This window comes from Polypterus senegalus, chromosome 9 (assembly GCF_016835505.1).
Source record: "Polypterus senegalus isolate Bchr_013 chromosome 9, ASM1683550v1, whole genome shotgun sequence".
Taxonomy (NCBI): Eukaryota; Metazoa; Chordata; class Cladistia; order Polypteriformes; family Polypteridae; genus Polypterus; species Polypterus senegalus.
The window spans coordinates 7,435,685-7,724,042 of record NC_053162.1 but is presented as its reverse complement, the minus strand read 5'-3'; the positions used below and the strand labels follow the sequence as shown (position 1 = coordinate 7,724,042).

Here is a 288,358-nt window from a genome sequence, read left to right as displayed (position 1 = left end):
TAGAACGACTTGTGTTTTAAGGTCGTTGTCTTGCTGCATGACCCACCTTCTCTTGAGATTCAGTTCATGACAGATGTCCTGACATTTTCCTTTAGAATTCTCTGATATAATTCAGAATTCATTGTTCCATCAATGAAGGCAAGCCATCCTGGCCCAGATGCAGCAAAACAGGCCCAAACCATGATACTACCACCACCATGTTTCACAGATGGGATAAGGTTCTTATGCTGGAATGCAGTGTTTTCCTTTCTCCAAACATAACGCTTTTCATTTAAACCAAAAAGTTCTATTTTGGTCTCATCCGTCCACAAAACATTCTTCCAATAGCCTTCTGGTTTGTCCATGTGATCTTTAGCAAACTGCAGACGAGCAGCAATGTTTTTGGAGAGCAGTGGCTTTCTCCTTGCAACCCTGCCATGCACACCATTGTTGTTCAGTGTTCTCCTGATGGTGGACTCATGAACATGAACATCAGCCAATGTGAGAGAGGCCTTCAGTTGCTTAGACGTTACCCTGGGGTCCTTTGTGACCTCGCCGACTATTACACCTGTGCCTTGCTCTTGGAGTGATCTTTGTTGGTCAACACTCCTGGGGAGGGTAACAATGGTCTTGAATTTCCTCCATTTGTACACAATCTGTCTGACTGTGGATTGGTGGAGTCCAAACTCTTTAGAGATGGTTTTGTAACCTTTTCCAGCCTGATGAGCATCAACAACTCTTTTGTGAGGTCCTCAGAAATCTCCTTTGTTCGTGCCATGATACACTTCCACAAACATGTGTTGTGAAGAGCAGACTTTGATAGATCCTGGTCTTGAAATAACACAGGGTGCCCACTCACACCTGATTGGCATCCCATTGATTGAAAACACCAGACTCGAATTTCACCTTCAAACTAACTGATCATCCGTGAGGTTCACATACTTTTGCCACTCACAAATATGTAATATTCGATCATTTTCTTCAATAAATAAATGACCAAGTATAATATTTTTGTCTCATTTGTTTAACTGGTTTCTCTTTATCTCTTTTTAGGACTTGAGTGAAAATCTGATGATGTTGTTGGTCATATTTATGCAGAAATATAGAAAATTCTAAAGGGTTCACAAACTTTCAAGCACCACTGTAATCAACCTGAAAAAGAATTTTAAAAAGGAACCCTGGGTGAGACATGGAGGCAGGGGTGAACTTTGATCAGCGATACATTCTGTGTGAGTGAATTATTGGATAATAACTCAGGTCAGGTCAGGTTGGGGAGCGTGCACTGGTATTGGGTGTTGCCACACCCACCACATGATGAAACAGCCCGGGATCCCAGTTGGCAACCCCCCAGGCAGACACACGGTCCAGTCCCACCATCCGGAAATAGCCGCCTATCTGCCACAGCCAGGTGTTACATGGGCGACCCCTTGGCCTAATCCAGCCACTCTGGTCCCCAACAATAAGTATCCTACGAGCCGGATCACCCTCGGGTAATCACGCCACATGGCCGTAATGCTGTAACTGACGCTCCCTCACAATGCATGTCATGTGCCTCATTCAGAACTCCATCATCAACACAAAGTCAAACCAGCGACACCCAAGGATTCTCTGGAGAGACACCAAAGGAGTCCAGTCTTTGTCTCAGGTCACTGGATAGCGTCCATGTCTCACAACCAGGGAGCACCAGGACTCTAAAGACTTGGACCTTCGTCCTTTTGCAGAGATATCGAGAGCACCACACACCCCTTTCCGGCGACCTCCCGACCGTCCATGCTCTCCCAATCCATCTACTGACTTCATAGGAAGAGTCACCAGTGTCACATAAATGTCACTGCTAAGGTAATTAAACCTCTCGACAAGGTGGACACTCATTTTACTGCTGATGGCTGTGCTCATCTGTTATTCTGTCTTTCACTGAATTGCAAAAGAAAAGAGTGTGACTTTTATTTTCTCTGAGCTGACTTTTTTTTTTATTAGTCCTGGGGTCCCAAACCATTTTCACCCCATGGCACCTGCATTTTCAAAAGTCAGTCATTATCCAACCCACTATATCCTAACACAGGGTCACAGGGGTCTGCTGGAGCCAATCCCAGCCAACACAGGGCACAAAGCAGGAACAAATCCCATCAGCCCACTGCAGGACACACACACTTACACCCACACACCAAGCACACACTAGGGACAATTAGGATGGCCAATGCACCTAACCAGCATGTCTTTGGACTGTGGGAGGAAACCCATACAGACACGGGGAGAACATGCAAACTCCACGCAGGGAGGACCCAGGATTTCATTCAGTAATTTGAGTTTATTATTCTACCATAATAAAAACCTGACACAGCTTAGGAGGATCTGCAGAGAAGAATGGCAGAACATCCCCAAATCCCAAGTGCTCGGCATTTCAGACCCAAACTGACTCCAGGCTGAAATGGCTGTCAAAGTGGTTCCAACGAAGTACTGATTAGAGGATCTGAATCCTTGTATCAATGTGATCGGTTTTATTTGTAATAAATTTGCAAAAGATTCTAAAAACCTGATTTTGTTTAGTCATTCTGGGGTATTGAATGTTGCTTGATTGGCTGGGTGATAAATTTAAATAATTTTAGCACAAGGCTACAACATAACAAAATGTCAACAAAGTGCAGGGGTCTGGATACTTTAAGGCGCTAATAATATCAATGTAAGGTAGCAAAGGCTGTGGGATGCGGGAAATGGTGGACAGTGTCCAGTCACTGTCGTGCACGGTGATGCTCAGTCGTTCTTGCTCGGCTGCAGCTCACCTCATAAACAGAGCGTTGAGCTTTGCCAATTCATCATTACATTCTCATCACATGACCTCCAGCCTACCACAGCACAACTACCATATTATTAGCTGTTGTGAAACGCATTGAGACAGAGAAGATGAGCAGGGGATGGGGCTGGGAGCGCAGCGAGTGATGCTGCTGCTGCAGTGGAAAGCGCATCTCGGCCGGGGGCGCGCACCGAGAGAGCGCCCGATCTGTCCTCTGCACGCGCATCGGTAGGACAACACACAGTCGCGCGCACGCGGCGGCCGTCCATTGCCTACGGTCTCTAAACTACCATTCATTCTTTCAGACAGAAAAACGCAAAGTAGAACACAGGAATATTTTTGTGTTGGATTATTGAAGGACGACTGGCAGAGGGCAACTAACTCCGGCGATTCGCTCGCACATTACAGCGAGATGCGTCCGCAGCGGATTCAAATAACACGAGCTGGCAGAAACACACAGTGACAATGACCGAGGCGCAGTGTTCATCCGCCGCAGCACGCGGTGCACACGCACGTCTACAGCAGGCATGGTGTGGATTGTGGGATTGAAGAGGGGATGGGGGAGTGGGGGTTTGGGTTTAGCATATAGGTAAGGCGGAGTGATATCATTAAAGATCGTCTCTCCCATCCCCGAGGGATTACACATAGGAGGGCAGGCAAACCGGCCGTGCTGCTGGTTGTGCAAAATCGAATAATAATAATAATAATAATAATAATAATGATAAAAAAGAAAAACACAAAAATGAAAAGTTTACTTCGAACGTATGGAGGGGCTGCGTTTGAGAGGCCCATCCTAATAAAACGTTACATTTGTGTGTCTAGTGGTTCAGATATTCCTCATCTACTTGTGTCTTTAGCGCATACTGTACTGAAATTAAAGAAAGACGGACATGAACGACACTATAAAAGATATGCAAGACAGAGAGTGAGAGAGTTAGAGATAACAATAATAATTGTTTTTTATATAGCGCCTTTTCCAGGGAGAGATAGATATGTAAGGTACTACTGTATATAATAAATACATATAGATGAACGAGACTGTATAAAATATATGTGATAGATAAATGTGAAAGGCACTATATGATAGATAGATAGATAGATAGATAGATAGATAGATAGATAGATAGATAGTAGACATGGATGTATGAGACTATTAAAGATAAGTAAGACAATAAAAATAATAATAATGATAATAATAATGCATTTTATATTTATATAACACCTTTCTCATTCTTAAAGTGCTTCATCAATGACAGATTGATATGTACAAGACTAAAATACATGTAAAAGATTATGTGAGAGTGTATAAAAGATACGCAAGAAACTATATAATGGATAAAATTAAATTAGACTACATGTAAAACAATAATAATACATTTTACTTATATAGCACCTTTCCAATGCTTAAAGCCCTAAATAAATAGATATAAAACAGACTAAAAGATGTGTAAGAGGTAGATAGAAAGACAAGAGATGAATGAGACTATAAAAGACATGTAAGATGCATAATAATAATAATAATAATAATAATAGAATGCATTTTATTGATATAATGCCTTTCCAGTGCTCAAAGTGCTTCATAGAAAAGCAAATAAGAATGAGACTAAAAGATGTGCAAGTAATAGATATAAAGATATGAAAGACTTTTCACATCTATCTATCTTTCTATTATATGGTGCCTTTCACATCTATCTATCTAAGAAATGATATGGATGATAATAATAGTAATGTATTTTATTTATGTAGAATGCTCAATGCGCTTCATAGACAGATACATATGAATTACACTGAAAGACATATACAAGATATGCAAGATACAGCTGTTTATAGCTGTATTATAGCATTTTATTTGTATAGCGCCTTTCCCATGTTCATAGTGCTTCATGGATAGATAAACAGACATGAATGGGACTATACAAGATATGGCTCATAATTCTTAGTATTATGATTGTAATTATTATTAATAATACAGTTTATTTATATAGCGCCTTTTCCCTGCTCGAATCGCCTACAGCCAGCTTGACATTCCGAATCCTTGAATGACATCTACGAAGGTTACAGGTCTCTGGTTTCTTTGTACCTTGCGCAGCCCGATTCGAACACTTCCCTTTCTCAAGGTCTATAGGGAGACCTTTCCTGTTTTTTTTTTGGTTTTTTTTGTCCGTATATAATGGCGACTAGAGAGTCAGTACTGTGCTGTATATCGCCATGATGCCCAATAAGGTTTGCTCATTCAGAGCATCGCGCGACGATGTGATCCTATGGGACTGCACGCCCATTGGTACAAAAAACATACACGTCGTTTCTTAAAATATTTTCTTTCCTCTACGTATTAAGGTTGAAGTATACGTGCATAAAACACAATATAATTTAATATTATTATTATAGGGCCGACAAAAAAGAAAGAGATAACTGTAAGCCGTGTAATTACTGTATATATGGCATGAACTGTTCACCGAATGCCAATCTGCCATTTTTGCAAGGGCAGCAGCTTCACGATACTGAAGAGACGTGCAGCTCATTGGAGGTGCCATAAAGATGTGATGAGGACAGCGGACGCAAGCATGAAGATGTCACGGCTAATGATACTGACGGTCACTTCTAGTTCTCAGCAAGCCCAGTGAGTGTTTACTTTTCATGCAATGGCTCCGCAGTGTAATGTCAATGAAAAAACAGCCAACCCCCCCAACCCCCAACCACAGCCATCTGAATAATACAAGTGTGAAGCACCGGCTATGTCAGTGCAGAGCACTAAGGATGGATAATGAAAGGCACCGCGCGAGCCGATTTACAAGACGTGCCCAGAGGTCCTCGGTGTCATTCAGAGATCAATCCGATAAGAAAAGAGGCACAGCAGGAGAAATACGGAGTGTCAAATTGGAGAAATCAACAAGACGGCTCTGTATCTCTGAACTGCTCAGAATAAACGGATACAGCTGGTGCTAAACAGCGCTTATGTAATACCTTATAGCAAAATATGTATAATCCTGGAGATTTAAACCAACACTGGGAGTTGTGCCAAATTATATGATCGATCTATCTATCTATCTATCTATCTATCTATCTATCTATCTATCTATCTATCTATCTATCTATCTATCTATCTATCTATCTATCAAGCTGCCTGTGCGTGTGTTCGGTTAAGACGGATGACACTTTTAAAATAAACATCACAATCAGCGATTCACTTACTTCCCGACGAAGTTCTCCAGAACGGAGCTTTTCCCCGCACTCTGTCCGCCGACAACGGCGATCTGGGGCAGATCCAGGTCGGCATTTTGTCCGATCGCTGAAAAGGCATCCTGAAGTTTATTAACCAGAGGAATTAGCTCCTCCATCCCTCGGTTACCCATCTTCGAAAAAATAAGATTGTCTATTTATCACTTGGCAATAAAAAAAAAATTGAACGAGGAACTCTACCCCGACAAAGCCTATCGCTCCTTCTGTCCGGGGTTCTCTCGGATCGCTGTGCCGGCTATTTTATTTTTCCATGCACCTTCATTGATTAAACCTTGTCTGCCTCCTGAACCGACGAGCCCGACGTTGCAGTGCTCCCTCTCCGCTGCCTCTGCCTAAGGGAGCAAGAGAATGAGCCCTTCTCCCGTGTCTTCAAAGTAGCATTCTGGGTTGAAAAATGTAAGCTCCCTCTCTGGCCACCAGGAGGAGCTTCAGATCGCATGTGCGTGCGGTGCTTTCTGGGAGTTGTAGTTTCTCGTGGGACTTGAATCATGCTGTGCTTGTCCGAAGCTTCACACAATCAACATTCGTGAATCGATCCATTTTCTAATTTCCCTATCCAGTTCAGGATCGCGGAGGCAATTAAAAATCAACACCAGTCTCGTTTAAAATACAACTTTTCAATGGAGTGACCACAATAACATTAAGAAACAAAGTAATTTCTTGTCAAATGGTGGCATGGAGGTTAACCTGCAGGGAATAGTGGAGAAGCTTAAATATATAGGATCAGTGATAGCCCAAGATAGAGAATTAAATTAGAACATCAGAAAGATTTACACCAGAACAGGTCATTCAGTCCAACAAAGCTCTCCAGTCTTATCCACTTCATTCTTTCAGAATATTAAGTTTACTGTATAAATATTTTTTTTCTTCTTCCCATGATGCCATGTTTTTTTTTTTTATGGACCCTGCCATTTTGTCCCAGTAACCATAAAACATTAGAACAATGTCGATGGGAACAGGCCATTCAACCCAACAAAGCTCACCAGTCCTATCCACTTCATTCTTCCAAAATAGGAGACATCAAGTTGAGTTTTGAAGGCCCATAAAGTCCTTCTGTCCACAACACTACTTGGTAGCTTACTTCCAGAAATAACCCACAGAGTACATAGTGGATGGAACAATTGGAAGAATCAAAGAATTAAGGCGAAGGTTAAAGGTGAGGTTTATAAGACATTGGCAAGCCCAGCAATGATGTGTGGAGCTGGGCTGAGGCATGGGCAGTAAAAGGAAAGCTGGTGAAGATGCGTCACGAATGAGAATGTTGAGATGGCTGTGTGGAACGTAACCACAAGGGGGCACCAGAGAGCCCCAAACCACAAACCCTGAATCAGGGCCATCTTAACAGCATTATAGGCCCCTGGGCAATGCAGTGCACTGCAGTCCCTACCTTCACAACCACTCACAGGAATGAAAATGTAAGGTTGATCAAATGAAACATATATTTATTTTATAGGTACTTCCAACAAAATCAGTGTTTAAACATTAAAATAACATGATGCACAGCAAAGATGAATCAACATAAATGTTTGAACAATATAACACAAACCTTGAAAAACACAAACACTTCACCATATAAATGGTACTCAATTGGTAAGCCATACAGACAGAGATGGCACAGCATGAAATGACAATGAATTATTGATTATTAATCAAGTGTTCAGCTCAAACATTTATGAAAGAGAACTGAGTTGAAGTGACGTTGACATATACGATTTTAAATGATGTCGTGCGTGAGATCCATACACATACAGGCACGTGACTGTGATACTAAATCAGAGGTGAATGCCAATGTCCATTTGTAACACAATAACACATATTTATAGTTTAGTATAGTCTACTATTTATTTATTGACAGCAAGTCACAACATACACACTGTAGATTAGCATGGGGACACTATGCTCATGGGTGCCCCCGGGCAACTGCCCAGCGTGCCCATGCGTTAAGATGACCCTGCTTAATTAGAAGGCATTCCTCCCCAATAACAGATTTTATTTAATGTCATGGCTTGTTAGTGTTGAAACTCTACCATGTCACTTCATTTCTTTAAGATCTACTAATCTGGCTTTAGGTGTTATCATGGCGTTGAGACGGCCTTCCTGAAACTATTTCATAACATCTCTCTTATTACTGACTGTCCTCCTAGACGAGGGGTGGGCAAAGTTATTCCTGGATGGTCGCAGTGGCTGCAGGTATTTGTTCCAACCCAACTGCTTAATAAGAAGCACTTACAGTCATATGAAAAAGTTTGTGAACCCCTCTCAGCCTGCATAATAATTGACTCTCCTTTCAACAAACAAGATAACAGTGGTGTGTCTTTCATTTCCTAGGAACATCTGAGCACTGCGGTGTTTTCCGATCAAAGATTTTTAGTGACGCAGTATTTAGTTGTATGAAATTAAATCAAATGTGAAGAACTGGCTGTGCACAAATGTGGGTCCCCTTGTCATTGTGCTGATTTGAATGCCTGTCACTGCTCAATGCTGATTACTTGGTTGGATGAACTCGTTAAGCCTTGAACTTCATAGACCGGTGTGTCTGCTCATGAGTGGTTAAAGGTATTTAAGGTGGTCAATTACAAGTTCTGAAGAGTGACAGACAGCATGGGATCCTCAAAGCAACTCTCAAATGATCTGAAAACAAAGATTGTTGAGTCTCCTGGTGTAGGGGAAGGCTACAAAAAGCCATCTCAGAGGTTTAAACTGTCAGTTTCAAGTGTAAGGAATGGAATCAGGAAATGGAAGGCCACAGGCACAGTTGCAGTTAAACCAACACAGCAGGTCTGGCAGGCCAAGAAAAATACAGGAGTGGCATATGAACAGGATTGTGAGAATGGTGACAGACAACCCACAGATCACCTCCAAAGACCTGCAAGAACATCTCGCTGCAGATGGTGTATCTGTACATCGTTCTACAATTCAGCGCAATTTAAACAAAGAGCATCTGTATGGCAGGGTGATGAGTAAGAAGCCCTTTCTGCACTCACACCACAATCAGAGTCGCTTGTTGTATTCAAATGCTCATTTAGACAAGTCAGATTCATTATGGAACAAAGTGCTTTGGACTGATGAGACAAAAATTGAGTTATTTGGTCAAAACAAAAAGCGTTTTGTATGGCAGAAGAAGAACACCGCATTCCAAGAAAAACACCTGCTACCTCCTGTCAAATTTGGTGGAGGTTCCATCATGTTGTGGGGCTGAGTGGCCAGTTCAGGGACTGGGGTCCTTGTTAAAGTCGAGGGTCGGATGAATTCAACCTAATATCAACAAATTCTTCAGGATAATGTTCAAGCATCAGTCACAAAGTTGAAGTTACGCAGGGGTTGGATATTCCAACAAGACAATGAGCCAAAAAGCAGTTGGAAATCTATAAAGGCATTCATGCAGAGGGAGAAGTACAATGTTCTGGAATGGCCGTCACAGTCCCCTGACTTGAATATCATTGACAATCTATCCATTGACATCAAATTGAACTGAACTGGAGAGATTTTGTGTGAAGAATGGTCAGAAATACCTCCATCAGAGTCCAGACACTCATCACAGGCTATAGGAGGACAGCGTCTGGAGGCTCAAAGGAGCAAAAGGAGGCTCACTAAGTATTGATGTCATATCTCTGTTGGGTGCCCACATTTATGCACCTGTCTAATTTTGTGATGATGCATATTGCATATTTTCTGTTAATCCAATAAACTTAATGTCACTGCTGAAATCCTACTGTGTCCATAAGGCATGTCAGATATTAAAAGGAAGTTGCTATTTAGAAAGCTCAGCCAATGAGAAACAAAAATCCAAAGAATTAAGAGGGGTTCCCAAACATTTTCATATGACTGTTTTGCTCAAGTAACACTTCTGCTTCATTTTACTTGTCTTGCTTGTTAAGATTTTGAAGCCTTATTGCTTACTAGCCATCCCCCACGGCTTCACCCGCATTTTAGTGAAACAGGACAGTGAGGAGGCCCCCCGCCCAGCGCTCTACTCCTGACGTCACTCTTCACCGTCCCCTCGGCCCGCAGCCTCTGTCTCAGATTAGCACGAATATATCGCTGCCTACAGATTTCATTTTTTATTTTTTCTCCAGCCGTCTGGAGTTTTTTTGTTTTTTCTGTCCCCCCTGGCCATTGAACCTTACTCTTATTCGATGTTAATTAATGTTGATTTATTTTGTTTTATAAATTGTGTCTTTCATTTTTCTATTCTTTAATATGTAAAGCACTTTGAGCTACTGTTTGTATGAAAATGTGCTATATAAATAAATGTTGTTGTTGTTGTTGTTGTTGTTGCTCCTGCAAGCGAACTCTGATTCTTAGCACAGTGAGAGAAGTCGCAAAAATCAATGGAATGTTCAAGCAAATTATGGAAAAAAAAAGATCTAAATCCATTAAGTAGTTCTCTCGTGAAAAGGGGACAGACATACAAATGGGCCTTAAAAAGTTTCTTGAAATTGTTGCGTACGCATGACTAACTGTTGCCATAAATATAAGCACACTAGCTATACCCCTTGGCTTCGCCCACATAGTAATGAAACAGGACAAACTTTCAAAATCAACAGACGTTGGCACTGTATCTGATCGTGTTCGGCTCTGACCGGAGAGCGCCCCCCGTGTGGGGAGAAAAGCACATGGCCACGATATCTCTGGCAATCAGCAGCTACCCTCTAAAACACACATAGTTCTGATCTCTATATCTCAAAAATGTCAAATGTTACTCCTTAACAATCTGTAGATGATAATGTCTGTTGAACAAACAGGTATCGCTAGCTAAGCGGAGGCGAGGTGCGCTCCAACACGTGGCGACAGGTAGAGTGACTCAAACAGAGGCTGGCGAGTGAATGAGGAAGGCCCCGCCCCCTGATCTCGTCCCACAGCCACTATGTTGGATTTGCATAAATACATCGGTACTGCAAGCGAACTATCGGTATTTAGCGCAAGGAGAGAAGTCGCAAAATCAAGCAAATTATAGAAAACAACCAGATCTGAATCTATTAAGTAATTCTCTCGTGAAAAGCGGACAGACATACAGACAGAACGCACTTGGACTGCGAAATTTTTCAAACCGCTTTGTAGCAACCGCAGGTATGGGAACGCGATTCCTACACTTCACAACCCGCAAGGGAAGTGGACGATATTTGAAGGCTAAAATAGCATTACCATATTTGGTCCTCTGCCCCTCTTGTCCGCTATGCACGCCCTTAAATAACTGGCCAACCTTCACACACAAAAGAAAGTGGAACTGATAAATATAATGAAATTTGAGGTTTACATTTACTTGCCCGGTGCCTAAGTGCTCATTAGTGATCCCCTTCCCCAAACAACCTCCCCAGTGGCCAAATCCTAACCCCCGGTTTGACACAGGAAAAAAAAAAACTATGACATAGAGAAAACAAAAAGAAAGATTTCATGCAGTCCACAATTAAGGAGAAAAATCCTAAAGTTCAGTTCCTACCGAAATGGCACGAGGAACCACAACAGTCCTCTGGCGAAATGGCTTCTCTGCTGACTATCCCACAGAATCGCACTCAGGAATCTGACTCACCAGACGGGAGCACCCGGAGAACACAAGTACCTGGCCTCTTCTTGGGGATTCATCCATCCATCCATTTTCTAACCCGCTGAATCCAAACACAGGGTCACGGGGGTCTGCTGGAGCCAATCCCAGCCAACACAGGGCACAAGGCAGGAACCAATCCTGGACAGGGTGCCAACCCACCGCAGGACACACACAAACACACCCACACACCAAGCACACACTAGGGCCAATTTAGAATCGCCAATCCACCTAACCTGCATGTCTTTGGATTGTGGGAGGAAACCGGAGCGCCTGGAGGAAACCCACGCAGACACGGGGAGAACATGCAAACTCCACACAGGGAGGACCCGGGAAGCGAACCCAGGTCTCCTAACTGCGAGGCAGCAGCGCTACCACTGCGCCACCATGCCGCCCTCTCGGGGATTCATCACCTGAATATTTCTTCGGGGTGGCCACCCACGAATAGCAGACGTCCCTGGGTGAAGTAAGATTCTGGATGATTCTTAGAGCGTAGATAGGCACCTCCTTGCCTTCGGCTTTTTCCTTCCTTTCTTTCTTCCCCCTCCTAGATCCGACATTCACCTTAAAAAGAAAAAGTTTCCCGCCGAAATATCCTTTCTCCTCTCAGTCGTTATGGAAACCTGACACCGGCAACAGGCAGCTGGAATATTTACCAGCCAGGATCATCCCAGACTGGAACGTCATCAAAGGAGCCTGAAGGGTGTGGACTATGGCCGGCCAATATCCCCAGGCCGCCAGGTGGAGCCCTCCCTGCAGCATGGAGGTGCCCCGAATGCCAGCAGGGAATTATGGACATTGGAGTTTTCATCCACAGCCCTGCTGGATACCACAGGGGCCCCTAGAAGGCGCTGCAGGGAGGAGCTGAGCTGGGTGGAAGGGTGGCAACGTGTCTGGGAGAGTGGAGGATTGTGTATTGTTTAGTATTGGAAATTTTTATTAGTATTGTGGAGAGGAGGGTGCTTTGTGCACTGTTTTGTACAAATAAAGTCAATAATTGGACTTTTATCTGGTATCTGGCATCTGGTCTGAGGGTTCAAGGGGACGATAGCGCCCCCTATCTGTCACAAGGGCTATTTACAAACACCCTCTCAGTCAACATTATAAAGTGAAGGACAGTCCAGAGGCCAACCTGACAGTCAAGTTATGTAGCCTTGCTACAGTTTCTTAGCGAGCACCTATGGGCCAAGGGTAACCTACATTCCAAATTTCAGGTCCCAAGTCCTCATGGTTCAGGAGATTTTGTGATGAGTGAGTCAGTGGTATTTGGCTTTCATATATTGTATATAGATTTTAATCTTAAACAGCTGCACTCCCAGTTTTAATTGCTACTTATTAGCAACTAGCAAAATACCCGTGCTTCGCAGTGGAGAAGTAGTGTGTTAAAGAAGTTATGAAAAAGAAAAGGAAACATTTTGAAAATAACGTAACATGATTGTCAATGTAATTGTTTTGTGAGTGTTATGAGTGTTGCTGTCATCAAGGATTTGATTATCAGTATTTCATTCAATCAGGTTTGTATTTGTAGGACGTGTTGTGTTCAAGTTATATTCCGCGTTTGTCAACCGTTGTAAAGATAACAGGTTTCATTCATCGAAGTGTTCACTACCCAAATCGCTACTCGTGAATCTAAGATGTTTAACAGGCATTCCTAGTATTAAGTTGTGGATTTGCTTGTGAATATTTAGCGGTAGTGTGTCTATGAACTTAATTTAACCTTTCCCAGTCCTACAAAGTCAGTTCACGTGAGCCACTCGGAGTACATGCATCGAAGCTTCTCAGCTGTGCTTGTGCTATCTCATGCGATGTCCATGGCGTTATTTAATGTTAGCTCAGACCCGGCACTTAAAAGTTTCTCTCGCACTTTTGCTGAGTTTGTGCCAAACACTAGTCTATCCCTGACCATCTCATCTTCATTTGCATAAGCACAGTCCCTCACCAGCAATATTAACTACAAACTACAAAGTGCTGAAAAGTCTCATTTATATCCTGCGTCCTCTCATTAAACTTGTATCTCGCGAATATCATATTCGTCTTAGGCATGACAAACGCCACCAGCAGCGTGTCTATGAACCTAATTTAAAGTTAAGCTTTACACCTTGCTTTCCTATTCGTTTGCATAAGCACAGTCCTTCACCAGCAATTTTAACTCCGTTACAGCAATTTTAACTCTGCCACAAAGTGATCAAAAGTCTCGTTTAAACCCTGCGTCTTCTCATTAAACTTGTATCTCGCGAATATCGTGTTCATCGCAGGCATGACAAACACCAGCGGTAGCCTGTCTATGAACTTAATTTAAACTTTAGGTTTACACCGTGCTTTGTTTCCACAGTAGCTGCACGTATGAATATGCTTGTATGCATCACTCGCTTCATATTCTTTTGCTGCCTTCTCAATTGTGTAATGCGTTTTTTGAATAGCTTTCATTCATCGAAGTGATCACTACCCAAATCGCTACTCGTGAATCTAAGATGTTTAACAGGCATTCCCGGTATTAAGTTGTGGATTTGCCTGCGAATATTTAGCGGTAGCGTGTCTATGAACATAATTTAAATTTAAGCTTTACACCTTGCTTTCCTATTGATATGTGTACAAAGGCTTGTTCAGCGTCAGAGGGTTTCCGCAGTAGCTGCACTTATGAATATGCTAAGCACAGTCCTTCACCCGCGAATATTTACCTTATATGGGCAGGTACTCAATTACGTGGTAGGCGTGATGATGCGGGACGCACGGCGACCGAGCTGCAAGCTATGGCCATATATATGGACGAAAGTAGGTTCCAGTTATGACCGTTACACGTAGAATTTCAAAATGAATCCTGCCTAACTTTTGAAAATAACCTATAAGGAATGAGCCTGCCAAATTTCAGCCTTCCACCTGAAGTTGGAGAATTAGTGATGAGTGAGTGAGTGAGTCAGTGAGGGCTTTGTCTTTTATTAGTATAGATAAGATGCAAGTGATAAAATAAACCAGCATTTCACCATTTAGCTTCTTTCCATTTACACCTTTGTGTAACTGGTCTCCACCTCATGCACTGTACTGCTGCGTCCTGGCCTTGGGTTCGGTTAACCTGCAAAGCTTCTGCATTGTGATATGTATGCAACGTGCCATACAAACCGCCATGAAGGAGTAATGTAATCACTCTTTATGTCTTGATTTTTAAATTTTTTTTTAATTAACAGTCTGATGACTATTCAAGCTCTGTGATTCCTTCGCCTCTCACAGTAAAACAACAAATACTGTACTGGGATCAATGCTAAATTGCAACGGCACACAGGTGCAGAGAAATAAATTAGAATATCATCGAAAAGTTAATTTATTTCAGTAATTCGATTCAAAAAGTGAAACTCATATATTATATAGATTCATTACACAAAGAGTGATATATTTCAAGCATTTATTTCTTTTCATTTTGCTGATTATTACGGAGGCTGAGAGAGGATGTGCAATATCTTTACTTTTTTAATTTGTTTCCTCGAGATAACGGACTCATTTTATCGAGATCTCGAGAAAATGAACTTTGTTTTCTCGACATAACAGAATAATTTTATGGAGATCTCAATAAAACAAAAGATCTTGTTTTCTCAAAATTATGAAATAATTGTATCTAAGGTTTAACCCTATTCCATGAATGAGGGGGTCTCCAGGACCTCCAGTCGCAGATTTTCAAATTCTTTCCCTTTTAAGGTAATATAACGGCCATGAAATTTTCTGACGTTTGATTTTGTGTTGTCTTGAAAAATGTGCCGAAATCCGCTTCTCAATAGCTTAGTGCAAATAAGTGCTACAGTAGCACAAAGTAGTTGGAGGTCTCCGAGAACTCCCCATTCATGAAAACGTTACCAATTTTGTACGAGCGTTTTTGCTTCGTTTTATATTTTATGTTTGAATTTTCTATTTAAATTTGTATTTTCTTTTGGTTTGGATTTTCTTAGTCCTGCGTGAGACATTGCTGGTGTATAGTTTGTTGAGGAGCAAGTCCAGTTGATGTGTTTATGAACAACTAGTGACTGGGAGCCTGATCAAATTGGGCGACAAATTCTACGTTTGTGAAATCCATACTTTCTCTGCAAAGAATTCTTTTTTTTAAGTCCTTGAAATGATTTTGTTATCATGGCACTGATTTGTGCTTAAAATAGACCTTTTCGACCGATGTAATGAAGAGCTTCCTGTTTAAACGGGGCTGCGAGATGTGAACTCAGCTCTTCGGCACACCTCATTTTCAAAACAAACCGTATTTTGTGACTCTAATCAGACTCAGAGTAATAATTATGTTGGCGTGGTCATTTTAGATCTGAGATCGGCTAAAGTTTAAACAATGACCGTTGATAATACCCAGCTGTCATTACTCAGTTTGCCAATAGATGTCAGAAGGACGGATGCCAAAACCAAACTGCCCAAAGATAGATTTCGACGTACCAAGCAAATGGCGATACGTTCTAAATTACTTACGGTTCCGGAGGTGTCGAAGGGTTTAAGTCAGTTGACGATGTTAGTCCTGGCTGGAAAGTACGCCCCCACCAAACCAACATTCCAAAAACCAACCGAACTTACTGTTATCTGCTGGAACCAAATCCGACTTACTATACTCGGCCGTCCAGCGGCGTCACTGAAGCATTCGAACATTCTTAGCCAATCATGCAATACTGCGTCCGCATTTGCCACGTGATGTTCTAACTACAGAGGCAGAGTCCCATTACATAGTTCTAACTTGTATTGAGTCGAGGTATTGACACGAACACCATACATACGGATAGTATCAAATTATATATAAGGATGAGTCAACGACCAACAAAGAAATTCAATGCAAGTGAAGCCCTGGCTGAAACAATGAAGGACTTGTCGGATTTCGATACATCAGACAACTCAAATGAAGAGGACAACGATGATGGAAGTGACACTGTGTCAAGTGATGAGGAAACAAAAATTGATGATGAAACAGCCCCGTGGAGATGCAGAAAATGTAGCTAAGAAGCGATGTTGTCACATGTGCCAATGGGCAAAGGGGAGAAAGATAAAGGCCGCTTGCTCCCAGTGCCAACTTTCAGTTTTCCAGGAACATTCAGAGCATTCCCTTGTGTGTCTGACCTGCGTATGCTGCTGCTGGATTATGTGAATTTCCCCTTGGGATTAAAAGTATCTATCTATCTATCTATCTATCTATCTATCTATCTATCTATCTATCTATCTATCTATCTATCAAACAAGCTGAAGTTGAGGGAGATTCTGAGTGACTGTTCCGTATGCGAATCAGACGTGGAACTGACGTCTTGTTTTAGTGCTACTAAGACTGTATTTTATATGATTTGGTGAACACTGAACACGCATTACTATAACAAAGGTAACATGTAAACCATTGAAATTTACATCACATTTACTTCATTTCAGAGGTAATAAAAATTTCTGAAGTTATTGTATTGCTTTTTAGGCAGATTTAACCAGTTTAAAATGGTCTGCAAGACCCCCCATTCATGGAAATGTTATAAAAATGGCATTCATGGATAAGGGTTAATGTTTAGCTTATTGAAGCCACGTCCTGTTTGAAATGGCAGAAGAGCAGAACTGTATTGATCAGCACGTCACATCTTCGTTCAATCAAGGGCTGACGTAGGCTGAAATACGTTTATGCCTTAGTTTAGAAAATAATAACATTAGTGTCCGTTATTTAAGCAGACGGTTAGCAAGGTTTCAGCTGTATAGGCGTCGCAATCTAAGCAAAGGTTAAGTTTCGTTTTCTCAAGATCTCGATAAAATTAGTCTGTTATCTCGAGGAGACGATTTAAAAAAATAACGACATTGCATGTCCTCTCTCGGCTACCGTAGATTATGGCTTACAGGTAATGAAAACCCAAAATTCAGTATCTCAGAAAATTAGAATTGTGTGAAAAAGTTCCATATTGTAGGCTCCTGGTGTGACACTCCACTCGGCTAATTAACCCAAAACACCTGCAAAGGGGTCCTGAGCCTTTAAGTGGTCTCTGTCTGGTTCAGTAGGCCACACAATCAGGCTGCTGACTTGACAATTGTCCAGAAGACAGTCATTGAGACACTCCACAAGGAGGAGAAGCCACAGAAGGTCATCGCTAAAGGAGCTGGCTGTTCAAAGAGTGACGTATCCAAGCAGATTAATGGAAAGTTGAGTGGAAGGAAAAAATGTGACAGCGGAAAAAAGGTGCACAAGCAACAAAAGCTCAACCTCACACTTTTATTTTCACTGTTAATTGTCTTGTAGACCTAAGATCCTGGATGGCTTCTCAATCTTTATCAAAATAAAATGAAAGTGCTGATAAGTGGTCCTCCTGCCAAAGCTCAAACTGGTTTTGAACACCTTGGATCTTTTGCAGACTTTTGCAAACCCCATGTTCGGAGTCTTGGAGTTATTTTTGATAGTCACCTCTCTTTTGAGAAACAGATCAGTTTGTGGGTCAAGAGCTGCTTTTTCCAAATTTGTCTTTTAGCCAAGGTTAAGCTTTTTTATCTCATAGGGATCTTGAGAAAGTTACTCCTGTTTTTATCCTTTCTCAGTTTGATTACTGCAACTTATTGTATTCTGTGGTCAGCAAATTCCTGTTACGCAGGTTGAAATTGATCCAGAATGCTGCTCACCGTTTTTCGGTTGAGGCAACAACAACAGCATTTATTTCTAGAGCACGTTTTCATACAAATGATGTAGCTCAAAGTGCTTTACAAGATGAAGAAAGAAAAAAGAAAAAGAAAAAAAATTATTGTCATGGGGTACAAAATCTGTACATTTTGTTCTGTATTTTCATTATATTTTGCTCAAGACAACAACAGATGAACTAAATTCAGGACACAAAGCATATCCTCTTCCCAGATGCACCTCACTTTTAAAACAGCTATTCCCAGAAAGAAAGGAAGACATGCTGGTGCTTCAGGCTATCGATTAGTTTATAACCTGGGCATCTGGAACAACAAGTTGCTAAATGGGTTTACAGCCTGGGAGGGGAACACATGCCATTTCGAAATTCTACGCGTAACGGTCATAACGGTTGACAACGTTCGCCATGTTGAACTTTCTTATTTATGGAACCATCTTCATGAAATTTGGTAGGTGGCTTCCCTGCGCTAACCAAAACCAATGTACGTACTTTTTTCAGTGCTATGATGCCACTGTCGGCCGCTATATTGAAGTTTCCAATGTCACTAATTCTCCAACTTCCCGTGTAGGTAGAAGGCTGAAATTTGGCAAGCTCATTCCTTACAGCTTACTTACAAAAGTTAAGCAGGTTTCATTTCGAAATTCTATGCGTAATGGTCATAACGGTCAACAACGTTTGCCATGTTGAACTTTCTTATTTATGGCCCCATCTTCACGAAATTTAGTAGGCGGCTTCCCTGCGCTAACCGAAACCAATGTACGTACTTATTTCGGTGGTATGATGGCGCTGTCGGCCGCCATATTGAACTTTTCAACGGTCTTTGTTACTTATGGGCCCATCTTCAAGAAATTTGGTACACGGGTTCCCAACGCTAATTGAATCCTACTTACGTGCTGTCACAAGAACGAGACATGGACAGATAAAGGTTTGGGGCAGCCACCCGTATAATGTGGTATCCTGGCTGAAAAAGTCGTTTTAACAAATAATCAGCACTAAAGTGCATTGAACTGAGTCCAAAACAAGACTGAGGAAACAAAGGAAAAGGGGCAGGTTTTAAAGGGGGAGACGGGAAGTGAGGTCATATGGATCCGGCACGTGGTCTTCCACCATTGGTTCATAGCTGGGCGTGACATCAGAGGGACTGGAGCTGGTGTGGCCGACTTCCATTGGCTCAGTCCTGGAAGTGATGTCAGGAGAGCCAGGTGAAATCCCCCGGGAATGGTCTACAGGCAAGGGAGAAAAAGAGTCAGTGCACTCTGCCACACCCTGGCATGCCTCCAAACTGCCTTCACTCAAGCCCTTTAGCTGCCTCCCATGCACACGTGTGTGACAGTGCATATATACGTCGATAGCCTTCAGCTCGGTCACCGTGTGAGGCGGCGTTGGGTCCTCCATTCCAACGCCTCCCACGTTGTTGGCTGCCTGCCTATATAAGGCCATCCGTCGCTCCGGTCTCTACATTCCCTTCCTTGCTTCGTCACGGATTCACGTCTCCCTGCTGATAACTACAGCCTTTTAATTTAATCCATGGCTTCTCCGCTGTTTTATTGTTCATTTATTAGGATTATAGTTATTGTGCAGGTATTTTAGACTTACTTTACATTGTTCAGGTACCCATTTCCTTTATCATTCCAACCGTACCCGCATTAACATGTCTATCGAGGTGATCACCATCGATCAAAGAACTGTCACTTACCGAGTGGTTTCCATGCCCGGAGATGGCACCTGCCTTTTCCATTCTCTGTGTTACATATTGCACGGCCATATCAGGCTCACTCTTGATATCCATTGTGTCTTATGTATTGAATGACTGAGATACGTTCAAGGTGTGGACTGATGATGGTACAGGAGATAATTAGACTACACAGGAGCACTAGAAGAGTGAAATGCTTAAGCCCTTCACCTATGGTTCTGCAGGTGAGTTGATGGCTGCTGCTGAATTGTTCGGTTGTCACTTTCAAGTGTACCGAAATGGCCAAATATTTTACACCTTTGGACAACCACCAATGCCTCTTAAACATCTTAGATTGACAGGTGACGATTTGAGTAGTGGACACTTTGATGTTTATGAATGTTTAAACTCCCAAAAGCTGGATGTGAAGTTATCAATGAAACCGGTTGTGTGCTTACAACGCTTGACAGATGCCAAATGTCACTTCAACACAACAAGTCCTACAAATACTGTCGTCATTGAAACAAACCATGAAACTCAAACCGATTATGAGAGCAGCAATACAAGCTGTGAGATTTGAAACAAGATTACTGTTCACATGGCCGACTGTACGTTGCATGCTCAAGAGTAAGCTCAGCGCACAGCTTGGTCATATTACAACCGGAATGCCGAACTCACAATGTGGTATACAAAGAGATCCTTAACAAATAATTATTGGTATATTTTCCCTCAGTTTAAAAAGGTTTAATTTTCTTCTTTATAAAAATTTTAAGGCAGTACTTCGCCGCTGCGAAGCGCGGGTATTTTGCTAGTATATACATATACAGTATATGTCCAGATTGTACTATTAGTACTATTAGTCCTATTTTCTATTATTCTTTGTTCTACTATAATTATTATTCCTGTAATAAATACAATGTAGGGCCCCGACCGAATGTTGTCACAAACGTGCGATTAGGAGACAACTAAAGGGCCTGAATAATAGTAATTCCATTCCTGACTAGGGAGCAGTGAGGAACACTAATTGTCTCTCTCAATCCCTTACAAACCATTCTCTGGAAATCCGGTTCCGGCCCTGATCACATCACTTCCTCCGCTTGTATTTAAAAGCCGCCATTTTAAGGTGGCAATTCAGTTCTGTTTTGGACTCGCATGAGTAACGAACTCTGACCAATTTACCTCTTTGCAGCCAGGATATAATATACGGGTGGCTGCCCAAGACCTTTTCATGTCTCATTGTGCTTTTTGTGACTCGTGCTACTTTTAACTTTCTATGCTTTATCTTCATGTCTAGAGTGATTGAAGTAATAAGGTAGATTTCTTTGAGCACCTGGTGCAGCTGGAGGTTTGCAAGGACCGAGGGTGAGAGCTTCACCCAATAGTAGGGAGCAGGACTTAAAGTTAGGCATTCTTGGCTAATAAATGGCCAATAGTCAAGGATGCTGAGCTTTTGTATGATTGAATATTTTCTTGGAGAAAGTAATATTTAGGTCTGAGATATATTTAAAACATTGTATGTTGTTTGTGCCAGTACTAAGTAAGTCTCTTGAAGTGCTGAGAGAGTGACAGGCTGTGTTGTTCCTAAGGAACTTGTGTGGTTTAAAGTGCTAGAGGTTAATCAGCGTGTGTGTGTCATTCATAGGGCACTGTTGAGTTTCCGTGTGTATGTGTATATCTACTGTATGTAAGTGTGTGATAATCTTAAGGTGTGGCGGTTGACCAACCCGGTAATGAACCTGATGAGTACACTTACCCCTAGGTAAAGGGTAAGTAGAGGGAAATATCACGATAATACAAATCTAAAAATAAAATTATGCAATACTAATTAACATAGTGTCACATACGTGCAAATAGGAGGCAATCAAAAGGTCCAGAGGTGAGTGAATGGCTACAAGATGGGGAGTTGTATGACGGTACTAATGCCTCTCTTTCTAACCCTGCAGAACGAAGGAAGAAAAATAATCATTCAATACCCACAACTACCCCTATTTCAATCGGTTCACCATCCACTTCAGATCGCAATACGATGACGTCATTTCCGTCTCCAGAAAATGACGTCACCTCCGGCTCCACCATAATGATGTCACTTCCGGCTGCCACAGATGACGTCACTTTCCAGCTCCGCCATGATGACGTCACTTTCCGGCTCCGCCATGATGACGTCACTTCCGGCTCTGGCACGATGACGTCACTTCCAGCTTCGCCATGTTGACGTCACTTCCGGGTCCTATAGATGACGTCACTTCTGGCTTCGCCATGATGACGTCACTTCCAGCTCCTGCAGATGACATCACTTCCTGCTTCCGTCATTTCCTGTACCCATCATATATAAACTGACTGAACCTTAACACGCTTGTCCAATGTCTGATAAAAGTTTTCTTTATCATCTTGACCTACAATCATTATACGGGGCCATTCCCCAAACCTTTATGCTTGTCTTTGTGACTGATTTATTACAATAGAAAAAATTAAAGTCCAATGGCCAGGTAGGACAGAAAAAACAAAAAAAAACTCCAGAGGGCTGGGGAAAAAAACAAAATCTGCAGGGGTTCCGAGGCCACAAGACCACCCAGCCCCCCTAACATAAATGATCTCAATCAGTCCTCAGATTTGTAGGCTTCACTGTGGAAGAATTACATGATGATGGTCTCGTGGACATCTGGACTTCAATCCATCAATGTAGGGACTGCATGATACCCTGATCAGGTGGCGGTGGCACAGATCGGCACCACAGAGAACCGGAAAAAAAAACAGCAGAGAAAGTAGGGATTAGTATGGATTACAGAGCCATGAACAAAATGATAATTAAATGCATATACAGAATATCAGGGTTACACTAAGATGAAGATTTGAGAAAGCCATGTTAAAATAATGGGTTTTAAAATTGATTTTTTAAAATTTTGTTGTTGGTGTGGCATACAGCTCTTGCCCAGCTGGGATTCCTCTATATTGGAAGGACCGGGGGAGGCAGGGCCATTCTTAGCAGTTTGAGGGCCCTACGTGGTTCAGAAATGTGCAGCCCCCTAATGTGCAGTCCCTGGATGGTGGGGGGTCCCCCCCTGTAGCTCAGGTGTTCTAATAAAACGTCCGGAAAAAAACGATAAAATGTAGGGTGAGGAGGGTATCATGACACACAACGTGAGGGACTGGCAAAGACAACTGCAGTGCCAGGGGCATGACAGGGCCCCAGGCCCACAGACCGACAACAAAAAAAAAAAATTGTAAGTCAGGGCCGGACCAGGGCCCCCCCTCACGGTTGGAGCCCTACGCAGATGCGTAGTTCGCGTATGCCTAAGAACGTCCCGGGAGAAGGAGCACATCCAGAGCATTACCTCCCCTGGAGTGCTAGGTGGCAGCCCCCCTGGGTTGCAGTGGTGCTTCAGATACCTGCAGGGCTCCATGGGAGTTGGAGAGTTGGGTTCTGTGAGCGCCGCCAGGTGTTGCTGCGGCTGCTGCTGAGCCCTTATGGGCAGCTCCTCTGCCACACCCGGAAGCGCTGGCTGAAGCGAGTCAACAAGCTCCTCAAGCACTCCCGGGTGCCTATAAAAGGAGCCAGCACCAACTACTCTGAGAGTCGGGTGGGAGAAGACAAAACTTGCCAGGATTAGTGGAGGAAGGAGAGAAGAGAAAGAAGAGAGTTGCATTGTGCTGTGGACTGTGTTCTGCTTTTGGGAAATGGGGGAAGGTATTTCCCACGTGAGAAAAATTAAAAAAAACGTGTGCCTTGAACTTGTGTCCCAGGTCTGTCTGTGTTGGTTTTGGGTGGTGGTGCACCCCCTAGTGGTCCACACTGGTTTTTAAATCAATATGTGGGTAAGCTCCCATCTGTTTATCTGAATTGTGTGTTTTACACCAGCCATCCAGAGAGATTAGATCTACCGGTCAGTTGTCTCTTGTGGCCCCTCGTACTAAGTGCAAAACTAAGGGGGACAGGGCTGTTGCAGCTGCTGCACCTCGCCTGTGAAGTTCATGACCTAATTACATCAATTGAACTGTTCAAACGTGTTTGAAGACACATTTCTATTCTCTCACTTTCAGTGACCTTCAGTGATACCGATGGTTCCTTCCTTTTAGTCTTTTGTTTGTTTCAATTGACTTCTGGTTTAAATTGTGTTTTTATAGTATTTTATTGAATTTATTTTATTTATGTTTTTTGTAAAGTACTTGGGCTACAGCATTACTGATGTTGTTTTACATGTGCTCTATAAATGAAATTCACATTAACATTTTTAAATCATAGATTTTTTTTTGCTTTCTTATGATAACATGCATCAGCCAAGTGATTTGAAGCCTGAAACGGATCATTTTCAGTTTTTCTCTTTCTCTTCAGTTTCCTTCTGAGTCCTTCATTAAACCAAATAGTGAATGATGAATACACGTGGGTGGAAATGGAGATAAGCTCGATGGAGAACTGCTAGTCTCTTTGTCATTTGTGCCTTATTTCTAATAAGGAACAATGAACACAACTGAAGGCAGCACAGTGGCGCAGTGGGTAGCGCTGCTGCCTCGCAGTAAGTAGACCTGGGTTCACTTCCCAGGTCCTCCCTGCGTGGAGTTTGCATGTTCTCCCCGTGTCTGCATGGGTTTCCTCCCACAGTCCAAAGACATGCAGGTTAGGTGGATTGGCAATCACTGTGCCCCCTGCGGTGATTTGTTCCTGTGCTGGCTGTGATTTGCTCCAGCAGACCCCCATGACCATGTGTTAGGATATAGCAGGTTGGACAATGACTGAATATAACTTTTAAAGACAAAAATAAGCAATTAAAGCGTTAAAAATCTTCACAATTGGCTCCAGCAGACCCCCGTGACCCTGTAGTTAGGATATAGCGGGTTGGATAATGGATGGATGGAAAATCTTAACAAGTGAGACCACTGAAATGAAGCAGAAAAATGTCACTTGAGCAATAAGTGCTTCGTCAGCAATGAATGATTTCTCATGAAGCAATTGGGTTGGAACAAAAACCTGAAGCCACTGAGGCCCTCCAGGACCATCAACGTTGCTCAGCCCTGATTTAAAGGGTCTGGGCCTTCAATAGTGTGGTAGAAATTAAAAATCTCTCTATTATAAAAGAAAATCTTGAGACGAGACGAGACTATTGCCAAGAGATTTTTTCAAGTCCTGCCCCCCTCTCAGCCATTTCCGGTTAACGGCCCACACCCACGATTCCTCTAACCTCTCATTGGTGTGAATGCTTTTTTCAGACACAGTTCCTCCGCTCTCAGCTCTTATAAATTTTAATATTTCTCTCACTTTAAGTTCTCAATAAAAGAAGACTTATTATGTCCAAATCTTATTGAAGAATTTCATCCCGAACAGTTATCAACAGAAGAAGTGAGCACATGGGCAATTCTAGCACCGAGAAACGATGAAGTTTATTTTGTTGAGATTTTGGCTAAATCAATTTAATTTGCAAATTTCCATCATTTCATCAAGCGGAATTTGACATTTGTGAAAAGGCCCATTGCCAGTGTTCACCTATAATCCCCGGATGGTAGATCTGCCCCTCTTAGACACTGTTTCCCAGTCGGTCGGTTCTGGCTTAAAATGACATCACAACAAGTGATGGATGGGGCCATGTCCATGCCAATGGACTTCTTGCCCTCTAAGCTCTTCTACATTTTAACATTTTATTCACTTTAAGTTCCCAATTAAAGAAGACTTATTGTGTCCAAATCTTATTGAAGAATTTCATCACGAAGAGTTATCAGCAGAAAAAATGAGCACACAGACAATCCTAGCACCGAGAAAAGATGAAGTCAAATGAGTTAACGCAAAAATTGTTGATCGGTTACACAGCAAATTGGTTAAATGCGTATCAATAGTCTATGCTAAAACAGTTGGTGGTGATGGTGAGGAAGATGAAAACAACAATTTACAATATCATGTAGAATATCTACAGCTGTTAACACCGTCCGGTCTACCACCACACAAATTATTGTTGAAAGAAGGATGTATCGCAATGGTATTGCGTAATTTATGTCTGAGTGATGGGCTGTGCAATAGAACAAGATCAGTTGTATTGAAAATTGATTGAACAATTCTGACATGTAAAATTTTAACAGGCGACAAGAAAGGTAATGTAGTACATGTTCCGCGGATAACATTACACACCAAAGGAGATCTTGATATGCCATTCGTATTAAAATGTTAACCGTTTCTCGTTAGACTAGCTTATGCTATGACAATTAACAAATCACAGAGACAAACATTCGAAAAAGTCGGTTTATTTATTAGAGAGAAAGAAACAATATTCACTCACGGGTAGTTATACGTTGCATTGTCGCAATGTAAGTCCGAACACGGAATCAAAATTCAATGTGATATTGACGAAAAGATAATTCCAAATATTATTTTTACTGAAGTGTTACAGTAAAAGTGTAAGTTTAAAAAGTAATTGCGTGTTAATTTCAAAGCCAAGCAGAATGAAAACGTATGATGCAGCGAATACCTCTAACGCAACGTGAAACGTAATTTTCTTTCAATTTATTACATTTTACTATTTTTTAATATGGTTAATTACTTGCTGTAATGTAAAATAGTTAGTTCTATTATGCATATGTAACAATTCCCATGAAAATAACAATCTGTTTCAATTGTACATCTGCTTCCCTATACGCTAGTGGCAGGGCCGCGAAGTGGCCACCATGTAGCAACCGCCCTGGGGTTGGCGAGTGAAGCAAGTCATGTTATTACAAGGACAAAAGTGTGGAATGTCACAGGTCCCAGAATCTCTCATGTGCACATTAACATAAATATGATTTGTCTAATGGGATAAGAACAGTGATGACATACAGTTGAAGTCAGAGGTTTACATACACTTGGGGTTGTCACACACGTGTGCATGGGAGGCAGCTGAAGGGCTTAGAAAATACTGTTTATACATCTGCCCGGGGGGGGCGGGGTACGCTGACACTCTTTCTGAGTTCTCTGCAGGTCTTACCCGGGAAATCCCACCAGGAGTCACCATTTCCAAGAAGGACACATCACTTCCAGGTCCGGCACCAAGAATGAGGGCACTTCCGGTTCCGGCCCCAAGGATGATGTCACTTCCAGTTCCGGCCCAGAGGACGACATCACTTCCGCCCTCTGTCCTATAAAGCCCACTGCCTTTGCTCTGGCAGGCAGTTCTGTTTTGGACTCTGTTGTATAAACTTGAATATAATGTCTCAAGTACTTTTGCAGTCAGGAAACCGAATTAAACGGGTGGCTGCCCCAAACCTTTTCACGCCTCACATCTCATCTTATTACAGGGTGAATTCTTCAAACTCACTTTATGAGCCCACCACAGATTTTATACTGACAAACTATAAATTTGGCATATCGTTTAACACGTCTAATTTGTGAGGGCAGAAGTAATATCTTCCAATAATGTTCACTGACCGCAGAGTATTTCACTTTTTATCGACTATATCACAGTTCTAATGGGTCACAAGTTTACATACACTTTGTTCATATTTGGTGGCATTGCTTTTAAATTGTTTCACTTGAGACAAACATTTTGGGCCTCCTTCCACAAGCTGCTTATAATTGCTAGAATTTTGGCAGAACTGGTGTAACTGGGACAGGTTTGAAGGCCCCCTTGGTGACCTAGGAACCAAGTTATCCAAACTGTTCTATAACATTTCAGTAATTACTGTATTTACCACTCTGATGGGTCATTATGACAGCAATTGACAAGAATAATTCATAATTAATTGCAGAAATATGGCATTTAAGGGAGTGTCTCTTTCTCTTGCACGATTTCACTCAAAAACTAATCAGCACATTGTCACCTCATAAGAGGCTTAAGTTTTGAGTTTGGTATTATTCTGTCCAGCCGTTTTAGCTCTAGACTGTCAAAAGAAAGACACACACCCATCATTGAGATATCAATGTTTTCGGTGTATGGGTACTCTAAAATGAAGATCGAAATCTAAAGCTTTCGTTCCTTGTCCCTATTGATGATGGGTTATGGTGGGGAGGGTACAAAGAAAAAAAAAACACGATTAAACAATAATATTATACAGTACCAGTACACGTGACTTGAGCATTCCTAGTTCTCATTCTCTTTTTCTGCATTCATTTGCTCAGAGGTTGATGTGCTTGATCCTTCATGAGCAGCTCTTCTTTATTCCACCCTAGTGGCCTGCTTGTTCTCTTCTTTCAACGACATCTTTTCACGTTAAAACTGGTCAATGTTTGTGTTGCAATTACTTAGTACGTTTTCTTTAAATAAGGCTTCAGTCTGCCTCAAGAATGATTTAAGATATGACGAGGTAGGGAAAGGGACGGTGAAGGTGGTAAGGAATGAGAACAGCACCCATATATATGCGCCACACAGCTGCCCTGCTGCCCGCTGCCTAGAGCTGATTCTAAAATAAAATAAAATAAAAATAAAAAGAGGAGGTCAATCATCACCCCAAAAGTGGATAGTAGATGTTACGTTGTATATGTGTACCAAATATCAGGTCTATTGGTCAAACAGTTTGCGAGCTACAGGTGATTTAAAATCCTGGACAGACAAACGGACAGCCACGGTAGCATATTATATAAGAAGATGTAACAATGAAAAAGGTAAGGTCGGATGTTCAGAATGACAGATAAAAGCGAAAATAAATTCTAGTTAGGCTGGAGAAAAAAAAAAAAAAAATCTGCAGGGGTTCCAAGGCCAAAAAGATGCTCAGCCCCCACTGGCCATTCTACCTAACATAGATGTTCTAAACCAATCCTAATGGTTTTCAGGCATCACATGGAAGAAATTGATGATGTTGGTCATGTGGACATCTGGGAGACCTGCCATTCAATATATATATATAAACACAGGGGGCAGCGTGGTGCCTTGATCAGGTGTTGGTGGTGGAGCAGGTCACCACCATAGAAGAATCAGAAAAGACAGCAGAGAATAGTGGAGATTACCAGAGAATTACAGAACCGAGAGGAAAATGATAACTCAGTGTCCATATAGACTAACAGGGATACAAATAAAATGTAGCTATGAGAAAGCCATGTTTTTAGCAGTTTTTAAAATCATTCTACAGTATTAGCCTGGCGAGTACAAGCAGCTGAAATGAGTGTCCTCTGCAGAGTGTCTGGGCTTTTACTTAAAGATAGGGCGAGAAGCTCAGTCATCTGGGAGGGACTCAGAGTGGAGCCACTGCTCCTCCGCATCGAGAGGAGTCAGATGAGGTGGCTCGGGCATCTGATCAGGATGCCTCCTGGACGCCTCCCTGGTAAGGAGTTCCGAGCACGTCCAACTGGGAAGAGGCCCCGGGGAAGACCCAGAACATGCTGTCTCCCGGCTGGCCTGGGAACACCTTGGGATTCTCCCGGAAGAGCTAGAAGAAGTGGCCAGGGAAAGGGAAGTCTGAGCATCTCTGCTCAAGCTGCTGCCCCCGCGACCCAACCTTGGATAAGCGGAAGAGGATGGATGGATGGAGTATTAGCCTGCCGAATTTCTCTTGGTAAAGACTTTTAAATTTTATGCATAACAGCAAATGGCCGCCTCACCTCATCGTTTTGGGTTGGCTCTTGGAATTATAACCAGACCTGCATTTGAAGATCTGACTTGGGAGTGTAAGGGGACAGGCATTACAAAATATAGGATGGGGCGAGATGATTTAAGAAGTCTGGAGGGGCATGAGAGGGAAAAGAGGACCAAAGAAGTGTGTGAGGATTGTCCAGGATATGTGTGATGGAGTGAGGACAAGGGTTAAAAGCAGTGTTGGGGTAACAGAGGAGACCACAGTTAGAGGAGGTCTGCACCAGAGATCTGCTTGAAGTTCTTACCTCTTTGATCTGGTTATGGATGTATTGAGAGAAAGGAAGACCAGAGAAATGTGTGAGGTAGTGAGGAGTATGTGCTGATTACAGCTCGTTGGATTGAGATCCGAGTGCAGCTGTGCAACGGGTGACATCTCAGCACCGCACTGGAACAGTGTGAGGTTTTTTACAGTGGCTGCAGTGCTAATCCTGCCACCAATTCCCAAGTTTTCCCTGCAAGTTGGAAGACTTGCTTACAGGGTTGGATGCAGATCAACGTCATGCCCAGGATGGAGCATTTGCAGATTAAGGGTATTGCTCAAGGGCCCAACGGAGTAGAGTCACTTCTTGTGGCTACGGGATTTGAACCAGAAACCTTCTGATTGCTGGAACTGATCCTTAGGCAGTTAAAAAAAAAGGACAGAATAAGAAATGCTGCAATCAGAGGTACGACAAAATGTGGGAGAGAAATCGAAGAATGTATAGGGTTAAGTGGTATAGACATGTAATGAGGAGAAACCATGAATATGTGGGCAAAAGAGTAATGGGAGTGGAAGTCCATGGGATTAGAAAGCAAGGGAGGCCAAAAAAGCAGAGGTGGATGGATAAAGTAAAAGAAGATCTGAAGATTAAGGGTCTGACTGGGGAGCTGTAAGGAGAAGGTTAATCAAACCCATTGACTCCACTTAGAAGATGAAGAAGTGGTAACGCAAGATGGAGATTTAGATGCAGAGATAACCCATAAAGTGCAGTGTGCATTGGAAGAGTATTATGTGATTGAAGAATTAAGGCAAAGGTTGAAGATGAGTTTTTTTAAGACAGAGGTAGGACCAACAATTATCTACATAGTTGAGACATGGACAGTAAAGTTAGCACAAGAGAAGAGTTAAATGTGACAGAAATGTGAAGGATGAGATGGAGGTGTGGACAGAAAAAGAAATGAAACTGTAGTAAAATAAGGAGACTTGCAGACTGAAAAAAGAGTTGGGGGAATTGCCCCGTATAATGTCCAGTGGACTTGGCAAAAAATTGAAGAAATATTGATCAAAAATCAGAGACCTTTGACAATACAGCAGTAAGCTGGTGGTTTTATACACAAAATGGTGACTGGAAGGAAGTATGAGTGGAAATGACATCACAGCGGCAAAGGCGGATGTGACGTCATCAATCTGAGACCGGAAGTTACACCATCGTGTGGGGACCAGAACTGATGTCATCATGCTGAGTCGGAAGTGATGTCATCATACAGGGACCGGAAAAAAGTGATGTCATCATATGGGGACTGGAAAAGTGACGTCACCAGAATGAGCTGGAAGTGGAAGTAATGTCTTGTCTAGAACGCCATTTTGTGGATCCGAAATTGTAAGTGGTGAGTGAAGTATTCCATTATTTTTCTTCAGTAGTTCTGGTGAGAGAAGAAGAGAGGCATTAATGCCTGATACTAAACCTTTATCTCACGAGAATTCACTCACCTTAGGGCTTGTTGGCTGCCTCATAAGCGTTTGCTTGTGACAAGACGATCAGAAGTGCAATGAAAGTGGGAGAGATAGAGTATCTAATAAAGAACTGGAAAGTAGAGTGAAGTGGTGTGGACTTGTGTTGAGGAGAAACAATGAATGTGTGGAGAAAAGACTGATGGGAATGGAAGTCCAGGGCATGAGAAAGTGAAGGAGGCCAATGTGGAGGAGTGGATGGAAAAAGCAAAAGAAAATCTGATAGAAAAGAGTCTGACTGGTGAGGAGGTGCACGACCGAGCTGAATGGAAAAGGCTGATCAGGCACATCGACCGCATGTAGAAGTGGGAAAAGAAGGTGAAGAAGAGGAAGAAGAAGGTGATCAATGCCTCGGTTTTGTATAAGTGGTCCCCCAAAAGGTGGGGCCACCTGCCAATTACTGCCAGGACCTGCACTCTGGCCTATAAATCCGGACGGTCCTGGTGGTTCATTTCAAATGTCCTGAGGAGTTCCAGTGAGTTTCTGTTGTGCTTTTTGATATTTTTGGATTTTTGACCACCTGCCCGGTGTTTTGACCTCAATTTGGATTTATGATTCTTTGGGACTTAGTTTGCCTTATTATTTAGGTAAATACTCTATGACTTGCGTGCTCTGCAGAGCTTTAATGCTAGACAGAGCCATTTTGTGGAAATAAAACTTTTTTATTTTTATGCAGTTCTGTGTTTGCTCTTGTTACACTCTGGGTTTGATGGTTTTCCCATCAAGTGGGCATTTTTGGAAGTGCTTTTTGGGACTACATGCTTTGGGGCTCCAATGCCACAACAGTTAGTGCTGGTGATAGTGAGTCCCCGTGCAGAGTACTAAGAGGGACAGGCATTGGGCATCACACTTATAAGCACTTATGTGAAGGGGGTCCTATGTGGAACATTGCAGGGTGTTAATCTGTGTGTGTGTGCTAATCTTAAAGTGTGGAAGTTGACCACCAAGTAACGTACCTACGTAAATGAAAACTGAGCACAAAGCAGCACCAAATGTAAAACACATCACAGGGAAATGCTGAGTGTCCTGAGGGAGCTTTTAAATGCTTTCAAATCGCAATAAGAACGCAATCAGCTAAATGTTCACAGGAAGTCAATGTGCAACAAGAACTGATGGACAGACAACAGCGTCAGCATCAGGACTGCAGGATTAAGGAGTCAGTAGGAGGAGAACGACGAGCTGCGAAGGTCTGTCAGTGCGCAGTGGTAGCACTGCTGCCTTGCATTAAGAAGACCAGAAGACCAAGGTTCTCATCTCCAGTTCCTCCTTGTGTGGACTTTGTATGTTCTCCCTGTGTCCAGTGTTCAAATGGCACCTAGCAAGTGACCAGGTAATTGTTAAAAGAATCCCAACTTTACCTGCTGAGTTTGTGCTCGAGGTTTCATATTTGATCTTCTGCGCTTATGCATAAAGGCTCAAGCTGTTATTTTATTATTCACTAAGGTAAATGCATTTTAGCGACTTAATAGCAAATACATATACCGGTATATATCCGTCCATCCATTATCCAGCCTGCTATATCCTAACTACAGGGTCATGGGGGTCTGCTGGAGCCAATCCCAGCCAACACAGGGCGCGAGGCAGGAAACAAACCCGGGCAGGGCGCTAGCCCACCACAGGGTGTATATATATATATATATATATATATATATATATATATATATATATATATATATATATATATATATAAATATATATATATAGTGAACGATAGGGGGCGCTCTCGCCCTTGAACCCCTGTCCACGACTCCAGACACCAGGTAAAAGTCCTCAAGTTAACTTTATTTTTATGCCACAGTGTACAAAGCACACTCTCCTCCACAATACTCATTAAATCACCAATCAGTGTGATGGTCTGGGGTTGTTTTGCTGCTTCAGGACCTGGAAGGCTTGCTGTGATAGATGAAACCATGAATTCTACTGTCTACCAAAAAATCCTGAAGGAGAATGTCCGGCCATCTGTTCGTCAACTCAAGCTGAAGCGATCTTGGGTGCTGCAACAGGACAATGACCCAAAACACACCAGCAAATCCACCTCTGAATGGCTGAAGAAAAACAAAACGAAGACTTTGGAGTGGCCTAGTCAAAGTCCTGACCTGAATCCAATTGAGATGCTATGGCATGACCTTAAAAAGGCGCTTCATGCTAGAAAACCCTCAAATAAAGCTGAATTACAACAATTCTGCAAAGATGAGTGGGCCAAAATTCCTCCAGAGCGCTGTAAAAGACTCATTGCAAGTTATCGCAAACGCTTGATTGCAGTTATTGCTGCTAAGGGTGGCCCAACCAGTTATTAGGTTCAGGGGGCAATTACTTTTTCACACAGGGCCCTGTAGGTTTGGATTTTTTCTCCCTAAATAATAAAAACCATCATTTAAAAACCGCATTTTGTGTTTACTTGTGTTATATTTGACTAATTGTTAAATGTGTTTGATGATCAGAAACATTTTGTGTGACAAACATGCAAAAGAATAAGAAATCAGGAAGGGGGCAAATAGTTTTTCACACCACTGTATTTCTTCTAAAACAAACATCAAGTCGAGTTTTGAAAGTCCCTAACGTCTTACTGTCTACCACACTACTTGGTCGCTTATTCCAAGTTTCTGTGGTTCTTTGTGTAAAGAAAAACTTCCTAATGTTTGTGCAAAATTTCCCCTTAACAAGTTTCCAACTGTGTCCCCGTGTTCTTGATGAACTCATTTTAAAATAACAGTCTTGATCCACTGCACTAATTCCCTTCATAATTTTAAACACTTCAATCATGTCACCTCTTAATCTTCTTTTGCTTAAACTGTAAAGACTCAGCTCTTTTAATCTTTCCTCATAACTCACCCCGTGTAGCCCTGAATTAGCCGAGTCACTCTTCTCTATCCAGTGCTGTTTTGTCCTTGTGTCCCTGTGTTCACACAATACTCCAGATGAGGCCTCACCAGTGTGTTATAAAGACTTGCGCAGAACCTCCTGTGACTTGTACTCCACACATCAAGGCGCTATATAACCTGACATTCTGTTAGCTTTCTTAATGGCTTCTGAACTCTGTCTGGAAGTCCATAGCTTAGAGTCCACTACGACTCCTAAATCCTTGTCATAAGGTGGACTCTCAATTTTCCAACTGCCCATTGTGTATTCAAACCTAACATTTTTACTTCTTATGTGTAATTCTTTACATTTACTGACATTAAATTTTATTATCCCAAATTTACCCAAGCCTGTCTGCTGTCCAAGTCCTTCTATAATGATATAACAGATTCCAAATTATCTGCTAATCCACCTACCTTGGTATCATCTGCAAACTTAACCAGCTTGTTCTTTATATTCCTATCTAAATCATTTCTGTATATTACAAATAGCAGCGGCCCCAGCACTGCCCCCTGCTGGTCACCACTCTTAGCATCAGCCGATTCTGAGGAGGTTCCTCGCACCATCACCCTCTGCTTCCTGTGTCTGAGCCAATTCTGCACCCATCTAAACACATCACCCTGAACTCCCACTTCATTTATTTTGAAGTCGAGTTTTCTGCCTTGCATCCTCTGCTTGCTGAGACTGCCCCTAGCAAAGTGCAGATTCAGAAGACGGACGGCTGGTTACTGAGCGTAGATTGATTTTATCCTTTTCAAATGAAATCTGCACCTCAATAAAGTGTGCAGAAAGTGAAGGGGTCTGAAGACTTTCTGAGTCCACTGTATGTCATGGACACCACAGTGCTTAGTGCTTCTGTTTCTCATTTTCAAGTAACTGGGTTTGAATCTGGGCCCAGACGCTGTCATTGTGGAGTTGGCACATTTTTTCCACCAACGGGCTTTATCTGACATCCCTTAGACATTGTCAGACATGTGTGTGCATGGCAGGCACTTTAAAGGGCTGGGGTGATGGTAATTATCCACCAATCCAGGGGGTGGCGCTGTGTGCTAACTCTCTCTCTCTCTCACTCTGTCTCTCTTTCTTTCACTCGCTCTCTCTTTTGCTCCCACTGCAGACCGGATGACTGACAGCTGTACTTCAATTACATCATCATTTCTGGTATCCACCCACCTGGACCCGCCTCTTCCTGCCTGGCGGCCATATGACTGGAAGACCTGCCATACATGGACAGTCTGAGAAGACTCGATTTTTGCTTTGTTTTTGATTAGAGCCATTTTAATTACACCGGGTTTGCCCAATGGGTGCTCCAACACTCTCACTGTCTCCTTTAGTCGTATTACAACGTGTCAGTCAGGGTGGTCCATTATGAGGGTGAGGTGTGCCCTGCAGTGAACTGGCACTCTGTTGATGGCTAGTTCGGGTCTTGTGCTCAATACCGCCATCTCTTCTTTAAGGATACAAAGAAGATATCTGGTTCTGAAGACGAGTGGGCGACTTTCCTCAGAAAATGCTGAATATGAACTGTAAAAACATTCACAACCCCCTTAGTCTGAGCTCCACAGCTGGAAAGCAAAAAAAGAGAAATTTCATTTCAATGAGAAGCGCACATCTTTGTTCTTCTGTCTTAATCCCCCAGATGGCCATAGGCGCATTTCTACTTTTATTAAATGCCTTTGTAGGTCCTCTTATCTTCTGATTTCATTTTTCTTTGTTTTCTTTGCTGATCAAGCGAAGAGGGACGTGTGTAGACCCTTTGAGTGGTTCAGACTGCCTGTGTCCGTTACCAATAAACTCACAGGAAGTGGATGTTCTTGTTGTTATTCTTCAGTACAAAATATTTTCTAAATCCTTTGCATATTGTTCCCAGTCTTTTTATTTTTCATTTTGTTCGTAAGCCTAAAATGTTAAAACAAGAGCAAACAAGTTCTGGGCCTTCAGAACTGCATGGCCAGGCTGTAAAATGGTCTAAAAAGCTCTTATTTTGTGGCTGTCCTCTCTACTATTACAGACTCATAGATGACAACAGACGAAATTCTCGTGAATTGCTTCGAAAAGCTGCTGTGGTCGAGTGAGGAGTGACACAAGTCCAAAGAATGAATGTTGGGGCGCCTCTTTGATTAACAACTTGAAACAGCGCGTGATGGAGTGGGCACAAAAAAAAAAGGAAATTAAACAGGTGAAGCAGCAGTGCCTCTTCTAACTAAGGTCAGTGCTCGGCTGAAGGATCGGTCTGAGGCAGACCTCCATTCACTGGGGAGTTCAACCGCCAAATGAGATGAGCCGTCCCCTTGTCTCGAATTTATAATCCTCTGACCGGAGGGGGCGGAGTCAGTTTGTGTTAAGTCGAGTCTGCAGACAATTTAAAAGTCGCATTTATTGAATAGCTACTCCAGCTTCTGTAAAGAAAACCTCACGCTGTTCCATTCCATTCAAACTAGTGTGGTGCTGAGGTGTCACAAGTTGCACAGCTGCAATCTGTTCCTGATTTGGGATCCTGAGGTGGTTCATCCTGTGATGGGTGCAGCGGTGCATTGTATCAGTGCAGGCTCCCAACCTTTCGCTCTTACTCACTCTTTACAGCTGTGGGTGGCAAGAAGGAAGGACAGGCATCCTGGCCCGACACAGGGGATGAACTCTTGCCCAGACAGGAGGCCATAATGGATGGACTGGGTGAATAGGCATACCAGGCGCAGTTAAATTCCCCCCACACGACAGGTGGCAGTGTTCTTCAGGGCAGAACCTGTTGAAGCAGGCTGGCACAGGCACCCTCAGCCCTCAAGAAGGCACTCAGAGCCTCAGGACAGGCAGCAGAATCAAGAGGAAGAGGGGAAGAGCGAGCAGACATGGGTAGCTCTTACATTTTAGAACATTAGAACACTCTGGATGAGAACAGGCCATTCAGCCCAACAAAACTCACCAGTCCTCTCCACTTATTTCTTCCAAAAAAACATCAAGTCGAGTTTTGAAAGTCCCTAAAGTCCTGCTGTCTACCACACTACTTGGTTGCTTATTCCAAGTGTCTATCGTTCTTTGTGTAAAGAAAAACGTTGTAACGTTTGTGCGAAATTTACCCTTAACAAGTTTCCAACTGTGTCGCCGTGTTCTTGATGAACTCATTTTAAAATAACAGTCTCGATCCACTGGACCAATTCCTTTCATAATTTTAAACACTTCACTCATGTCACCTCTTAATCTTCTTTTGCGTAAACTGTTAAGGCTCAGCTCTTTAAATCTTTCCTCATAATTCATCCCCTGTAGCCCTGGAATCAGCCTAGTCACTCTTCTCTGGACCTTTTCTTGTGCTGTTATGTTCTTTTTGTAGCCTGAAGACCAAAACTGCACACAGGACTCCAGATGAGGCCTCACCAGTGTGTTATAAAGACCTGAGCAGAACCTCCTGTGACTTGTACTCCACACATCAAGGCGCTATATAACCTGACATTCCGTTAGCCTTCTTAATGGCTTCTGCATACTGTCGGGAAGTCGATAGCTTAGAGTCCGCTGTGACTCCTAAATCCTTCTCATAAGGTGGACTCTTGATTTTCCGACCGCCCATTGTGTATTCAAACCTAACATTTTTACTTCCTATGTGTAATTCTTTACATTTACTGACATTAAATTTCATCTACCACAAATCTGCCCAAGCCTGTATGCTATCCACGTCCCTCTGTGATGATATAACGGATTCCAAATTATCTGCTAATCCACCTATCTTGGTATCATCTGCAAACTTAACCAGCTTGATCTTTATATTCCTATCTAAATCATTTATAGATAGTAAAAATAGCAGCAGCCCCAGCACTGCCCCCTGCTGGTCACCACTCTTAACATCAGCCATTACTGATGAGGTTTCTTGCACCATCACCCTCTGCTTACTGCATCTGAGCCAGTTCTGCACCCTTCTAAAAACATCACCCTGAACTGCCACTTCTTTTAACTTGATGCCCAACCTCTCATGTGGCACCTTATCAAATGCTTTCTGAAAGTCAAGATCAATAATCTCATCTGCTCCACTTTGATCGTATCCTTTTGTTGCCTCCTCATAGAATTCCAGCATGTTAGTAAAACACGACCTCCCTCTTCTGAACCCATGGTGACTGTTCAGAATAACTCCTGTCTTTGCCAAGTCATTATTCATCCTTATCTGACTCCTAACATTCCCCTGCTCTAGTTCTGCCCCTAATTAATTCCACCATTATTTCTCAGCTAAGGGGGTGTCAAACCCCTCTCTGTCCATCATGTCTGTCTGACAAGGCCTACCCGTACTCCCTACTAGCTCACTGCTTGCTACCATTACAGCCAAAGAGTTCACATTCACATGAGCAGGTTAACAGAACATATTGGATAAGAAGGGAAATGCAGACCCCCGTGACCCTGTAGTTAGGACACAGCGGGTTGGATAATGGATGGATGGATGGATGTAAGTCAGCATGTGTGAAGTGGGGCTGTCGGGTAATGTAGTATACCAACATCTATAACGACTGTCAGAAAACGCAATTTGTTGCATAAACGTTATTGTCAGCGAAAAAATTCCCTTCTGTGTAACCCGCAAGTACCTGTACGTTTAACCCAGGTTTCGATGTAATTCTGGAGAATGTAGGGTCTGGTCTGGTCAACTGGCCAGGGGTAAAAGAAGGGCCTGGCAAATAAACTCCGACGTTATTAAACATTTGTCGTTGTGACTTGGTGATAGTCATACAATATGCTAAACGAACGGGGAATTTCCTATGCCGTAATATAAACGGAGTATCTTGTTTTGAGTTGTCAGTGTTATGGAATCCCTGTAGTTTTTGCATTGTAATGTTTCTTGTTGTCTGGCAGTTTGACGCTGCTCTTCAAAAAAATGTTGTGTGTGTGATTCATTTTTCATTCACTGTCCAGGTGCAAGACTTGCTTCCACTGATCTTCGGATAATGTCGCTCTGTGGTTTGTCATACGTTGTCTTTGTTGTTCTAAGGCATCTTGACTGTGCTGGTTGGTCTGGCGTGCTGTTTCTGCTTCTGTGCATTGGTGTGAGTTTGTAGGACAGCGAGAACGTTTCTGTTGGTCACAGCTAGGCTGTATGTGCCTTTTCATTTTATTGGGAGGCTTACATTGAAGTGAAGGAAAAGGAGGTGCAAGATAGTAGTGTCATAATGCAGTTTCGGTCAGTAACAAAGTATGCAGCGAATAAACAGTCGCTAATTGGTCACTGTTGTGATGTGAAATTTTGCTTACAAGTTGATAAATATTTTATATGTCTTTATTTGCTGCAGTAGGCAGGCACCCTGCCCGGAGTTTGTTTCCTGCCTTGCGCCCTGTATTGGCTGGGATTTGCTCCAGCAGACCCCCGTGACCCTGTAGTTAGGATATACTGTAGTGGGTTGGAAAATGGATGGATGAATGTCTTTATTTGTGATTTAGGCAAAGCAATGTAATTTTAGTGTTAGATTAGTGAGAAGCATTCATGTTTACAAACATCACCAGGACGGAGTCTCTTTGAATTTTACGGCATAATTTGGGGAGGAACTGCCTGAAACAAGTTTTGTAAATGTTTCTCTGAAGTCTCTCATCCTCCACACAAAGCCTGACTGCTAAGCTGCACCTTAACATATGGTTTTGGAGGATGGCAGGTGTTACGATGTTCTTTGCCTCATTGGTCTGAAGTATGGCTGTTTGGATTGGCATGAATCAAAAGCCTTTAAGTACTATGATGCCCTATTGGCTGTAGGGGTTGGACAGAACATCTATAAATTTACTTGCTTAACCTCACACTCTCTCTTACCAACATCTGATGAAGGAAAGGACAACACAATGGACAGCACAGCTCAGCAGCCATATTGAACAGGCATCCGGCCTGTTCTGAAGCTGACCACAAATGATGTCTTAACTAGAGACATTTTAAATTACTAACAAGTCTGTGTGCCGCCTGAACTACACATCTCCATTTAATCAGGTTGTATGGTTGCCAATATTCAAATGAACTTTGTGTATTGTTATTATTTATGAATATTACCAATAATATATTGTTTAAATTGAAACTAAATCGTGCTTGTCTTTTACTATACCTAATTGCCTGAGGTTATAGAAATAGAAGGGAAGGTGAGGAGAAGTTATATACAATAATCTATACTAATAAAAGGCAAAGCACCTCACTGACTGACTCAGTCACTCACTGACTCACTCATCACTAATTCTCCAACTTCCCATGTAGGTAGAAGGCTGAAATTTGGCAGGCTCATTCCTTACAGCTTACTTACAAAAGTTAGGCAGGTTTCATTTTGAAATTCTACGCGTAACAGTCATAACTAGAACCTACTTATGTACATATATACCGGCCATAGCCTGCCACTCGGTCACTGTGTGGGCGTAGTTGCATTCTTCACCGTCACGCCTCCCACGTAATTGAGTGCCTGCCCATATAAGGCCATCCATCAGCGGCAATCCAATAAAATACCTCTACCGCTAAATATTCGCAGGTGAAGGACTGCTTATGGAAACGAAGATGAGATGGTCAGGGTGGTGTTTGGCACAAACTCAGAGATATACACACACACACATATATATATATGTGTGTGTGTATATGTATGTGTGTAGATATGTATATATATGTGGATGTATGTGTATATATGTATATATGTATGTGTATATATATGTGTGTATATGTATATATGTAGATATGTATGTATATGTATATATATGTATATGTATATGTGTATATGTATTGTCACACATGGGAGGCAGCTAAAGGGCTTGAGTGAAGGCAGTTCGAGGCATGCCGGGTGTGGCAGAGTGCACTGACTCTTTTCTCCTTGCCTGTAGACCATCCCCGGGGATTTCACCTGGATCTCCTGACATCACTTCCGGGACTGAGCCAATGGAACTCGGCCACACCAGCTCCAGTCCCTCTGATGTCACCTCCGGCTACGAGCCAATGGTGGAAGACCACGTGCCAGATCCATACGACCTCACTTCCTGTCTCCCCCTTTAAAACCTGCCCCCTTTCCTTTGTTTCCTCAGTCTTGTTTTGGACTCGGTTGTATGCACTTCAGTGCTCTGTATTTTTACAAGAAAAACGACTTTGCAGCCAGGATACCACAATATACGGGTGGCTGCCCCAACTCTTTATCTGTCCATGTCTCGTTCTTGTGACAGTGGCGTAGTCGGCAGGATGGAGAAGTCCCAGAGGAGAAGGGGACAGGACCTGCAATATACCCAGGTGGGAGCGCATCCGGGGCCGAGTCTTCAGGCGGGGAGGGTGCCCCGGTCGGCGTGACCCGGTGCGGGCTCCGCTCCCAGCACTCATAACTAGGCCATCTGGAGAGGCCAGGGAGTGTGCGGGTGGGGCTCACAGAATTGGGCTGCCCTGGAGGGGAGGCAAAGGGACTCAGTATGCTCTCTTGGGGAGAGTGCCTGCCTCCCTGCGAAACCAAAGCCCCATTTACCACCTAGGGGTGCCCCAGACTGGCAGGTGAATAAAATAAAAATGGAGGTTGGACCCTGAGTGGCCGACCAACAACAAGCCTGGTCCTTATGGGCAATGGTAGGGCATTGGCTACGCCATTTGAAAACACGCCCTACCAAATAATAGAGCAGGTAGCTTGCTATCTGCTCCGGGAAGCGCTTCCCCGTGGCTTCACCCAGCCGGTTTGGGGCGAGCGGTTCAAGAACATGTCTGAGCTCATAGAGCTTATGGAGACGCAGAGGGCGGCCTCACACTCTGGGGGAGCAGAACCGTCCTCATGTCAAACCCAGCCGGGTACGTTCCAAGACCTAGCCCCTCCCTGTACAATCCGAGCTCAGAGGCGTCCAGCCGCTGGCGCAAAACCGCTTGGGGCAAGGAGGAATGCAGGTGGAGGCGAGGAGGGTTGGTGTGCTCTGCTAATCCGTTGGCGGTCCCACATACTGGCGTGGTGATCGCCAACGGACACAAGACCACAGGTTTGTTCGACCGCAGCAACATTTCCATTGTTGCCCGCCGCTTTGTGCAACCGCAACAGTGGCTAAAATTTAAGACCGGTATAACCTGTGTCCACGGAGACATCCGCTGGTACAGGTCCGCCGCATTGTGTCATCAGTTACGGAGGGTCAGTTCGTAAACTCACCGTAGCGGTCCTACCTGATCCTCCACACCCGGTGATACTAGGGCGGACTGGTCTAAAATCAAAAGCGGTGAGACACATACCACTCCCGGGTTAATTTGGGCCTCGTTATGGACGGAGATAACCCGTCTCAAGCTGCCTCCACGCCGTGTAATCAGCCGGCAGAGAGAGACGGCGTCGCCCTGACTGACGTGGCAACTCCGGGCGCCGCGGGCTAACACGCCATCCACCACGCGGCGGCGGAGCGGGAGAAACCACGCCCATTGAGGTCGACGCTGACCCTCTCTCCGTGTTGCGGTTCCAATTTAAAGAAACGCCGGCTTCTTTTAGAAGGGAGCAATGGAATGATGACTCCCTGAAGTTTGTAAAAAATGCAGTGGTCCTTGTCAATGGCCAACGCACTAATCAGTCGATGCCACAGGGCCCCTACTTTGTGCTAGATAATGACCTCCTTTACCGTGTAGCAATGCATGACGGGCAGGAGACGAGGCTGCTGCTAGTGCCGCGTACCTTCCGCGGCAGGTCTGCGAGCTAGCACACGCCCACCTCCTAGGTGGCCACCTGGGCACCGAAAAACTCTGGAGCGGATCAAGCTCCGTTTCTACTGGCCAGGAATTAATGAGGAGGTTCGCCGCTTTGGCGCTTCCTGCCCGGAGTGTCAACTGCGACAAATTCCTAGGAGGGACCGTGCTCCTCTCGTTCCTATTCCACTGATTGACGTTCCCTTCCACAGAATCGGGTCGACCTGGTGGGACCCCGGAGCCCTCAGCCCGAGGACACAAGTACATTTTAGTCCTCGTGGATTACGCTACACGATACCCGAAGCTGTTCCGTTGCGCTCAGCTACCTCTAAAGCCATCGCACGGGAATTACTAGGGTATTGGCGTGGGGATCCCCAAAGAAGTCTTGACAGACCAGGGGACCCCTTCACCTCGGAAACGTTCAAGGAGACTGCCAGATTACTGAAAATAAAGCATTTAAAGACCTCGTGTATCATCCTCAAACCGACGGATTAGTAGAGAGGTTTAATCAAACTCTCAAGCAAATGCTGCGTAAGGTGGTCAGCGAGGATGGAAGGAACTGGGATCAGCTCCTCCCCCTCGTCCTTTTTGCCTATCGGAAGTCCCACAAGCCTCCACGGGTTCTCCCCTTTGAACTACTGTACGGGCGACAACCTCGGGCATATTAGATATTTTGAAAGAAGGCTGGGAAGAAGAGGCTCTTCCCTCCACAAACATACTGGAGTATATCGCGCAGTTACGCGATAGATTTGGAAAGATTCGCCTGTCCTTAAAAGTCACATGGAGGAGGCTCAAGCAGCACAGGCCGGTACTACAACCGCGCACGCCTCTTCGGGAGTTCCGCCCAGGAGATCGGGTCATGGTCCTAGTGCCTACCTCCCACTCTAAATTGCTTGCCCACTGGCAGGGCCCCTACGAAGTTAAGGGAGGAAGGGACTGGTCGACTATTTGGTGAGTCAACCCAATCGCCGGCCCAAAGGAGCGGGTTTATCATGTGAACCTGCTGAAACCGTGGAAGGACAGGGACCCCGATCCCTCCTCCGCCAGCCCCGCCACTCTTCGCCACACACACGACCTTAACTTCGCACGGACTTAAGTCCCAGACAGCGGCAGGAGCTGGAAACAGTTATCCGGACCGTCGGGAGGTAGTCAGTGAGAACCCGGAAGGACCTCTCTGATTGAGCACAACATCGTGACAGAGCCCGGGTTGTTGTCCGAGAACGCCGTGATCGCCTTCCCGAGGCAAAAAAGGCTGAAGTGGAGCTTGAGATCAAGCGCATGCTGGAGCTAGGTGTGATTGAGGAAAGTTATAGTCCCTGGTCCAGCCCCATTGTGCTCGCCGGTAAGCCTGACGGAAGTTGGAGGTTCTGCAATGACTTCCGCCGGCTTAATCAAGTCTCCCAATTTGATGCTTATCCAATGCCACGTGGGACGACCTCCTCGAGAGGCTTGGACAGGCTCAATACCTGACCACACTTGACATGACGAAAGGGAACTGGCAGGTTCCTTTAACGGACTCAGCGAAGGTAAAACCGCGTTTAGTACCCCTAGCGGACACTGGCAGTATCGTGTCCTTCCATTTGGGTTACACGGGCTCCAGCAACCTTTCAGCGCCTGGTGGACAAAGTGCTTCGGCCTCATAACTCATACAGTGCTGCCTACCTGGATGACGTGGTCAACTATTCCAGCACATGGAAGGAACACCTACAGCATGTCCAAGCGGTATTACGGACACTTGGTGAGGCGGGCTCGGATTAATCCCAGAAATGCTTCTTGGATTAAGCGAGGCCAAATATTTAGGCTACCTGGTGGGTCGGGTACCGTAAGGCCACAGTGCTCCAAAATTGATGCCATTCTGAAATGGCCCGTCCATGAACCAAGCGGCAGGTCCAAGCCTTTCGGTTAGCGGGTACTACCGCCGGTTTGTACCTCGGTTTTGGAGAGAGCGCCTTGACTGATTTAACAAAGAAGAGGCCCAACATTGTGGTATGGACTGAAAAACAGGCGCTGCATTTGGTGACTTAAAGCAGGCCCTTACGCCCACACCTGTTTTGATGGCACCTAACTTTTCTTTGCCTTTCATCCCTCCAGACGGACGCTTCGGACACAGGCCTGGGCGCCGTGCTGAGCCAAAGCGTCGATGGTGTGGAGCACCCCATCATGTTCCTGAGCCGGAAACTGTTGGACCGGGAGACCAGGTATGCTGCGGTGGAGAGGGAGGCTCTGGCGATTAAATGGGCGATTACTCAGCTGAGGTACTACCTGTTGGGCCGGGAATTCACCCTTGTCACGGACCATGCACCCCTACAGTGGATGGCCCTCCACAAGGAGTCGAATCCGCGGGTCACCCGGTGGTTTCTTGACCTGCAGCCGCACAAGTTTTCGCCGCTCATCGCCGGGCGCTCCACGCCAACGCTGATGCCTTTCTCGGGTTCACGACCTCTCGGTTAGGTCGCCCACCCGCCGGGTCTGGGCTAAGGGGGCCTTGTCACACACGCGCGCATGGAGGCAGCTAAAGGGCTTGAGTGAAGGCAGTTCGAGGCATGCCGGGTGTGGCAGAGTGCACTGACTCTTTTTCTCCTTGCCTGTAGACCATCCCCGGGGGATTTCACCTGGATCTCCTGACATCACTTCCGGGACTGAGCCAATGGAACTCGGCCACACCAGCTCCAGTCCCTCTGATGTCACCTCCGGCTACGAGCCAATGGTGGAAGACCACGTGCCAGATCCATACGACCTCACTTCCTGTCTCCCCCTTTAAAACCTGCCCCCTTTCCTTTGTTTCCTCAGTCTTGTTTTGGACTCGGTTGTATGCACTTCAGTGCTCTGTATTTTTACAAGAAAAACGACTTTGCAGCCAGGATACCACAATATACGGGTGGCTGCCCCAACTCTTTATCTGTCCATGTCTCGTTCTTGTGACAGTATATATATGTTTATATATATATGTATGTGTTTGTATATATAAATATGTGTGTGTATGTATGTATGTGTGTATATATGTATGTATATGTATGTGTGTATATATGTAGATATGTATATATATGTGGATGTGTGTGTGTGTGTGTATATATATATATATATATGTGTATATATACACTCACCTAAAGGATTATTAGGAACACCTGTTCAATTTCTCATTAATGCAATTATCTAATCAACCAATCACATGGCAGTTGCTTCAATGCATTTAGGGGTGTGGTCCTGGTCAAGACAATCTCCTGAACTCCAAACTGAATGTCAGAATGGGAAAGAAAGGTGATTTAAGCAATTTGGAGCGTGGCATAGTTGTTGGTGCCAGACGGGCCGGTCTGAGTATTTCACAATCTGCTCAGTTACTGGGATTTTCACGCACAACCATTTCTAGGGTTTACAAAGAATGGTGTGAAAAGGGAAAAACTTCCAGTATGCGGCAGTCCTGTGGGAGAAAATGCCTTGTTGATGCTAGAGGTCAGAGGAGAATGGGCCGACTGATTCAAGCTGATAGAAGAGCAACTTTGACTGAAATAACCACTCGTTACAACCGAGGTATGCAGCAAAGCATTTGTGAAGCCACAACACACACAACCTTGAGGCGGATGGGCTACAACAGCAGAAGACCCCGCCGGGTACCACTCATCTCCACTACAAATAGGAAAAAGAGGCTACAATTTGCACGAGCTCACCAAAATTGGGCAGTTAAAGACTGGAAAAATGTTGCCTGGTCTGATGAGTCTCGATTTCTGTTGAGACATTCAAATGGTAGAGTCAGAATTTGGCGTAAACAGAATGAGAACATGGATCCATCATGCCTTGTTACCACTGTGCAGGCTTTTGGTGGTGGTGTAATGGTGTGGGGGATGTTTTCTTGGCACACTTTAGGCCCCTTAGTGCCAATTGGGCATCTTTTAAATGCCACGGGCAACCTGAGCATTGTTTCTGACCATGTCCATCCCTTCATGACCACCATGTACCCATCCTCTGATGGCTACTTCCAGCAGGATAATGCACCATGTCACAAAGCTCGAATCATTTCAAATTGGTTTCTTGAACATGACAATGAGTTCACTGTACTAAAATGGCCCCCACAGTCACCAGATCTCAACCCAATAGAGCATCTTTGGGATGTGGTGGAACGGGAGCTTCGTGCCCTGGATGTGCATCCCACAAATCTCCATCAACTGCAAGATGCTATCCTATCAATATGGGCCAACATTTCTAAAGAATGCTTTCAGCACCTTGTTGAATCAATGCCACGTAGAATTAAGGCAGTTCTGAAGGCGAAAGGGGGTCAAACACCGTATTAGTATGGTGGTCTTAATAATTCTTTAGGTGAGCGTATATCATATGCTGTATATGTATATGTGTATATGTATATATATATGTTTATATGTGTGTGTGTGTATGTATATATATATATGACAGCAACACTCATAACAGTCACAAAACAATTACATTGACAATCATGTTACGTTATTTTAAAACGTTTCCTTTTCTTTTTCATTACTTCTTTAACACACTACTTCTCTGCTGCGAAGCGCAGGTATTTTGCTAGTACCTTATAAACAGTGGTAAGTCTGTGAGATTAGGCATTCTGACAAAGGCTACTTATTAATAATACAAAAGGGGAAAGCAGAGCAATATATTACTCTACCAAGATAAAACAATCATATTGAAGAATTGAAAACTTGAAGATAAGCCTAAGACCAGAACTCTGCCAGGAACACGGATTCCTCGCTATTATTGTAGTAGGATAGAGTAGTTGTGACAATGGTTGTTTATATTGAGCATGGACGGACATCTAAGGATAAGTAGGCATAAGTCTTTTTAAATCTTAACTCTAACATCTTAGTGCTTAGTATAATATATAGTATTTACTTTTCTTGTGTGCTTATAATACTTTTCTAATATGTAGAGATTACCAATTTTAAGAATGCATTTTTCTATATACCCCAATTGGGACACCTGGAGGGTGCCATGGGAGTTGGAGTCCGGAAACACAACCCAGTCGGAATTCTTTGTGTACCGCCAGTGGGTGCTACTGGGGGCAGGACTGCCCTGGTTTCCACATGACCTATGTTTGACACCAGAAGCAGTTCTCGGGGGTTGAATTCAAAAGAGAGCCACAGCCTCATTCATGTTATGGAGTAAGAGTCAGGAAGCAGCAGGCAAAACTCTATGGCAGGTGGAAGGAGAGAATTTATATTTGTGTACTGTGGTGTGTGATGTGTACAACTGCTGGTGTTTGAGACAAATAAAAACCTTTTTTTTGAACCTGGAATTGTGTTGGGTATTACTGTCACTGCGGTTCGGTGCTCATTGGTGCCCCCTTGTGATGGCAATAGCTTATCCTGAACGTTAAGGAGGTTGAGGTATGGAAATGACTTCACTGTTGCTTTACTGCTCTCGTGAAGGAGAACACGGTGGCAGGATAAAGTCATATTGCTGTCCAGTGTCCCCTTTTCGAGTCGCCCCACTGATTTAGAGGCCTATAAATCAGAGGGCGTCTCCAGACTCGATCAGAGTGTTGAGTTTACCCTGAGGTTGTGAATTTAAATTCCGCTACAGACGCCATGTGACCCTGAGGAAGTCATCTGACATGCCTTTGCTCCAATTGGAAAAGCAAAAAAAATGTATGCAATTGCATCATAAATGTTGTAAGGCGTCTTAGATAAAGGCATCAGCCAAATAAGTAAATGTAATGTAGTAGGTTACTGACAGAGAGAGAATCCAAGCACAGAGAAAGAAAGGACGAGAGTGAACGTAGGTGAAAGTTCATCACGTAACTTTCCTGAGAGATCAACAATCAGCCTGCATGACGGGATTGCAAACACCTACTGTAAGTACACACGTGTAATAGGTGTATAAAATAAAATGTTTAGTTGTTTGGAGCTTCACCAAATCCTGATAACATTCATTGTGTTGTATGTTTTCCTGTTGTGGTCCTGTTATAGTTCCCTACTCTGTTTGTTGTGTTATGTTATGTCATCAGTGTGAGCCTCTTCCAGTATTCATTGTGTTACTGTGAAAGGAGGTAAGCATGCTGTTATTCTCTGTATGGCAAAATTAATTACATTATTTTAAATTGTTTCAGTTAATTTTTTTTTTGCATATGACAGTAATTTTAATATGATTTTTGTTGTATACAGTTGTTGTTTTGAAATGTTTTGAATGCTTTTCTGTTAATTTTGGTTATTTGTTAATGTGAGCGTTCAACAGCCTTTACTTTGTGTTAATAGGAGGAATCACAGAGCTTGAATTGTCACTTTTTATGGTCTCTGTTTAATATTTCAGGTATGTTATTTTTTTTTATTTGTATTGTGATAAAAACACAGACCAGACATCATAAAAAGGTTTGCGGCAGCCACCCGTATAATATCTCTGGCTGCAAAAGGTTTTGAGATTGACAGAGATGTTCACAATACTGATTCCTTGGTGGTAAGAAGGTGTCTTTAAAGGCCCATATAGGAAGTGACGTCATCGAAGGGGGCGGGGGGGGAATAGGGGCTAATGTGACAACATCTGGACCGGAAGTGACGTCACTGAAGGCCCGGAACCCGGAAGTGACATCATCGAAGGGGCAGGACTCGGAAGTGACGTCTTCTGAGGTACCAGAACCTGGCAGGATTTCTCTGGAAAGGTCTGCAGGGAACTGAAAAAGACAGTTAGTGCCCCCCGCCGGCCACTGGTTGGATGTGGTATTACCATTACTTAAGCCCTTCAGCTGCCTCCTACTTGCAAGTGTGTGACAGTATATTGAGCTATGCATGGTTATGTATGTCATTGCAATTTTGATTGAGCGAGTATTCTTTGTGTTACTGTTAGAGGAGGAGGAATCAAAGAGCTTGAATTGTCACTTTTTATGGTCTCTGTTTAATATTTCAAGGTTGTGCTTGTTGTGTGAGTGTGTTTGTGTGTGTCCTGCGGTGGGTTGGCACCCTGCCCAGGATTGGTTCCTGCCTTGTGCCCTGTGTTGGCTGGGATTGGCTCCAGCAGACCCCCGTGACCCTGTATTCGGATTCAGCGGGTTAGAAAATGGATGGATGGATGGATGTTATTTTTTTTTATTTGTATTGTGATAAAAACACAGACCAGACATCATAAAAAGGTTTGGGGCAGCCACCCGTATAATATCCCTGGCTGCAAAAGGTTTTGAGATTGACAGAGATGTTCACAATACTGATTCCTTGGTGGTAAGATGGTGTCTTTAAAGGCCCATATAGGAAGTGACATCATCGATTGGGGGGGAGGGGGGAGTAATGTGACAACATCTGGACGGGAAGTGGCGTCACTGAAGGCCCGGAACCCGGAAGTGACGTCACTGAAGGCCCAGTACCCGGAAGTGACATCATCGAAGGGGCAGGACTCAGAAGGAGGTCTTCTGAGGTACCAGAACCTGGCAGGATTTCTCTGGAAAGGTCTGCAGGGAACTGAAAAAGACAGTTAGTGCCCCCCGCCGGCCACTGGTTGGATGTGGTATTACCATTACTTAAGCCCTTCAGCTGCCTCCTACTTGCAAGTGTGTGACAGTATATTGAGCTATGCATGGTTATGTATGTCATTGCAATTTTGATTGAGCGAGTATTCTTTGTGTTACTGTTAGAGGAGGAGGAATCAAAGAGCTTGAATTGTCACTTTTTATCTTCTCTGTTTAATATTTCAGACCATTAATAAAAAAAAGAGAAAACATCAAGAACTAAAGGGTGTTTGCAGTTTTCTTTCGTGACGGTTTATATGGCACGTTGCATATATATCACAACACAGAAGCTTTGAGGGTTAACCGAATCCAAAGGCCAGGACACAGCAGTATGGAGCGTGCAGTGGAGACCGGTTACACTCGCACGAAGAAAAGGTGGAGATTTACAATACGGACAGTGCGCCCGATCAGAGGAGGACTTACGGGGTGTGCCTCGGTGTTGCGTGCTATTGGGTGAATCCTGGAAAATGTGAGAAAGGATTAGCTAGGCAAGGAGGCTAGCTGTATTAAACCACAGGCCAGACACTGGACGGGCATGCAGACACTTCTTTACTGCTAGGCTAGTGGAGTGGAGAGATGTGGGCATAAGTTTGTGTATACTGTAGTAGGGAAGACAGTTTACCTCTGATCTGTGGAATTTATAGGTTGCAAAAGAAATGAGATAAATCATAATAATATTTTATGTATATAGCGCCTTTCCAATGCTCAATGTGTGTATTTAAACAGCAGGGTATATGTAACATTGGGTACAAATATTTCTGCATGGAACACTAAACAGATAAATACAGGAGATACAACGTATTAAACAGAATCAAAGACAGCTTGCTCTACTTGGCAACAATTTTGTTTTCCTCTTTACATCCATCCATCATCCGACCTGCTATATCCTAACTACAGGGTCACGGGAAGCTAGTCCCAGCCAACACAGGGCGCAGGGCAGGGTGCCAGCCCACCACAGGGCACACACACCCACTAGGGACAATCTAGGATCGCCAATACACCTAACCTGCATGTCTTTTGACTGTGGGAGGAAACCCACGCAGACACGGGGAGAACATGCAAACTCCACGCAGAGGGGACCTGGGAAGCGAACCCAGGTCTCCTTACTGCGAGGCAGCACCGCTACCACTATGCCACTGTGCCGCCCCCTCTTTACACCTCTGTGCCTTATTTATTTTCTCATATACAAAGTATAGGGAAAGTATTGGAATCCTCCAAAAATTCAATGTCGAGATTCATTTTAGAACTCCCTGAGTCGGAAAATGCCATTTTTGGAATTATGTCTGTATGTGTGTGCGTGTAATCGCAATAACTTGAGTGCACTTTCACTTAGGCCAACCAAATTTTGCATACAAGTATTAGGTACAAAATGTAGATTTCTATAAACTTTTGAGCTATTTCCGCTAACCGGAGGTGGTACTTCACCTGAAACGTTTCCCCAAAAATAATACAAATTTGATAATTTCACATCATATTATGGTAAAGCACCACATTCTAAGCATTTTTGTCACTTTGCACTTTTTCAAAAAACGAACAGTTTTTGAGATAATTGCAATTTTCAGTTTGACGTTCAAATGGCAATACATACTGTGGCAGACGGCCGGCTGCTCGACCCGACTGGGACTCCCATAGAGGAGAAAGATGGGGGAAAGCAGCTTCTGAGGGACACTACTTCCCCCTGGATGACAGACGGAGATGTCCCTGCAGCATAGCGGCACCCCAGATTACCGCAGGGCACCATGGGATTTGGAGTTTGGCTTCACAGCCCTGCTGGGTACCATGGGTGCCGCCAGGAGATGCTGCAGGAAGGCCTGAGAATCTTTATTTTCCTTATAGCCCGGAAGTACTCCCAAGTCACAGGGACGGAAACACAGAAGTACCTCCGGGCTGAAGAAAAATACAATTCTCCATCTGACCCAGAAATGCTGACAAATCACATGAACGGAGGAACAGAAGCACTTCCGGGTCAAGGACTATAAAAAGGACTGGTGGAGACCCAGCAAGGAAGGAGTCAAGTGGCAGTGGACAGAGCTTGTGGTAGAAGAAAAGAAGGACTGAGCATCGTGATGGTTTGTGCATTGTGTTTGTGCGGTGTACGCCAAATGAAGAATAAAAAGTGTGTGTTTTGGGACATTTGGCGTCCGTGTCTGTCTGTGTCCGAGTTCAAGTTCACAATAAATATTTGAGAACGTTTTTGCCTTACATAAACAAAATTTTGTGTACAAGTATTACATTACACGCATTACTAAAGTGTCCTGCAACCTTTGACCCACTTCTGCTTACTGAAAGTGGTAATTTAACTGAATTGTTTGCCAAAATAAAATTATCATGGCAATTTTTTTGTTCATGCAGCTGTGGAGTCCGATTTATTTAACTTTACTTATAATTGTTCAATATATTATTAATTTGATTTGTTGTTGATGGTTCTTTAATGTACGTAATATAAAAATATAATCCTTGTCTTGCGGTTTACAGTGTTGTGCATGAACTAATTCAAGAGTGTATTCATTGAACAAGCTCATTTTTCTAAGAACGCTGAATGTAACGTAACACATTTGCAAGTGAAGAACTTGAACGTGAGCTTGTTCAGTTTTATGTGACACTCTGGATCTGATTTAGGTCCGAATTAAACATTTTGCCTTATCCTGTAATGTTGGGGTGGAGCCGAATCTGAATACGGCATTTGGATAAGCACAAATAGTGGATTTTTACAAATATTTATTTTGTACGAATTTTTTGACATTTATTTGTATTCGGAAAAAATAACATCAAATCAAATAGGCGCTGTGTGTGTCTGCCTGCTTGTGCTTATGCTGCAACCCTGCTGATACGAGCATGCGGTGAAGCTCCGCTTTCGCGTTTAGGAGAACATTGGACTTCATGAGGCCACTTTATATTTTTCTCCATTGGACATGCAAGATGTGATGCAAATTTTGACTGGCAGCAGATTGGGTTCACCCACACGTTGGCTCACAGTCACCATTTGTTTCACACGGTTGGAAATGGAGCGGTAATTTGATTTGTATACTTGCATCTATTTAATTTCTTTTTTGACCAGGAGGATATTAGCATACAGTCATATGAAAAAGTTTGTGAACCCCTCTCAGCCTGCATAATAATTGACTCACCTTTCAACAATAAAGATAACAGTGTTGTGTCTTTCATTTCGTAGAAACATCTGAGCACTGCGGTGTTTTCCGAACAAAGATTTTTAGTGAAGCCGTATTTAGTTGTATGAAATTAAATCAAATGTGAAGAACTGGCTGTGCAAAAATGTGGGTCCCCTTGTCATTGTGCTGATTTGAATGCCTGTCACTGCTCAATGCTGATTACTTGGTTGGATGAGCTCGTCAAGCCTTGAACTTCATAGACAGGAGTGTCCAATCATGAGTGGTAAAAGGTATTTAAGGTGGTCAATTACAAGTTGTGCTTCCTTTCCTTTGACTCTCCTCTGAAGAGTGACAGACAGAATGGGATCCTCAAAGCAACTCTCAAAAGATCTGAAAACAAAGATTGTTGAGTCTCATGGTTTAGAGGAAGGCTACAAAAAGCCATCTCAGAGGTTTAAACTGTCAGTTTCAACTGTAAGGAATGGAATCCGGAAATGGAAGGCCACAGGCACAGTTGCTGTTAAACCAACTCAGGTCTGACAGGCCAAGAAAAATACAGGAGCGGCATATGCGCTGGATGGTTACAAACAACGCACAGATTACCTCCAAAGACCTGCAAGAACATCTCGCTGCAGATGGTGTATCTGGACATCATTCTACAATTTAGCATAATTTGCACAAAGAACATCTGTATGGCAGGGTGATGAGAAAGAAGCCCTTTCTGCACTCACACCACAAACAGAGTCGCTTGTTGTATGCAAATGCTCATTTAGACAAGCCAGATTCATTTTGGAACAAAGTGCTTTGGACTGATGAGACAAAAATGGAGTTATTTGGTCAGAACAGAAAGTGCTTTGCATGGCGGAAGAAGAACACCGCATTCCAAGAAAAACACCTGCTGTCAAATTTGGTGGAGGTTCCATCATGCTGTGGGGCTGTGTGGCAAGTTCAGGGACTGGGGCCCTTGTTAAAGTCGAGGGTCAGATGAATGCAACCCAATATCAACAAATTCTTCAGGATAATTTTCAAGCATCAGTCACAAAGTTGAAGTTACGCAGGGGTTGGATACTCCAACAAGACAATGAGCCAAAACACAGTTGGAAATCTACAAAGGCATTCAGGGAGAGGGAGAAGTACAATGTTCTGGAATGGCCGAATATCTTCGAAAATCTGTGGGATGATTTGAAGCAGGCTGTCCATGCTCGGCAGCCATCAAATTGAACTGAACTGGAGAGATTTTGTATAAAGAATAGACAGAAATACCTCCATCCAGAATCCAGACACTCATCAAAGGCTATAGGAGGACAGCGTCTAGAGGCTGTTAGATTTGAAAAGGAGGCTCAACTAAGAATTGATGTCATATCTCTGTTGGGGTGCCCACATTTCTGCACCTGTCCAATTTTGTGATGATGCACATTGCATATTTTCTGTTAATCCGATAAACTTAATGTCACTGCTGAAATCCTACTGTGTCCATAAGGCATGTCAGATATTAAAAGGAAGTTGCTCAGTCAATGAGAAACAAAAATCCAAGGAATTAAGAGGGGTTCCCAAACTTTTTCATATGACTGTATATGGTTATATGTGTTTGTTGCTGGGTGTAACTCAATAAAGTGCATTTAAATATAAAAAAAAAATCTTCATAAGTATTGCATTTTATTCAAGAACACTGTAATAGCCTAATATAAGGCATGCAAAAATTGAAAAAGTAAACTCATGGGTCATTTATTCTCACTCCTTAAAAAATACCAAATGAACTGAACATGAACGAGTTCAAAATTGAAATGGTGAACTATGAACGGGAATGTATTAATTTGAATCTGTGTGAACTGAACTTTGAGCAAGCTCTTGTGAGGTGTGAACTTGCACAACACTGGTGCTGTACTGTACTGTAATATCCATCCCCATATCTGAGTATACGAGAAAGTCTGGGGGAGACCACTCTCAATTTCTGACGAATTCATAACATATTTATTGGGATAAAAAAAATACAGAAATTTGAATATTATAGAACTACAATGTCTGGGGTTGGAAAACTAGAGATACAAAGGTTGTGGCACCACACTGAAGAGGGGAGGTTACATAATGTTTTCCCCTACCCATTCTAGTGTTGGGCTTCGTGGGGGAGGTTTCACTGCCGTCCCTTTAGTACACCAGTACCCAATTTTTTATCCTCGCTACAATCCTTACTTTTACATTAATAATAACAGTGTTGCTCGTTTCTGTCAGAGCTGTGATTTGTATTAATGTGAATTACAGTGCGGTGTACCCATCAGGCAAACTGAAGCAGTAGTCCTGTTGTTGCACCTTCTGATGATGATTTGGAGGTTGCAGCCGCCCTTTGTGTTCAGTTCTCCTCCAATCCTCCCGGGGGCGATGCTCACGAATTCTAAGACTTTGTATCAATATTCTCATAATCGTTTCAGACAGCCGGAGGAACAAAAATATCAATAAGCAAGAGCCGCTATTGTCAGTCACCTCAAAAAATAACTGGATATTATCCGCGCGGCACGGGTCGAGACCCTCATGATGTGAACGCGCGGCCGAACCTGAACAGCGCATCTCGGTTATTTATTTTTTTCTAATGTGTTTTGAAACAATAAGATCTGCTTTGAATCGAATTTACTCGGCATTGTCTGCTTTTGTCAGCCAGGATCGCGCATTCCTCGCCTTGTGTCCGCTCTGTCATGACGGTAAGCCCCCCAGATTACCACACCGCTGAGTCGGTTGTCATTTGTCGTCTGCTGACGCGCTTCCATTTTGCTCGGTAATGCTGGTGAGCGCGCGTGCATGTATGTGTGTGTATGTACGCGCGCGCGCGTCGTTTGTGTGTTTTTGTTGCTGTCACGCTGGTCACGCATGTGTGAGTCTGCAGTCGCCGCAGCTGTACGATTTCGCAGTGCTGCTTTTTTTGTATCCTAATCCCTAATTGTGTTTTTAAGGTGCGAATTGTGAACGTGAAAAGCGACTAACGGAGACCTGACTTTAAAGAAGTGAACCTGTTACTGGAAGAAGACAAACAAAAAAAAAGGAGAAGATGTTCAATCAACAGCAACTCCAGCAACACCTCCGGCAGATTCAGCAGCTATTCCAACAACAACAGCAGCAGCAGCAACAACAACAGCCGCAGCCGTCGGCACCTCCACCGCCTCCACAACCGCCGGCGCCGCAGCAGCACCGTACTCTGCAGCATCACCACCAAGGCGGACGGTAAGTACGCGCAGGACAGAGCGAGGCTTTGAGGCCTTCCAGGTTTTGGCACGGAGAGTTGTATTTGGTTGTGCTTCCTTCGATGTAGATTTTCATCAGTATGTAGAGTGTTAGTATAGGAAAGGTACAGGCCGTGCAAAATTTTGCACGCTTTAAGAGGCTCACTCGTTAAATTAAACATGAGAGGCACACGTGCAGCACTAAGAATCCGAGTCGACAAGTTGCACGATTGTTCTTTTTGCTTTGCATTTCCATCCGCCCATTTTCCGAACTCATTCATTGTATGAGGCCAGAGCCTGCAACATCATCTTGCGGCAGCCCACCCTGGATGGGGTGCAATCCAGACCCTTGCAGTCTCGGTCATTCCAAGCAGGCTTTGTTAAAACAATGCAACAGAACTTCTTTTTGTATTGCGCTCTTCTTTGCCTCCGTGAACACATTGTCAAGTGTAATGCAAGTGTAGATTGTACTAAATGCAAAGTGCAGAATTTAATACATATAAAGATGCAGATTTGTAAAACACACACAGAACAATAGTAAAAACCGATTAACATAAATGGAAACAAGTGTGGTGCTTAATGGAATTTTATTTTGGTGTTGGGTCATTTGAATGTTGTACTACTGGGCTCCTTTATCCTATCAGCATTGTGCCTGGGCAGTGTGGCATGGTGGTTAAGTCTTTGGACTTCAAATCCCACACCACTGTGTGACCCTACCCAGTTCACTTCACCCGCCGGTGCTCCAATTGGAAAAAGAATAGAAATGTAACCAATTGTATGAAATGTTGTAAGTCGCTACAGATAGATAAATAAATGTAAACACAGTAAGACCTTCATTCTCCGTCAGGGGTCAGGACCGCCGCAGTGATATTCATGTGACTCTTCCTATAAAGTCAGTAGATGGATTGGGAGAGCATGGGGGGTTCATGAGGTTGCTGGAAAGGGATGTGTGGCGCTCCTGATAACTATGCAAAAATCTTTAGAGTCCTGGTGCTTCCTGTTTGCGAGACATGGACGCTATCCAGTGACCTGAGATGAAGACTGGATTCTTTTGCTACTCTGACTCTCCGGAAAATCATTGGGTGCCACTGGATTGCTACTGGATTCCTGAATGAGGCACATGACCTGCATTGTGACGGAGCGTCAGTTACGGCACTACGGCCATGTGGCACGATTCCTAGAGGGTGCTCACAGGATCCTCATTGTTGAGGACGCGAGTGGCTGGACCAAGCCAAGGGGACGCCCACGTAACACCTGGCTGTGACAGATAGAGGGTAATTTCTGGAGGGTGGGACTGATTCTTTATAATCATGTGAAAAAGAAAGTACCCTCTCTTATAGTTCTATGGTTTTATGTATTGGGACATCATAAAAAAAAAAAAAAAAATCTGGGCCTTACCAGGTTCTAACATTTTTTAAATCTAACCTCAGATGTAAAACAACACACAACCGAGTCCACTTTGTTAATTTTTATTTAACAAAAATGAAGCCAAAATGGAGAAGCCACTTGTGGAAAAACTAAGTAGACCTCATGATTCAGTAGGTTGTAGAGCCACCTTTAGCAGCAAAAACTTAGAAGTAATCTATTTCTGTGCGACTTTATCAGTCTCTCGCATCATTGCGGAGGAAGGTTGGCCCATTCTTCACAACACTGCTTCAGTTCACTGAGGTTTGTAGGCATTCATTTCTGCACAGTTCTGTTAAGGTCCCGCCACAGCATTTCAGTCATTTTGAAGTCTGGACTTGGACTGGGCCATTGCAACACCTTGATTCTCTTTCTGCCATTCTGTAGTAGGTGTGCTTGGGATCATTGTCCTGTTGTATGACCCAATTTCTGCCAAGCTTTAGCTGTTGGACAGATGGCGTTACATTTGACTCTATAATACTTTGGTATACAGGGGAGTTCATGTGTCCACCCCTTACAGAACAGAAGCCCTTCACCCAGTCCCATCATTTAACAACATTCATTCCACCTTATCTGCTCCCGCACAGCGCATCACAAGCTGCCTGCAAGTTAAAATATATTAACAAAATATAATACAACAATTTAAAAAGAAAATTTCAATACATTAACAGAAAAACATTACCGTCAGTTGTTTCCATTTTCAACACATTTTTCAGTTTTGTCGGCATCACGCTTTATATCGTTCACTGTTCGTCCTGCTCTGCACATTGAAGCCATACTTGAAACACTTTCACCATTTCGTAAGTGTTCTGTTGGACAGATGGCCACACATTTGACTCTAGAATACTTTGGTATACAGGGGAATTCATGGTTGACCCAGTGACTGCAAGGAACTCCGGTCCTGTGGCTATGAAACAAGCCCAAATCATCAGCCCTCCACCATCATGCTTGACAGTTGGTCTGATGCATTTGTGCTGATATCCTGTGTTTGGTTTTCACCAGACGTGGCACTGTGCATTATGGCCAAACATCTCCACTTTGGTCTTGTGTGTTCAAACGCCATTGTTCCAGAAGGCTTGTGGTTTGTTTTTGTGATCAACTTTTTATTAAGTAAATACAAATTGACAGGATAGATCAGTAGGATACAGATGCAACTTTACAAATCTAAGCCGTTTTGCCATGTATACATGACCCATGTGGAACTCATGACCATTACATCGAGTGTAATCTTCACTGGGATATCATTTATTTATTTATCTAGTTATGCTTACCGTTACTTTTACTCTGTGTATGTCATCCATTTTCCAACCCGCTGAATCCGAACACAGGGTCACGGGGGTCTGTTGGAGCCAATCTCAGCCAACACAGGGCACAAGGCAGGAACCAATCCCGGACAGGTTGCCAACCCACCGCAGACTCTGTGTATTTTGGAACTGTTAATAGTAACTGTGCTTCTTATAGTTTAATGTTTACTTAGATAAAAACATAGAAGAATAGATATTAAACTAAGGCATATCTATAGGCTTGCTCCAAACAATATTTATTGTATTGTACAGCGACAATAAAGGTATGTTGCATCTTGCATGTTCTCTTTAGAGAGAAGCGGCTTTCTCCTGGCAACCCTTCCAAACAAACCGTAATTATTTACTCTTTTTCTAATTGTACTGTCATGAACTTTAACATTTAATATACAAACTAAGGCCTGTAGAGTGTTGGAGTTGGAGATGGAGCTCCTGGAGTTTTTGCAATGTCTCTGACCATGGGGTGAATTAGCTGGGACATCAATTCCTGGGAAAATTGGCAACTGTCTTGAATATTTTCCACTTGTGAATAATCTTTCTCACTGTATAGGGTGGTCCAGATCTAATTATACAATTTTCATTACTGTATAACTTATTAAGTTTAATAAATCCGGGACCATGGAGAAGTGTGCGAACTGACGACATGAAGAATCGTCTTTGCGCTGAACTGGAATCGTCCCCGCATAAATCAAAGTCATCCAGACGATCTGGATCTGCATAATTAGATCTGGACCACCCTGTGGAATGATGGACTTCAAATTGTTTGGAGATGGCCTTATAACTCTTCCCAAATTGATGGGCAGCAACAATTCCTTCTTCTTTCTTGGAAGTTTATTAACACACACCTAAATGCCCCAGACCAGCAAACTTCCAAAACTTCTGCTTTTATCACGGTGGTCACACTTGCTGGTGATCAGTTAATCAATTGCATTTGATTGGCAGCACCTGGCTGCCACTTACCCTCTTAATTCCTATAGAAGCAGTATGGGGGTACTTCATTTTTCACACACTGCTTCTGCATTGTGGCTTAGTTTTTATTAAATAGATAATGACATGGTGTAATATGTCATGTTGTTGTTCATCTGTTGTTTCACCTGACTGTATATATTCACTTATTTAAAGAGCTTCTGTAAAGATCCAATTTTCCCCCTCGGGACAAATTAAGTCCTATGTATCTACCTTAATTCTTGCTGTAGGTAAAGAGGTGAAAAAGAGAGTGCAGGCAGGGTGGAGTGGGTGGAGAAGAGTGTCAGGAGTGATTTGTGACAGATGGGGTATTGGCAAGAATGAAAGGGAAGGTCTACAGGACGGTAGTGAGACCAGCTTTGTTATATGGTGGCACCAGAGACAGAGCTGGAGGTGGCAGAGTTAAGGATGCTAAGATTTGCATTGGGTGTGACAAGGATGGACCAGATTAGAAATGAGGACATCAGAGGGTCAGCTAAAGTTGGAAAGTTAGGAGATAAAGTCAGATAGGCAAGATTGCGTTGGTTTGGACATGTGCAGAGGAGAGATGAGGGGTATACTAAGAGAAGTGTACTAAGGATAGAGCTGCCAGCCATGAGGAACAGATGAAGGCCTAAGGGGAGGTTTACGGATGTGTTGAGAGAGGACATGCAGGTGATGGGTGTGACAGAGCAAGATGCAGAGGACAGGAAGATATGGAACAAGGTGATCCGCTGTGGCAACCCCTAATGGGAGCAGCCAGAAGAAGAAGAAGAAAGTAGAATGTTCCACAGGTGTGAATGTGTAAACTGGAGGAAGGGGAGAAGTGTTTTCCTGGTGGGACGTAATAAATAAATTGACTGAGTAAGGTGTGCATGTCTCATTATTACATCACAGAAACCAACAGCATCTGTCCATTAAAGAATTAAGAAACTATGGCCAGTTGACAATGGAGGAGACAACAAATAAATATAAGAGAAAGTCAAAGACAGAGTTAGACATTGTCACAGTTCTGGAGACCTTGACCAACTAGCCATCGACTCCAGATGTACATTTTATAGTACAGTCTGGGCTTGGCTGTGTAATTTGGTCAATTTCCTTCTGATGGTTTCAATAGAACAGTGCATGGTTTTTAAATATTATATCAACTCCTCTTTCCATCTGCTATTCCGTGTGCGGGTCATGGTGTCATCAGGCCAAGGAGGTTAGCTCAGACCTCCCTGTCCCTAGCTATGGATTCTAGGTGTTCCCAAGCCAGCCGAGAGATGTAATACTTCCAGCGCGTCTTCCGTCTGTCGCAGCTTCTCTGACCCAGTTGGATGTGCCTGGAGCATATGTAAGGGGAGCTGCCTGGGTTGGGGTATTCATATGACATGCCTGAAACCTCTCAACTGGCACCTCTTAAACCAGAGGTTTCATCGACTCTACTTTGAGGTTTTCTTCCTTTTACAGACTGTCAGCCCAGCCACCCTGTGAAGAAACCTAATTACTGCCACTTGTATTCGCTATCTCATTCTTTTGGTCATTACCCACAGCTCATGACCATAGTTGAGGAATGTCAGTCGACCAGTAATGCGAGAGCTTTGTCTTTAGACTCTGCTCCTGTTTCACCACCATAGACTGGTACAGCAAGCGCAAAACAGCTACCTCCACTCCAGTCCGCTTGCCGATCTCACATTCCCCTTTTTCATCTTATTTCTGCACAAATGACTAACAAACAATGATGTTGTTTGCAAAGCTAATCAACAGCTCTAGTCAGGGTATGCCAGACTAAAGTTGTGAGTCTTCAGCCTGGATTTTAAAGATGAGATGTTAGCAGGCATATTAATCCACAACTTCAGGGCTCTGTAACTAAAAGAGAGACTGCCCACTGTTATTTTATTAATCTTTGGAATCATAAGTAGGCTGGCATCTTTAGATCTTAACGTGTGCTCAGGTTTGTAAGTAATTACAGTATAAGTCCAGATAAGTAAGTAGGGCCTTGGCCTTTTAAGACTTTATATGTTTAAAGGAGGATTTTGAAATCGGCATCAAGCTTAAAGGTTAAGTTTGGTATTTTTCAAGTCGAAGTTATTATAGTCATATGAAAAAGTTTGGGAACCCCTCTTAATTCTTTGGATTATCGTTTAGCATTGGCTGAGCTTTCAAAGTAGCAACTTCCTTTTAATGTATGACATGCCTTATGGAAACCGGAGTATTTCAGCAGTGACATTAAGTTTATTGGATTAACAGAAAATATGCAATATGCATCATAACAAAATTAGACAGGTGCATAAATTTGGACACCCCAACAGAGATATGACATCAGTACTTAGTTGAGCCTCCTTTTCAAATCTAACAGCCTCTAGATGCTGTCCTCCTATAGCCTTTGATGAGTGTCTGCATTCTGGATGGAGGTATTTCTGACTATTCTTCATACAAAATCTCTCCAGTTCAGTTCAATTTGATGGCTGCCGAGCATGAACAGCCTGCTTCAAATCATCCCATAGATTTTCGATGATGATTCAAGTCAGGGGACTGTGATGGCCATTCCAGAACATTGTACTTCTCCTTCTGCATGAATGCCTTTGTAGATTTTGAACTGTGTTTTTGGGTCATTGTCTTGTTGGAATATCCAACCCCTGTGTAAGTTCAACGTTGTGACTGATGCTTGAACATTATCCTGAAGAATTTGTTGATAATGGGTTGAATTCATCAGACCCTCGACTTTAACAAGGGCCCCAGTCCCTGAACTAGCCACACAGCCCCACAGCATGATGGAACCTCCACCAAATTTGACAGCAGGTAGCAGGTGTTTTTCTTGGAATGCGGTGTTCTTCCGCAATGCAAAGCGCTTTTTGTTCTGACCAAATAGCTCAATTTTTGTCTCATCAGTCCAAAGCATTTTGTTCCAAAATGAATCTGGCTTGTCTAAATGAGCATTTGATACAACAAGCGACTCTGTTTGTGGCGTGAGTGCAGAAAGGGCTTCTTTCTCATCACCCTGCCATACAGATGTTCTTTGTGCAAATTGCGGTGAATTGTGGAACGATGTACAGATACACCATCTTCAGCAAGATGTTCTTGCAGGTCTTTGAAGGTGATCTGTGAGTTCAGAAAAAAGAAAACCAAGAAGTACCGAGATGAATAAAGTATCACCCCGCCTCCTAAACTCAGTCAGGTGTAAGTGCCCACCATTCCCATTGCAGACCATGGTTACTGGCTTCCTCCCACCTGTGATCAATTGTAATGAGTGTGATTAGTGAATCTGTTCCTGGAGCATTCATTCCCTTGCTTGGTAGTACAACTGACTATGGGTGGCAGGCCATTTTCAAAAGATCTCAGGGATAGAGTTGTGGACAGACATAAGGAAGGAGATGGAGACAAAAAATCTCAAAGGGTTTATCAATTCCAAGGAGAACAGCAAAGCTCACAATAAAGAAGTGGCAAGTGTTTGGTACTACTAGGACCCTACCTGGATCCTGCCGTCCCTCCAAACTGGATGGAAGAGCAAGGAGGAAACTGGTAAGAGAGGCTATTAAGAGGCCAACGGCCACTTTGAAGGAGTTACAGCATTTTACAGCAATGAGTGGTCATTGTGTGCATGTGACAACAATTTCACAAGTGCTCCACAATTATGGCTTGTTCGGAGGGTCGCAAGCTCGTTTGAGCTTTGCCAGAATGCACCTTGAAGATTCTGATGCCAAGTGAAAAAAGGTCTTCTGGTCAGGTGAGACCAAAATTGAACTATTTGGCCTCAGTACCAAATGCTACACCAGTGCAGCTCAGCATGTACAACACAGCATACCTACAACAGCCCCAGCACCCTCAGCAGAAGACTAATCAGAGCCACTGCTGGGAGTTGCAGTTTCAAATTCTATTGGCTACTTTCAACATCCCAAGCCGTGTTTTCCTCTACAGTTGCTTCCTGTTCTCTCTCTGTTAGTATTGCCACGAAAAAAGACAAAAATTGAGGAGGATATTTGCGTTTTCCGCTAACAATTATTAGATAGGTTCTAAGAAAAAACCCGTGAATGACTGAGGCCGCGAACTCTGAACCGTGAGTTCACGGGGGGTCTTCTGTAGTGAAGCAATTAAAGAACGGCAAGTTTTTTGCAACGACGACAAGTGGTGATTACAATTTTTTAAAGAACGTTCATGTTTGAAAGTATCAGAATTTCAAAATTATTTTCGGATGTAGTCTATTCACAATTGAATTCAACTTTGTTTGATATTTAAAATAACGTGTAACTTTGGTCTTACTGATTTTGAGCCCAGTTTATTCTTTTAAGCCACATTGAAAAGACAGATCACAATTCAAATCGTGATTTTTGTGTTAAAAGGATCGTGATGTGATTTTTTTTTTAAAAGATTGCCCACCCCTAATTCCCCCTCAATGCAAGAAGGCTGTGAGGCTGTTTACTCTGCATTCCTAGAAATTTTGCCGTCTTCTCCTCACTTGCTGGTCTGGTCATAACTGGTGTAAAATAGTAAATTAATGATTCTGACAACATTTATAGGATAAATCGGTAATGGCTCTAATGACTTAAGAGCTTCTTTATACTTGATTATTTTTGAAGTATCTTCCTGTGTACTTTCTGTGGCTCATTTCCTGTTATGTTTTTGTCATTATAATTATATATTAAAAGTAAATTGCAGTTTGAGCCACATTCATTACATAAAATGTATGGTATACCTACAGTGGCATGCTAATTTTCTGCATGACAAAAGATTTCTGCACAGATTTATCCATTTAGTATTTATATTGTGAACTCTTGTGCTGTAACAATATGTTTCTAAAGTCCAAATAAGCCATTTTCTGTAGATTTTTAACGGAAGAAGAAAACCTCCAAAGTTCATGTTTGCATAAGTATTCAAGCCCTACACATTCATACTTTGTTGAAGAACCCTTTTCCTGCAATAACAGCCTTAATTCTTTTTGGTATGTAAGTATGCCCCAGTTTTTCAACTGGATTGGATACTTTTGCACGGCACTTTACATTTTTTAAAATGATTATTAAGAGACTTGAGTGTGGTTAGAAAATGTTAGCAGGAGGTCAGAATAGGCCTTGTCTGTTAGGGAGCAGCACACAGTCCCAGATGACAGTAGTTAAGACCGTACTACTTTCTTAAAGGTGGCATGTGTTATTAGCTGGATTTACCCAGACTGGCCAGTCCCCCAACTCAAAACCTTGGCCCCTATATTTCCCCTTTTTACTTTCTTGTATAGAAATTATAGGGAGAGTATTGGAATCATCCAAAAAATAAATTTCGAGATTTTGGTGAATCTTGACGTTTTAAACCTTCCCCAGGTTCGAAAATACCAAGTACAGTGGAATCTCGGTCACAAACTTCTCGGATGACGTACAAATTGGGTTTGGGCAAAAAGTTTGCCAAACTCTTGCATCTGTTCACGACCGCACACTCAGGTGACGAACAAGCCTGAACAATGCACGTGTTCAGTCTCTCCCTGTGTACTGGGCTTGTTTTTAAAGAGACTGCAAGGTTAGTTTTCTCTGTTCAAGGTTTTCTCAGTGTTATTCAATGTTTTTACATTTAGTTTACTATTACACTGTGAATTCTATGGTATAATTAACTATTTTTGTGCTTAAAAATCTTTAAAAAATATATTTACATACAGCTTGTACGGTCCGGAACGGATTAATTGTATTTACATACACTCCTATGGGGGAAATTACTTCGGGTTGCGACCAGAGTTTTGGAACGAATTACAGTCGTGACCCAAGGTTCTACTGTATAGGGAAAGTATTGGAATCATTCAAAAATTCGAGATTATCGTGAATCTTGACATTTTAGACCTCCCCAAGTCTGAAAATACCACGTACAGGGGGTCCTCGAGTTACGACCCAGTTCCGTTCCTACAACAGTGATGTAACCTGAATTTTGTGTAAGTCGAAATACACCCTAGCCTAAGTCACTTACCTATCCTAACACATTTGCAAAATCATAATCTAGAACATAAAAACGCAACTAAGCCACAGAAAAAGGAAAAGGACCTCAATATACTGTACTGTAGTAACAGAAAAAAATGACAAAAAAATAAGTGGTAAAAAAAAAATCCTTGCCTTTATTCCTTCTGATCTCTTCACAATGTCTAATTTCACTTCCGTCGTGATGTCTTTCCTCTTCATCAGACCTTACTTTTATTCTATGTTAATTAGTGTTCTCTGATTTTAATTCTTACTTTGTCTTTTTTCTCTTTCTTCATCATATAAAGCACATTGAGCTACATTATTTGTATGAAAATGTGCTATATAAATAAATGTTGTTGTTCTTCGAAGCAGTACCATCTGAAGACTCTGACTTTCATTTTGGAGCCATGATAAGGGCCAAAAAGTCGACAAACAAAGCAACACAAACAGAACACTTTTTCCTCGCGCAACCAAACTAGTTTGCCGACTCCCTAACTCATACGCCGCGTTACTGCGTATTCTTCTGCTACGTGCAACCAAACTAGTTCGCCCACATAGTGTGTAAGTACAACGCTAATGGCGTGTCTCAATTTTTTAAAGTTTTTATGGGAGTGAGCGTTGTAGACTCGAGACTTTGTAACCCGAGGACCCCCTGTATAGGGAAAGTATTGGAATCATCCAAAAATTCGATTTTGATGAATCTCAGTGTTTTAGACCTCCTTGAGTCAGATTTATTTTCTCATAGGGGAAGTGTTGTAATTGTGCAAAAGTTTGATTTCAAGATTTTAATGAATCTCAACGCTTTAGAAGTCCGAAAATACAGACATAATTCCAAAAATGGCGCGTCTGTCTCTGGTGTATATATGTAAACACAATAACTTGAGTACGCTTTCAGTTAGGTCAACCAAATTTTGCATACAAGTATCGGGTATAAAACATAGATTTCTATCAACTTTTGATCTATTTCCGCTAACTGGAAGTGGTATTTTTTTTTATTTATGCAGCTGCAGAGTCTGACTTATTCAACTTTACTTTTTATAATAATTGTTCAATATATTATTCATTTGATTTGATTTGTTGTCCGTGGTTCTTTAATGTACATAATATAAAAATATAATCAATTGTCTTGTGGTGTACTCCTCAAATATTTATCCCCATTTCTGAGTATACGAGGAAGTCAAGGGGAGACCACTCCTGATGTTTGTCTTTAGAAACTTTGGGTATTCATTTCATCTTTAACTTGCCTGCCTTTCCATTGCAGTCCAGTTTTCTGAACAAGGTCTCAACTTTTTGTTTTCCCCTTGCTATACAGTATTATTTCATCTACATCGGTTTACTGTACAGCATTGCCACCTCACAGATTCAGCATCCTGGGTTGGAATCTCATGCTTCTGATTTTCCTTGTGAAGCTCACACTTTCTCCCAATGTCTGCATGTATTTTCCTCTGATACACAAGTGCCAGGTCAATTTACAATACCAGACTGGCCCTGTTTTGTTGTAGATGTGTATGTTAGAAGTCCCTTGATTTCTGCCTAAAGCCCTAAATTGAATTAAACCGGTTTGTTATACTGTATTATGTCACAGCAATCCTTTCTTTCTGCCTGTCTGTCAGTAAAATTCTACACATCGATTTGCTCATTGTCATCTTTGTCATTTCATCTTTATTTCTTGTTCCCATTTCATGGTCAAAATTATTTTAATTCTTGTTTTCACTTAACTAGTTGTGGGGCTTGCCTCTCCTTAGTGTCATCATATCCCTTTGATGCATAAATGGTGGCTTGCTATAGGGTTTAAAAGTCAAATCTAAGAACCCATATATTAATAGGAAATTTTCTGTTTTCTATTAATTGTATTACACAGATCAGTTACTAAAGTATCCAACTCCACGCACTAGTGATCACCATCATACTTTTGGATTTCTTGTTCTGTTTCTAGTATTGGAAACACACCAGTAATCAAGTGTTTCTTTCTGTTATATTTATATATTTATATGTGTACTTTTTAATATTGTTTTGTATTCGTGTCAGATTTTTGGCCAATCAAAAGAAATCTCCTTAGTGTTTACTGCAGATATTCATTCCTTTTATGTCCAAACCCACTTACTCAATTCAGCATTTTAAGAGGCTGGAGCCTATCTCAGCATGCACAATACAGTAACCAACCCAGGGCAGGGACACGCTCATTCATACACAAACACTCCTATTAATCCAGTTAAATATGGCCATTGCTAAGTGGATATACTGTATATAGTCACGTTTAAGTTCTCCTGCGGATAAGTCAGGGCTTGATTTTACCGTATAATTCCTGTTATTTTATAACGTTGGTCGTATAAGTCGAATGCAGAAAACGGGCGCAATTGATCTCAAGAGATTATGATATGTTAATGCCCACCTGAGAGAGTAACCACAGAGCACACTGCTTTTTTTTTCGATGTACCGTGTCTATGTGACCACACGGTGATGATACCCGAACTATTCCAAAGCGACGTTTGCACTATTTTGTGTTTTTTTTGTATCGTAAGAGCATCCCTTATCTGCGATGGAGCGTTCAATCAGAAGAAAATATGAAGCTGGCTTTGAATTAAAAGTCGTTGAAGTGGCAAAAGAAATTGGTAACTGCGCTGCTGCAACAAAATTCGATGTGTCTGAGAAACTGAGATTGTAGGAGGCAAGAAGATGAGGAAAAAAAATTAAGTGTATTTTTGAACGGCATATAAGTCGGGGACTGATTTTATGATAGATTTTTCAGGTTTCAAGACCCAACTTATACGTGAGTCTATACGGTACATATAGGTGGTCTTTATGTATTAAAAAATGTAAAAATAGAAAAAAGAATGCACAAACACACTTCCTACCTAACTGTACTTGATGGCGATGTATTTTGGTAAATGCTAAGTTAGCAAAATAAATTCTGTCATAGTGTAAGCCAGCTATTCTCTATTTGGACATTACTCACTGTTTGTCATTTTTAGAGTTAGCAGTACGGAGGAGGAGGGGGGTTTGGAGCATGCTCTGATTACAGCGCGTTGCCATACCCACCACACGATGAACCACCCAGATTATGATCTGAGTGCAGCTGTACAACGTGTGATAGCTCCGCACCACACCGAAGAGTGTGAGGTTTTTTACAGTGGCTAGAGTGCCTATCCTGCCATGAATTCCCAGGTTTTCCCTGCAAGTTGGAGAACCTGCTTTCAGGGCTGGATGCAGATACACATTATACTCCACCCAAAATTAGGGTTAGGGCATATATATTTTTTTTTTAAATATATTGCTAGGGGGGTTTGCCCCCTGCTTGCTTCGCCAGCCAACACCTTCCCCGCCAAACCCCCACCCCACCAAGCGCACGCTACACGCCGTTGTGAAAAGGGGTGCTGAATACACCCCAAGAAAATGCAGTCATTGCTCCGAAATCCCTCTTAAATGGTGATACAATGGGAAACAATACATTTTATTTATTTATTTTATTTATTTAACCTTTTCTTTGCTTGATCGGCTGCTGGCTTGCTCTGCATCTCATGCGGTGCTTCGAACGTTTAGAAGCCTGTACAGCAGCTGTCCATTTGTCTCACTGCTTTGTCTTTCTTCTTCCCCAGACATCCACAAACACTATTCGATCTCTTTTCGCTGTTCCATTATTTCACCGTGTAATATTTTCCGTTTGTTTGTGCGAAGGCATTTTTTTTAGTATCATTTTTTTGAGACTTTCGATTTTTTCTACTTCCATTATCTCTAACCTGCTCTGCATGTGTATCACACCAACGTGTTTGAATACTTTATGACGTTCTACTTTGTCTTTTTCCAGCTCCGGGCGATTAGGGGCTGATTATTACTTTCCTTATTTTCAGAATTTGCACATAGATTATTTTTGTTCTTTTTTGCTTTCATTTTTGCTTTCTTTTCTCTCCAACGTGTTTGGGTCTCTTTTTGACGTGCAGCTCTTTTTTTTTTTTTCTTCGCTTAGTCATTGACGTGTCATCTAGAACATATAAAATTTTTTAGAGCTGAGAGCACAGAAAGTGTGTCTGCCAAAAGCATTCCAATAACTGAGCGGTTAGATGACCGTGGTCTTGTTTGAAAATAGTTGTAAGTAGGGGGGCCATCTCACAGGACTTGCTTCCAAAGGTTGTAAGTATAACGTGACTTGACCGTCTTGCAGGGCGTGAAAGTGTCTCTCTGTCTCTCATCAAAAGATTACGTCTCGTCGCAGGAAAAAAGTCTCGTCTCATCCCAAGATTTTTTGTTTATAATAGAGAGACTTATCCCATGCACTTTGTAGTGGTGACTGAGGAATATTTTTAATGTCACGTTTTCGTGCAGAATGAAGAGAAAAAAAAAACGTAATGATGCCATACAACAGCAAACAATTTCATTGGTCACCTTTGGCTCCTTTTATGTCATAAAGCAGTGGTTCCCAAACTCGGCCCTGGGGACCCAATGTGGCTGCAGGTTTTTGTTCCCACCAACTTCCGTTTTTCATTGGACTCTTAACCTAATTAAGTGAGTCCTTATTTCCCAGTTTCGGTGTTTTTGAGTCAATGTAGAAATTACAAACTAAGTTTGGTAGATTTTTATGAAAATGTAATAAGCGGTACTTTTTTTTTTTTTATGTCGTTAACAGCATTTTCAACCTAATTTTCATTCTGTTTTTCCATGTGTTCTGGTTATTTAGTTAATTATTTACTAATTAGTGTGTCTTGATGCTGCTTTCATCATCCCGGGTGCCTGCTGTTGTCACTATTAGGGTTACATGAAGGGAGCAAGCTACACAGGAAAAGGAGAAAATAATAGGAAAACAAGAGAGAGTTAAGCATTTATAGCTTTAGAAAAAAAAATGGAAATATTTTCTAAGTGGCTCATAAATCTAAAAACCATATTGTGTTTTTCTGAATGCAGAATAAGAGAAGAGTAAAAAAGATCAGCTAATTAAATGAGATCAGTTGTTATCGATTATTATCACCGATTGTGAATCTGATAAGAACAAAAACCTGCAGCCACAATGGGTCTCCAAGACTGTTGTAAAGTGTTTTATCTCATATATAGACGTTACATTTTCTCTCACACACCACTACAAACGTATCTGAAGTAAGTATCATACATGGATGTATTATCCTTTAATGTTTATGAATTAGCATTGATAGGTAACTGTTGTCTAAATAGTGGATTTCCAGTGCTTTATATTCTTGTCAAATAAAATATTTAAATAGAGAATTTGATAACCACAACAAGTACATATGAATGTCATGTGCTTCCATTTGAGATGACATTTTCAATTCTGCTACCAGACAAAGTGATTGATTAAAATTACTCTAGCATTTGTATCAATGCCTCAAGCTAAGCTATGTTGTGAAGTGGTTGCTTTATTGATTTCATTCTAGGAGGAGCATTTAAATGCCACCTGTCCCGCAGCATTGTTCAAAATAAAGAAATGTGTTATCAGGGCTACCTTTCTTTTTAAACATCTTTGTGCAGAAACAAAAAGCTTCAAAAGTTTGAATAAAATTAACAGAGTCTGATGTACATAGATAATGGGTGGCCAAAAGTGGATCAGATATTTTAAGGCATTGTCAGAAAAGTCATGTTGGTGCTATATATAATCCTTGTGTGTATTTGTTTGTTATAATATTTATTGGGCTTCTGTAAAAATCTAGATTGATAGATACTTTATTAATCACAAGGGGAAATTCACGTATTACAGCAGCAGCATACTGATGATAAAAAAAAAATATTAAATTAAAGAGTGATAAAAATACAGGTATAACGGTCAATAACTTTGTATAATGTTAAGTTTACCCCCCTGGGTGGAATTGAAGAGTCGCATAGTGTGGGGTCTCCTCAGTCTGTTAGTGGAGCAGGTCGGTGACAGCAGTCTGTCGCTGAAGCTGCTCCTCTGTCTGGAGATGATCCTGTTTAGTGAATTCAGTGGATTCTCCATGATTGACAGGAGTCTGCTCAGCGCCCATCGCTCTGCCACAGATGTCAAACTGTCCAGCTCCGTGCCTACAATACAGCCTGCCTTCCTCACCAGTTTGTCCAAGCGTGAGGCGTCCCTCTTCTTTATGCTGCCTCACCAGTACACCACCATGTAGAAGAGGGCTCTCGCCGCAATTTTCTGATAGAACATCTGCAGCATCTTATTGCAGACTAGCCAACCCGCGGCGTAGCATACGCCGCATAATCAGGCCGCTTTTTAAATGATTTTTAAGCACAGAGGAAAAAATAAACATTTGAAAAATCCGTAATTTAATAAACCACCAAGAAAAGTAGCATTACAACAATGCACACTACGAGCCAACATACAATTGTCCGTGACTGAAAACCGGAGGAGCGCCGTCGCACGTTCTCCTTCCAAAGTGAAGGACGGGGTTGAACGGCGCTCATTCGGTACGCACTGCCCGCTTATGTGCCCGCCCCCAACTCCCTACCTGAGTCGCTTTCGTCTGTGTACAGTCCACACGCACCTGTGAGTCACGTTGACTGTTAATTTTCCAAACACCGCCTCAGTCGGTTTCCACTTTGATTTTTCATTGTTCTTTGCGGTTCCAGCTGCTTTTTTATATATAATCCACCAAGTCACCCGACCATGAGGGTTTACAAAGGGTAGGGACGTAATCAGTGCGAGCGTATGACCCGCACGTACTGGGAATTTCTCGTTCGTGGGGAACAATTGCAAGCCACGTCCTCCATCACGAATGGGGTTCAACGGCTTACCCACGCCGGGTTGACACACGTTGATCCATTCAGTGTAGCGCGCGTGCAGTACCGGACATACAAGTGCATCACAGACCTGTTAATGCTCAATCTCACGTGGCTGAAAGGCACTTGTCCGTCTAAGAATTTGGACGCCGACCGCTGTTGGGTCGTGTAACTATTTGGCAGGTGGGAGTCTCGTTCGTTTTCGGAAATAACTAGCCAAACCGCTCCTCCAACTAAGAACTGCCATGCACCACCACCCACAGAATCGAGAAAGAGCTATCGATCTATCAATCCTCTCCGTGTCCGGGCCTGGTGAGGTTTCCTGTGTTGAGTCAAATGAAGCGAAAGGCTTCACACCTGGTGGTGCCCTTCCGTCAATTCCTTTAAGTTTCAGCTTTGTAACCATACTCCTCCCTGAACCCAAAGACTTTGGTTACCCGGTTGGCTGCCCTGTTGCAGGGCCTGCATTGGTGACGCAGGTGAGACGGTAATGAAACAGAGGCACAGGGCTTATTGGTTTTTAAAGACTGCTTCCTTCATTGGGTTTTAACCAATGCACGGAACGAACCAACACACAATCGTCCGTGTGGCGCGGAGGGTGGAACGGGAGGAGAGGAAAAGGACATCCACTCCGCTCCCTCCGTCATGCAAGTCTGCTGATTTCTCGTTCAGTATGCACTGCTTGCTCATGTGCCCACCTCCAACTTGTCACTCGAGTCGTTGTTGTCTTTGCACAGTCCAGATGCACCTGTGACTCACGTAGACTTTTCATTGCTCTGTGCGGTTTTGGCTGCCTTTCTATATATAATCCACCAAGACACCCAACCACGGTAGTAGCGAGGTGGGAGGGGGGTGTGTACAAAGTGCAGGAGCATCTAAGAAGACGCATGTTTGTCACAGATGCAAATTGCTGTATGTAGCGTGTAAAACAGTTTGCCAGGGTGCACGCGGTCATGCATCGTAACCGAAAACTCGTTTTTTAAAGGCTGCTTACTTTATTGTGTTTTAACCAGTTGTAAAGGAATGTTTTAAGGATCCCATGGGATACCCCTCGCAAACCGTTTTACACGCTGCATATGGCGATTCACCTCCGCGAGAAACACGCGTCTATGAACAGTCAACATGGCTCGGAGCTGCATGTTGCCTCTACGACAGACGAATATAAATGACGCCATTTTTTCTGTGTCGTCGCGTCTGAGTTGGTGGCCGTGGCTCTGCGAGTTGTCGTATCCAATGGTCTTGGAGTTGGTGGGCGTGGCTCCTTCCTGCGTGCGCCATAGGTGTCTAACTTGTCGGCGGCTTAGTGAATCCACGCTTTCCATGGTCGTCTTGCCTTAGTGAATTATATATATAGATGTTGAAGGACGCCAGCCTTCTAAGGAAGTATAGTCGGCTCTTTTCTCTCTTGCACAGAGCATCAGTTTCCCCCTTGAGAAGAAATAAGGGTTCACTTATCTACTGTAAAAAGAAGAGAATCTACGCAGAGGAAGGTTTGGGGCATGTCTGTGACCCGTATAATGTAGAGTGAGCAAAAATTAAATGGTATTTTCACAAATGTAAAGTATATGTTTTTTAGAAGTGAGTCCAAGCAAGAACTGCCAGCAATGATGTGAGATGGTTAGGGGAAGGGAATCGGGTTAGGTTGTTTGGATATCAGGCCAGAAGTGGCGTGTCCAGGTGGGCAGAAAACGGAAGTGATGTCAGTGCTGGAAAGGCTGTCACTCATATGTTCTACAGAGGGAGAAAGAGAGAAGGCACACAAGAACAGCCATCAACCATGGGTTCAGCAGAAAAGCATCAGAGCCCATACGTAAACTGTCTCCCAAGAAAGCACACGTGACACTTCCTATTCATGTATAACTGAAGACAGATGGAGATGTATTCCACATTTTTGCAGCAAGTTACAGAATTTTTCATAATACAAGCCATTTTCTCTCTGTTTGGAAGGTACTCTTTTCTTGACATATTTACAGTCAAAAGGAATACTCCACCCAAAAATGATACGAGGCGAGACACAAAAATAACCTAATTGGTTAAAAAATATATATATATATATATATTTATTTATTTATTGTCACCTTCTCTATACTCCCACTCCCGATCTCTACACCGCTCCATACGTATCTTCCACTGATTGAAACATTGCTGGAAGTCTTGCTTGAGGCTCTTCAACAGGCTTGCTGTTTTTTGTCTTCACTTCCATCCATTGAAGAAAAATGTGTTCCCTTCAGGTCACTTTTGACTTTCAGGAACGAGTAAAAGTCACAGTGAGCTAAAACGGGTGAATAGGGAGGATGATCGAGGACAGGAATGTTTTTGTCAATCAAAAACTGCTTTACGGAAAAAGAAATTTGACATTGATTCGCTGTTCGATTATTTTTATTTTTTTTCTCACCTGACATTATAACAGCAATGTGTTTAGCGATTGTTGTGCAAATACTGACTGGGCGATTCACAGGATATACCTAGCTGGTCAGCGGTTTGGAAAGGATATAGTTGTAGGATTCACGTCCGACCGACGGTTTTCCAGGAAAGCCCCAAGCCCAGTCCAGTTATTTTTGTGTCTCACCTCATATATTGCTTAACCCATGTACTTTGTAGTACTGGCAGAGAAATATTTTTACTGTTATGTTTTCATGCAGAATGGAGAGAAAAAAACTCAATTATTCCATTGGTCACTGTTAGCTTTTATTATGTCATAAAGTATTTTTTCTCACTATTCCGCACGAAAACATAACAATATTTTTTTTCTCGTCCACCAGTACAAAGTACCAGGAGCAAGTAACCTATTAAAAAAAATATATACTTTTTGGGTGGATTATTCCTTTAATGTTAGAATATATTTTGTAATCCATGTAGTAATTTGATTAATTTCGGTGTATTTCTGCATAGCGCTCTTCACTGAATGCAGGCTCAGAGTTCTGGCGATCAAATACATTGGATTTTCCATTCCAACAGACGGCAAATTGCAAACATTAGCACTACTGTTAAGAATTCTATAGGTAATGGAGGCAACAGACAAATGGACACAATAACTTGATAAAGGGAACTTGATAAAGCAGAATGATGGGGCTGCACGGTGGCACAGTGGGTAGCGCTGCTGCCTTGCAGTTAGAAGACCTGAGTTCGCTTCCCGGGTCCTCCCTGTGTGGAGTTTGCATGTTCTCCCCGTGTCTGCGTGGGTTTCCTCCCACAGTCCAAAGACATGCAGGTTAGATGCATTGGCGATTCTAAATTGGTCCCTAGTGTGTGTGCTCCCTGCGGTGGACTGGTGCCCTGCCCAGGGTTTGTTTCCTGCCTTGCGCCCTGTGTTGGCTGGGATTGGCTCCAGCAGACCCCCGTGACCCTGTAGTTTGGATATAGCGGGTTGGATAATGCATGGATGGAAAACAGAATGATAGTTGAAGTACTAAGCTTGTTCAGTTCTGCTCTCATAAATGTAGCAAAATGAGAGCTGAAATTATTTTGTATAAAAAAAATCCTAGGACACAAGTTTGAGTCTCCAGCTTCAGACCATCAGCGCCTTCACTCTTTTGACAGGCAGTGGGCTCCAATGGGACTAAAACTTCCTCTATCGGCCTTTTCTATTTCCTTTCTATTTAAAATTTGTTTTATGTAGTGCCTTATATTGGTACTGCAGTGGGTGTGTAGAGAATGGCTCCCTTGGGTTAGCCTGTCTTCTGAACGTTGTGCAGGTCTGATCTGCAGATACCGGAACTGTGTTTTTAGAGGTTATTGCTGCCAGAAAAGGTTTGATCAGTGTGGCGGATCCCGCCTTTGACACTGGGACTGGGGGAGCAACCATGGGATGCACACTATGCCCCCCGGAACGCATGGTGGCAGCCCTACTGGTTTACATCGGGGCCACAGGCGCGGGACTTCAGGGCTCAGACCTGTTGGGCTCTGTGGCCACCACCAGGAGGAGCTGCACGGCTTAACGAGCCTGTGTGGGTTAGAATGCAGACACACCCGGGTGGGCTATAAAAGGAGCCTGCGGCCACTACTCCGGGCACCAGAGTCGGGAGGAGGAGGAGGAATGACAAAGCTGCCTGGGAGGAGTGGAGGAGAAGGAAGAGCGATCTTGTGGTGTTTTTCTTTAGTGTGTGTTTCTGGGGACTGTGTTGGGCCAGTGGAACACGGGGAAGAAAATGAAATCTTTTTGTCATCCTTTTCACGTGCCTCCAGTGTCAGTCTGTGTCGGGATATAGTGCTTTATCCCACACCAGTTATTAATTTCAAGGGTCCACTTGCTTTTTCCACAGTGTATTGTGAATGTTTGTATATGTTCAATAAAGGTATGAAAGAAATATAATTGTTTTTTCGTCTGATTCTCTTAAGCATGCTGTTTTTGTCTATACTTGTGACTTAGATGAAGATCAGATCAGACCAAGTAGTGCGTTAAACCAGGTAATTCCAAAGGGTTCACATACTTTTTCTTGACACTGTACGGTAGAATTTGAATTTATGTGATGGAAATTTTCAATTGATTTCTTTGCTTGGCTAACTTGCATGATGACATTTAAACCAAAAAAAAATGATTTATGTAACACAGAGAAGAAGAAAAGAATCATCTCTTATCTGTTTATAGAGGTATATATGTGATCTGTCTAAACTTTGGTGTAGGACTGTTTTGAAAAGTCTTTTCATTTATATTGAAGTGCCTAAAAGTTAGCAGTGGTTGGCTTTTGTACATTAAAGTATAATTGTTGTCCTCCAGGTAAGGACCACCCGTCACAGCTTGAACAAGTTAGCAGCACAACCCATTATTTTACTTCCCCTGCTAAAGAAAACCACTGAATGATTCTGTTTTTCCCAAACTTTTCTTTGTTTGTCAAAGAGGTCTACAGCCACAACCTGCACCCCCACCCTCTCGTTTGCTGAACCTGTGTCCTGCCAGCCGGGCAGCTCTACTTACTGCTAATCCAATGCTACAGGGAGCTCTGCTGATGCAGCAAATGCAAGGTACTGTCCTACATACGTCATCTTCTGTCATGTACCATAAAACATCACCTCCCCTCTCGCTTGTATCCACTGTTATCTTGTGTGTTTCTTAACCTCTGTGCCTTGTCATTTTTGTTATCACCCTATCATATACCATGTGATTACATTCACCCTGTTAGCGGTTGTAGTAATATTTTTAATGCATGCCAATAACAGAAAACTAATGCTTGTTGTATAATTTATATAAAATTGATTATAGCATGTTTTGTGACATAGCATGAATTGTAGTGCATTATCCAGTGCTGATCTACTCTTAACATTTTTTAATAACCCAAAATATTGTAAAATTTGAGCAGTAGTAACAGTAGACTGTAGCAAGCACTTACAAAGCTGTTCTGCTCAGATGTGGATGTTATGGTACAAAAACTTAACATAAACGCTTGGAATTTGTTTTAAGGTTGTTGCTTTTCTATTTTCCTCCTTTATCCTCAACTTACCTGAACGTTCTACCATACCTACATGCATTTACATGCACACAGCCTTTAGGTATAAAGAGTCTTGTCAAATTCAGTGCACTCTGGACTTCCCATCTTTGTGTTGCCCAGTAGTTAAAAGACACACAAAGCTTCCTTAATGTGTAGGTTAGGAGCACGCGCTGATACAGCACATTGCCGCACCCACCACATGACAAACCAACTCAGGATCCCAGATTAGGACCCGAGTGCACTCTTGCAACGGGGGACACCTCAGCACCACACTAGTTCAGATGGAGTTATTTGTGGTGGCTGGAGTGCCAATCCTGCCACCAACCTCCCAAGTTTTCCCTGCAGGTTGGAGGGCCTACTTATAGGGCTGGATGCAGATTAACGTCCTACCCAGGACGTTGTGTATTGGTGAAAGGAAAAATCCTCAAATGTCTTTTTAAGAAATGACTGATTTCTTAAGTGCTTGTTACTTTGCTGTGGCCCAGCAGTCTTTAAAAGTCACGCACCGTGCCTTCAGAGAGTATCCAGACGTTACGCTAAAATCATTTAAATTCACCCAACAAACTTAGTTTTGTAGAATTTAGCTAGCTTGCACACTGAAAAAAAAAAAAAATTACGGTAAAGTGCTGGAAGCTGGGTTGCCAGAAGTTTACCATCAAAAAAGAAAGTGACGGTATTTTTAGTTTTATAAAAATGTTATTTTTACAATAAAAAACTGGCAGCTGGGTTGCCAGAATTTTACTGTAATAAATAAGATGACTGTATTTTTAGGTCTACGGTATAACTTTGTAGTAAATAATTGCTTTTTCTTTATGACTCATTCCAACAGAAGGGAATGTTTAACCATAACCAGAAATCCATGCACTATAATAAACTTGCCAATCAATAAACCATTAGAAAGTATTTTCAGGATCAAACCCCAGTTTGCATCAATAAAGTAACAACAACCAATAGCAAACATGTATCATTTAATGATGCGCATTGAAAAAAACTCAGTGATTAAGGAAGTTACAGCACGTTGTCTGGTGGAGAAATTTGCTTTTGCGGTGTATGGTGTCCTACAGGTGTGCCAGCTTATTGAATACAACCCACCATAAATCAGCTTCCGTAACCTTAAAAAACCTTCAGCACGCAAGGAAAAAATAAGTCAGCTAACTTTAAGTTTTTTTCCTTCCTGTTCAGAGGTGTGCGATTCACCAAGAACAATATGGTAAAAGGGGGCGTGTCCTTATGCAGATATCGTAACTTTACTGTTACTGAAACAGCACCTTCCTGCTTTACATTTTACAGTTGTTTATCCATCCATCCATTATCCAACCTGCTAAATCCTAACTACAGGGTCACGGGGTTTGCTGGATCCAATCCCAGGCAACACAGGGTGCAAGGCAGGAATCAAACCCCGGGCAGGGCGTCAACCCACCGCAGGGCACACACCCACACACCACGCACACACTAGGGACAATTTAGGATCGCCAATGCACCTAACGTGCATGTATTTGGACTGTGGGAGGAAACCGGAGTACCCGGAGGAAACCCATGCAGACACGAGGAGAACATGCAAACTCCACACAGGGAGGACCCGGGAAGCAAACCCAGGTCTCCTATACAGTTATTTACCTTCGTTATTTAACAGTTTTACACTGTAAAATTAGCAGATTTTTTCATTGTAAGTGTAATGTATCAGTAAATGGTATGTTGCATATTTTGAAAGTAGAAAAATATCGATTTTACAGGACTTGGCTGTGAAAAATAATGAAATGTATTGTTTAAGATATAGAGGTAATTTTCAGTAGAACATAAGGCAACTTTCCTTTTTTTTCCAGAAAAGTTATTTTACTTTCACCATTTACTGTATTTTTACTGTTAAATTTACTGACATTTTTTACAGTGCATATAGAATGTTATTTGCATTTAATAAAATCAATAAAATGTTTAAAAAAAAAATGTCTAAAATGCTAAGCAAAAATCAAAGTTTTTTTAATCAGAAAAATATTAGTTCGTAACTAGGAAAAGACAAAGCAGTATAACACAATGCACACCATCGCTCTCAATTCTAATTCAAAAATATGTACTCTGGAATGGAAGGGAAGGAGACATGGCAATGTAACTTGAACACACTGGGTGTGTTGACCAGCATTGTCTATGACAACTCCTAAAATATCCAGGTTGTATTTTGATTTGCCACATCCATTTGCTTTCTTTCTGGTTTTTGGCATGTTAAGAATATTTAAGAATAAATTTACTCCCCCACACACACAAACCAACACTCAATGCCCTAGAATAACAAAGCAAAAACAGGTTTTTAGGAATTTCTTTTGCAAGTTTCTTCCATCTATCCATCCATCCTCCAACCTGCTATATCCATGGGGGTCTGCTGGAGCCAATCCCAGCCAACACAGGGCGCAAGGCAGAAAAGAAACCCTGGGCAGGGCGCCAGCCCACCGCAGGGCACACGCACGCACACACTAGGGACAAATTAGAATCGCCAATTCACCTAACCTGCATGTCTTTGGACTGTGGGAGGAGACCGGAGTACCCGGAGGAAACCCACGCAGACACGGGGAGAACGTGCAAACTCCACACAGGGAGGACCTGGGAAACGAACCCAGGTCTCCTAACTACGAGGCAGCAGTGCTACCACTGCACCACTGTGCTACCGCAAGTTTCTTACAAATAAAAAAAACTGAAATGTTACAATGACACAAGAAATTATACCCATTGTAATGTGGCTCAGTGTATCCCATTCTATTGATCATCATTGAGATGTTTCTAGCTTTATCTTTGGAGTCTAACTGTGGTCAATTTAATCGATTAGACTGATTAGAGAAGGAACACATCTTTCTATACAAGGTCCTGCGTGGTGATGGGAAAAGAAAACTTTATACCATCCACCACTGTAACACTCCACTAATCTGTGCTCTATGGAAGAGTGGACAGATGACACTAGAAGGCCCACTTTGCAAAAATAAATTGCCTAATGGAGTCTTGGACCATGAGAAACATGGCTTGATAAAACCAAGATTAAGCTGTTTGGCCTCAGTTCTATATGTCACATCTGATGGAAACCATTCATGGTGTTGGCAGCGTCATGCTGTGGGGTTGTATTTCAACATCTGGGACTAGAGGACTAGTTAGGATTGAGGGAACACTGAATGAACCAAACTACAGAGATAGCCTTAATGAAAACCTACTCGAGGAACATGGACTTCAAACTGGCTCAAAGGTCAGAACTTTGTGGTTGACTTGGAAAAGTCTGTTCACTAACAGTCACTGTGACATCTGACAGAGCTTGAGCAGTTTTACAAAGAAGAATTGGTGGGATAATACCAGAGTGCATCTACTAAATACTGACTTGAAGGAAGTGAATGTTTCTGCAGTTGATTATGTTGTGTTTTTATGTTTGTAAATCATTTAGACCACCATGCAGAGATGTGCTTTCACTTTGCCATTAAACAGTGGTCTTCTGTTGATCAGTGTCATAAATGCCAAATGAAATCCACTTCGATTCAAAGTTGTACAACAGTAAAATGTGAACACTGCCAAGATTTTGAATACTTGTTTGGGCACTGTAAGAGACGCACATTAAATGTTCAACATTAAATTAATACTTGGCAAATATCATCCTTTGTTATTCAGTGCCATCTATGACTTGATTGCTGATGCTCCTCTTGTTCACTCTGTACTGTATAGTCTGTCCCTCTCTCTCTGACATTGTGCATTGAGCAGAAGGTGTTGTTGCTTTCTCTGCCTATGCTAGCCTGGGTACCATAAATAGCGATCAGCGGTCAATGTTTAAAGGTAATTATTGTACTTTGATATAATCATATTTTATGATTATATTACGTGAGTTTATTTCAGGGCCTAAGTTAAATTTTAATTTTTATGGTTTATGGAACTGCTTTGATAAGATTCAGATTCTACTATCACTGACACAATCGGATACTGTTTAGGCTGAAAGGTTAAGCACAGATCTTTACTTTTTAAAGCTTCATTCATAAGCCAACTTGGCTGTCATTTTTTTCCACTCCTATGTAATGCAGATCCAGTCTTTTTAGTTTCTCTAGAGAAGGGGTAGGCAATGTCGGTCCTGGCGAGTCGGACTGGCTGCAGGTTTTTGTTCCAACCCAGTTTCTTAATGAGAAGTCAATTATTGCTGATGATGAAGCACTTACTGCTCAAGTGACAGTTTGATGTTTCATTTTAGTGGTATTGCTTGTTAAGGTTCCCCACCAGTAACTGCTTATTTCAATCTTAATCAGTTGTATTCAGTGTTTTAATGGCTCCTCCTTAGCAATAAGATGTAAATGACAAAGCAGCCAACAGTTCTCCATTCTTTTTTTTTTTTTCCATTTCCATCTGTATGTGTTCATCATGCACTGTTTGATTTAATAAAACACGTAATAGAAAAATGTGACAGACTGAAAATTATCAGTTGTGGGCTTCAAATAGTTTGGACGATTTTCTTGGATAGAAAAAAATCTATGATATAAGAACCCTAGGTCTGAGGTTGGCATGGATAGGTTTATAATTAAGCGATTGGGTTGGAATGAAAACCTGTAGCCACTGCAGCTCTCCAGGACCGACATTGCCCACCCCTGCTCCTAAGTCACGCAGTCGCTGCAGTTTTTCCTTCCAGCCTGTTTCCTAATTAGAAGACGATCCTTGCTGATAATGAAACTTATTAGTGCGTTCATTTATCCAAGGGAAATTTGAATTGCACTGTAGAGTTTCCTTCCCTGAGAACATTATCCATGTGTTTTGTGGACGGGAATAGATTTAAACTTAACAGTCCTTCCAATTACTCTCGTCATTTATTTATTTTTAACACAGATAACTGATGGTGCATATGGGCAGGTTTAAAAGGAAGCCCGTTAGCTGGAGAGCTGTTGGTTTATTGGTTATCTGCATTTCATTATTAAGTAATGTCTGGTTAATTAAACAAGCAGCAATTTAAACTTAAATGCAGCTGCTAAAAACTAAAATAGGCAATTAAGGCTTCTGAACTGTAACAGCCCAGATAACTAAAATCACAAGAACTTCAGCAGCAAATAAATGGGTTCTAATTAAGAAATTGGTTGAAGTGAAAAGCTGCAGCCACTGCCGACCTTCAGAACTGTAATGGAGGACCTCTGATCAACAACGTAACTAAAATTTGTCTTTGACGAATGAAAGCGCTAACAAGGCCTAGAGTTAAATAGCAAGTTTCATTATCAGCAAGGGCTGAGTTCTAACTGGGGAGACTTCCTGGAATGAAAACCTGTAGCCACTGCGGCCCTCCACGACTGTGACTGAGGACCCCTTCTCTAGAGTGTGAATAGCAAGAAACATGTGACATTGAAACATTTCTGATTGGATTTAGACTGCTTTTGTATGTGATACTAATTCTAGAACAGACATATGCAGCTGCATCCATCCATCCAGTCATCATCCAACCCGCTGTATCCTAACTACAGGGTCACCGGGGGGTCTGCTGCAGCCAATCCCAGCCAACACAGGACGCAATGCAGGAAACAAACCCCAGGCAGGGCGCCAACCCACCGCAGGGCACACACACACCCACACTCCAAACACACACTAGGGACAATTTAGAATTGCCAATACACCTAACCTGCATGTCTTTGGACTGTGGGAGGAAACCGGAGTACTCGGAGGAAACCCACGCAGACACGGGGAGAACATGCAAACTCCACACAGGGAGGACCCGGGAAGCGAGCCCAGGTCTTCTAACTGCAAGGCAGCAGCGCTACCCACTGCGCCACCGTGCCGCCTATCAGTTTTCCATCACCTGTATAAATTGATGAAATCTTTCCCCATGCTCCTCTCTGACATCGCTTAGATTTGGTGGAAAAAAGTCGAGATGAGAATGTAAAAAAATGACATCTTCAGTGACATGCTGGCTCCCATAAGCTGATACGCTTTCAGCAGGTTTTTCACAAGCTCGGTGTAATTCACTGCTCTGTGACTGTCAAGAAAATTCTGGACAACCTGCTCAAATGAGGGTGTGATTCAGTGGGCTTCAGTTTCCTTTTGAACTCCTCGTCAAGCATCAGTTCACGGATTTCAGGGCCAACAACAATCATTTTGGCTCCACTTTTCTGGAGACCTATATTTGAATGCTTAATTAGAAATTGCCTGGTTATTTAGACTCTTCCCCCGGTCATCCTGTAGGTCACCTTTTTAGGGCACCCCGATGTATTCCAACATTACAACACCAGATAGTGTGTGGTACGGTGTTGCCAGCCAATACGAGGGGTTGCTCAAAAATAACCGGAATTGAAAAAAAAAAAAAATTGTTTTAATTTTTACTTACTGAAACTTTAGTCTCCTTCCAAGTACTTTCCATGTGAATGAATGCACTTGTCCCAATGATTTTCCCACTGGTGGAAACATTTTTGGAATTGCTGAAGAGGAAGGAGTGTTGTCCAAGGCCTGTAGCGGTTTTTCTTTGACTTCCTCCACGGTACAGAAACGCTTTCCTTTGAGTTCTTTTTTTCATATGCGGGAACAAGAAAAAGTCAGACGGAGCAAAGATTAAGTGACATTTCCCATCGTTTGAATCTTGAAAACCTCTCAGTAAACCTGTGTTTTCCTTAAAGCTTCCACTTTAAAAGCAGTTTCAAGCATCACTACAGTTTCAGCAACTGTTTTCCCTAAGAGAAAACAAAATTTAACACTGACTCTCTGTTCTTTATGATCATCCTTCACAAAAATCGCAGAACACGTTTAATTAGCACCAAGAAAAACAAAACACAGAATGAATGGTGTAGACTGCCACAGAATACTGGAAGTGTGCGACACCTAGTAGCAAATTTCACAACTAAGTCGAGATTGCGTGCCAGGTACGGATTCAGGTTATTTTTGGGTACCCCCTTGTACAGTTCAATTGCTTAGAGTTTTCTTACTGAAATGACATACCTTATATATTTTTCTGACAGTCTTTCAGATTAATAAATAGTTGAACATCCCTCTTGATATTCTTAAATTTTGTCACTGTTTTGCACTACTGGTCAAATGTTTTAGAACTTGTTTTTTTTTTTTAGAAGAGGAGACTGTCCATTCTGCAGTAGTCCACAGTCAGATTTTCAAAGCCCTAATTTGTCCTTTAAGGAGTGGCTTTCTTACTGCCATTTGCCCTTTCAAACCTGTAGCACAAAGTCAATCCTTCACAGTAAAAACTGAGACTTGCTTTTAACGACCACCATTAAGCTGTGCTTGAAGCTGCTGTGCTGTGCGGCGCCTGTGATCACACAAGCTGGTGACCCACAGAAACTTGTCTTCTTGTAACAAGGGTCGTGACTTCGGGTCTGCCACAATTGCCTTTGGATTGTGTAGGACACCACTGTACTGACTGACACTTAGATTTTTTTTTTTTTTTTGTTTTGCAATTTCTCTAAATGAAAGGCTGACACTTCTAATGATGATAATTCTCTGTCTCATTTCATTTGTTAAAGGCTATTGTCTTGTAATTATCACTAAAATATTGTCCAAGTAGTACTTCAGAGGGTGTAGTAACACAGTATGGTCCAACTCTGCTTTAAGACAGACAGAGGGTTTTTAAGTATTTGATCCTGACTCTGGTGAGGAGGACAGAGGCTTGGATGTCACTAAGTCAGTTGAAAAACTGGAAGATGTCCTGTATTTCAGAAACAACGTTAAGTATCAGCTAACAACACTGTTTATTTACATAGCACGTTTCCATACATGGGGTGGAACCCCATTCTTGGGGCTCACGAGTTTACATGTTCTCCCTGTGTCTACATGGGTTCACACCAGGTGTTCTGGTTTCTTCCCACAGTCCAAAGAGATACCAGTTAGGTGGATTGGCAGCACTGAATGGGCCTGTGTGTGCACCCTGTGATGGACTGCAGCCCTGTCCAGGGCTTGTGCCTGCCTTGTGCCCTGTGCTTACTAGGACTGGCTCCAGCCCACCACGATCCTGCATAGGATTAAGCAGGCTTAGAAAATGGTTATTGGTATTTTCATATGTGAAAGCAGCTAAAAGTGTATTGCAGTATTAATAGCTAAACTGAGGTACAAAAGAAAGTTTAAAAAAAGAAATTACTATTTATAAAAGGTTATATAAGAAAATGAATTGGCAGATGAGAAAGGAGGAGTAGAAAGGGAAGAAGAAAGGGAATTTGTTATGGTCTTAATCTCCCATAATGCTGGTTTCATTTTAAACTGCAAGAATAGGCAGTATATTTATACATGTTATATATATTTTTTAAATTCATAAAGTAATTCTTCACTTAAGAACACTATTTCCTTTAAGAAATTAATTTACAGTATATACTGTGATTGTGAAACAATAGTATTTCAACTTGAGAAATACCAGACTTGACCTTTGAAAGGACAAAATCGAAGGCACGATGGAAACATATTGGTAAACTGTGTATTTGAGTGCAAGTATGCCAGTTACAAACGTGGAGCGCCAGCAGTGAGCTTCTTTTAACACATCGACTGCTGGACTGTTTACTACCAGGACCTTATATCTATCTCTCTCTCTCTCTCTCTATCTCTCTATCTATCTATCTATCTATCTATCTATCTATCTATCTATCTATCTATCTATCTATCTATCTATCTATCTATCTATCTATCTATCTATCTATCTATCTATCTATATATATATATATATATATATATATATATATATATATATATATATATATATACACACACACACATACACAGTCTTATGAATACGTTTGGGAACCCCACTCAGCCTGCATAATAATTTAATCTCCTTTCAACAAAAAAGATAACAGTGGTATGTCTTTCATTTCCCAGGAACATCCGAGTACTGGGGTGTTTTCTGAACAAAGATTGTTAGTGAAGCAGTATTTAGTTGTATGAAATTAAATCAAATGTGAAAAACTGGCTGTGCACAAATGTGGTCCTTTTTTAATTTTGCTGATTTGAATGCCTGTCACTGCTCAATCCTGATTACTTGCAACACCAAATTGGTTAGATTAGCTTGTTAAGCCTTGAACTTCATGGACAGGTGTGTCCAATCATGAGTGGTCAAAGGTATTTAAGGTGGTCAATTGCAAGTTGGGCTTCCTTCCCTTTGACTCTCCTCTGAAGAATGACAGGCAGCATGGGATCCTCAAAGCAACTCTCCAAAGATGTGAAAACAAAGATTGTTGAGTCTCATGGGTTAGGGGAAGGTTACAAAAAGCCATCTCAGAGGTCTAAACTGTCAGTTTCAACTGTAAGGAATGGAATCAGGAAATGGAAGGCCACAGGCACAGTTGCTGTTAAAACCAGCAGGTCTGGCAGGCCAAGAAAATTACAGAAGCGGCATATGCGCAGGATTGTGAGAATAGTTACAGACAACCCACAGATCACCTCCAAAGAACTGCAAGAACATCTTGCTGCAGATGGTGTATCTGTACATCGTTCTACAATTTGGTGTAGTTTGCACAAAGAACATCTGTATGGCAGGGTGATGAGTAAGAAGCCCTTTCTGCACTCACGCCACAAACAGAGTCGCTTGTTGTATCAAATGTTCATTTAGACAAGCCAGATTCATTTTGGAACAAAGTGCTTTGGACTGATGAGACAAAAATTGAGTTATTTGGTCATAACAAAAAGCTCGTTGCATGGTGGAAGAAGAAGAGCTGCTACCTACTGTCAAATTTGGTGTAGGTTCCATCATACTGTGGGGCAGTGTGGCTAGTTCAGAAACTGGGGCCCTTGTTAAAGTCGAGGGTCGGATGAATTCAACCCAATATCAACAAACTCTTCAGGATAATGTTCAAGCATCAGTCACAAAGTTGAAGTTACGCAGAGGTTGGATATTCCAACAAGACAATGAGCCAAAACACAGTTTGAAATCTACAAAGGCATTCATGCAGAGGGAGAAGTACAATGTTCTGGAATGGTCATCACAGTCCCCTGACTTGAATATCACCGAAAATCTATGGGATGATTTGATGCAGGCTGTCCATGCTCGGCAGCCATTAAACTTAACTGAACTGAGATATTGTATGGAAGAATAGTCAGAAATACCTCCATCCAGAATCCAGACACGACACTCATCAAAGGCTATAGGAGGACAGCGTCTAGAGGCTGTTAGAGTTGAGAAGGAGGCTCAACTAAGTATTAATGTCATATCTCTGTTGGGGTGCCCACATTTATGCACCTGTCTAATTTTGTTATGATGCATATTGCATATTTTTTGTTAATCCAATAAACTTGATGTCATTGCTGAAATACTACTGTTTCCATAAGGCATGCCATCTGTTAAAAGGAAGTTGCGACTTTAAAAGCTCAGCCAATGAGAAACAAAAATCCAAAGAATTAAGAGGAGTTCCCAAACTTTTTCATTTGACTATATGATATTTAAGTTCTTATCAGAATTTGTGAAAAATGTAAAGAAATATATTAGAAGGCAATTGTTTTATTATCTTTAGTAACTCTGTCAAAAATGTAAATTAACAGTTAATTACTTTATTTTCACCAGCAAAATGACATTCTTGGAAGCATGGCACAATGCAGAGTGAAGGTGTAGAAGCACATGTGCCACAAATATAACTTCTTCGCATTGTCCATGCTTGTTGCACAACACATGTTTAGTAGGTGGTGATTGTTTGCGCTTAGTGGACTGGAGAATGTCCATGTAGCACTGTTCTAAAAGTTGTGACAATAGAGAGACATTGTGATGAACAGACACCTGCTGGGCAGTGATCTGCATCACCACCAGAGCCTACAGGTTCTACGTCATCTGATTGATTGTCACTATCTTGATCACTGCCATTATCCTCATAGTCATCTTGTAACAAATCTAGTTGTTTCAAAACATCTGCAGCTTTATACGTTTTATGCGACAACATAACTACAGACTTACTATTTATAGCACTATTTTCATCAAGTTATTTCCTCAAAAAAAAAAAAAAAAATCTGTGGCTATCCACACATGGTAACATTAGATGGTAACATTATGTTAGATAACTGAGACGCAGCAGCAGAGCTCGCCAGAAGTTGGCTGCCTCTATAGTGGCTTCATACTTCGATACGAGTTCTTTTGTATGTCACACATTGACAGGCTTAATGAGATATGGCTTAACTCGTATCTCGTGTTCAGAGTGTTAATGTACCGAAGAATCTGTTTATAGATAATAATACTGTAATTCTTTGTATTTAAATAGTGCTTTTCTGACTACTTAAAATGCTTTAGCAAGTGGGGAGCCACTTCAACCACCACCAATATGTAGCATCTTCCTAGATAATGCAGAGGCAGGCATTTTTGCTGCATTATGCTAACCACACATCAGCTATTAGATGGTGAAGTGTTGAGAGAGAGAGAGAGACAATTAGAGACAGGGGATGATATGGGGTCCTAAATGAATAGGCCATAGAGGACAATTTAGCCTGGACATTGGGAGTACGCCCTGCTGTTTACGAAGGATGCCCAATGGATCTTATATGTTTACAGAGAGTCAGGACCACGGTTTTACAACTCAAACAAAGGACGATGCCATTTATACTGGCAGTCCCCGTCACAGCACTGGAGTATTGGGATCCACATTTAGAACCACAGGGAAAGCACACCATGCTGGCTTCACCAACACCTCTTCTAACAGCAACCCAACTTTTCCTAGATGGTCTCCCATCCATGTACTGGCCGGGCAAGAACATGCTTAGCGTCAGGTGTTGGACCAGTTCTGAAGTACATGTGATGGTTCCTTGCACACTGTTAATTATTCTTAGTACTTAAGCAATTTTTGTTTTCACAGAATTGTTATGAAAATTAATTTATAGCACAAGTAATGTTAACATTGCTTCATGTACTTTTTAATTCTTTTGTGTGTTTTTTTTTAATTTTTTTGCTAGAAAGGTAATGTGTGTTAACATTTGCTGTCTGTTTCAAGGTTAGTTTTTATCAGGATGTTCTTATACAGGTTTGTGCACTGTTCTGTTGTAATGACGTCTGTGGTTCCCTTTCAACCTTTTATTAATAATAATAGTATGTTAAGCTGACATCTTTACCTAAGGTCAGTATCTACTGTAGCTATTTACACAAAAGATTTTACAGCTGGAGGACAGGCAAGCTAAATCGCTTACTTAAGGTCAGACAGCCTGTCGCAGGTGATATATAAACTGAAAGCCTGGGGAGTTAAAGTCCAACACATTTAGGTGCTGCTGTGCTTCATATGTTTGTATGTTTTTTTTTTTAAAAGGAACAATATAGATTTTTTGTGATTGCAATTACACCATTCACCCACCAATCTTACAAACTCATTTATTCGGGGCAGGGTTGTGTTGAAGCTGGAGAATATTGCACTTATTCCATGAAATGAAATATTAATGTATTAGCATGAATTAAAAAAGGAAAAAAAGCATTTGATTTCAAATGCATGAAACGTTTTCCTTATTAAATTTTCAAAGCAATCAAGCACAAGAAATAACTTTCTGAGGACAATTTTTTCCTCATTAGAGTCAAAAATTATGATTTTCAAAAATCATAATGGCAAAACACATTTGCAAAAACACAGTGGCATTAGATTTTAAGTTAAATTTTAAATCCAAACAATATATTCGATCTCTTTTCACTGTTCCGTTATTTCACCGAGTAATAATATCCGGTTGTTAGTGTTAATGCGATCTTTACTATCATTTTTTTTGAGACTTTCCAATTTTAGTACTTACATTATCTGTAATCTGCTCTGCATGTGTATCACGGCAACATTTTTGAATTCTTTACTACATTTTACTTTGTCATCTACTCTTTGGCTTTTATATCCGGCCCCGGCCGTGGTTAAATCTCCTGGCACAAAGTCTTATCTCACTGGACTTGAAAGTATCTTTCTGAAAGTCTCGTCTCATCCCAGGATTTTTTTTTTTATTATAATAGAGATATATAGTATAAATATATATATATATATATATATATAGTATAAATATACAGTGTGTGTATGTGTATGTATGTGTGTATATGTGTGTGTGTGTGTGTATATATATATATATATATATATATATATATATATAGTGGAAATGGCCCGGACACAGACAGGCAGACATGTTGAAAGTCACCACCACACATTTATTTTACAATATTTACAAAGTCCAAAATTACTGCACACACAAACCCCAAGTCCCCAAAGTCCTGGCCAAACAACACTTTGCCTTTCTTTGGGCCGCCTCCACTCTTGCTCCTTCTGCCTTGTCCTGCTTCCACCCAACTTCAGCCTTGAATGAAGGGAGGCGGCCCCTTTTATCAGCACCCGGATGTGCTCCAGGTGAACTCCGGCAATCACCCACCGACGTGCTCCAGGTGAACTCCGGCAATCACCCACCGACATGCTCCTGTGTGGTGGAAGTGCCGGCTGTACTCCTGGAAGCTTTCCGGGTGTCCCTTCTTCTCTTCCCCCCAGCACTTCCTGGTGTGGCAGAAGTGCTGAGGTCCAGAGCTCCAAAGGGATTGGGGCGCCCCCTGGCGGTGACCACGGGCCCCTACAGGGTTGGGCTTCCAAGCCCTCAACCCTTGGCCCCCAAAGCAACCAGGGTGGCGGCCCCACGTGATCCCAGATGGGCGCACGCCCACTTCCGGTAACTCAAGGCGTCCCGGCCGGGTCGTCGCCCCTGGCATCCCTGACTATATATATATATATATATATATATATATATATATATATATATATATATATATATATATATATATATATATATATACATACAGTAATCCTCGCTATATCGCTTTGACTTTCGGCTTCACTCTATCGGATTTTAAATGTAAGCACATCTAAATATATATCACAGATTTTTCGCTGGTTCGTGGATTTCTGCCGACACTGTGTCTTTTAATTTACGGTACTTGCTTCCTCAGTTTGTTTGCCCAGTTGATTTCATATAAGAGACGCTATTGGCAGATGGCTTAGAAGCTACCCAATCAGAGCATGTATTACATATTAACTAAAACTCCTCAATGCTATAAGATATGCTTGATTATTCTTTTGACTGCTTAATTGTTTGCTTGTCTCTGCCTCTCTCTCACCCTCTCTGACATTCTCTGCGCTGACGGAGGAGATGTGAGCAGAGGTGCTGTTTGCACAGAGGCTGTTTGTTTAAAAGATACTGACGCTCCTCTAAAAAAATGCCGCTTTATTGCGGTGTTCGGCATATTTAAAAGCACACGTATTGATTTTTTGATTGTTGCTTTAATCTCTCTCTCTCTCTCTGACGTTTTCTGCGCCTGACGGAGGAGATGTGAGCAGAGGTGCTGTTTGCACAGAGGCTGTTTGATTAGAAGATACTGACGCTCCTCTGAAAAATGCCGCTTTATTGCGGTGCTTCGGCAAACTTAAAAGGACACGTATTGATTTTTTGATTGTTTGCTTTTCTTTGCGAGCGCTCTATCTTAAATTCTCTTCTCCTGATGCAGACACTCCTTTGAAGAAAAGATATATTTGCATTCTTTTAATTGTGAGAAAGAACTGTCATCTCCGTCTTGTCATGGAGCACAGTTTAAACTTTTGAATAAAGGGTGTTATTTCATGTCTAGAGGGGTCTAATAATGTTAACAGTGTGGGAGAGTTTATAAGGGCTTAAAATATATAAAAATAACTATACAAACATATGGTTTCTACTTCGCGGATTTTCATCTATCGCGGGGGGTTCTGGAACGTAACCCCCGCGATCGAGGAGGGATTACTTACACTTAATAGTTTTCAGGTAAGCCTGCAGGCTGGATTAGTGTTTTATTTTTTCAGAATGCCTGTTTGACCATGTCATCTTAAATCATATTTTACAGATTTTTTTTTTTCTTTCACTAAATTTTCAAATTGAAATGCATTACTTGTACTTGTTAATTTCTATTACTTATCTAACCCTTATTTTGACAAGTAAAGCTTGTGTCACATTACACAGTTTTTCCACAGTGATTTTCAGTGACAGTCTTCATTGTCATAATTCAGTGTGTTCTGGTGATCACCAGTTGTGCAGTCTGACATATTTGGCAACTCAGTCCAACTAGTCTGGGAATCACTTGGACAAAATGAAGCAGATTTCAATTTGGTCTTAAGTTGTAGGGGCAAGCTTTGTGTATGTGGAAGTTGACCACTGGTGAGCACTCGCCCAGATAATGTATAATGGTTACAATGCTTAAGGACCTGGAGTGTTTTGGACCAGACAAACAGGTAAGGGACTTGCTTATCAGTTCATTAAACAAATGATATCTATAACAGAATTGGGGAAGACAGATAAAAAAGGGCTGTGGTTGTGGCTTAACTCGCTGCAACTGTAAATCCTTCTGCATGGGCATCGTCTCTGTCAGGCAGATTTAGCCGTGTTGGCTTTCAAGGAAAGGGATGATCTCGCAATACTTTGGAAATATGAAACTGTGCTAAAAAGTTATTATTTGTTATACCCTAGTCAGGAAATAAGCCATGCCCGTACAACAAGATGAGCAGCTACAGTTGTCACGTTTGACATTCCTTCTAACTAGAAGTTGTACAGTGTGACGTTGACTTAAGTTAATTTAAACAAAAAACAGTTCAACATATTGCCACGGGAAAAGAGGTTAGAGAGTGAGTGATTGAATGAGCATACCTGGCTTCCCAGAAAATGCCTTAGAGCTTCACTTCAGTTTGAGGAGTAGCAACACTGTTCATTCTGCTGTCCATTATGGATTGTTTTCCCTCATTTCAGGTTCCAGTTACACACATTTACGTTGAATCAAATGCCAGAGCAGAATTTGAACCCAGACTGCTGCAGTTACAGTATTCTAGTATTGATGGTGTATTTTCTTCACTCTTCTTAAGCACTTGCACTACATTTGATTTGTAGTTTCTTTTACTATTTGCAGTGATTTAATTTTTTTAGTAATGTAGTATTTTATTATGCATTTTTTTTGTGTGCTTTATGGAAATGTTTTCTATTAAAGACGCACCTTATAAAATAAAAAATGAAATTATCAAACACATCCATCCCACCTGTCTATTACTAAAGAGCTTTCAGATTAATACTTTTTGGTTCTCATAATTACTCTTTTTTTTCTTTTAGGAAACCTAAGAGGTTTTGCAATGAGTCCCCAGCAGTTCTTTCCACCAGGAGCTCGACCTTCCTTGCTGGGTCCAGCGCCCATGGGGGTTGCTCTGAAAACTCCACGGATGCCCTTCTCCAATCGGCCATACCTTCCACAAAGTAGAACTTTCAATAAGGTAAGACAAGTATATATATATATATATCAAATGGCAGAAACAGCTGGCAGCTTATTCAAAAAGAAAGGTATCTAAGATTCTTTTGTTGGCTGTAGGCAACCACCTGGCTTAGAAAATAGGATCCTGCATCCAGGTACTTAGTAAATAGCCAAGACTTTAGATAGACAGAAATTTTGATGTTTTACAGAATCTTGGTAAATAAGTAAATACATAAATGTTATAGCAAACAAATATACACAAGAATAACTAAACAAGGAAAAAAAAATTCGAACTTTACTAAAGAAACAAAGAGCAGTCATAGTGAGGAATCAATTTAAAGTATCTGTAACTGATATTAGAAAAGTAACAAAACGTTCACAAATTTTGTTCATGTATTTTCACCAAAGAAGATTTTTGTGTTGGTTAAGACTTTATGTACTGAAAACTTCAGCCTGAACTTGGCAAAATGTTTTTGTTTTACATGTTATGTAATATTACTAATTTTAGTGATGAAATATTACCTTGAACATTTACATACAATAGTCAGTAACATAATATAGAGAAGTCATTAAGCAGATACAGCCATTCTTTGGAACAAGTAAAATTGATATTTAAATAATGTTAATAATCTTGTTATGTTATTCATTATTAGTTAATTATTTATTATGTTATGTTAACAATGTTAAATAATGTTTAATGTAGAAACTTCTGTTTGTGAAAATTATCCTGATTTACAAGTGGAGATCCATAGTACAAGGGTTTGACTAAATATATTGTGATGGAAGGGAAGGGTGAGTTGGCATCCTGGCTGGGACGGAGTATCAGTTAGCAAGCCATGAGGTCTTCATAATGAACAGTAGATGGGTGTGCCAGATGGGATGGTTGATGTTCCCTTTCCCAGTCCGTATGACATAATGGAAGGACAGAGGGGAGACTTCTTTACAGGGCCTTATGCTTCCCCAATATGCCAGGTGGCAGCATCCCACTGCTGTGTGCCCACCCATAGAACTGCAAGGGAGTTGTAGTCCGGTCTGGCATTAAAGAAGCCCCTCTGCCTCATCAAGGTGAGTTGGATTTGGGAAAGCAGAAGGACAGTGTACACCAGGGAATGAGTGGAGGAGGTAAAAAAAGATGAGAAAAATGAGAGTTCATGGTGATTGAAAATCCCCTAAAAAGGTACTTGATTTAATAAAAATAAGTTGTTTGAACATGAGACTTCTGCATCGTGTAGTTGTGTTTGGGATAAAATAATATTTTTTTTTTTTCAGGCAGGTTTTGTAACATTGCCAGGGTCACACAGTGGGGCAAATGAGAATGGTCATTTTTTTAGCATTTCTCTTCACTGTGCAGGTACACAGTGCTATAACAAGCTTCCAACTATAATAAAAATTGCATTACAAATTGCTTCAAAAACAAAATAAATTGTAGCTAATTATATCTCTAATGTTATAAGTCAGCCAAATAATAAGTAGTAATACTATATTTATACTCTGTATGCACTGTTGCCGCCCTTTTTTAAATGGATATGTACTCATTTTAACAGAGAGTTTAAATACTAATCTATTATAGTGTAGAATAGCATATTCAGATTAATTTTATAAGTTGCTGAATTATAGTGTGTGACTTATTTTTTTCAGTGTGAAGAACTTGGAGAAGTGGGAATTAATTGCCTACCTACTATAGCTGTATTCTTTTATGGAGACCTAGATGGATTGCATTATTTGAGCAGAGAAGAGTAGCAAAGTGTGTGGGAATCATCACCATTAAACTGTTTACTAAAATATTCCCTTCTTATACTCAAAAACAGTTTTTGACTTCCAGCTGTTGGCAAGTAAAACCAGTATTTGCTGTCTTGCCAAGCTATGCTTCTCTGTCACTCACCTGTTCTAATATACTGTATATGTGTTAAATACAGTTATTTTAATAAATATGCTTTGAGCAACTCCTTTTAATATGTGTTGTTTTTACACATTTCTTGGCAGTTAAAAGCCAAAAACAATAACATAAAAATATACTTTTGGTTTTAATACTGCCAACACACCTTAGGGCCTGACATACATTATAAAATTGTGTCAAGGACGCAGAGTGTCAGCCAATCGGAGCAGAGAATGTTGGCGTCTGCCTTTCCTCTGAGAATAACCCTTTGGGCAGGTTTATTAGTCAGAAAAAAATCTCAGCTTTCTAACATAAAGAGAATTTTACTAGCGAAGATATAGTAGCAATATTGCTGCCAGGATATCTAAAATAGGAGAGTCTTCTTTTGCTTTCCTAAAATTGACAATTTTCAGTAAATTGCTCCTTTTCAAAAGTAGTTTTGATCATGTTTCTGTAAAAATGAAATAATTTAAGGGGATATAATTCAAGTTTCTATAAATGATTAACAATCCAATATTGTAGGTTTGGTAAAATGCTGATTTTTCATTTATTTATTTGTGAAAACATCTAGCAGTAAAAGTAAATGTTTGTCTAACGTTTTTCTCTTCATTTATTTTAGGACTTTGTCAGGGTACCAGACAGAAAGAGAGAAATGGAACAGAGACCTTCAGCAAGTATTGGTGATGTCCAAAAGGAGCATTCTGTGACGAATGAGCTGATCAAGAAAAATTCAAGTAGAGGTATTGTTTCAGTGCTGTTGGTAAATTGGACCATAAATACAGTATACTATGTTTTTCTAGCATTTAAGGAATATTTTTAACCAATACCATGTCAAAATAAGTTTTTGTTTAACTAGAATTAAAATTGGAAAATAAAACCTGTTACTTTTTGCCTCCATATGTGCAATACAATTAATTATATTATAATTATAATGTTTTTGTTGAATACATAATAATTTCATTCATCTATTTTCTAAATCTGCTTATCCAAAGCAGGGTCACAAGGACATAGCAATTAAAAAATGGCAAAATACTATGACTATTAAATGACGTTACCAATCCCAAACATTTATCGATAATATACAATCACATGATTTTCCAAATGGGGCAGCACGGTGGCGCAGTGGTAGCGCTGCTGCCTCGCAGTTAGAAGACCCGGGTTCACTTCGTGTCTGCGTGGGTTTCCTCCTGGTGCTCCGGTTTCCTCCCACAGTTCAAAGACATGCAGGTTAGGTGGATTGGCGATTCTGAATTGGCCCTAGTGTGTGCTTGGTGAGTGTGTGTGCTCTGGCGCCCTGCCCGGTGTTTGTTTCCTGCCTTGCACCCTGTGTTGGCTGGGATTGGCTGTAGCAGACCCCTGTGACCCTGTAGTTAGGATATAGCAGGTTGGATGATTTTACAATACTATAGAGTGCTTCTATACAAATCATTTTTAATCATTTCCATGTTTTATCTCATTTACAGTAGTATTCTACAAATTATATAAGTACTTTATCTACTAATTACACATCCCTTCCCAAAAAAGCTGTATTTTAAGTAAAGATATTCCATTTTGCTGTGTGTATTAAACTGTTCCTTTTTATTGAAATTTAGTTAAAAATTCTTAATCAGCATGCTGTTACATTTCTGTCAAACATTTTATTTGTTTAAGAGAATAAATGTGGATTCTATTTTTTATACAATTTATGTAAAGATTAACAAAAACTGGGAGGAAGCCATTTTAAAAATTGGATGTTTTTGTGGTTCCTCCAGATGCCATTCTACATAATGTTTCATGGAAAAGAGAAAAAAAACTTGCAAAAGTTTGAGGCTTTCTTATGAATTTTAGCCAGATTGGACAGTTTTAATTGCAGTTCTGTTTACTATATATATATATATATATATATATATATATATATATATATATATATATATATATATATATATATATATATATATATATATATAAATAAATAAAATATATATATATATATATAAAATAAATATATATATATATAAAATAAATATATATATATATTTTTTTTTATTGGAGATGATGCTGTAAATCCAGAATGCCAGACTGAATGTTCAGAGGGATCCCAGGATGAACCAGCACCAAAGAAGCAGAAGCAGGAAAGGTAAAGTTTAATTATTGTTTGCGGCACATGAAACCTTCATTTTAGAAATTATTTGAATAATGTGTAACAAAAAAATGCAAATTCTGTTTAGTACATTTTTAATATTGTATGCAGAATTTATCTTCCAGAAGTGCTTCTGTATTTTAAAATTATCTTTTAACTTAGTTCTACCAAAATTAATTCAAAACTACTATGGAAGCTTGATAGTAAGAGGTATGAAGGAAAGAGTATAAAAGTTGGGAGCTGGTTTGGGCATATTGAGCAAAAGATGTAGGATGGTTGGGTGAAGAGGAAGGCGTTATATGAGACCCAGAGGGAGATGAAATTGTATTTAGAGATGATATCTAATGATGTGAAAGAATGGGTCTCATCCCAAAGGATGCACAGGACACTGGAGGAAAAATGTTTGAAGTCTATGGCTAATTTGGGTAAACCTAGAAAATAGCTATTAAATGGTTGATAATGAAAATGAGTACTTGTACAGTAGGATTGTATTGTTCTGAAGTTGAGTGCTTTATTCTAACCCTTGTATAAGTGTTCAGAGTAATTTGTTTGTGAATTTTAATGTTTTCAACTGAATTGGTTTCATTTATCATATTCAGACGTTATCCTGCAGGGAGAGAGATTGAAAAGAGTGGATAAATTTGAATATCTAGGATCAGTGGTAGACTGAGATGGAAAACTACATGCAGAGATAACCCACAGAGTGTAGTGTGGATGGAACAATTAGAAGAAGGTATCTAGAATATTTTGTAATTGAAGAATTAGGGGGAAGATTAAAATAAGGTTTTTAAAACAGTGGTAAGACCAGCAATGATTGATTGATTGATTGATAGATAGATAGATAGATAGATAGATAGATAGATAGATAGATAGATAGATAGATACTTTATTAATCCCAAGGGGAAATTCACATAATCCAGCAGCAGTATACTGATTCAAAAAACAATATTAAAATTAAAGAGTAATAAAAATGCATGTAAAAGCAGACAATAACTTTGAATAATGTTCGCATTTACTCCCCCGGGTGGAATTGAAGAGTCGCATAGTGTGGGGGAGGAACGATCTCCTCAGTCTGTCAGTGGAGCAAGACAGTGACAAAAGTCTGTCACTGAAGCTACTCCTCTGCCTGGAGATGACACTGTTCAGTGGATGCAGTGGATTTTCCTTGATTGCCATGAGTTTGCTTAGCGCCTGTCGCTCTGCTACAGATGTTAAACTGTCCAGCTTTATTCCTACAATAGAGCCTGCCTTCCTAACAAGTTTGTCCATGCGTGAGACGTCTTTCTTCTTTATGCTGCCTCCCCAGCACACCACCGCGTAGAAGAGGGCACTCGCCACAACCATCTGGTAGAACCTCTGCAGCATCTTATTGCAGATGTTGAAGGATGCCAACTTTCTAAGAAAGTATAGTCGGCTCTGACCTTTCTTACACAGAGCATCAGTATTGGCAGACCAGTCCAATTTGTCATCCAGCAACACTCACAGGTATTTATAGGTCTGTACCCTCTGCACACAGTCTCCTCTGATGATCATGGGGTCCATGAGGGCCCTGGGCCTCCTAAAATCCACCACCAGTTCCTTGGTCTTGCTGGTGTTCAGGTGTAAGTGGTTTGAGTCACACCATTTAACAAAGTCTTTGATTAACTTCCTAAAATGATATATGGAACTGAGACATGGACAGTGAAGGGAGCACAGGAGAAGAAGTTAGATGTGGCAGAAATAAGAATATTGAGATGGATGTATGGAGTTACAACCAAGGACAGAATAAAAATTGAGACAATCGGAGGTACAACAAAAGGGGGAGAGAAATCCAGGAAAGTAGGTTGAAGTGTATGGTCATGTGATGAGAAGAGACAATGAAATATGTTGGCAAAAGAAAGATGAGGATGGTGAATGAAGTACTGGGGAAGAGAAAGCAAGGGATGTCAAAGTGGAGGTGGACAGATAAAGTAAAAGAAGATCTGAAGGAAAAGGGCTTGACTTGTGAGGAGGTGCAGGACTGTGCTGTTTGGAGAACGTTGATCAAGCACATCGACCCCACATAGATGTGAGAAATGAGTCTACCACGACAGTTCTTCTAATCTGAAGATGGGAGCTAAAGCCGGACGATCACCCATGCTGCAGCTCCTATTTTGAATAAAGTCTTGAGACTGTACTTGTCTTCTCTATAAGTAACAAAGTACATGTATTTTCCTTGAAAACCTGGACTCTTCTTCGTGTCTCTCATGCAACTCGGTGACCTAAGCTTGACAATACCTGCTTAAAAAAACGACGCTTTTTAAACTGCAAAAAATATTTTATTTGAAAATAAGATCATTAGATGTAAGGTATGAAAATACTGAATGGAAACGAGACGTTAGATGTGACTTTTTTTAAAATAGAAATACAGGTGTGAAAATACTGAATGAAAACTAGTCATAAGATGAAGGTGTGATTACAAAATGTTTTTGCCCCATTTTTCTTCATTCTGGAATCAACTTATTCTAGGATTGTTAATTTTTCTTTCAGCGTAAACTGACGCCGTTTCTCTCCTTTTTTTTGTTCCTCTCAAAAAAAACTTTGAAAAGTGCTATGAAACTGAAACAGTACATTATCTGCACACAAAACAACTACCCATGCGGATGCTCAATGGAACACTGACACGGAATTCAGACATATGTATGATGTCATCCCTACATGCTCGCCAAGACTGGAAATATCGCAACAGACCGTCTTTCTCTTTGAGACAACCTGCTGCAGAGTTTCTGAGATTCTGCACAGGAAGTGCTGAAAGTGGCATTAAGTATTTTTTTTTCCATCACATTATTATCTTCGGTGGCCGTTTTTGGTGGAAAAAACATTTTGTTACAACAACATTTATTTATATAGCACATTTTCATACAAGAAGTAGCTCAAAGTGCTTTACATAATGAAGAATAGAAAAATAAAAGACACGAAAATAAAATAAGTCAACATTAATTAACATAGAATAAGAGTAAGGTCCAATGGCCAGGGTGGACAGAAAAAATAAAAAAAAAACTCCAGACAGCTGGAGAAAAAAATAAAATCTGTAGGGATTTCAGACCATTAGACTGCCCAGTCCCCTCTGGGCATTCTACCTAACATAAATGAAACAGTCCTCTTTGGATTTAGGGTTCTCACGGAAGGACTTGATGATGATGGTCACGTAGACTTCTGCCTTTTAATCCATCCATCATTGTTGGAGCATCATAATGCTTTGAGTAGGTGGCCACCACCACAAAGAAACCGGAAAAAGAAACAGAGAGAGAGTAGGGATCAGTACAGATTTTAGAGCCACCATGAATAGTTATTATGATGAATTGAACATATAGAGTATCAGGATTAAGTTAAAGTGAAGTTATAAAAAGGCCATGTTAAAGTAATATGTTTTCAGCAGTGTTTTAAAGTGCTCTACTGTATTAGCCTGGCGAATTCCTATTGGCAGGCTATTCCAGATTTTAGGTGCATAGCAGCAGAAGGCCGCCTCACCACTTCTTTTAAGTTTTGTTCTTGGAATTCTAAGGAGACACTCATTTGAGGATCTAAGGTTACGATTTGGAATATAAGGTTTCAGACATTGCGATATATAAGATGGGGTGAGATTATTTAAGGCTTTATAATCAATCCTGAATGACACAGGTAACCAGTGTAGTGATATCAAAACTGGAGAGATGTGCTCGGATTTTCTTTTACTAGTTAGGATTCTAGCCGCTCCATTCTGCACTTTTTGCAAACGATTTATGTTTTTTTTGGGTAGTCCTGAGAGGAGTACGTTACAGTAATCTAGTCGACTGAAAACAAGCGTGAACTAATTTCTCAGCATCTTTCAGTGATATAAGAGGTCTAACTTTAGCTATGTTTCTTAAGTGAAAAAATGCTGTCCTAGTGATCTGATTAATATGCAATTTAAAATTCAGATTGCAGTCAACAATTACCCCTAAGCTTTTTACCTCCGTTTTGACTTTTAATCCTAATGTATCCATCTTATTTCTGATAGCCTCATTGTATCCATTATTGCCAATCACTAAGATTTCAGTTTTCTCTTTATTTAACTTGAGAAAGTTACTATTCATCCATTCTGAGATACAAGTCAGACATTGTGTTAGTGAATCAAGAGAATCGGGGTCATCAGGTGCTATTGATAAGTACAGCTGTGTGTCATCAGCATAGCTGTGGTAGCTCACATTGTGCTCTGAGATAATCTGACCTAATGGAAGCATGTAGATTGAGAAGAGCAGCGGACCCAGGATAGAGCCTTGTGGATCACCATATTGAATATCATGTGTCTTTGAGTTGTAATTACCACAACTAACAAAGAATTTTCTCCCTGTCAGGTAGGATTCAATCTAATTTAAGACACTGCCAGAGAGGCCCTCCCATTGACTAAGGCGATTTCTAAGAATATTATGATCAATGGTGTCAAATGCAGCACTCAGATCTAAGAGGATGAGAACAGATAAATGGCCTCTGTCTGCATTCACCGCAAATCATTTACTACTTTAACGAGTGCAGTTTCTGTGCTGTGATTTGTTCTAAAACCCGACTGAAATTTATCAAGAATAGCATGTTTATTTAGGAGGTCATTTAACTGCATAATGACTGCCTTCTCCAGAACTTTACTTAAGAAAGGCATGTTAGAGATGAGTCTAAAATTTTGAGAGAGCCGAGGGTCAAGATTATTTTTCTTGAGTAGGGTTTTAACTACAGCAGTCTTAAGACAGTCTGAGAAGACCCCCGTATCTAATGACGAATTTACTATGTCAAGAACATTATCAAGTAGCACGCCCGATACTTATTTGAAATAATTTGTTGGTATTGGATCAAGGACGCAGGTGGAGGGTTTTAATTGAGGTATTATTTTTTGTAAATCAGGTAAATCTATCCTAGTGAAAGAATTTAATTTGTTTATAACAAAATGCTGGGGTTTAGGAGGATCCTTAGTGTTCGGGAGATATACTATGTTATTTCTAATATCGTTAATTTTTTGATTGAAAAATACAGCAATAGCCTCACAGGTTTTACTGGAAGTACTTAGGAGGCATTCCTTTGAGTTACCTGGGTTTAGCTGTTAATACTGAGATTTACATTTTGTTAAAACGAGATTTGTTTAACATAAAAGTATTTCTTATTCTGAAAATTCTGTTACTTAGGTGTTCACTTTAATGGGGTTTAACCTGACTCCGTCATCAACACAAACCTTATTTCCTGTTTAGGTAAAAAGCTGAAATTTGACAGGATGGTGCATTTGAGACAACACTCCAACAAAAGAAAAACTAAATACCCCAAACTCTTACAAATGCTTTGACTGATTTGACTGAAGTTTGTTGAAATTATAGAGAAAAAGACAATTAGCTGACCTGTGTTTTTCAACACAATAATAATAATACTGTAGCAAGGGAGATATTCTTAGGCACTGTGCCTCCTTTGGTGGTAAAATATGTACAATATTGTGGAGAAGTGGTGTGACCCCTTTGTGGTCCATCCTCGATGTGCTGCTATGCTCAGTATCACAATGGGTACAACATATGCCAGGAGCAATAGCATGCTTTGATCAGTTCAAACCCTTGCATATGCTCATTAAAATGGTCTCTCACAGATGGAACATAGAGGAGTTGGGCATTGCATATAATTAACAACATTATTTTTTTTCACTTGTTTTTTTCTATACAGTGCTTAACACTAGAATTACCAGAGCCTACGAAAAAAAACTTGTAAATCCGTCCCACCTTAAATTGTTTCTTAAAATCGTTCACAGCTCTCCACCAGCGTCTTTTTGTCATCTAAATGTGCTGATAAAATCAGGCAGCAAGCAGCCGGCTATTCCATCCCCCCACCGACTTAGAACGTGCACAAACTTCTCCCAGCTCTTGCCTTGATTGATTTTCTGGGAGTGAAGTGGAGTTTTAGAGTGGAAATAATAGATCATTGTTTGGAACACACGCATTTCATGTCTGTTCCATTTCTACAGTAATCTGTGTAAACACATTGTTAAAACAGAAACGTTTTTTATATTCTAGTAGTAGATGACAAAATGTAGGCATAAACTAGATAATGTATGAAGCCTGAAGTATCAAAGAAATACTTTCACAGAAGGTACAAATATAACACAACAATTGCGCTTTTATTCAAAAATATAACTGCAGAAACAAAAAGCCGCCTTAACATGCGACATTGACACCCGTTTATTATGACTGCTTCCGTGGCGCAATAGAATCAGCTGCCGACTGGGAATCAAAAGGTCGCGAGTTTGATCCTGCACCACTCCGTTTTGAGAAGTAAACTGCTCTTAGTCTTACTATTTTAGAATAAAAACATACATTTGATTTCAGTCTGTAACAGCCGGTGTAATTTATGATACTTGTAAAGGTTAGCTTTGTTTTTTGTTTATTTTTTAAGTCAGTTTTATTATCTCAGCCACATTCACGAGCCCAAACACATCCCACCCCCGCATCTGACACTGCTGTTTTCACATAGACATGCTATAACAGAGTTAAACTCCGCTCCCTTCTACATCGGAGCAAGAATGCACATGCACATCTGAGTTTTTTCGTAGGCTCTGGTAATTCTAGTGTTAAAGCATTCAGTTTATTGCATGGAACACATAAATTGCCTGTAAATATCAATGCTGAATGTAATAAGTTAAAGCAATCCGCAATTCAGTGTTACATTCAAAAACACTTTCCTATAAAATTGCGTTTACTCATCTTATGGGCAATTGTATGTAGCAGTTTAAGAGTAACAAGCACCAGTGAACTGGTTTAAAAAATATATATATATTGTATACAGAAAAAATATTCCATTACTTACATAGTAATTCTTATACATCCGATTAACCCTCAGCACTATGACTGAGTCCCGCAGTCTGTGGAAATTTGGTAACACAGCTTGTTCACAACAACAACAACAAGAACAACATTTAATTATATAGCACATTTTCTTACAAACAGTAGCTCAAAGTGCTTTACATAATAAAGAATAGAGAAATAAAAAACACAATAAGAAAACAAAATAAATCAACATTAATTAACATCGAATCAATATAATCTGATTTTTAAGACTAAGTCAAAACCACATGGCCCTTGGCATACAGCATGTTTTTTATGTTTTTATTTTAGCTAGGAGTGAATCCATTCATTATGGAAAGCGATTAAAAGGAAAAGACAAATTTTCAAGCTGAGACAATTGAAAGCTTCAAATACTTCAACTAGAAGTTCATATGCAGTTCAACACAGCATTATGATCTAATTATTGTAACATTTAATGTAAATATAAGGTGATTTTAGTTAAATGTTTATATCCCCATTTTCCTTATTTTTAATTATGGCATGATTTTTAAGTTCCTTTGCTGTTATATGTTCGATGATTTTAAGTGAATTTAGGACTACTATACAAAACAATACATCCATCCATCCATTATCCAACCCGCTATATCCTAACACAGGGTCACAGAGGTCTACCGGAGCGAATCCCAGCCAACACAGGGTGCAAGGCAGGAACAAACCCCGGGCAGGGCGCCAGCCCACCACAGGGCACACACACCCACATACCAAGCACACACTAGGAACAATTTAAGCTCGCCAGTCCACCTAACCTGCATGTCTTTGGACTGTGGGAGGAAACCGGAGCACTCTGAGGAAACCAAACCAAAACAATACAATACAGTTTATTTTTGTATAGCCCAAAATCACACAAGGCGTGCTGCCATGGGCTTTAACAGGCCTTGCCTTTTGACAGCCCCCCCCAGGCTTGTCTCTCTTAAGAAGATGAGGAAAAACTGGAAGAAACCTTGGGAAAGGCAGTTCAAAAAGAGACCCCTTTCCGGGTTGGTTGGGCATGCAGTAGGTGTCAAATAAAGGGGGTCAATACAATACATAGAACAGAACATAAGTAATCGTCAATATAATATAAACAGATTATTATATACAGAAATATTACAAGTACAGAGCAGTAGATGATATCCCATTATACGATTTGGATTTGTTCAGAGTCCTGGAGACCTCGGCCATCAAGCTGCCTTCCCCTATTGGCCATTCCACCCAGTGCTGGGCCAGCCAATCCTATGAAAAGACCCCTCTACCCGATGATTCCTGCAGTCCTCTATCAGAGATGACTTTACCTTAGGCAGGCAAAACAACTTGGCAAGTGGGCAGTGGCACAAAGTGCCACATTTGAGTACCAAGAATAGAAACAGAATAGGTGAAGCTTTAGTAACAAATTATAACTATCATATTATGTTTTACTGCTAACTGTACATTGCTCGGTGCCTAAAGAGAAAAAACCAGTACAGTCGGCCCTCCCGTAACCATAAGGAATTGGTTCCAGGACCTCCTACAGATACCAAAATTTGCAAATGTTCAAGTGCTTTGTTTTAAATGGCATATTTGCATATACTTTGCACATTCTTCCGTATACTTCAAATCATTACTTATAATGCCTACTATATTGTATCTACTATTTATATGATTGTTATACTGTAATGTTTAGGGAATAATGACATTGACAAGCATTACACTTTTAAAAACATCTATGTTTTGTATTCTCTTGTTGAGAAATTGCACTTTATGCTCCCTCTCAGACTTTGAGAGATTGCTCTAACCAATTAGTTGCTTTTAAAACCAATTTTAGTAGAACAAACATACAATGTCAAACCAAGTTCCTCACAGCACCTTACAGTTGGGGATGCCAACATAATGGCTTTTGTTTAAAGAATCGCAGGGCAGCACTTGCTGATGCGTCTATGCATTTCCCTTTCAATAAGAACAGATTTCTTCAGCTGAAACTTCAACATTTTATTTACAGTGTACTGATAACCTACACGCAGTCTTACGACCGATCCAGTACTAGCTTACACACGTTTTTGCAAGCAATTAGATAACCTAAGTTTAAAGCCGGTGCCCTGGTCAGGTGTCTTCGGGCCGATGTACAGACTCACTTTGATTGGTTTTTTTGGGGTATAAGTGGCTTAATGAAGTTCGACTTCAGTTTAAGATTTTGGTTACTAATTGTTGAGTATTCTTTGTTTGAGTCGTCTTTGTTTGGTCTTTATGTTCCAGAATATGCGTATGTCTTTTGTGTTTTGTTTAAGAGCTACAGTACTGTGGGAAGTGTAAGGATGGGAACAGTTTCCCATATTTGGCAGTTGGTAATGCTCCGAAGATGAGGTGGGATAGGTGAATGAAAAGGAGATTTCCTTTTTATAAAGGAGGCAATTGTTGGAGAATGGAGTCAGTCGATCACAAGGTAGAGCAAGGGTCCCTCGTGTGACCTGAGCTAGCCACTTAAAGAGCAGTGTGGTGGCTCAGCAGTTGGTTGCTATGTAGGAGCTGTATGTTTGCTCCCATGAGCCATTTTATTCAACTGTTATGGCAGCAGTCTACAGCAGGGTATGCACAGCAGATGTTATTGTAGTAGAACTTTTTTTTCCTATGTATATATTTTAGACCCATGGATATAGAGAGCTGACTGTATAATCTAAAATGAAATTGTTGTTTTTTTTTATTATTTTATTTATTTGTAGCTCTGAAGACCAGACGGCAGAAGAAATTGACTGTGATGAGCAAAAAAATCAGTGTGCAAGCAGTAAGACATCCAGAAGTAATGAACAAGGCGAGTCAACAGGTAAAATACATTTTTGTTCAGACTGGGAAACCAAACATTTAGCAAAACTGTGCTTAAAAAAATGTTTAGTCAACCTGAAGCATAAATCTATTCTGGTTATCTAATATGTTCAACTCAAAGAGAACTGTTTGACATCCTGTGTTAGAGGAAAAAAAATCATCCAAAGAATTACGTTTTATTTTTCAATTAATCTTTTTTTGTTTGCTTTTTTTTTTCTTCATTAGAGTGTACAGCTACTGAAGAGGCAAGTAGCATGGATGGTGCGGAGGCCTCGGAGTTTGCTGAAGAGAGCAGAGCATCTGAGGTGAGACGAGATACATAGACTGAAATAAAGAATGGTGCAAGATTAAAATCTACTGAATAAATCTTATGATACACAATTAATTGTGTATGTGCCACAGACTGCCAATCCATCAGTACCTTTTTTTAAACTCAATTTTCCAATGTAGGATAAAAGACTTTATGCCTGTAGCACTGAGTATAAGGCAGTTAACCTAAAATGTACATTTTTGAGTTGTGCTAGGAAAACGCTTTATTTTGAGAAATTCAGGATGGAAAAAAACAGCATGCTGCACCTTTCATTCAGCGAGGTTATCCATTTCTATTCTTTTTTTAACACACATACTTTTCATTTAGGGAATGCTGCTCTAGAAAATATTCCATAGAAAAAATGTATTGCTGTTGTCTGTTATTTACCTCATGTTGTTTGTATTTGTGTTCTGTTTTGTGTGTTGTGTTGTATTTACCCCATTTTGTGACACCCATTGCATGCCCAACCTGCCTGTAAGATATGGCGGGGGGTGTCTCTCTCTCTTTCCTACAAGGTTTTTTTTTCTTTCCTTCTTCTAATGGAGTTCAGGTTGGGGGGCTGTCAAAAAACAGAGCCTGTTAACGCCCATTGAGGCATTCCATGTACGATTTTTGGACTCTACAAGGAATATGTTGTTTGTCATATCAAGTTCTGCCCATTAACAGCTCATCAATTGGCAGACGTAGAACTTCAGGTCATATTGACATTGTACAGCATGTTTTGAGAGGGGGTAGCAATTAGAAAAATATGTGAGTTAATGTTTCTTTTTTTCTTTCAATTATTTTAATTTGATAGCTTGAATCAAAGATCAAGAGGATAAACAGCAAAGTTATTTTTTCACAGTGCATTTTACTTTTATTTACCCAGGGTGCCAATATTAGTGAAGGTCACTGTATGCATGATTAAGCAACACAAGAAAATAGATTTTTTTTTTCCTTGGATGCTTTTATATTGTTTTTTGTTTGTTCAGCATTGGCCTTCGTAGAAATGTATCAAAAACTTTTCTCTCTATTAAAAACACGGGATGTTTTTTTTTTTTCTTGTTTATTACTAAAGATGGTACAGGGAAAGTAACAGATGAAAACATACTGTAACTTGTGTAGAATACTCCTTTAATGTGAAGCAATTGCTTTCATATTGTTTTTTGTTGGAAATACAGTAAGTACTTGGCAATTTGTTGATAGTTTGCTGTAAAATTAATATTCTGTTCATCGTTGTGGTACTTTTTAAAAATTTGATTGCTGTATTTTAAATTATTCTGTTGAGACTGCCGATTTAGTTTTTTTTTTCGTTAAGCCACCAAATCCTCTCTGCTCAAAATTAAATGCCAACACTGTTCTGTGAATCCGAAGGATATTTAAGCAAACATGGCATCAGAACAAATATAATATGATTTGTTTGTGTGCTGTGAAGCAGCATATTTTTTAGATTAAAGCCAATGACAGCTTTATTTATAAAACATCTTTTCATTCATCTGATATACAGATTTAGCTTAGCAATGCTTGTTCTGTGTTTTAATATTTGTTCATTGTTTTGGACAGGTGATACATTAAAAAGCAACCTAAATGCTGTAGGCAATGCTAAATAGAATTATGCTGAAATTAAATGGTTGTTCTTAATGAGGTTTGTTCTGATGTTTTTGAAAGGTAGCCTGCATAACTCATGTTAGAGTGACATGTCCGTTAATTTGTGTGACTTTTCCTGACAAGTACTTTTTCCAAGTTTGTTTATTGCATTTAATAAGGGTTAGTATATCATATGTTTAAAAAATAATCAGAAAACCACTGTGAAAGGAATGGAGGTGGCGCAAATACCACAAGTGGTTGGAAAAGATAAAATTATTTAGGTGTGTTATTTATCTGTGTGTGTGTGTGTATAGATAGATATATACTGTATGTACTCACGTACAAGTTGGGTCTTGAAACCCGAAACATTGATCATAAAATCAGACCCCTACTTATACGCCCGTTCAAAAATACGACCCTTAAATTATTTATTTATTTATTTTTACATCTTCTTGCCTCCTCCAGTCTCGCACCAGTTTCAGACGCATCGGATTTTGTTGCCACAGCCCAGTTACCAATTTCTTTCGCCACTTTAACAACTTTAAATTTAAAACCAGCTTCATATTTTTTTCTGATCGAACGCTCCATCGTAGATAAGGGATGCTGTTACGATAAAGGTGTATGAGGGTGTGAGATACAAAAAAACACAAAACACTGCCAACTTTGCTTCAGAATAGTTTGGGTATTACCGTGTGGTCACATAGGCACAATACATAGAAAAACAAAGGCAGTGTGCTCTGTGGTTACTCTCTCCGTGGGTATTAGCATATCATAATTGAGTTTTCTGCATTCAACTTATACGACTGATATAAAATTAAAAAAAAAAAATTATATGGTAAAATCAAGCCCGACTTATCCGCAGGAGAACTTAAACACAAGTATATACGATAGATATAAAATATGGAGAATGAAAACAAACCTTCAAAGAGCCTGACACCAAACAAAGGATATTCTATGAAATAATAATACTGTATTAACAAAAGATTTTTCTATTTTTTGATAGAAAAAAAAGTTCAAAGCATCAGCACAGACACTTTGGAGAGCCTTCAGCAGGACTTCAAAAACCAGAATGACCCAGCGGCTTCAATCATGACACTCCATTTTTGAATTTTCTGCGTTTAACTCTTTTAGGCCTGTTTTTTTTTTTCCATGCAAGGCTGAATCTTTTTCCAAAAGAAACTCGGTTTTCTGAACAGCACACAAAGCAGTAGTTTCTCGCACAAATCAAAATGGAACTTACCCTGTGTGACTACTCTGGCAGCAGCAGAGCAATGGGGTGGGGGTGGTGAGTGGCGAGCCATAAAGAACACTTTATGGGATTCCTTCTAGCAATAAGGATAACAGGATAAATTTTGCCTTTTCTTGCCCTGGGCAGATTTGAGGAAGTAAGTATTCATTTTGATGATGCAGAGGGCAGTTATACAGGATGACAGTGGTGCCAACATAAAGGGAAAGCACAAAGGTGTGCTGGCCAGACTACTGCAAAAAAAAAAAAAAACTCCTAAGCTGTCTTTGTGCCGTGTGCTGCCCACACCCTAAATTTAGCACTAGCAGGTGCAGCCAGAAATTGAAGAGATGCTATTGCCTCCTTTGGATATCTGCAAATACTTTATAGCTTCTTTTCAGCCACACCTTAAAGGTGGACTGTCTTAATGAAACATGTAAATGTCATAATACAGGTTGCATTGTGCTTGTGGGGTCCCACAGCAAAACCTTGCTGAGGGCCCCAAAATGTTGAAGGCCAGCCCTGACTATAGTTATTGTAGAGGGAAGAAGCTGGCTGGTGTGCTGTGCAAACTAAACGGCAAAAAGAAACAGTTGTTAAGAAAAATGTAGAGCTTTCTACTGTGGTGGTCCAACGTACTGAAGACCGCAGCCCCATGCAGTGACTTTCGTGAACCAGAGACGGCACCACTTATTAAATGACCGACTTCTTTTCCCAGCCCAGCCACTGCACTACCAAGACTTTAGCCTCGGCCTAGCCTGAAGACTCTCAAGGCGTTAGCAAGCCGTACTACTTACAGATTGTCCTTTTTTCCCCCCTGACACAATGCAATAACAAGCAAATGGTACACAGAAATGTAAAATCAAATGTGGATATTTTGTAAGTGATAAGTATATATACATACACACACAAGTACAGAAGAATATTCAATAATATGTAAGTGCACACAAAGCACCACTATCCCAATGACACCCGTGTATATGTGTATATATATATATATATATATACAGTACAGGCCAAAAGTTTGGACACACCTCCTCATTCAATCTGTTTCTTTCTTTATTATCATGACCATTTACATTGGTAGATTCTCAATGAAGGCATCAAAACTATGAATGAACACATGTGGAGTTATGTGCTTAACAAAAAAAGGTGAAATAACTGAAAACATGTTTTATATTCTAGTTTCTTCAAAATAGCCACCCTTTGCTTTGATTACTGCTTTGCACACTCTTGGCATTCTCTCGATGAGCTTCAACAGGTAGTCACCTGAAATGGTTTTTTTATATATATATATATATATATATATATATATATATATATATATATATATATATATATATATATATATATATATATATATATATATATAAATAAACTGCTCAAAAAATTAAAGGAACACTTTGAAAACACATCAGATCTCAATGGGAAAAAGAAATCCTCCTGGATATCTATACTGATATAGACTGGGTAATGTGTTAGGAGCGAAAGGATGCCACATCGTTTGATGGAAATGAAAATGATCAACCTACAGAGCCCTGAATTCAAAGGCGCCCCAAAATCAGAGTGAAAAAATTATGTGGCAGGCTAGTCCATTTTGCCAAAATTTAATTGCAGCAACTCAAATTATGCAGCACTTTGTATGGCCCCTGTGTTCTTGTATACATGCCTGACAACATCGGTGCATGCTTCTAATGAGATGACAGATGGTGTTGTGGGGGATCTCCTCCCAGATCTGGACCAGGGCATCACTGAGCTCCTGGACAGTCTGAGGTGCAACCTGGTGGCATTGGATGGAACAAAACATAATGTCCCAGAGGTGTTCTATTGGATTTAGGTCAGGAAAGTGTGGTGGCCAGTCAATGGTATCAATTCCTTCATCCTCCAGGAACTGCCTGCATACTCTCACCACATGAGGCCAGGAATTGTCGTGCACCAGGAGCCACTGTACCAGCATAGGGTCTGACAATGGGTCCAAGGATTTCATCCTGATACCTAATGGCAGCCAAGGTGCCTTTGTCAAGCCTGTAGCGGTCTGTGTGACCCTCCATGGATATGCCTCCCCAGACAATCATTAACCCACCACCAAACTGCTCATGCTGAATGATGTTACAGGCAGCATAATGTTCTCCATGGCTTCTCCAGACCCTTTCACTTCTGTCACGTGCTCAGGGTGAACCTGCTCTCATCTGTAAAAGCACAGGGCACCAGTGGTGCATCTGCCAATTCTGGTATTCTATGGTGAATGCCAATCGAGCTGCATGCTGCTGGGCAGTGAGCTCAGGGCCCATTAGAGGACATGGGGCCCTTGGGTCACCCTCATGAAGTCTTTCTGGTTGTTTGGTCAGAGACATTCACACCAGTGGCCTGCTGGAGGTCATTTTGTTGGGCTCTGGCAGTGCTCATCCTGTTCCTCCTTGCCCAAAGGAGCAGATACTGTCCTGCTGATGGGTTATGGACCTTCTATGGCCCTCTCCAGCTCTCCTAGAGTAACTGCTTGTCTCCTAGAATCTCCTCCATGCCCTTGAGACTGTGCAGGGAGACACAGCAAACCTTCTGGCAATGACACGTATTGATGTGCCATCCTGGAGAAGTTGGACTACCTGTGCAACCTCTGTAGGGTCCAGGTATGCCTCATGCTACCAGTAGTGACACTGACTGTAGCCAAATGCAAAACTAGTGAAGAAACAGTCAGAAAAGATGAGGAGGGAAAAATGTCAGTGGCCTCCACCTGTTAAACCATTCCTGTTTTGGGGTCATCTCATTGTTGCCCCTCTAGTGCATCTGTTGTTAATTTCATTAACACCACAGCAGCTGAAACTGATTAACAACCCCTCTGCTACTTAACTGACCAGATTAATATCCCATAAGTTTTATTGACTTTATGCTATACTCTGATTAAAAGTGTTCCTTTAATTCTTTTGAGCAGTGTATATATATATATATATATATATATATATATATATATATATATATAATATTAAATACATGAGCGCACAGATAGCCAACAATAATACTATTTACAAAACCCTCCCTTGGCCCTAAACAATAAACGGGATGATGGCTAAAAATGACGGTAAATGATCTTCGTTCTCTTTCTTTCTCTCTCACTCTCTCTCCTTGCTCCTCTTTCCTTTACTCTCCTCTATTTTAAATAATGACAGTCCCGGTAATTTCCATCTCGGGATTGCAGTCTCCCTTCATCATCCTTCCCCTTTTATCTTACGGGGACATTTACTTATACACACATATAGCATAGCAAACGAGACGATGAAAACAAAACACACTCGGCACAGACAGAAAAACAAGTACTTATTATTATGTAGCCCCTCTACAAGTGTATGGAGAGGTCCCTGTAAGTGATGTGAAAGGCACTGTGGAGGCCATATGGAAGAAGAATGAGGGCTACAAATTTAAATAAAAATTAAAAAAAAAAAAAAAAGTGTTCTTATTTGCACCTTTTCTCATTAATGAAAAATATATACTATCATGTCACAGTTGATGGCATATGGTTCTGAGCAGTGCATTGTTAGTCAATTTCATTGTTAAGCACTTAGGTGCATATTAAGGAGGCGAGGGCGTGTCTGATGTTATTTTCGGCGCGCTGAGTTAGGATGCAAGGCATCCTAGCATACCTTTGTGTAATTTTTGCCACTATGACGTGTCCAAAATACATCTAACCTGCCGTAACCCACTCTAAGCTAACATCAGCATGATGTATACATCATATAAATGAATAATTATTAAAATAAAATATCTCATTAATAACAATATTAATACTGTAATGTGACCGTATACGACAGGGTTTTGACACTTCTCAATTTCATTTATTGTATTTCTGTAGAAACTCCATTGTTAAAACACAGTGTAGTAAGTTGGGACGTTGTTAACTGAATTATACTGAATTGTATATGTTTTTCTAGGAAAGATATAGTTGTGCTTTCAGTTTACAAAATTTGGACAGCCATCCCTTTTTCTTTCCCCCCTCTCTCTCAAGGATAGTTGAAAGTGATTTCTATGATGAAATATTTAAATTGCAAATTGTTTTTAAAAAAAATAAAATAAAAGTTTGAGATGTTAATTTTTTTTAAAGCTGTATCTTCCAACTCTGCTCCTTGGCCTCAGCCTTAAATGGGCAACATGGTCCTAGCTTTCAAAGATAGGAGCCATATTTAGCCACCTGTCATGTTGCCCTTGTTTCTTCATGTTGTCTTCCGTGCTTTTTCATTACTATCTATTAAAAGACCTAGGGATTTGTGTCTTACATCTATCTATACATTTTCATGCCTGGGTAGCCATCACTTTGCTCTACTGTGATATTCTTGAATGTTTTTCTTAAATTGCACCATACATAATGAAGTGTTGCAGCCCTTGGCTCTAACACTGACATGTAGAGTTGCTCTGTCAATGCCAGTGCAGTGCTTTTTCCTGTGATGGTTATTTTGGGCAACTTTTCTCTTATCTTGTGCTATGATTGGTGGTGTGTCTGCCCCCGTAAGCCTTTTGTAGGCTGCACAGTAGGGATGTGCAATATGTATCGTTCATGATAATATCTTAATGGTTGTTTCAACAATGTGCGAGCTGACATTATTATCAAATGTGTCACTCACTTTGTTAAAAAAATAAATAAGTAAAAAACACGCCTTGAGAGTGCATACGTTCATACAACCGAGTCTCACTGGGCCTGACGTGATTCTTAAATGAGAATGCACAGCTGGGGACAACCCGTTTTAAAAGTTGGTAATGAATAGTGGTGAAATCCTGCACTGCAAAGGCTTACATGTACAGGGTCTCTTCCTAAACAACTGCAGTTTATGAAGTTTATACTGCTGGACTTCAGGGAGAGAACAGATGAAGCTGAACAAAAATCTTGGCACTGAGAGAAAATGAAAAGCTAAAATTGCCGTTATCAGTTCAGGAGCTCAGTAGCACAAGGTAGCTATTATTTTGTACATACTTTGTATACCTTAATGAGCGCTGTGACAGAAAGGATGCGTTTGAGAAGTGCTTCTGTCTGCTAAATGGGATTCAAACTGTATATGAAAGTAATTTACAATTAAAAAAAGAAAAAGAGAGGAGAACAAAATTGGCACCTGGTATGGTTCCAGTAAAGCAAGGGTCTCCAACCTTTTGTTCCCCTAAAAGCTACTTTTGCAAAATGAAAATGGCCGAGAGCTCCTCCTGTTTTCTAACGTTTATTCTCATAGCTTATTTCATCCATCCATCCTCTTCCGCTTATCCGAGGTCGGGTTGTGGGGGCAGCAGCTTGAGCAGAGAGGCCCAGACTTCCCTGTCCCCGGCCACTACTTCTAGCTCTTCTGGGAGAATCCCAAGGCGTTCCCAGGCCAGCCGGAAGACACAGTCCCTCCAGCGTGTCCTGGGTTTCCCTGGGGCCTCCTCCCGGTTGGACATGACTGGAACACCTTACGAGCAGTCATCCTGATCAGATGCCCGAGCCACCTCATCTGACTCCTCTCGATGCGGAGGAGCAGCGGCTCTACTCTGAGCCCCTCCCGGATGACTGAGCTTCTCACCCGATCTTTAAAGGAAAGCCCAGACACCATGTGGAGGAAACTCATTTCAGCCGCTTGTATTCGCGATCTCGTTCTTTCGCTCACTACCCATAGCTCATGACCATAGGTGAGGGTAGGAACGTAGATCGACTGGTAAACTGAGAGCTTTGCCTTATGGCTCAGCTGCTTTTTCACCACGACAGACCGATGCAGAGCCCGCATCACTGCGGACGCCGCACCGATCCGCCTGTCGATCTCACGCTCCGTTCTTCCCTCACTCGTGAACAAGACCCCGAGATACTTGAACTCCTCCACTTGGGGCAGGATCTCTCCCCCAACCCTGAGTGGACACTCCACCCTTTTCTGGCTGAGGACCATGGTCTCGGATTTGGAGGTTCTGATTCCCTTCCCAGCCGCTTCACACTCAGCTGCAAACCGATTCAGAGAGAGCTGAAGATCATGGCCTAATGAAGCAAACAGGACAACATCATCTGCAAAAAGCAGTGACCCAATCCTGAGTCCACCAAACTGTACCCCCTCAACACCCTGGCTGCGTCTAGAAATTTTGTCCATAAAAGTTATGAACAGAATCGGTGACAAAGGGCAGCCCTGGCAGAGCTTATTTCAACCCGAACAACAACAATATTTATTTATATAGCACATTTTCATACAAAAAAATTAGCTCAAAGTGCTTTACATAATGAATGAAACAAACTGAATAAGCTTGTTTTGCCTGAACATTTACAAAATGTTGGTGTCCACAACTCACATTTTGCATTCAAACATCACAAAAAAATACTTAGTCCACCTGAAAGTGCATTTGTATGTCTGTATGCATTTTCTAGTGTATCTCACACTTTTGAATTAAAACATGAACGCTGTCAAAACCAAACAATGCAATTCCAAATACACAGATATGACTTATTCATTTGTCATTGTGTTCCATGTCACTTTATTCACAGGTTCAGTTGCATGTGTGATGTGTTTTTTAGTTAGTCGGATGACTCAAAAAGAGTGGCAGGTGTATGGTGGAGTGTAGCCACTTAGGTTCACTCTGATGCAGTCATTTAAATGTTCGTCTGTCAGTCTTGTTCTGAACTTTGATTTCATGACATTCACATCACAGACTCACTGAGGTATGGAGACCCAAACACAGCAGACATTTTCAGAGCTGCTTGGTGAAGATTCTTATAGTTATCTGTCTCTACTAAGCTCCAGAAATGCTGAGAATGCTGTTGAGACTTCAACTGCACATTAGTTTGAAGGTTTACTAATATATAATATATAAAATCCAATGTCTCTCTCTCTGTCTGTCTGTCCGCTTTTCACGAGAGAACTCCTTAACGGATTTAGATCAGGTTTTTTTTTCTATAATTTAATTGAACATTCCGTTTGATTTTGCGACTTCTATCATTTCGCTATGTATCAGAGTTCGCTTGCGGTGTCAATTTATTTGCGTGAATCCGAGAAACACGCAGCGGGCCAGGGGGAGGTGGGGTTGTGTTCCTTAACTCCACTTAGCTAGCGAACGAGAGTACAATTGAATTCAACTTTCTTTGATATTTAAAATAAAGTGTTACTTAGGTCTTGGATGAGTCCGGATAGTCTCTTAAGTGTATGCCACATGAAAAAGAGAGATTGCAATTCAGATTGTGGATCGTGATTTTGTGTTAAAAGGATCGTGGTATAATTTTTTGGAAAGATCGCCTACCCCTAATTTGACTAATCAAGTTTTCAAATTTATGTAAGATTCATTAACCCTTCGGCGAGCTACTTGGAAAGGGGTTGCAAGCTACCGGTAGCGACGTGTTGGAGACCCCTGCAGTAAAGAAATTACCCTTTGCAGTCCATTGTGCTTTAGGATTAAAAAAAATGGAGAAGTCGTACATTGACTAAAATTATATGTTGTGATGGTTTTTTTTTTGGTTTTTTTTGGAAGGCAGGCTAAACATGCCACACATGTAAAAATCTATCAACTATTATAGAACTTTGTCTTGTTTTTAAGAAGAGATCAATGAAATCGGAAGTGTTTTAAAATTAGAATGTTTGTCTTATCCCGCCAGAGTGTTCTTCACATTGAATGGTGAATAAAGATTTCATACAGTGAAGTGAGCCTGTTGGTTTTTTGCTTCATTTTTTAACTTTTCCTCTCTCTGTCTTGGGGAAGCAGTCAATGCCTTGCTGATCTGTAATAAAATTCTAAGCCAATTTATTTATATCTTTTTCTTTCTTTCTGTCTCTCTCTAACATAGGTTCTGAGTGCAGGAGGATCGCTCAAAGTGACAATTCAGCAGAGCAGTGAAAGCCGGGCCATCAGCACAAGTACATTAGAGGGGGCAACCAGAAATAATGAAAAGACATCTTGTGACACAGACTCTGAATTGCCATCTAAATTCTACTGTTACATCTGTAACATTACTTGTTATAATCAGCAGGTAAGGGCCTGTTGCAAGATGCTAAAAATGTATCTTTTTGTTTACTTGTGTTGAAGAAAAAGTGTTTTAAAGCATTGTACCTACACTTATCTACATTGTCTATTAGAATAATTGACAAAATGTTTTTTATACTGTACGTCTGAGTTTTGATGCAGTGTAGTGCAGTAATACCTGTAATCAGTCAGTAGCATTGGAGTAGGGTGTAGTTATCAAATATGCTGCTAGGTATCGTAGAGTATGTCTATAGTCAGGTTAATCTGCTGAGTTGATCAAGTTCATATTTCTGCCATTTATTCTGCAGTCATTCGTGCACATGATTTGGGATTTTTTTTTTTCTTCAAACTCTCGCAGCACATTTTCACAATGATGAATATGTTTTTCGATATTGATGGACTTTTTCATAAAGAGTTTGTTGCCCATGAACAGACTGTTAGTCAGCGACTTTACAATGAACTGCTGAAGCATGTACAGGATAGGACTGGTTTTAAAAAACCTGGAGAAGTGCTGTCCCCAAAACTGAATTTTGCACAGTGATAGCACACCTACACATACAGAGTTGTCAGTCAAAGAGTTTTTGTCAAAAACAATGTGAAAGTTGCTTCATACTCCCATATTTATCAGGTCTCCCTCCCTGTGACTTCATTTTATTCCTAAAATTAAAATCAGGGCTGAAGTGAAGATTTATTACTTTGGAAGAAATCTTGCAAAAACGCAGGAGTCTCCAGACACAGTAAGAAAAGATGGAAATGGGAGCAGTGCTGGGACACGTATATTATATCTCAAAGAGATGTTATACACTTTTTTTGAAGGTGACTAAAAGGAAATTGCTTTAAGTTTTAGAGTAAAGGGTATTTTTTTTTTTAACAATTCAGGGGAATTTTAAGGCCCCACTCAAGTTTATTGGTTTCTTTTTCCTTACTTAGTAATTTTTTAGATGATTTGTTTTGGTATGGAATTACCGCGTAATATACTATGGGATCTGTAGTTTATTGTGTTACCAGCGCTTCATATCCCCGGGCCATTAATAACAATAATACAGTATATAAAATGATCTTGCGGGCCGGATATAATTACACGCCGGGCCGGATGTGGCCTGCGGACCTTGAGTTTGACACATATGGAATAAATAGAACTTGAAAAGATATATTTTTTCAAATGTGATCGCGCAATTCAGATCGAGTTGACGCGCACTACAGTACATTGAGCCCGCGTGCTATTGTGGTTTTGCCTGCGTGCCTCAATAAGTTACCCTCCCCTCACTCTTACTTTTTTACCGTTCATCTAATGAATACACGGAGTATGGCTTTACCAAAACAATCATTGATCGTGAATAAAGTATCCATTATTCATAAAGCTTCAATTGGTGATGTCTTTCTGCGTTAACCGTATATTTTTTCATACGTCTCAAACCAAGGGGATGCGAGGCTAAAATGAATCATGAAGCGCGCATAATACTCGTGCATCCCTCTTGGGAATTGAACCTTGGCGCCGGCGCTAGAGGCGAAGCCTCTACTATTGCGCCACGGCGTGTGGTTTGTCTATTTGAGCGTAGCAGTGTAATTCGGTTTTTGTTCAGCACTCTTTGGAACTGTTGCTTTTTGTCTGCGCACTGCGTCAGTTCACGTGAGCCGCTGAATATGGTTTTATATGTCACTCGCTCGCTTCTAATTGTTTCGCTGCCTTCTTAATTATATAATGTATGTTTTCTTCAGCGGTTTTTGGAACTGTTTCTGGTTTCCTACGTACTGCGTGATTATGTGGGAGGCGTGATGATGTCACACAAAACTCCGCTCCCCACGGCTTTCGAGCTCAACTCCATTACAGTATATGCAGAAAATTGGCTTCCAGTTATGACCATTACGCGTACATTTTCGAAATGAAACCTGCCCAGCTTTTGTAAGGAAGCTGTAAGGAATGAGCCTGACAAATTTCAGCCTTCTACCTACATGGGAAGTTGGAGAATTAGTGATGAGTTAGTGAGTGAGTCAGTCAGTGAGGGCTTTGCCTTTTATTAGTATAGATTTGTGAAGATTTAGCCATTGGTGCTTTATCAAGAAGATTTTATTTACTTTCAGTTAAACAGTGTTCATTTTTCTGCTACATATTCCATTCTGTCAAGCTAAGCTGTTGATTTTACTATATTAACAGAGATTTGATATTTTGACCTTTTTACTTTAATCGTTGGTTCCAACTTGTCACAATAAATGTGAGGCCTTAAAGTAACAATTTGGTAATGTAGGAGTGGGTATCAAAATTCTAGCTATCACAAGTAATTTCAATAAATAAATAACCTTTAGGGGACCAACAGTGTAAACACAGTCTTAACCCGCATGATTGGAGTAGCTCAGTGGTATTGTGCACACTTTGTATGTGTGAGGTCTTGGGTTCGATCCCCAGCATCTTAGAAATTAAGGGGAAAGACTGAAACTAAGAAGCACTTCTTTACACAAAGAGTTGTGACATTCTGGAACAAACTATCAAGACATGTAGTAGAGATATTTGGGCAGCTTAGCTATTATCTACACAAATAAACGTGATGGAATGAATGGCCTTCTTCTTTTTGTCAATTTTCTTATGTTACAACTTAATGTAATCAAAGTATGATATGGAAAAATATAGCAATGTGTTGCCAATATGCAAATAAAAACTAAACATTGTTTACAAATGAGTAGAGTATATACATGGGGGAAAAAAAATCAGTTATCGGTGGTGGTCATTAAAAGACATGACATCTAACTTTAGACGAGAATGTGGAGGTTATGTCATCAGACTTGGCACATATTGGTAACGGTTTGGAGTAGTGCCTGACACCTTCATTAAATATTCAAACTAATGTAATAGACTGCTGTGGTCAGTTACTTTTAAATCTTCACTAATCTTTAAAAAAACATAACAGTATTCATCAAAAATTCACAACATGAGTTGGCTGTTTCTGTGTTTTTGACCAGTGTAAATGTCAGACTGGTATTTGTCATAAAAGGGTGAGGCTTTTAAAATAAGACCATTTAAAGTCCAATAGATTTTATCCTTTCATTTGTATTACTGCGTGTTCTGTTATTTTGGCTAGATTATGTTCTGTGCTCAGCAAATGAATATGGTTTCAATATAGTGTTAAATTGCCTTATCTAATATTGTCAAAAATATGGAAGTGAGAAAAAGTAAATTGTCTATTTTATGTAAGAAAATGCAGTGTCATAAGATTAACATGTTTACAATTTTACAGAATTTTCAAACCCATATGAATGGCCTTGCTCACCAGCAGCGCATGATGGAGATCCAACACATGAGCAATGCCTGCCTTGTCACCCTGCTGCCAAAGGTTAAAGAGTCCCTGCAAGGACAAAGCCAGGTGCGACGAGACGGGTATGTCATTGTTTCTAATTAAAAAAAAATCAATTGAATCAATTATTCATGGCTATTTTCTTTTGATATAGGTAGCAGCTTAAGTAAATGCCATTCCATCCTTTCAGTATGTCATTTAAATAGCAGAAGTGTATTTCAAGGCCAATTGGATTTAAAGACCTGAATGTAGCAGGCTGTTAGAAATATAAGTGGAGCTCTCTTTGCTGGCTTGTTTTAAAGCCAGCCATTCCCTGCACCCTTAGCAGTGGCGAAGTTCATTTAGAAGCCTTGAATTTGGGTAGCAAATTGTTATGCTTCAATAAATATTAATAAATGAATAAATAATAAATGTTCCCGAGTGACAGGCCTCTTTTCTGTGTTGCGGTCAGTTAAACACTACCTCTGCCCGAACAGTCTATCCACATCTTGATTAAGGAAAGTGTCTAGAACTACATGATACCCTATTGTTAACTCCGTCACATTGTTATATAAGTTATTTATTAAGTTACAAGATGTGTAAAAAGTCCGGGTCCATAGAAACTATTGAAATCGTCAGAATAAAAATTGAAATGCATAGTCGGCGGTTTCATTTTGCCGACGTGCATGCCCCCCTGTTTATCAGCGGCTAAGTGAGTTTCTCTCTCGTTTGTCTTACCTCTGCGGTTTCACTTTGGTGAAGGAGTCGGTTTCTTTCAGCTTCATACTGTAGCCTCATACTTCTTTCTTCTTCCGACTCATTATTACTTGGGGCCGACTTGTTGGCTCTGTAAGCTTCATGCTGTAGCCTCGCACTTCTGGGCCAGACAAATAGACACACACATTTAAACGCGTAGATGTTTATATATAAGATGATTAGATGATTTATTATCACCTATTTAACATTTTGTTACAGTTCTTGATTTCTTTGAGGAAATTCACACATCAGAAATGTCATTCTTTCTGCTCTTAAGGCAGTTCTCAAAACGGTTCAGGCCTTTCTCATAACACGTAACTCACCTGTGGCTTTTAAGATATTATTTATTATTATCACATATTTAACGTTCTGTTACAGTTGTTCTCAGTTTCTTTGAGAAAATTCACACATCAGAAATGTCATGCTCACCGCAGTTCTCAAAGCAGTTAAGGCATTTCTCATAACAGTAACTCACCTGTGCCAAAGCCACTAAAAGAATCAAAACCTTTTTCACATGTGTTGAAATATGCAAAGTCGGGCAATCACTTCATCATGGTCACCAATGAATAAAACCCTTTCACCAGTGCTTTAAGATATTTTGATCAAAACCTTGCTGAAAAAGAGCACTGACAAAAAGAATCTGAACGATTTATTTATAAATCTTTACAATATAATTGCTGTAACTGAAAAAAGCAAAATGATAGATATGTAAACTATGCTTTAGAAAACAGCCAAAAAATAGGCAATGAAACATAGAACATGCCACCAATACAGTAAATTCACACTAAATGTATATGGAAATACCTATATAAATCAAAAATTACAATAAATTGCAAAATATGAAATCCCTCATGGAGCATCCAGTCTCTGATCTCTATTAAGCCACATCATTGTGTCTGCATCACTCCTGATGTCTTCCCTTCTGAGACACAGAGGGTATGCCCTGCCCTGGCCTGACAAGCCTAAGGTGTGATGTCCTCACAGCCAGTATTCATTGCCACCAGTAATGACATCTGATTGTTGTGCTTGTAATCATACAGCTTCCATCTCCAAGCAGAGAAGAATTCCTCAAATGGGTTGAGGACTGTTGAGTAAGGTGGCAGGAACACCATTATCATGTGTTGGTGGGTTTCACATCATTCCCTCACATGGTAGGAGTGTTGAAAACTTACATTATTCCCGATCACCACATGACAGGGCATGTTGACCCTCACAGTCCCCCTTTCATTCTCTGGAAACAGCAGATCTGTGTTGCAGGCCCAAATGGCTGCCACATTGTGAATTACTACATGTTCAGCAGTAGCAGCACACCTGCATGAAACCTGCTTCTTGCTCTATTTTCAAAATCTGGATCTGGAAAAAACCTAAGCATCCATATATTCTTGTGTATAATTTACTGCATTGCCATGACATACACCTGTGATTCAAGACTGAGGACATGTGTCTCCGTTTGTGTCAGCTGAACCTGTTCTGAGAGCATACGATTACATTTGTTTGATCAAATGAAGGGCACTTTTATTACAACCTCTGACAGTGTGTGACTGGCCTTGCTCTGTCATGCATATCTGAAGGAAGTTTAAAGTGATTTGATTAAAACCAAATGCAATGCCGGACAGAATGAAGGTGAGTGAGAGCTCTGTAATTCTGACTGACAAGCGCATGAGCTGTTTTCATGAGTTGTCACGAGTCAAATAAGAAACACATCAACGCAATGACAAAATGTCTTTAGTAGTGAAATATGTGTAGACACAATGGCTCTTTGTACAAACACAATGAGAAATGTTTGATGTGTGTGGAAATGGGGTAATGACTTCACAACTGCATTAAGGTACAGGCATTTCACTGCATATTGAACTGGGTATATAATTTGCATGTGAGAAGTATCATTTGATTTGATTTGACTGAGAAATAAAAGTAAGTTTTATGTGATATTGCAGTTTCTCTTCTTGATTTCATGAACTTTTGAACTTGGATGGTTAAAATAACATCGACCAAAATGACATTTAGAAAAATAATGCACAACTGCAGTATCTAAGCATAATAAATTAGAAGGTAAGCCAGAGTAGATGAGTGGAATGAAAGACAAGGTTTCACTCTGGTTGCATAAACTGTGGGTTAAGACTGGAACTGGCACCATTAAATCAGTTTTCACTATGACACAGGTTCAACAGATGAGCACAAAATGTACAGTTTGAAGAAAATATTCAGATCCAGCAGGTATTCAAGGGATGAGAGAATTAGAAGCACGTTAGCAGCCTGTCAGCAATGAATACTGCAGAGAGTCTTGCAGTGAATGCTAGATGTTCCTGTCTAGCTTAGAGGGTGCCCTCTGATGTTGAGCTAGGAGACATAGCTAGTCTAGGGTCAGCACTCTTCCTGTGGTTCAGAAACTTGTGGACTGTAGAAAAAAAAATGGATAGGCAGTTTGCTTTGCTTGGCCCCCCTCCAGTGCAGCTTAAAGGACACATTTTGACAAAAGATTAAAATAAATACTGCATCACTTAGACTGACAAAATGTGTTCTTGGATGGACAATGTGATAGACAGCTACAGTGATTTTCAGCTATAGTCTTTTCCAGAAAGACTGTGTTATCCCTATGAAATTATGTATTCCCGTGGTTGAGAACCATGTGATGCAAATGAATTAAAAGTCAGTAGACTAGAGACATAACGTCAAGTGGATAATGTGCTAGAGGAGAAAGGGAATGTGATCGGTACTGTCAAAGGGAGGAGTGGAGCAGGAAAAAAATACATGTGTTAAAGAAATAGATTTTTACAAAAGTGATAAACCATCAATTCTGTGTACTGCCCCTTTTCCCACCTCAGTACTCGATACAGTATTTTACAGCAGCAGGAATAGTGTGAAACAGAAACATAAATAAAAATTAAACTTGAAGACATTGCAATGCTCTTGAAGAGCCACCATTACACAGGATACAGGTAAATTAAATTAAATAATAGGTCACTAACTTAACCCACTGTTAGAACAAGTTATGGTATAGTTGCATAATATTCCATATCTAAAGAGTTTACAGTGGTCACTAATGCTGCTTTTGATTCTTTATTACAGAGAAAAGAGACAAACCATTCAACGATGGTGCAGTACCTGTCAGATTTATTTCACTGGTGATATTATTGAGCATCGTCGAACAAAAGAACACAAGGTAACTGTTTAACTCACTCTTCAAAGATGTGCCGGTAGAAGGTCATTATCTATTGTTACACTAATTTAAGTGTCCGTGAAAGAGGGCCTGGCATGTGCAGCTTAAGTAGAAGCTGACCTTATATACTTGAGTCTCATTTTCATCTTTTCACCTAGAATACCTATTTTATGAATATGTAACAAAATTAACCCATATTGCCTCAAATGTCTGAGTATTTTTGCTTCTCACTGAACACATTGAGCTAATTGTCCTGTCCCTGAGAAATCAGTCTTTGGAGCTCATAGACTGCTACTACTTGGATTACAAGCCTGAATGTAGATTGAATCTGTTTAGTCCAAGCAAACAGAGCATGGAATGAAGCTGGCTAGCAGTAAATTGAGGCATCATATTTAAATACATGGTATCAGTTTAAAGAAGCACAAAATGCAAACCCTTGTACCAACTTTCTGGTGCACAGTACATTCAATAATACATGAGTTGTGTTGGGCCATTTTTGTCAAAATATTTCCTAATATCCTTATGAAGGTGGAAGAAATAAGACTAGAGTCCTGTTTGCAAGGGATTAATTTTGCACCAGGTGGTGGTTTTAAGTAATTCTAACCAGAGGACCTCAATCAGTTTAGTCTCGTCCATAACTTTTCACTAATTGCATGTTCACATCTTAGTAAAAAAATTAAGGAGACTTTTGCTTCCGTAAAAAGTCTACAGAAAAGACCTCAGTTTAAAGTAGGCCCATACGAACCGAAATCCATCCATCCATCCTCTTCCGCTTATCCGAGGTCGGGTCGCGGGGGTAGCAGCTTAAGCAGAGGCCCAAACTTCCCTCTCCCGCCACTTCTTCCAGCTCTTCCGGGAGAATCCCAAGGCGTCCCCAGGCCAGCCGGGAGACATAGTCCCTCCAGCGTGTCCTGGGTCTTCCCCGGGGCCTCCTCCCGGTTGGAAATGCCCGGAACACCTCACCAGGGAGGCGTCCAGGAGGCATCCTGATCAGATGCCCGAGCCACCTCATCTGACTCCTCTCGCTCGCGGAGGAGCAGCGGCTCTACTCTGAGCCCCTCCCGGATGACTGAGCTTCTCACCCTATCTTTAAGGGAAAGCCCAGACACCCTGTGGAGGAAACTCATTTCAGCCGCTTGTATTGCGATCTCGTTCTTTCGGTCACTACCCATAGCTCATGACCATAGGTGAGGGTAGGAGCGTAGATCGACTGGTAAATTGAGAGCTTTGCCTTACGGCTCAGCTCCTTTTTCACCACAACAGACCGATGCAGAGCCGGCATCACTGCGGATGCCGCACCGATCCGCCTGTCGATCTCACGCTCCATTCTTCCCTCACTCGTGAACAAGACCCCGAGATACTTGAACTCCTCCACTTGGGGCAGGATCTCTCCTCCAACCCTGAGAGGGCACTCCACCCTTTTCCGGCTGAGGACCATGCTCTCGGATTTGGAGGTGCTGATTCTCATCCCAGCCGCTTCACACTCAGCTGCGAACCGATCCAGAGAGCTGAAGATCACGGCCTGATGAAGCAAACAGGACAACATCATCTGCAAAAAGCAGTGACCCAATCCTGAGTCCACCAAACCGGACCCCTTCAACACCCTGGCTGCGCCTAGAAATTCTGTCCATAAAAGTTATGAACAGAATCGGTGACAAAGGGCAGCCCTGGCGAAGTCCAACTCTCACTGGAAACGGGCTCGACTTACTGCCGGCAATGCGGACCAAGCTCTGACACGGTTGTACAGAGACCGAACAGCTCTTATCAGGGGGTCCGGTACCCCATACTCCCGGAGCACCCCCCACAGGATTCCCCGAGGGACACGGTCGAATGCCTTTTCCAAGTCCACAAAACACATGTAGACCGGTCGGGCAAACTCCCATGCACCCTCTGACGAACCGAAATGTCAGTAAAAATCTGACATTTAAGCGATTCGAATGTAACTAAAGTTACAGAGGTCCTTACTTAATAATTACTTTACCCCAGTGCCTGAAGTGGAAAAAAGGGAACTGTCCATGTACTAGTTATGCGCACTGAATAACAGGAGGTGGCTAATGTTATGTCCTCTTGGAGGTCTGTTGGCGCTCTAATGTACAAAGTCAATATTGAAAGTGGGTGGTGGGACTGTCCCACTTGGAGGTGCAAACGGATACACTGTTTTCTTTGTTTTTTTAATTTTTTTTTTTTTTTTTAAATAAGAATTGCTAATTTGGTCTGAGTTAACAATACTCATGCATTAACTAAAGGGATAGTGGAAATATGGGTACAGAGTAAAGCATTGCCAACAAATCACCGATTTTATATCACCTTCTGGAATAAAACAAAATCCTGATTGAAGAGGGCTTTAAACACTGGAAAAGGTCTAAATTTCACTAACAAAATACCATGTCAGTACATTTTATGGTGACTTACAGTTTTTGGCCCCTAACACATTTAATAGTTTTAACAACTACAGCTGTTATGGCAACCCTTTAATTTATGTACTGCAAAAATGTATCTATTACTCATTTTCTATTCTGTACAGTAGAACCTCTGGTCACGGACATTTCCAAACACGTACAAATCGGGTTATGATCAAAAAGTTTGCCAAACTTTCGCATCTGTTCATGACCACACCCTCTGGTAGCTAACAAAAACACTGGTAGCCAGTTTACCTTCCAGTTTGTATGCGGCAATGATTTCTGCACGTGTTCAGTCACTCCCTGTACATCTTTCTCAGTCAGATGTGTGTGAAGTCTGGTCCACCAGCTAAACGGCTAAAAACACCAGAAACCCAAGAAATCACAAGAGAGAAAACACCTGAAAGAGAACATCCCTCCATCTCAGAGCCGGACTCACTCTCCCTGAAAACTATAACCTCCTCTCCACCCATCTTCCTCCTCACTTCCTTCATGCCAGAACTCGACTCATGCAAAGTTGGTTTTCTTGGTTGTTTATGGTTAGTTTTTGTATAAATTAAGGATTTTTCAAACTTTAATTTTTTTCCCCCTGCGCTTAAAACTCATAAAAATACTGCTTACAGTGAACGGTTCGTAAGGGTGTAGTTCGAACTCTTGCAATGTTAGTTTTCTCTGTTGTTCAAGGTTTTCTCAGTGTTATTCAATGCTTTTACATTTAGTTTACTATTACACTGTACATTCTATGGTATAATTAACTATTTTTGTGCTTAAAAACTTAAAAAAATATATTTACATACAGTTCGTACGGTCTGGAACGGATTAATTGTATTTACATACAATCTTATGGGGAAATTACGTTCGAGTCACGCCCAGAGTTTTGGAACGAATTATGGTCGTGACTAGAGGTACCACTGTACACTTCTTTGGGTCTTCGTAACAATTAAGAAATATCAGTAAAGTGTTTATTCATCTATGTTATATGACCAACTAACAAAGCTTGTGGTCTGAGGTAGCCTGAGATATATTTCTCTTGATATTAAATGTTTAGTGTAAGACCTGTGAATCCTTCATGTTAAGAAGGCATTTTACCATCATGTCAATGTGACACTCTACATAGAGATGAATGACTGATATACAGATGTTTTATAAGTGTTATTAAGACCAAATGAAGCCTTTGTTAAGGTCTTGTTACATAAAAGTAAATGATTAACAAATGAATTTTTGCAATACCTAAACTAAAGTGTTACCATTGCTACAAAGGGTAGTGAAGGTTTTTGTGTGTGTGTGTGTGTATATATATATATATATATATATATATATATATATATATATATATATAGATATATAGATATATATATATATATATATAGATATATATAGATATATATAGATATATATATATATATATATATATATATATATAGATGTATATATCTATAGATATAGATAGAGAGATATATAGAGATATACTGTGTATGTATGTGTGTATATATATATATATATATATATATGTGTGTATATATATATATATACAGTATATGTATATGTATATATATATACAGTATATGTATATATACACACACACAGTATATTTACAGGATAGATTTCACTCATGTAGTCTTTTTTTTGCTTTCTAAATGGTATTATTCTTATTGTCCATACAGTTGTCCAAGCATTCCTCGCGGCCATTCTGTACTGTCTGCAAGCGACATGTCAGAACACCACGCAAGTTTGTTGAGCATATGAAATCTGCAGAACATAAGCAGCGGGTTTTGGAGGTGGGTTTGCTGATTTTAAAGCATGAATGTTTTCAACAAACTCTTAAGTGAAACGTGCAAAGCTGTGAATACTAATTTATCTCATTTCTGACGCTCTTGAAGCTCTCTGTACTATTGACTTTGAAATAGTTAATCGTATTTGAAAGAAAGATGAATGTTATAATTCGACCAGCTAAGCTCTTCATCAGCACTGCATGACTGCTTTGTTTCTAAGGCTACATTCACACTCCTGCTTGACTCAGTTGCTATTTTTAGTATGCTTTTTGGTTTAAGTGTTCAAATCAATTTTTTGCATTTTACATCCAGTAGAGCTTGTATACAGTAGACATCTTCCCTGAATGTGAACCGTATGTGCAAAATTAATCTAATGTGTCAGACAAATGTAGTCTTACAGAGCAAGAACATGGTTGCTGCATTAATTAGACAATTTTTTTTCAGTAGTGTCTTCAGGTTATGATAGTAAGGTGGAAAAACTGAAAATGAATCATCATAGCTGTTAATTGGAGCATAGTTATCATTACCATCTCTGTTCCTGGTGACCTGTGGACACAAGAGAAGTCAGAACTAGTAGGTGCTTTGATGATTTCAGACAGTGTCTGTCTATGAAACTCTTGGGGAAAAATGTGTTTGAAGTGCTGCCGTCTCTATTCTTAAAAAGCATATACAATTTAGGCTATATTGGCCGTTGACAGGCACAAAGTAGTGCACGCTGTCCAGCAGCCTGTGGAAGTGTGATTAACTATTAGTTTTCTGTGCTAAGCTGTACACTATATTGTAATGAAAGACTATATACTACTGCCTTGATTATGGATTCATTGGGTGCCCTACTGTTTTCTTCAGATGTTTATTACAGTGATTTGTAAACTTTTTAAAACCCAATTTTCTGGACACCCTTGGAGAATCACAGATGCAAATCATCAGGGTATTTGCTAATGTTGCTCATAAACCTAACACAACCTTTGTGTTCGGTTTTGAATCCCAATTCTGCGCAACTCAAATTCAGAAAACAAGTGACTCCTAGTGTAAGAGCCTATGACTTATTACATCCACTGCTTCATTATCCTTTCACTGGCATGCTGAGCCTTCACTTCTTAATGCACAGTTATGACAAATGTCACATAAAATGCACAGTGAAATCATTTGGGCTGTGTAAATTACTAGACAATCATAATGTAAGAACTCGGAAACAAGGGATATGCAAGTTGAAGTTGTGAAAGTAGTCTTAATTAGGTATAAAAAGTTATGTTTCTTTGTACCATTTTTGGTTCACACTTACCTGAAAAGATCAGATCTTTGTTGCATATGGGTGAAAAAACTGGAATCGCGTCTAGCTACTTAGTGAATGTACCCTGAAAACTCAATGTCCAAAGCCTGTTGTGATCTGTTCAAATCACATTTATCACTGTTGATTGGTTTGCAAGTCTTATTTTACTGCATAAGGCTCCAGGGTTGACAAAACTGAAATTACATTATGTTGTAAATATCCTGTGAACATGAATTTGTTTTCTTAAAGAATATATTCTAATATATGAGGTCTGACACAAATAAACAAGACTGGGGCTGTAATTATTTTTATTTAACAAATTAAGAAAATTAACTACGATCACCTCCAAAATAGTTCCCTTCTGAGATGACACACAGCTGCATACGATGCTTCCAACATTCAAAGCAATTCAGTAGTTAAGGTTATGAAAGGCTGTTGAGGATATCTATTTTTGCTTTCACATCTTCTATCGATAAAAAATGTGTTCCTTTGAGCACCGACTTGTACCATTCAAAAACACGTGCTAGAGACATGAACTCTTCACCCTAAGCCTCTGTCAATAATTGAAAAGTTTCCATTGTGGATTTCTTCAGTTTCACAAGAAACTTGTTGTGGCTTCACTGTTCGCTCTTGCTATCTGACATTTTACAAACAAGGGTGAAAAAGCGTCTATGTTTGTAACACGCGTCCACTCGTACTGAGTGATGTGATTGAGTTGAGCCTTTTGTCATTGTGACAAGTTAAAATGTGTTCTAGAACAATCTCTTTGATTCTCCCCTCCCACTCTTGGATCCCGATAGGGCTGTTCGATATAACGATATATATCGGATGACAATATGAAAACGTCTATCGCTGCACATTACGCTATCGTTTGTTTCGTGGTGTCGCAAAATAAACTGTTTACGGCAATATTTTTTTCATTGCTTTGATCGCCACCACGTGGATGCAGACACACTAGCATGGCTGATGAAGACGAGGCAACACCAGGTAGCTCCACACAGAAGGACCTTGTTCCTAAACGAGGGGCTACCTCTGTAGTATGGAGATGGTTTGGATTTGAAGAGTCTGACACGGACCAGAAAACGGTACTGTGCAAATTATGCTGCAAACCGATCGCTACCACAGACTCCAACACGACAAACCTCTTCTACCACCTCCGCAAAAAGCATGTGAGCGAGCATGCAGAGAGTTTACAACTGAGAGGCAGGCCACGTAGGATATTACAGTTGTAAAGGTACTATTTAAACGAGCATGTTAAAAGCTTGGAAGATTAATTGCTACAAAAACAATTTGCTTAAGGCATAATTTTCCCTGCAGCATTTGCTGTCAGCGTTAATCTTGTTAAAATTACGTTTACGCCACAACTGCATTAACGGCAAATCTCCGTTAACGAGTTACCGTGGATCGCCCGTGCTTGGGGCTGGACGGTATCAACACGTTAGCGCCGTCCAGTCCCACACACGGGGCGATCAGCTGTAACTCATTAACGGAGATTTGCCACACTACGATGTGCAAATTAACATTTTACTAGAATGTAGCCTAAAAATATTATATTTAATATTATATATTTAATATATTTTTGTCGTAAGCCTTATTGCTGCTACAGTTTGAAGTACAATGTTTACATTTGGTTTTGACAGTTAATGTTAGACTTGTATTTATTTTGTTTAAAGGGTTTATTGGCCTTATATAGTTTAGTTGTTAGTGCTTTGATCCTTTTATATTTAATATATGTTGTGAGAGTTATTGCTGCTACAGTTCACATTTTGTTTATGTCAGGCATTTTATATAGCAGTATTTTATATTGGGCCTTTAGTATTTTGTTTTTGAAAAGTGTTTTATATTTGATATATTAACATTTTATGTTTACATTCCAAGTCAAACATTTGCTCAAATGTTCTAAATAAAAGAACAGAAATAATTACAAGTTGAGTACTTCTCATTTTTGATTTTTAATTTAAATGAAAAAAAAAGGAGTGGTGATTATATAAACTATTCACTGAATACGAAGAAAATGTACTATATCGTGATATCCGGATATGAAATGAAATATCGGGATATAAGATTTTGGTCATATCGCACAGCCCTAGTTCCCAAGCTCTAGGGTTAGTCTGGTTTTATTTTGTGTCGGACCTCGTATTTCAGAATGTGTCGGAATCTGCCATATTTACAATACAGGATTAAAGGCAGATTGTGGGTTTTTGTTGACTGCAGCGAGTCTTTAATGAAACAGAGGGTGTACTTTATCATAAAGATGTGAGGGTGCTACTAGATATATTTCATTATTTAATACCAGTCATAAATTGTTTTCCCCTCTGTCTGTGTCTAGTTGAGAACTGACTCTCATGGCATCCCAGAAAACCCAGAAGATCTGATTACCGTTGATGCAATTGGGTGTTTTGAAGGAGAGGAGTATTGTGAAGAGGACCCAAGCGAAGAAGATGATGATGATGAAACCTTTGAAACAGAAACTCAACAGGTTAGTTCACTCTCTTTATTTCATTTACAGACTTAAAGAAAACTTGATCATCTTTTTAGTTACATTGGACATGCAAATAAAATGATTTAGATGTAAAAGCTATGAGAAGCTATAGTATAAACCTTTTATATTTTGAATGCAAATATGCAAGACTACATTCATTGAAATGTATAAAGCTACTGTTTTCCAAGAGAAATGCACATTAAAGATTCTATGCAGAAAAGCAGAAATAGCATCTTTCACCTGGTCACTAATTTATTTATTTATAACTTGAATAGCCATGCCCTGTGGCTTTGCCCACATATCAGTGAAACGGGACAGTGTGGAGGCCACTGCCCAGCTCCCCACTCTTGACTTCACGCTGCCCCGTCCCCTCGGCCCACAGCCTCTGTCTCGGATTACAACGAATATATCGCTTCTGCAGGCAAACTATGAAACTTAGCACAATGAGAAAAGTTGCAAAATCAACCGGAATGTTCAAGCAAATTATAGAAAAAAAATAAAATCTAAATCTGTTAAGCAGTAAGGTCCGATGGCCAGGGAGGACAGAAAAAACAAAAAAACTCCAGACGGCTGGAGAAAAAATTAAATCTGCAGGGGTTCCAGGCCATGAGACCACCCTGCCCTCTCTAGGCATTCTACCTAACATAAATGACATCAATCAGTCCTCATGGTATTCAGAGTTCTAATGGAAGGACTTGACGATGACGGTCACGTGGACTTCTGTTCCTCAATCCATCAATGAAAGGACATCACAGTGCTTTGATTAGGGGGTGGTGGCGCAGATCGCCACCACAGAAAACCGGAAAAAGAACAGAAGAGAGAGTAGGGGTTAGTATGGATTTTGGTGCCACCATGAAAAGTAATGATAATTAATTGAATATACAGAGCATCAGGATTTAACTAAGATGAAGTTATGAGAAAGCTATGTTAAAGTAATGTGTTTTTATCAGTTTTTTAAAGTGCGCCACTGTATTAGCCTGACGAATTCCTATTGGCAGGCTATTCCAGATTTTAGGTGCATAACAGCCGAAGGTTGCCTCACCACTTCTTTTAAGTTTAGGTCTTGGAATTCTAAGCAGACACTAATTTGGAGATCTAAGGTTACGATTTGGAATATAAGATGTCAGACATTCCGATATATAAGATGGAGCGAGATTATTAAGGCTTTATAAACCATAAGTAGTATTGTAAAGTCAATTCTGAATAACACAGGTAACCAGTGCAGTGACACTCAAGACGAGCGTGATGTGCTCAGATTTTCTTTTCCTAGTTAAGATTCTAGCAGCTGCATTCTGCACTCGTTGCAATTGATTGATGTCTTTTTTGGGGTAGTCCTGAGAGGAGTGCGTTAAAGTAATCTAGTTGACTGAAAACAAAAGCGTGAACTAATTTCTCAGCGTCTTTCGATGATATAAGAGGTCTAACTTTTGCTATATTTCTGAAAAAATGCTGTCCTAGTGATCTGATTAATATGTGATTTAAAATTCAGATCATAGTCAACAGATACCCCTAAATTCTTTACCTCCTTCTTGACTTTTAATTCCTAATGCATCAAATTTTGAAGCTGCTGAACTGTATGCTTCTCGTGAATATCTTCTATCATTATTTCTATATTAAATAGTAAAAGAAAATGCTCTGATAGACCAATATCAACGATCTGCTTCACATCAACTTTTAGTCCTTTAGTAATTAATAAGTTTAACGTATAACCTGCTTTGTGTGTAGGCTGACTAACATGCTGTCTCAAATCAAGAGTCCAGGAGGTTCATAAATTCTTTTACTTTCAGGTCACACTGATTATCGATATGAAAGTTAGGAAACTTAAGTCTTCCAATATAAATATTCAGATTTGCCTGTTCATTGAGCTTTTTTGAAGAAACTTGCTTATTTTATATTCTTCTGAGACTCAGCTAGTACACATTGCACCTGCTGTAATCACTCATGGACTCTGCCATAAAATTACTATCTCAGGGATTGTTCACGGAGAGAACTATGCATAGAAGACAGAGACCCCTGGGCAACTACCCTGCCTGAGTCGTCTTCTACCTGTTTATTTCCAGGTTTCTGTCAGTTTCACCTTGTCAGAGTATTAATGATTTTGAAATAAACTTCACAGATTACAAGGCACACTTCAAACCTGTTACTACAATATGTACATAGTATCTGATTGACTTAAACTATATAGCCAAAATTACAGGGACACTCCTCTAAATGATTGAGTTTAGGTGTTTAAGCCGCAGCCATTGTGAACAAGTACACAAATAATCAGAGGAATGTTGGAACAGAAAAGGGCCTTCTGTAAACTGTTGCCACAAAGTTAGAAGTGTAAAATTGTCTAAAAATTCTTTGTCTACTGTCACATTAATACTGGAACCCAGCCCAGGCCCTGCCATTATCTATCCTCCACCAATCTTTACAGTAGGCATTATACAGTCTGGATGAAAGCGTTCTTCTTCCATGTGCTAAACCCACACTCCTACATCGTACTGCAAGGTGGTGAAGTGTGATTTATCACCCTAGAGAACGCGTTTCTGTTGCTCCAGAGTCCAGTGGCAGCAAGCTTTACACCACTCCAGCCTACACTATACATTTTTGCATTGTGAACAAGCTGCTTGTGTGCAGCTGATCTTCCATGAAAACCGATCTCGTGAAGCCCCCAACACACAGTTCCTAGAGGCAGTGGAACTCTGTTGTGAGTGTTACCAAGAGGAAATGCCATTTTTAGCCACTTCAGGACTCGAAGGCCATGCTCTGTGAGTTTATGTGGTCTACCACTTTGTAGCTGACGCTTCCTTTTCGCAGTAACAGCACTTACAGTTAACCGGGGCAGACCTAGCAGAGCAAACATTTCACATAAAGGTGACATCCTATTACAGTGCCACGTTTAAAGTCACTGAGCTCTTTAGCATGTTCTAAAGTGTGTCAGTAGGGACTGCATGGCTGTGCGCTGATTTGATGCACCTGTTAACATTTAAATTACGTGAGCTCAGTAGTTTGGAGGAGTGTCCACGTTCTTTTTGGCCAGATCTGTAGATCTAGCAGAGCAAAGATTTCACATACTGACTTGTGGCAAAGATCTCATCCTATGACAGTAAACTTCTTCTTTCGGCTGCTCCCTTTAGGGCTTGCCACAGTGGATCATCTTTTTCCATATCTTTCAGTCCTCTACCCATCACCTGCAGTCCAGGTTGATCCCACCTGACCCAATCCGTCCCTTCGTCTCATCTGGGAGCCTTCTCAACCTGTCAGGCAAAGGAGGACACACACATTCAACAAGGGAGTGATATAAAAAAAAAGTGTCAGTGCTTTTATTAGAACCTAAAAGGCAGTGCAGTTAGTGCAGTGATTCATATCAATTGTCAATAAATAATCTGTAAAATCAGTGAGTGTCCAGTGGAGGTTAAAATATCCAAAAAAATATTTCCATAAAATGTTAAAACACAAGGGAAACCTATTCCTCTAAAACAGGAGTGCCCTCACTTTTTCGGCTTGCGAGCTACTTTTAAAATGACCAGGTCGAAACGATCTACAGTACCTACTTTAAAATGCTATATATACATAAAATATATGTTGTCGTACCTTGCATAACTGAATAACCTTTATGGCACAATAACAATTCAATACATTTACGGTCACTACGGTATTTGGATTTAATAATCTTCATGTGGGAAAAGGCTGACTCGCATAAATAAGTAGAGCCGAATAATGCAGTCAAGGAGGTAGCACACTTCTTATGCTTAATGATCAAGTGACTCACCCGGAACGATGCTTTGGTGAGTCCGCCTTTGCTTTTGAATTTAGCCGAGTGAAAAATGATGGCTGTCCAATTAACTGCGATTTTAGTTCGCTCTCCTTTCTCTTTCTCAGATCGCTTTTCGGAAGGAAGTCAGTTTCGTAGTTTTTATGAACAGTTCAAAAGTGCCTTTCCACATTTTCCTTCTTTGGAATAGCAATGATAGACTGACAGATCAGACAAACGCACTTCGATTGTGAGAAAAAAAAAAACGTCTTCCAATTCCACATCCAGCCCATAGCCTCCCCAGACAATTTTTTTTTTAAATCCCTTCTTTAGTCGATATAAATTGGAAAGCTAACTAGACCACAGCTGGAGTTTTGCAGTGGCTTGCGCATTTGATCGTGCGTGCGGGATGACCAGCGTGTTAGAATAAAAGAGACCTCAGACTGGCTGCCCTATACGTCAATCAAGTGGCAAATGCCATAGGGAGGGTATATGATAGACTAACATTAAAAAGAAACATTTTTTGAATGCAACGCAATCTACTGGTCAATCGCTAACGATACATCTAAAACAACAAGCCTCTCTGCTGCTTTGTAAAATCCGACGGCTCCCTGGCTTATCCTCTTCGGATTCCTGAGCATGAGGGGACTTCAACGAGCAGACCCAGACCACCCTTTGATCCCTCTCGGGACCCTGTTTCTAGTCTATCATTGTGTACAGAGCATCAAACCGAGCTTTATTTCCTCCGACTCCTGCTGTCATTCACCGGCATTGCTGGGGAGTTCTCCTGCAGTGTTTTGGTCGCTTCTGTTCCCAGACTTCTCAGCAGGTGCAACCCTCGGCTACCTATTGAGCGTCAGCCACACGCTCCTTCCCCAGGGCTTATTTTCCCATCAGCCGGCTTCCCTTCTATCTCTCACCAGGTCCGTCTTGTTCCTTCCCTTCTCTCCATTACTTTTATTTCCTTTAACCTCCATGTCTTCCTTTTTCAATCTTTCTTTCTGTTCCACCTCTGTCGTGCACCTCACTGACCTGCTCGCATTTGCACATGTATGCACGATCAGCCAAGCACCTCAATCAACCCCAGAATGAAGCACACCTGCATCCAATCTGAGCCTGCACTTCACGGGACGCGATTATTTATTTAAAGACTGCACAAATCCATGTTTTGTCATGTTAAAGTTTTCCTTGCACAACAAAACCATTTGAAAGGTGGGCCCTTCCCTCTGATTAACAGTTAACCACAAATTCCTTGGTGTCTTTGTAGGAAAGTACCCAAGTGCCGAAGGAAGTAACACTTGAAGATATGAATGAAAATACTCAGTACAATTCTGAGACACAGTATGGTAAGTTTTATTCTCTCAAAACTATGACATATTTTTGACCACATGGTCTTTCTGCAAAAGACCATAGCTGAAAATCACTGTAGCTGTCCATCCAAGCCTAATTTTTAGCAGTCTGACTGCTGTTGCAGTATTTTTTATTTTTTTTTAAGTTTTTGTGAAAGTGTAATCCTTAAGGGGTACCAACACATTTGTCCATGTCCAAGAAAAGTTTTTGTATTATTAGACATTTCAAATTCATTACTTTTCAATATTGTCTACCTGCTTCTCATTACACTTAGAGCTGAGGTCTGCCATCTTCTGAATGTGTTCTTTTTCTGTGATGTGAAGCCAGTTATGTGGTACGTTTTTCACCTCATTATCACCTGCAAATTTACAACAAGTTGTAATGCAAATCCCTTTCTCGTTACTCTTTTATTAGTAAGAACAATATCTTTGACTTTGTGTGGCCTCTCAATAATGATTGATGTTGACAGCCTTTCCAAAAGCTCTACTGCCCATAATATGTGTTTTTGAACCTATCAGTAATCCACTTATGTGCAGGATACTTTGGTGAGATCCCCATACTAAGTGTTTACAGTAAATGAGCGAATTTATACATTTTTAACATTTTCTGCTAACCAAGGCTGACTGGGCTGAGCTGAAGGTGGTTTTTGTTGATGAGTTTATAATGTACAGGGTGAGCCAAAAAGAAGATCCACATTTCAAATGTTTATTCTGCAAAAACACTACAAGATGAAATGCATTTCATTACAACACAAGAAAGGGTATACAAAACAGATTTTTTTTCCACTGTGTTTTAAAAATGATGTCTTCAAGGTGATGGCCATCATTAGCAATACACTCTTTGAGATGATTTCTGAACGCTTTCATGACTCATTCGGCCATTTCAAGGGGATTAGTAACGATTTTGTGGCGAATAGTGTCCTTGAGGGCTTCAAGGTTTTGAAATCAGTGTGCGTGTATACTTTTAACCTGAGAGAGCCCCACAAGAAGAAATCGCATGGAGATCAGGTGAACGTGAAGGCCATCCGACATCACCGCGCAGGGAGATCAGCTTCCCTGGAAACATCTCCCACAAAACTTGCATGGATCTCCGTGCCGTGTGTGCTGTTGCTCTAGGCATCCACCATATCTGTTTCTTTCAGCTGGGGCCACAAAAAGTTCTCTAGCATTTCAGTGCAACGTCCTGAAGTGACAGTGACCTTTGCTTCCCCCACCTCAAAAAAGTAAGGGCCTACAATGCCAAATTCTGCAATGGCACACCAAACTGTAATACGCTTGCTGTGCAGGGGTCTCTCATGAAGTTCATGAGGGTTGGTTTCAACACAGTTTCGAAAGTTTTGCTTATTAATGCAACCATTCAAATGGAAATGTGCCTCGTCACAGCACGTGACAATGGCATCTCGATGAACGGTTTGCACACAACTCTGTACGGCTCTCCCAGTCTCTCTCAGTGAGCTCCTGCACTACCATCATTTTGTATGGATGGAAATTAAGATCCTCATGCAAAATCCTCCTCAAAGACACATTGGAAATGCCTAAGGCAGAAACGCTGAATGTCTAGGAGATTGCAAAATAAAATTGATTCCCTTGCAGCTTGGATGTTTTCAGGCATTTGTAGAGTCCGAGGATGACCTGGAGATTTTCTGTTCAATGTTGTACCCGTCTGTCTAAATTTAGCCGATTTGTGACGTCACCGTTAGGAGGAATGCTGAAGTGCGTTCGGAAAGCGCGTTGCATAGTGATGATGGATTCGTTGTTTCTGAAGAACACTTTGACAGCAAAAGCACAGTGCGGAGCTGACCAAGGCATGTTGCTGACAGAAAACTATCAAAGGACCCAAAACCCATCCATCAGCCAGCCTCTACCTCGTGCAGTGACCTTGAGAAATGTGCTACTTCATTTTGGCTCACTCTGTACTACTTCCTCTAATTTTGTGGCATTTCTATTTTTCCAGGGTCCAGTTTTGTGATTCCCGTTGCTGGCTTCCTCTGCAGACTTTGCCACAAGTTCTACCATTTTGAGTCAGCTGCTAGAGTGTCACACTGCAAATCACTTGCACACTTTGAACATTTGCAGGTGAGAAGTCTGGTAAAGTTTATAACGTTATATTTAAACTGTATACATTTTGTAGGGCAGAGTAGTACAGATTATAAGGCAAAAACTGGGTGCATCTGCTTTTGTTTCTAAATATTTGTTTGTGTACGTGTTAAACCACGGATTCATATTGTTCTTGTTGTAATCTGCACTTTGCAAACTGCCTTATGGTGGTACATTCTGTGAGATCATGGTGGAAAAAAAAAAGATAAGAAGGGAGATGAGACTTTCCTTCCTTGTGCAACAGTCTCCAGCTACTATTGGGGAATTCTCAGGCCTGATTAAATGGGTAATCTTTTCTTCCTCTCTTAGGTCAACATACCTGGTGTAGTGCCATCAAAAAATATTTGGATCCCTTCATATTTTTCACATTTTATGATGTTGCAGTCTTAAGATTAAAATCTTTTTAAATTCATTTTTCCCCACATCAAGCAACCTCATTAACCCAGAGTGACAATTTGAAAACAGAATTTAATCTAATTTCTAAACCCTAATTTGTTGCAAATTTACTAAAATAAAAAAACTGAAATATCACATTGACAAAAGTATTCAGACCCCTTTGCTTACGGTTTACTCACACTAGGCACATTTGTTCCGTACCGTACCCAAGCATGATCATCCCCGCTGGCCTGCACTCACACTGTGCTTAATGTTCTGGGCCCGGGCACATTTTCGTCATGACCATGCAACTTTGTGTGAAGCCAAAACAAGAGCCAAGCACGGTGTGACAGCATGCATGTCAAAATGATTTTACTTATTTTGTGGTTGTTTTGGAGTCGTGTAGGGCAGTATTCTGCTCTGCCTTCTTACAGATTTATTGAGTGTACAGCAGAGTATTTTGCTGTTAATTGTGCTGCACATCCCAGAAGATTTTTATGGTGACAAATGATGTTAAGGGAGGATTTTGCAGCTTTTCTTGCCAATTGCAATTCACGTTCATGTGTAAGGTGAGAATAAAAACCTGTTTTTTACTCAAAATGAAATGAGAATTGCACTCTCTGACTTGTCACATCATCAACGTTATGTCTGTTTTCCATGCTTGGGCACGTTTAGCAATCACACTGTTGCTACTGACCATGATCGGGCCCACCTCTTTCAAGCGGGCAAGGGATTATGGTACGGTTGGCCTGGCACGATGCAATCAGACTATTTAAACAAACTAGACTTTGAGGGCTTACATGCGGACAAATGTTCTCAGGCACGGAACGAATTGACAGTGTGAGTGCATCCTTAGTTGAAGCCCCTTTGGCAGTGATTATAGCCCGAAGTCTTCTTGGGTCTGGCATAATAAGCTGTAGTTCCTCTCGGACTCTGTGTGGTTGGATGGAGACTGTTGGTGGACAACTATTTTCTGGCCTTTCCAAAGATGTACAATTGGGTTCAAGTCCAGGGTCTGGCTGGGCCAATTGAGGACATTCACAGAATTATCCCTAAGCCACTCCTGTATTGTCTTTTCTTTGAGTTTAGGGTCATTGTCTTGTTGAAAGGTGAATATTCGGCCTAGTTTGGAGCAGTTTTTTATTATGGATATCTCTGTACTTTACCCTACTCAGCTTTCCCTCAACCGTGACTCTGACTGCTCTTCCAGCTTCTGCTGCTAAAAAAACAACCACCACAATGCTTGACCATTGGAATAGTATTGCTCAGGTGATAAGCGGTGCCGGGTTTCTTACAGACATGCTGGACAAATGTAGGGCCAAATGCTTCAGTCCTGGCTTCATCTGACTGGAGAATCTTTTTTTTTTTCCATAGTCTGAGTCCATTAGGTTTCTTTTTGCAAACACCAAGTCTTTTCCTGAGGAGAGACTTGCATCTTGCCACTCTGCTTTAAAGTGCAGCCCAGCAGAGTGTTGTAGTGATAATTGTCCTCCTTGTATTTTCTCCCATCTTCATATACATTCTCTGGAGTTCAGTCAGATTGACCTTAGGGTTCTTGTTCATCTCTCTTACCAAAATCCTCAAATTGCTCAGTTTGGTTGGGCGGCCAGTTCTAGGAAGAGTCATGGTTGTTTCAAAGTTTGTCCAATTAAGAATTAGAGGCCACTGTGTTCTAGGGAACCTTCAGTGTGACAGTAATTTTTGTGTAACCTTTCCCAGACCTGTGCCCTCCTGTCCCTAAGCGCTGCTGACCGTTTTTTTTTTTTTTTAACACCATAGCTTAGTTTTTGCTCATCTCTGTGTACCTTTTCTCATCAATTGAATTGACTTCAGGTGGACTCCAAAGATGTTCTACAAACATCTCAAAGATGGTCAGTAGAATGGGATACTGTACACCTGAACCATATTTCAAGTAGTCATAGCAGAGCATCTGAATACTTGTGTCAATGTGATATTTCAGTGTATTATTTTTAAAAGAAAAACTTTTTAAAATCATGTTCTTGCTTTGTTATTCTAGGGTTTTGAGTGTTGCTCAATCAGTTGAAAATATTAATTTAAATTATTTTAGGACAAGGCTGCAATATAACAATTTGAAGAAAGTGAAGGGGTCTAAGTACATTCTAAAGGCATTGAATACTTCCCTTGACACTGTGGAGGAGGGTGGTTATGGATATTAATAAATGCTTAACACTAGAATCCATGAAGTTTACGAAAAAAGTTGTGATGCCGGGCCACCTTAAATTCCCTTGCAACCTCGTCCTCTGCGTCTTTGTTTTTCAAATGTAATAAAATGAGCTCCTTCCCAGTCAATCTTGGTGGTGATCTCATCAGACCTGCCTCTACTGCAAAGAATCTTGGTGTCATTTTTGATTCCCCCCTTTCTTATTCCGCTCACATAAATCACATTAAGAAACTTTCTTACTTTCACCTCCGTCGCGTATCCCGTGTTCGCTCCTTCCTCTCCTTTTCTAACGCTGAGAAACTTGTCCATGCTTTTATCACATCCTGCATCGATTATTGTAACTCCCTACTGGCAGGTGCCCCTTCTAATCTTCTATCACAGCTCCAGCTTATTCAAAACTCGGCTGCAAGAGTCCTAACACGGACCAGCAGCAGCGAGCACATCACACCCATCCTGCTTCGCCTTCACTGGCACCCTGTGTCTTACAGAATTGAATATAAAATTCTACTAATAACCTACAAAGCCTTAAATAACCTCGCGCCAAACTACATCAGTGACCTTCTCTATCAGTATGTGCCTGTCCGCCCACTAAGGTCCTCTTATTCTGGCAATCTTGTTGTGCCCCACAGTAATCTACACTCCATGGGTGACAGCAGGGCCTTCAGCTGTATAGAGGCCAGACTCTGGAATGACATCCTGAAATTAATCAGATCAGCTGACTCCATGAATTCTTTTAAAAAACAACTCAAAACTCATCTGTTCAGGGAGGCTTTTAGCTCTACTTGACTTTATTACCCTTCTTTCAGTTTACCTCCATGTCAACATGCTCATGTAACCTGTGTGTGTGTGTGTGTGTGTGTGTGTGTGTGTGTGTGTGTGTGTGTGTGTATGTGCTAGACCATCAATTATGTTGTCTGTTAGGCTTACTATCTCACTCATCTTTATTTATTTTTCTGGTTTAGTACAATGCCATATACTGTATACCCTGCCATTCTTTCTTAAACTCTGTGAAGTGCCTTGAGCATGGGAAAGGCGCTATATAAATAAAATGAATTATTATTATTATTAATGTGTCAATCAGCCCTGGCAGCAGGCAGCCTGCTCACTCATCTGTCAGGCGCACTTGTTTTGTTACACCTTTAGTGAAAGCGTTTATTTGATATTTGGACTTCAGTCTTCACACATTGTACACGTCATGTCAGCATTTTGTCAATTACTATAACAGGAAAAAAGGTTCTGTTTGTTATGTGTTAAACATTTCTTACCGTGCATTTCTTGTCATGCTTCATTTACACAGATTGTTGTAGACACGGGACACACATGAAATGTACGTATTCAGAATAACAGTTGACCCCATTACAATTCCAGACACCTCGCTCCCAGAGAAACAGACTTCAGTTCTGAGTATTTGCATCTCACTTGACTTCAGCTGCCTCGGTCGGGGAATAAGTAGCCGCTGAATCTCAGGGAAAGTGAGGCTGCAGGGGCTGGCAGTGGACACAAGCTGGCTGCTCAACGAATATACGGCACTGACTGATCAGCTCCGGCGTGCTGGCAAATTGCACTGGGAAGCGACTTCAGCCGGTTGTGGTGCTCAATGGATGTACGTTGCCAAATATACTCGGCCTCTGTGTGCTGGCAAATTGTACTGGGAAACGACTATAGCCGCTTGCACCGTTCAATGAATGTACATCGCTGAATATACTCCGCTCCGGTGTGCTAGCAAATTGCACTGGAAACCGACTTTAGCCAGTTGCGGCGTTCAACGAATGTACTTTGCCGAATATACTCGGCTCCGGTGTGCTGGCAAATTGCATTGAGAACCGACTATAGGTGGTTCTGGTGGTTTAAGGGTTAATATATACAAATTGACTTCAAGTAAAATAGCAAGCAAGTGGCATCACCACACTTTTAATCTATTTGTGATGTATTGATCTGAAAATAAAAGAACACAAGTATACAGTATATATTGAAGAAATCAATTGCTAACAGTGCCCTTTATTTTTACATAGTCATTGAAAGTTATTTTGTTTTCGGACTTCCAACATCACATGACCCTCTCCCGTTTCCCTATCACCCTGATTATTCCATTGACAATACCAAATCATCTAGTCAAAAGAGAGACTTCTGCTAGAATGCTGTTCATAGACCTCAGTTCAGCATTTAACACCATCAACCCATAGAAGCTCATAAGGAAGTTGGGCTTGCAAGGCTACAACAGCTGGAGCTTGGACTTCCTGGCAGAGAGATTCAGACAGTCCACATCAGTAGCACCATCGTGCAGAGCACTATTACTTCCCCAGGCCTGCTTACTCGGCCCACTTCTGTTCACTGTGCATAAAGCTTCAGTACCTTTGTTAATGTTTGCTAAAAACACAACGATGGTGGTTCTCTTCAGCAATGGAGACGAGTCAGCTTACAGGATGGAATTACAAAGACTGGCAGACTGGTGCAACAATTTGTCTCTTAACATGGAGAAATGGAGGAGATGAGTGTTGGCCTCAGAAAGGCCCATGCTGTCAAACACCCCCCCTGCACCTCAAGGGTTCTATTGTGGAATTGGCCAAGAGCACCAAAGTCTGTGGTACATAGTTGGCATGTGACCTTATTTGGTCAATCAACACTACTTCCATAGCCAAGAAGGCACAGCAGTATCTCCACTTCTGATGCCCACAGTATTGTGGAGGGCCGCTCTCACCCTTCCCACAGTCTTTGTCACACTTTCATTGGGCCAAATGTGTGCTGAATTTCTGAGCCAGTTCTGTCACGTTTTGGCAACACCTTCTACCCCTTGGCTGCCTGTACTCTGAAATCTGCTTCCCCGTCTCCACAAATCTACTCCTAGTTTATAATATGTGAACGCTAGGTGGCACTGTTGCTCCTTTAAACCCAACAGACAGGCACTCGGGACACCAGGTAAAGGCACCAAGAAGATCTTTTTAATTATTTTTTTTCTTTAAACAATGCTTCCCAAGCACCACAGCCACAATAACACAGGCCTGTAAATCACAAAGCACAACAATCTCCCTCTGTTTTCTACTTCACACCTCCTAGCAAGTGTTGTCCACCTCTCCCAACTCTGGCTCGCTTGCTGGGTTCACAGCAGTCCTTTATTTAGTCCTTGACCCGGAAGTGCTTCTATTCTTCTTGCCAGCATTTCCAGGTCAGGTGGAGAATTCCATGACTTTAATCAGCCTGGAAATACTTTGGGACTTCCTTCATCATGACTTCCTAGTACTTCCGGGCTATAAGGGAAGCATGACTCCCCAGGTCCTTTCACAGCACCCCCCTGGCATCACCCATGGCACCCAACAGAGCTGAGAAACCGAACTCCAAGTCCCAGGATGCCCTGTGGGAATCCGTGGCACCACTACACTCCATGGGACCTGCCATCTAGCGTGTACAAAAGAAGCTGCCTTCGCCCATCCTTCCATTTCAGGGGCCTCCCAGCCGGGCTGAGCAGCTGGCTGTCTCTCACAAGTTTAACTCTTTACCTGTCTTGCACATGTGCTGTTTTTATGTATATGTGGCACCGTGGTACTGGAGAACGTTATTTTGTGCCACGCTATGATGCAACACAATGTATGAATGATATGACAATAAAGTCACTTGACTTTTCAAATAATTTGAGGTTAAGTTTACTTGGTTTATTTTTATTTCCTGTTGCACCCTCATTTTCATGTACCATCTTAAAAGTTTTAAGATATTAGAATTTATTAAACAAAATATGGTAATGTTAAAATATTGATAAGTAAATACTTCATAAAGTGGAAATCCCACGTTTTTATTGTCTTATGTCCCTACACAGAAATACAGAGCATCAAGGCAACGGGAAGAGCCTATAAATAAGGACCCAGTCACCAGGCTTGGGAAACCACATGAATGCTACTGTGAAGAAGCCGACAAGAAACAGCAGTCAGTGCTTGCCGGTTCAGAAACTGACATTAGTCAAAACAAAGAGGTGCAAGACTGTGATGGGGTGAATTCAGACAATATAGTGTTAACTAGAGCAGAATCAAAACTCCTGGACCATACAAATGCTATCCCTAATGACTTGAACAAACAAAGTGGTGACAACAATGCCACAACCCCAGACAACCATGTGAAAGATCCAAAAGATGATGTTTTGGATTTACAAAATGTAGCTACTTTGTCCTCTCCCACAGAGGGAAGGACTGACACAGAATGCTGCTCAACAGAAAAAGTGAAAGAAGATCAGAAAGAAACAGACTGTGGGGCCCAACAGTGTACTGACAGTCCAGTGGCTAAAAGGCCAGTAGAGGAGAATGCAAATAAAGACTGTACTGTGGCCAAAGAGATGGCCACTGCTCAGCTGGATGCTGAGCCTGCAAGCATTGAAAGTAAGGAAGCAACCGAGTCTCTTGAACCATTAAGTGAAAACAAGGAAGCTGAAGATGAGAAAGAAACGGTGACAGCCGGGCGCTCCCGTGGTGCCGTTCAACCTGCTCAGAGGAAACGATCAGCGTGGACAGCTAGGAAAACACGCTGATGTCCGTTTCCGGAACGAAGAGTGACAAAAAGACTTTTGGCAAAATGTAGATAGAACCATTTTTTTAACCTTTTATTCATCCCCACCTCATCCTCAAGTGGTTGATCTCTTTTCTTAGATATCAGGCTGTAGATTTGCACACAGCTTATTAAGCCACCTTTTTCTCCTTTGACATCCACATCTGACTATAGTGTCAATAATTTGATCTTTTTTGAGGATTGTTTTCCGTGCCCAGTTTTCAAAAAAACTGGCACTGTGGCACATATCTCAATAGAATACTTACCTTTTATCATGTCGACTGCTGGCCAGTAGAAAAGTGATGAAGTGAACTTTGAAAAGCTCCATTTTGTTTTTTTTGGGGGGCGAGGATTAGATGATGTAAGGATTCCCCCGCCCATCCATTGTTTTTTATTTTTAAAAGAAGAAGAAAATCACACACTTGTATGCGTTTAACTCCATTGCAGATGATTGGTGAATACTGATATGTCACAAGGACATATTAGGTGTGTGAGGAAAATGAATTCCAGCAGCCATTTGAAGGACCTCATCTTTGTTGACCTGCCGTCCTTCCTAGTAGATGCTACAGTATGTGATTTTTAAGCCATTTTGTGACTTTTCCAAAACCTCTAAAGGTTTTGTTGAAGGATGCTGGTTTTTTAAAAAAAAAAAAAAGTAAAAAAAGTCACGGTTACGGTTTAATGTAAAATGTATTTCTTAGTTACTAGTGCTACGAACTAGGTACAGACTAGTAACCGTATACATAGACTGTTGTCTGAATGCGTTTAAACAATACTAGTTAGCGTGACCAGAAACATTTTTATTTAATGAATTAAATATTTTTACCTTCTCATCAAGGTACAGTCTGATGGGGTGGGAAAACACCTTCATAGATTAGTTGGTAATTAATGGTTGCATACTTAGTATGCAATGAAGTTGACCGAGACACAGACAGTTTAGGACCTTCTGGCACAGTGCAGTTCAGGTAAATGGGGGAGGCGGAGTGACTGTTAGGTTCCAGGATGCTAGACTAGTTAACTGTACATGTGACTCAGAAACGGTGTGTGTGTGTGTGTATGTGTCTAATGTGTTGCTTCAGGGTTGGCAGGAAAGCCCCCCACCCAAGCACACTTGATTGGTCTCGACGTCTCCTAAACATAACTCAACATGTTACTAAAGCAGGATATATGTTCTGTTTGTATAGGGTTGACCGTAAAGGCCCATTCTGAATACACTCGGTTAGTCGATACTCAGAAACGTCTGCTCATTTTAAATTTTTTCAGTTAACCTAATGTGTACTTCTTGCAGGTTAACCTCCTTAGCGTTATGTTTTTCGCCCAGAAAATGTTGAATTTTTTTTTTTTTTCAATACGAAAATATGTGTAACGGAAACATGTAAATATCAACATAAAAAACCGTAAGAAAGGCCTGTCGAGTGTCCTTTGCTGTACTAAAGCTGATTCCGTAGACGTCCTTTGTGGGACCTGTTTTGAAACAGTCGCCGACACACAGCTCGACGTCACAATCAGGACAGTACAAGTGTCTTTCTTTGCAATCTTTTTTTTTCCGCTCGCTTGTGCATAAGAAGGTAGAATGTCAGTGTCTGATCCGCACGCTTGACGCCGCCTATTGTGTTATTGCAGGCTTCCATATCGACACTTGCTGCATTGTGAAAAGTGAATAGGGTGCTAATGTTTTTCTACTTGTTCACAGTCAATTTACCACACACCTACTTTGCACCACTGTGAACTTTCAGGCAACCAAAGTCCACCAGGCATATCATGGAGGTTTGGTCGTACAGTGCCGTCAGTGTCATTATCTCTGTCAACGTCTGACGACCACTTCACATTATTGTCACCACTATCTGTCACTTGATTCAGCTAATGCTTCAGCTTCAGTTTGTTCTAAAACTGGCTTTACAGCTTCTCGTTTACATGCCCTTGTGTTTTGTTTGAGCGCTGAGCCCCATATTGATTGACTGATCTTTGACTGGCAAAACACACAGAAATATTTATGATTTCTTTGCAGCATAATGCTATTTAATCCACTAGATGGCAGCAGAATACTTCCCTGACAGTTAAAACTGTAAATCAGATCATTGCGTGTCAGCCCAAACCCTGACTCGGGTTTAACCGTAATTACATAGAATTCCAAGCCCGAGTCACATTTGAGTTAAACGCCAAGGAGGTTAATAAAGAGTCGCACTGGGACAGTCCTCCAGGTGCCCTCTCCATTGCAGTCAGCTTGTGGATTTGCACAAACGGAACATTCCGGTGAGCGAGTGGCAGAACGTTTTTAACAGAAAAGCTCGTCTTGCATGTCTTGACGTCTGAAGGCCACCTTAGGTCTGAAACTGCAGTTGGGCCTCTTAAACAGCGAGCTGAGTTTTAGGTGTCGATATGGCCACTAACTTTATTTTTTGGGCATATTGAGTGTCAATTACGGTTTAGAATTTAGCTTTACAATATGGTAACATTGCCAGAGAGAGCTGGAGGAGTGATGATTTTCCTGTCCTCCAGCAAACAGAACATTTTAAAAGTATATTTTCTGAATTCCTAGTTTGTTTTTTAAAGATAGCGAGAATATACCTAATTGTATTACCTGTCAGATACTTGAAATCCTTGAAAGGAATCGGCTGACCATTGGAGATCTACGCTGTTTGATTGTCGGTTTGTAAAACTTGAATTACCAGGTGGATTTGCTGAATTTGATTTAAAAGAAACAAAAACAAAAAAGCAAACAGTACTGACTGCATTGCATAGACGAACAGCTGTTAGCGTTTCACATCATAGACTTGGATAACACAGAGTTCATTAAACAGTATGTTGTGTTTGAAATGCTTCTGCCGCTGCCCTTTCTTTGAAATAATCAACGTCACTTGTGTCAATCTGGAGTGGCCCGTTTCTGATGCTGTGTATTTCATGTCTAATCATTCAAAGCGGTGTTCACATTGCTTCTTTTATAAGATGACAGTTTTAAACGATGCTTTAATTAAAGATCACACAAAAAAAAAAAAAATGATGGGACCTTGAGCAAAATTACACACTGCTCCAAAAAATGAAGGGAACATTTAAATCACACATTGGATCTCAATGAATGAAATAGTCCAGTGGAAAATCTTTTCCTGGGTAATCCTGTGTAATTCATTGAGAACAAAATGATGTAACAACGGTCAGTGGAAACCAAAATCAACAACCCTGATTGAACATCACACCGAAAATCAGATTCAAAAACTGAAATCCCAGGCTGATCCAACTTGCGTGAATTTCCTCACAGCGACCCCTAATGTGTGTGTGTGGCCCCCATGTGCCTGTATGCACTCCTGACGTCTGGGCATGCGATGGCGAATGGTGGCCTGGGAGATCTCCTCCCAGACCTGATCAGGGCATCTGTGAGCTCCTGGACAGTCTGTGGTGCTACTTGGTGGCGTCAGGTGCACCGACTCATAACGTCCCAGAGGTTCTCAATTGGATTCAGGTCTTGGGAACATGTGGGCCAGTCAGTGACATCAGTGCCTTCTTCATCCAAGAACTGCCTACACACTGTGACCACATGAAGCCAGACATTGTCCTGCACCAGGAGGAACTGAGGGAGCACAGCACCAGTGTGAGGTGGTTACAGTGACACTTGAGGATTTCATCCTGGTATCGTAACAGCACTCAGAGTACCGTTGCCTAAGGCCGGGGTTATACTTCACGCGACGCATGCTGCACTGGACGCTTCTGCTACGCAAGCATTGTACTGTTTATACTAGCGTGCGAACTTGATGTAAATCTGGAGGAATCCACCAGTTGGCAGTGCGATATATCATCACGGTGAGAACAGGTTCGGTTGCGCTGTGTTTTGAATTGCCTGGAACATCCATTAAATTCCGATGACACCTTACCGCAATATCTCTGAAAAAGGATCAGTCCATGGATTTGTCCATTAAAGCTAGCATTGCGCATGTGGCAGAAACAATCCCTGGACGAGGCATTGGCTCGTTGCAAGGTGAATACAAGACCACTCACACACACACTGGCGTCATTTTAGAGTAACCAAATCTGCATATCTTTGGAAGGAAACCGGAGCCCACTGAGGAAACCCAGCAGGAAAACATGTAAACTCCAGGCAGGGAATACCAGCGACATGACTCCCTGCTAGACAGCAGCGCTGACGCTCCGCCACCGTGGCACTCCCATGTGTGTAATTATTAGCAGTATTCATTATTTAAACGAAATTACCGATTTATCTGTCAAATGTAACATACATACTTTAATGCATTTCATCATGAAAGTGATATCGGGTATAAATCTAAGGATTCTAAATGTGCAGAGAGTTGGAATATCGTACATTTATTGTGCTCAGTGTGGCGATCTGCTGCTGTTAGGACCGGAGGAAGCCCTAGAAAAAAAAAAGACGGTGTGTGAGACTTTTAAAATGTATCGTGTCATTACGATCGGGAATATGCAACGCTTGAATATAAAAACGCCACGAATACATGTGTATGTCGGCATTTTGCTTCACCACATCAAACCATTTATCAAACATCGAAGCAAGCACATCGATCTTGTAGGACCCTCAAAGCAGCTTTCTGTCACATGTAGATAGCAAACAGAGACTCTGACGTCACATTCCAACTTTTAGCACACTGCACCCCCTGAGTTTTTGCTGGTACTGCAACTCGCGCACGCGTCACATTAATTTCTGAGGACCTGCCCAGAGGACACGTCAAATGAACGCTGGGAACGCGTAGCAGCCGTGATGCTGGCGCGTACGCATTCTGAGCATGAAGTATAAGCGAGCCCTAACAGGTGGAGGTCTGTGTGACCCTCCAAGGATAAACTCTACCTCCACAGACAATCACTGACCAACCACCAAACGGGTCATGCGGGGTGATGTTGCAGGCTTCATAACGTTCACTACGGCGTCTCCAGACTCTTTCACGTTGGTCACATGCTCAGTGTGACCCTGCTGTCATCTATGAAGAGAATGGGGTGCCAATGGCAGAGGTGCCAATTGTGTGTTCTCTGATGAATGCCACTCGAGCTGCACGGTGAGGGGCTGTGATGGCAGGTCCCCCTAAAGGACGTCGGGCCCTTATGGCACCCTCATGCACGCACGCACGCACACACACACAGTGATAAGTGAATCAAATAGAGAATATATTAATCAGTAATGAAGAGCGAAAAAAAATGTTGCACAAAATTGCGTACGCAAAAGCCCGCACCAGTTTCCCAGTAACAGGCATCTATATATATATAATTCACTAAGTCCATGGCAAGCAAGACGCACGCAAGACAGAGCCACGCCCGCCAGCTCACAGAGACCCACCCACCAACACTAAGACCATGGGATACGATGACAACTCACAGAGCCACGTCCTCTGACAACAGAGAGCCACGCCCACCAACTCTTAAGACCATGGGATATGACGACAACTCACAGAGCCACGCCCACCAACTCTTAAGACCATGGGATATGACGACAACTCACAGAGCCACGCCCAGCAACTCTAAGAATTTACTAAGTTCATGGCAAGCAAGACACACGCAAGAGAGAGCCCCGCCCACCAACAATTCACTAAGCAGCCGGCCATAGTACACGAACGACAGAGGCACGCCCACCAACAATTCGAGCGAGAGCGAAAGCATTTGCTAAGAATGTTTTCATTAATGAAGAACGAAAGTCTGAGGTTCGAAGATGGTCACATACCGTCGTAATTCTGACCATAAACGATGCCGACTGGCGATCCGACTCTTTCTCGATTCTGTGGGTGGTGGTGCATGGCCAATCTTAGTTGGTGGAGCGATTTGACTGGTTAATTCTGAAAACGAACGAGAGTCCTGCCTGCTAAATAGTTACGTGACTCAAGAGGGGTCAGCGTCCAAATTCTTAGAGGGACAAGTGGCTTTCAGCCACGTGAGATTGAGCATTAACAGGTCTGTGATGCCCTTGTATGTCCGGTACTGCACGTGTGCTACACTGAATGGATCAACGTGTGTCTGCCCAGCATCGAGAGATGTCGTGATGGAGACCGGGGCTTGCAGTTGTTCCCCCACGAACGAGGAATTCCCAGTACATGCGGGTCATACGCTCGCACTCATTACGTCCCTGCCCTTTGTACACACCCCCCCTCGCTACTACCATGGTCAGGTGACTTGGTGGATTATATATAGAAAAGCAGCTGGAACCGCAAAGAACAATGAAAAGTCAACGTGGCTCAGAGGTGCATGTGGACTGTACCACAGACAAAAGCGACTCAGGTAAGGAGTTGGGGGCGAGCAAATGAGCAGGCAGTGCGTACTGAACGAGCGCCGTCCAGTCCCATCCCTCGCTCTGGGAGGAGAAGGTGCAACGGCGCTCCTCCAGTTTTCAGTCACAGACAATTGTATGTTGGTTCATAGCGTGCATTGTTTCAATGTTACTTTACTTGGTGGTTTATTAAATTACGGATTTTTCAAATGTTGATTTTTTTCCCCTGTGCTTAAAAATCATTAAAAAAGCGGCGTGATTATGCGGTGTATGCTACGCCGCGGGTTGGCTAGTTATTTGTAAAAATGAAACTGAACGAAACAACAAACTGTACTCAGGAAATACACTTAATACTAACAATAAGGTTCAACACAGTCCATGACATCAGAAGCCGATGACGATGGAGTGTGTAATGAAAAGCCCTGTGAACAGCGCACTGTAGGAAATGTAAAGTTTGGTCCTACCAGGTTCCCTGTGCAGTGTGAAAATTTGTCATGATTGGGTGTGCGCCGCCACCCAAAAAAGAAAAAGACACAGGCACATGTGCATTCAGTCGGAAAGAAACTAATTCATTGTAGTTATAACCCAGTAGTGTGGTGGTGCTTGTAGACGAATACTGCAAAGAAACTCTGCTGATATTTGTGTTGTTGCTCCATGAGAACCCTCCGTGCCAGGATGTGGTCGATGGTAGACTTGTTAGGCGTAAAACCAGACCAGCTGGTAGGTGAGCAAGTGATCACAGATCCTGTTGAGGACGACCCTAGTGAGGACCTTACCCGGCACCGAGAGCAGTGTTATTATCCCAATGAAGTTGTCCAGACACTCGGACTCCTCGCTCAGTCTTTCGAGACCCCCGACCAGAGCCACCATTGACTCTGCAAACATCACAGCATCGTCAGCAAAATCAAGCTCCATGAATCTCAGATGCCTCTCAGCCCGCCGGACCCCAGGACCTTCCCCAACACTCTGTCCAGGCCAGCATTGAACAGAGTAGGAGCAGAACACACACCTGACGGACCCCAGAATCAACTGGGGGATAACAGAGGGTCTGCCTCCACTCTGCACCACACTCGAAAGTACCAGAGCACAGGCCGGCCATGACGAGTGATCCAAGGTACTTCAGTTCTTTGAAGTGTTTTGACGTGAATACGTTTGAGATGAACGAGGATGACTTGTGTTCTGTTCTGCGTATTGTCTTGTATTGACCCCCCTTTTTTGTTTTTGACACCCACTGCATGCCCAACCTACCTGGAAAGGGGTCTGTCTCTGAACTGCCTTTCCTAAATTTTCTTACTTTTTTTTTTGGTAGTTTTTCCTCGTCGTCTCTAAAGAGTCGAGGCTGGGGGGCTGTCAAAAGGCAGGGCCTGTTAAAGCCCATTGCGGCCCTTCTTGTGTGAGTTTTGGGCTCCACAGAAAGAAATTGTATGAATGCTGGCCATAGAGCCATCGGTTGTCAAGACTTTGGTCTTCTCCACATTGATCTTCATGCCATCGGACTGAGCGACACGGGTGATGTTGTAAAGGATGTCCGTGGTCTCGGCATCGGTCACATACAAGATGGCGCCGCCACCGGCAAACGTGAGATCAGTGATTAAGCAGTTTATGTCATATTGGTCCCTTGGATTGCCATTGAAGGCTCTCCTCCATAATGGCATAGATCACGATATGAAATATCACATCACCCTGACGATCCCTAGTCTGGATGGACAATCCTTCTGACAGCTTGTTTCAGATATGCGCACAGCTGGCCATGGTACATTGCTTGAAGGAGGCCAGTGGGTGCACACAAAGGCAGACCTAAAGTCGATAACATTGTGTGCTCAGTTGGAGGCTCCACCCCACTCATGAATATTGATGAGATACCTTAGAGTGGCAAAACACACAGAAATATTCCTGATTTGTGATGTTACTTCATCCAATAGATGGCAGCAGAATTCTGTCCCGGTTCTTAAAAATGTAAAGTGGGCTCATTACACATCACCCTGAGTGTGACTCGGGTTTTACCGTAATTACGTAGTCGCGCTCGCTGTTAACACCAAGGTGATTTATTATTGCCCACATATTGGGACATTTTCATCTGTTTTTACTATTTTCTATTAGCCATTCCCTGATTTGTCGCAGATCACTCCAGTGTTCTTGGGATCGCCGTGACTAACAGTATTTGGCCTGTGCGTCACCTCATAGTGAGACAGGAAGAGATGGCTGACCCCTTAAACGTTCCTACTCACTCAGAAGAACCGAATCTTCTATTCTGTATACTTTAATCTGTTCATTCTTGTCGTGTCTCTCATCATGCGCACCCCTGGCCTCTGAAGCTTGAACTTGGTCTCGATGGCCGAGGTGAGTGCAGCTGCAGACATCTGCGATTCAGTAAACGCCACTGGACAGCCAATCAGATGGTAGATTTTTGTCACCTGATTTACTTGACTCGATTCGGATGACCTTAATCGTCACCACATCATCGTCATGTCATTACTGATACTTAACAAGTGACAACAACCTCGACGGAGTGGAGGTCCGCTGTTAAGAATCTACTGAAGCGGACAGCTTATGACGTGACACGCGTAACGCGGCCCACCCGTCGAGTGATCGCAGAACAGTGGGACTGAATTTGGGCTTCATGTTCCTCTCCCGGCTGGCGCAGACTCTTCTGTTAGTTATGACTTTGTAGGGGATGCCAATAACTGCGGCACACACGTACACGTACCTTGTTTTTTGATGAGAACTTCATTTTCAGTTATTAAACGTCAATTTCTGGTTAGAATGTATTATTAATATTTAGATTGAAAATCAAAAAGGTTAAGGTATTTTTTTCTCGGCCAATTTTCGTTTTTATTTTCCAAGGGTGGTAATTCACTTTAGTCGAGGCCACTGCAGAACATCAGCACCCCGTTCAGGTTTGGCCTCTAAAAGCTTTGCTCACCCCTCGGGCTCCACAGCCGTTCACGCGCCTCACAGGCCTTCCTGTATGCAGGGCTGGCACGTCTGAAGCTCATTGTTGGGCAGAGTCTATAAAATCGCTTTGGTTTTAAACGGGTGGGCCACATCTGGGAAGCTTTATCATTTGATCAAAGTCCTTCCTCCTTGATCTACTGAACAGAATAGGAGTTGAGGCCTGCAGGGGGCGCACCAGCTCCCCAAACTTGACAGACAGAGGCACAAGTCTCTGCAACACCCGTGGATTTTATTTCAGTGGGAAACGCTTTTTGCTCGATTCCCACCAGCACCAAGCACAATTCTTTTCTTTCCTTTGTGTTTTCTCTCTGTTTCTCCTCTTCTGCCTTCACTCCTCCTCCAGCAAACTTTGTCCATCTTCCTCCTGAAATGAGGGTACTGGGCTTCTTTTATGGTGCAGCCTGGAGTAATTCTGGTGGCCCTTTTAGCGTGGTGGGGCAGAAGCCTGACAAAGTAGGGCTCCACAGTCCCTGTAGCACCCACTGGTGGCACCCGTGGAACCCACCTGGGCTGTGCTAGCCTCCAACTCCCATGGAGCTCTGTGGAAATGCTGCAGCTCGGGGTGGAGGGGGGTGCCATCTAGTGCTCTGGGGAAGTGAATGCCCTGTGCATGTGCTGCCACCCCTGGTCCTTCCCTTAAGACTTGCATCCCGGCCAGGTAAGGTCCCTTAGGTTCAGGTTCTGACGTGACGTCGTTCAGGCTGGTGTGGCACGCCGGCACTGGAAATGTTCTCAAAAAGCAAAATTTTAAAATGGTACCAATAGCAGCATTTCAGAATTTTCAGCACGGGAAGTAAATGTTGGATTTCCTCTCAAGTCCATTGCCCCTGTGGAAAAACGTCCATCACTTAGAGCTGACAAAACGAAATGCGTGGAGCCACCCATCCCTGATCCACTATTGCTTAAACGTGATGGGGTCTTTGAGGGGGCAAGTGGAACTTCACGGTTTACAAGAGGGATGTGATGCGTAGTCCAGTGCAATGGCGGGACACACCGAGGAGGTTGGAGCAACATGGGGGTTTGGAGATTACTGTTATTTGTTTCACAAGTGTTTTGGTACTGAGGTCTGAAAACTGGTATCGGAATCATATGATTGATCCAAAAGCAGGAAAACACGCAGCCAGGGAGCAGCTGTTAACTAACCCCGTGTAGGCAATTACTGCAAATCGTGAATCTCTGAAAACTCACAGCCGGTCAAATGTTTTACAACACCCCCCAATGTAATCAGTTGAAATGCAATGAATGACCTAAAATGGTGAAAAGGGTAAGCAGGAAACTGCCAGAGGTTTAAAATTTAAAGTTTAGGTTATTAAAAACTGAAAAAAGGACATTTCAGAATATTACAAATAGGCCTTTGTCAGGAAACAACTAATAGATCACAACCTCCAGATGTTCTGCAGCAATTCAAGTAAATGAAGCCTTGCAAGTTGAAGCAAACAATTTGCACAGGTGTCCCCACTTGTGGTGATTACTTAAGAACACTTGGAGTATCTTAAGGCAGAGTTGGAACAGACTGTGTGTTACTACACCCTCTGAAGTTCCACTTGGACAATGGAGTACAATGAATGACAAGGAAGCCTTGCAAACAATTTGTACAGGTGTCCCCACTTCTGGGGCCTCATGTATAACGGCGTGCGTAGAACTCGCACTATAACATGGCGTAAGCACAAAAGCCGAAATGTGTTTACGCACAGAAAAATCCAGATGCAGGAATCTGTGCGTACTCCAACTCCCACGTTCTTCCGTTACATAAATCCCGATCAGCGTGAAAACTAACGCTCGTGCACGCCAAGATTATGTAACGCCCCAACTCCTCCCAGAATTACGCCTCTTTGAATATGCAAATCAATATAAATCGCCCTTAAGCGCAGCCTTCTGTGAAAAGACAATGGGAAAAGCATATAAATATAAGAATTTCAGCGAATACCAAGTGGAGGCAAAGGAAAAACATACTATTTGTTCAAATAAGCCGTGGTATAATCAACAAAAGGAAGTTGATCGAGTGACATAGCGTGTTGGAGAAACTTGAAAGCTCACATTCACAAAATCGCACAGTGCCGGAAATAAAAAAGAAGTCACATATCAAAGTCGCCGTGAAAAGAAGAGTTGTAGCCCACTGTCTGAGTGTCATATGAAAGTTTATTAGGGTACAGAGAAAAAAGGCACACGGTGGGGAAAAAACACGAAATGTCAACTTCAATCTCGACATTTCCACTTTAATCACGTAGTTTATTTTGTCATTTAGTAGAACATTATAAACTTCATCTTAAAATCATTTAATCAGTTTCTCAAATCCCATCGTAATTAAAGTAGCACGTTAAATGCTTTGTTTTGTATTTGATCTTCTACTCGTATGTGCTCTGTGTGTGAATCACTACTTGCTTCTTAAACTGGCTCTCTTCCTCCAACTGGACACAGAGTCCATGACATTCGTGATATTACAGCTCTCTGAATAACTAAAATACTGAGATGTATACGTGATGTCATTTTCATGATGATAGGAGTTAAAGCACGTTATTAAACATGTGTTCCACTTCGATGAAATAATTTATTGTCGAAATTTGTCGCTGCGTTTTTAGCTGTGTTGTTATTTTCTCTTTCTGTTTTATATTCAATATATATTGGCGTAGCGTCACTGCAGTCCTTGCTTTTCTTTCCCCAAGTAACCGATCGCCACACAATCAGCTCTGTAATAGACGTTAAGCCATCTGTAAGCTTAGCGCCGATTCTTCAAAACGTTTAAAGAACATTGAAATATCTTCGTAGTACATGTTTAATTATTCTATCCTTCACGACACTCCCAGTGAAGAATATAGATTATTTAAATGAAGTTAAAGTTTTATCTGTATAATTTAACAAACATATTTTGCTGCATTTCACCTTAAAAATGATATCGTCATCATATGTAAATACGCTTTATAAAGTGGCTCAGGTTGTGTGATATTATAACTGTAATGCAAGTTTACAGTGAGGTAATTGTACTTATAAATACAAACCGTTCTACAAGGAGCAATTGATTGGCTGCATTTAAAGTTCTTGGGATTAAACTGTTTCTGAACCGCGAGGTCCGTACAGGAAAGGCTTTGAAACGTTTTGCAGTGGCTGAGACAGCGTGTGCTTAATGCTGTATACCGATAATTCTCTTTCTGATCAGCTGCTGCTGTGATTCACACTCAGATACAGTGATATAAATACTCCGAGTCGTGCAGTGAGAGGAATATGGAAAAAGATGATCCGCTGTGGCAACTCCTAACGGAGGAGCTGAAAGAAGAAGAAGAAGAAGAGAAGGTGCAGTGAGAGTAACAACGCTAAAGCAGTTATGGTATTTGGAATACTATGGCTGTTCCCTGGACCATTATATTGTTACGAGTTAATTACAATCAGATGCATTACACTAATAAACAATATGCGGTTAGTTTCTGTGTATTTATAAAGCCATGAAAATAATGAGTAATCACACAAGAACAGTACCATTGCTTTGACGCTGGGTGCCGCCAGTCTGCAAAACCGAGCAGAGAACTTGCGTACGACAAGGCATGAGGTACCGTGGAAAAGTGCGTGGCTTTACGCCAAGTGTAGGTTTTATACATCGCGATTTGAACGTGGAAAAGTTCTTACATAACATTTCTGTGCGTACGCACCGTTTATACATGAGGCCCCTGGTGATTATTTAAAAACTCTCTGTGTGTCTTAAAACAGAGTTGGAATAGACTGTGTGTTACTACACCCTCTGAAGTACCACTTGGACAATATTACAGGGATAATAGCAAGAAAATGGCAATTCACAAATTAAATGGGCATTGTTACCGTTAGAAGTCTAGGCCTTTAATTATGAGAAATTGCAAAACAAGTCAAAGTGTCCGTTGCGTCGTACACAATGCAATGGCAATTAGGAAACTGAAAGAAACTCTGAGAGGAAGAGATCTGGCAGAGCCAAAGTCGCAAGCCAATCAGAAGACGAGTTTCTGAGAGTCGCCAGCTGGCATGATAGGTGGGCGTCTCCCAGCACGAGAGCTTCAAGCACAGCTTAACAATGCAGGTCGACAAGAGCAAGTGTCGGGCTTTGTGCTGCAGGTTTGATGGGGCGAGGTGACAGTAAGAAGGCCATTCGTAAAGGACAACACAGGGCCTTGAAATGGTGGCTGTGGGCTACTGCAGACCGGAAGAAAGTCTTATGGACTGATGAATCCAAATTTGGCATCACGCAGGGTGTTGGCACACTGTCCAGTTGGTGACACCAACTGTCAAACATGGAGGAGGAAGTGCGATGGTCTGGGGCTCTTCTGCTGGAGGCCGAGTGGGTGACTGGCATTCTGAATCTAAAGGGGTACCACAGTTTGGCTGTTATGTCAACAAAAGGGGGCGACACTGAAAAATCAAAAAGTGGAATCAAATTTTGCACACTTAATGATTCCATGAGTTCATTTTTTATTTGCCATTTGTTCTATGCCTTGATTTCATGAAACATTAAGACATTAACTCTTTTAGGGCTTTTCCTTTGGTCCCAGGGCTGAATATTTTTCCAAAAAACTCAGTTCTTTTGAAGCAGTAGTTTCACACATAAATCATCATAAAGATAGATAGATAGATAGATGTGTAAGGCACTATATAATAGATAGACAGATAGATAGATAGATAGATGTGTAAGGCACTATATAATAGATAGATAGTTATGAAAGGCACTATATAACAGATAGATATGAAAGGCACTATACAATAGATAGAGAAATAGATAGATAGATGTGAAAGGCACTATATAACAGATAGATAGATGTGTAAGGCACTATATAATAGATAGATAGATAGTCTTGTGCTGAACTTTTGATTTCATCACTCACAGAGGTATGGGGACCCAAACACAGCAGACATTTTCAGAGCTGCTTGGTGAATATTCTTCTATCTGGCTCTGCTAAGCTCCAGAAATGCTGTTGAGACTTTAACTGTACATCAGTTTGAAGGTTTACTAATATATCTTCTTATATAATACGCTATTGTGGCTGTCCGTTTGTCTCTCCGGGATTTTAAATCCCCTGTAGCTCGCAAACCGTTTCACCTATTGACTTGAAATTTGGTAAACATATACTACGTGACATCTACTATCCACTTTCGGGGTGATGATTTGTATTACTCTTTTAATTTTTATTTTATGTTATTGTAGAGTCAACTCTCGGCAGCACGCAGCAGGTTGGCCGTGCGGCGCATGCGTATCGGCGCCGTTCTCACTCCCTACCACCTTCGCTAATCATTCTTGAGGCCGATTGTAGACTTAAGTGAAAAATTAAAGAAAACGTACTAATTAATTGCAGCACAAAAACTAACTTAATCAGTTTCAACGCGAAAAGATGCCAACAAAAGAAGAGAAACAGCGGGCCGCTAGGGTGGAGAGAAGGACAGCTGCTCAGGAAGCGTCAAGCACATCAAAAATGAGCAACCGAATGCTAAATGTACAGAGAAAGAGGAGGAAAACTAGGAATGCTCATGTCAAGTGGATTCGCTGCACGTTATCGTGCAGTACGCCGTTAGATAGATATTTTATTAATCCCAAGGGGAAATTCACATAATCCAGCAGCAGTATACTAATACAAAGAAACAATATTAAATTAAATAGTAATAAAAATGAAAAAATATACATATATATATATATATATATGGTAATATATAAAACAAAATCCAATGTCTCTCTGTCTGTCCACTTTAAACGAGAGAACTACTTCATGGATTTAGATCGAGTTTTTTTTTCTTCTATAATCTGCTTGAACATTCGAGTTCATCGCGCTAAGCATCAGAGTTCGCCTATCAACTTATTTGCACACATCCGAGCTCTACGCAGCGGGCCGAGGGGAGGGGCCTTCCTCACTCACTCGCCAGCTTAACTCCGCTTAGCTAGCGAACGCGAGAACAATTGAATTCAAACTTTGTTTGATATTTAAAATAAACTCATTAAGACGTAACGCTTTATGTCCGGATATTCTCTTAAGTGTACGCCACATTGAAAAGAGAGATTGCAGTTCAGATCGTGGATCGTGATTTTGTGTTAAAAGGATCGCGATATGGATTTTTTGGACAGATCGCCCACCCCTAATTTGACTAATCAAGTTTTTTTTAAAATTGATGTAGGATTCATTAACCCTTTGGCGAGCTACTTGGACAGCGGTTGCGAGCGACAGGTTGGAGACCCGGACATGATGGCGCAATAGGTCGAGGTTTTACTGTTGAAACAGAACACTGCATTTCAGGACATTTTGTTCTTTCGATTCACCGTTACTTTGAAAATTTTGTCAAGACGATGGACAGAAATGGCGTTGCTTTTCCGCATTTAAGAAATAAGTTTGGTCTTGAGAAAAGTGAAGCCAAAATGAAGGAAGGTGTTTTTGTTGACCCTGAAATCTGTGAACTGATGCTTGACGAGGAGTTCAAAAGGAAACTGAAGCCCATTCTCATTCGAGCGGGTTGTCCAGAATTTTCTTGACAGTCGCAGAGCAGAGAATTCCACTGAGCGTGTGGAGAACCTGCTGAAAGCGTATCGGCTTGTGTCACTGAAGATGCATTTTTTTTTTTAATTCTCATCTCGACTTTTTTCCACCAAATCTAAGCGATGTCAGAGATGAGTATGGGGAAAGATTTCATCAAGATATAAAGGTGATGGAAAACTGATAGGCGGCACGGTGGCGCAGTGGGTAGCGCAGCTGCCCCGCAGTTAGGTGACCCGGGTCCTCCCTGCGTGGAATTTACATGTTCTCCCCGTGTTTGCGTGGATTTCCTCCCACAGTCCAAAGACATGCAGGTTAGGTGCATTGGTGATTCTAAATTGGCTCTAGTGTGTGCTTGGTGCGGTGGGTTGGCACCCTGCCTGGGATTGGTTCCTGCCTTGTGCCCTGTGTTGGCTGGGATTGGCTCCAGTAGACCCCCGTGACCCTGTAGTTAGGATATAGCGGGTTGGAGAATGGATGGATGGAAAACTGATATCGGGGGGGGAAAAATTCACTCCGAGCAGGATGGGTGACTACTGTTGGTTCTTGCAAAGAGAGATGGACGTGCAGTACAAGCGCAGAAGCGAGGGCCTCCAACATTTTTGGGCACGCCGACCTCACTTTTATATTGAGGTAAATTGACATAAACACATTTTAAAGTGTCTTCTGATTTGTTTTCAGAATAAACACATTAAAACAATTTTGGCAGGACAGAGTCCAAACTCCAGATATCGTGTTGATATATGAATATTCAAAAATGTCAAAACGGCATTGATGTGTATCTCAAAAATCTGACGTGCGAGCTTAATTCTGATTTCATATATGAAATGAATGTAAAAAAAACTTAAAAGAGAGCTGCTCTGAAGTTCCCAATAGCAAATAAAAAACATTTTTTGTAGACCAGTGTGATAAACAATACATATAAATAATTTGCACGGAGTATTTTGCTTTGTGCCTTCGCCCGACGTCGTTGCCATTCTACGCTATGCTATTCACGCAGGCATTCAACGTCAAGTCAACAAGTCTAATAGTCCTCCCAGCAAAGAGGGTCTACCTGTAACGTAACAGTGAGTTTTATCGACGTTTACAGCTTTTACCGCCCTCAACACTTGTGTCGACACATCCGCCCTAAAAGAGTTAAACGGCACGCATTCCATAAAAACTGAAGGTTTCTAAAACGTTTGACTGGCAGTTCATAAAGGTGGTTGTTTTCTGTAAATCGTTACTCGCACCGAGTGGGACTGGAAGAGACCGCAGCCCACCGTGACCCAGTAAAAGAATAGCTGAATCTTAGGGGAGGCCACAGCCTGTCACGACTCAGCAATGGCAACAGGGGATTATGGGAAATAAATGCCATTTTTTATTTAAAGAAGACACAGAAGATGACATAAACAGCAGACAAGTAAACCAACTGCCTAGTTCAGCCTTCAACATGGCAGGTCCAGCCCTTAGTTAATGGAGGATGTTCTAGAGAGTGAAACACCACCAGGAGTCTACAGTCAGCTTAATAACACGTGGAGTGCTCGGTCTCGGGTAAAGGACAACACGCAGAAAATGAACTTTTAAATAATATTAGAGGACACACACACACACACACAGAGAGAAGAGCAGCAAGGCGAGTGAAGCCCAGATGATACACGCCATTTACATGTTTGGAAAGATCAGCTACAGGCCGATGTTGCTCCTCCATTTTTTTTTTTTGCCTCCCTCCTTCCTACCCTCAGAGATAATCGAACGTCTCCATTGACGCTAGTCGGCCTGCTCAACATCTGGGGCCGCTGCCTGGTTTAGATGATGTCTGAACTCCTGCCTGGCCTGACGGTTGGACTCGAGCAGCTCCTTCAGCTTTGCGCTCAGGCTGTCATTGCGCTCCTCCAGGTCGTCGAGGCAGGAGTTGATTTGGTCCAGCATGGCGTTGATTGCCGCAAACTCTGAGGAAGAGAATTAAAATAGAAAAAAAAAAAAAATTATAAAAGTTGAGCAAGAAAAGTCAGTGAAATAGCAAGACGTATGACATCTTCAAAGATTCGAACACGGGAAAAGCAGTATCCACCATCTTGGACATCTTATTATCATACAGCGTTGAATGTCGGTGGATTTGACCCAGAACAGAAACAGATCTCTGCAAAGCGGTCTAAAATAATTCCAAATATAAAACACAACATGGCTGATCTCACAAGCATCAAGCTGCGGACCCCCAGAGCTCCACTCCACTGAAGAGTTTGTTGCTTTATATTATTACCGCACGCTTCTTTTAACTTCACCTGTTTGTTGTCTGGTACAAATCTTGTAATCGATATTTAACCCACTTCCTATTGTCCAAATGACTTGAAATTTTGCACACTTATTTACTTCCGATGACAAGACAGGAATCAGTTTCACTAATTGATCAATTAATCCATGGTTATTAAGAAATGAAATTTTCATATGAGGAATAGTTCAAGATTTCACCAATAGATGGCGCTAGTAACGGAAAGAAATATTAAAGAGCGAGAGAGAGAGAGAGAGAGAGGTCAGGAGCAGCACTGATGCCGTGGAGTGGTGGCTCTGAGGCTTGGGATCTGCACTGGCAATCGGAAGGTTGCCGGTTCGAATGCCAAAAGGGACTCTGCAATTGCTAAGCGCTTGAGTAGTGAGAAAAGCGCTATATAAATACAAAGAATTATTATTATTAAACAGTGCGTTGCAGCACCCACCACACGACAAACCAACTCAGGATCCAGATTAGGACCCCAGTGCAGCCATGCAACGGGTGACACCTCAGCACCACACCAGTTCAGATGGAGTAGAACAGAGTTTTTGGTTTTTATTGTGGCTGGAGTGCCAATTCTGCCACCAACTCCCAAGTTTTTCCCTGATGGTTGGAGGGCCCACATGCAGATTAACATCATACCCAGGATGGAGCAATCGCAGGTTAAGGGCCTCACTCAAGAGCCCAACAGAGCAGAGACTCTTTTGGCATTTTATGGGATTCGAACCTGCAACCTTCTGATTGCCAGTGCAGATCACTAGCATCACAGCCACCACTCTGCTCACATATTAAAGGAAGTGTTAAAATATTGATTCCAAAATGATACTAAAACGAACCCAAGACTAAAAAGCTGAAAATTATATATATATATATAATATATATATATATAAAAAACAAAAACACGGTTCTATTAAGTGTACTAAAACATAAAAAATAAGTCTCTCATACATCACTCATAAAATAAAAGTTTTAAAACTTTTAAAAAGCACCCATGCTTTTATTTTATGAGTGATGTATGAGAGACTTATTTTTTATGTTTTAGTACACTTAATAAAACCATGGTTTTTAAAAACTATTGTATATATATATATATATATATTCTACATCAGTGCTTACACTTTGGTTAAGAGTAGCGCTGGGGGAGCGAAACCAGGTGACAAAAAACCTGCCATCCATCCAACTGGCTGTCCACTGGAGCTCCTGACTCGTGGAGCTGTGGAGGTCTGCAGTTGGACCATCTCATTCACCCCACTCAAGGCAGGATTAGTAGAGAGTCGGCGTGCACAGGTCTCTCTCTATTAACCATTATTCTCCATTCTTTTTCTTCTTCTTTGTCAACTGCTCTGCTCTGTCAGGTGTCACAGGGCTCATGAGTGAAGTCCAGCCACAAATTCTGCATTGGACTGAGATCTGGACTCGGATTTGGCCACTTCAGGACATTCACGCTGCTGTGCTGAAGCCATTCCTTAGTAGTTCTGGCTTGATGCTTCTGCACGTTGTCTTCTCTCAGGTTTGCAGGCTTCTTGCAGCTTTTTCTCCAGGATTTCCTCACAATTTTGCTGCACTGATTTTATCCTCAGAAGCCTTCCAGGGCCTGCCGCAGATAATCATTCCCACAGACTAATGCTACCAGCACCATGCTTCATGGTGGGGATGGTGCGTTTTTAATAACACACAGTGTAAGCTCCATTTTGGTCTTATCATACAGCTGAATCTTCTTCGAGGGGACTTCAGAGTCTGCATTGTGCCTTCTGGTGAACTCTAGCCAGGCTATGATGTGTGCCTAGATAAAGTGGCAGGCAGCCATGAAAGGCACAATAGAGAACACTTCAGAGACAGAGAGACACATTTAGAGATAGATAGATAGATATGAAAGGCACTATATGATTGATTGATAAATAGATAGATAGATAGATAGATAGATAGTGAAAGACACTATATAATAGATAGAGATGAAAGGCACTATATAATAGATACTTTATTAATCCCAAGGGGAGATTCCCATACTCCAGCAGCAGCATACTGATAAAGAACAATATTAAATTAAAGAGTGATAACAATGAAGGTATAACAGACAATAACTTTGTATAATGTTAACGTTTACCCCCCCAGGTGGAATTGAAGAGTCGCATAGTGTGGGGTCTCCTCAGTCTCTCAGTGGAGCAGGATGGTGACAGCACTGAAGCTGCTCCTCTGTCTGGAGATGATCCTGTTCAGATGATGCAGTGGATTCTCCATGATTGACCGGAGTCTGCTCAGCGCCCGTTGCTCTGCCACGGATGTCAAACTGTTCAGCTCCGTGTCTACAATAGAGCCTGCCTTCCTCTCCAGTTTGTCCAGGCGTGAGGCGTCCTTCTTCTTTATGCTGCCTCCCCAGCACACCACCGTGTAGAAGATGGCGCTCACCACAACCGTCTGATAGAACATCTGCAGCATCTTATTACAGATGTTGAAAGACGCTATACAACATCAGAGATGTAATATCTACATAAATGACACTCTGTACTAGAAAGACTCATGATTAGGTGTGGCTGTTGGCCAAGGAAAAAGAAGCCATGAAAATTTCTAAATCTGAAAGAGAAAGTTGGTTAAAATGATCCAATACCATTAATAAATGGTATCGTCAGCAAAGTCAAGATCAGTGAATCTTTCTTCACCAACAGATGCAATTTTGAATTTTGATGCAATGCTGAATTGGTGGAATGTATAGCACCCACCTGGATGATGCCACGGCGGCCATTCTTGTACCATCAGTATGCTCACCACACATTAGCTATTAGGCGGTGAAGGGGTGAGAGAGGTAAGAGTTACTAGAAAGACTCATGATTAGGTGTGGCTGCTGGCCAAGGAAAAAGCCGCCATGAAAATTTCTAAATCTGAAAGAGAAAGTTGGTTAAAATGATCCAATACCATTAATAAATGGTTATTAATTATGAAAGTGACTGAAAGGGAAATCTGCAGCATCAGAGTATGATACCCTGACAGATAGACAGTGCATTACAGTGTACAACACATAGATATGAAAGGTATTATGGTATGCCTTTGGATTGCATACACTGGAAGGTACAATGTGTTAAATTATTAGAATGATGGATGTCAAAAGTACTACAGTATATAACATTCGACAGATAAAAACAAAGGTACTATGATAACATGGGCAGCACGGTGGCGCAGTGGGTAGTGCTGCTGCCTCGCAGTTGGAGACCCAGGTTCGCTTCCTGGGTCCTCCCTCTGTGGAGTTTGCATGTGCTCCCCGTGTCTGCGTGGGTTTCCTCCCACAGTCCAAAGACATGCAGGTTAGGTGGACTGGCGATTTTAAATTGTCCCTAGTGTGTGACCTGCGGTGGGCTGGCACCCTGCCCAGGGATTTGTTCCTGCCTTGCGCCCTGTGTTGGCTGGGATTGGCTCCAGCACACCCCTGTGACCCTGTATTAGGATAATAGCAGGTTGGATGATACTGACTGACTGACTGACTATGGAACACTGGAGAAATGGCCTATGCCTTATAAGTACTATGTACTAGACAAGACACAAAAGCCACTATATAATATTAGATCAGTAATAAGAAAGGTACTATGTAACAAAACACGTGTCTGGTAGTATATATTATTAATATATATATATGAAATAATAATAATAATAATAATAAATTGCATTTATACTGTGTCTTTCCAATCTACCCAAAGTGTTTCAAAGGAGAAGCCAATTCAACCACCAAGTCAAGTCGGGGAGCATGCATTGGCACAGTTTGTTGCTGCACCCACCACGCAACTAAACAGCTGCAGATCGTGTTTGGCATTAGGTAGACAGTCCCACCCTTCAGAAATGACCCTTTGTCTGCCACAGCCAAGTATTACATGGGTGACCCCTTGGCCCCAACAATGAGGGTCCAGTTAGCTGGATCACCCTCGGGTAATCGCGCCACATGGCCGTAGTGCCGTAACTGGCACTCCCTCACAATACACAAAGTCACACCAGTGGTACCCAAGGATTCTCTGAAGAGACACACAATGAAGGAGTCCAGTCTTCATCTCAGGTCACTGGAAAGCGTCCATGTTTCACAAACAGGAAGCACCAGGACTCTGAAGACTTGGACCTTTGTTCTTTTGCAGATATCAGGAACGCCACACACCCCTTTAAAGTGACTTCATGACCCCCCCAATCTGTCTACTGACATCATAAGAAGTGTCACCAGAGACGTATGTCACCGCCGAGGTAAGTAAACCCCTCAACGAGGTCGACACTCTCTCTGCAGACAGACACATTGCTGTGCCCACAAAGTCATTGAAGGCCTGGCTCTTTGGTTTTTATCAGGACACTCGCAGGTCCAGACACTCAGACTCCTCACTCAGTGTCTCGAGAGCCCCGATCAGAACCTCCATTAACTCCATGAAGATTACAGCATCGTCAGCAAAGTCAAGATCAGTGAATCTTTCTTCACCAACAGATGCAATTTTGAATTTTGATGCAATGCTGAATTGGTGGAATGTATAGCACCCACCTGGATGATGCCACGGCGGCCATTCTTGTACCATCAGTATGCTCACCACACATTAGCTATTAGGCGGTGAAGGGGTGAGAGAGGTAAGAGTTAGCCAACAAGGGACAGGAGACAATTAGGGGGGCCAGAACGACGGAGACCACTGTGGGCAATTTAGGCAGGATATCAGGGTACACCCTTCCCTTTTTGAAGGATGCCCTTCTGGACCTCAGAGATGGTCAGGACCTCGGTTTTTACATCTCATTTGTAGGACGGTGCCATTTTTACATGAGGCATTGAAGGGTAAGCTCTCCCTGCTGGCCGAACCAAAACCCTTTCCAGCAGCAACTCAAGATATTCCTAGATGGTCTCCTGTCCGGGTACTGACCAGGCCCAAACATCCTTAGCTTCAGATAGATTACCTGCGCTGAAGTGCAAGTGGTATGGCTACTGCATTATGTACTAGACAGACATAAAGGGCAAGTATAACTTTAGATAGCCATGAAGGGCACTTTATAAGAATGGCACCATCTCTCTCTCTCTATATAAAATCCAACGTCTGTCTGTATGTCTGTATGTCTGTCTGCTTTTCACAAGAGAACTACTTAACGGATTTAGATCGGGTTTTTTTGTTTTGAGAATTTTCTTGAACATTTCGGTTGATTTTCTGACTTCTCTCATCGTGTTAAGAATCAGAGTTCGCTTCCAGGAGGGATATATTCGAGCTAATCGGAGACAGAGGCTGCAAGCCGAGGGGAGATGGAAGAGTGACGTCAGGTGTGGGGAGGTGGGTGGTTTTTCTCCTCACTGTCCTGTTTCACTTCTACGCGGGCGAAGCCACTGGAGGGGCAGCTATTAACAGATAAAAAGACATGAAAGGTACTCTATAACAGAAATGAGTGGTGCTTCAGATTCTGAAAGGTACACTATAGTGGAGAGATAGGAGACTGGAGCTATGGAATGCACTACATAATAGTCAGTCAAATGCTAAACATGAAAGGCATGAGAAGATTGAACTTTACTAATCCCGTCTTCTTCTTCTTTCGGCTGCTCCTATTAGGGGTCGCCACAGCGGATCATCTTTTTCCATATCTTCCTGTCCTCGTCATCTTGCTCTGTCACACCCATCACCTTCATGTCCTCTCTCATTTCATCCATAAACCTTCTCTTAGGGCCTTCCTCTATCCGTAGTACCCTTCTGTCAGTATACCCCTCATCTCTCCTCAGTACATGTCCACACCAACGTAATCTCGCCTCTCAGACTTTGTCTCCCAACTGTCCAACCTGAGCCGACTCTCTAATGTCCTCGTTTCATCCTCGTCACCCCCAATGCAAATCTTAGCATCTTTAACTCTGACACCTGCTTTCTGGTCAGTGCCACCGTCTCCAGTCCTAACACAGCTGGTCTCACTACCGTCCTGTAGACCGTCCCTTTCACTCTTGCTGATACCCGTCTGTCACAAATCACTCCTGACGCTCTTCTCCACCCGTTCCACCCTGCCTGCACTCTCTTTTTCACTTCTCTTCCACAATCCCCATTACTAAGTACTGTTGATCCCAAGTATTAAAACTTCGCCAACTCTACTCCCTGCATCCTCACCACTCCACTGTCCTCCCTCTCTCATTCACACACATGTATTCTGTCTTGGTGGTACTGCTAACCTTCATTCCTCTTCTCTCTACAGCATATCTCCACAACTTGCTCCCTACTATTGTTACAGATCACAATGTCATCAGCAAACATCACAGCCCACGGGGACTCCTGTCTGTCTAATCTTGTCTGTCAGCCTGTCCATCACCATTGCAAATAAGAAAGGTCACAGAGCCGATCCCTGATGTTATCTCACCTCCGTCACTTCTACCGCAGACCTCACTATGGTCATGCTTCCCTCGTACATATCCTGTACAACTCTTACATACTTCTGTGCCACTCCCGACTTCCTCATATAATACCACAGCTCCTCTCGAGGCACCCTGTCATGCTTTCTAGAGGTCTACAAAGACACAATGCAACTCCTCCTGACCTTCTCCATCAACAACTTCAGAGCAAACGTCTCATCTGTGGTGCTCTTTCTTGGCATGAAACCATACTGCTGCTCACTAATCATCACCTCACTTCTTAACCGAGCTTCCACTACGCTTTCCCATAACTTCATGCTGTGGCTCATCAATTTTATCCCCCTGTAGTTACTACAGTCCTGCACATCCCCCTTATTCTTAAATATCGGCACCAGTCCACTTCTTCTTCTCCACTCCTCAGGCACCCTCTCACTTTCCAAGATTCCATTAAACAATCTGCTTAAAAACTCCACTGCCGTCTCTCCTAAACACCTCCAAGCTTCCACAGGTATGTCATCTGGACCAACGGCCTTTCCACTTTTACTAATCCCAAAAGGGAAATTTCCTTCCTTCGTAAAAACCACAAAACATCGCAAAATATTAAGAAACAAAGTGTAAACGATTCCAAAAGTGCAAGACCAAGAACTGAAGATGTGAACTTCAGGTTAACAGTCAACTGTAAATGTTTCCCCATCTGAGTGTGGATTTGCCAGCCATAGGATGGCAGGACACTCTGCTCTGTCCCGAGTCCTTTCTTGCCATGTGCTTTGTTTATGTGATTAGCTCCAAGACCCCAAGGCCCTCAGCTGAATGAATGGCTGGCTGGCTGGATCTTCTGCCCAAATATTCCAAATGTTCACTTGTAAGGTGATCTTGTGGTTAGGCTTTCTGCCTTCATCATTCGTCTTGCTATCACATTTGTTGTTCATCCTATCATATAAACATAAATAGCGTGGCCTTGTGGAGAAGTTGAATCAAGTGGCTTTAATGTCCTACCATCCAGAGAGCGTAATGCAGCATACAGTGACGTGAAATAACATTCTCCAGGACTGTGGGGTAACATATACAGACACACTGGACAAGTGCAAGGCTTGTAAAGAACTACACTGGAAAAAAAAGACAAATAAATGATTAACGGGCAAAGGAATAAATACTATTACTTTGAAATTGGTGGCAACAAATACCAATTAATAATTAACTGTTTCAGGGCTGAATATTTTATTCCAAAAAATGGTTTTCTGAAAAGCACAAAAAGCAACGGCTTAACACATAAATCAACATAAAACATCTGTTGCTGCAAGCTGCGCCCGCCAGTTTGCCATCTCTTGTGGCTTGAGCAGCTGCCGGGCTGTCTTCATGTGGCAATGGGCGGGGGTACAGCAGTGGCCGTCATGGTCACAGTGCAATGCCATCTGGTAAACACATCTTATCATCATAAGTGGAAGTCATCCTATGTGAACATTGCTGTAGTCGCATCAGCTACACAAGCGTGTCCAGCACCACGATCAGCGGATGCCAGTACTTCACTTTTGTTTTCAATCTCGATCTCCAGATCACTTGCATCAAAATCAGAAACCATCAAGTCAGATTCCAATTCAGCGATAATATGCAAAACAATCATCCATGCAGTATTTTGCTTTGGGATTTTGCTTCCATCTCTCATTAGGTGTCGATGCCATCTGTGCCATTGTTTGCTCTTTGCTACACACACGAGTGCAGGGAATCTCGGACAGACCAACAAAGCAAACTTTCCTTCTAGCAAAGAGAGAGTTGTAACTAACATGTAACGGTGGGTTCGGTCACCATTTACAGTTGATTATCGCCCTCAACCTCTCCTGCTAACAAAAGTCGACGTCTGCCCTGAAAGAGTTAATAAAAAAACAGTAGTACCAAGTGTGACAAATGTTATGCATATAAGTAAACTACTGGGCACAGATCTGAGGGCAAGGGGGGTAACGCGGAGTTCAGAGTCCGGAAGCTGTTGCAGAACTGGTTCAGATGCTACCGTGCCTACAGTCAGGTGGTAATGGTCCTATACAATGCTATAGGCCAGGGGTGCTCACACTTTTTTGGCTTGCAAGCTACTTTTAAAATGACCAGGTTGAAATGATCTACCTACATTAAAAATGTATATACTGCTCAAAAAAATTAAAGGAAGACTTTTTAATCAGAGTATAGCATAAAGTCAATGAAACTTATGGGATATTAATCTGGTCAGTTAAGTAGCAGAGGGAGTTGTTAATCAGTTTCAGCTGCTGTGGTGTTAATGAAATTAACAACAGATGCACTAGAGGGGCAACAATGAGATGACCCCCAAAACAGGAATGGTTTAACAGGTGGAGGCCACTGACATTTTTCCCTCCTCATCTTTTCTGACTGTTTCTTCACTAGTTTTGCATTTGGCTACAGTCAGTGTCACTACTGGTAGCATGAGGCGATACCTGGACCCTACAGAGGTTGCACAGGTAGTCCAACTTCTCCAGGATGGCACATCAATACGTGTCATTGCCAGAAGGTTTGCTGTGTCTCCCTGCACAGTCTCAAGGGCATGGAGGAGATTCTAGGAGACAAGCAGTTACTCTAGGAGAGCTGGAGAGGGCCATAGAAGGTCCATAACCCATCAGCAGGACCAGTAGGAACAGGATGAGCACTGCCAGAGCCCTACAAAATGACCTCCAGCAGGCCACTGGTGTGAATGTCTCTGACCAAACAACCAGAAAGACTTCATGAGGGTGACCCAAGGGCCCCATGTCCTCTAATGGGCCCTGAGCTCACTGCCCAGCAGCATGCAGCTCGATTGGCATTCGCCATAGAATACCAGAATTGGCAGATGCACCACTGGTGCCCTGTGCTTTTTACAGATGAGAGCAGGTTCACCCTGAGCACGTGACAGAAGTGAAAGGGTCTGGAGAAGCCATGGAGAACATTATGCTGCCTATAACATCATTCAGCATGAGCAGTTTGGTGGTGGGTTAATGATTGTCTGGGGAGGCATATCCATGGAGGGTCACACAGACCGCTACAGGCTTGACAAAGGCACCTTGGCTGCCATTAGGTATCAGGATGAAATCCTTGGACCCATTGTCAGACCCTATGCTGGTACAGTGGCTCCTGGTGCACGACAATTCCTGGCCTCATGTGGTGAGAGTATGCAGGCAGTTCCTGGAGGATGAAGGAATTGATACCATTGACTGGCCACCACACTTTCCTGACCTAAATCCAATAGAACACCTCCTGGACATTATGTTTTGGTCCATCCAATGCCACCAGGTTGCACCTCAGACTGTCCAGGAGCTCAGTGATGCCCTGGTCCAGATCTGGGAGGAGATCCCCCACAACACCATCTGTCATGTCATTAGAAGCATGCACCGATATTGTCAGGCATGTATACGAGAACACAGGGGCCATAAAAAGTGCTGCGTACAATTTGGAGTTGCTGCAATTCAATTTTGGCAAAATGGACTAGCCTGCCACATCATTTTTTCACTCTGATTTTTGGGGCGTCTTTGAATTCAGGGCTCTGTAGGTTGATCATTTTCATTTCCATCAAACGATGTGGCATCCTTTCGTTCCTAACACATTACCCAGTCTATATCAGTATAGATATCCATAGATATATATATATACACACACACACACACTACCAAGTAATTCCTAAATAATTCAATGGGCAGGCTATTTCATATCAGTCCAATACGCTGCTTGTTAAAACGGATGACTCCTGCTCTTATGTGCAGTTAGTGCTGCGTGGGTATTATGAACTATCGTATCTGTTCAAGTTCTATTTAAATTTTAAATATAAGTAATTTTTATTTGGTCGACAGAAATATGTTTAGTAGGAATGTAAGTTAAATTTAGTCATCATTGCATGAATTTTTCCTCACCATAGAAATTTAAAGACTAAATTCAACTTCCATTCCTACCAAAGATATTTCTGGCGACTAAATAGAACCTACTTATATCCAAATTCGAGTTATTGAGCTGTCGCCTGCCTGCCTGCCTGAATAAGTCACCCTCGCTTCGCTCTTACTTTTTTACCATTCATTTAATCATGACTAGTCACGGAAAAATTATAACATGGAAGGAGGATTACACTGAGTATGGCTTTACCAATTATTGATGGCGAATAAAGTATCCATTATTCATAAACCTTCAATTGGTAATCTGTTTTTCTGCGTTAACCTCATATTTTTTCGTACTTCTCAAACCAAGGGGATGCGAGGGTAAAATGAATCGGGAAGCACTGATATACAGTGGTGTGAAAAACTATTTGCCCCCTTCCTGATTTCTTATTCTTTTGCATCTTTGTCACACAAAATGTTTCTGATCATCAAACACATTTAACCATTAGTCAAATATAACACAAGTAAACACAAAATGCAGTTTTTAAATGATGGTTTTATTATTTAGGGAGAAAAAATCCAAACCTACATGGCCCTGTGTGAAAAAGTAATTGCCCCTTGTTAAAAATCACCTAACTGTGGTGTATCACACCTGAGTTCAATTTCCGTAGCCACCCCAGGCCTGATTACTGCCACACCTGTTTCAATCAAGAAATCACTTAAATAGGAGCTGCCTGACACAGAGAAGTAGACCAAAAGCACCTCAAAAGCTAGACATCATGCCAAGATCCAAAGAAATTCAGGAACAAATGAGAACAGAAGTAATTGAGATCTATCAGTCTGGTAAAGGTTATAAAGCCATTTCTAAAGCTTTGGGACTCCAGCGAACCACAGTGAGAGCCATTATCCACAAATGGCAAAAACATGGAACAGTGGTGAACCTTCCCAGGAGTGGCCGGCCGACCAAAATTACCCCAAGAGCGCAGAGACGACTCATCCGAGAGGTCACAAAAGACCCCAGGACAACGTCTAAAGAACTGCAGGCCTCACTTGCCTCAATTAAGGTCAGTGTTCACAACTCCACCATAAGAAAGAGACTGGGCAAAAACGGCCTGCATGGCAGATTTCCAAGACGCAAACCACTGTTAAGCAAAAAGAACATTAGGGCTCGTCTCAATTTTGCTAAGAAACATCTCAATGATTGCCAAGACTTTTGGGAAAATACCTTGTGGACTGATGAGACAAAAGTTGAACTTTTGGATGGCAAATGTCCCGTTACATCTGGCGTAAAAGGAACACAGCATTTCAGAAAAGAACATCATACCAACAGTAAAATATGGTGGTGCTAGTGTGATGGTCTGGGGTTGTTTTGCTGCTTCAGGACCTTGAAGGCTTGCTTTGATAGATGGAACCATGAATTCTACTGTCTACCAAAAAATCCTGAAGGAGAATGTCCGGCCATCTGTTCGTCAACTCAAGCTGAAGCGATCTTGGGTGCCGCAACAGGACAATGACCCAAAACACACCAGCAAATCCACCTCTGAATGGCTGAAGAAAAAAAAATGAAGACTTTGGAGTGGCCTAGTCAAAGTCCTGACCTGAATCCAATTGAGATGCTATGGCATGACCTTAAAAAGGCGGTTCATGCTAGAAAACCCTCAAATAAAGCTGAATTACAACAATTCTGCAAAGATGAGTGGGCCAAAATTCCTCCAGAGCTGTAAAGACTCATTGCAAGTTATCGCAAACGCTTGATTGCAGTTATTGCTGCTAAGGGTGACCCAACCAGTTATTAGGTTCAGGGGGCAATTACTTTTTCACACAGGGACATGTAGGTTTGGATTTTTTTCTCCCTAAATAATAAAAACCATCATTTAAAAACTGCATTTTGTGTTTACTTGTGTTATATTTGACTAATGGTTAAATGTGTTTGATGATCAGAAACATTTTGTGTGACAAACATGCAAAAGAATAAGAAATCAGGAAGGGGGCAAATAGTTTTTCACACCACTGTATATATATATTGAACATATTGAAATAGTTTTATTGTCAAATAATGCAAACAGTACGCGGCACATGTTTCGCCCTAATTCTGGGCTCATCAGGCAGTACACACTCACTGCACCCCCTCTCGGGAATCGAACCTCGGAAGTCAGCGCCAGGGTGTGTGGTTTGTTTATTTGACAGTATGTAGATCGGGGTGTGTGTGTATATATATATATATATATAACTTTTGAGAATGCAATGTTGTGTCAAATCAATGGCAACCTTTTGTAGGGTCTGTCCCTGAGACTTATTAATTGTCATGGTGAAGCAGAGCCTTACTGGAAATTTGAGACATTTGAACTGAAATGGGAGATCAGAGGGTATAACGGTGATGCCAGGAATACATTCAGAGTGTGGCGCTCTGCTGTTTTTTTGTGTAGCTGCCTTCACACAGCATCTCCGCTGCTTTATAAATGAACGCCATACAAGGCTGTCGTTTCTCCTTGCTTTGCGGTTCTGTACTGTTTTATTGTTCGTTTATTACGATTCTTATAGTTATTGTGTAGCTATTCGAGACTTACTTTACTGTTCAGGTACCCATTTCCTTTATTTAATCCGCGGCTTGTACGTTATTTTTTGCTCGTTTATTACGATTATATAGATATTTATTGATTCCCTTCTTTAGCTGACTGCCTGCTCATATAAGACGCTCCGCTGGTTTTTTGTGTAGCTGCCTTCACACAGCCTCTCTGCTCTTTTATAAATGAACGCCATATAAAGCCATCACCTTGTCAATTATGTAATGCGTTTTTTGAACAGGTTTGATGCATGGAAGTGATCACTCGTACTGCGTTCAGTAAGTTCACGTGAGCTGCTCTCTTGTGTCATGTTGCGATGTCCACAGCTTAATTTAATGTTAAGTAAAACTTAAAAGTTTCTGACTGCACTCCGGTTGTAATATGACGAAGCTGTGCGAGCTCACTCTTGAGAATGCAACATATAGTTGTCCAGGAGAAAGGCAATCTTGCCTGAAATAAATGGCTTCGTTGTGTAGGGTCTGTGCCTGAGACTTATTACTTGTCATCGCGCAGCAGAGCCTTACTTGAAATTGGAGGCATCTGAATTGAAATGGGAGGTCAGAGGGTATAAAGGTGACGCGAGGAATACATTGAGTGTGGAGAAACTCTAGAGACAGCGTGTGTATTAACTTGTGGAGTTTTCTGTGAGTATTTGGTGGCAGTGTGACGAAGTTGCTTCGGAAGACGGCGTTAGCCGCGGAGCTCAGCTCAGAGCGAAATGAGGTGAATGGGAGGGGAGAGGATGACGTGACTCCCCCACCCGCGTTAACTGTCAATCCCCCACAAACACAGTCTCTCGGAATTTGCATAAGCACAGCCTTTGACCAGCAAGTTTAACTTAGTTACAAAGTGATCAAAACTCTCGTTTATATCCTGCGTCCTCTCATTAAACTTGTATCCCGCATTACCCGAGGGCATGACAAACACCAGCGGCAGCCTGTCTATGAACTTAATTTAAACTTTAGGTTTACACCGTGCTTTGTTTCCGAGGTAGCTGCACTCATGAATATGGTTGTAAATGTCACTCGCTCACTTCTTATTGTTTCGCTGCCTTCTCAATTATATAATGCATGTTTTCTTCAGCGCTTTTTGGAGCTCTTCCTGGTTTTCTACGTACTGCGTTGACAGCCAGTTCATGTGATTACGTGGGAGGTGTGATGATGTCACATGAAACTCCGCCCCCCCCCACGGCCATCGAGCTCAACTCCATTACAGTATATGGAGAAAAATAGCTTCCAGTTATGACCATTACGTGTAGAATTTCGAAATGAAACCTGCTCAACTTTTGTAAGGAAGCTGTAAGGAATGAGCCTGCCAAATTTCAGCCTTCTACCTACACGGGAAGTTAAGAGAATTAGTGATGAGTCAGTGAGTGAGTGAGTGAGTGAGGGCTTTGCCTTTTATTAGGATAGATATAGATATATTATATACACACTGAGTATACTTTATACATAAAATGTATGTTGTCGTACCTTACATAACTGAAAAATCTTTATGGCACAATAACAATTCAATATATTTACGGTCACTACAGTATTTGGATTTAATAATCTTCATGTGGGAAAAGGCTGACTTGCATTAATAATTAGACCCGAATAATTCAGTCAAGGAGGTGGCACATTTCCTCATGTTTGGGTCCTTTTCGTCTGTGAATTCTAAAACTGTCCAAGAGCCCCAGACGTCAGCTGAATGTCATCCTGTAGTGTCAAAATCTCATCCTCCACTGTAGAGGAGTTTTAGGTGAAAGTGTTGCAATTTTTGACGCGGGTGAATCGCCCTGAACGTCTTCCCTAAATGGATGGCACTTAAATGTAGCGATTGGCTCAAGTAAAGCAGAGTCTTGAACCCGTCTGTCAAAGTCTGCTCTGTGTAGCGGATGATGTCAAGTTGCGCACACGCCTTCCATTGCGTCTCCAGCTCTGACGCGTGGTTTTCGATGTTCTCCAAATCAAGGCGCTGCAGCTTTCGTTTGAAAGCATTAACTGAGCTAATCATATTGACTGGTTTTCTCTTTCCCTTGCAGCTGTAAATTAAGCTCATTCAACGTGTTGGTCAGATTGGAAAAAATGCCAATTCTAGCGGCCATTGATTGTTATTAAGTTGCTTGTATTCTGCATGTTTAATGACAAGGAGAAACTCCTTTTTCTCAGGCCAGTGGTCTTGAAATCTAAGCAGGAATTTCTCCCTAGCCATCTGTCTCAACGAAGGCCTCTTTTATCATCTCGCCATCTTGGATGGACTTCTTATGCTTAATGATCGAGTGACTCACCCGGAACGATGCTTCAATGTGTCTGCCTTTTGAATTCAGCCGAACGAAAAATGACGGCTGTCCGTTTAACTGCGATTTTAGATCCCTCTCTTTTCTCTTTCTCAGATCGCTTCTTGGAAGGAAGTCAGTCTCGTAGTTTTTATGAACAGTTCGAAAGTGACTTTCCACATTTTCCTTCTTTGGAATAGCAATGATAGATTGTATGATCTGTCATGATCTGTCAAACGCACTTCGACTGTGACATTGTGAGAAAAAAATCCTCTTCCAATTCCACATCCAGCCCATACCCTCCCTAAACAATTTTTTTTTTAAATCCCTTTTTTAGTCGATATAAATTGGAAGGCTAACTAGATCACAGCCGGAGTTTCGCAGTAGCTCGTGTGTTTGATCGTGCGGGCGGGATAACCAGTGTGTCAGAAGGAAAGAGATCTCAGACTGGCCGTCCTGTATTTCAATCAAGTGGCAAATGCCATAGGGAGGATATATGATAGACTAACGTTTAATTTTATTTTATTTTTTTTTTTGAATGCAATGTGATCTACCTGCACTACCTTTGCGATCGACGCACTGGACACCCCTGCTATAGGCTGTGCGGATGCTCCACTTTAGAAAGATGATGTCTTCAATGAAGGGCTGAGGGTTCCCAGTGATCTTTTCTGCTGTGTGTACTATCCCTTGTAGGACCTTATGTTCAGGGACACCAAGACGGTGATGTAGCCGTTTCAAGTGCTCTCAATGGGGTCTCTTGTAGAATGTGGTGAGCATCTTGAGCTACAGAAGCAAGTGGAAACATTGCTGTGCCTTCTTGGCAATGGAGGTGGTGTCAATTGACCAACTAAAGGTCCGCTGGCAGATGCAGATCGATGAATCTGATGCCCTTTACCATTTCCACTGCTGTGCTCTCGATGTGCACTGGTGTGTGGATAGCATGGGTCTCCGTGAAGTCAACAATCACCTCTTTTGTCTTGTTCACATTAAGAGACAAATTAAGAGAATTCACTGGATTTGAAGTCTATAAACAAGTCAAAGTGGCACATGGTGTGACCCTCCGCTGGCCCATTTGGGTTCAAACCACTATTGTTTTTCTTAATGACACTTTGGACCCTAAAGCACACAGAAGAAAGTCTGAATCCCCCGCACCAACCACCCACCTTGGTGTGATCCTGATTGCTCGCTTTAATGAACTGCATTACAACTGTTAAGGATCTAGAGATGTTTCACCAATGTGGGAAGGTCACATACTACCAGTCACTAGTATTGCTACACCACTAGTAAGTTTTCATGTATTTGATAGAAATTGATGCCTCCTTAAATCACGATACCATTAGAACAACTGAAAAATACAAAGATATTACTAGTCTTGTTAAAGCTATTACCGCTTGATCAATCAGATTATTAATTTACTACCCAGATATGGCTGCAAATCACCGTTTTCAGCAGCCATTCCTTCAGTGTCCGAATAGCCAAATCCCTTAGATTACCTTTAATTAGTCCTGTCTAAATGCTACTTGGACATTAGGAAAACCTTTGGAAATTTCATTAACACCATTGGCACCTGTTAGTCCGTTTACTTTGGTCGCAAAGTACTGGCATTCATAAACTTCAGTTCTGGGTTCAAAAACAGCCTTCTCAAAAAATATTGCAATTTTTTTTTTTTTGCAGACTGAATGTTATTCCATATTTTTGACTGTATTTTAAATCAATTTAACAATTTAGTAAAAACATCAACATTTCTGGCGGTGTGCAGACTTTTGACTGGTAGTGTACATTTGACTCTCCTGACCGGTTCTGTCTCTCTGTGTGTCCTTGATCGTGTCACTTTATCTGCCAGTTCGAACCGCTGTCAAGCAGAAACTACTATACAACATTTGTATAGGACATTGAAAGCTTATTAGATATGGAAAGGAGCTACATAAATAAAACGTGACGATCCAGGACGTGAGGTGTCAAAGTTTAACACAAGGTTAACGTTTCAAATCCATACGTGACCTCATCGAGTCTCTTCTTTCACTGGTCAGGATCTAACCGATCAAATACGAAAAACAACCCCCATCATGTAACTGATCTGAGTGTCACTTTAGATAAAAATGAAAAACTTAGAATAATTATCAAACGTGTAAGCAGTGCAACAGTCTGTACCTTCTTCGTTGAATTCGTCGTCTCCGTCCACTTCGAGCGAGACGCTGGGATCTCCATTCGGCCCAGACATACTGGTTCCAGTCTATCGTGACAGTTTATTCGGTCAAAGAAATAAAGGTGTTCATTCACAAAAATGAAAAAGGCTGCACGCTTAAACAACTGAGCCGTTCTGCAAACTGTCCGATAATACGAGACTCTCAGTTGAACAGCAGCATTCCCGATACCCTGCTCTGTCTCTGCAGCTGCCGGTCACACAACATCAACACACAGCGAATCAGCTGATGAAGCCCTGACGCGCAAAGCTATCTGTGTCGCGCCTGAATAAAAAATCCAAATTTCTCAAGGCACTCACAAAAATAACACACTTGAACAAATTTGATGATTTCCTATGCTGTATTACTTAAGTATTGTGAACAAAGAGAAAATAAAGCGAAACTTCTAGACTACAACACCGTATAGGCACGCGGGGTCCTCAGCCGATACGACTACAAATACAACGGAACGGAGAAGGTAAAGAAACCGGCAAATCTGTGTGCGCCTGCGCGATTTAGGGAGCGAGGCTGCTCGGGACAAGTAAGTAGCGTTACCGGCTGGGAGTCGATGGCATTACGGCAGTAACGGACGGGCACTTCAAGTGGGCAGTGCGACAAAAAGGACTACAATTCGGGCCGCTCTAACCGTAAAGTTTTTATTTTTTTACCATAATGATGACTTAATATTATAATATCAGTTTTAGATATAAATAGAGTAATATGTTATACAAATACAACGCATAATAATATATACATGTAACACAGCATAACATTATCAAATCTGCTTTCTCCAATTCAGTTAATTCTAGTTTAATATTTGCATCTTTGACAGTAACCATTCTGTAAAAAGCCAAATTTCTCCCAGGGGACAAATAAAGTTCTGTCTATCTCTCCGTCCTTCTGTCTACCAAGGTAAAATTCATTTGCATTTGGCCATTTTCTTTTTAGGTATGAATTTCTCAGCTGATTCAAATCTACATTTGCTTATATTATTCATTTAAAAAAAAAATGTAATGTTTAATTTGCATAACTAATGGGAGGTTTCAATTACAGCAAACACAACATTCTACTATTAGAATTACTATTAGAATTATACTATTGTAAAACACCCATCCATCCATTTTCTAACCCGCTGAATCCAAATACAGGGTCACGGGGGTCTGCTGGAGCCAATCCCAGCCAACACAGGGCACAAGGCAGGAACCAACCCACCGCAGGACACACACAAACACACCCACACACCAATCCACCTAACCTGCATATCTTTGGATTGTGGGAGGAAACCGGAGCGCCCGGAGGAAACCCACGCAGACACGGGGAGAAAACATGCAAACTCCACGCAGGGAGGACCCGGGAAGCAAACCCGGGTCTCCTAACTGCGAGGCAGCAGCGCTACCACTGCACCACCGTGCCGCCACCATTTCACAAAATCTGTTTTCTGTCCTTCCATTAGAATAGTTTCTATTTTAATCACAATAGGGTAAAAATTTTACTTCCTATCAAATACAGAATTTACTAGCACTACCCCAAAAATATTTCCCAAGCAAGCTATTAGATACAGTAAATCTACACAACATAATTGATTTGATGTCATGTCTATCCTTGTACCTTTCTCATCATTTAAACAGAGTATATAAAATGTAGGCATATGGTCCTTTTTATTGAGATGATCTGTCGTAATTGTTTTTTTGCTATACCAAATCGTATTGTGAGCATTGCAATAAAATAACTGCATAGATAAATATAAATGGTGCTATATGACAGATAGGAGGGAACACTATATACAGTCATATGAAAACGTTTGGGACCCCCTCTTACTTCTTTGGATTTTTGTTTATCACTGGCTGAGCTTACAAAGTAGCAACTTATTTTTAATATCTGACATGCCTTATAGAAACAGTCATATTTCAGTAGTGACATTAAGTTTATTGGATTAGCAGAAAATATGCAATATGCATCACAATAAAATTAGACAGGTGAATAAATGTGGGCACCCAACAGACATATGACATCAATACTTAGTTGAGCCTCCTTTTGCTCCTTTGAGCCTCCAGACGCTGTCCTCCTATAGCCTGTGATGAGTGTCTGGACTCTGATGTTGGTATTTCTGACCTTCTTCATACAAAATCTCTCCAGTTCAGTTCAATTTGATGGACAGCCTGCTTCAAATCATCCCATAGATTTTCAATGATATTTAAGTCATGTGACTGTGACAGCCATTCCAGCACATTGTACTTCTCCCTCTGCATGAATGCCTTTGTAGATTTCCAACTGTGTTTTGGCTCATTGTCTTGTTGGAATATCCAACCCCTGTTTAACTTCAACTTTGTGACTGATGTTTGAACATTATCGTGAAGAATTTGTTGATATTGCGTTGAATTCATCCGACACTCGACATTAACAAGGGCCCCAGTCCCTCAAGTAGCCACACAGCCCGACAGCATGATGGCACCTCCACCAAATTTGACAGGAGGTAGCAGGTGTTTTTCTTGGAATGCGGTGTTCTTCTTCCGCCATGCAAAGCACTTTTTGTTATGACCAAATAACTCAATTTCTGTCTCATCAGTCCAAAGCACTTTGTTCTCAAATGAATCTGGCTCGTCTAAATGAGCATTTGATACAATAAGTGACTCTGTTTGTGGTGTGAGTGCAGAAAGGGCTTCTTTCTCATCACCCTGCCATACAGATGTTCTTTGTGCAAATTGTGCTGAATTGTAGAACGATGTACAGATACACCATCTGCAGCGAGATGTTCTTGCAGGTCTTTGGAGGCGATCTGTGGTTGTCTGTCACCATTCTCACAATCCTCTGCATATAATTCATTACATTTATATAGCGCTTTTCTCAGTACTCAAAGTGCTATCCACACAGGGAGGAACCGGGAAGCGATCCCACAATCTTCCACAGTCTCCTTACTGCAAAGCAGCAGCACTACCACTGCGCCCATTCCTTACAGTTGACACTGACAGTTTAGACCACTGAGATGGCTTTTTGTTGCCTTCCCCTAACCCTTGAGACTCAACAATCTTTGTTTTCAGATCTTTGGAGAGTTGCTTTGAGGATCCCATGGTGTCTGTCACTCTTCAGAGGAGAGTCAAAGGGAAGGAAGCACAACTTGTAATTGACCACCTTAAATACCTTTGACCACTCATGATTGGACACTCCTGTCTATGAAGTTCAAGGCTTAACAAGCTCATACAGCCAAGTAATCAGCATTGAGCAGTGACAGGCATTCAAATCAGCACAATGACAAGGGGACCCACATTTGTGCACAGCCAGTTTTTCACATTTGATTTAATTTCACACACTAAATACGGCTTCACTAAAAATGTTTGTTCAGAAAACACCGCAGTGCTCAAATGTTCCTATGAAATGAAAGACACGCCACTGGTATCTTGTTTGTTGAAAGGAGAGTCAATTATTCACACTTTAATGTGTTGTAGATTTATTTTGAAATTGATAAATGTACCATTTTTGCCCATCAATCTACACTCAATAACCCATAAGTACAAAGTGGATACACACATACATAGTTTTTTGCCTCCATAATGGTCCAGTACTGTAACTCCCTCCACATTCACAACACTTAACCTCAGCCCCTTCTCCACATTTCCCATATTCGTGTTCTGCATCATGTCCACCAAACTTTTTTTTGCTCCTACAAAATGTAGCTGTACGAGCAGATCCTAGACAGTTAAATCAGTGAAGGGGAATGTTATAACATAGCATTACAAAATAATGAATAATAATAAACTTTCAACTTTAAAGTGTAAGACACTAGAGGGTGCTGCCACACCTCAAACCCAATAGACAAATGTCCTAGACACCAGGTAAAAGCACTAAAAGGATATTTTATTCCTTCTCTTTCAATAGAACATTAGGACACTCTAGACGAGAACAGGCCATTCAGCCCAGCAAAGCTCGCCAGTCCTATCCACTTATTCGAGTCGAGTTTTGAAAGTCCCTAACGTCTTACTGTCTACCACACTACTTGGTTGCTTATTCCAAGTGTCTGTCGTTCTTTGTGTAAAGAAAAACTTCCTAATGTTTGTGCGAAATTTACCCTTAACAAGTTTCCAACTGTGTCCCCGTGTTCTTGATGAGCTCATTTTAAAATACAAGTCTCGATCCACTGGACTAATTCCCTTCATAATTTTAAGCACTTCAATCAGGTCACCTCTTAATCTTCTTTTGCTTAAACTGTAAAGGCTCAGCTCTTTTAATCTTTCCTCATAACTCATCCCCTGTAGCCCTGGAATCAGCCTAGTCGCTCTTCTCTGGACCTTTTCTAGTGCTGTTATGTCCTTTTTGTAGCCTGGAGACCAAAACTTCACCCAGTACTCCAGATGAGGCCTCACCAGTGAGTTATAAAGACTTGACCAGAACCTCCTGTGACTTGTACTCCACATGTCAAGGTGCTATATAATCTGACATTCTGTTAGCCTTCTTAATGGCTTCTGAACACTTGCTACATTAACTTCAAAATAATTGTTAGAATGAAATTTGGAGTCCGACTTTTGGACGCCTAGACACAGCGTTACTTATTACACAGTTACTATTGTTATTTGCACTGTGACGTAACTATAACGTCGTCGTGTTTATTGTTAACCGAAGATTTCAAGTTACCGCTATCAATTTTACGTTAAACAGTTTACTTAGTAATTTAGCTGCTCTTTTTGCACTATCTTGGTGATTCTTGCCACTTTATTATTGTTCGGTAAGTGCCACGTAGGAAATTTTTCACCTTGAAAGTTAGTTGTACAGTAAAAAAAGATGGCTATTTAAATGATTATATGAAAAGGGGAAACTAAAAGCCGGCCCGCGGGTCCAGCATGGATGTTTAGAATTTTTAAAATCCTCGACAGGATTCTGGTCTATTATGAAATTTAAATTGTGGACAAATTTTTACCCTCAAGAGCCTGAACTGAGTCACTTTGACCCAATGTCTCTGCACATTCATTTTTTCTTACTCTGTTTCGTAAAAGAATTGCAAAATTTTGTGTATTTCGTTGTTAGGTTTTCTGCATTAAGTGCACTTTTTTTCAGACATTTGTTAATGAATGTTGATGTTACATAGTTTGATGTTAATCTCGAGTTGTTACGATACTACGTCGTCATTATTATTCATGTTCAATTAGGGTTAGGGTTAGGGTTGGTCGGTCTGAGTGCGCGTGTACGGTGAGTGTCGAATGCACATGTACCAATGGCGAGAAAAAATAGGCCTTGTTTGCGCTCCAGCATCAGGCCCAATTTCGTCTTAATCCGGCCCTGCCTATGTTATGATCAGAAAGATCAGCATCAGAGTGGTAAACATGTAATAGAATAGTTCGGGTAACTTGGTTCCATGGGCGTAAAGCCTACTGACGCTCACATCCGTATTTTTTAGTACATCTTAGCAACTAAAGAGTCAACCCAGCCCTGTGCATTGGATCTTTTATTGCGTTTGAACGTCCAAAGAGTTTCCTATCATGGGCAGAATTTGGGGGTGAGGCCCAGATGAACCACAAAATGTAACTGCATTTTGTAAAGTCTCAACTCTACTGCTATACAATTACATCATATTCCAAGTCACATCTCTCTATTATAAAAAAAAAAATCTTGGAAGGAGACGAGATGTGATTCTCTCGGAGAGACACTTATACATCCCGCGAGAAAGAGATTTAACGACACCCGGTGCCGGAAATAAAGGGCAAAGAGTAGATGACAAAGTAGAAAATTGTACAGAATTCAAAAATTTCGGCGGTACACATGAGGAGGAGGTTAGAGATGATAGAAGTACGAAAATTCGAAAGTCTCAAAAAAAGGATAGGCAAGATCACATTAGCGCAAAGAAATGGAAATTATCCAACCAGCTATATCCTAACTACAGGGTCACGGGGGTCTGCTGGAACCACAACAACAACAACATTTATTTCTATAGCACATTTTCATACAAACCTGCGGTGGGTTGGCACCCTGCCCAGGATTGGTTCCTGCCTTGTGCCCTTTGTTGGCTGGGATTGGCTCCAGCAGACCCCCATGACCCTGTGTTTGTTTTCAGCGGGTTAGAAAATGGATGGATGGATGGATTTTCATACAAACAGTAGCTCAAAGTGCTTTACATAATAAAGAATAGAAAAATAAAAGACACAATAAGAAAATATAATAAGTCAACATTAATTAACATAGAATAAGAGTAAGGTCCAATGGCCAGGGGGGAACAGAAAAAACAAAAAACAAAAAAAACTCCAGACGACTGGAGAAAAAAAATAAGATCTGTAGGGATTCCAGACCATTAGACTGCCCAGTCCCCTCCAACCAATCCCAGCCAACACAGGGTGCAAGGCAGGAAACAAACCCCGGGCAGGGAACCAGCCCACTGCAGGGCACACACACACCAAGCACAATTTAGGATGGCCAATGCACCAAACCTGCATGTTTTCGGACTGTCAGAGGAAACCCACACAGACACGGGGAGAACATGCAAACTCCACGCAGGGAAGACCCGGGAAGCAAACCCAGGTCTCCTTACTTTGAGGCAGCAGCGCTACCCACTGTGCCACCATGCTGCCAAATGGAAATTATTACTCGGTGAAATAATGGAACAGCAAAAAGAGATTGAATATATTGTTCGGATTTAAACTTTAAGTCGGAGACTTATAGATCGTCTAATTTATTAATTAATTAATAGGCCTAGGCCCCTCATGGACCCTGTGATCATCAGAGGTGACTGTGCAGAGGGTGCAGACCTTTAAATATCTGGGAGTGCAGCTAGATGACAAATTGGACTGGACTGCCAATACTGATGCTCTATGTAAGAAAGGTCAGAGCCGACTATACTTTCTGAGAAGGTTGGCATCCTTCAACATCTGCAGTAAGATGCTGCAGATGCTCTACCAGACGGTTGTGGCGAGTGCCCTCTTCTACGCGGTGGTGTGCTGGGGTGGCAGCATAAAGATGAAAGACGCCTCACGCCTGGACAAACTTGTTAAGAAGGCAGGCTCTATTGTAGGATTAAAGTTGGACAGTTTAACATCTGTGGCAGAGCGACGGGCACTAAGCAAACTCCTGTCAATCATGAAGAATCCACTGCATCCACTGAACAGTGTCATCTCCAGGCAGAGGAGTAGCTTCAGTGACAGACTTTTGTCACCGTCCTGCTCCACTGACAGACTAAAGAGATCGTTCCTCCTCCACACTATGCAACTCTTCAATTCCACCCGGGGGAGTAAATGTGAACATTAATTTTATTTTAATTCTTTTCATTTTTATTACTATTTAATTTAATATTGTTTCTTTGAATCAGTATACTGCTGCTGGATTATGTGAATTTCCCCTTGGGATTAATAAAGTATCTATCTATCTATCTATCATAGTGCCTTTCATTTCTATCTCTCGATCTATCTCTCGATCTATCTCTCGATCTATCTGTCGATCTATCTATCTATCTATCTATCTATCTATCTATCTATCTATCTATCTATCTATCTATCTATCTATCTATCTATCTATCTATCATATAGTGCCTTTCATATCTATCTATCTATCTATCTATCTATCTATCTATCTATCTATCTATCTATCTATCTATCTATCTATCTATCTATCTATCTATCTATCTATGTTGCCAGCGAGAATTTAAAGATCCCAAAAACATGGGCGCGGTATGAAGTCCTGTGAGAACGGAGACTTTTAACATGAGATTCTTTCAAGTCACGCCCTGCTTACAACTGTTTTCAAACAAGATCACGGTCATCTAACCTCCATCTTCCCGCGCTGTCAGAGTTCTTATACATTTTATCAGGACAATAATTTTATATGTTCACATCAACGACAAAGTGAAGAAGAAAGAGACAAACATTCGAAAAAGTCGTTTTATTTATTAGAGAGAAAGAAATGATATTCACTCACAGGCAGTTAGTTATACGTTGTGTTGTCACGATGTAAGTCCAAAAACGGAATAAAAATTCAGTGCGATCTTGAAGAAAAGTTAATTCCAAATATTGTTTTTACTAAAGTTTTAAAGTAAAAGTGAAAATAATGCATACGCAACAATTCCCATGAAAATAACAATCTCTTTAAATTGTATATCCGGTAAACCAAACCTGGGGGCGTGCGAGGAGGGGGCAGAGCCCCCTAGTATCATAAATATTTCAGAATATGAAGTTACAATATAACCTAAATCACACTTACAAAAAGTTGTTAAAATTTTTGAAATAATGAAAAAAGTACACAAGTTCCATTAACGATACTGAAATGATAGAAAACTTGTGTTGCGGATGCTTGCTGGCTTGAGTTCCCCAACATTCCTGCTCTGGATATGTGGGTTTAGAAAATGGATGGATTGACTGACAGATATTGTTGTTTTTCATTTATGTGGCTTCCTACTTTGTTTTTTTTTTTAATGTATTTGAACAAATCTGTGTCCTGATATGTGACAGTTCTGGATTTAGTGAGTGCTTTTATGTATTCTTGCATTTTGCCTTGAGAGTTGTCATGTTGCTGTGTGCCTGCACTTGGTGAGGAGCGTTGGGTGTTGTGTCGTATTTCTGAAGTGGCCATGATAGACTGGCCATGTAGCTCTGTGAAGAGGATTACTTGTGTTCTGTTTGTTTTTCTTATCCCAATTTTTGACACCCATTGCACACCCAACCTATTTTAAGGGGGGTCTGTCTCTGAAGTGCCTTTCTCAAGATTTCTTCAGGGTGGCACGGTGGCGCAGTTAGGAGACCCGGGTTCGCTTCCTGCGTGGAGTTTGCATGTTCTCTCTGTGTCTGCGTGGGTTTCCTCCCACAGTCCAAAGACATGCAGGTTAGGTGGATTAGCGATCCTAAATTATCCTTAGTGTGTATGCGTGTCCTGCAGTGGGCTGGCGCCCTGCCCGGGGTTTGTTTCCTGCCTTGTGCCCTGTGTTGGCTGGGATTGGCTCCGGCAGACCCCCGTGACCCTGTAGTTAGGATACAGCAGGTTGGGTAATGGATGGTTGGAAGATTTCTTCAATTTTTTTTTTCCTTACCTAGAAGGTTTTCTTTTCAGAGAGTCAAGGCTGGTGGGCTGTCAAAAAACAGGGCCTTTGAGGTATTCCTTGTCTGAATTTGGGCTTTACAAGAAATAAATTGTTACAGATGGAAACAATTTTGATTTGCTTCATCAAAGAGACATTTTTGTTTGTTACATATTTTGACAAGGTGTTGTGTAATTTGTTAAAGATTTGCTCAGACCACTGCGCTGCTCTCTAGACAAGTGGCATGTTCACGACCTCAGCACTCAGATATACAAGCGAGACTTTGCAGTTAGTAAAATTCTGAATTCAAAATATACAAATTAAAAAGTAAAAGTGACTACTCTAAAGCTCAATCAGTAATCTTTACTATATGTAGTACTCTTTACTATATGTAGTTCCTCTGTTTTAAGGGTAGGTGACATTAGTTTAGCGTATTTGTTGATTCAAAAGTCACCGTAACCTATTTACATTAGCTGTGGCCTTATAAAAACTTTTGAAAAGAAAATACAAATTATTCCAGATTAATTTTAGTAATATAATGCATCTTCCCTTGGACTGTGCCAATGTTACCATATAAAGTTGTCCCCCATTTCTTTGATAACCTGTAGCATTAATTTTCAGATGGGTCTAACAACGCACCCTAAGCTGCTGTACACGGTGCAGTCCATAAATAACATTATTGTCATCCTAAATGACCAGCTTCCCGGAATACTGTTTTAGATTAGTGGCAAGCTTCTCAAAGCATTTCCATCTAAACCATTATAGAGAGAGCGTTCAAATTGATGTTACAAGTAGCTTTGTGCTGTTGCTTTTGATATGTCTTTAGTCCCCTGTGTTGAGTGGCAACAGGAACAGATTCCATAGGAACCAGTATTGAATTACTTTTCCCACAGGTCAATTGACAGTTCTTTTCCATTTGCCTATTTTAGTATACGACAATAAGCACACAGCGTCATGGTGGCGTCCTGCAATTGTAGCTTTGCTGTCTGGTAGAAAGGAGACCAGGTTTGACGTCCCAGTTCCACCCTGCAAGGAGTTTGCATGTTCTTCTCATGTGTACATGGGTTTCCTCCCACAGTCATGGTTAGGTGAATTGGCGATGCTAAATTGAAGCAAGTGTGGTGAGCTCGCACTGCGATGGTCAGGGTCTGTTCCTGCCTTGCGGCCTATGATGGATGGGATAGGCTCCAGTCGTCCCAAGCAAAGCTGATTAAGGATTAAGCAGGTTCGAAAATGACATGACCTGATAACAAAAGCAGCAGGGCAATCCTAGATAGACAGATACTTTATTAATCCCAAGAGGAAATTCACATACTCCAGCAGCATCACACTGATAAAGTACAATATTGAATTAAAGAGTGATAACTATGAAAGTATAACAGACAGTAATTTTGTATAATATTAACGTTTACACCCCCGGGTGGAATTGAAGAGTCGCATAGTGTGCGCACTAATTAACTAAACCACGGGAAAGTTGTTTTTTTTTTTTTATTATTATTAAAAAAGTTTTAAGCAAAGCATACGCACGAATTGCATAAAATCGACTGAACGTTTTAATTGAAACGGGTGCACAAACAGTAATATGTCACCAAAGTTTTTTTTTTTTTGTATTGTCCTCTCCGCGGTTCCGTAGAACTGAAAGTTATGAATGAAAATTGCCTTTGCGCATGTGCACTTTCCTCCTATAGAAACGTGCACTCCCTCATCTCGCGAGACTTACCTTAGACCGGAAGAAGACGTGTGTCGCCACCCATTTCGCACCGGCACCGCTTTAGTTTTGTGTTGTTTTTCCGAGTTTTATTTGACTTAAAGCCCATACGAATGGATAAAACGTAAGCTATTGTATTTTTTTCTATCTTGAAAAGCAATTTAGAAAAAAAACATTATAGAGAGAATACTTGCTGTCCTTTAAAGGGATAATACTACGTTTTTAAACGATTGCGAATTTTAAAAAGACAGCAGCAATCTCAAGGCAGAAAGAACCCCAACTTCCAAGATGCAGAAAGATCGCACCGGAAGCTCCGGAGGTACAGAGAAGTATGTAGTACCCAGAAAAGAAAGAAAGTAGATCAGCTTTCTACTGGGTTGGTTCACGTCGCACGGTTTGACTGTACAGTACAATTGATAGTAGAAACACGGGACACAACGGGCTTGTAAGGAGTCTGAAGTGTGCGTTTGCTTGTTTCGCAGGCCCGACCGGGAGGCCGCAATCATGTCCAAGTATTACGATGGAGTCGAGTTTCCTTTCTGCGACGAGTTCTCAAAATACGAGAAGCTGGCGAAGATCGGACAAGGAACTTTCGGGTAAGGTTGCTGTCACAATGCTTTATGTGGCCCTTTCTTAATCTTTCACTTTCCTCTGTGCAGAAAAAAAAATGTGAACAGTTAAACGAGCTCTTTGCGCTCTTGAGTTTTTAGCACACGAGTCCAAATGTGAGGAGAGATGAGAAGAGAAAGAGGTAACACAGTTGGAACAGGACGACAAAATCAGGGAAAATGGCTGGGGAAAGGTGGCCAGCGAGGCTGAAATTAGCCATTTATTCCATTCCAGCCAGTTGCTTATTCACACAGCTTCTGGAATCCAGTTGCTTATTCGTTGTTTACAGCAAGACACGTGCCTTTGTTAAGTTAGAGTTGAGTCTGCCCCGGGCCAACGCGGGAACCTGGGTCACATGTTCTGGTGAAGGTGGCACCTTCCCATACCTGATGAATGGGATTTACTGTATTTAATTGGTAATGTAAAGGGTAAAATGAGGCAAAGTCTCTGTCATCTTCACAGTTTTGAGAAAAGACGTTTGTTAAGATGCAGTTGAGATTTGTCCGGCCCATGCGAGTAGCTACATGGGTAAGATTGACTGGCAAAGCTTTTTATTGTAATGTTAACACTTTATATTTTAATTTCTTTTAATTTTTATGTTATTTTTATTTTTTATGAATTATGTGGTTTACTGCATGATTTGGTAATAAAAAGTGATCTGATCCATCCAAGTCACAGGTACTGATATACACAATGAGCTTAAGCCAATGACACACAAAAAATGCTACTCTTTCATGTCTTTATTTTACAAACTCGTTCAACATTCACAGTGGTAGTGGAAAAAGTAAGTGAACCTTGGGATTTAATAACTGGTTGATCCTCATTTGGAAGCAATGACCTCAACCAGGCACTTTCTGTAACTGCAGATCAGACCTGCACATCGTGCGGGGGGAATTTTCGCCCATTCTTCCCAGCAGAACTGCCTTAACTCCTCCATATTCTTTGGTTGTCTTCTCTGTATGGCTCTCTTCAAGTCACTCCACAGCATCTCAATAGGACTGAGATCAGGGCTCTGACTGGGCCACTCCAACAGGCGGAGTCTGTTCTTCTGAAGCCATTGTGCTGTGGATGTGCTGCCACGTTTGGGGTCATTGTCCTGTTGCATCACCCAGCCTCCTCTGAGCTTAAGTTGACGGACAGACATTATCCTGGAGAATTCATTTTTTCCCTCTCAATGATGGCAAGCTGTCCAGGCCCTGATGCAGCAAAGCAGGCCCAAATCGTGATGTTCCCTCCACCATACTTTACTGTAGGGATGATGTTTTGATGTTGATATGCAGTGTCCTTTTTACGCCAAATGAAGTTATGCTTGTTCCTCCCAAATAGTTCAGTTTTGGTTTCATCACTCCACAAAACATTTTCCCAGTCCTGTTGTGGAGTGTCCAAGTGCTCTTTCGCAAACCTCAGGTGTTCAGCAATGTTCTTTTTTGATGGCAGTGGCTTCCTTCTTGGTGCCCTGCCATGGACTCCTTTCTTGTTCAATGTTTTGCGTATAGTTGACTCATGAACCAAAATGTTAGCCAGTTCTAATGACTTCTTCAAGTCCTTTGCTGTCAGTCAAGGGTTCTTCTTTACCTCATTGCTGACTTGGCGTGGTGCTCTTGGGGTCATTTTGGCAGGGCGTCCACTTCTAGGCAGAGTAGCCACAATACCAAATGGTCTCCTTTTATAGACAACTTGCCTAACAGTAGACTGATGAATATCTAAAATCTTTGAGATGACTTTAACCCTTTCCAGCCTTATGTAGATGAACAATTTTCCATCGTGGCTCTTCAGATAGCTCTTTTGTGCGAGGCATGACTCCCATCTGGATATGCTTCTTGTTGGAAGCTCAAACTCCAACTTTATCGTGTTTTTGATCAATCAAAGTCATACTAGGCCACACTTCTGAACTCGTTTCATTAAATGGACTCCACTCCGGGTGTGCTAAATTTGGACTGCAGTGAGCTTTTTAAAAAGTCATTAGCTTAGGGTTCACTTACTTTTTTCCAACCTTCAGTTTCACAGTTTGAATGATTTATTCAATATGGTCAATAAGTCTTTGAAAATTTGTGTATCCGTAGTTATAGGAGACGGACGGGGTTTGTTCATTATTGTGACTGACATGAAAATACGACCATGTATTACATCGGAATTAGACATAAATATAGAGAATTCCTAGAGGTTCACATACTTTTTGCTTTGACTGTACATTGATAAAGAAAAAAATAATGTGCATTGCCTTGTCTCTCACCTATATCTTATCCTGAGGTGATACTGTCTAGTTGGAATGAAGATTCCGACAGCTGTTTGGCTAATTTCCAGTGATCTATCCCTTGACAATATTAATTTGCTGAAATGAATTTGGCTAAAGCCAAATTTATGACAGACCTTTTTCATTTTTTTTATTTGCCCCGTTTTTGTTTGTGTCTATATGAAATACATTTCATTTTTATTTATGTTTTACAGTGTTGTACGGATTGAACTTGTTTAAAAAGCATTGCTTTGTGACCTTATACAGTTTGTCCCATTATGATCCCTTCTCCTTTCTTAATCTGTCAGTTTGGAATCTTTTTCAAGCAGAATGTCCGAAAAGAAGTGGAATTAAGCCATTCACAGAATACATTCTGGTTTCATATGTGCTAAGCAAGCTGTACTTTAACTAAAAGACATTTATTTTTTGTTTACATCCATCCCTGCCTCAATTTTCTGAACCTGCATATCTAGAGCAGGGTTGTAGGACAACCCCGGAGCCTATCCCAGCAATCCCCTGGGTGCAAGGCAGAAACAACACCTAGGCAGGGTGAACAATCCCCCCCATTCCCAGCCCATATCAGGTTGGACAAGCAGGCATAAGGAACACATGCAAACTCCACAAAGGGAGCTCCAGGGATATGAACCCTGATGTCTTTATTGTGAGGCAGCAGTGCTACCACCGCACCATCATGCCATACTAATTATCCAGGGCAAAATCCAGTCTGTTTCTGATGTCCTCAAGTGTCAACTTGGGTATGTGGGCAATGTAATAAACTTGAACCGTTTTGGGGCAAAAATTGTATATCTCATTTCTAGCATTGGATCAGAAAATAATTTTAACAACATTTGGAGTAACACCAGATGGGATAACATTATGCAGTGAAAAATCTGACATGATCTGCTTTCACGAAGACCAAACCAGGCCTGTGCTTAAACTTTTATTTTGTTTGCTGTTTTATTCTTCATGCAAAACCACTTTGGATGGACTTGCTTATAGCTGTTTGAGTTGGGTGAGAGTGTTGTGTTTCATAGATTGTCTTCTGTATGTGTTATTGCACCTGCTGCCTCTTTGTTGTATTTTATCAGGCTCAGTTCTTTAAATTAAAAAAAATATATATATATAAAAAAAAAGCCATTACTAGCTCTGAGAGACCTTTTAACCTAATGAGTCAAATGTGTTTTTTGGAAATGGTAAGTGGTTTCACTTATGTTCAAGAAGTAATATAAATAAGACTATATCACAAGTTTGTGCCGTCCTGGATGATTTTAAAATGACCACTGGCGTTGAAGACATAGTAAGTGATTTAACAACATTTATTTATATAGCATATTTTCATACAAACAGTAGCTCAAAGTGCTTTACATAATAAAGAGATTCAGAGATCTGGAAAGGTCAGACTAGGTTTGTTCTTTTTTATTTTTAAAATAGGACATTTTACAATAAATGACATGAGAAAGTATTAAGGTGGAGCAGGACAAAAGTGAATTTATGCATTTATTTTCTGGTTCTTTATTACAATGCCAGAAACAATTTATTACATGGAATATCACCATTTTAAAAAATGGCATTGCTTATTTGCTAGTTTTCATAATTTCAGGAAATTTGCCATTTAAACTGAAATAAAGAAACTGAATAATCGGTCAAGCTTATTATAATCTGGCATAAGGATCACTGACAAGTTTATTGCAGTAACTGGTTCTAAGTACTCTGTGCAAGAAAAAAAGGGGCTGAGAAGATGAAGAAGCAAAATTTTGTTAGAATACTCAAGAGTACGTTGGAGCATGTGATTTTTTTTTTTTTTGGTCAAATTTGCTTAACAGTATAAGTCACAGAATTTGCATATTACTGCCTTTTAGTATCGTGGGTACACACTCAGGACGAGGTCACAATCCCAGTTTAAGAACAAGCTGTCATTAATTTACATTCATTTATATACTTATTTATTTATTTTTGTATATGTGTTCTGTTAGGTAATTTGGAAACATGGTAGTGATTTTTAGTTTTCTGCTCATTTCTTTGCATGAAGTCAGTCATAAAATATTAATATTGGGTCTAATATTGTCTCAACTGCAGGGAAGTATTTAAAGCGAAGCACAGACAGACTGGCAAGAAGGTAGCATTAAAGAAAGTGCTGATGGAAAATGAGAAGGAAGGGGTAAGAAGAATTTTGATATTTTATGCCAGTGTTGACTTAAGAGTGTTTGCCAAAACAATATAAAATATTAGTGTGACTGTACACTGCAGGTGAGCACTTTTGTTATAGGCTCATAACAGTTACTTGTGACCGTATATGCTCAAACGTTCTGTTTTGGATATGCAGTATATTTACATGTCAATATTACATCTCCAAACATACTTGTGGCAGGCTTGATTTTTTTTTTTTTAAGACCTTGTTAGTGCACATCTGTGGTGTATTCGTTTGCTATGTTCATATTATATTCACTAGATGTGAAATCAAGTAGTGTTGTAGTTATGATTTTTAAAACAGAACATAATATTTTTAGAGTGCAAGCCAACAGATGAATTAGCATGCTTTGCAGATATGAGTTGCACGGTAAGCCAGCTTAAAGCCATGTCAGATTAGATGACTTTTCCAGGGACTTTTAGTTGTTGGGTGGGGGCTTAATATTAAATACCTTCTGCTCTGAAGCCGTGGAAAGGCAACAAGACATTTAGATTCTCTGCGTATGAGTTTGTAGTGTTTGTTTATTGTTTGTTGTTTGTTCTTTGATGGGTAAATTTACAAAAAAAACTTTGGTCTGCTGTATTTAATTTGTTTTTCCATTAGCTCACTTTTCATTGAGTTTTCCCTCATGGAGTTTCAAAGTTGTTTGACCACAAGCAATTCAGATAGTTGCATGTAGATGGTACTTTACAAATATCATTTTACTGTTGTGATCATTTCTGTGCAAGCTCGAGCATGGCTGACTTATTTGATTAATAATGAAGGAGGTGCGGCGGACATTGTTAAAAGCTTTAAACTGACTGAGTGAGGGTTCTTGCCACTGCTCCGTAGCAGGATTAGTGAGTACTAAGTAGGCTGGTAGTCTCTTCTGGTTTGAAATTTAGGCTTAGTATGTCAGTGGATTAAAACTTTTATTTTACATAGTAATGCAATAAACCATTGAGAGAAGCTGGTGTGACTTTCACATGTTTACTATAATCTTCATTATTTCCATGTCCAGCTTAATGTTTATCTTCTCACAATCTTGGGTGCAGTATTTTGTACCCAGTTTGACTCTAAATGGTTCATTTTTAATCTAGAGAAAAAAAAAAACCTAAATATTTGTAAGTTTCTAGTTACACAGATGCTGTGTGGTGAGATGAGGTCTTTTATTTTTTTGTTGGACTATTGCCCTTTTATGGCAAATCTAATTTTTTTAGTGTAGCTGAATTAAAACTGTATCGTTAAGTTTAATTTGTTTCTTTTTCCACATTTCTAGTTTCCAATAACAGCCCTTAGAGAAATTAAGATATTACAGCTTCTGAAGCATGAAAATGTGGTCAACTTAATTGAAATTTGTCGAACAAAAGGTAGGCTTTCAGTACCTGTTCAAGGATTTACCTGGTTTAAAGCAAAAGGAAATTTTACAAGATAACTCAACAATTATCCACAATTTTGTGACCGTTTTGTTTGGCTTTCCCTGCACAAGTGTAGAAACACTGTTTGTTCCCAGGCACGGTGGTAAAGTTTCAACCTGGACCAGTCAGTTTCTGTTTTTTTTTTTTTTTTTTTTTCTTGCTAGGAGTAAACACAGCCACTCCACTCTCAGTTTGCATCAAAGAAGAGCAGAATCAGTGATGTACTTTTTATGAGCTGAAGGTGTAAAAGGCGCCAAAATCCATAGAAGGCTTTCTGCACAATATGGAGACATTGTTTTACCACGGTAAAGTATTTATGCATGAATTGAGAAGTTCAAAAATGATTGAACAAGAATGGATAAAGAGCAGGACCCCTATCCTCATCCAACATTGAACAAGTTCATATCATGATTCTGAAGAAGTGATGAGGATTTCACCTCCTGGTACATCTTCAGCACATAAAAAAGTGGTTCTGTGCAAGTGGTGCAAACAGAGAAAAGAGTGGCAATGTTTATTTCTAGAAATCAACAAGAAAAACGAACTAATTAAGGTTGCAGCCTTGCCACTGTGACCTCAGGGACCGTATGTCCACATGTATACGGTGAAAGCTGTACAACCAACGCAAACAATGATCTCAATAGTGCAGCTAATCATTGACTTAACCTCGTACATGTACTCATTTTAGTTTTTTTAATATTAAATGCATACTGTAGTTGTTGCCTTGTATTTGAATTTGAATACAAATATGTTGTAGTAGTAGCAGTCTTCTATTATTCTGTATTGCAAGTGTGAGCAAGTTGTTAAGGATCAGTCTATCAGCGTCAGGAATTTAGCTGTAACTAATAATTATTGATCAAAAACTTAACTTTGTAAGTTACTGACCATTATCTTAGCCACTAAATGACTGCCATGACTGTCTTTCCTTTTAGTTGTTAAAAAAAAAAAAAAGTAATCTTTCAATTATTGAAATGCAGCAGAAGAAAAACAGCAATAATTTACAGTAAAAGAACAAGCATACATCTAGGAGCTCAAAATATGCAAGATGTGTTTTTTATGAGTAAAGTGAATGCTGTTCCAAAATGTAGTAAAAGATTTTTGTAATTGAATTGTTTGAGGAATATATTTGTGTGATGAATGCAAAAAAAAAAAAAATATTACAAAAGGCTGTTTATGATGTACAGTGTAAGATATACAAATTTTTCTTTTCTTTTTCTTCCACAGCCACTCAATTCAATCGATATAAAGGAAGCATATACTTAGTATTTGATTTTTGCGAGCATGACCTGGCTGGCCTACTCAGCAATGCCAACGTCAAATTCACTCTGGCGGAGATCAAAAAGGTCATGCAGATGTTGCTGAATGGGCTGTATTATATACACAGAAATAAGGTATGACTGCAGCAGAATAATAAAACTGAAACAAATATTGACTACAGAATTGCAGAGGAGTCAAATGTGTTGGAACACTATTTTTTTGTTATCATTAGGTTCGGTGCTGCTACCTTTTAATTTAAATTGAACATATTTATAGTTAATTGGTATTTCATGCCATTGATAAAGTATTCTCTCTACTTTAGCAAGTATGGTAGAAGTTTGAATAATGTAAAGCAGTGAGTATACTTCCCACACATTTGGACCCTGTAGTTTTTGGCCTTTTCTTTGGCAGTTACTTTGACTTACCTAAGTTGGTGGGGTATTGTTCTTGAACAGTAATTTCCAAATCCCCCTACATATTCTAAGTTGGGCTGAGGTTCTTGCTTTGCTTGGGCCATCCAAGAATATTGGGCATGGCCTTAAAAAAAACAAAGAAGCACCCTCACATTGTTGGTTTGCCATGTGTTTATCAAAGGGTCTGATTTGTGTCTATTTACATATAGTCTTCCATCTTAGTTGAGATTTGCTATGAAATTATTTCAATAAGTAGTTATTAGGTCTTGTTTTTCAGCCAAATAATGGCTTCTTTGAGTTTGATTGGCACAGCTCTTATCCTCCAGCAGTAGTCAGTTGGAAGAAGCAAGCCAAGGTATCTTATGCCTGTACTAATGAAACACACCTGAGTAATTACACTTGTGATTGGTGGGAAGATGTTGAAAAAGTGTGGTTACCAAAATGTATAAAAATTCCGTTAAATGAAAGTCTGCAATGTGCATTTTACTTTTTGATTTGTAATGTTAAACTTTCAAGCAGAGGGGGAATGAAGGAAAAATGTGTCTTTGTGTCCCAAACATTGCGGAGGGCACAATATATAAATTTTCCAGCCGGTTGTCTGGAGTGGGTTGTGTGAGAATTAAAAAAAAAAAAAGACTCCCCCTGTAGAGCATTGCAATACGGTATTATATACAAGATGCTATTTTTCTACTAATTATCTGTGTTATGTAAGCTCGTATGGATATTTTTTTGTTACTTATACTACATTATAATTGCTAGTTTCTTCTTATATTGTGACTTTCTCTTTGGCATGTTGTAAAGCAACATTTATTGAATGAAAATTTACTTTAGAAATAAATGTTATTGTTGCTGTGTTCAGTTTACTGATTGTGGAAAGCATCAACAAAAAACTTGTTTTGAACTTATTCCTAGAACATGCTGCAGTTTATTTTTGTATTCAGCTTTTTTTCTGTTTTTCTTTTCTTTTTTTGCATATTTTGTGTTTTATCTGTGCTAAATTTGTGTCTGTAGCTCTCTCTGGTCTCGAGGATAGACACCTGCATTATAAAAAAAAAACTTGGTGGCAAAGATCCCAGTTAATCCTATAATGATTCCACAGTGTTATGTAACAGAATGTGAAAAATCCTGTTTTTCCCCACCATTAAATTTAGTTTAATTTAATATTACTAACAGGTCTTGGAAAGACCATGCAGCGAGTTGCTACATAAATCCTCTATCTTCAGTTTATAGAATTTATCTTGCACAAATATAATTTACTGTGTGTGCGTGCGCACTGAGTATATGCAGGTAGCCATTAGAGTGGTTAATAAAAATGGCGAAGAAATACATCTAAATCACCTGTTTTTAAAGTCTCACAATAGGACCTGATATCTGTGGTGATAAATTAGAATATTTCAGTGTGTGTTTTAGCATTCCATTTATTTTAGTTATTTAATGATTTTACATTTGTAATTTCTTTAGTGTCTTCAGTCAAGGTAGAAATAATGCAATGTTCGTACATACTTTTTTTTTCTGAATTTTTAGATTTTGCATCGAGATATGAAAGCTGCTAATGTCCTCATTACACGAGATGGTGTGTTGAAACTGGCAGATTTTGGACTTGCTCGAGCATTTAGCCTTGCTAAGAACAGTCAGCCTAATCGATACACAAACAGAGTGGTCACATTATGGTATCGACCTCCAGAACTACTACTCGGTAAGTAGGTCAATGTGGAAATATTTATCAAAGGGACTGTAACAAATGTGACACATGAATTACAAATAGCTACCAAGATATCTGTAATCTAGTTTTGGAAAATTTTAGAAAAGGCTAACACTAAATATCTACTTTTAACACATTTACAGTTGGAAATCAGAACTTTCTATACACTGTGGGTGGATTCTTTAAAACTCACTCTATAACTCCTCACTATATATATATATATATATATATATATATACAGTAATCCCTCCTCGATCGCGGGGGTTGCGTTCCAGACCCCCGCGATAGGTGAAAATCCGCGAAGTAGAAACCATATGTTTGTGTGGTTATTTTTATATATTTTAAGCCCTTATAAACTCTCCCACCCTGTTAACATTATTAGAGCCCTCTAGACATGAAATAACACCCTTTAGTCAAGCGTTTAAACTGTGCTCCATGACAAGACAGAGATGACAGTTCTTTCTCACAATTAAAAGAAAGCAAACATATCTTATCTTCAAAGGGGCCGTCATAAAGGAGCGCTTCAGGAGCAGAGAATGTTAGAGAGAGCGCTCGCAAAGAAAAGCAAACAATCAAAAAATCAATACATGCTTTTAGTCTACAGAAGCACCGCGATAAAGCGGCATTTTGTAGAGGAGCGTCCGTGTCCTCTGTGCAAACAGCCCTCTGCTCACACCCTCCGTCAGGCAGAGAGTGAGAAAGATAGAGAGAAGCAAACAAGCATAGCGCGGGAAGCATATCTTATAGCATTGAAGAGTTTTAGTTAATATGCAATACATGCTCTGATTGGGTAGCTTCTAAGCCATCCGCCAATAGCGTCCCTTGTATGAAATCAACTGGGCAATCAAACTGAGGAAGCATGTAACCTAAATTAAAAGACCCATTGTCCAGAAAGCGTGAACCAGCAAAAATCTGTGATATATGTTTAGATGTGCTTACATTTAAAATCCGATAGAGTGAAACGCTGAAAGTCAAAGCGATATAGCGAGGATTACTGTGTGTATATATATATATATATATATATATATATATATATATATATATATATATATATATATATATATATATATATATATATATAGTAAACCCTCGTTTATCGCGGTTAATCCGTTCCAGACTCTGCCGCGATAAATGAATTTCCGCGAGGTAGGATTCTTTATTTATAAATCGAATATTTTCGCAGTTTGAGCATAGAAAACCTGTTTACGACCTTCTAAATACATTTTTTAACATCATTAGAGCCCTCTAGACATGAAATAACACCCTTTAGTCAAAAGTTTAAACTATGCTCCATGACAAGACAGAGATGACAGTTCCGTCTCACAATAAAAAAATGCAAACATATCTTCCTCTTCAAAGGAGTGCGCGTCAGGAGCAGAGAATGTCAGAGAGAGTGAGAGAGACAGAGAAAAGCAAACAATCAAAAATCAGTACGTGCTGTTTGGGCTTTCAAGTATGCAAAGCACCACACGGGAAGCATATTGTATATCATTGAGGAGTTTTACTGTCTATGTAATACGTGCTCTGATCGGGTAGCTTCTCAGTCATCTGCCAATAGCGTCCCTTGTATGAAATCAACTGGTGAAACCAACTGAGAAAGCATGTACCATAAATTAAAAGACCCATTGTCCACAGAAATTCACAAACCAGTGAAAAATCCATGATATATATTTAGATATGCTTACATTTAAAATCCGCGATGGAGTGAAGCCGCAAAAGTCAAAGCACAATATAGTGAGGGATCACTGTACTGTATATACAGGGTGACACAGAAAAATGGGAACTTTTGAAATGCGTAGTGGAAGCCATGTACAGTTGGCAGCACTGCGGAACAGGGACCTGAGCTGTAAACAATCTCACCATTTAGTAATTAAGTAATCGATTACAAGGCAGTCAATGGCAGCTGTGCGAGAATTGTTCAGTAACCGTGACATCTCAAGATTCGGTGACATTCCCTGGCCCTCAAGATCGCCGGATTTCTCCGTTTTGTGAATTTTTTTTTTCTTGTGGGGCTACCTTAAGAGTCGGGTCTACACGACTCGGCCAAGGACACTGAATAAATTGAAACAAAGAATTCAAGATGAAATTCGTGGTATCACAGCTGAGATGTTGCAGCGATCAATGGGGAACCTCAACAGCAGATTGGAAGAATGCAAACGTACAGGACGCCATCTACAGGACGTAATTTTCAGACATTGATAATTTGGATTACTGTCTCTTAAAAGGCAAGTTGTAGTGGTTCAATTGCAGTCAATACATTTTTTTTGTTGGATTTCTTGTATTTTTATTCGGTTTTTCAAAAGTTCCCATTTTTCTGTGTCACCCTGTATATACCTTATTTACTTGTGTAAGACGCGCACCCTAATTTTTACAAAGAAAATCGTGAAAAAAGTTTTGCCCCGTGTATGACGCGTGTTGTGATTGTATAGGAAGCATTTAGTGAGTGAGAGTGTGCGAGCGAGCCCAAGCAGAAGTAAACATTACAGAATTACATTTCCTCGTATATGACGTGCACCTGATTTTGTAATGTTAATTTTCGGGGGAAAATGTGCGTGTGGCACATGCGTAAATACGGATATATATATATATAGTTTTTCACACCACTGTGTGTATGTATGTGTGTGTGTGTATATATATATATATATATATATATATATATATATTTGCCCCCTTCCTGATTTCTTATTCTTTTGCATGTTTGTCACACAGAATGTTTCTGATCATCAAACACATTTAACCATTAGTCAAATATAACACAAGTAAACACAAAATGCAGTTTTTAAATGATGGTTTTTATTATTTAGGGGGAAAAAAAATCCAAACCTACATGGTCCTGTGTGAAAAAGTAATTGCCCCCTTGTTAAAAAAAAAAATAACCTAACTGGTGTATCACACCTGAGTTCAATTTCCGTAGCCACCCCCAGGCCTGATTACTGCCACAACAGTTTCAATCAAGAATTCACTTAAATAGGAGCTGCCTGACACAGAGAAGTAGACCAAAAGCACCTCAAAAGCTAGACATCATGCCAAGATCCAAAGAAATTCAGGAACAAATGAGAACAGAAGTAATTGAGATCTATCAGTCTGGTAAAGGTTATAAAGCCATTTCTAAAGCTTTGGGACTCCAGCGAACCACAGTGAGAGCCATTATCCACAAATGGCAAAAACATGGAACAGTGGTGAACCTTTCTGGGAGTGGCGGCCGACCAAAATTACCCCAAGCGCAGAGGCGACTCATCCGAGAGGTCACAAAGACCCCAGGACAACGTCTAAAGAACTGCAGCCCTCACTTGCCTCAATTAAGGTCAGTGTTCACGACTCCACCATAAGAAAGAGACTGGGCAAAAACGGCCTGCATGGCAGATTTCAAGGCGCAAACCACTGTTAAGCAAAAGAACATTAGGGCTCGTCTCAATTTTGCTAAGAAACATCTCAATAATTGCCAAGACTTTTGGGAAAATACCTTGTGGACTGATGAGACAGAAGTTGAACTTTTTGGAAGGCAAATGTCCCGTTACATCTGGCGTAAAAGGAACACAGCATTTCAGAAAAAGATCATACCAACAGTAAAATATGGTGGTGGTAGTGTGATGGTCTGGGGTTGTTTTGCTGCTTCAGGACCTGGAAGGCTTGCTGTGATAGATGGAACCATGAATTCTACTGTCTACCAAAAAATCCTGAAGGAGAATGTCCGCCATCTGTTCGTCAACTCAAGCTGAAGCGATCTTGGGTGCTGCAACAGGACAATGACCCAAAACACACCAGCAAATCCACCTCTGAATGGCTGAAGAAAAAAAAATGAAGACTTTGGAGTGGCCTAGTCAAAGTCCTGACCTGAATCCAATTGAGATGCTATGGCATGAACTTAAAAGGCGGTTCATGCTTGAAAACCCTCAAATAAAGCTGAATTACAACAATTCTGCAAAAATGAGTGGGCCAAAATTCCTCCAGAGCGCTGTAAAAGACTCATTGCAAGTTATACAAGCGCTTGATTGCAGTTATTGCTGCAAAGGGTGGCCCAACCAGTTATTAGGTTCAGGGGGCAATTACTTTTTCACACAGGGCCATGTAGGTTTGGATTTTTTCTCCTAAATAATAAAACCATCATTTAAAAACTGCATTTTGTGTTTACTTGTGTTATATTTGACTAATGGTTAAATGTGTTTGATGATCAGAAACATTTTGTGTGACAAACATGCAAAAGAATAAGAAATCAGGAAGGGGGCAAATAGTTTTTCACACCACTGTATATTATATAAAAACCACACACATTAGGGGGCTTTGCCCATTGTTCGCCAAACCCTGGGCCTGTGGTACACGCTAGCCTCTTTGCGGTTCTGCCTATTGCATTTGGGGATGTAGATGTACAATTTTAAACAGATTTTTATTTTCATGGGAATTGTTACATATGCATTAACATAATGTATAACTGCCCGTGATTGAATTTCATTTCAGTCTCTCTATTGAATAAAACGACTGTTTCGAATGTTTGGTTCTGAGATTTGCTAATTGTCTTTGCAAAAGCTATTTTAACGGGAAACTCTTAACGTTTTAATATGAGTAGCATATCAAGATCTCCTTTGTTGTCTAATGTTATCCACAGAAGATGTTCTACATTACCTTTCTTGGATACATTCTTCTTTCTACAGTAATTCATTCGATGTAAGACCGGACAGTGTTTTTAACGTTTGTAGATGTTTTTAGGGATATCTCTCTTCCAAAAAGTCTCGCCTAGGCTTGAACTTTGTGCCCTTTCTGCGGCAGTTGGGGGATGGAATAGTAGTAGGCTGCTTGCTGCTTGGCTTGATCAATGCATTTACAAGACAAAAAACGCTGATGGAGGGAAGGGATTTAAGGTGGGATGGGTTTACGAGTTTTTTCGTAGGCTTTGGTCATTCTAGTGTTAATGCTTGTCAAATATTTCATTTTTGACAAAAGTGCAGCATTTTTTTAAAGTTGTAACCTTGAATCTGGCTAACTGTTGTTTATTTGTTTCCCTAGGAGAGCGGGACTATGGTCCCCCAATTGATCTTTGGGGGGGAGGGTGCATAATGGCAGAAATGTGGACACGTAGCCCCATCATGCAGGGTAATACTGAACAGCACCAGCTTACGCTTATCAGCCAGTTGTGTGGCTCAATTACACCTGAGGTATGCAAGAAATGTATTAATATTAAAATATGTATATACTAAAATGGAGAACTATTTGTATATTAAGACAAATTTGGAATTTTGGGTTATAACAATTTTTTTTTTTAATTTTAGGTGTGGCCAAACGTTGATAAATATGAGTTATACCAAAAACTTGAGTTGCCCAAGGGTCAGAAACGAAAAGTAAAGGATCGCCTTAAGGCCTATGTTAAAGATCCATATGCTTTGGACTTGATTGATAAACTCCTGGTTCTTGACCCATCCCAAAGGACTGATAGTGATGATGCCCTTAACCATGACTTTTTCTGGTCTGACCCTATGCCATCTGACCTCAAAAACATGCTCTCCACCCATAATCAGTCCATGTTTGAATACCTCGCCCCACCCAGACGCAGAGGAGGACATGTACCACAGCAGCCCGCCAATCAAAGCAGGAACCCAGCTACAACCAATCAGACAGAATTTGATCGAGTGTTTTGACTAACAAACAGAAATGGCGCAGCCTTAGTAGGCTGAATTTGTGAAACATAAGTACCATCATTCCCGTGAGTATCAAGACAGATGTTAAAAGCTTGTCGGACTGAATTATTTACATGGCATTCACCCTTTAGCTGAAGATTGCCTGCTTTTTAATTGTAGGCTCAAATGTGACTACGGATTACAATGTGCTAAATCACTTTCGGGCACAGTTCTGTTACTGTTTCCGTGCTATGTGTGTTATTTGAAACAGTAAATGGCAAGCTATTTATTAGAATTGTTTTTTGATTTGGAGGTGGCTTCTTGACTGATGGGTATAAAAAGCTTCAGATTACAGGTGCAGAAACTGCCATCAATCCGGAGAGTCGAGCTCTAGCTCATCTTGCACTGAAGAGTATTTTATAAGCTGCATATTTAAAAGCAATACAAGCAGAACCACCAAGGCACGGGTGTTTACCTGGCAGTAGACTGTTTTAATCTGACCTGAAGGAATGCCACTTTCTTTGGTTTGTATGGACACTGGAATTTGGTTTGGAGGTACAAATGCATATATTGTAGTGGGCAGAGCGCATTCTACATTTCTTGAGATTTATTTTTAGTACTTGAGATAATGTGGAATAAACTGCTTGCTTTCACTTACTGTGTTGGTGAATTTGTAATTTTATAAATAAAGCAGCACACCATTTGTTTTCATGTTCTAACACTAAATAAAAGCTTCTTCAATCGGGTCATTCAGTCCAACAAAATTCACCAGTGATATCCAGTTAATTTTGAAGATCCCTAAAGTCCTACTGTCGTTTATTCCATGTGTCTGTAGTTCTCTGTGTGGGGGGGGAAAAATTCCTAATGCTTGTGTGACATTTACCGTCAAGTTTCCAGTTGCGTCCCTGTGTTCTTGATTAACTCATTTTAAAGTCACAGTCTCGATCCCCCGCACTAATTCCCTTAATTTTAAACACTTCAGTCTTGTCTATTAATCTCAGTTTGCTTAAACTGAAAATGCTTATCTCAATCTTTCCTCATCACTCATCCCCCTGTAGCCCATCAATCAGCCAAGTCGCTCCTCTCTGGACCCTTTTCTAGTGCTGTTATGTCCTTTTTGTAGCCAGGAGACCCAAACTGCACACAGGACCCCAGCTGAGGCCCCACCAGTGTGTTATAAAGACTTGAGCAGAACCTCCTGTGACTTGTACTCCACACATCAAGGTGCTATATAACCTGATATTCTGTGAGCCTTCTTGGTGGCTTCTGGACACTATCTGGATGTGGACTGCGACGGGTCCAGTACAACTTCTAAATCCTGCCAGACCTTATCTGGTGGAATATGCCACACAAGTTGTGGTCCAGGCTTTGGTCTTGCCACGTCTGGACTACTGCAACTCACTTCTGGCAGGTGTACCTGCATGTGTTATCAAGCCCAGCAGATTATCCAGAATGCAGCAGCTCTTCTTGTATTTAAGCAGACACGGTGGGCACGTCACTCCTCTCTTCAGGTCACAACATTGGCTCCTTGTAGCAGCACACATTAAGTTCAAATCCTTGATGCTTGCCTACAGAGTGGTCTGTAGCTAAGTGTATAGAGACACTGGTGAGGTGCTATACGTCTGCTCACCCACATCTGGTGAGGCCACCTCTGCATGGTATCAAGTCTTAGTCCAGATTCCTCTTCTGTGTAGTTCCTATATGGTGGAACTGGCTGCCCACCTCCATCCATACTGCTGACTTCCTCAAAGAGCAGTTACAAACCCATCTGTTCTTTGAACAACTGTCTAATTAATTGGAAAAAAAACTTTGTCCAAGGATCTTTCATACTGTTGGTTGATTTGTTGCATGAATGGCGATTGCTTTATCGATTTGTTTATCTCTGATTGGAAATTAATGACATCTAATCACTTGTGGCAATCCCACTTTTATTATCTGTCCTACTACACTTGCTGAACAAAGAGGCCCAGCCTAATGCTACTCAATTATGTTAACATCTTTTCTAAGTTGCTTTGGAGAAAAATGTCTCCCAAGGAAATTAATGTAAACTAGTGGAAAAAAAAGGACCAATAGTAGAATGAAATCACAATCCACATCACCCAGGGGAAACCAGAAAGCACCTGAAAGAAGTTCCCCCATCTAACTATTAATATTTGTTGAAACCCAGTCACTCATTCAGACCACCCAAATAACTGAGAACTTGGAAACGAAACGTTGAATAACAAAAATACCAAAGGTGATGGTCAACTTCAAGATGCGAGTTTCCTGCTGTGTATTTTGAGACCAGTGTGACTATTACATATATACAGTTGTGCTTGAAAGTTTGCGAACCCTTTAGAATTTTCTATATTTCTCCATAAATATGACCTAAAACCTCATCAGATTTTCACTCAAGTCCTAAAAGTAGATAAAGAGAAACCAGTTAAACAAATGAGACAAAAATATTATACTTGGTCATTTATTAATTGAGGAAAATGATCGAATATGAGCTTGTAGGGCATTAATACGGAGTTGGGTTGCCCCGAACCATCATAACAGCCTCCACTCCTCTTTCTGTGAGAACATGGAGAATGATCAGGTACTGATGTTGGACGAGAATACCTGACTTGCCAGTTATTCCCAAAGGCCTTTTAGTAGGGTGGAAGGTTAGTGGTGGGCCTACATTTATAGGGTCCTGAAACTTGAAATGTTGGCAACCAGCAATGCAGTCTGGGTAAGCACTGTTGCCTTCTTCAATGGGATTGTTCCACGACAGATGACCATAAATTAAAAAAAAAAAATTTGATTAAAAATTCTGTACTGTATTACACTCTTGTTAATATTATTTTTTAAGATCCCTTCTCATATAGACACACATCATTATTAAGCAACAATATTGGACTAATATTGCTTCTGGGGCCCATCTGGGATTAGCTTAACCCTTTAAACTCAACCTCATTTTTGGGCATTTTTTGCTACTTTGATTTAACTGGCTAAAACAGCATCCTTCTTTCAATGGCTCGTGTTCAAACTCTCCAAATAAAAGTTGTCTATTTCAGAATTTGTACAGCCATTTATGGATGACACTGCAGTTGTGACCCACTGGGCTGGCTACTCTGAGCAGTTGTTCAAAGCTGATCCTCCAGCTAGGACGTTGGATATCTCTGGGTCTTCGGTTCTTGAGGCTGGTCCTCCAAGTAGCTGTGAATCCAGTCTCACGGAGATTGCACAGGTGGTGAACCAGCTGAGGGGAGGAAAGGCTGCAGGGTGAACTTCTCCAGTCTGTCCTCCTGGCATTGCAAGCAATCTTTGCTTCCATTTGGGAGATGGGCATCATCTCAACTGACTGGAAAACTTGTGGTCCCTATCTGGAAAGGGAAGGGTGATCGCCTGGATTGCAGCAACTACCACAGGAGGATAACACTGCACTCTGTGCCGGGTAAGGTCCTTGCGCTGGTCATCTTCAATAGAATCCATGATCACTTGCTCACCTACCAGTGACCGGAACAGTCTGGTTTTATGCCTAAGAAGTCTACCATCGACCACATCCTGGCACTGATGGTTCTAATGGAGTGCAAACATGAATACTGTTAGAGTTTCTTTGCAGCCGTTGCCGATTTTCATAAAGTGAGCTGCCCTGTGGGACATCCTGAGGGTTCACAGGATCCCCTCGAGGTTGCTGGCTATCATGGCCGGCCTGTACACTGGTACTGTGAGTGTTGTGCAGAGTGGAGGCAGAACCTTTGTGTTTTTCCCAGTTGATTCTGTGGTTCATCAGCGGTGTGTTCTGCTCAGTGCTTGTATGGACTGGGTGTTGGGCAATGTCGTGGGGTCCAGCGGCTGTGGGGCATCTGTTGGTAAAGAGAGATTCACGGATCTTGACTTTGTTGACGATGCTGTGATCTTCACAATGTCAATGGAGGCTCTGATCGGGGCGCTCGAGAGACTGAGTGAGGAGTCTGAGGGTCTGGGCTTGCGAATGTCCTGATAAAAACCAAGAGCCAGGCCTTTAAGGACATGTTGGGCACGGCCATCAACAGTGTGTCTGTCTGCGGAGAGAGTGTCGACCTCATCGAGAGGTTTACTTGCCTTGGCAGTGACACTCATGTGACTCTTCCTATGAAGTCAGTAGACGGATTGGGAGAGCATGGGGGGTCATGAGATTGCTGGAAAGGGGTGTGTGGCGCTCCTGATATCTCTGCAAAAGGACAAGGGTCCAAGTCTTTAGAGTCCTGGTGCTCCCTGTTTGCGAGACTTGAATGCTATCCAGTGACCTGAGACGAAGACTGGTGTCCTTTGGTACTGTCTCTCTCCGTAAAATCCTTGGGTACCGTTGATTTGACTTTGTGTTGCTCATGGAGTCCCGAATGAGGCACATTACCTGAATTGTGAGGGTGCGTCAGTCATGGCCATGTGGCACGATTCCCTGAGGGTGATCCGGCTTACAGGATCCTCATTGCTGAGGACCTGAGCGGCTGGACCAGGCCAAGGGGACGTCCATGTAATAACTGGCTGCGGCAGATTGGCGGCCATTTCCGGAAGACAGGACTAAAACATGTATTGAAGAAGCAGACTGGCGTAGGCACACTCAACCCCAAAGAAAGCACTCAGAGTCTCAGGACAGGCAGCAGAATCAAGATGTATTGTACGGTGCAGAAACAGACTCACTTAAGATGGAATGGGCGAGTAGTCATGGGTATATGTCTTACAATTATTACAGTTCTTATCATACAAGTCATTATTCATCCTCCTCTGACTCCTAACATTCCCCTGCTTTAGTTCTGCCCCTACTTAATTCCACCATTATTTCTCAGATGAACGGGGTGTCAGACCCTTCTCTGTCCATCATGTCTGTCTGACAAGGCCTACGTACTCCTTACTAGCTCCCATTATTTACAGCCAAAGAGTTCACATTCCCTCTCTAAGCGAGGGGCCCATCCTTTTACAGCTCTCCTGCATGTCTAACCTTTGGATTATGAACTACAGTATTGGTGGTTTCTAGCTCATACAGAATAATAAAAAATATGTAGGCATAAGTCTTTTTAATCCTTATCTTAATGCTTAGTGAAATATAGTATTTACTTTTCTCATGTGCTTATAATTCTTTTCTAATATGTGGAGGTTACCAATTTCAAGAATACATTGTTCTGTATTGTCTGCCTGGGAGGTTGCCATCTGGATCCCGAGGTGCATGCTCCCCAACCCAAACTGACCTGCAAGAAAGAGTTTCATACGTAAGATACAATAAATTCTAATATTCTTTGATTATTTGCATAATTACATTAGATGTGGCCTTAATAATATCTAAAAAAAAAAAAACCTGAGGAAAAACACCCGTTTATTGGAGGTTTATTTTTTTAGTGGTGCATCTTTTGGTTGGCTCACCCTTAAACTCCACATACCTGTGAAATTATGCTTATATTAAAATTACTACTACATCAGAACTTGTCTATGGACGGAGGACAGTCTCACATGGTATGTTTTTCAATTTAAAAGTGACAGCACAATCAAAATTCATAGGCACCCAGTCAGCAATGTACAGTATGCACCACGCACGGAAGACGTTTGCCCCTCACAAAGATGGCGCTCGGTGACGTCACGCCGACTGTAGGCGGGGTGCGTGACGTCCGCAGGTCGCGGCGTGGACTGCCTCTCAGCTGTGTAACCCCATGATGGCGCGCCGGCTCCGCTTTTGGGAATCCTCTCTTTTCGCCGCCTTCCTCTTTAGGCAAACCGGGGGTAGAGCTGCAAAGAGTAAGACGTGTTACACAATCAGGCGATTGAGTACCCAGCCGGCCAGACTTCCCAGAATGGATTATCAGGTGAGTTTTTTTTTTTTACCCTGCTGCGCTGGTTCGCTGTCAGTAGACGGGGACAGCGAGATGCACTGCGTGTATCGATAACTGTAACCGGGGAAATTGTTACATCATTCAGGACGGCAAGTTGCGCGTGGCACGGAGCCACGCGCGAGCACGTGCTCCGTTGTAGCTTGTCGAGTTTACTTAAACTCGTGTCGTTTATTTGTTACGAAAATCAAAGGAAAGACATTGAATTAAATAATTGCGACGCGAAACGTTGAAACTCAAACTTTTTGAGGCGTTTAAAACGTAGTCTTGCTTGTTCCTTAATTTGTCGGCTTGGTGTATCTACACAGTTCCCAAACTCAGTTTTTCATTGAAAACAAAGACTTTGATCTACTTACTCGAGAATGTCTTGAAAGTTTACCTGATGCCGAGTGTTCAGGCAGAATTCCCCGGAGTCGTCTACAAACGGCGCGCGCCGCAAGTCCGTACACCTGATGCGATCCGCTCCGTGAGTTCCCGCCCCCCGCTGCTCTTCGTCGTCTTCCTCAGCATGTAGCGCGCGCGCACCGTAAGTTGGTGTGATGGCAACTTAGGTGGTCTTCCTCAAGTTATCATGTTTGAGTAGCCATACTTGTAACTTAAAATACGTCGGATTAGAAAATCGCTTGAATAGATAGATAGGTCAGTTGCCTTTATCCTCCTCAGTTTACTTTATGTTGTATTGGGCATTCATCGGCGACACAAATTCTTGTCATCTGCCAAAATTTCTAACGATATATGTTTGTATCTCCTCTGTTGCAGCTTACAGTAATTGTGGAGTAGTCAACTTCGAGTTTCTTCACACCCAACGATTTGCCAGAATAACCTCCGTGTTTTTCTTAATTTCACAATAAGCTCCCTCCACAGAAGACCTCTCTCTTAATTCTGTTCATTCGTTCTGTTCTCATTTGCATGATTTGCATTTGTGCCCCACGCCTAAACATCCTTTTGAAACTGCCTGCCTCTCTAATGTGAATCATTACTGTCACTTACAAGTTTCTCTGTACTGTATGCATTTGCGTGTGCAAATCAAAATCGTCACCAGTTTGGTGGCATTGATTAGCTGGTATAGCAACTAGGGGATGTCGGGATACCAGAATTTTTATATTCGAAACCAATACCAGTAAATTTTATGCTACTCAGTATATGTTTGATAACAGTAACAGTTACATTTTTATTAATGGCACTATAAAATAAAATGTATTGATGTTATTATTATTACCTTCATTATTCAAAGTGAACAATATTATGCATTTTTTGTAGTACTGTAGAATGAAACATATACAGAGCATCTGGAAAGTATTCACAGCGCATCAGTTTTTCCACATTTTGTTATGTTACGTTATGTTAGGTCACCTCCCTGACTAAGGCCCTTCTCCCCCGATCGCTCAGTTTAGATGTCCGGCCAGCTCTAGGAAGAGGCCTGGTGGTTTCGAACTTCTTCCACTTAAGGATGCTAAAACTATGGCAAATTGTCGTCTATGCAAGATGAATGGTAATCTACTTGCTGAAGTATCAACAGCATTTAACTTAATATGTGTTAGGAATACGACTTCTCCTACATGATCACCAGTCAATTATATGTTTATGCAATTTTATAGTTTATGAGTGTGTGCCTTTACATAAGCTTTATTTTTCGACTCCTAATATACAACTGAACTACTACTGTTCTTAGCGGAGTAGATATATGTGAAGTATTTTGAGATATGCACGTTAAATTGGTTGTATTGACTTGAGAGTATCGTCGTATTCTTCTAATGAAGACAAAAAAATTATGTAGATGTATACTATATGATGTATGGTTTTGAAGAAAACTTTTCTAATATATATATATATATATATATATATACACAGTGGATGCAAAAGTTTGGGCAACCTTGTTAATAGTCATTATTTTCCTGTATAAATCGTTGGTTGTTACGATAAAAAATGTCAGTTAAATATATCATATAGGAGACACACACAGTGATATTTGAGAAGTGAAATGAAGTTTATTGGATTTACAAAAACCTGCAGCCACAGGGGTGTATGTATATTTGTGTATATATATATATATATATATATATATGTGTATATATGTATATGTGTATGTGTATATATGTATATGTGTATGTGTATATATGTATATGTGTATGTGTGTATATATATGTGTATGTATAGATATATATATATAGAGATATAGATATAGAGATATATAGATATATATATAGATATATATAGAGATATATCGATATATACAGATATAGAGATATAGAAGATTTACATTTAGTCGGAGTCGGTAAAAATTTACCTCAAGAATTGTTTCTGATTCCCACTCCACAGCCCTGACAATAAGTGTTGCGCATATTATAAACTTGTGGGGATTTCAGCATATGGTTCAGAAAGTGATAACTTCATAATGTTTTCACATTTAGTTTGTACGTTTTTTATTTTATTGATTGATCTGATGCTATTTCCTGCAAAATCTGGTTTGTTTCTGTAGATGTGAACACGCCAATCACACTCTGGTGCGGGCCAAAACAGCCTTATTGACACTCTTGGGAAAGGATAGTCTTGATGTGGTGCAAAGTGAACCCTGGAGCAGTTTATATGAGGTGTGAATGTGAAATCATACACATTAGTCACACTAATCGACTGCTGTCTGTAATTAAGAAATTTCACTCCCTGCATAATGAGCAGTGGTTTGACATGGAGAATTAAAACACTAAAAAGATAAATATGCACACAGGCACAAATGAAACACAATTTGCATAAGAAAATCACACACATGTCAGGCAGGCCCATAACCTATTCAGCCTTGGAGCTTTTCTCACAGTCGGGGGAACGGTCTATCAGAATACATCAAATGTTACATCAGAAAAGTGATGTGTGCTGTAGATTGACCTGTCAGTGCAATTGCTTTTTGAACATGATGCAGATTTGGAAGCACATTAACTTTGACATATGTCGTATCATGCTGCGTGTGGTCTTTGGGACAAAAAACAATCTGATGGCTCACCAGCAGTTTTGTTATATTCATGAACTTGGAGAGGTATCCGCCTACTCTTAAGATTTACCCAGTGCAGAGGATGTGGACCCGCTGGTGCTTGCTACCCCACTGGCTTTCATAAGAAGACACTGGTAAAACCATATCTTAGCTGTAACCCTGGCATTTGAGTCCTACTAATGATGTGTCATGAGAAAATACCTCCTGATAGACAATGTTTTTATTGAAAACCTAAGCTTTGCTGTCCGTTGCTAAGGTGTTTTTCTTCCACGTTGTTGAGCTGCGGGGTTTGCTTCATTTCAACGTTGTGTCTATTCATCTGTGTCATTAGCACGACATTGTTGTTGTGTGGCGGCATTTGTTGTGCACACGTCTTTTATATTGAGAAGTGAGTTGCATACATGAGTCATTTAATGGCTGTTTGGTGAGCATGAGCAGAGTGGACTCCTTCGTACACGCACAGGTTTTTCATTTATTTATGTCTAAATTTTTGATCAAACATTCCAACATTAAATATTAATAGGGGTTAAGACAGTAGCCATGAGATTTAAGATAACCTAAGCTGAGGTTAATAGGCTTCATCATAAAGTAAAAGGGAACTCTGCTATCATAAAAACTTGAGCACATCAGTGTATGTCCTCAGCAGAGCTTGACGCCTTTTGTGCACTTGTCCGTTTCAAATGTACCGTATGAAGTAGCCATATTTTCAAGTAGTCTTGATGCTGTTCAATAATGGGTGTTTTTCACATAAAGCTCTTTTTGGTAAATAAACTAAATATTTTGGAAAATGCTTCAGTGCACAAACATAACTGACACACCTGTGGAGTGTTTATTGCAATGTTTGCTTGTTTTCAAAGTTTGCAGTGTGAAACACAAGCAAACCAACTAGAAAATGAAATAAAATAATAAATCATCCCCTGATTCAGAACAAAGCAAATGGACTATGAGTGTGAAAACACCTAAACGCTACCCAATTTATCTTCTTGTGTTTATTCTGTCATTTATTTTCTCAAGTAACTGAAAAATACTAATTGCAGTCAATACAACAAATAACAATCCAAACATCATTATGGTTGTACTGTTGAACTGGCAAATTCACAATAATTTAGAATATTTCATTTAAACAAACTTTTTCTGGCAAATATGCCTTTTAAAGTAGGCCCTTTATTATTATTATTATTATTTTTTTTTTTTTTAAACATTTGCCCAAATGTTGCAGCTACCTGTGTGAAACCAGTCTTGTCAGTTTTACATTACTCCATTATTTGAGAACTCTTGTATAACTTCAAATAGGAAAAAGCTTGGGATGGTATGGACCAGTGCTTCCCAAACTCGGTCCCAGTGGCCCACTGTGGCTGCAGGTTTTTGTTCCAGTCAGATTCATAATCGGACAACACCTGATAAGACTGATCTCATCTAGTTACCTGGTATTTTTTTCCTCTTACATTCAGAAAAGCACAGCAGCATGATTTTTACATTTATAAGACATTTAGAAATATTTCTGTTTTTGCTATAGATTTAAATTCTTATCTCTCTTTTGTTGATTTAATTATATTTTCCCTTTCTCTGTTGCAGTTTTCTCTCTTCATTGTATCTTATTAATGACAATTTAAAACAAGCAGAGCAGAAACCCAGGCAAACAAAACTGAATCATGAAAGGCTGCCACTACTTTAGTGTCAGCCCCACTAATTAGAAAATAATGGATTAATTAAACAATTAGAACACCTGGGAAAGTACAACATCATTTATTTCTGTCCTACATTTTCTTACAAATGATGGTGCTCAAAGTGCATTACCATTTACACGCATGTAATTCTTTATTTAAAATAATTTTTTGAATTTTAACACCTCTAAAAGCAATAGAAGGAAACCTCTTGACTTGGCTAAGAGTAGTCACAGTGAGGCTTTATAAAGGTGAATTTCCGTCAGTATGAAGGAGCTCTAGTAGCGCTTCTTGACACATTTCTGCTGAATATTTGTTGGCTAAAAGTATTTAATGCTTGGGTACTCTACAGTATACAGCAGGGGTCGCCAAGTCCAGTCGTGGCTACAGGTTTTCATTCTAACCCTTTTTTTTAAATGAGTGCCCTGTTTGTGCTGCTAATTAACTTCTTGTGAATTCATTTTAATTGAATTGATTTATATATATATATATATATATATATATATATATATATATATATATATATATATATATAAACTGCTCAAAAAAATTAAAGGAACACTTTGAAAACACATCAGATCTCAATGGGAAAAAGAAATCCTCCTGGATATCTATACTGATATAGACTGGGTAATGTGTTAGGAGCGAAAGGATGCCACATTGTTTGATGGAAATGAAAATGATCAACCTACAGAGCCCTGAATTCAAAGACGCCCAAAAATCAGAGTGAAAAAATTATGTGGCAGGCTAGTCCATTTTGCCAAAATTTAATTGCAGCAACTCAAAATTGTACGCAGCACTTTGTATGGCCCCTGTGTTCTTGTGTACATGCCTGACAACATCGGTGCATGCTTCTAATGAGATGACAGATGGTGTTGTGGGGATCTCCTCCCAGATCTGGACCAGGGCATCACTGAGCTCCTGGACAGTCTGAGGTGCAACCTGGTGGCATTGGATGGACCAAAACATAATGTCCCAAAGGTGTTCTATTGGATTTAGGTCAGGAAAGTGTGGTGGCCAGTCAATGGTATCAATTCCTTCATCCTCCAGGAACTGCCTGCATACTCTCACCACATGAGGCCAGGAATAATTGTGCACCAGGAGCCACTGTACCAGCATAGGGTCTGACAATGGGTCCAAGGATTTCATCCTGATACCTAATAGCAGCCAAGGTGCCTTTGTCAAGCCTGTAGCGGTCTGTGTGACCCTCCATGGATATGCCCCCCCCAGACAATCATTAACCCACCACCAAACTGCTCATGCTGAATGATGTTACAGGCAGCATAATGTTCTCCATGGCTTCTCCAGACCCTTTCACTTCTGTCACGTGCTCAGGGTGAACCTGCTCTCATCTGTAAAAGCACAGGGCACCAGTGGTGCATCTGCCAATTCTGGTATTCTATGGTGAATGCCAATCGAGCTGCATGCTGCTGGGCAGTGAGCTCAGGGCCCATTAGAGGACATGGGGCCCTTGGGTCACCCTCATGAAGTCTTTCTGGTTGTTTGGTCAGAGACATTCACACCAGTGGCCTGCTGGAGGTCATTTTGTAGGGCTCTGGCAGTGCTCATCCTGTTCCTCCTTGCCCAAAGGAGCAGATACTGGTCCTGCTGATGGGTTATGGACCTTCTATGGCCCTCTCCAGCTCTCCTAGAGTAACTGCTTGTCTCCTAGAATCTCCTCCATGCCCTTGAGACTGTGCAGGAGACACAGCAAACCTTCTGGCAATGACACGTATTGATGTGCCATCCTGGAGAAGTTGGACTACCTGTGCAACCTCTGTAGGGTCCAGGTATCGCCTCATGCTACCAGTAGTGACACTGACTGTAGCCAAATGCAAAACTAGTGAAGAAACAGTCAGAAAAGATGAGGAGGGAAAAATGTCAGTGGCCTCCACCTGTTAAACCATTCATGTTTTGGGGGTCATCTCATTGTTGCCCCTCTAGTGCATCTGTTGTTAATTTCATTAACACCACAGCAGCTGAAACTGATTAACAACCCCCTCTGCTACTTAACTGACCAGATTAATACCCCATAAGTTTCATTGACTTTATGCTATACTCTGATTAAAAAGTGTTCCTTTAATTCTTTTGAGCAGTATATATATATATATATATATATATATGTTTGGTATCATTCTTTTCAGAATTTCTCGAACTTTAATGTGATGTTGTTAGATTTTTCAGATTCCTATTCCATTTTTAAATTATAAACTAGAATATCAAGAAAGTCGTGGTTTTTATTTTTGATTGAGTAAACTTTCTTTCACAGGAACAAACTAATAAAAAAATTATCCATTCATAACACCCAATTTTGGCATTTAGGTGATTTAGTTAGCTGAAGGTCGAGGTGCCAGTGGGGCTTGCCCCCCTAGTAATTAATAATAATAATAATAATGCATTTTACTTCTATAGTGCCCTTGCCTTGCTCACGGCTCTTATGATTAGGAATATAAGTGGGCAGGTACTCCAAACAAAATCAAAAGAGGCAAGATTATTCAGATCTTTTTATACCATTAATAGTACTTTAAAATTCAATTGTTGCCCCAAATCTATTTTGAGAATTGTATTGTTCCTCTGAGGCCTTAGAACTAGAGGTGCGCGACAGAGCAGGAGACATGAGACAACAGTTGAAGACATCAGGAAACCGCCTTTGTTAGTTGTCACAAAAGACAAGGCATGTGGTGCAAGCATTCCATTAACTTCATTAACTTCTGATAGTGGTAGCGCTGCTGCCTCGCAGTTAAGAGAGCTGGGTTCGCTTCTCGGGTCCTCCCTGCATGGAGTTTGCATGTTCTCCCTGTGTCTGCGTGGGTTTCCTCCAAAGACGTGCAGGTTAAGTGCATTGGCGATTCTGAATTGTACCGTGTGTGTGTGTGTGTGTGTGTGTGTGTGCGCACGCGTGCCCGCCCGCCCTGCCCGGGGTTTGTTTCCTGCCTTGCGCCCTGTGTTGGCTGGGGTTGGCTCCAGCAGACCCCCGTGACCCTGTAGTTAGGATATAGCGAGTTGGATAATGGATTGATGGATGGATGGATATTGTTCCTCAGTCTAAGATAACACAAACAAACCTTGATGGATGTTATTCTTGGGGAACTGTTGAAAGTGCCTAACACCTTAACAATGCCTTAATGAAACAAAAATAATAATCATGGCTATCTGCAGATTTGTGTGGTGCCTTTATCAATAGCATCTTGAAAATGCAGGGAGATTAAAAAAATAATTGAATACTTTTACAAACTTAGTACCATGTGAAGAAGTAGTCTAAGTCATTGTAAAGAAAGTGCGAGTTTGCATGTTGTACACATCAATTAGGTCAATTAGTAACCAGTTACTGCTGCTCATGTAACTATATCTTTTGACTTAATCTGAATTGATTTGGTTAATTATTATTTTATTTTTGTTAACCAACAGCCAAGCAACGATGAAATGCAAAGTGAGACAACAGATGACTAGTTACCTTATGGCTCTCAAACAGTCCTGTACTGCCAACATTCTCACTCCAACCTGTCTCCTATTTAGTCATTAATGAAACCCACTTGGAGCAGAGCAGATCAATATTTCTTAGACCTTAACTTATTTTTTTCTCCATATACTGTTAATTAAGACATATTTTTCTGAGAATTACAGTACAGTTGGGGTTAGCCTGATCATTTGGTACATCTCGTTATTGTTTGGTTGCTGGTCAAACACAGTGAAAAAAATGAAACAAAATGCAAGGCAGTTAAAATCAAGGCAACATTGAGTGAACATTGGAAGCAGCAGTGGAGGAGAGAAAGAACACAAAACTAATGGCCATTATGAACGACACTGCAAATCCTCTGTGTGACGCACTAGTATTAACAACTATTAGCCAATCTAGTTAATCAAACTTATCAAAGATGTCGGTCTGGAAGTGCAGTTGGGGCTCCTTAATACCTACGGCAGTACACCTTTCTAGTGTCTCGCTGCTATTTCTATTCAAGCCTTCTCAGAACTTTGTTTTCTTTTTCTCTCTTTTGTTAATTCTTGTTTGTGTTTGAGGGAGATTGTTGTTATTGTTTGTTATAAAAATTGTGCGTATCTTTAGCTTCTGTAAAAGTTGAAGTTATGTCTGGCTTGTCTGTCTGTCTACCTGGACAGTGTACATTCATTGTTTGTTTGTTTATGTATTTATTTTTAACCAGATGGAGCACAAGCAGTTTATGTTTTGTCCCTAAGCTCTCTCTGGGAATTCTAGGTGGAAACTGAACCAGCTGCCTTGTGGCTTAACGCCATTAGATGCTCTTTAGATCAGTGGTTCCCATAGATCAGTCCTGAAAGCCCTTTGTGGCCGTATGTTTTTTGTCAGAGCAAAAGTCTGCTTTTTGTTGGACTCCAGCCTTAATTAAGCAAGTTATTACCAGTTTCTATGTTTTGGTGTACATCCAGAAATTTCTGAACTGGGTTTACAAAATGTTTTATTGGAATGCATCATGCATTCCAAAATTCCAAAGGTATAAGACAGCTGATCTAATTAATTTACATTCTTAATATCTTTATTCTGCAAAACAAAATAAGAACTGAACAAACAATAAGCAAACATGTATTGCACAGACCATTAAAAAGACACAATCTTTTAAAATGTGTACTGTGTAGACTATACACTAAAAAGAATGCAACAAGATTGACAATAAATATTTAAGGAGCTGTCCTTCCCAATTCCTTTAGTTACCCATTTAACAAAAACAAGCAGGCCTGACTACATTTTAATATTGCCTTTCAAAATATCTTAATGAACGTGAAGAAAAATGTGTATAAAGACAAACTAAAGAAAATGTAGGTCTCCATTGACTGAGTACTGCGTCAGCAGTACAGCCTACTGAAGAAAGCTTGTATACTTGCATACTACACAACTGATTTTCAAAATCCTAATTCTACGGAAATTGATGTTGGTGGATATTTTTTTAATTATTTTCTAATTGAGAAACATTTGCATGAAACAAAACCCCTCCCATTCCATTGTTTTGTAAGCCTGAAGATATACAGTACAACATATCAAAGTACATGGCTTGAAAGATGTACAAGTAAAGGTTATTGTTGCTTACTTATAATTTTATTTATACTGAAAGTTTTCTACTTTTTTTAAAAACTATGTGGTGCTCCATGTGCTGCTTTGCTTAGTGGTTAATCTAGCGCTACTTTACTATCATCATCATCATCAGAGTTTGAAGTGGAGCAAATAACTGTACTGTGTCTTAATGGCTTCTTATTGGCTTTTTCAATGATCGTGTCTACTTTTTCAATGATCGGGTGGGGGAGTGGCCTTCAAAGTCTTGGGACTTAATCAAATCTTGATCAAAATAACTTTGTAGATTAAAGGGGGGTGGTGATTTGAGGGAAAGATCGGGACCCTATTCAAAGTCCAAAAATGCAATTGTACAGCGTTTCAGATAGATGGGTTGTGGTTGTGTGTTGCGAGAAATGCTGGCTGTGTCAGAAGTTCCATCCATCCATCCATTTTCCAACCCGCTGAATCCGAACACAGGGTTACAGGGGGGTCTGCTGGAGCCAATCCCAGCCAACACAGGGCACAAGGCAGGAACCAATCCCGGTCAGGGTGCCAACCCACCGCAGGACACACACACACACACACACCCACACACCAAGCACACATTAGGGACAATTTAGCATCGCCAATCCACCTAACCTGCATGTCTTGGGACTGTGGGAGGAAACCGGAGTGCCTGACGGAAATCCACGCAGACACTGGGAGAACATGCAAACTCCACGCAGGGAGGACCCGGGAAGCGAACCTGGGTCTCCTAACTGCAAGGCAGCAGCGCTACCACTATCAGAAGTTAATGAAGTTAATGGAATGCTTGCACCACGTGCCTTGTCTTTTGTGACAACTAACAAAGGCGGTTTCCTGATGTCTTCAACTGTTGTCTCATGTCTCCTGCTCTGTCGTGCACCTCTAGTTCTAAGGCAGCGACAACCTTTACTTTTGCAGAGAAATGTTTTTGATATTGCATTTGGTTATAGCGAGAATTGGAAAGGGCATGAACTGGTGGTTGGTACATTTGGAGAGAGGTAGTATGGCTGCAGTGAAGAAAACCTGCTCTGAAAAATATCCATTGAATTCTGAGTCTGTGACTTTGAGCCCCACCTCATGAACCTAATACAGCGATGCCTTGGAATCCAAGCTTAATCCGTTCCAGAACCCCATTCGAGTTCCAAGACAATTTTCCCCTTTTAAATAGAAACTGGATTAATCCATTCCTGGGTCCAACAAACTCGAATTTTCAAAATGATTTTAACAGTAAATACACTGGATTTTAAGGTAAAATATTAACAAATAATAATAATTTTTGAATAAAAATGTAAATGAATAAAATTAAAAATATGAAAACCTGTTTTTCATTAATCCAAACTAAGAAGAATTTTTCCATCTCTTCCATACATTTCAATCTCCTAGAGGTCAGTTTCGTAACCCCTTTCGCCACATCAGCTTTGATAGCTTCTTTATTTTTCAAAATCGTAAAAACAGTTGACTTAGGCATCCCGAACATAGTAGCGAGATCAGCTACACGTGTACTGCTTTCATGCTTAGCGATAAGATCTTTCTTAACTTCAATTGTAGCTCTAACAGCTTTCTTCTTACTCTTATTTTCATCACTACACTTTTTAGGACCCATGGCGAATAAACTAAGTTGTTATACAAAAAAATAACACAAAAAGGGCACAAAAGCATAAATTTAGCAGTGAAAATCACACAAGATGCTTTCACTACAGCTTCCGACAACAAACTGAACGACAAAGCGTATGGGTGGCTCGAGCGCTGGGGAAATGTACGCACAAACACAAACGAACAACGTGCTGGGTGTTCGGATTCCGGGGAAAAATTTGCTCGAATTTTACATTCGACTTCTAAGTTGTTCGAGTTCTGGGGCGTTCGGATTCCAGGGGCAATACTGTACTCGCATACTATTTAAATCAAAAAAATAATGGCTCTTGGAGCCTAGTTGCATCTGCAATAACAGTTCTCATATGACAAAGTGGCTGGGACCTACCCATGATGCCTTCATCTGTGCCAGTTTGGCAGTGTGTTAGAATTTGGTGGTGCATGGCTACTGGTTGGGTGATAGTAGATTTATCTGTACCTGTGGACACCTGTAACTAACCTGCAGATGGGTTAAGAACAGTACAGTAAAGCACGTCAGCAACCCTGGGGGAGCGTTTGATCCCTAAGAGCTCAGTAACTGCCAGCAGTCGCTCTCATTGTGGTTCCCTTTCTGGGTGCCTTTTACACCTTGCCTGGGAAGTCCGGGAGATGTCTTGCACACATCGTTTGCGTTTGTGCTGCACTTGTAATTGTTTTTACATTCTACCATGATCTATCCAGCATGTAAGTTTTGGACCAGTATGGTGTGTTTTTTCCCAGTACTGAAATTTTAATTGCCATGTTGTGTACATTATATACAGTATAAACTCACAGGAAGCCAAGTGAATTCCCTGCCATTTTCAAAACAACTCTGTTACCATCTTAAGTTTACCTCACCACCTGTCACTTGTTCACACATTTTAAAACAGATTAAGTTTGGGTTTGCAGTCTGCTTACTAACATTTTCTGTTGCATCATATTCTTGTCCACCCTGTTTCAATGTTTTTTGTGCAAAAAAAAAGAAAGAAAGAAAGAGTACCCCTTGTCACTTTCTCTTGAGGCCTTTTGCTGACTAGCTTTTGATTTTAGTGACGTCAGCTCAGAGCCATGTCAAAGTCGGGTAAAATCATTTTTATACAAAGCTCAGAGAGCAGCCCCCAGTATCGCTGTCACGAATGATAAAAGACTCGGATAGCCTTTGTGAAGACTCATTGTCACCCCAAGAAGCTACATTGCTATCCTCTGCCTACCTGATCATCAATATTGCTATTAACACAAAGCATTCATCCATGTCCCACCTTGCTACAATTAATGGCAACCTGTCTTGATACTGTTTTGTTGTGAAAGAGGCATATGGTGGCCATATCCTTGCTTTTTAAGACTTCAAGAGTTTTATAACAAGATATGAGGATTGTTTACATCTCTCCGACTGACCCTGACATCTTGACTACAGATCCACCTTGTATGGAAAACTCATCAAAATCTTCAAAAGACTTTATTGGACAGTCATCTTATCCAAAGATCTTGACAAGACATTGTGCTCCTCTGTTACTAAATGAATCTTAGTATGGAGAGGTCTATTAACTTTTCATATCTAAGATGTCTCACTTAAAGGTTGTCCAATGCTGTATCTGTCCTAGTGTCTATATAAACTCGGGGATTTTCGGTTTCTGTATTACATCTTGCCTGAAGAAGGAGCCTGAGTTGCCTGGCATATTGCAATCTTTTTAGTTAGACAACAGAAGGTGTTATTTTGCTTCACTTTTCATTGAAGTGCCAAAGGCAAAGCAAATGGATATGACCGTTTATAACCAAATAAACCTGGATGGATTGCAGCTCTTGCTAGTAGTGGCTCTTTCTGTTTTGCGTAGTGCTTCTGAGCTGGTAGATCTTTGATCTGACATGGTCTGTGGATGGTTGAGTCTTTTATTTATGCCAGCCTTGTTTTTCCTTACTCAATCCCTTAGACCAATGGGGCATTGTACTTTAGGGCGCAAACTTTCTTCCCGTGTTCAGGCCTAATTCCTTCTGGACCAATCTTGGCTAGGTCACCACCTATGTTTTTTGAACGTTCTACCAATCAGTGTTCCACCCATTATCGCCAGCCTCCGTTCGAGTCGGTCTTCCTCATGCCACATGTTGGAGCGTACCTCGTCTCCACTTAGCTAGCGATACCTGTTTGTTCAACAGACATTATCATCTACAGATTGTTAAGGAGTAACGTTTGATGTTTTTGAGAGAGAGAGAGAGATCAGAGCTCCATGTGTTTTAGAGGGTAGCTGCTGATTGCCAGAGATATCATGGCCATGTGCTTTTCTCCCCACATGGGGGACGCACTCTCTCGTCGGAGCTGAACACGATCAGATATAGTGCTAATGTTTGACGTTGGAGTGTAACTACCTTCTGCTTGGCCAGAATCACATTTAAATTTTTTTTTTTATATTATTTTTATTGATTTTTAAAGTTTGCCCTCTTTCAGTACTGCAAGGGTGGAGTCGCAGGGGACAGCTAGTTAAGTAATAAAAGGGAAAATACAGAATAGAAATCAGTAAATAAAAACTAAATAGGTAATTTGTTAAGGTAATATTTTGGCCATTTTTTTCTTTTTTTTTTTGTCCTAAGACTTAGAATATTTGTACTTATTTTATTCCAAAAAATCTAAATGTTTTTGAAAGATTTCACAATAACAGCAAGGATTCAAATGATCAAATGTCATCCGTGTGAGATGCATATTTACATGCTCGTTGCTGTTTTGTTTTTCTTAAAAAAAAAAATTTGCAAGGAGTGATGAAAACTTTTTGAGCTTGACCTGTTATGAAAAACACCAGACAAGCAAGTTTTGTTTTTTAGCATACTCCCCATCAACACTTAACAACTTGCTAAAAAGCATTTTTGCGCCACCGAAACCAATCTTATCTACCTTGCCTAACTATTCTTCATCATTAGCATAGCACGCCCCATGGAGGTAGTAGCCTTTTACAATGGGGATAGGTTGCAGTCACGCAAGGTCAGGTCTGTTGACTGTAGTGGGTGTGGCCTCTCTTTGAATGTACATTTTACAGAGAAGCTTTAGAGATATTTTTGTAAAGCACAAGGGGGTGATCAGCAGGTCTCCTTACTGGTTTTCTCTTACTGACTGCTGCAAATGTGCTTTTTGAGGTATGTAATCAGTGTGGACTGCACTCTCAACATCATGAAAAATTGTGTTAATTGTTCCTGAAGAATGGATTCTGCTGACCCATAATTAATGCACAATTCACTATATCCTAACACAGGGTCACGGGGGGTCTGGTGGAGCCAGTCCCAGCCAACACACGGCACAAGGCAGGAATAAATTCCCGGGCAGGGCACCAGCCCACCACAGGGCACATGCACACACTAGGGACAATTTAGGGTCACCAATGCACCTAACCTGCATGTCTTTGGACTGTGGGAGGAAACTCGCGCAGACGTAGAACATGCAAACTCCATGCAGGGAGAACCCAGGAAGCAAACCCAGGTCTCCTTACTGCGAGGCAGCAGCGTTATCACTGCGCCACCTTGCCGCCTGGTACAGAATCAGGTGCTAAATAATACTTTAGAAAAAGTTGTGAAGCTAATCATTTAAAAATTAAGATGGCTGAATGTGGAATCAAAGTTCAAACATAGATGAGTAAAAGAACATAGCTTTGCATAGCGTGCCTGGAGAAACTGTGTCAAAATCAGTGTGGATGAAACAAACTTGTACAATCAAATGCCAACTATTGCCTTCAAATTAGAGCTTTTTTCATTCAGTTTAAATTTTATTCACTTATTGATGTTCCATCTAACTGACCTAATAATGAATATACAGTGCATAAATACACCTATTTTTTAATAGACTGCAAAAAAAAAGGACTTTGAAACTAATTAACACAAGTAAAAAGAATCTGTCCATGAATTAGATGCTGAGCAAAAGACAACAAAAGATGGAAAACAAAGCTATGGTCGGCACCGTCTGTGGAGAAAGAAAATTTCTGGGGTGCAGGGTCTTTTTAACAGACAAAAGATAAGACAATCAGTCACAAACCTGGAGGGCAACTGTCTGCCTAGCGCCTCCTGAACATTCCTTAGTAGAGTCTGTGCTGGACCATCACATCTGATAACAGAATCTTTCCACCCATTGATTCCAGTGTTCCCTGTGTCTCAGATATCTTTCCATGGACTGTGAAAGAACTTAGAATTAGAGCAGTGACGTCAATTACCACTGCAGGACACCGAGATGAGAAACAAAAGAGGGTCAGAAACAGTTTATAATTATTGTGTTATTTATATTTTTGTACAAACAAATACAAATAGAGATGAAATATGCACAGCTAATGAGCAGCTCTAATCAGGGTATGCTATACTGACGTTCTGAGTGTTTAGCCTGGGTTGAAAAGCTAAGACCGAATGGGAAACTCTTCCATAAGTAGGCAAGTTAAAGCTTGACCTCCCACTATTATTTTGTTAATCCTTGGACTATTTAGTTGGCCAGCATCTTGATGTGTGCTCTGGTTTGTATGTACTGTATATACTCAAGGAGATGTTCTCCCGCAGAGAAGTCAGGACTTGATTTTACTTTATAATTTCTGGTATTTTATAATGTCGGTCATATAAATTGAATGCGGAAAACTCACGCTATTGGTCCAAGAGATTATGATATGCTAATGCCCACCTGAGAGATTAACCACGGAGCACATTGCCTTTTTTTCTATGTGGGTGCAGCAATTTCCCTACAACAGATTTATGTACCCTATCACTTGATAGTGCAATATGAAGAAAAATGGTTCTGGTACATGTTGTCTGGGCAGGAATGAATTTCTAAACTTGTATTTTTCTCTACAGTTAGTATTTTGATTTCTTCCATTGTCAGTACCCACGTTGACTTAGTTCTAAAACTAGAAACATACACTATAAACCACAAGTGACAAAAACTTGTAATTCAAATATTTCAGAAAACAGAATTTAACCTTATAACATGTACAAAATCAGCATCAGTCGTATATTCTTTTCAACTTCAGGCTTAAGATTTTGATCACCATTTTACATGTTTGTTTCTTTGTTAAAAGCAGTATTTACATAAATAGAAAAATTACAATTATAGCAGCTTTTTTTCTACACTTCAGTTTTTATTAAAAATTGTAATTTTCATTTCTGCTGAAGTATTTGTGCTGTACTTGAAGCTAATTTATTTACACTACTGGTAAAAAATTTTAGAACACCTCAGTTTTTTTTTTTTTAGTTTTAATGGAAATACACACATTGGTAATGTCTTAATGTTTCTTAAGATCAAGGCATAGAACAAATATACAATAGCAAATCGTAAAATGAGTCAAGGAATCATTAAATGTACAAAATTTTACTCAAATTTTTGATTAATCAGAGTAGCCATGCTTGGCTAATATAACAGCCAAACTGCGGTAACCCTTTTGATTCAGATTGCCACTCACTCTGTGCAAGTTTTCATATGAAAAAGTTTGTGAAGCCCTCTCAGCCTGCATAATTGACTCTCCTTTCAACAAACAAGATCACAGTGTTATGTCTCATTTCCTAGGAACATCTGAGCACTGCGGTGTTTTCCGAACAAAGATTTTTAGTGACGCAGTATTTAGTTGTATGAAATTAAATCAAATGTGAAAAACTGGCTGTGCACAAATGTGGGTCCCCTCGTCATTTTGCTGATTTGAATGCCTGTCACTGCTCAATGTTGATTACTTGCATCACCAAATTGGTTGGATGAGGTCGTTAAGCCTTGAACTGTATAGACAGGTGTGTCCAATCATGAGAAAAGGTATTTAAGGTGGTCAATTGCAAAGTTGTGCTTCCTTCCCTTTGACTCTCCTCTGAAGAGTGACAGACAGCATGGGATCCTCAAAGCAACTTTCAGAAGATCTGAAAACAAAGATTGCTCAGTCTCATGGCTTAGGGGAAGGCTACAAAAAGCCATCTGAGAGGTTTAAACTGTCAGTTTCATCTGTAAGGAATGGAATCAGAAAATGGAAGGCCACAGGCACAGTGGCTATTAAACCCAGCAGGTCTGGCAGGCCAAGAAAAATCCAGGAGCGGCATATGGAGAGGCAGGATTGTGAGAATGGTTACAGACAACCCACAGATCACCTCCAAAGACCTGCAAGAACATCTCGCTGCAGATGGTGTATCTGAACATCGTTCTACAATTCAGCACAATTTGCACAAAGAACATCAGTATGGCAGGGTGATGAGAAAGAAGCCCTTTCTGCACTCACGCCACAAACAGAGTCGCTTGTTGTATACAAATGCTCATTTAGGCAAGCCAGATTTATTTTGGAACAAAATGCTTTGGACTGATGAGACAGAAATTGAGTTATTTGGTCCTAACAAAAAGTGCTTTGCATGGCGGAAGAAGAACACCGCATTCCAAGAAAAACACCTGCTATCTACTGTCAAATTTGGTGGAGGTTCCATTATGCTATGTGGCTGGTTGTGTGGCCAGTTCAGGGACTGGGGCCCTTGTTAAAGTCGAGTGTCGGATGAATTCAACCTAATATCAACAAATTCCTTAGGATAATGTTCAAGCATCAGTCTCAAAGTTGAAGTTACGCAGGGGTTGGATATTCCAACAAGACAAAGACCCAAAACACAATTGGAAATCTACAAAGGCATTCATGCAGAGGGAGAAGTACAATGTTCTGGAATGGCCGTCACAGTCACCTGACTTGAATAACATCGAAAATCTATGGGATTATTTGAAGCAGGCTGTCCATCAAATTGAACTGAACTGGAGAGATTTGGTATGAAGAATGGTCAGAAATACAGTACCTCCATCCAGAATCCAAACACTCATCAAAGGCTATGGAAGGCGTCTAGAGGCTGTTAGATGTGAAAAGGAGGCTCAACTAAATATTGATGTCATATGTCTGTTGGGGTGCCCACATTTATGCACCTGTCTAATTGTGTTATGATGCATATTGCATATTACTGTTAATCTAATAAACTTAATGTCACTGTTGAAATCCTACTGTGTCCATAAGGCATCTCGGATATTAAAAGGAAGTTGCTACTTTGAAAGCTCAGCCAATGAGAAACAAAAATCCAAAGAATAAGGAGGGGTTCCCAAACTTTTTCATATGACTGTACAACTTTGCCTCCAGCAACAGAACCCAGACCATCACACGTTCCTCTAATGTTTGACAGTTGGTGTCACACACTGAGGAGCAATCCTTTTACTAATTTGATGACAGACAAAATCCCAGTGTGACAAGGTTTGACAATTTCAGATTTTGATTCATCAGTCCATAGCACATTCTTCCAGTATTCAGTTGTCCACAGCTGCTTTTTCAAGGCCCTATTTTGTCCCTTAAGGAATGGCTTTCTTCCTGCCATTCACCCTGTCAAACCTGTAGCACAAAGTCTCTTCTTCACAGTACAAACTGACGCTTTTTTTTGACCTGCACTGTTAAGCTGTGCTTGAAGCTGTTGTGCTGTGAGGTGCCTGTGATCACACAAGATGGTGACCCACAGAAACGTGTTTTCTGATTGGGTTATAACTTTGGCTCTGCCAGATTTCTTCCTATCAGAGATTCTTCCAGTTGCCTTTGGATTGTGTAGGACACCACTGGACTAACTGACACTTTGGTGTTTTCTTTATTTTTTATTTTTTAATTCCTCTAACTGAAAGGCCTACACGTCTAAGGGTAATAATGCTCTGTCTTATTTCATTTAATTGCCATTGTCGCTGGAATGTTGTCCAAGTACTACTTCAGATGCTATAGTAACACAGTCTGTTCCAGCTCTGCTTTAAGACAGACAGGGTTTTTAAGTAATCAACAGAAGTTGGGGACATCTGAGCAAATCATTTGCTTCAACTTGTAAGGCTTCATGTACTTTAATTGCTGCAGAACATGTGTCGGTTGTAACCTATCAGTTGTTCCTTGACAAAGACCCATCTGTAATATTCGGAAATGTCCTTTTTTCAGTTTTTGCCAACCTAAATTTTAAATATAAACCTCTGGCAATTTACTGCTTACCTTTTCACCTTTGAAGGCCATTCATTGTATTTCAACAGATTAAATGTGAAGAAAAACTGAAAAAGCTGATGTGTTCTAAAACTTTTGACCGATGATGTAATTGCTACTGTGTAATGGTAAAAGTAACTTTAGTCCGGGCTGCTGAAAGTGTCTGGCCCAGCTAAATTTCTTAGTTTGAAAATCTGGCCCGACTGAATAAATTAATTAATTGAATAGCCCTGACACAGATAGTACAGACGACTTCCATTCAGTTAAGAAGGTGATTTCCTCTTTCATCCTTTAAAAAAGAGCCTACTATAGAATCACACTGTTTTTCAGTTTAAAATAACCCTGTGAATATTTATTAAATGAGAGATTCAGATTTATTTTAGATTACAGTAGGAAGCATTGTACAACATGACTAGACAAAACAAATGTTGGATTTCAGTTCTTTTCAATTGCATAACAGAAAACAGAGAGTTGTTTCCCATATAGCTGTCTCATCTTGCAGAAAGAATGTGATTACACAATGAAAAAAATCTTTTTTTTTTTTTTCTTCTCTGGTCCTCCAACAGAAGAAACTGGCCAATCAAGTGTGTGGCCTGTGGTTAACACCCACTGTGCAAAGTAGCATGTTTTTAGAAGCACTAAGCTGTTTTTTGATATGTGTTCCTTTGAATTGCATTTTAGCACCTTATGTGAAGTAAATTGAGCTTTATTGGTTGTAGTGATCAAGAGTAGCAAAGTATTAAAAGCATATACCTTTGGGCAATTTTTCATCTAATTATAATACATCAATCTCAGACAAACGTAATTTAATTTAGGGCTGCAGTTTACATGAGATATACTGGAAATATTGGGTATATGTCACTGTGTTTGAAAGTGTATGTGTGTATACACTCACTGAACAAATTTTTAGAACCACTATCATAATATTGGTAGAGCCAAACAGCTTCAGTTCTTTGTGCCATGGATTCCACAAAATGTTAGAAACATTCCTTTAAGATTCTTTTCTGTGTTGACATGCGACTTCTGCAGATTTGTCAGCTGCACATTCATGCTGTGAATTTCCCATACTACCATGTCCCAGCAGTGTTCATTGGATTCAGTTCTGGTGACTGCGAAGGCCACTGAAGAACACTGAACTCATTGTCGTGTTCATGAAACCAGTTTGAGGCGACTTTTGCTTTGTGACATGATGCATCATTATGCGGGAAGTACTCATTAGAAAATGGGTCAATTGTAGCCATGAAGGGATGCACTTGGTTAACGCAACAATACTGAAATTGGCTGTGGCCTTCAAGCAATCGTTGATTGGTATTAATGAGACCAAAGTGTGCCAAGAACACATACCACCACAACTAGCAGCCTGGACTATTGACACAAGGCAGCTTGGGTGCATGGATTCATGCTCGTGGTGACAAATTCTGACTCTCCCTTCAGTGTGTCTCAGTGGAAATTGAGATTCATCAAAGCATGCTACATTTTTCCAGTTTTCAGCTGTCCAATTTTGGTAAGCCTGTGCCCCTTGAAGCCTCAGCTTTCTGTATTTGGCTAACAGGAGTGGAAGCTGACATTGTTGTAGCCAATCCACCACAGTGTTTGCCGTGTTATGAATTCTGAGATGCTTTTCTGCTCACTGCAGTTGCTGTGAGTTGTTATCTGAGTTGCTGTGCCCTTCCTGCCGGCTTGAACCAGCCTGGCTGTTCTCCTCTGACCCCTATCATCAACAAGGCTGCAGAACTGCCCCGCACTGGATGTTTTCAGTTGCCGAGTAAACTCTAGAGACAGTTGTGTATTTGAAAATCTCAGGAGATCAGCAATTACAGAAATGCTCAGACCAGCCTGTGTAGCACCAACAATTGTGCCATGGTCAGAATCAATGAGATCACATTTTTTTCACCAATCTAGTGTTTGATACATTAACTGAAGTTACTGATCTATATCTGCAGAATTTTATGCAATGCGTTGCTGCCGTATGATTGGCTCATTAGGTATTGCAGGGATAAACAGGTAACCAAATCATATTTTGTAATATCATCTGCTGTTGAATTCTGCTCTGAACTTGTAATATTTGTATTGCACTATTATATTGAGGATTAATTGTGTTCTATTCTGTGTATTGTATTGTATTTACCCCCTTTTTTTGACACCCACTGCATGCCCAACCTACCTGGAAAGGGGTCTCTCTTTGAACCACCTTTCCCAAGGTTGCTTCCATTTTTTATTTTTTTTTTTGGAGAGGTTTTCCTTGTCTTCCTAGAGAGTTAAGGCTGGGGGGGGGGCTGTCAAAAGGCAGGGCCTGTTAAAACCCATTGTGGCCCTTGTGTGACCCTGTATACTGGTGTTCCTAATAATTGACTTGCTAAGTGTGCATTTTACATTATTTTCATATTTAATTCTTTGAAGTTATTTACTTGGTTGTAATGTAGTTTCTTTTTTAAACCTCTGTTATTTGCTCCAGAGGTTTCACACCAAGCACTGTTTTCTTTTTTTGCCCCACTAATACCAATCTTGTATATTTTTTATTAAAACAATTGAATAATAACCATGTTATAGTATTACTTGCAACAATAAATAAATATGAAAGAGTAATAATTTACACAACTTAAAATGCATATAATCTAATTTAAAAGATTGAACAGGTCAGGTTGGGGAGCATGCAATGGTACAGCATGTTGCTGCACCCACCACACGACGAAACAGCTCAGCAACCCCCCAGACACGCGGTTCAGTCCCACCCTCTAGAAATGACCATCTACAGTTAGGTCCATAAATAATTGGACAGAGACAACTTTTTTCTAATTTTGGTTCTGTACGTTACCACAATGAATTTTAAATGAAACAACTCGCATGCAGTTGAAGTGCAGATTTTCAGCTTTAATTCAGTGGGTGAAAAAAAAACAATTGCATAAAAATGTGAGGGAACTAAAGCATTTTTTTAACACAATCCCCTCATTTCAGGGGCTCAAAAGTGGACAACTGACTCAAAGGCTATTTCACGGGCAGGTGTGTTCAAGTCCGTCTCTATGTCTTATCAATTAAGCAGATAAAAGGCCTGGAGTTGATTTGAGGTGTGGTGCTTGCATGTGGAAGATGACAACATGCGGTCAAAGGAGCTCTCCATGCAGGTGAAAGAAGCCATCCTTAAGCTGCGATAACAGAAAAAACCCATCCGAGAAATTACTACAATATTACGAGTGGCCAAATCTACAGTTTGGTACATCCTGAGAAAGAAAGCAAGCACTGGTGAACTCAGCAAGGCAAAAAGACCTGGATGTCCACAGAAAACAACAGTGGTGGATGATCGCAGAATCATTTCCATGGTGAAGAGAAACCCCTTCACAACAGCCAACCAAGTGAACAACACTCTCCAGGGCTTGGTAGGCGTATCGATATCCAAGTCTACCATAAAGAGAAGACTGCATGAAAGTAAATACAGAGGGTGCACTGCAAGGTACAAGCCACTCATAAGCCTCAAGAATAGAAAGGCTAGATTGGACTTTGCTAAAGAACATCTAAAAAAGCCAGCAGAGTTCTGGAAAAACATTCTTTGGACAGATGAAACCAAGATCAACCTCTACCAGAATGATGGAAAAAAAAAAAGTATGGAGAAGACGTGGAACAGCTCATTATCTAAAGCATAGCACATCATCTGTAAAACACGCTGGAGTCAGACAGTGTGATGGCTTGGGCGTGCATGGCTGCCAGTGGCACTGGGACACTAGTGTTTATTGATGATGTGACACAGGACAGAAGCAGCCGAATGAATTCTGAGGTGTTCAGAGACATACTGTCTGCTCAAATCCAGCTAAATGATGTCAAACTGATTGGGCGGCGTTTCGTGATACAGATGGACAATGACCCAAAACATACAGCCAAAGCAACCCAGTTTATTAAAGCAAAGAAGTGGAAAATTCTTGAATGGCCAAGTCAGTCACCTGATCGTAACCCAATTGAGCAGGCATTTCACTTGTTGAAGACTAAACTTCGGACAGAAAGGCCCACAAACAAACAGCAACTGAAAGTAAAGCCGCTGCAGTAAAGGCCTGGCAGAGCATTAAAAAGGAGGAAACCCAGCATCTGGTGATGTCCAGGAGTTCAAGACTTCTGGCTGGCATTGCCAGCAAAGGGTTTTCAACCAAGTACTACAAATGAACATTTTATTCCCAGTTATTTAATTTGTCCAATTCCTTTTGAGCCACTGGAATGAAGGGATTTTGTTAAAAACAATACTTTAGTTGCTTCACATTTTTATGCAATCGTTTTGTTCACCCCACTGAATTAAAGCTGAAAGTCTGCACTTCAACGTCATCTAAGTTGTTTCATTTAAAATTCACTGCGGTAATGTACAGAACCAAAATGAGAAAAAAGTTGTCTCTGTCCAAATATTTATTGACCTAACTGTATCTGTCGCACCTAGGTGTTATGTGGGTGTCCCCTTGTATTTTAACAAGGAGCAGGTTGACGTCCCTCTTGGAGTTTATAGCACTCCAATATACAAAAATGTCTTCAAAGAGCTGGTGGGGTTAAGTTTGGCAGGGGTATGTGCACGAGGTGCTGGGACCAAATGTACCAAAATGCTTGTATATTATTTAAAAAAATTGGGTACTTTGTTACTTTTTTACGTCTGGCATACTGTGCAACACTAATTTTAATACACAACTACTGTCCATCTGTCTGTTACATTTCTGACTCATTTAGAATTTGATTATTCAAACTTTTAAATATAAGTTCCCTGCCGGTCATAACTTACCATCATGTTTATTGGAAAAAACACAGTTTTCGAATGTCTCTTCTTACTACTTACAAGTCAATGTTTTCTTACTTTAGAATTTTGTTTTCACTTACAAAATTCATTTTCTTCGGTGATATTCTGACCCTCCTTGCATGCACTGCACTTGTATGATTTGCCCCATCTCAGACTGCAAAGACCTTTCTAAACCTTTAATTGTTCACCCCTGTAATTACTTTATGGTTCACTATCAATGTTAAATGGCAATAATGGAACAAACATAAACATATTTGCCATCTACCACCCTATTTGTAATTTCTGCATCTTTCCACTATACAGTATCTGTGTGCTCCTAAATCTCTCTTGACCAGAGCTCACTCTGTCAAACAAATTTCCGTAAAGCCTGCTTCTCGGACTCTGTCATTATTTTCAATGCAAGTTGCTTGCCTTCTTGTCCACTTTTGTGCATCCCACGTTTGAAAGCAACTTCAGCTTGCCTTCATCGCACCTTTACACCTTTTGTTGTGCCTCACACTTGCACCTCTTTTTTCGATCGCATCACTAAGAGGGACAGGACACTCACAGACCTTAGCATTTTATTACGAGTATAAATCATAAAATTACGTCAATTTGAAAATTATGCAGCATTTGCAATGGACAGGAGCCAACACAATACAACACAATAGTGATTGCTTATGGGTGGTTTGAACATGCACAGAGCGGTAACGGTCCGGTGCCGCTAAGATTCACACCGTCAAGGTGACGGTGATTTATTTATTTTTATATAGGATCCCAGGGACGCTCCCAGCCTTGGCCCGACCCACACACACTCACAGAGACAAAATAAAGCACACTGGGAACTAACAATAATTAAAGAATATAATGAAATTAAATAATACAAATGAAAACAATAATACCACTCCATTACCCCTACGACAAAATTACATGAAACATATAAACACAAACAACTCCACACAGCAAAGTCCATGAAAAACAACACCGGATGCAATGAAAAATGATGATAGTAAGTCCAGAGATCTGCACGCTGAAAGGAAATGAAAAAACAGTCCTACCGGTAGACACTGTAAGGGTGAAGACAGATGGATGGTTCAGGAGCGCTCCTTTTCTTGCAGGGAAGCCACTATCAGTCCTCAGCACACAGGTAGACAGAAGATGATCCAGAAACCAACAAGGAATACAATCCAGGACACAGCGACTAAATATGGCTTAATTAACAGAAGGCAGTCCGACAGGTAAACGGAACACAAAATACAACAACAAAAAACACTCTCCACCATTTCGGATACCTGCACTCCTTTTAAACCCCTCTGACCACCTTTGACCCCAACAGCCCCTGCAGGGACTGCTGGGAGATGCAGTTTTAACTAATAGTAGCGCTGCTACAGTGCAGCACTCAGCTGTTCCTCTAGTTGAAGCCAAGGTGAAATGATCATGGATGCTAAGGTTTGAGATGGCACCATTGTTGAACAGTGCACCTTAGTGAGATTTCTTTGGGCAGAGGAAATGAAACCTCCATTAATTCCACAAAAGATGGTGACTTGTGCAGATCAGTAAACTGTTTGGGTACTATGTTTGGGAAGTTGTATCATACTGCCGTAAAGCTGCTTAGAAAAGGAGTCCATCAAGCTAAGAGTGAGTGGCTTAATGATACATCAGTCAACTATACTAAGACTGCTGTGTAACATTGGCATGTATGGAAGAGTGAGGAGAGAGAAACGTTTGTCTTAATTGTCATCTAGGAACAGTATGTAAGGTCATTACTATCCTCAGCAATCAGGCCTTGTAATGAGTCACCCTATGGCCAAGGTAGTATTGTTCCCTATGTGCAGAATGGCACTGAACTGGTCTAGTAGACATGGTCACAGATAATGACAATACGTGCAATATAATGTGCCACTGACATTCTGCACTGTGAAATTGTAACTGGTAAGTATGTTCTAATCACTTTATACTTGGCATATACCATATCTACATGATTCTTGTTATATGTGCACTAGTAACTTTTTAACAATGTACTTATGATTATGGTAATTCTTTTTATACATCTATGTGCCTTTTTATTTCTGCTGTAACCCTGCAAATTCCTTCAGGAATAAAGAGACAGTTCTTAGTAGCTAAGTATATATTAATCCACCTAGGGTATAAGAGAGAAACGTTATTTTATCCTGATGATAACAATATTAAAGTTTTCAGCCAAAGTTCATAGCATATATCAAACACTTATCATGACCCAAAGAACAATGTTTCTTCAATGCTGTTGGGTGGTGATCATGTTTTTCTACTCAGTAGAGAGTAGATAAGCAATATTCATGAGAGTGAGGTATTAAACAGTTCAAGACCCAGTCGTCCGACAGTGCTTGATTTATCCAGGCTTTTAGGTTTGAATCAGAAGTATACGGGTAGACTATTCAAGTTCAAATTCTGATTGATAAATAATTAGAAAAAAATTCAGATTGAAACCTGCTATGTTCCTGTCTAGGATCAAAGACAGCCTATGTTTAAATGCCGTAAAACTGGACATTCCTCTGGCTTCTTTGTGAATGTTAAGTGCGTTCTGGCATCCTTTGCCAAAATAGTCCACTTTCGTCCATGTTAAAAAGCTTCTCTGGTAGATATCATCCTTCTGTTATTATTTCATCCAGACTTTTAACAAACTTATAAAACTTAAAAAAATATATATATAAACTGCTCAAAAAAATTAAAGGAACACTTTGAAAACACATCAGATCTCAATGGGAAAAAGAAATCCACCTGGATATCTATACTGATATAGACTGGGTAATGTGTTAGGAACGAAAGGATGCCACATCGTTTGATGGAAATGAAAATGATCAACCTACAGAGCCCGGAATTCAAAGATGCCCCAAAAATCAAAGTGAAAAAATGATGTGGCAGGCTAGTCCATTTTGCCAAAATTTAATTGCAGCAACTCCAAATTGTACGCAGCACTTTGTATGGCCCCTGTGTTCTTGTATACATGCCTGACAACATCGGTGCATGCTTCTAATGAGACGACAGATGGTGTTGTGGGGGATCTCCTCCCAGATCTGGACCAGGGCATCACTGAGCTCCTGGACAGTCTGAGGTGCAACCTGGTGGCATTGGATGGACCAAAACATAATGTCCCAAAGGTGTTCTATTGGATTTAGGTCAGGAAAGTGTGGAGGCCAGTCAGTGGTATCAATTCCTTCATCCTCCAGGAACTGCCTGCATACTCTCACCACATGAGGCCAGGAATTGTCGTGCACCAGGAGCCACTGCACCAGCATAGGGTCTGACAATGGGTCCAAGGATTTCATCCTGATACCTAATGGCAGCCAAGGTGCCTTTGTCAAGCCTGTAGCGGTCTGTGTGACCCTCCATGGATATGCCTCCCCAGACAATCATTAACCCACCACCAAACTGCTCATGCTGAATGATGTTACAGGCAGCATAATGTTCTCCATGGCTTCTCCAGACCCTTTCACTTCTGTCACGTGCTCAGGGGGAACCTGCTCTCATCTGTAAAAAGCACAGGGCACCAGTGGTGCATCTGCCAATTCTGGTATTCTATGGTGAATGCCAATCGAGCTGCATGCTGCTGGGCAGTGAGCTCAGGGCCCATTAGAGGACATGGGGCCCTTGGGTCACCCTCATGAAGTCTTTCTGGTTGTTTGGTCAGAGACATTCACACCAGTGGCCTGTTGGAGGTCATTTTGTAGGGCTCTGGCAGATACGGGTCCTGCTGATGGGTTATGGACCTTCTATGGCTCTCTCCAGCTCTCCTAGAGTAACTACTTGTCTCCTAGAATCTCCTCCATGCCCTTGAGACTATGCAGGGAGACACAGCAAACCTTCTGGCAATGACACGTATTGATGTGCCATCCTGGAGAAGTTGGACTACCTGTGCAACCTCTGTAGGGTCCAGGTATCGCCTCATGCTACCAGTAGTGACACTGACTGTAGCCAAATGCAAAACTAGTGAAGAAACAGTCAGAAAAGATGAGGAGGGAAAAATGTCAGTGGCCTCCACCTGTTAAACCATTCCTGTTTTGGGGGTCATCTCATTGTTGCCCCTCTAGTGCATATGTGCAATTTCATTAACACCACAGCAGCTGAAACTGATTAACATAAAATTTATGGACAGAGTATTCCTTTATGGAAAAATTTTATATAGCACCTTCTTCTATAGGAACACTTGCTAAAGCTGTTAACTTGTTCAAGCGAACATAAATTACTAATTTAAGCAGTTGGAGTACAAACAAAACTACAGACATGTTATCATGCATTGAGCCAAAACTCCTGCTTTAACCCCAGACATTGGCAGACAAAACATACATATGATGGTATAATTAAATAATTCTTACAGTGTCAGTAGATACTGGCATAATATGTTTGTATATACTTTTTAGTCTGAAATATATTTGTTATAAATGTGTAGCTGATTCATTTTCAAAACGTTTACCTGTTTCCCAGTATAGTGCTCTGCTACTGAAATGTGTCTGACAGAAGATATTCACCTGTGTTGCACCATTAATAGTACTGCTTCATTCTGTGTGTTTCTCTCTCTCTCTCATACTGAAGCCATACACACGCAGATCTCAAGACGCCACTTTTCCCTGTTAACCTTGATTCACTGATCAGGTTGAACCCCAAATATTCTGGTTAATATTCTTAAAGGGGTAGACTCATTTATGATGCACAGTTCACATACAAGCCCATTCACAATAACATTATCTTTGAGACACTAATGTGCTGATAGAAAATTTCCCATTTGTTTGGTTTGCCCAGGGATGCACATTCTGTGATAGAGCATGTTTTACATTCGAATGTGTTTTCAAATGTTATGAGAACACTCCTCCTCTAAAATTATAGCAGTGAAAAGTCCTGCATTAGTTTAACGTGCTTGACTTAATTCGTGTTTTTTCTCAAATTTGTAAAGAAATCGTTGGGAAGTGGATACTTGAGGTTCTTCTGCATAGCTCAACCTGGAAATATACAGTATGCTTAAGCATTTATGATGTCGTCATTAGATTAGGCTTTTGGGACGGTGGTATGGGAGGGGGTCAGTTGACTGTCTGAAAAAAAAATCATTTTATTTTTAATCACGTTTTTGTTTGAGGTTTAGTGTCAGTTTCTATGCATGCCAGTGAACTTTTTGTTTTCCTCAAATATAATGGAACTTGACCTTTGAAACTGTCAATATGGTAAATGATTAAAATTCAGAAAAACCCATGCTTGGGATTAGGAGGAGTATTTACAACAGAAAGCATATAGTGTATGTGTTGAATGCTGTATTCATGTACTTGAACGACGTTTGTGTGTGAATCATGGAAATGTGAGAAGCTGCGAAGATACTTTAAATACAACAGACATTCTTATGGTGAGATAGTATGAGAATAGAATTTTGACATTCTGTTATAACTAAGTGTTCCTGTTATGTCAACATGGGGGCTTGGGCTGATAACAGTCTTTGTATTTCATTATTATTGCTGCAGGGTATATAAAAGTAAATCTGTAAACATGGGTTACTTTACAATAGACCTTCATTTTAGAAAGTAAATGAAAATATTTATAATTAGTTTTTAAAAAATATCTGTAAAGAATGCTACACTTCTATACGAAGCAGTAGCATAGTTGGAGATGGTACTTTTTAATGTAACTTGCTTTCAGAAAGGACATACAGAATTAGAGAAAATGTGTCCTGTCAATGTAATATCCAATTAAACCTAATGTGATTGCTGTAATAATCTGTGAATATCTAAATTTGTAAATATGTGTATTTTTTAATCGCCTTAGCGGATATTTAAAGAAAGTACAAATATCTGTACTAGTCTGCAGTTAATTGAAGAAAGGTTTCTGTGGAAGTGCTCTATTTTGCCATTGGAAAAAATGCTGTGACAAATATATTTTTCTAATGTCTGCATCAGTAAATATATTGTGACATCCTGTATAATCTGACAGAGATGTTGGTTTAAAAAGTTAAAACATTAAATGAATAAACAAGTTTTGGTCATATGGCAGTTTTGATTCACCTGTCTATAGCAAAGTGGATCAGGTTTAGGTCTGATGATGACAGTAATGTTGTATTCACATTCTGTCTGTCATTAGAGTGCCTTTCACATGTAGCCGTCCTATAAATGCTGTATTTTTCATTGATTCAGCTCCGGAAGGTATTCCTGCAAGATCATCTGCCAATGTAATTTTTAAACGTTTTCTATCATTTTGACAAAACTGTATGTTTTCAGTTTGTTTTTTACTTATTTTAACATGGTGCAGCTGGTTGTTTTAGTAGAGGCATACCCTGTGCTATGCAACAAATAACTTAAAATGTTTAGAGCCCTCACTCAGCTTGTAGAATTTTTCACTTATACAATTTGTTAATCAAAATCAATCATTAAATAAATTAATTGGGCAATATGGATGATATAAAATGTCTTAATGACCACATCTGACTCAGTTGACAAAGAATCTGGACACACTGGCAAGTGGAGATTTATTTCTTTAATTTGTTTGTGTTTTTGTGTCCATACCTGCACTGTACCAAAGAAAGGTTTTACTTTGTATGCAAGTTATCATGAAACTAAAATTAAGCAAGTTAAAACTTTTGGATTTTTCCACAGGATGCAATTTGTACACTTAACACTCTTCAGACTAATGCCAGCTTCTTGGAGCAAGTCAAACGTGAGAGGGGTCAGCCACAGATGCAGCTTGAAGCAATGCGACTCTTTCTACAGCGTGTTGGCTTGAAGGTAAGTTTATAGGTCAGATGTTTGCATGAAAAGATGTATAATGTTTGTTTCTTTTTTAAGTCTTGATATACCTTTCTAATTTGTACTGTTTCTATGTTAGACACATCTTAATAACAAATTTGAATAAGATGAATGTAAGTTGCTTACTTAATCTTTCATGGTTTTGCTGTACTGGACTAGTCAATATTTTTCTTGATGAAGATTGTGTTATTTGATAAAATAAAATAGTAAAACATTTATTCATGATTGAAATAAATTTGTATATTTTACTGTTCTCTTCTAACTTTATTACTCTATTTTTATGATCTTAATATTGTTTTTGTAGGTGGAAGACTTAGATCGGCTCAATATAATTCATGTGACTGGGACAAAGGGAAAGGTACATTTTTTCTGTTTTAAAATTCGGATGAGTAAGAAATACACTATCATATCTATCTATCTATCCATCCATCTATCCATATGGGGTGGGCAAAAGTAGGATTACAGTTGTTGGTATGGAAAATCACATTCAGGTTATGATTGCTACACTCGAGCACAAGTTCGATCCCCGCGAGGGGATGCAGTGGAGTGTATACGCCTGATGAGCCCAAATAAGGGCGAAACATGTGTCGCATACTCTCTGCATTATTTGACAGTAAAACTATATAATATGTATGTATGTATGTATATATATATATATATATATATATATATATATGTGTGTATATATATATATGTATGTATGTATGTATGTATGTGTATATATATATATATATATATATATATATATATATATATATATATATATATATATAAGGGTCCACAAACTTTCAGAGACAACTGTAGCCTTACTTTTAACTACAACTAGCACTCAGCACTGCAATTCTGTAATAATTGGGTAACTTTTCAGAAAACTGGATGGTCTTCAAATGCTTCTTAAGCGCTCTTAAGGGAATGACCTGCTCATTTGAATGTGTGTAGCTTATTCCACCATTTTGGGGTTCACATGAAAACAGTCTCGGCTGAAATTTGATTCCATGTGCACGTCTTATTTCCAGACATGACTGGGTGGGAAAGAGTACAGGACCTAATGAGAGCCTCCAAATAAGTAGATGTTTTATCGCTGACTGCCCTGTAAGCAAACATCAATAACCTGAACTTGATGCCTGCCAATGCAGAAAGTCAGTGGAGTGACAAGTGTTCATCTCTACCAGTTTAAAAACAAAATGAGCTGCTTCATTTTGGTGCATCTGTAATGGACTGATGGTACATGGTGGTACCCTAGACAGTAAGGAGTCCATGTAGTCAAGATGTGTTGTGACCAGTGTCTGGGCAAGAAGTTGAGTTGAATACTCTGTTTTATGTAGTTTAATGTAATTTTTATTGTCTTGTTAATGTGTTTATTGAATTGTAAAGTGTCCTTGAGTGTATGAAAGGTGCTACATAAATAAAATATTATTATTATTAACATAAAATATCTTTTCTCTTTGTTGTATTCATTTAAATAATAATAAATAAATGTTACACATGCATATTGTTCAGATTTTCACTGTTTTTTCTTATTGTCTCATTGCTTATTCCCAATCCCCCACCCCCTTCTAAAAGGGATCAACATGTGCATTTGCTGAAAAAATTCTTAGGAACTATGGGCTTCGCACTGGATTTTATAGGTAGGTGAAATTTGCTTACTCAAAATCTTTAAAGTGTGAAGCTGCTGAAAAATGTTTTATTTTCTGGGTCCAGGATCTCAGGAGGGTCCTCAGGTTTCTCATAATGTATGCTTGTGTGTACAGGTATATAGAGTAGCCCAGACAAGTACTCAAGTAACAAGACAGTGACTTTCTTTAAAAATTGCCTAAATAGAAGTAAAAGGACACATTCAGAAAACCACTCCAGTCCTCAAGTTACTTTGATATAAATAAAATGTAATAATGCTAAGATTTTAAACACTTCATAAAAAGGCCTAGTGCATGTCTTTTCAGTTAAATGTGCCTCTTCCAACAAACTGTAATAGTTTAAAAGAATGATTAAGTGCAAATATAAAACAATTTCAATTACTTTTTTGCACAAATTAGTTCATTTTTTAACTACTCAATTTTTTTTTCAAAAGCACTCAGCTGTATGCAACTAAAAACACATTTGAGCTGTCGTTTTTCAAATACAACCCTCCATGGAAGCGTACTGTCTCATTAAAAAAAGAAATCTGATGTTGTTTCACAAAGAGATTGCCTGCTTACCACTGGCTTTTGTCATCTTGTGATATTGAGATTCATCAGGCATGTAGAATGCAGTCAAGCAACAGGAACAGTATGGGGACTGGAATGCTACAAACTTAGCTGACTATGACTGACTGAGCAGGCTCTTGTCAATAATGGAGAATCCACTGCATCCACTCAACAGTATCATCTCCAGACAGAGGAGTAGCTTCAGTGACAGACTTTTGTCACTGTCTTGCTCCACTGACAGACTGAGGAGATCATTCCTCCCCCACACTATGCGACTCTTCAGTTCCACCTGGGGGGTAAACGTTAACATTATACAAAGTTATTGTCTATCAGTTATACCTTCATTGGTATCACTCTTTAATATTGTTATTTATCAGTATGCTGCTGCTGGAGTATGTGAATTTCCCCTTGGGATTAAAAACGCATCTGTCTGTCTGTCTGTGTTGAGATCCTGCACTTTCAAATCTGAGGTCTTCTCTGGAAAAGGAGTGGCTTGGTTTTTTGTTTTTTTTTGCTTAAAGCTGGTGTTACCCTACAACTAGAATTCACAAAATGATTTGCCAATGCACAGTCACCAATCATTTCGCTGAACCATGTCAGTTTAAGCAACTGAAAATTGCTGCCCAGTTTCCATTTAGCAGTCGTGTGCTGATCATCCACACAGTCATGGGTTCCATTTTTTTCTGACAGCCAATCATAGGCTTGCCTGACAAAGCTAGCCCTTTATGAAAGGTTAAAAACTCTGCTGAGTTTGACAGCAAGTTTGGCACTTTGCACACCCTACCCCACATTTTGTCATAGAATGTAAAACACAAGACATCAGACAGATGTCCTTATTCCGTGCCACTGCCTTCTGTGTATTGGTCTTCCGGTTGAGCATTCATTGGTTGCCAGTCGTCATGCCCACAGAGCCCGCACATACAACTAAAACCATAATCAAACTGTTTGACTTAATCAGAGTGAGTTGTAGGCCAGTTGGAGTGGGTTGTGGCCTATGTCATATTACATAATTGCATTACATCAACTGCTTCCCTCTCACTGTGGTTGTGTAAATGTAGGTTATGACTGAAAACACAGGAAAGTCATCTAATGTGACATGGGTTTAAGGAATGACTAACTGTCCTGGGTGGAGTAGTTCAAGTACCACTAAGTCTTATTTACAAGCCAGATGAGAGTTGATTGCGAAATTCACCAGTTAATTGGTATAGCATTAGTTGCTTTGAACCAGGGCATACTAGGAGGTGCTCCACCTTTCAACTGGCCTGGGAGTACCTGAAAATTCCCTGGAAGCTGTTGGATGAAATTGTTAAGGATAGGTTGGTCTAGTCCGCTCAGCTCAAGTGTGTATGTTACTACTGCAACCCTCATCAGGATAAGTGGAGTAAAAATGTTTGTTGAGATACTGGGCATACACAAAATGTTTGTGGGAGTTGGAGAAAGGCATCATGGAAATGAGCAACATTTAAATCCAAGTTGACAATTCTAAAAGCTTGAAACTACACATATTGTTCATTTTGAGTTTATCCACTGTTTTAAATTGTCAGAATGGTGCTTGTAACTTTTTCTACTGTGGAATAAATCTTGAAACATAATAGCTTATTTATTCTTTGTAGAAATTTAATTATGGTTTTGTGTTTAACCTTGTATGCCTTCAAGTAAATTAAAAGTAATTACCTAAAAAAATTACTTGTTTCATGTGAAAAGTATATTATGACTTATAAAATGAAATTGCAGTCATGTCTATCTATCTAGTTTATTATCCTGTCTTTCTAAATAAAAATATCAAAGCCATGCCGCTGTCAAAGTTGTTTAATCTTGTTGTGAATATTTAAAGATTCTTGCATTGATTCCATCTTGCCTGAAGAAGGGGCCTGAGTTCCTCAAAAGCTTGCATATTGTAATCTTTTTAGTTAGCCAGTAAAGGGTGTCATTGACTTTTCACTCAAGATTCTTGCAGAAATGACCATATGCTGAAGAATTTCTCTGTGATGTTATGAAGTTAAAAAATAACCATTTACAGTCTAATTAGCATAAGGTGAAAGCTATATACATTTCATGTAGTTTAAAATTAAACTGGTTTACAGCAGTTTGATACAAAGGTTAAATAAAAGGCATCAGAATCACATGCAAGTTAATGAAGTAGAATAAACATGTCAAAAGTTTAGTTCAACTGTGAATTGAATTTAAAGTTTTGCTTCTGTTGTACAATTTTTTTTGTTGAGATTGCAGTAGTTTGTTGAATGCAAATGAATTTCAAAAATAACTTGCTTTCCATAAACGTTGCTGTAGTAGTAATAAGTTGGCTCCTACCAATCTATCTTCCTCAGGCAGTACTTTATTTTGTTTGTGACACCTGTTAACAGGACAACAGGGCCAGACTTCCCTCTAAACCCTTCTAAAAATAGCCTTGTCCATTTTTTGTTTCGTTCTTAATCTGTTCCTTGAACTGCTACATTGCATCTTCTGCAACCTGTCAGTTATTACCTTGGTTACCAAGGATTCCAAGGCAAACAGTTTGTTTAATTATAGGCCAGTAGGAATATCTGAATATTATGATAATTAACAATTGACTCACAGTGGACAGGAATGCAGAAGATGCTCTAAAAGATATTTATAATTATATCTAATCTTGGTATCAGTGTTAAATGCATTATTTCTGAGGTTTGCCAAGTTTCACATACTGGTTTATTGCAACAAATAATTCTTAATTTCACAGTGGTGGTGGAATGTTCTTTAGAAATCTTCCCAAGTATTAAAAATGAATACTGTATATATTCGAGTATGTCAGGTCTTGAAACCCGAAAAATCGATCGTAAAATTATACCCCGACTTATACAGCCATTCAAAAATAAGACACTTCATATTTTTTATTTGAATTTTTTTTTTTATTTTCCTGCATCCTCCAATCTTGCACCAGCTTCTCAAATACATCGAATTTTGTTGCAGCAGCGCAGTTACCAATTTCTCTCACCAATTCAATGGCTTTTAATTTAAAACCAGCTTCATTTTTTTCTTCTGATCGAATGTTCCATTGTAGATAAGTGATGCTCTTACGATAATGGTGTATGAGGGTGTGAGATACATAAAACACAAATCAGTACAAACATCGCTTTGGAATAGTGTGGGTATTACTATGTGAGCACGTAGGCACAATACATAGAAAAAAGGCTGTATGCTCTGTGGTTACTCTCTCAGGTGGGCATTAGCATATCACAATTTCTTGGACCAATAGCATGAGTTTTCTGCATTCAACTTACATGACTGACATTGCAAAGTACTGTAAATTATAAGGTAAAATCAAGCCCCGACTTATCCGCGGGAGAACTTAAATGCGAGTATATACGGTAATACTCTTTCAAAACTGAATTGCTTGTGTGCTACTCGGGGTTATGCAGATTCGGAATACTGTTATTTACTATGCATTCTGTGGTAATAATAGTAGTAGTAGTACCACTATCATATAATACAAGGCATGTCTGGCAAACCTTTACATATGTCAAGATGGCAATTTATAACAAGATACGAAGATTGCTGTATTTTTCTGATAATATTTGAGAGAAATCTGTCTGGTCATGACTTAATGATTCTTATGATGGCGGGAGGTAAATAGCTAGGAACTCATATTAGTAACTAGCCATGTGCGCCCAACTACGTTGCGCGTTTTAAAGTTGTCTGAGAAGGGCTCTCTGTTTAAACGCGGCTGCTAGTCATGAACTGGGCCCTTCGTCGCACAGCATTATGATTTTTTATATGGGAAACAAAATTACAAAAGAAAACCCTTGGACGTTGATTCAATAGGAACGGCCTACTCAGAATCACTATCCGCATCGTAATTATATGGTGATGTACGAGCATTTCTGTTTCTGTCCGTTCACAGTCCGTCTCGTTTTCAGGACGCTGTTGTTTCCTCTCACAATGTCTTCTCAACCTTTCTCCAATCTCGCAGGTTGCTTTGTGGCAATCCAAAGAGTGAGGCAATATACACGGAGCAATGGTTATAAAAGGGGTACACATAGGTATCCAGGCTCTTTAAAGCATAAATAGAGATCACTTCACTGACATGTGAGCATGTACAACTGTGAAACGCGCAGCACTCGCCGGCTACAACGTAACAATAATTTCCGGAGTTTGCTTTTACACTGTCTTTCTTTCATTCATATGTTATGTAGGCACGTACCTTTTATCTTCGGTAATCTCATTCTCTAACCAGGCCTCAGGAGCTAATCAGCGTAACACTGTCCACCACCCCTTTCGTTATTCGGGCACATTGTTGACATCCGTGAGTAACAACAACGTACTAAACTGGAAGGTGGTCTACGCATGCATGGAATTCGCGGACAAAGATCAAGATCTAAATGAAGATCTCTTTAGTTAATTTAAAGCACAACAATTTGTTTAGTTGGAATGTCTGCGTTTTGAGTTGTGACTGGCGTATTACAGTCTTCAGTAGTATTAGCCTGGAGGAGATTCTTAATACAATGCCCATGTTTTAGCTGTCTCTCTACTGCCATTTAGTGCTTCTTCTAATTCATACAAACAAAGATCAAGACCCAAATGAAGATTATATATAGAGATGGTTTTTAATGGGAACAGAAGTGCAAAAAAAATTTTCTTTATTTTTTTTCTTTTTAACTTTTCAAGTGGACAGATGTACCATGATAATGTAGACTCTCATTATTGCTCTTATTTTCAGTGCCCAGCTCAGTGGTTAAAATATTCATATCTGCAGAAATTCGAAATGGTACTGATATGGGTGACCTTTTAAGCATGCATTTGTGGCCAGCGCCAAAAGCTAGGAATCATCTTCAGTTCAATGACAGCCATTCATACTGTGCAGTATTTAGTTTCTTTATAATAAAGAACTTGGTTTCCACACAACACAATGACAATGTAGGAATTATTTTTTTACCCTGTGTGGGGTACAGCCCGGACACAGACAGGCAGACATGTTGTTTCGCCACACACGTGTTTATTTACAAAGTCTATATTTACAAAAGTGCACAAACCCAGTGCCACAGCACCAATCACCCCTTACAGTCCTGGCCGCACTACAATGCCTTGCACAGTCCTCAGACCGCCTTTCCTCCGAGCTCCGTCCACTTCCACCTGACTCTTGCTGTTGACTAGAGGGAGGCGGCCCCTTTTATGTATGCCCGGATGGGCTCCAGGTGCTTCCTGAGGAGCTTCCGCACCAACTGTGTAGCTGGAAGTCCTCCGGGTGTTCCTGGTCCTCTTCCCCCCAGCACTTCCTGGTGTGGCGGAAGTGCTGGGCTCCAGGTTTCTTCAGGCACTGGGGCGCCGCCTGGCGGTGGCCACGGGCCCTACAGGCTGGGCTTCCAAGCCCTCTACCCGTGGCCCCCAATACAACCAGGGCGGTCGCCCCCTCACGGTCTGGAGGAGGTACAAGACCTCCTCCGGTCCTCCTGGGTGTCCCGGTTTAGCTCCACCCCCAGCCGCCTGTGACACCTGTAAACCTCAAAAAAGCACCACCTAAGGCTGCCTACATAAGCATTTTCCATAGGTCTAAATGAGGCCTTAAAAACAGAGAGATGAAATATCCGAAAATTATTTTTATAATATTAAATTAACGAAAATTGATCTTAATGTTGTTTAAATCATGTAGATGTTTTTGAATGTTTTATGAAATTTCATCTTCAGTCGTGTTTCTTGTTTATGGATATAAGTGAAATAAGAAATGTTATTTTTTAGCATAATCACAATTAAATTAAAACCTTGCAACTGAGCTTCTTATGTCCGAGTAATTCTAAATAAAATTCTCAGCTGTAGATATTATGTTCATGAGCATCTGGAGTTTACTGTTCAAGTAACTTCTACATGAATAAACCCATACACATGCTGAGTATGTGCATTGAGCTACCTAAAAAGAAGTAGGGCAGGGATTAAGCAAGTCTGTTGTAAGTCATATCAAGTAACACACGTAAGCGCTCCTCATTTTAAGGCTACAAACATTGGAATGAAACCATCAAGTGTTATATTCCAGTTGTTATTTAGTCAATAGGCTTATTCTCCCATTGCCTGTGTTAAATGCTATATTAAATTCAGTATAGGTTATTCTTTACCTCTCTCACAGCATGATTGAATTTGAATGTATAGTTTTATATAGCTGTATCCTTTCTTATTCTTCAAAGTAGACTACAACTTTGCCTGCTGTTTCTTGCGATTAACATAATTGTTTAAATCCCGCACATGGAAATTACAGGTAAGCATCCCTAATCCAAAATACCTGGGGCCAGAAGTCTTTTGGAATATTTGCATATACATAATGAGACGCTGTATGTTGGAGATGGGCCTAAAGTGTAAACACGAAATTTCTTTCTTCATATACACATACTGTAGTACATATAAAAAGTTTGTGTACAGTAGCCTCAGCAGGATACCTGTTAAACAGTAAAATTAGCAGGCTCTCAGCCTCCACCTACGATTGTGTGTTTTGATTTAAAGGTTACTGTACACAGAAAATAAGAGAAAAAAGCAGTGAATAATGCATGTAGGTCTTGTAGGTGACAATGGTTGATGATAAACGTGTGCAAACAACGTCGGAGGCTCAGCTCACCACCTGGGCAATTGAGCTCAGCTGTGGAATTTTCTTCTTCTTCATCATTTCAATAATTTTGGAATTTCAGATTATGGATGCTCAACCTGTATTTAATTACCTGAATTAATTGATTAATTAATTCTTAGAATATATGTTTTCACATAAGCTCTGCAACATATAAAAGTTTTTTTTTGATGTGTTATTTCGATTATACAAGTTTTGTGGCTTATCTGAAATGTAATTGATATATCTGAATGATTTGGTGACTTTTTATAGGAATTTTTTATATATAAGATTTTTTTTTTAGATAAAAAGAGTATTTAAATTTATAAACATTTTTCCCTACCCCATCCCTCTTCTTGCAGTTCTCCCCATTTGGTGCAAGTAAGAGAGCGAATTCGAATAAATGGGCAGCCAATCAGTAAAGAGCTCTTTACAAAGTACTTTTGGCAGGTCTACAATCGCCTAGAAAAAACTAAGGTAAAGAAATATTTCTGTTCAGTAGTCATGGTGATGATATAGAACTGAGCATGCTTGAGGTTTAGGGGGCTTGAGAAAGCTATGTTAAGATTGTCTCAAATTCTTGTTGATACCTTATTATTATATACCTGCAATTATGTTTTATAATTTCACTTATTGTATTATCTAGTGCCAGTGAAATAAGGAGAATCAAATATCCACAAAAACACACAGACCCAACCAAAACTATCTAAGTTGAAACTGACATACATAATTGGAATCCACCATTCTTTATTCCATATTTGATTAATTTAAAACGTCATCAGTTTTTTTTATTTATTAATTAACTAGTTTTATTATTTTATTAAATTGTGGATTGTATTATTTATTTATATACTTCTGCAATATAACAAAATAATTGTGTTTTAATCTGTGCATTATTTTGCAGAGCTTTTTGCGTGATACTAATAAATACAGATAACTAGAAATGTAAATATATCTGGTAGACTATTTTAATAAATTACCATCTTGTATAGATCCTAATAAGTTTTTTTTTTATTCCCTTCTCCAACCAGGATGCCCACTATGGTACAATGCCAGCATACTTTCGCTTTCTAACCTTGATGGCATTCCATGTGTTTCTACAGGAGAAGGTAATTTCTTAGCAAAGGCATACAGAAAAGCAGGGTTGTACTTAAGAGCTGTGTTTTTGATTTCTTAAAGGATGAATATTTTTAGTGCATACTAGTTTTTTTTTTTATAAAATATACATAAAGGCTATGTAATTGAACAGTGCTAATTATAGCTGCCTCAAAAGTTACAAGCATTATAGGTATGAATCCCACACCAATTCACTATCAATATGAGTTCACCTCACGTTTGTGTAACTTTTCCTTTCACATCTCCAAAGACATTTATATCAAGCTGACTGATTATTCCAAATGGCCCAGTGTGTGAGTGGGCCATGTGATACGTTTCCTCTTTCCTTGTACCCATTAATGCTGGGATAGATTCTAGGTCTCTGAATTAAATGATCTTCCATGGACCTAATGCCGATTTAAAATAATCTTAGATTTTAAGAATTGGCTTTAAGTCAGGTTTTGATTTTTTTTTTATTATTAAACTTGAATCTTTTAACTTGCAGCTTTAGACATGCAAGCTTATATCAGTTTTATAGTTTTCTATTTCCCAGCCAAAATAAAATTGCCTTTTTAGAAGTATTTCTTCATCTTTAAGTGCTTCATATGTATAGTTTAGGAAACTGATAAGGTTTTAGGGTCAAAGAAAACAAATTAAGGGTAACTAATAATGTTATACCAGATAGACTTAAAAAAATCTATATACACAAGGTGAAACAAAAATAACCAGACTGGGCTTGGGGCTTTCCTAGAAAACGGTCTGCAGGTCAGCTGGTACGAACCCTAGAACTATATCCCCTCCTACATGCCCTCTCAAACCACCGACCAGCTATGTATATTCTGTGAATAGCTCAGTCAGTATTTGCACAACAATCGCTACACGAGTTGCTGCTATAATGTCGGATGAAAAAATCGAACAGCAATTCAACATCAAATTTCTCACGAAATTGAACAAAACTGCCACAGAAACTTATGAAATGATAAAAACAGTGTATGGTGATAACAGTTTGCCTCACACACAACTTTTTGAGTGGCGCAAACGTTTCAAGGAAGGACAAGAAAATGTGGAAGACGTTCAACGCCCAGGTCGAGACGGGGTTGGTGCTTCACCAAAACAATTCTCCTGCGTACAATGCTTTTTCCATAAAGCAGTTTTTGACTGACAAAAACATTCCTGTCCTCAATCATCCTCCCTATTCGCCTGTTAGCTCCCTGTGATTTTTACTTGTTCCTGAAAATCAAAAGTAACCTGAAGGGAACATATGTATTCAATGTATGACGTGAAGACAGAAACAGCAAGCCTGTTGAAGAGCCTCAAGGGATGAAGACTTCCAGCACTGTTTCAATCAGTGGAAGATACGTATGGAGCGGTGTAGAGATCTGGAGGGGGAGCATATAGAAGGTGACAATGTTTAGAATGCTGTAATTCATCAATAATTTTTTTTTTTTATCAATCAGGTTATTTTTGTCTCACCTTGTGTATGTGTGTGTGTGTATATATATGTATATATATATATATATATATATATATATATATATATATATAGTGTGTGTGTGTGTGTGTACAGATGTATCTCAATAAATTAGAATATCATTGAAAAGTTATTTCAGTAATTCAATTCAAAAAGTAAAACTCATATATAGATTCATTACACACAGAATCATATATTTTAAGCATTTATTTCTTTTCATTTTGCTGATTATGGCTTTCTCAAGTAGCTGACTCTGGCCATACAGAGATGGGAATTTGCATGCAGTGATAGTAAATATGTTAGTTTGTTTATTATAGTGCACAAAGCTCTCATCAACAACATTTGTTTCTATAGCACATTTCAATTCACAGGATATAACTCAAAAGTGCTGTAGAAGTACACTAGAAATAGATACAAGCAAAGAAAACAAATTACCTAACAAATTACTTAGTTATGAATAAATACCATAAAAATTAATAACCACTTGCATAAGATATGTGTGTAATTAATAGAGAAGTACAGTCCTTATATATCGAATCGGTTTTTAAGTCTCTAAAGATGAGTCCAATGATAAGGTCAAATGGCTGGGGAGAAGAGAAGAAATAAAAAGAACTCCACATAAGCCGGGGGGAAAAAATCTGTTGGGGTTCCAAGGCCAAAAAACCACTCGGCCCCCACTGGGGCATTCTACCCAACTTAAGTGATCTTAAGTGGTTTCTTATTGTTTTTTGAGCTTCATCTTAGAGGATTCAATGCTGTGTGTCTCGTGGGAAATTGAGGTTCCTGCTTTCATTCAAACATCACAGGTGACTGCACAGTTATTTGATCAGGTGGTGGTAGTGGTGTAGAAAACTATCACATAAAAAAGGAATAGAAATCAGAGAAAAGTAGAAAGTAATAATTATTACAAATTCATTGAAGAATGTGATAAAATCGATTATATCTATAATTTATTAAGAGTAGAACTAAAATACAGTGCTGAAAACAGTTAAAAAATGGGTTTTTAAGAGGTTTTTTTTTTTTTATTAAATGCTGCTACTAAGGCATATCTCTATTGGTAAAGGTTTCCCAATTTTTGGTGCATACCAGCAAAAGTCTGCTTCACTATTTATTGTATGCTTGGCTCTTGGAACAATAAGCCAACCGCTGTTAAGTGATCTGAGGTTGCGACTTGAAATGTAAGGAGAAAAATTGTTTAAAGTTTTATATACCATTACAAGTATTTTAAAGTCAGTTCTAAAGGACACAGGTAACAGTGCTAAATATGGTGATATGTGTTCAGATTTTCTTTTTTTCTGCTTAAGAATTTTGTTGCCACATTCTGAACTAACCGCAAACAGTTGGTGTTTTTATTGGGTGGTCCTGTGAAGAGTGCATTATAGTAATCTAGTTGACAGTTGGCTAAAAACAAAAATGCAAGTTAATTTCTCCACATCATGCAGTGTTATAATAAGTCTAACTTTTATCAGTTTCCTAAAATGGAAAAACACAGTCCTAGTAATATTATTAATATGTGATTTAAAGTTTAGGACAGAGACCATGATTACATCTAAATTTCCAAATTGAATTTTTATGATTAGGGGTCAAGTTCATTTCTATAATGCTCATTATTTCAATTTTTACCAATAACTAAGATTTCAGATTTTTCCTTATTTAACTTGAGAAAATTACTAATCGACCATTTGAAAATGTATATTGTAATAATACTAGAATTTGAAAGAATATTTTCTTTTATTGGTATCAGCAGATCTTTACTTTGGGTTTTGCTTGGACTCCAATAAAGCATACTTTTTTTGTCTGTTTCACCCCTTACAGGTTGATTTAGCAATAATCGAAGTTGGAATTGGCGGCGCCTATGACTGCACCAATATTATTAAGTATGACGAAAGCAAATTCTGTTTGATTTATTTAGTCACTAAGCATTGCATAACAATCCCTTCTAAATAATGGAATTGCTTTTCAGTTGAAATAAAGTAGAAAAGTGTAAAGTGAAGGAAAATCACTGTTGTTGCTGGGTGGTATAACTAGTTTGTTCTTCAGATTTAATTGTTTAAAGCTTTCTTTTGTCTCTAGATAGATATATACTGTATTAATCCCAAGGGGAATTCACATAATCCAGCAGCAGTATACTGATACAAAAAACAATATTAAATTAAAGAGTAATAAAAATGCATGTAAAAACAGACAATAACTTTGAATAATGTTAGCATTTACTCCCCCGGGTAGAATTGAAGAGTCGCAAAGTGTGGGGGAGGAATGATCTCCTCAGTCTGTCAGTGGAGCAAGACAGTGACAATAGTCTTGTCACTGAAGCTACTTCTCTGCCTGGAGATGACACTGTTAAGTGGATGCAGTGGATTCTTCATGATTGACAGGAGTTTGCTTAGTGCCCGTCGCTCTGCTACAGATGTTAAACTGTCCAGCTTTATGCCTACAATAGAGCCTGCCTTCTTAACAAGTTTGTCCAGGCGTGAGACGTCCTTCTTCTTTATGCTGCCTCCCCAGCACACCACCGCGTAGAAGAGGGCACTCGCAACAACCGTCTGGTAGAACATCTGCAGCATCTTATTGCAGATGTTGAAGGACGCCAGCCTTCTAATGAAGTATAGCCGGCTCAGTCCTCTCTTACACAGAGCATCAGTATTGGCAGTCCAGTCCAGTTTATCATCCAGCTGCACTCCCAGGTATTTATAGGTCTGTACCCTCTGCACAGTCACCTCTGATGATCACGGGGTCCATGAGGGGCCTGGGCCTCCTAAAATCCACCACCAGCTCCTTGGTCTGCAGAACTACAAAGTAATTAATGTTTGTCTTTGTAGATGTTTTTTTCACTTTTATACAGCATTTTTGCCGGATATTGTTAAAGTGTCCTTTAATTTTATGGTCAATACTTTTTTTTTTGTTATAAAGTTGAGAAGTCTATAAGTGCCTTTGCTGCATATGGAATTCTGAGTTAATGAATTCATTTAAGTATCATTTTTAAATGTTAATGGGACGTGGGGCTTAGGGACACTTTATGGTGTGTCCTTCTAGGTTCCTACTCTTTAAAATCCACTGCTGAAACTTTGAATTATATATATATATACCTCCTCACCTCCTTAGAAAGTTTGATACCAAAAATAATGATAATAATATGTTTTATACGTTAGTGCCACTCTAATAAAAGTAACCATTTGCCTGCCAGCAGCTGATTGGGCCATTCGGCATTATACTTTAGATAGATAGATAGATACTTTATTAATCCCAAGGGGAAATTCACATATGGCAACATACTGTGTTTGTTTTAATTTTATCAGGTGAACACTGAGATAGGAAATTCAAATATGAGGCTTAAGGGTGGCTGTTGGTCTGCTGAAATTGTTGCATTATCATATCATTATTATGTTGGAAAAAAATCAGATTGATTTATTATTTCAAACTTTTTGCTTCCTTCTTTAAAACACTGATTTAGATTGTATTGACATGGTACATATTCATAATTTCAAATTTAATGTAGCATCAGATCTAATTTATTATTTTCAGATTCATGACAATGCAGAAATGTGCAATTTCTGTCTCCCTTTGTAGGACACCGTGGGTTTGTGGAGTAAGTTCACTGGGAATTGATCACACAAGCATCCTTGGAGATACAATTGAAAAGATTGCATGGCAGAAGGGGGGGATATTTAAGGTAAGAAGGTGTTTTTAGAAGACACTTTAGATTTTAAACATGGCAGTCCAACTTTTTGAATACTGTTTCCACACCCTCATGAATTATAATAACGTGTAGTAAATACCCATATTATGTGCCCATATTATATCCCTATAGAAATTCTGATCATTGCAGATTATTGGATTCAAGCGGTATGATGGTGCCAGGGCAAACCATTCATGGGGTCCAGTGCCCAAAATGGGAGGCAATCTTCAATGCCAAGAACATCACTAATATCAGAACATGAAATGTATGAATGCTATACTAAACTGTAACTCCTGTGGGAATTTGAAAACTACCGACTCAACATTCTTGGGGTGAGCAATGTACAGTGAACTGGAAATGGCCGATTCAACAGCGACTTGATCCTCGGAAATAGAGCAGCAACTTCTCTTGTCATTTTGAATCCCACCAAAGGGCACACCAAGATGACAGTCATGCAAGCCTATGCTGGATGTGCAGCCTTTACACCACAGTTGTCCACAGAAGAATACGCTTGGCTGGTGACGTCCATGTGTTTGTCATTATACACTTAGGCAACACTAGGTGATTAAAACACATTTAGTGAAAGTGGTCACTGCCATCTCATTCATTACTACAGAGGTTGTGTAAATACTGTGTTTGTTTTATTTTCATGGCAGTTCCCATAAATTATCAAACAATTTCAACTGCTTAAGTCCTATAATGGGAGTCATTAATTGGTATGCTTGTAATTACATTTTGCACCTCAGTTTCTTCTATACACTACACCTAAACTAAAATAAGACTATATTGTGTATGTATATAGATATTTTTGTTTTTAAATGGCCAAGTTCCTTGTACTTAACCTTATTCTTGTGGTGGTCCTTTTATAGCCTGGTGTCCCAGCATTCACAGTGAAGCAACCTGAAGGCCCAATGAGAGTACTAGCAGAAAGAGCCCAGGAAATTGGGGTAATATTTTGTTTTCATTCAGGCTTTCCCAATAATGAATTAAGTTAATTGTATGCTTTTACAATAATTTTACAATGAAATTACATTTTTGTTACAAATGTTTTATTTGTTATACTTGACTAGTTTATTATTTGAAAAAGCTTGCCAAGCATTAGAGGTTTTGTGGAGTAGCATTGCCTTTGCTTTAATTGTCAGTTTCATAGAAAATAGCACTTTCTGTGAAAATATTACAATTTGAGTTGTAAGGAAAAAATGAAAAATAGAATTTTAGGGTTCTTGTTGGTTGCAAATAACCTTGCAAGCAAACAAACACAAGTTTGACGTCTGTACTCAGATTAAGGCCTTGAGTTTCAGGTTACTTATTTTGTGCTCAAATGATCTCTTCTTACTTTTCTTTTGATATTATAGAGGCTTTGTTAGGCGCAGAAAATGTGTGCATGCATATATAAATAATTTTGCTCTTTTAATAACAATTTGCACACTCTGTGTTAAAATTACATTATATTGCTTCAAAGTTACCATAGTTTAAAGGGGAACAGTCATGTTTTTCTAACTTTTAATTGTGAGAAATATTCCTTCATGTGGTATCTTTGAAAAATACTGGCAAGAAATGATGTAGCCATTTTGGTATAAATCTCAAATTGGTGGCACCTCTGCTCTAGTATTGAGCTGATAAAAGAACTTGAATCTGGTCAACAGTCTGCTGTTTTCTGATGATTTATATGAAAATGAGTGTATTGTTTTTATGCTTTGATGTTAGTTATGTGTTATACTTTTGTGTTGTAAATTGTGCTACATGAAAGACTACTTTTCACTATTAAAGAAAATTTGACAGTTCTTCTTTAGATAATTGTCCTGTTTTATGCAAATGTAACAGAATATATAGTTTATGTTCATATTTCCTACCAAAATAATGTTGAGTATGTGTAAAAAGTCCATGCTTTTTGTTCTTACCAACTATTTGCTTTATAATTCTGCAGAAGAGTGAGTTTGTGCCATCTCTATTACAGTAAAACAGTTCTAGTAACCATAAAAGATACAAAATGTCTGAATAGCCATAAACTTTTAGATTTGGAAACCTAATTGTGGACTATCATTCTGATATCTAACAATTAACAGAGCTATTTACAACTCTGTTTATGACTTTCTTTATTTCATATTGATAATGAAAGCCTGTTTGTATAGCAAGTCAAAATTAAACTGGATGAAGAAAATTGGGTAATAAAAAACACAGCAATAAATGCCAACTCTGACTTCTATAAAAGTAAAAAATTAACATACATATTGTGTCGGTTAAAACTGTTGTAAATTCTTCTTTGTGCCCACTTTTATTTTGTGTCAAAAACTATTTTTGAAAATCATTTCTTACTACACTTTAAATTGTCATTATTATTAATACATTGCAAAATCGATAATGTCATGTTCTAATTCATTTCCTGTTCTTATGACAAAAAACAGAATTTGTTAACCAGTTTTGTCATTTATATTTGAAATCATTTACAAGTTGAAATGTATTCTCAATATTAGTTTTGCAGTCATATTGTATTTTGATATTTAGCATTTGTATTTTCATTAATTTTTTACAATCTGTTTTATACATTAATTTATGTGGTAGTGTCCACCTTAGAATGTATGTTTGGTATAAGTTTGTTTTTTACTTATTTTTTAGTTAAATGTCTTTCAGTTTTTTTAATGTATTTCTTATTCTGGTCAAAATATTATAATGAAGTGTTTTATAATCCCCCTTATTTTATTCTGTGTTGTGTACTGTTTAGTGCCCTCTACATGTTTGTCCAGACTTGACTCCGTATGAGTGCGAAGGCCACAGACTGCCTCTGGGACTAGCAGGAGTGCACCAGAGATCCAATGCTTCATTAGCACTGCAAATATGCCGTAGCTGGCTCCAGCATCGAGGATTTTATGGTATGTTTATATGGTGATTTTTTGTGTATATCATGGGCTTTTAGTTTTTTCAATTTATTTTTGACTTGGGTTGTGGAAGATAATTTGTTTAATACAAAATTTTGCCAAAAATTGTGCTAATTTGCTTTAAAGATTTGACTGAGGAAAGTTCTTGTGGCATTGTGACACTTCACTCAGTCTTGTAAATGTCTGACTTTTTTGTGTTGGTGAAAGATCAACAGCCAGTGTGATACTTGGCATCATTATTTGGGTCCATATAGTCACATGTGTAGAGTAGAGTGAATGTGCCAACGAACTTGCAGTATGCCTGTTCTGTCTACTCTCATTAATTGTAAAATCTCAGAACAGTTTAAAACACAAATCTTGGGAGACAAATTAAGTTTCATTCAAATGCTGATGACACTTAAATTATTTTCAAATCCTGATCTTCTTTGCTCAGTTGCTTTGAAAAGTGTTTTAAAAGTGAAAGCTCATATCAGGAGCATGTTACTAATTTTCTCCATGGTTTTTCACTTGAATAGAAAGGCTTCCGTTCTTGTTTGAGCAGTTATCTATGTGGAAATTAGGAATGGGGCAAATAACACACATACTGTGAACAAGCGTGTGTATTTGTAAGATAGAATTTTAGATAGATAGAACCTTACCTGTCCCCAGGGGAAAAAGCGTCTTTTTACAGAAGCTCAATGCATTATATGTAAATTATGCAGAAGTCACACTGCCCATCAAAGTTGTAGAATATTTGAAGGATGTCACTATCCACATTAAAGGAATTCAGTCTCTTAAGAAGAAAGGGTCTGTTTTACCCTTTCCTCTATAGTTTGATGTGTTTTACCAGACCAGTCTAACCTGTTATTGATGTGGTCCCACAAGCACGAGCAGAAATGCACCGAGTCTGCATTAATTTCCTGAAGATTAACCAGGAATAGGGGCTTTTTGGTGCAGCAAAAAACAATAACCAGTTCATTAGTTTTGCTGATGTTAAGTTGCATACAGGTCTTTCTGCATCTGGAAACAAAGTTCTCCACTTGAGCCCTATATTCTGTGTCATTCCCACTTCTCGGTATACCCTATAAGAACAGAACGTTTCTGTAAGTGATATGAACTTGTCCAATATTCATAGTTTGAGGTGTAAAGAGTGAACAGAACAGAAAACAAGACTGTTCCCTATTGTTCCTCAAGTGTTGCTCACATCTGTATCAGAGAGACAGACCTTGAACTTTACAGACTGTGATCTGCTGGATAGATAGTCCAGTACCCTTGGACACCATTGGCCTCATCCACCTTCATACATATACAGTGGGTACGGAAAGTATTCAGACCCCCTTCAATTTTTCACTCTTTGTTATATTGCAGCCATTTGCTCAAATCATTTAAATTAATTTTTTTCCTCATTAATGTACACACAGCACCCCATATTGACAGACAAAAAAAAGAATTTTTGAAATTGTTGCAGATTTATTAAAAAAGAAAAACTTAAATATCACATGGTCCTAAGTATTCAGACCCTTTGCTCAGTATTTAGTAGAAGCACATTTTTGAACTAATACAGCCATGAGTCTTCTTGGGAAAGATGCAACAAGTTTTTCACACCTGGATTTGAGGATCCTCTTCCATTCCTCCTTGCAGATCCTCTCCAGTTCTGTCAGGTTGGATGGTAAACGTTGGTGGACAGCCATTTTTAGGTCTCTCCAGAGATGCTCAATTGGGTTTAAGTCAGAGCTCTGGCTGGGCCATTCAAGAACAGCCACAGAGTTGTTGTGAAGCCACTCCTTCATTATTTTAGCTGTGTGCTTAGGGTCATTGTCTTGTTGGAAGGTAAACCTTCGGCCCAGTCTGAGGTCCTTCGCACTCTGGAGAAGGTTTTTGTCCAGGATATTCCTGTACTTGGCCGCATTCATCTTTCTCTCGATTGCAACCAGTCGTCCTGTCCCTGCAGCTGAAAAACACCCCCACAGCATGATGCTGCCACCGCCATGCTTCACTGTGGGGACTGTATTGGACAAGTGATGAGCAGTGCCTGGTTGTCTTCACACACTGAGGAGAGGCAAGACACATGACAGCCCGCATGGAGTTTGCTAAAAGACACCTGAAGGACTCTGGGATGGTGAGAAATAAGATTCTCTGGTCTGATAAGACCAAGATAGAACTTTTTGGCCTTAATTCTAAGCGGTATGTGTGGAGACAACCAGGTATATATATATATATATATATATATATATATATATATATATATATATATATATATATATATATATATATATATATATATATATATAATATAAAAATATGTGTATATGTATCTTTTTGTTCATATTTGTTTTTCTTTTTTTGCAGCTGACTTTCCCTCTATTGAAAAGATGGAACAACCCACTCAGGCTTTGTTGAATAGCAGGCCAGCCATGGCTACTGCTTTCCTGCCCAGTTCTGCAATGGCTACTGGTTAGTGTTTGGATGTGAATGTTTTTATATGTTTTATGTGCAGGTTACCTCATAGAGTTAGAAAGCATATTAAAATAAAAGTATTGTGCCTTAATATTTCCAACATTTTTTACTCAGCTGTTCACAGTTATCTTAATCACTGGGCATACTCTTAAGTAAACTAAATGTAGCTCTTGAATTTTCTTTTTCTTTAACTGTTACAATTGGGAAAATGTAGGGTTTATTAAGTTATTTTTTGTGTTTTGGTTCTTATAGCACCTTTTGCTTACTGTGCCCAGCATGTATTAGTATCTTTATTTATTAACAGCAAATTGGCTGCCTTTAAAAAGAGGACTTAATAACATTTGTATTTATTTGCTTAGCAAACTTTTTTATCAAAAACGATTTACAAAACAGATCAACATAATGAACTAACAGTCTAGGTAACCCTTTGGGACAAATTATGAAAGGCAAAGTTCAGTAACTTAGTGATCTATATTCACTAGGTTTTCACTTTTTTAAATCTCTTTGTTTATTTGGAAATATGAAAACATTATCGAATTACTTCCACATGAATTACATTTACACATTAAACAGAAGAATTCCTACTCAGGTTTCCAGGCTCAAGTGTTGACATTTCAAAAGGAAATCCTGCTCTCTTACCTTTGTTTCCCAATGAAAACTTGTAAATACAATCCAAACCGCAGGTTTGCCCCCTGCTGGATGTTGTTGCCCTTACAATCCTACTTTTGCTGTTTAGTTTTCAGTTTATGTTACTAAATATCAATACTTTATTATTTTGTAGCCAAAAACATTAATTTGAAATTAAAATTTTTGGTTTATACCAAATTAGTTAATACTTAAGTTTATTCTTTTATTCCAGCGTAGCGTGATGTTTTATCTTACCCTTGGATCTTAATGTATTATTTTTGCACTTATATTGTTACTGTTAAAATACTGAATATTCATGAATTTCTGTTTTGAAACCAACTGTCTTCACTACTGTCAGGACTGAGGGAGACGGAATGGCCAGGTCGAACACAAACTCTTAAGCATGGCCCGATTACTTACTATCTGGATGGGGCACATACTACAAGAAGCATCCAAGCCTGTGTTGACTGGTTTAGGGAGACTGCCATGTTGGAGGAAAAGACCACTGTGTAAGATTAGCTTATCTCTTATATTAAAGCAAGAGAAGCACTCATTTTTGGTGGGTTATGTATTGAAAATGTACCTTAACACATTATCAGATTTGTGTTTTGTTAATTACATATATTGAGATAAATAATTAGAGGTATCAGTCATTTGTATTTTAAACATATTTGCTTAATAAGCATTTGAGGAAAATGCATTTGTTTTGCAGTTGTTTTATGGTATTTGATAAAAAACAGAATGTGCTTTTCCTATTTAGTAAGACAACTGCATTGGACAAAAGCCTTTTCTGACCATTTATAATGGAATCAAGATGCTGTGTGCCCAAAAACTATAATCCTGTACCTAAAGTAGTACTCACATAACGCCTCCCTCTTCTTTCAGTGGTTCAGTTGTTCGTGTACTACTGTTCAATGCTACAGGTGAGCGAGACTCTCCAGCTCTGCTTAAACTTCTCGTGGTGAGTCATCGTTAATTTCACTTTTACCTTGATCATCTATCTTAAATGTCTTTACAGTCTAAAAAGTAACATTTGCATTTTTGTATTGAATTCCAAATACATTCTTTGTTATCGGCTATGCATTTAAGTTCTGTGTTTTAAAAGGAATTTTTTTGTGTAAAAATTTCCATTATGCATAGGGTTAATGAAAACCTAAGAAGCATAGGTGGAAAGAAACAGCAGTAATTTTTTTTTTTTAATTTGAAGTACCTGTTGGTGAGGCAAGCAGTCAGTCAAATACAAGATGAGAATGGATAGACACAATCCAGTGAAAACATTTTCGTTCATTTATTAATTAATTCAGTTGGAGATTTATTTGTCATAGTTAATGATTGGTGCAGAGGGGAAAAGGTTAAAGTCCTCCTTTATTGTTTGCTCACTTGTATTTTTTCATATATCCTTTATTGAACTTTGTATGCACTAAAACGTATGTTTCTTATGTTAATATCAATGTGTGAAATTCAGATATCTTTGCTGTATATTTCAATTGATCAAAAATTTAATTCCATTTTTAAGGAGACATTTACTGATCCAATTTGTTGTAATAATATCCTAGGAGCTTGGAGCCTATACAGGGTCTGATATTCAGTTTTGGTGGGGGGTGGGTGGAGATTTGTCTCTAAATGTTAAGCAAGTGCATATTATTTATGGGCAATTTCTGCATAGGATTTTTATAAATGATGTGGTTATTATTGAATACATAATTTATCTTGCCATTCCCATGTACTAAATGTATTTATTCATTGACATTTTCTGTTCTGTACCTAAAAAATAAATACAGTTTAAGGTAATATTAAATAATAAAAATTCAAACAGTATTGTACTGCCACATGAATTAGTGAACGCCAAGATTATTTATGAAATTATTATTTTGCACAGACTGTTCTAATGACCCAGGTTTAGTTTTTCTGGTTCATTTCCAGCACTTAAGTATGTTGTTTTAGTAGCTCTATTAACTATGGGTCTTTGTAGTTATGTGTTTCTGTTAATGCAATTGCATGTATAATTAGAGAGATTTGCCTTGTGCTTCAAAGCATTATGAGCTAAGCCACACAATGCCACATAAGTAGCAGCAAATGTTTTTGGGAAGAACTTGGAGCCACAGGTACAGAGAGTCACTAGATTTGAGTCTTGTCTCAATTCATTACTTGTTTAGACTGTGCCTGGCACTGCCTCTGCAGAGTTTAATCTGGATATTCTGGTTTTCCTCCCACATGCTAAAGACATGAAGGTTAGATTATCTGATCACTCTAAATCGTGTAAGTGTAGATATTGAGAGTGTGGTGCAATGTCCAAGATTAGTACCTGCTTTGCACCTTTAGTGCAGCTTGGATAAGAACCTGCTCCCACAATCCTGAACTAAATAAACTTATTAGAAAATAATAAATGTAAAGCCTCTGTTCCTTTATTGGGGCTATTAATCATGTTTTTATTCCTAACTCTCTCATTCACTACTAATTGCTCACATCATCATGCACTTAAAGCATGCCCGAATAATGTTTAGTTACATTACAAAATTAGCTCAGTGGTAAAAAAGTGACAATTCTGTAAGCCTTGAAAGCCTTTAATACTCCTTATTCACTTATGACTGTTTGGCCAGGCATAGCTCCAGTTTCATCATTAAATTTGCCGGTGACACCACCAGCATAGTCCTCACCTCCAGCAATGAATAACTTACAGAGAAGAGGTCTGCCTGCAGATTTAGTGTTGCCATAAGAACAATCTGATTCTTAATGTCAGCAAAACCAAGCATCTGATCATAGACATCAGGAAACAGACCACATTGCCATCTATAACACTAGCACCTCTACTTTCTAAATACTTTCTCTATATCTGAAGATGGCTTGCATTTCCTGGTCTGTCCTCACAAACATCTGCAGGTGCACAGCAGAGTCGATTGTGAATGGCTACATCACATCCTGGTCGGGATCCTGCTCAGCTCAAGATTTTAAAGCACTGCATAAGGTGGTGAAGGTGGCACAGAATATTATTAGCACCCAGCTGTTTTCTTCAGAACATACACAACACTTGCTGCCTTACTTAGCATTGTTAGCATAGCATAGCTCATGCCGGTGTATTGATTCTTACGATTTTGAGTTCTACCACCAGCTCAGTACTAGACGAGTGACAGTATTGGTTCTTTTTTCCTGATGATGTATTCAAAAATGGCCTTATTGTTTCACACCACTCTTTTCTCGAAGCACCCATGTGAAGAAGTAATTTTCTTTATTAAAAATAGAAAATTGCGCCTGTTCCAGGAAATTCCCAAGGGTTCACAGTTTGTTTTCAACTGTATATATAAATTATTTATAGTGAGAAGGTAAGCATAATGACATCTTTTATTGGCTAACTAGACTTGATTGCATCTTGCCTAAAGAAGGGACTTCTTCAATAGCTTACATATTGAAATCTTTCTAGTTAGCCAATACAAGGTGTCATTTTGCTTAACTTCTCACTACATCCATAATGGCTAAGACAGTACAACACCCTAGTACTACATACATCATTTATACAAAATATTTTTGGAATAGAAAATATAGATTTTTAAAGACCACAGCCCATTGTCTCTTATTTTCAGTCTTATTGTGTGAGCAGCTTTAGAGCTTCTTGCTTACAGTTCCAGGGATCTGGCTTCATTTGCTGTGCATGTCTTTGTAAAATTTTCACACTCCTTACTAATGTGAATATTCTTCCATTTACTTAAAGAAGTGTATGTTACTTGATGACATGCATGTGTTTCAGTGTGCTGTCTACACTGAATTTCTACCTTATGCCTAATTTTGTTGGCTAGACTTTGTTTATTAAACTCGGTAATGGTAGAGAGCAAAGTCAGAAACTGCATATCTTGTTCTTCACGAATGAGTGTTTTGTGGAAAATTCCAACACTTGAAAGAATATTCAAGGTAACTTTAGTTGCTGCAAAATAAATTCATCTGACATCTGAAAGCAGGTATGGAAGCTGGTTAATAATGTAGTTGTTTACAAATGATTGTGTGGGTATCATTATTGTTCATATGTACGTAATATATAATATCACAAAGAAATTATGCAATAGATTGTGCTTTGTTATCTTAAAGGTTCAAATTCAAGTTTTAAAACACTTTCTAGATAATTGTAAGGGTAGAACTATAAACTTCATGGTTGTTTATTTTTAAACATTTTTCCTTCCTCATTATGCTTTCTAATTCTTCTTTTAGCCTTGCCAGTTTGACTGTGCTGTGTTTTGCCCTAACATCACTGAGGCAGTTTCTTCAGCTAGTGCAGGTAAGTCATAGTCAGCTTCTTCCCTGCTTCTATTTTTAATGTTTCTCTTAAATTTACTGTAAATTGTGGCTGTTTTTACAAAAACTAACAAAGGAGTCAAAAGAGAAATCAATGTTGTCACCCTTGCAGTTTTTAAATGTATTCCAAAGACTATACATTTCCATTAACTGTGTTAAGGTTTCATATTGACCATGTATCTCTACTTGCAGAAATTTTCTTTGGGTTTTCTGGTTTTCCATACCCATTTATAAAGATGTTTGTGTTAGGCTGATTAGTGATTACCCATTGACCCAGAATATGAGAATGGACCCCTGAGCTGGTCCATGTCTTAAGCCTGATGCATGCCAAGATAGGCTAAAACTACCTCAGAATTTTAATTGCATTGTGTTAGTTTAAAAATGGTAAGCTTGTTCTACTTTACCATCAATTTAAATGCACTTTAAAAAAAAAAAAAGATTTCCACACTTTAGTTTAATTTCTTTGGGGACAGAGTCTACTGCAGCATAACTGGCACATATACTGTCAAGATCATCATGAATTTCTTTTTGCAAAACTGATTTTAATATGATAAGACGTTTCACTACTTTTAAAGTAATGATATTTGAGATGAGATTACTTGATTCCTGAGGTTGGAATCGAAATGTAAACAAACAGTGGGTCTGGACAGTATTATTAAATTAAAATAACTGATTCTGATTGAGAAAATATGAGGGATTATGCTGAACTTTTGTCAGGCAGAGATTAACCTTATACAAATGAGGATAACTTGGAATTTTTTTAAGATGGAGCATTGATCGTTTGGTTGTATTTTGATTTCATACAATCTTTCATCAGATTGGCCAACTAGCTCAAACTCTACTATCAAGAACACATTAGTGGGTCGGTGGCTAGTTGGACGAGGTCTTCCAGGACTTTGTTTTTAACTTTCTCTTACACAATTTTACTTTTCACCATTGTCAGCTGGACATGGTCCATCAGTTCATTAATGGAAAGATACTGTTGGTTTCCACATATTTTTAATCAGTTTCTATGTTGTTCTCTTTGTGTTTTAACAAACCTACATTTATTTATGTACCAGTTCTGTATTTAGTAATTAGTATAATCTATTATTGTATGTTAACTGTGAATTGTTCACAGCACTTTGCATCTGCACTCAGTGAAGAGCGCTATACAGAAAATAGGTTGTAAATTAAAAAAACAAAAGTCAAATGTAAACTCTTTTGAGAAACCGTTGCCGTGACTAAACCTAACACGAGCGACGTGTTTCGACACTTAAAACACAACCATGTTGTACAGTACGAAGAGTGCGTGACCCAAAAAAGAGAGAAAAACTGACAGAAGCACTCATGACCAAAGTGATTTTTCAGAGCAGTCATAGAAGTATCATCTTCTAGCACAAGCGTTTAAGAATTCAGCTTATTTCTTACTGTAAAGTAATTAAAAAAAACATTTTTTTTTTACATAATGTGTATTTCTGGTCTTTAATTTATGAAATTTAAGATACATATAGCATTAGTTTGCATTTTATAAAAATTTAAAGTCTGTTAAATTTTTTGAGGTTTAAATGTTCATTGTGCAGTATGTTAAAATGTACTGTAAGTAATTAAAGTCTTAGATATACAGTATTGTACTACAGCAAAATGTGGATGATACAAATCCACTATGTATATTAGAATGTTCCATAAATGTTAAATAAGCATTCCTATGTTTGTATTCCCTTGTCCTAAAGTTATTTGAAATTAAGAAAATAAGATGAGGTGTGTACATGATTAATAATTTGCATGTTTAAGAGAATCTTCCATCATATCATATAATAAACATATTAGTCTTTCTTAGAGTTTATCCCAGTTTTTAGCAGAGTCTTCTATGTGGTACGCCATTCTCCACTTTTTTTGTTCAGTTAAAGACCTCTCTAGAAACGACACTTGCTTGTGTTATATCTTCTTTCAGCCAGTCCAACCATCAGTTTTTCTGTCATCCACATATCTGATTTCCCTCTAAGAGAGAGAGAGAGAGCCATCTTCACTACTGATTGATTGCCACTGCGTAGCACATTGTCGTACCAACCAAAGATGTGCTTTGCGCATCATTTCTGCAAGTGTAATGACTCCCATGATTTTCTGGACGCATTTGTAATGTAGTCAAGCCGAGTCAGGACATGTGACTAGCATAGCATCTTCACCTCCATCGAGTGGAGGTGCCTTCCCAGAAACCACTACCTACCCTCCTCCACCCAAATTGTGGCAATAACAGCCTTTACTCTTCTGGGAAAGCTTTTCACAAGATTTTGGAGTGTTTTCTTGGGAATTTATGGCTTCCCATCCAAATGTGTCAAATTATGATGTTGGACAAGAAGGTCTGGCTCGCTGTCAGTGTTCCATTTCATCCCAAAAGTGTTCAGTAGGGTTGAAGTTAGGGCTCTTTGCAGGCCACTCAAGTTCCCTCATGTCGTTATGGACCTGGTTTTGTGTACAAGGGCAGTCATACAAGTATAGAAAAGAGCCTTCAACAAACTGTTCCCACAAAGTTGGAAGTGCACAATAGTCTAAAATGTCTTTGTATGCTGTTGCATTAACAGTACCCTTCACTGGATCTAAGGGGCCTAGCCTGAGCCCTGCTATTATTCCTCCTCCACCAAACTTTACAGTAGACACTATGCAGTCTGGAATGTAGTGTTCTTCTGACATCCACCAAACCCAGATTGCACCATGAGACTGCCAGATAGTGAAGCATGAATCATTACACCATGGAACACGTTTCTACTGCTCCTAAATCCAATGGTGGTATACTTCACACCCCCTGAGCTGACGCTTGGGATTGCACTTAGTGATTGTGTACTGCTGCTCGGCTATGGAAACCCATTTCATGAACCTCCTGATGCACATCGGCTGATGTTGCTTCCAGAGGCTGTTGGTAACTCCACTGTGAGTGATGCAACAGAGGATAGGCCATTTTTATGTGCTGTGCCCTTCAGCACTTGGTTGCCCCACTCTGTGAGTTTGTATGGTCTACCACTTAGTGGCTGAAGTGTTGTTTTTCCTTGACACTAACACTTCACAATAGTAGCACTTACAGTTGACCAGGGCAGACCTAGCAGAGCATAATTCTCCTGACCTGTGGCACAGGTGTCATTATATGACAATGCCTTTATTAAAGTCACTGAGCTCTTCAGTATGACCTGTTCTACTGACTGTGTTTGTCGATGGTGATTGCATGGTTATGTGGTTACTTTTATGTACCTGTTATCAATAGTTCTGATTGAACCAAATGAACTCAATAATGTTGTGTGGTTTCCACATACTTTTGACCATACATTAAACACTTTGGTACTATTTAGTCATTTTTACTTAATTATGCTTAACAAGGGTGAGTCAGAGACAAAATGAGAGGAAAAAGCTTTTCTGTGTGTTATCTGTAGCTGTAAGTTTCCATGCCATCGAACAACTTCCACTTGACAGTATTTCATATTTTTTCTTGAATAGGTTATATAACATTAAATATTCATACTCCTCTTCTACTTATAAACAAATAGAAGCTGTGTCTGTAGTAGATATAAAAAGTCTACACACCCCTGCTAAAATCTCAGATTTTGTGTAATGAAAAAATGAAACCAAGATAATTCCTGTCCTAACTTAATGCAAAATTGCAATCTATATAAAGAAAGTGAAAACAAATCAGAAACTGTTTAGTGAAAAAAGGAAACCAAAAATGATACAAAAAACTGGCTGCATTAATGCTCAGACCCCGTAAACAAATACTTAGTTGAAGCATCTTTTGATTTTATTATAGCACTCAGTCTTTTTAGGTAAGAGTTTATCAGTTTGGCACATCTGGACTTGGTGATTTTTGTCCTCTCCTCCTTACAAAAAAGCTTCAGATCTGTCAAATTACAAGGGATCCTCCTGTGCACAACTCTCTTCAGGTCACCCAACAGGTCTGGGTGAGCTCTGACTGGGCCATTCCAGAACATTCATCCTCCTTTCATGAAGCTATTGCTTTGTTGATTTTGATGTATGTTTTGGGTTGCTGCCATGCTGAAAATGAATTTCCTCTTCACTTTCAGCTTCCTAGGAGATGTTTTTGAAGGATTTGAGCCAAAATAGACTGATACTTGGAGCTTCATTATTCCATCCATCTTGTCTAAGTTTGCCCCAGTTTCAGCTGAAGAAAAGCAGCCCCAAAGCATGATGCTGCCTCCACCATTACGCACTGTGTAATGCTTTTTTGTAAGGAGGAGAGGACAAAAATCACCAGGTCCAGATGTGCCAAACTGATAAACTCTTACCCAAAAAGACTGATGCTATAATAAAATCAAAAGGTGCTTCAACTAAGTATTTGTTTAGGGGGTCTGAGCATTAATGCAGCCAGTTTTTTGTATCATTTTTGGTTTCCTTTTTTCATTAAACAGTTTCTGATTTGTTTTCACCTTCTTTGTATAGATTGCAATTTTACAATAAAGGTGGAATAAGTTCTGACAGGATTTATCTTGGTATCAATTGTTTTTCATTACACAAAATCTGCAGTTTTGGCAGGGGTGTGTAGACTTCTATCCACTGTATATAAATAAGGGATGAGTAGTTCAGCTGTTAGTTACTCTTTGACAACTTATTGGCTTCTATTCAGTAGCGATAAACACCTTTTTCTTTGTTTCTCAACAGACCAGCACAACTATAACGTGACTGTGGAGAACATGCTGACACGCTGCTTAGACAACCAGAAGAGTTGGTGTTGGCTCAGTGAGAAGGAAGTAGTTCCGAGAGCAGAGCTACTTTTGCCAGGAGGTCTCCCTTTAATGACCGGGACTGTGCATCGAGGAGTTGAATCCCTAGTTTTTCCATGCATACACAGTGCTCTTAGGTGGATTACTCAGGGTAGAGATCCAGTTATGGATTACTCTGGGAAGCCCAGCACTCTGGCCACAATGCAGCCTGGTGCCATAGCAGGAGCTCGGACTCTGCAGGAGGCAGCTCATATACAAGTACTGGTGACAGGAAGTTTGCACCTTGTTGGTGGTGTTCTAAAACTCCTTGATCCTGTATTATCTCAATAGTTTTTTGTTTTAGGTGCTTTTGTTTGCACTACTATTTATTACAAGGTGGCAGCTGGAAAAAAATAAAGAAAAAACTAAAACCAGAAGAAAATAAACCTCAAAGGATGTGTCTACCACAACATGGATTTTAGAAACAAGATGATTGAAAACCTTATGAAATCAAGTCCATCTTAATGTTTGCTACTCTTCCACACCTCTTGCTGCTGTGATGGACCCCTGAGTCTTTGAATTTCATGTATATTGTGTATTTTCATATAATGCAGGGGTTTGACTTTTTGGGAAAGTTTGCTTCTGCAAGAAGCTACATTTCAGATACGTTGCGTATCACAATATCCAGGGTGTCAAGCCTGTGCGGTCCAGCTTTCTGCTGTTGTCCTGATAAAAGTGCTGAAGTTTATGGAGAAGCAAATTTCTCAGGATTCCGCTTTTGAAGTAGGTGTGCTGCAGCTTGGCATAATAAAAGTAGCATACTTTATAATGTTTTGCAGCTATAGAATTGTGAAAGCTATTTATTACTGTAGCTGGAAAGCCGTCTCTTAGCTGATTATTTGCCTAAGATGACTTATTGCAGCATTTGAGATGCCTGCAGGCCTTTTTATCATAAAATAAATTAAGAAAAACTAATTATTAATAGTGAAAATCTAATTTAGTGCTTGTTTACCTATAATGAATGTTTTGCAGTGACCTAATAGTTTTGCCAAATTTGTCTGAAGTAGTATTTATTTTGTTTTTGTAACCTATTTTAATCAGCAAAATCCACAACAGGAGCCAAGTCTCTTTGACTGTTATGTGCTGTAAGCTGCATTATTTTTGCCAGTATGGATAAAATGGAAAGTTTTTTTTTTTTTCTTGGAATGCCTTGGATACACATCAGCTGTAGTTTACAGAGCTTTAATCGCAAATCTCAGACCCTTAGCTCAGAAATCAAAATATTCTTCTTTTATTCATTTCTCTTAGTTTTATCCTGTTTTTCTAGGTTTGCTGATTTTCTAATATATCTGTGTTTTAAGTGGTTGCCAAGTTATGCAGTGACATTCCACCAGCCTTTTTTGTTTCCGAGACCAATGTGCCATAACTGTGTGATGAAGTTACGACTTTACAAATAGGTTATAAAATTACACAGCAACTAATAATCACTTTGGCAGAGTGTTTTTTTTTCTTCCCCCTCTCTCTTAAAAGATGATTGTGCATGTATAGTAGGCATTTTTTAAATAATTTTAACTACGATCAGTTGGTTTACGCCCAATATGCATGTGTTTAGAGAAGATGATGTTCAGTGTCCAGTCTTAGTAGGCAGTTCATGTATTAAAACCGGAGGACTTCTCACCCATACACCCCAGGCGGAGTTCTAAACCTCTTGTGTATTGTGACAGTGACTGCCGATTTCTTTACTCCACTAAACAATAAGAACAAACACTTGACCATAGTACAGATAGTCCAGCCTCTAATGGTAGTCGCCCCCTCATAAATCTTTACTGATAAATGGTTCTGTTTTACTGCTTTACAGGACTGCTAGTTTTCAGGCCAGCCAGTTTTTCCGAGTTTGTTTATTAAAAGTATTTGCTAAGTAGCCTTTACTTTGCTTTTATCATCATGGTCAGAAAAGCGCAGTAGTAAGTGTTCTTCTTCTTGAGATGTTAAAATGTTGGACCCTTTTTTGTGCTCATTAACTGATTATTTCCAGAAATTCAGGTGCCTGACCAGTGTATTTGTCATATTCTTGATAAAGCAGAATAACTTGAATTTTGCTTATATCTGATATACATATGTGATTCTAAAATAACAAGACATATGCTCTGTGTGTAATAAGAGACCATTTTATTACTTTGATGCTTTTTGCTGTCATATGTAAATGGAGAAAGCATTTTTGTCTATCTGTCTTCTCGGCCTGCTTTACGTAAATGTGTTTTGCAGTTAACTCACTTGAACTATGTGCTTGTCTATTCCACGCTTCCACCCTCAATTGTCTGTGACGTTTTTTATGAAGCCCCGCTTTGAATAGATGATGCAGGCTCAAGTAGGCAACATACATTTTAGCAAAATTTGCAAGACTATTGAATGAATTGAAAACCATGAGTCATGGAGTCTCCAGGAGCAGAATGGAAAACGGTTATGTAGAGCACTATTTCACTTACGTCTTTTAAAAATGAAGTGCTGCTCCATTTTGAGTCTTTTAGGCATAACTGTTTTGATGCTCTCAGCAGATGATCTTGTAAAGTTTGTAATTTTGTTGTTGTTAGACGGGTGAACCAATATGAGGCCATGGCACTGTACTAGAATACACAGCACATTACACTGGGACTCCTACACCAGACTGGAGTGGTGTCGTGAGACATGGAGTGTGGCTCTGTTTAACGTCCTAATGATAGCAGTGTGTTACTCCAGATTGTTATTTTAAGATATGACTGTTTCCTTCTATTTCAATCAACACACTCTTCATCTGCCAGGCTTACTAGTTTTATATCTGTTCACACCCACATCTTTTCTGCAGGCTGAGACCACTTCACATTGTTCAGAGGGGCTGCCAGTTTTCCTGAACCTTATTCAAAAATGTGTACAAGTTTATTGTTTGGCATTAATGTGCTTCAGATGTTTTGTTATTTTGGGAACACTTGAAGTATTTATATTATGAGGAAGAAAAAATTGTGATGTTTCTGCTTCAGCATATATCTTGCAAAACTGTAGGACTGTAGGGTTATTTTTATCATATGTACAGAGTACTGTAGAATTCTCATGGTAGTGAATGTTGTCTAAAGCCGATGTCACATTACGCAACTTCTTTTTGTGGGGTATGTCATATTTACGGACCACAATTGCTAATTTTTGTCACTGGACCACGTCGGTTTAAACAACTGCTCATGTCACAATTACCGACTTGAGTACCGACCTTGCCCTTTTTCTGACAGCCAACAGCGTGCTGTCTGATTCAGCCGGTGCACTACTAAAGGGTTAACAGGTATGGCAAGTTCAGCCACAGTCTTGGGCCAGTTCTGTTGTGATAAAACACGAGATATCAGACAGACGAGAGTCTCTGCTGTTTGTGAGGTCTGAAACACCCATGTTCCTTACTCCTCGTCGCTGCGTTATATGAATTGTACTTCTGAATGAGCATTCATTGCTTGTCAGCTCTCCTGAGCACTGTGCTGTCTCCACGACAAAATCAGAACCTGTTGATTTTATCACAGGAAGTCGCAGACTAGTGGGAGTGAGCTGCTGGGTTTGTCATGTTAGTGACTGGTGGCCCAGCTCACTAAGATTACGTAAATGAATACTGCAACTGAAAATCACTGGAAAAGTCGTGTAATGTGACACAGCGTTAAGGAAGATGTGTGAAAGAATTGTTGGCTGGATTTTGGTTATCGCCATCCCATTTTTTTTATGCGTTTCTTCTTTTTTTGGGTTATGACTGTAAATTGGCACAATTTTGTCATTTTTAGTAAAACATGAATAAAACTTGAGGCAAGTGACCTTTTACAGGCTGATTGGCTTGGACAGAAAGGTGGAAGTAAAGCTGATTTAGCGCATCCTTTTCAAAGAAGTGAGGTCTGTTAATAACAGCAAAAAATAAAAGAACAAAACAACATGATTGTAAAATGTGAACTTTATCATCGATTTTGTATCTTTTCTTATGTCTTGTCATATTTTCACTTTAAGATTTATTTTCAAGCTATTTTCATTCTGACTTAGTTGTTGCCCCCCTCATCTCCACACAAATCCTGGTTTCGTTTTTCAGCTCCAGATATGCTCAGTCCAAATAAAGTTAGCTTTTCTTTAAAGATCAATGGGATTGGATTACATGAAGTTCATAAAGACTTGCCGGTTATGTTATCTGATGACTGTAAATTGACGATGTGTGAGTGGGCCCGGTCAAGGACTGCCGCTCAATCCAGGGAAGCTTCTGATGCTGCCAGGTTAGGCTCTGCCCCCCAGCCCTATTTTGGGTTAGGTGGGTTATGTTGGTACAGAAAGTGGTTTTGACACACATGCATATTTCTGCCCTTTACCCCTAAATGTAGGTGTTCTGTATAAATCTAGCACTTTAGCATTCTTTAATACTGTTGTGAAAAGAATATTGTTTCTAACTTTTTAAAGTGTTGAGTAGCAGTAAATAAACTGTAGGATTTAAGGTGTGTTGGGGTTAGAGGTCTTTGTGTAAACAATATATCGTATATATTTTGGTCACTACGGGGCATCTTTGACCTCCAAACCTCAGACACAACTGCATGAGCAGAATTCCTGGGTTCAAATACCTTCTTCATTCAATAACTATACCTTTAATACAGCATTTTTCTTCTAATCCCGCACAAACGGTTTTCCTTCTTCTGTCTTCTCTTACCCCTAACCAAGCGTTGTCCTCCTTCACTCTTTGACTCCAGCTCATCCAGCGGTCAGATTTATAAAAGTTGTGTACACACAAAACATACGCTTGAAATGTGTGTACACAGCTTTCCATACAAACGTCGAGATTTATAAAAGAATGTTTGACGGGGGAACATGCATATATTAATGGCAGGTCTGCCCCCTCCGTTACGGAGAAACTGGGGAATGAGGACACCCACAATCAATTTGAGATATGCAGCCAAATCGGCTAAACGACGACTTGCACGCATACTAATTTATATCCCTGAGCTGTTAGTAGAATGTGTGTTGACGTGACAAAAATATTACACCTTAAAAGTGATGAATATAAACCACAAACTATTTTAGTTCTCTTATAAACAGGTCAATGCTGCGTATTTGCACTGAAGTGCTTTTTTTTTCCCCATTAGTTTATATTGGCTACCTGTTGTCAACTTCTAAGGATTGGAAACCAAAGCACAGTAAAAACCACTGATGTCATTCACTCCTCTCTCACAGAAAGCTGTAAATCTCGAGCCCTACGGTTGATTCATAGCCTAGGCCAGGGGTCCCCAAACTCGGTCCTGGGGACCCCCTGTGGCTGCAGGTTTTTGTTCCAATCAGATTCGCAATCCGTGATAATAATTGATAACAACTGATTTCATTTAGTTAGCTGGTCTTTCTTGCTCTTCTCTCATTCTGCATCCAAAAAAACACAACAGTATGGTTTTAAATTTATCAGGCATTTAAAAATATTTTATTTTTTGAAAGTTATAAATGCTTAACACTCTATTGTTGTTTTCCTATTATTTTCCCCTTTTCCTGTGTAGTTTGCTCCCTTCATTTAACTCTAATAGTGACAATTAACCAGGGGGGTATTTTTTGTACGTGGATTACTCGTTTAATCTCGCACAATTACTCGCCGGATGTAATTGTTGATGATTTGGCCTGATCCTGGATCTGTCGGTTTTTCGAAACTCTTGCTGGATGTGTTGTCATTGCAGCAGATCCAAATCCTCAATGCTCAGCGCAGGTTTGTTCTACGTAAACGAGGATGAGCTCACACACTTAATGAGTGTCCGTGCATGGAGTTCATTCAGTCATGGCTTCACCGTTCATGAACGAGCAACCAATTGATATCGGTGCGCAAATTATAAGAAGAGGATTTCATATAGAGAGGGTTTTGTACGATCGGCAAGATCCTTTATTGCTCCCGGAGGAAATTCTTTTCGAAAGATACTGCTTTAGCCGAGAGGGAATATTGTACCTCAAAGATTTATTACCACCTTATATTCGAAGTTAAACTTTAAACTTTTTAACTAATGTGGATGCTGGCCCGGACACACACAGATGGACATCTTACGTTCACCACACACCATTTATTTACAATATCAAAACTCGTGCACACAAATCCCAGTGCCTCTTGCAACTTTCCCCCAATGTCCAGGCCTCACAGTTCCACTGCCTTTCTCCTGGCCGCCTCCAGTCCTCTCTCCAGCTCTGTCCACTTCCACCCGACATCCACCATCGACTGGAGGGAGGCGGCCCCTTACATAGGAACCCGGATGGGCTCCAGCTGCTTCCCGGCACTCCTCCGGAGACACACCCCAGTGTGGCGGAAGTGCCGGCTGCGCACCCTGAAGCCGTCCGGGTGTCCCCTGTCATCTTCCCCCCAGCACTTCCTGGTGTGGCGGAAGTGCTGGGCTCCAGGAATATCCAGGCGCCGTCTGGCGGTGGCCACGGGTCCCTACAGGGCTGGGCTTCCAAGCCCTTTACCCGAGGCCTCCAACATAACCAGGGCGGACGCCCCCTCGCGGTCTGGAGGAGGCACAAGCCCTCCTCCAGTCCTCCTGGGCGTCCCAGCCGGGCTGATGCCACACTAAGCTTTGAGGTTTTTTTGCAAGCTGCACTTTTTTATATACAGTACGCGATGCAGAAAATCTATCTAAAAGTGCAGTTTGCCAGGCAATTCGTTAAGTCTGTTTGGCTCTGAAATATTTCCTTCGGGTTTTCAAAGTGTTTCCTGGACACTTGCGTGTGTAGACAATAAAAGAGGCGTTTCATGCCATTGCAGGTAGAGTAGGTAATACACAGGCAAAAACACCCACAGCTCCATAAAGAATCTCGCAGTCAGACAAACATTCACATTACCCAGGATTTCCAAATGCGATTAGGAGCACATGGGAGTGATCAGAGTGGAGTTTGATCAAACATTATTTGGAAAATTTACCTCTTCTCCTGATGAATAATCAGACACAGTGTCTTCATCAAATATTTGACCATTGTCAATATCTCGTTGGTCAGACACAAGTTCTTAGGGATATGACATTCCCTGCAACTGACCCAACAAAAAATGAGGGCTATATGGAGCATACCTATGGCACACCTTGAGGACAAATATATGTGTTTACCTGAAATGAAGTGACCGCTGCATCCTGCTACTGGTTCTGAGGAGGAGCTGCCCCCTGGAATGCCCACAGAAACAGGGCGCTGGGCATTTTGCTGGAGAGCCAACTCTTCTGCAGGGGTTAGGTCTGGACCGCGTTGGCTGCCATTTAATGAAGAAACAAATCAATTCAGAGGACTGAACCCTTATTAACAGGGCTATTAAAACAAAGGGAGTTAATTAGCAGTGAAAACTGTTTGCTGATTAGGAAAAGGGTTAGAATGAGAACCTGCGGTCCACCAGGACAGGAGTTGGACACCCCTGTCTTAGAAGTACTGTATGTGCTGAGCTGGCCGCAGATGGCCCGAAATCAAGCTCTACCTGGCCATATGCAGGGTTTAGCAACTGATGGCTTACTGGCAACAGACACCCACACGAGGGAACTGGGCTACAGGTCTGGAATAGCTCAGAGGGGCTTCAGCTCCATAATGCCCACTGTGCATAAAACTATAAACGACTAATGGGGCGCTATATTCAGTAACTGGGGCAATTGACCGAACTCCTCTTGCAATAAGGGCACATAACGAGAATGAAGCCGCTTTTGTTATCCTTAAGCAGTGAAATTCCATTACCGTTTAAGTTATCTGTGATGCCATGATGAGACTGATAAATGCCAGGCTTGGGTGGTTTGGGTCAACCGGTGATTCATTTATTCTGAGGCAAAGTAGCTTCGACTGACATGACTGTGCAGTAGGTGGTAGCTCTCTTGTTGGTAACGTAACTAGGTGACCCTTCGGTGTTTTTGATGTGGCCTGTACTATTCATTGCAATAGCGGGTACCCATTAAGACGCTGGCGAGTTGCACCTTTCCCGGACTCCCACAGCGCCGAGGTGTGGCGCTATAATGGCGCACGTGCGGAGCACAGCCAAATACTGTACTGTACTCTGGAATGCTGTGGGCGGGGTCTCGATGCGTCAGGTGTGAGGCTACGCTGCCAGCCAATCAAAGTCTGCGACATCGTGATTGCATATGTATGAGGTTGATTAGCATCGAGGCGCGTTCGCAAGGAGATCGTGATTTGAAAACGGAAAATTGTGTAGAAATGTGCGTATGCCAGGTCTTATTTATTTATTTGGTGTACGCATATTTTCACGCTCGAATCCACGCAATGTTTTGTAAATGACGTCCCACAGCCTACTTTACTCATTCCTTTATCATGTAACGTAATTAACACGCTGACAGCCCAACTCCGAGACTTTTCTGTTCAACGCGCCAACAAGTTAACTCAAATAGATATTTTTAGTGTGAGTCTGCTAACTAACCCAATGCCTTTAAATAATATATAAAAATGACATCTACTTAAAGTCTGCGGTGTATACATAAAGTCACGCGCGCTCCGAGCACCGAGCGGGACCACCTCATCCCAAAGGGTCGCCAAGTCTACAAATACCGAATACTCGCTATGGACAACGAGGGGCGACGTCCTTCCACCGCGCCTAGAACTCCAAATTGGCTTTGACTGGCACTGAGTCCGTGTGTTCAACGACGAGGACAAAAGCCTTTCGGTATTTTCTGTACAGACAGACGCACCTATAAAGAGTCCGCTTTCCTCTGTGCTCTGCTGCCCTCTACTGGCTGCTTTGAAAGGCTCAGGCGCTCAATCAGTCGGGAGTAAAATCACCTGTTGGCCTTGTGGCAGTGAACGTGTTAAAATCTGAAAGCAGCCATTTAAGAATCAATGAAGAACTCAGGCTGTGGGCCTTAAAGCCAGAAACATCAACTCAACTCCTTTTTATTTTTGCGTGGCGCTCGTTTCCGAGTCCTCTATTATACCCGTAGCAGCTATTTGCTTATAATAAAGAAACCGCGCAGACGCAAACCCCACAGTCGTATGTGAGCTGTTGTGCTTTGTGGACTTCCAGTTGTGATCACCGAGCATTAATGGTCAAGTCTGGTTATTAACTGGAGACCCCCAGCTGCGCTTTGTCATTTGCGGTGCCCCCGTAGCGCTTGTGCTGAAGCCCCCCAGCTCCGCCAACAAAGAGGCTTCTCTCCTTCATTTATTTGGCTGACGCCTCTATCCAAATTTCTTTTGTTTTTCCAATATGAGCACAGAAATGTGAAGTGGCTCGCTCAGGGTCACACAGTATCAGTGGCAGGAGTTGAACCCACAACCTCAGGGTTTGAAGTCCAATGCCTTACATTTTCTTTAAAAACAGGAAATAAAAAAGTAAACCGCCATACAAACGCACCTTATCTGTTTTAAAAATCAATGTTATGTTTACTAATAATCTCTCTAGATTTACTGAATTTACATTTATTTTCGCATGTTTTATCTTGTTAAAGTTCCTATAGTGTGTCTTCGTTTACATTTTGTGGCCCTTTTTACTTGGGTGTGTATTAAATTCATTAATGGCGTGGGGCAAGCGCGTCTTTTTATCAAATGTATGACGGACGGCATAACGTTACAAATTACAACGTGAGGAAGGCGAGTCATCCGAAACTGAAGAGGAGTGTGGAGTGAGGACAGCGGAGTGAGCCCGACACCGAGAGGGCTTCGCACAAACGGACGCGTGAAGAAGCCGCCCGTGAACTGAAAGTCACCGGCTGACCGCAGCCTCCGGGCGCATGTGCGACTCTGACGATAAACGATTTAGGGAAAAAAAAAAAGTCCTGATCTTTAACGGCACGGTGGCGCAGTGGGTAGCGCTGCTGCCTCGCAGTTAGGAGACCCGGGTTCATCCCACAGTCCAATGACATGCAGGTTGGGTGCTTTGGCGATTCTAAATTGTCCCTAGTGTGGCGCTCTGCCCGGGGATTCTTTTCTGCCTTACGCCCAGTTTTGGCTGGGATTGGCTCCAGCAGACCCCCGTGACCCTGTAGTTAGGATATAGTGGGTTGGATGATGGATGGATGGATGGATGATCTTTAACAAAATTCAGCAGAATTACATAAAATGTCAAATGTCTTCTAGTTCTGTTGGGTGATTTTGAATGTTTAATTTACCAAATCCCCCTCTTGAGATAAATAAAGTGCTGTCTGTCTCTTATATAGCGCCTTCCACACCTCTCTTTGGAGGGAATGGTACTTTTTTATTTATGGCGTCCTGTCTCTGACTTCATTCCTGCCTTGCAGTCTGTGCTGTCACTGTTATGTAGCGCTTTTCATATCCAGTATAGATTGCCTTTCACAACTACCTCTCCATCACTGTTATATGGTGCCTTTCAAACCAATCCATCTGCTATGCACTGCCTTCCACACCTCTCTGTCTTTCTATTTCGGATATAGTGCCTTTCACATCTGTCTGTCACTGCTTTCACCACTTAGCCATGCCGCCTGATTTTTACGGGGTGTCTCACTTGGAACATTCTGAGGGACCTCAAAGAGCTCGGCCGGGGGGTCTCACAGCCACTTGGCTTTATTTCATTTGTCGTGTCTTGTATTGGGTGGCTTACCAGAGTAGCCTGGTGGCTCAGTTGCAAGCCACGGGCAATGCTAGGCCAATGTACTGTATGGTAGATTTTAAATATAAAAGTAAGAGTTTTTTTTTGTTTTGTTTATGGCGCCCTGTCCGGGGTTCATTCCTGCCTTGCAGTCTGTGTTAGCTGTCACTGTTATGTAGCGCCTTTCATATCTATCTGTCTGTGTCACGCCGTTCACATCTATCACTTTTATGTAGCGCCTTACATATCTATCTAGCATATATTGCCCTTCACACCTACCAATCTATCACTTATATATAGCACCTTTCACACCGGTTATCTGTTATGCACTGCCTTCCGCACCATTCGTCTATTTATAATATAGTGCCTTTTACATCTATCACTGTTATAGTGCCATTCACATCTTTCTCTCTATCATTTTTATGTAGCGCCTTTCATATCTGCCTAGTATATACTGCCTCTTATACCTACCTCTCCGTTCAGAGCTATCTATCTGGTATATAGTGCCTTTCAGACCTATTTATCACTATTATATAGTGTCTTTCATGCCTACCTCTCTATCACTGTTATATTGCGCCTTTCAGACCTATTTATTACTGTTATATAGCGCCTTTCACACCTATCTATCTGTTATGTACTGCCTTCCACGCCATTCATCTATTTATAATATAGTGCCTTTCACATCTATCTATCACTGCTATAGTGCCTTCCACACCTATCTATCTGTTATATGGTACTTTTCACACCTGTCCATTATATAGTGCCTTTCACACCTAGCTCTCTATCACTGTTATATAGTGCCTTTCACACCGGTTATCTGTTATGTACTGCCTTCCACACCATCCGTCTATTTATAATATAGTGCCTTTTACATCTATCACTGTTATAGTGCCATTCACATCTTTCTCTCTATCATTTTTATGTAGCGCCTTTCATATCTGTCTAGTATATACTGCCTCTTATACCTATCTCTCCGTTCAGAGCTATCTATCTGGTATATAGTGCCTTTCAGAGCTATTTATCACTATTATATAGTGCCTTTCATGCCTACCTCTCTATCACTGTTATATTGCACCTTTCACACCTATTTATTACTGTTATATAGCGCCTTTCACACCTATCTATGTTATGTACTGCCTTCCACGCCATTCATCTATTTATAATATAGTGCCTTCCACACCTATCTATCTGTTATATGGTACTTTTCCCACCTGTCCATTATATAGTGCCTTTTACACCTCTGAGGCTAGAGATCTGTGCTACCATTCGGAAGGTTGCCGGTTCAAATCCCGTAAATGCCACAACCGATTCCACTGTGTTGGGCCAGTTGAGCAGGCCTTTCCCAGTTGCTGTGCAAGCAGGTCCTTCAACAGTGGTGCTGAGGTGTCACCAGTCTGGCTGGTTCATCGTGTGGTGGTTGCAGACAGCGCTTTATCCCAACCTCTTTCCTCTGTATGGAGGTGGCAGCATCGTGTTATGGAGAACAAGAAGACTGGGCAGAACTAAAGGAAGGATCAAAGTGCCCGCCACCTGAGACTGGGGCGACAGTTCACAGCATACAGCCCAGACAACACCAGGGTGGCTCCATGACAAGCCTCTGAGTGTCCAAATGGAACAAGGACGCGTGTGTGTGTGTGTGTGTGTGTGTGTTGAGAGACCTGAAGATGACGGTTCCCAGACATCTCACATCCAGTCTACCGGAGCTCGAGAGAATCTGCCAGGAAGAAGGGGATCAACTGCCCAACTCCAGGAGTGCCAAGCTTGTAGAGACTTTACCCAAGAGGACTCCAAGGGGGTCTCTGAATGAAGGGTCTGAATGCTTCTAGCAATGACAGATTGCAGTTTTTGGTTTTTAATAAATTTGCAAATCGTTCTGAAAACGTGTCATCACTTTATGGGTTAGTGAGTGTAGCTCGATGGGCACAAATGGCAAATTAAATCAGCAACACAGTAAAGCAGGGGTGTGGAACTCAAGGCCTGCTGGGCCGCAGTGGCTGCAGGTTTTCATTCCAACTGTTTTCCTAATCGGTGATCAGTTTTCACTGCTAATGAA

General features: G+C 40.5%; 5 protein-coding genes and 1 long non-coding RNA gene across 19 annotated transcripts in view; 3 read left to right on the top strand and 3 right to left on the bottom strand.

Annotated features, from left to right (window-relative positions):
• The window catches only part of dnm1a (dynamin 1a), a 471,312-nt gene extending 464,923 nt beyond the window's left edge, over nt 1-6,389 (bottom strand). For 6 of the 8 annotated variants that reach the window (XM_039762673.1, XM_039762671.1, XM_039762666.1 and 3 more), the window contains exon 1: nt 5,963-6,388. In XM_039762673.1, the coding sequence (XP_039618607.1) occupies nt 5,963-6,123 (161 nt within the window). In that variant the 5' untranslated portion in view covers nt 6,124-6,388. Of the gene's footprint in view, nt 1-5,962 lie in introns of all 8 variants that reach the window. The other 2 variants (XM_039762667.1, XM_039762670.1) reach the window with 1 other exon arrangement.
• A 49,114-nt stretch (nt 6,390-55,503) lies between these two features.
• Nucleotides 55,504-149,484, top strand: LOC120535094 (cip1-interacting zinc finger protein-like). Of its 2 annotated transcripts, none has more exons than XM_039762664.1 (16): nt 55,504-55,799; nt 56,049-56,316; nt 77,411-77,535; nt 94,005-94,162; nt 96,636-96,756; nt 98,048-98,132; nt 107,653-107,753; nt 107,978-108,057; nt 118,619-118,801; nt 122,025-122,164; nt 125,886-125,979; nt 130,040-130,153; nt 133,747-133,896; nt 138,906-138,984; nt 140,942-141,063; nt 147,450-149,484. In XM_039762664.1, exons 2-16 carry the CDS (start codon nt 56,144-56,146, stop codon nt 148,149-148,151), a joined length of 2,427 nt encoding a protein of 808 aa, XP_039618598.1. In that variant the 5' UTR covers nt 55,504-55,799; nt 56,049-56,143; the 3' UTR covers nt 148,152-149,484. The 2 variants fall into 2 exon arrangements, with proteins under 2 accessions (XP_039618598.1, XP_039618599.1); XM_039762665.1 differs by lacking the exon at nt 55,504-55,799 and adding an exon at nt 55,890-55,969.
• Nucleotides 149,485-165,144: 15,660 nt separating this feature from the next.
• On the bottom strand, nt 165,145-183,472 carry bbln (bublin coiled coil protein). The gene is made up of 2 exons (XM_039762663.1): nt 183,192-183,472; nt 165,145-165,738 (listed from the first exon to the last, which is right to left on the bottom strand). The coding sequence occupies exons 1-2, from the start codon at nt 183,259-183,261 to the stop codon at nt 165,557-165,559; spliced, it is 252 nt and encodes an 83-aa protein (XP_039618597.1). The 5' UTR covers nt 183,262-183,472; the 3' UTR covers nt 165,145-165,556.
• Nucleotides 183,473-183,744: 272 nt separating this feature from the next.
• On the top strand, nt 183,745-210,078 carry cdk9 (cyclin-dependent kinase 9 (CDC2-related kinase)). 5 transcript variants are annotated; one of them, XM_039762661.1, is made up of 8 exons: nt 183,745-183,764; nt 194,397-194,510; nt 198,833-198,914; nt 200,203-200,293; nt 201,563-201,729; nt 203,533-203,704; nt 208,712-208,860; nt 208,975-210,078. In XM_039762661.1, exons 2-8 carry the CDS (start codon nt 194,419-194,421, stop codon nt 209,338-209,340), a joined length of 1,119 nt encoding a protein of 372 aa, XP_039618595.1. In that variant the 5' UTR covers nt 183,745-183,764; nt 194,397-194,418; the 3' UTR covers nt 209,341-210,078. The 5 variants fall into 5 exon arrangements, with proteins under 5 accessions (XP_039618595.1, XP_039618594.1, XP_039618592.1 ...); XM_039762660.1 differs by lacking the exon at nt 183,745-183,764 and adding an exon at nt 183,797-183,870; XM_039762658.1 differs by lacking the exon at nt 183,745-183,764 and adding an exon at nt 193,919-194,038.
• Nucleotides 210,079-214,325: 4,247 nt separating this feature from the next.
• Nucleotides 214,326-216,064, bottom strand: LOC120535091. The gene is made up of 2 exons (XR_005634852.1): nt 215,501-216,064; nt 214,326-214,511 (listed from the first exon to the last, which is right to left on the bottom strand). It is a non-coding gene; the product is annotated as an uncharacterized LOC120535091 (long non-coding RNA).
• Nucleotides 214,889-280,263, top strand: fpgs (folylpolyglutamate synthase). Of its 2 annotated transcripts, none has more exons than XM_039762654.1 (15): nt 214,889-215,120; nt 245,751-245,879; nt 246,205-246,258; nt 247,464-247,528; nt 255,005-255,119; nt 255,674-255,751; nt 259,024-259,085; nt 260,776-260,878; nt 261,754-261,831; nt 263,607-263,754; nt 266,089-266,193; nt 267,182-267,332; nt 267,709-267,784; nt 271,021-271,087; nt 275,746-280,263. In XM_039762654.1, the coding sequence occupies exons 1-15, from the start codon at nt 214,968-214,970 to the stop codon at nt 276,135-276,137; spliced, it is 1,776 nt and encodes a 591-aa protein (XP_039618588.1). In that variant the 5' UTR covers nt 214,889-214,967; the 3' UTR covers nt 276,138-280,263. The 2 variants fall into 2 exon arrangements, with proteins under 2 accessions (XP_039618588.1, XP_039618589.1); XM_039762655.1 differs by lacking the exon at nt 214,889-215,120 and adding an exon at nt 244,387-244,510.
• Nucleotides 280,264-288,358: the final 8,095 nt, after the last annotated feature.

Bases quoted from the DNA above. Each gene is read 5' to 3' on its own strand.
- fpgs (XM_039762654.1), top strand. From the start codon at position 214,968: ATGATGGCGCGCCGGCTCCGCTTTTGGGAATCCTCTCTTTTCGCCGCC. The intron at 247,529-255,004 runs GTAGGTGAAATT...CTCTTCTTGCAG, and splicing joins CTTCGCACTGGATTTTATAG to TTCTCCCCATTTGGTGCAAG. The intron at 255,752-259,023 runs GTAATTTCTTAG...CACCCCTTACAG, and splicing joins ATGTGTTTCTACAGGAGAAG to GTTGATTTAGCAATAATCGA.
- LOC120535094 (XM_039762664.1), top strand. From the start codon at position 56,144: ATGTTCAATCAACAGCAACTCCAGCAACACCTCCGGCAGATTCAGCAG. The intron at 98,133-107,652 runs GTAAAGTTTAAT...ATTTATTTGTAG, and splicing joins AAGAAGCAGAAGCAGGAAAG to CTCTGAAGACCAGACGGCAG. The intron at 133,897-138,905 runs GTTAGTTCACTC...GTGTCTTTGTAG, and splicing joins TTGAAACAGAAACTCAACAG to GAAAGTACCCAAGTGCCGAA.
- cdk9 (XM_039762657.1), top strand. From the start codon at position 194,203: ATGCAGAAAGATCGCACCGGAAGCTCCGGAGGTACAGAGAA. The intron at 198,915-200,202 runs GTAAGAAGAATT...CCACATTTCTAG, and splicing joins TGGAAAATGAGAAGGAAGGG to TTTCCAATAACAGCCCTTAG. The intron at 203,705-208,711 runs GTAAGTAGGTCA...TTGTTTCCCTAG, and splicing joins ACCTCCAGAACTACTACTCG to GAGAGCGGGACTATGGTCCC.
- bbln (XM_039762663.1), bottom strand. From the start codon at position 183,261: ATGTCTGGGCCGAATGGAGATCCCAGCGTCTCGCTCGAAGTGGACGGA. The intron at 165,739-183,191 runs GTACAGACTGTT...TCTCTTCCTCAG, and splicing joins CGACGAATTCAACGAAGAAG to AGTTTGCGGCAATCAACGCC.